This window comes from Mus musculus, chromosome 17 (assembly GCF_000001635.26).
Source record: "Mus musculus strain C57BL/6J chromosome 17, GRCm38.p6 C57BL/6J".
Classification (NCBI taxonomy): domain Eukaryota; kingdom Metazoa; phylum Chordata; class Mammalia; order Rodentia; family Muridae; genus Mus; species Mus musculus.
The window spans coordinates 34,531,558-34,763,895 of NC_000083.6; the positions used below are offsets into that span (position 1 = coordinate 34,531,558).

The following is a 232,338-nucleotide window of genomic DNA, read 5'->3' on the forward strand; positions in this document are numbered from 1 at the left end:
AGAAGTCATACAGACTATACAAATAAGAGAATGCCACTATGTTCCTATAAAACTTTATTAATAGATACAGAAAATTGAGACTCTCACAATTGTAACACACCACAAAGTACTATTTGATATTTTACATGAAATATAAACATTTAAGATAAAACTACATTAAATATAAATATCCATAGGACACACAAAAACAGTTTAATCCAATTTGAATCATAGTTGGTTTTTTAATTCTCACTGGGAGAAAAAATTATTGATACATTCTGAATATATTAATAGAAAATTATTTAACTTGATAGAGCTGTCTATTTTGGCTGTTCTTGTTTTGTTTTACAGACTGAGGATTGCACCCAGGACTCCAGAATGAAAGAGCTGAAGCACAGGGCATGGAGCAGCAGGAAGCAGAGGGCAGACTGAGAGTGATGCCCTGGTTTGAAGCTTCAAAGCCCACCCCAGTGACACACTTCATTAAGGACACGTGTCCCAAACCTACCCCAACACTACAGCCAACTGGAGACCAACAATCCAAACACTTCTATGTATGAGGGATGTTTTCATTCAAGCCATGACACTTATCTACAAAGAGAATTCAAAGCCAGACTGGGTTATGTCAGATCTTCTTTTTAAAAGATAGATAGATAGATAGATAGATAGATAGATAGATAGATAGATAGATGGATGATCGGTAAATAATAGACAACTAAACAATATGAGGCCAACCTTTATAAAATATGATTTAATTTTTGTAGTTATATGTATAATTCTGTAAGAGAGAGAGATTCAAATACAAAAATGAAAGAATTTATGAAAGAATCAAAGACAGATCTGATATGATGATAAAGCAGGTTCATGGAGATGGGTGGAGGGAGAGGCCATTGTCCACTGAGAAGGTCCACTTCGAGGAACTATCTAGAATCCTGCAATCTCATCACCAGGAACAAATGTAGAAGACAGGAAATCATGTGTCAGATATCTCTTCCCCCATACTCACTACAACACTGATTACAACAGCCAAGACATAGGATAGACCCTAGGTGCCCATGGCCAGATGAACAAATTAAACAATGTCCACTCAGCCTTTGGTCTGTTTCATGCCAAATGGCACCAAAAAAACCTAATAAAATGCTATTTAACACCAAGAGGAAAATGGCAAAGCAGCCTGTTTTACACCACCTGACACAAAGCATGACCTCGCTGCCACTACAGCCTTAGCCTTAGCCTCAGCCTCAGAGTCAGACTGAAGAGCAATGGGTCAAGGCTCCAGGCCCTTCCAGGACCCATGCGGGCTTTGGACTGTGACTTCTACATTCCCACAAGGAGCCACACTAGCGACTTAGGCAGTGGTCCACACTATGGGAACAGAGAGTTCCTGGCATGTGGAGGAATGGAGAGTCTTCCCCTGGGAGAGAGTCCACAACACAAGAGCCTGGAACCAGGCCCTCCCCTGCAGGACTCAGAGACTCCTTCTTCTCCTTCTTCTCCTTCCTCCCCTTCCTACTTCTTTTCTTTCCTCTCCTTCCCTCTTCTCCCTCCTTCCCCTCAAATGCACATGCCATGGAGTTGAAAATCATTGAAACGTCTCCAGTCCTAAGCCTGAAGTATGGAAAAAGAGTCCCAGAGAAGGAAGCCTCATGGAAGGAGAACATGTGGGACATGTCACTCATGTTATAGAAGGAGATGTCACCTTCAGTGTAGTCCACAAACACCCCCACACTCTTCGGAGCTTGCCTGACCCATAATGAAGCCCTCCCAGAGTCAATATAGGCCCAATATCCCCTACTAGACTGCCCCACAGTCCAAAACCCCTTATCTGGAGTCTCAAAATAGAAGTCTTTCTTGTCCACACCTTCCCTACAGATCCCCAAAATCCATTTGCTGCATTCTATGTCTGTTAGCTTCACCTCCCAGTAATGTCTTCCAGAAGAGATGCCTCTGATGCCTAACACACTGGAGCGGTCCTCAAACCATATAGTGGAATCCTTCAGGGTCACACTCAGCCAATCCTGGGAGATGTCAAGGTTGGGGTGGGCAGAGGCTGGATCCAGAGTGAAAGTCCCTGTAGAGAGAGTTACCAATCACAAGACATCCTGTCAAGTACCCAGAAAAGGCTACAGCTGCCTCCACATCCATCTCAAAACCTCTTAGATTCTTCTAGGGGTTTAAGTTCCTCACATAAGAGCCTTGTGACTCAAACCCAGATCTTGCAAGTAGAGGGAGGGAAGAAAACCCAACCTAGAGGTGACAAGATAACAAGGTACTTGAGAAGGAGACCAGCTTAGTAACTGTCACCTCTGCCATCCACACCACTAAAGCCATTAACATCTGAGTCACCACAGAGAAGAGGAGAGACCAGAGCCATGGCAAGCACAGGAGGAGTGTCCCTAAGGAACACAGAGTCACTCACAGGCCTGGAAGTGTTCCTTGCGCCAATCTACAAGAGAAATACAGATCATGTGAGGGATTTCAGAGACTATACCGATCTGGTAGTCAGAAAATGTCTTCAGAAACACGGACTTTCTGGGGTTCTGAAGTGGGAGTAGTGGGGTGTTGTGGGGACAATATGCTTGTCACACACACAGAAGGGGAGAGATATACACATAAACACACACACATACACAGAGAAAGAGAGATGTGATACACATAACAACACACCTACACACACAACTAAATACACACATAAACAGAGGCAGACATACAAAAAGGCATAAAACACACACATAGACACACACAGAAGAAATGAGAGATATAAATAAAAACACACATATTCATGCATACATACACAGAAAACAGAGACCTAAAATGCACATACACACACATGGAGAGAGATACACATAAAAACACACATATTCACATACATGCATACATACATAAATACATAATCAAAGAAAGAGACCTAAAATGCACACACACAGGGAGACAGATACACATAAACACACACACACACACACACACCCATACACATCTGCTATAGACCTCCAATAGGACTTGAAGAGTGAGGCCTAACACCCATCCCTAGTAAAGGCAGAGAAGCATCCTCTCCCTGCGCCTTGTCAGGTCCCAGACACAAGCATCCTGGAAGCTTGAATCAGAACTTTTCCAAGAATGGGAGGGAGGGATGGAGATGAAGCAGGAGGCCGGTGAGTTTGAGAGCAGCCTAAGCTAAGTGAGTAATTAGAATGCAGCCTGAGCCACATGGGAAGACCCTGTCTGAGAAAGCAGCAGTGTGCATGGTGCTCTACACAGGTACAGGGACGGCAAGGCCCAGTGTTTGATCTTACAGAAGAACAAGCAAACTAAAGTCCAAGGTCAGTTTGTGCTCTTGCAGAAGACATGGCTTCAGGTCCCAGCACTCTCATGGATGCTCACGACCATCTGTTAACTGCAGTTCCAGGAGTTCCACACTCACCTGGACTCCAAGGGCACTAGGCATACAGATGGCACACAGACACACATTCATGAAAAACACTCATTCACAGTATAAATAAACAGATGGATGGAAAGAAAGAAAGAAAGAAAGAAAGAAAGAAAGAAAGAAAGAAAGATGATAGATAGGCAGGTAGGTAGATCTTTTTTAAAAGGGAGATAATGCCTATGAACAACTCTAACTTGCATGTGGGTTCCCCTAATACAACCATCACAGGAAGTTGAATGTGATTTTAAGTTGATCACTCGTGCCTCAGCAAGACCCTAAACATCCTGGAGGCACTGGTCCCCAGAATCAGAACATATGGTCTAAATGCCCAATCCCTGAGTACCTGTGGTCTCAGAAGAAAGAATAAACAGGGACCAAATGCCAAGCACAGACAAGGAGACAGAGGGTGTGGGTATGTGTTTGTGCATGTGTGTGTGTGTGTGTGTGTGTGTGTGTGACAGAGACACAGACAGAGACACCGACAGTGAGACAAGACAGAGAAAAAGGTGAGAGTGTTGGAGATAAAGGAGAGGGAAAAGGAGGAGTAGGTGGAGAAAGAGAGAAATAGCGTGTGTGAGAGAGAGAAAGACAGACAGACAGACAGACAGACAGAGACAGAGAACACCAATAGACCAGAGGACAATACAGAAAAGGAACTCATAACTGAGACAAAAAGCACAGGAACCCCAACTTTAAGGAGCACACAGAGACAAAGACAGTCTTAGGGAGACCTGACTCCCAAACCTCCTAGGCTGACTTCTGGAATCTTCTGAAAGCAGCACTTCTGATTCATAAGGACGTCATGGGCCTCCGCCACAATCTCTGCTAGCAGCTGAACTCCCCACTAACCCTGCACTTAAAAGCTGTCCACTGATCTAGACTGCAGACTGGGCCGTGCTGACTCTGGCAATAGACAAACCCAGAATGTATTCTGTGAGTCTGAAGAGGAATCACTGCAGTCTTCTATGGAGGCTCCTGCAGTGACAAGGACAACAGAATTTTTAGCGCATCCTGGGGCATAGCAGGAATAGAAACTGAGAGAGAAGAGGATGACAGAAGCTGAAGAAAGAGAAGTCAGAGGAAACACAACAACCACGGTTGTGCACATTCCTGCTGGGGAGAGGAACAAATGTCTAGTCACACAGATAGCATGCCAAGGGCAGACCAAAGGGAAGACTCCACCCCAGTACAGTTTGTGGAAACAAACGATCAGCTCAATTAGAGTTCCTCACAAAAATGCCAGCTATGTGTGAGCAACCACAACAATTAAGGGAAAAAATCTCTGTCACCAATAGCCATTAAATGTCTGCAGAATTCCTTGGGGAAGGACATGATCAGAAGACCTTCCTCAAGCCGCCATTAACAGTGTATAAATCACAGAGAGGGTGACTGAGAGGACATGACAAGTAATGGTGCTTGTGCTGAGCAAGACTAAGCATGACTTCTACAGGCTGCCCTCTGATGTCTACACTCATGCCAACATACACACAAAGATACAAGGAGACAGACAGACAGACAGAGACAGAGAGGCAAAGAAAGAATCTTGGGAAGAGGGAAGGAATCCTTTGTGGCTCTTATCTCCTTATGGGCCCTGTCCTGTGCAGGTCTCCATTGGGTAGTCACAGTTTCTGACAGCTCAAAAGGGTGACAACTACTTCCTGCTGGCTTTTATGTCATCTTGACACAAGACAGGGTCATCTGGGAACAAGGAACCTGAATAGGGAAAATGTTTCCATAGCACCGGCCTGTAGGCAAGTCTGTGGGACATTTTCTTGACTGGTGATTGATGTGGGAGGACCCAGGCCATGTGGGGACTGTCATCCCTTGGCAAGTGGTTGTAGGATGTAGGAGAAAAGAAACTGAGCAAGCCACAGGAAGCAATCCGGAAGCCACTGGAAGAAATCTGCCAAGCAGCATCCTCCACGGCCTTTGCTGCAACTCCTGCCTCCAGGTTCCTGCCTGCTTGAGTTCCTGCCCTGACTTGCTGTGAACAGGGACTGGGAGTGTGAGCCAAGTAAACACTTTCCTTTTTGAGGAAATGCTTGGAGCTTGGGTTTCATCCCAGCAGGCAAAACTCCAGCTGAGACAATGCTCTACCCAGAAGGGGGCAGTCTATAGGAGTCACATACCTGCATACAGCTGGGCCTTCCTCCAAGCTGAAAATGAAAACACTCTGGTGAGAACCCAGTCAGAATAGCCCCACTCAAAGCTGACCTTCCTCCATCCATTCTAAAAGTGAGGCTTTGCCTAGGAGGAAAGAGGATCGAAAGGAATGGGCCCCTGAAAGATTCAGAAGCACCCGAGTATTATGGGAAATTCCCAGAACTGCAGATGAAATAGATGGCATTGTAGGGTAAGTTCCCCCACTACCCCCTGATCTGTATGGCTTTTTTGAAATCGTTTTTTAAAATCTGTTTATTTTACATGTATGAGTGCTTTATTTGTATGTACACCTGCAAACCAGAAGAGGGCATCAGATCCCATTACAGATGGCTGTGAGCCACCATGTGGTTGCTGGGACTTCAACCCAGGCCCTCTGGATATGCACACAGTGCTCTTAACCACTTAGTCAACTCTCCAGCCCTTCTGTGTGGCTTTGGCTGAATAATAGCTGCATCTACTTCAAAAAGGAAAATAATAATAGGAGTAGTAATCACACTACAATTCTATAATTATTCAGCTTCACTGATAATAAACAAAGCATCAGCTCTTTTCTTAGAAAGTGTATTTGGAGGTGTGCTGTAGAATGTGTATAATAAGTGTGGATATGAAGTGAATTCGTGAGAAAAGCACCCAGTGTACCTCAACTGAAACAACTCCAAAGCCAGGTACACCTATACCAGGAGCACGAACATTCCCATCTCCTTCCCTTTGAGGGAAGCAACCCAAGTCTCTACCCATCACCTTGATCAACACCTTCAGGCGCTAAGGGAACAGACCCCTGGAAGATGACTGAGGAATGGGTGCAAGTCATACTCCTGCATCTGTGACCTCTTTTGCTGGTTAGGTGTTGTCAATTTTCAAAAGCTAAAGTCAACTGACAGGAGGGAGCTTCAACTGAGAAAATGGCTCCAATAGACTGGCTGTAGGCAAGGCAGCAGGGTTTTCTTGATGATTAATGTAGAAGGGGCCTGCCCACTGTGGGCGGTGCCACCCCTACACAGGTGGTCCTGGAGTCAGGCAGCAGGAAAGTTGAGAAAGCCATTGGGAGCAAACAAGGAAGCAGCCCTGGTTTTCCCCATTAACAAATTGTAATTTGAAAATATGTACAACAGGGCGTCCATTCACTGATGCTGAGAACTGGTCCATCCTAGAGCCCAGAACCCCGTGCCACACAGGCGAGCAGGTGTCTACTGAACTGAGGCTTTACAAGCGAGAGAGCAGATGACATATTTCTTGTTTTCCTTTTGGAAACTTATGTATTATTCTTTCTGCCTGTCTACTTTTCTGCAAAAAATGAGATGTACAGATTTCTGTTCCCTGCTATGAAAAGTAATGTGGCAATTTTATAAATGTTGCTTTCTGATTTTTATCAGAATGAGAAAATAATTAAAATTATTGATCTCCAAGTAGTAAACACTTCATATTATGATTTCTCCCATTTTAGCTTAATATAATTTGCAATAAATGTACATATTGTTTCATAAGGCATATCAGTTTAGAATGGTTTTTACTCCTGTGATTATGATGGAATAATTGGGTTTTCAGGGAGTAAAGACTGTCCAGGATTTGGTTTTATATTTGTCACCAGATTTTTATTATTAATGTAAAAAAAGGTTGGTTTTGTTTTTAGGGTTTGTTTTGTTTTGGTTTTTTTTTTTTGGAACTATCAGTAGATGGACACTGGCAGCTTTGTGAGGGACAGAGATAGGCTCTCGACGTCTGGCACCGTGCTGTTGGGAAATAGGCCTTTTATTTTTGTCTGATAATTGGGGCTCAGTTTTTATTTTTATTTTACAGACAACTGTTACAATATTGTATTCCTTGGCATTCATTGTTCAGCATAGATAATGTGTACAGTATTTCTGTGCACATAATCTTATTTAATTTTTTGCATAAAATAAATGCTTTTAGATGTCTTATGTAAGTCTTATCTTTTTATCATGCTTTGCTTTCTTAGGAATTTTTATGTGAAAGGGCTAAAGTCACAGAAGGACATGACTACAGCCAACTCTCCCTTATCTATGTAAAATAGTGACTGTGCCTCAGGTGCTCAGTTTGTAGGACTATGGACATGTGCAAGAATGAGGAGACGTTTGAAATTAATTTTCTCTTATCCTCCTCAGGTGTTTTGCCTGTCTCCACTGTTTCTGCTTGGCTTGTACCCAAAATCCTAGTGGGACGAGCTGCTCTGTTTGCATTATGACTTGGTCTTGCTGGGATGTGTAAAATCACTGAAGTATCAAAACTCTCCAGAATGAAATTCTTTGATAGTATGTCAATTAGGTTCTCATAGATAAGTGAGAGTTGGCTATAAATTGATTCTGGGTGAAAGGTGGGCTTCTTTTAAGTATTTTACATGTACATGTTTAGGTGTCAGAAGATGGCTAGAGAACAGTGAATACCAATGATAGAAACAATATTTCTTGAAAGGGCGTAAAAGCCCTGCTCTTCCTGTTGCCTCCAATCTGCTGACAGAGCATCTATGCGTACCGTCAGCCAGGTCCCTCATTCAGTCAGTGCTATATTCTATTTACAAGTTTGACTTAGGGCCACCAGTTTGTCACTACCAAAACTTCTTTGCTGGAACCCAGTGAACTCTATGTTGAGCAGTTAGTCACACAGTGTAAGGAAGAAGGTTCCTAAATGTTAAGGGCACTCGTCAGAATACAGCAGAAGCGTTCACATCTGTTACAGCTCTTTGGAGTTTTGCATTGAAACAGTTACTGTCAGGGTCTGTTCCTCCTGAGTGCCTGGTCTCTGGCACCAAGAGTAAACTGGTTGGGGATTAAGCAAATTGAGAGGGACTTGTTTACTGGAAATGTGTCAGGTTTTCTTTGAAAAAGAAAATGTTAAAATCTCTTAGGAATTTGGTATTTACATCTCAGAGAAATACAACACAAAAGTGCAGACTTAAAATTGAGAATTAATGTTAACCCTTTGTGTCTAGTTTGAAGCTTCTTGTATTTGTCTAAAACTACAAGCCAGAATTTTGTATCTCCTTTGATAAAAAGTGTGTATACTGTAAAGTAGTTTTGCATATTCTTGTGCTGCACATGGGCTGGATTTTTAGAATTTTTTAAAAGACTTTAAGCCGAACCTTGTAATTTGTGTAAATGACAAGTGTAAAATCCTTCCATAAAATGCTTAAAATATGCACTGTTTCAAATAAAACCAAGAAATGCAGCATTAAAAAAAAAGAAAGAAAGAAAAAGAAAATATGTACAACAAATGACCTTTCCCTCCCCAGATTACACTAGTTTCTTACAGCAATAGAAACCTAATTAGAACACTTTCTTTACAGAAATGTTAACACTGCAGTCTGATCCCAGATGCAGACAGAAGTCTAGAGCTACTGGACCCTGAGGGAGCAATAAAAGTATCAGGAAGTGGTTAGATTATGACATAGGAAACAGGACAAACCCAAGAGTCACACATTTTCCAGCTCTGGGCAGAGATCAGAAGGAGCCTAAACACCAGGCTTCCATCTTCCAGAAAATTCCACTTCTGACCCCAGAAGAGTACCCACTCTGCCTAGAATCAAGGAGAGACTGCATGTAGAACCATGGAACACTGGGGCAGTCACTCACCTGCCCTGTAAGCTGATTTCCTTCGAGCTGAAAAGCAACACACAGGAGTCAAGAGAGCCACTGGGCTCCTGAGGGGACCAAAGGGCTCAGGAGGAAAAGCAGGACTCACCAAGCTCCACCATGAGTGCATCTGAAAAACAGGGAGGAGAGGGAGTCTGTACACTTGAGAGGAAGAAAGGAAACACAGTTTGGGTTCCTGATTCTCTGAACTACAGGCCACCTGACCCAAAGGAGTCCAGGCATCCTCTCTGGAATTTGTATTCCACCTACTCTGATCAAAACACTGGGCCCTCCTGGGGACTCTGAACCTGTCCTTCACTGCTATGGTGACTTACTAATAGTTTTCAGAGCATCCTCCTTTGTCTTCTGTAACTCATCCTTCTCACGCTGAAGATCCCCTATTATCTCCTGCATGTTCAGCCTCGTAAAACGTTCTGTTCCGAGAAGATAGCTTGTCCCTAAGACTAGTAGTCCCATCACAGTCAGGGTCACAAGAAAAGCTGGCTTCCAGGGAGAGACCTGGGGGAAGAAGGGCTCTGTGGCCCAGACAGAGAGACAGTAATGGGTGAACCTGAGAAGAGACAGACCACCACACTCCAGTAAGATCATCACAACCCAGGCTTTGAAAGAGTGAGGGACAGCTCTCACCAGGGATGAACATGGCCATGGCTTTCTCCTGACCCAGGATAGAATTGAAAGTGGAACAAATCACATTCCTCACAGAGCTGTCTCTCACCACCAGTGAGGTCTCTGTTCTGAACAGTCCTTGAGCATCTTCACCGTGGATCTCCAAGGATGCTGTGAATTTCTCTCCTCTGGAGTCTCTCCAATGCACCTGAGGTTCCGGGTACCACCCTGAGGTCATGCACACAACACACACTCCACCATCTTCTGGACCTTTGATGTGCACTTCAGGGACAGAGCCCATTGCTGCAGGAGAACAGATGTGAACACCCTAGAAGCCACTTTAGGTTGAGAGACCCCAGGACAGCTGTGACTCATGGGAACCCTTCACAGGACAGATGGGAATTGAAGGGGAAAGGCATTCCTGCATTGGGACTAGGTTGAGCCCCTATTGCCTGACAGGAAAGATAGGAGAGCACACTGTGGGAACAGACCACTCCTGTGTCAACCACAAGATCCTGAGGAAACTGAAGAAAATTGAACACTGGAGCCTTGAGATGGGAACCAGCACTCCATCTGTCCATTATCCACATACCTGTGACCCTCCTGGCAGGCCCACACCCAGCTCTCCTCTCAGCATCCTTCCTTGACCTTGAGCATCCTTCCTTCCTCCCCTCCATCACTTACCTTTAGCATTGACCACCATTTCTCACTGTCTGCTCATTAACACTCAGTGACTTTCCTGCTGACCCCTCTAAATGATACATTCCAACTGCTGGTATTTCCATAACACCCACAGGATCCCTAACCCACAGAACTAGACACAGCACATTTTAGGGTATCCACCTATAGAATTTGGGTTGAATTAATCTATGGAGGAATGTACTACCTATTGCTCATCTCAAAATGGGAAACTGGAAATACGTAGAGATAAAAATGAGAGACAAGAGCACCCAGGTGAGTCCAGCACTGCACAGCAAGCTCAAGGACAGTCTGACATACACGAGAACTTCTCTCAAAACATAAAAGAAAATAAGGGGCTGAATGACGTGAACCCTCAGATTCCTCCCACAAACAGGGCACCCAGGTTTTTAGAACAGGGATCAGTTAACCAACCTGCCACCTTCAGTTCCAAGATGGCCTCTTCATGGAATTGTCCCATTTTGAAGTGGCAGATGTATATCCCACTATCTGATGCCTGAATATTTTGGATCCTCACAGCAGCAGTGCCTTGATGGAACTGGTCCTTCACCAGCGAGGTGCGCCATGAATACTCAGTCATCTGCTCTCTTTTCTGCTCTTCTTGGTCCCGATAGACAAGTACTGCTGCTGAGAATCTGTTGCGGTACCACCTCAGCTCCTCCATGTTCTCCACATTCATGACTGGAATCACGGAGCAGGGAAGGATGGCTTCCCTACCTGGTGCAGCCACAATGGGGTCTGAGGTACCAAAGACCCGGAACTCCTCTGTGGATACAGATGTAGCAGTGAGAGGCTGGAGAGACACAGGTCAATGCAGATCTGAGGTGGGATATCCCTGTAATCACAAGTAAGGCCTAGATGGGGTTGCCCAGGCATTGTGAATAAGGCACCCACAAGTAGTGGTTTGAAGAATTATGGCCCTCCTAGATTCATGGATTTGAAAGCTTGGCTATTGGAAGTGGTGCTATAGAAGTGTGCCACTGTGAAGACAGAGTCTCCCATCTCAAGCTATAACCAGCATGACAGAAAATCTCTGCTGATGCCCTCCATCAAGAAGTAGAACTCTCAGTTCGTCCAGCACCATGTCTGCCTGCTCCCTGCCAAGCTTCCTGCCATGGTGATAACACACTAAACCTCTGAAACCCTAAGCCAGCCCCAATTCAATATTTTCAATTACAAGACTTGCCTTGGTCATGCTGTACCTTCACAGCAATTAACCCAAAATAAGGTACACAAATAGTATACAAGACATCTTCAGACCCATACCAGTATAGCCCATAAATGACTGTGGAAACTCTCTCTCTTCTACCCATGTCCTTGTCCCTAGACCATTCCATTGAAAAAAATCCCAAGTGTATTCCTTCTCCAACTTGCATGGATCTAGTCAGGGAACTTACAGGTAGGTACCTGGATCTCACCCAATGCTCACCTTCAGAAGGTTGGTGGTGGGCTCAAAATTATGCATTTCTAAAGATCCCTGCATGTAGGAAGCCATTCCAGGCTGTAAACAGGCCAGCCAGATGGAAGTCTGTTCCAGGTAGTAAACAAGCCCATGTTTGGTGGATGGCCCGCCCTTAATCCCTGATTGGCTGAGCAAGCCTGCCTGGTGAGGTGATGTGACCTGTGGTGATTGGTGGAGGCGTGGTTGTGGCTGGAGAGAAAAACACTTGTAACTAGAGAGGCTGGGGGATTTGAAGTAAGTAGCTGCCTGAGTAAACTGCTTAAAGAAGAACCAGTGGTTACGTCTTTCTTGCTGGTCGAGTGGGACGCAACAAATGGTGCCGAAGAAATCCGGGACCCGAATCCCCCACCGAAGAGGTTCAGAACTTTCTGCAGTCAGGGTCTGTCGACAGGATGAGTACGGTAAGTAACTCAGTATCCCGGGACTGGGATTAGAGACAAAAAGGTTCTCGGTAAAGAGACAGTAAGGTTCTCGGTAAAGAGACAATAAGGCTCTCTGGCTCTGGAGACAAGAAAGTGAAAGTAAGAGAGAAAGTGAAAGTAAGAGGGTAATAGGGACAGTCTATGGGTTATTTTCTTTTTCTAGCCATTGGAGTAATTTTTCTGAGCCATTTTTGTTGCTGTGGCGACTGTGTGGAGCATGAAAGACTAGGTATGGGGTCGTCACAGTCACACCCAATTTTTTTCAGCGCTCAATGAGCTGCTAAGAGCGAAGGGCGCAAAAGAATATTTTTTGGGTCATAGTCAAACTTCTGTATCTCCGTGGAATACCCAAAATTTTGTTATCAGAAAGAAATCAGGCAAATGGAGGTTATTACAGGATCTGCAAGCTATTAATGCACAGTTGCAGGTGATGGACTCCATTCAGAGGGGTTTGTCTCTCTTATATGCCCTGCCAGAAAAGTGGCCTCTAATAGTAATTGATATTAAAGATGGTTTCTTTTCCATTCCCTTGAATTTGAAAGATAGTGTTAGATTTGCTTTTACTTTGCCCTCCTGTGATCATGAAGAGCTTGATCAAAGATTTGAGTGGGTGGTGTTGCCTCAAGGAAGGGCTCAGAGTCCTACCATGTGCCAGCTTTATGTAGGAAAAGCATTGGAACCAATTAGGAAAGAATATCCCAAACTTCACTGTGTTCATTACATCCTACTTGCAGCAAAGGATGAAAAGTATTTGCAGGAAGCCTATGGAAAGATGGTGGAGAGTTTGAGGCAATGGGGTTTGCATATTGCACCAGAGAAAGTGCAACAAGAGAAAATAGACTCTTGTTTAGGAGCAAGGATTGCCCCTACGGTCCTTTGGCCTCAAAAGATACAATTGAGGGTTGATTCCTTGCATACTTTGTTTCAAATTTTAGAAGGAGACTCAGAGTTAAGTTCCGAAAGGGAATTAACACCTGAGGCTAGAAAGGCCCTTACCCTAGTGGAAGAAGAATTGATTAAAGCCCAGTTTCAGCGTTGTAGAGAAGGGTTACCCATCATTTTGATAATATTACCTACTGAGTTGCAACCCACAGGACTATTGTGGCAAGAAGGTCCATTGTTATGGATCCATTCCAAAATATCTGCTGGGAGGACATTAGATCATTACCCTACAACAGTGGCTTCTTTAGCCTTGTTGGGAATTCAGCATTGTTTACAATATTTTGGTATAAAACCCAGCTCTATTGTAATCCCCTATGATAGGTATCAGCAAAAGGTCCTAACAACAAATATTGATGAGTGGGCTATTTTAGCCTGTATTAATGAGGGCCCATTTGATAAAACACAGCCTACCATATAATCCTCAAGGCCAGGGAATCATTGAACGAGCACATAGAACCTTAAAAGAATTACTAATAAAACAAAAAGGGGGAATAGGCTATGGCCACACCACAAAGATAAGAAATTTTTTGCAATTGGATAAGGAAGGTCACTCTGCTGCTGAACGATATGCTAATACCAGCTCCAGTAAAGTGGGGTATGCTAAATGGAAGGATGTGCTTACAGGATCATGGAATGGTCCGGATCCTGTGTTAGCCTGGGGGAGAGGGTCTGTTTGCATGTTTCCACAGAATCTCGAAGAGCCAGTGTGGGTTCCAGAGAGGCTAGTGCGACGCTGTCAAAATGAAGAAGCTGATCTTGCTGGTGATGAGCACGTGTCTGCCCCTGATGGGTGCGGAACCCAGATGGGGAATACTGTTGGTGTTTAAAGAGGACTGCAAATTTGATGGCAAAATGAATGAGCTTCGCTCGGCAATGGTCACCGTGAATTCTACCTGAGTGGATCCTGGCTTGGCATCGGCAAAGAATGGACTGGGATAGGTGCCTTTGCTATGGCCCTTGTTTTGGCATGCATGTTGTGTGTATGGTGTATGTGTCGGTTGCGGAATGCCCAGGTCCACACTGCCGCCATGGTGGTGCAAGCTTTTGCCACAGTGAAAGCAGGGAGTCACCTCAGATTTGGCTTGCTACCATGAAGAGTGAACAATGAAGCCATCGCTCCATAGGGTTGTACGGCTAAGCACTGCACAGAGGTTAGTCTGGAAGCTGTTTGACTATCTCTGGGAGGTATGTCTGATTGCATGAGGGTTGAGTGTCCTAGTGTCCTTCACCCAGGAAAAACGGCACGGGAGCAGGTCAGGGTTGCTCTGGGTAAAAACCTGTGAGCCTAAGAGTCAATCCTGTACATGGCCCCTATTTCTGCACACTGGGGATCAGACCTCTATCTTCACCCACGGAGCTTGTTCAAAAAGAAAAAAATATAAAAGGGGGAATTGTAGGAAGCCATTCCAGGCTGTAAACAGGCCAGCCAGATGGAAGTCTGTTCCAGGTAGTAAACAAGCCCATGTTTGGTGGATGGCCCACCCTTAATCCCTGATTGGCTGAGCAAGCCTGCCTGGTGAGGTGATGTGACCTGTGGTGATTGGTGGAGGCGTGGTTGTGGCTGGAGAGAAAAACACTTGTAACTAGAGAGGCTGGGGGATTTGAAGTAAGTAGCTGCCTGAGTAAACTGCTTAAAGAAGAACCTGTTGCTGGTCGAGTGGGACGCGACACCTGCAGAGGCTCATGTCCTGAGACTCTCAGGTCTTCCTGTGTCACACGCTAGGGTAGAATTCCTTTATTACTGAGCCCAGAAAACTACCCAACTACAGATATTAAATTCATTACTTCAGCCCACAACTTCATCCACACAACAATCTATGAATTTTAAAACATAGAACCAGAGCCTGGAGACATAGTTGAGCAGATTCAATAGCCAGCACCTACATGGTGGCCCTGTGGACATGAGACATACAGGAGTTACACAGACATACATTAGGGAAAATGCCCATACACATGAAATAAAGTATACACAGCCAAAGGACATTTCTCTGAAAAAGCCAACTGCATTCAAAGAGCCCTGATCACTTCATGATAAACAAGGAAGATTGTCTGCCTCACTCTGGGAACCCTTGGCCCTCTAAACTGGAGGACTTTGACACAGGCACTATGGCCCCAAGAGCTCCTTGTCACTCTGTACTGCTCCATTTGTGTCTAGCACACTGCTGCCAAGGGACAGACCAGGACACCTGTCTGCTGTCACCCAACCCCACCTCTGTGACCTTAACATATAGTCAAACCTGTCCGTGCTCTGCTCAAGGCTCAGTCCTGACTCATCTTTTCCCACCAGGGATCACCAGGCCCCCAGGGCTGCTCCCAACTCAGTTCTCCCCAGTACAGCTCCTGCCTCTCTCTCCCTGAGTCATTCTGCTGCAGCCAGCACTGGCCTCTGCATCTCCTCACACCCCAGGCACACTGTTTGTCCCAGGCTATCCCAGCTATGCTCCCTAAGTAGGGTCTAGCTATGGAGCTCAGGCTGGCCAAGGACTCACGATATTCAAGTGGCAGCCTCTCAAAGGCTGATGCACACATGCCCACCTAGATTTTCATTACTAACTCACTGTAAATGGAAAGCTGGAAAAAATTCTGGATACCAGATTTATGTGGGTGTCTTGCACATCTGACCTACAGAGAACCTGGCAGCTCAAACCCACTGCAGGGAGACATGGGAAGACAGACCAGGACAGACTCACTTGAGGTCACCCAGCCTAGCAGCTGTGTAAGGACAAACAGACAGGGGACATGGAAGAGCAGAGAGGGCTTTCGGTGATTTTCCATGCCCAGCAGAGCTGAAGAAAAAAAAACAGAAGAGGCGGATCAACACCTTAAGGCAGGAGGTAAGAGGCCAGATCCACCCTGATCTTGGACCCCTCATCAGAGCCAGCATTGTTCAGGGTAGAAATCAGCCCACAGGACCAAAACACATCCATGCTCACTGGGTGAAGGCTCCACACAACCCAACACTGACAAACAGCCCGGCCTGGTCTCCTCTCAACCGTGAGCAGACTGGGCAGCTGGGGACACACAAGTCACTTAGAGGAAGCTATTCCTTTCCTTCCCACCTCAGCCCCAGCTCAGGGGCAGCCAAGCTCTACCCAGAATTATAGGCCCTTCCTTTTTTTTTAATTGGGTATTTATTTCATTTACATTTCCAATGCTATCCCAAAAGTCCCCCACATGCTCCCCTACCCACTCCCCCATGCACTCACTCCCACTTCTTGGCCCTGTCATTCCTCTGTACTGAGGCATATAAAGTTTGCACGACCAATGGGCCTTTCTTTCCACTGATGGCCGAGTAGGCCATTGTTTGATACATATGCAGCTAGAGTCAAGAGCTCTGGGGTACTGGTTAGTTCATATTGTTGTTCCACCTATAGGATTTCAGATCCCTTTAGCTCCTTGGGTACTTTCTCTAGCTCCTCCATTGGGGGCCCTGTGATCCACCCAATAGCTGACTGTGAGCATCCACTTCTGTGTTTGCTAGGCCCCGGCATAGTCTCACAAGAGAAAGCTCTATCTGGGTCCTTTCAGCAAAATCTTGCTAGTGTATGCAATGGTGTCAGCGTTTGGAAGCTGATTATGGGATGGATCCCTGGATATGGCAGTCTCTAGATGGTCCATCCTTTCACCACAGCTCCAAACTTTGTCTCTGTAACTCCTTCCATGGGTGTTTAGGCCCTTCCTTTCTCAGAGCCTTGAGGAGAACCCAGTGTAGACACCATGACTCCAACTCCCCGTTATGCACAAACTGCCTGTGACCCCATGACATGGAGCCTATGTCTAGGCACTCCCTCAGGAATAGCTTGCCTCCTGTATTACATAGCTCCACAACTGTGACCAGCCCCTTCCAGGCGTCTTCAGGGCCCTCCTAACCCCAGGCCAGCCCATGCCATGGCTGCTGACATGACTTTACTCTTGGTGGGTGCCCAACATACACAACTCACAGCACAAGTTTATCATCTTAGTCTCTGTATACTAAGCTGAGTATACACGGGGTTGGAAAGAACAGGAGAAAACTCTTTTCTTCCCAAACCACCTGCTGTTTGGCAGGAGAGACGGTGAGGAAGAAGCCTAAAGGCTTGAGAACAACGAAATTAGGGGAGCTCTGAGCTGCCTCCAGGCTCAGACACCAGGGAGGTGACCTGCTGAAACTCACTCAGCATAATCTCTCTGCTCCTTCTGCAGACCCCAGCTATCTTCAATGCCCACCTACCTGCTTCTCTTTGCCCCGGCTTTGGAAGGCTGTGACTTAATCAGGAACAGCTCAGGGCCAAGGGGACCCAGCAGACCCCAAATTCTCCTCTCACACCTCATCCCCTCTCCAAGCTCTAAGCTGGGCTCACCCCAATGCCAGCATCCATTTTCCTCACCTCCAGGATCATTTTCCAGAATAGCAGACAAGCAGTGCTACAATTTGTCACATCCTCTCCAGAGACGACAACGAAGACTACAGTGATGATGACCAGGGTGGCAGTGGCAGTGGCTGGGCTAGGGTCAGTGCCTATTCAAGCAGTGCCCTTTGAGCCAACAGAGCAATTAGAGTTTGAACCTCTGAAACTGAAAGCTACAGTAATGTGACCTGGGCGTATGTTCCTTCTGAATGTGACTTTCTGTCAGGAAGAGGTGCCCTCACCCCCCCAACCACACCCCTACTCCCACCACTAGACACCCTGTCCAATGGAGGGACTTCTCAGACCTACACATTATGAAATATTAAAAGATGACACAAGGGGCTGGAGAGATGGCTCAGTGGGTAAGAGCACCCGACTACTCTCCCGAAGGTTCTGAGTTCAAATCCCAGCAACCACATGGTGGCTCACAACCATCCGTAACGAAATCTGATGCCCTCTTCTAGGGTGTCTGAAGACAGCGACAGTGCACATACATTAAATTAGATAAATAAATAAATAAATCTTAAAAAAAAAAGATGACACAAAAAAGACAACACAACTTTATTGAATCCATTTTAAGCATCAGGAGCAGCTCATGTCTGCACACAACAGAGTTATATCAACTCCTGTCACATCTCCAAACAGAGATGGTGTCATGAGCCTAGGTCTAGCTCCAGTAACTACTAAGATGAGGGGAAGGTATGTCTTCCTGAAACATGTAGTTTCTACTACAATTCCTGCCCCATGTACAGCACAGCCCAACCCCAGCACCCGAGATCACAGACTCAGCAGGAACCTGCAAGGGACCTTGAACTCCAGGTGCCTGAATGATAACAAACCTTGTCTCCTCCTGAGTCACCAGCCTATGGCTCCCAAAGTGGATGACAGGTGAAGACAATGACCAGGAGCAGGTCAGAGAGCCTTAGAAGACGCTGAGGAAACCTGGATGGGGTGTGCATTGTGTCTTCTCATGGGGCATAAAAGTCACAGTCACAGTATTGACAATAGGTGCTACTAAGGAAGCCAGACATGATCTGACTGTGTATACTAACCCTAACCATAACCCAAACCCTAACAACTCTAATCCTAACCATAACCCGAACCCTACGAACTATACCCCAACTCAAACCCTAACAACCCTAACACTAACCATCACCATAACCCCAAAACTAACCATAACCCTCACCTTAACCCTAACGCTAACTCTAACCCTAACAGTGCTAAACCTTCCCGTACCCATAACTTCTCAGAAGGTAGAGGCAGGACGATCAGGAACTCAAGGCCATCCTACATAGTGAGTTCAAGGTCAGCCTGCGCTATGTGAACCCTGTCTCTAACACTAGGACATGACACACGTCTTTAATACCAGCAATAGTGGAGCACAGGGATCTCTGTCTGTTTTAGTCCAACCTGGTCTACACATCCAGTTCTAGGCCACTCTGTAGTGGGCTCCTCACTCAAAAAGAAAAAGGGGAAAGAAATAAGAAAAGGAAGGAAGGAAAGAAGGAAAGAAGGAAGGGAAGGAAGGAGGGAGGGAAAGATCAGCAGCAAAACAAGAGGTGACATCATGATTACGTAGATAAAAAACATTAGCCAACCAGCCTGACAACCTGAGTTTGATCGTGGACCCACATGAGGGTGAGAACAGACCTGACCACCATCCTGTAAACTCCACGTGTGAGCCAAGGCAGGGCACACTGGTTCCCACTTGACTGTACTCACACATGTGCCCACCCTATACACCCAATAACAGATGAAGGATCCTCTGCAGAGATTCACTCTTGTTCAGTGTGGAAGCATGTTTGGTCTGAATGTCCTTATGTGCATCTCATGTGTGCCTGGTGCTCACAGAGTCAGTGGGGGGTGTTAGGAGCAGGTGAAGTGGAACTACGGGTATTTGTGCACAGTTACGTGGGTGCTGAGAACTGAACCCAGGTCCTCTGCAAGAGCAGCAAGCACTCTTATCCACTAAGCCCTCTCCCCAGGCCCATTAATAATTTTTTCCATTGGTATCAGTAAAAGGCTTCTCTCAAGTGCTCTTTTCTGGCAGATTTGATCACTATCATCTGTAGCATGAAGAGCAAACAATGAACATGGTACTGGGAAGCTCTGGCAAACAGGCATCACTGGGTAGGCAGGGACACTAGGGTGGCATTCTCAGTAGTCAATTTGACAACATATGGAATTAAGTAAACCAAGACAATGGAGGGCACGCCCAAGAAGCAGTTTTGCTTAACTTGAATTTGAATTAGAAAGATCTACTTTTTTTTTTTTTATAGACAGGGTTTCTCTGAGTAGACCCAGCTGTACTGAAACTCACTGTGTAGACTAGGATGGCCTCAGACTTAAAGATCCACATGTCTTTAGGGATTTAAAGCAAAACCCACCACTGCCCAGCTGAGATCCACTTTTTTTAATTCCTGTATTTAGTTATTAGTTAGTTAGTTAGTTAGTTAGTTTACATCCTAGCCACAGTTTACCCTCCCTCCTCTCCCCATAGTCCTTCACACCTCACCTACAATCCGTCGCCAAGGAAATCCTTGTTCCTTTCTCTTCAGGGAAGTGGAGGCCTCCCATGGGTATCAACAGACCTTGGAATACCAGGTTGAGGGCTACTTAGTGTTCTAGCCTTTTCCTACTGAGGCTAGAACAGGCAGACCAGTAGGAGGTAGGGTCCCAGAAGCAGGCAACAGAGTCAGAGACATGCCCCTTTAGCTGCTGTTAGGAGTCCCACAAGAAGACCAAGCTACACAACTGTTAAATATTGCAGAGGGTCAATCCTGTGCGTGTTCAGTGGTTGGCGGTTCAGTCTCTGTGAGCCGCTATGGGCCCATGTTAGTTGATTCTGAAGGTTTTCTTGTGGTGTCCTTGTCCCTTCTGGCTCCTACAATCCTTCTTCTCAATCATCTGCAGGATTCTCAAAGCTCAGCCTAATACTGAGCTGTGGGTCTCTGCATCTGTTTCCAGCACTTGCTGGGTGAAACCGCTCTGATGAAGGTTATGCTAGGCTCCTGTCCACAAGTATAGCAGAGTATCATTAATACTGCCATCAATAATAGAAGGGTGGGCTCCTCTAATGACTTGGATCGCAAGCTGTGCCAGTCGTTGGTTGGCTCATCTCTCCAATTCTGTTCCATCTTTACCCCTGCACATCTTGTTAGGCAGGACAAATTGTGGGTCTAAGGTTTTGTGGCTGGATTGGTGTCTTAATTCCTTCTTTTGCAAGTCTTACCTGGTTATAGGAGGTGGCTGTTTCAGGTTTGATAACCCCCATTGCTAGGAGTCTTGGCTATGTCACCATAAGAAATTCTTGGTAGTTTCCAGTGCCTCTGGTATCTAGCTTATCACAGAGATGTTGGTGTCCCCCAACTTCATTCCAGTTGTCTCTCTCAGTGCTGTCTTCCTCCAATCTCTCACAACCTGATCCTTTATATTCTCATTCCCACCCACCCCACCCCTATACAGTCCCCACGTCCCCATCCCACCCACACCCACCCACCTTGTATATTCTGTTTCCCCTTCTCAGTGAGATTCCTATGGCCCTCACTTGAGCCCTCCTTGTTACTTAGCCTCTCTGGATCTGTGGACTGTAGCATAGTCATCCTTTACTTACTGGCTAACGTGAGCGCATACCATGTTTGTCTTTCTGGGTCTGGGTTACCTCACTCAGAATGCTCCCTTTTAGTCCCATCCATATATCTGCAAATTCCATCATGGCATTGTTTTTGTTTGTTTCTTTGTTTTGTTTTGTTTTGTTTTGTTGGTTTTTCGAGACAAGGTTTCTCTGTATAGCCCTGGCTGTCCTGGAACTCACTCTGTAGACCAGGCTGGCCTCGAACTCAGAAATCCGCTTGCCTCTGCCTCCCAAGTGCTGAGATTAAGGGTGTGTGCCACCACTGCCCGGCAATGTCATTGTTTTTTATTATTATTATTATTAGATATTTTCTTCGCTTACATTTCAAATGCTATCCCCAAACTCCCCTATACCCTCCCCCCGCCCTGCCCTCCAGATGGCATTGTTTTTAATAGCTGAGTGATACTCCATTGTGGAAATGTACCACATTTTCCTCATCCATTCTTTGGTGAGATACATCTATTTCCAATTTTCAGAGAAACTGCCAAAGTTTCCAAAGTGACTGTACATGTTTGCACTCCCACCAGCAATGGATGCACTGGTTCTGCATCTGTGACAACATGAGCTGTCACTTGAGTTTTGAGGTAGGAAGACACATCTCTAATCCAGACAATTTCAGATGAAAAAAACCACTTCTAATCTGGTCCACACCTTCTGCTGGAAACCTACATAAAGACATGGAAGAAGGAAGCGTTGGTCTCTGCCTGCCTGCTCTCGCCTTTCTAGTAAGTCCACTGGCATCAGAGCCTACTTCTTTGGGATTCCAACATGGACTAAAGACCATCTGAGAAACATTCAGCCTTGTGGATTGAACAACTATGGGATTTGTGGGCTTTCGAGTCACAGGCAGCCATCGTTGGATTCGCTGGACCACAGCCTGGAAGTCATTCTAATAAATCCCCTTTGTCCTCTCTCTCTCTCTCTCTCTCTCTCTCTCTCTCTCTCTCTCTCTCTGTCTGTCTCTTCCTATAAATGCTGTTCCTTTAGAGAACCCTGGTGTCTACACACAGCCACCGCAGCAGGAGTAACAAGGGGACAACTAAGGAGCCCCAGAGAGGAGCCAAGGCAGAAACCACAGGGAGCACAGATGCTGAAGGAGAGGGACAGAAGGAGTGGACAGGAAGCCGGGGCTGAAGACAGACAGACTGCCTTGAAGATCCAACAATGACAAACTGCCCACTCCAGTTTGAGCTCTGAAAACCACCAAGCCTCAAGAGCCAAGGCTCCTGGGGCTGGAGAGACCGCTCAGAGGTAAGGAGGACCATTGCTCTTTCAGAGCACCTGAAGCCCTGGAGCCAATCATAAGTACAGCCGCAGGGCACTGATGCCCACTTAGCCCCCTATTAACCTACACTCACACTTGCAAAGATCCACACCTAGGCACAACCATATATACATAATTTGAAAATAAAATCAATCTTTCTTCAAGAGTCAAGGCTCCTGGCACTGCAGGCCCGAGGCGTGTGGCAGTGTGGTACTAACTGTGATTGGAGCTGAGGACACAAACACCCAGAGACCACCTTGGGGCGCGAACGCCACTGTGCTCCCTGGTGCTGCTGCCAATCTCTCCCACTGGAAGCTGGGTGTCTCACAGCTGTCAAGTGCTGGAATGGCTACTAGCTGAAGAACAGAGCAAACACCAGGTGTGGTATAGAGCTATCATCCCCAGGACTCAGGAGGTAGAGACAGGAGGATGAGGAGCTGGGTCCAGGTCATCCTCATTTACAATGAAGCCAAGGCCTTGTGCAGCCCAGGGAGGGAGATTCTAACAGTCCTGGCATGCTGGCCTTGACCTCTCCTACCACAGAGCCTCCGTGAAGGAATGGCCACAGGCAAATACCCAGGCACATGCTCACAGTCACTGTTCTGAAACCTTCTCTTTTGTTCCTGTGGGGGGCTTTGGTGTAAGATGGAGGCTTAGCAGTGTATATATCCAGGGCTACAGGATCACAGAGACAAGCTCTGACAGGAGTTAGGTCTTCCACCTACAGCCAGGTGAGCTCAACAGAGGACCGCCAGAGCGGGTCATCAATGTGGGAAGTGCTCCAAGGATCTGAGGGGAGGAGGGGACACTGGCTCAGATTTGAACTTTAACTCAAGAGCTTTCCTTTGATGTCATGTCTGCATTTGTTTTGTATAATCTCTGTATTGTGGTACATATTTTTGAACGTGAGTTTCAAACATCATATTCCTTTTTTAATATTTTTAATATTTATTTATTATATGTAAGTACTGTAGCTGTCTTCAGACACTCCAGAAGAGAGCATCAGATTTCGTTACAGATGGTTGTGAGCCACCATGTGGTTGCTGGGATTTGAACTCAGGACCTTTGGAAGAGCAGTTGGCAATCTTAACCGCTGAGCCATCTCACCAGTCCCAAACATCATAGTCTTAAGGAGTGTTTAAAAGGAGTTGGAAGAACAGCACATCTCAGAGGGGGACCAGAGCCTGGCAGGACCCAGCAAGAGGCTACCCCAAGGGTAGTGCTAGGTGCTAGGTGAGGTGCTGGAGAGATGGCTCAGCCATCAGGCACGCTCTTTCAGAGGATCCCAGCACCCTTGTCAGGTGCTTTCAACCACCTGTAACTCCAGCTTCAGTGCCTCCAACTCCCTCCGGGGCCTCGGCTGGAAACTGTACACATGTGACACACACTCATGAAGATGCACACACATACACATAGGTAAAATTAATACATATGGGTTCGTTTTTATTATGTATCATTATGCAATATATTTATACGTATGCCCTCAGAAGTCTTGACTGGGCTTCCTCGCCCTCTGCTGCCCCCTTGTGGCCAGAATGTGACAGTTCCCAGAGGTCATGAGCTCTCTGTGGAAAGAATGGCAATGTGACCAGGTCATGGGTCCAAGGAGAAGTCTATTTGTCTGTCCTAACTGTCCATCATGATTGTGGAAAGTTGAATGGCAGAACCCTGGTGATCAGAGATCCTTTATAGCAGACAGACTCTCTTACTGCACCAAGCTAGACTCTGAGGACTTAAGAGAGCAAGCTGACCCAAGGCCATGAGAGACCATGGAGACTCACCCACCTCACCATCACCACCATTGAGAAAGACCAGAGATTGATGTCAACCAAACATGCCAAAGAGAGCAAACTGTGAGGAGACAGGACAGCTCAGTCAGGTAGTCAGCTGCAAGACCTTGCTTCCTCCAGAGGCAGGGAGAGCACTCTGGTTCCACAGCCCCCTACACTCAGCAAGTGTTTGGGGAAAACTCAACAGAGTGGTCGAAAGCCAGACAAGCTGTGCAGATACGCAAGCCCTTTGGGTCCCTGGGATGGAACTTGAAGACATTTACTGAGGGCCAAATGGTTTTGAGGTCTGTTTTGTTTTGTTGCTTATTTTATTTCTTCCTGTCAGTCATGCTGAGGAAACTCATATATGCTTACGAACATTTAGACTTACGCATGTGTGATTTTCTTTTAATTCCTTCCTCATATTAGGTGCCAGTGAAATTACTTTCCATCCATAAAGAATAAAAAACTCATCTGCAGTATCTTCAACTTTTGCCTATTTACGTGATTGCTGCTAGATTTAAAACAGGGTTTCGCAAGCGGTCCATGACCTCGTCTGCCCAACAAAGACGGTTCAAGTCTATTCTTAGGGTGTGACAAATCTTCCTGAGAACGAGATAACCCCAAAAGCCTCCCAGCCATGGGTCTCCCAGGACATAACTGATACTCAAAGGACCCAGGGACCCTTAGGGACGAGCTCATTCATCTCTCCCAATCCTTCCTTCACCCAACACAGACTCCCTGACCCAGGCTGGCCCTGCCTCCTGTGCCGAAGCCAAAAGGCATGACATTCAAAGGTACTGGCTTAGCTCACTGACCAGGGCAGGGGCACCATCTGGTTGAGGGACACTCCATCCCACCTGGTTCTCAGCCCTAAGGAACAGGGCATTTCCCTGAACCACCCTTCTCCCTCCTAGGACAGACTTTCCGGAAGACATCTATACTATTGAAGATAAGCACCGTAGGAGTTTAGCTGATGTGATGGAAGTTGATTCTCTTCTGTACCTGCTGGCCATGCAATACAAGCAGAGCTTGGTTCCTTTGTATGCAGAGGAGAGGGAGCAAGCAGGGTACGATGACCAGTCTCCACTGACAACTAGACTGGATGGTGAGTCGCCCAGGAGACACACACCTCTGTGAGAGCCCGTTAGGGTGTTTCCGAGGATACGTAACTGAGTAGAGAAGAGCCACCCTGAAAGCAGTCACCCTGTCCCATGAGCCAGGGCAGCCAGCAGAAGAAATCAGGAGGAAGTGAGCTGAGCTTGAGCATCCATTTTGCTTCCTGCCTGTGAGCAGGATGTGACCAGCAATCACGTTCCTGATGTCTTCCTTCTCCGCTGGAACAGACTTTATCCCCTCAGACCTTGGGCTGAAATAAAGCTTTCCTTCCTTCCTCAGGTTGCTTTGCTGGGGTATTTGGTTAGAACAAGAAAGTCACCCAGCTTTCAGTGGCTCGGGAAAGCAGAGAGGGCTGGCCACTGTGGCAGTGCTAGCTGACCTTAGCATCCCGTCCCCCACAGAGACTGAGACACAGAGGCTTGCCTTCAGGATGACTGCATGTCAAAAGAACGGATCTTGGGCCTTCGAGGGGTGTTTCTGAGTTGACACATGTGCGGTTACAGGGACAGCCTGTTACAGGGACAGCCTGTCTTTGCAGGTCAGGACTGTTAGGTGCCGGTTGGGGCGAGCAGTAAATTATCCTGGCAGCTTTGAGCTTCCCAAGTCTGCACTTTAAAGGGATCTGGGTCATCGGAGGGACATGGCCTTCTGCTGCTGCGATCCATTGAGGCCGGGGTGGGAAGGCAGAGTTCTGCGGTTCTCACTGTCCTGAGGGACCAGCACCGTGAGGTCAGCCCCAGAACTCTCATCCCCTAGGGGCCATGTCTCAGCCTCCATGAGGCCAGAGCAGCAGGCACCTCACATGAGGTGTGGGTGATTCCCCTGTAAGGAATTGCGCTGAGACAGCTTAAAACCCTCTCTGAGTGGGGAAAAGGTCACCTAGGAACTTAGGTAGGGAATATGGCTCACTTCTGTTAATAAAAAGGGCCGATCCCAGTCATTACACAGACTGCGTTTCTCACTCCTGGCTTAGTAGAACAAGGTCCTGCATAACAGTCCCCCACCTCCGAGTTCCTTTGCACTAATACATCATTCCCCCAGAGATGAAGCCACCGGGCGTGGCTGAGGGAGGAACTCAGTGATGCCTACGCTTTTCCACTCACAGTCCATTTTACCCCCAAGACGTTTAGACTACTGAGATTGTAGAAGCATAGAAAATAGGTATATTTCACCCAAATCATTGTCTACAGATGTTATATTCTAACCACTGAGTCCCTCACCCCGTCACCCCTTAACTAGTCTCTTCTGATGCACAAGCCGGCAGCAGTCTAGAGAGAGGCATAACTTAGAATCCATGTGTACCAGGACAGGACACCGCAAGCCACATTTGTCCCAAGGAAAGAGATGGCATTCGACTGTTCCGTATAACAGCCACGAGCCAGCTGGTTCTGCTTAAATCCATTTAAATTGAAGAAAACTGAGGAGGAGGTGCAACTCAGTGGTAGAGCACTTCACTATGGGCAATGCCCTGAATTCTGTTCCCAGCACTGAAACAAAGGCTGAGGTAGACTGTGCCTCACAAGCGCATAGTCCTAGGTTCAAACCTTAGCACTGCATAAACCAGGAATGGTGTTACTAGGTGATAGCAGGACCAGGGATGCAGAAAAAAGGATCTGAAATACAGCATCATCCTAAGCTCCTCCATGAGTTCGAGGCCAGCCTGGGCTACATGAGCTCCTGTCTCAAAAATAAATCAAAGGGGCCTGGAGAGATGGCTCAGAGTGCTGGCTTCTCTTCCAGAGCATGTAGGTTCGATTCCCAACATGGCGATTCATAACCATCTATAGCTCCAATTTCAGGAGCTGTGACACCCTCTTCTGGCCTCGTCGGGTAGTAGTAGGTGCACAAACACCCAGGCAAACACCCAGACACATAAAATTAGATTTTAAAAAGGTAATGTTGAATTGAGTATATATAGGCTGGAAATGTGGCTCGGAAGGTTTGCCTTGGGCATAGAGTCTCGGGTTTGCTCCCCAGCTCCCCAGCACCTCACAGCCCAGGTTGTGTAACCCTGGAGTCCCAGTGACTGGGAGCCAGAGGCAGAAGGATTGGTGCGAGGTCATCCTCAGGTTAAGTGTGAGATGAGCTACAAGAGATCTTGCCTCAGATAAATTAAAATCCAAAACTCAGGGCCCTCAGTCTGCAGTCTCCGACAGAAAACATTTCCATTCCCTGGACAGAAAGATTCACTGGGCAGTGCGGGGAGACTGACCGGCTCCTGGGTCCTGCAGGAAAGGGTGCGGAAATGCCAGCTCCTGGGTCCTGCAGGAAAGGGTGCGGAAATGCCAGCTTTTGTCTGGCACCACTTCCTTTTCTGTTTACAATAAAATTGAATGGCCTTTTCTGAAGAGCCTCGATAATTTTTGATGCATTGAAAATACTTCTGTAGAATTCCTGGGACACAGGAGAAGCCATGGGAGTGGTCAGGGGACCTCGCCAAACTTGCTTTGCTGAGAAGTAAACCCCTTCTCAAGAAGGCCCGAAGTGGGAGGTGAGGCTTACAGTACCATGCTGGTGCTTGAGAGACAGAATGAGAGTCAGGGGGCCATGAGTTCAAGGTCAATGATCCACACTACACGGGGAATCTGAGGGCACCCTTGCCTCCAGGAGACTCTTTAGGGCTGGGGAGACGACTCTGGTTAAGAGAGCTTGATGCTCAATAATGAGGACTGGAGTTTGAATCCCAGCTGCCTGTGACTCCAACCCTAGGAGAGCCAACACCTTCTGAACCCCTCGGGTGCCCACACTCACTTGTGCACATACTTAGGTGCATATGCACACCCATAGACACTTACAAACAGGAAACAAGTCTTTAAAAAATGCAATGATCGAAATGTAAAACTCCATAGGTTGGCTTTAGAGCAGAATGGAAATTACAAAGGAAAAGGGACCATGAACCAAAAGGTAAGGCACAAATCAACTTGATTGGAAGAACAGAAAGAGAAACGGTCTGGAAATATGGGAGCCAACACAGCGTCATAAGGGAAGTAGAGAGCAAGGTGCTCCACACCTCACCGAGAGTGCAGCGGATACTGCCCTCCTGTGGGTATTTAATGGCGCAGGATGTGCTCAGCGCTAGGGGAGGTGTGGGCGGGGCGGGGTGGGGCGGGGCGGGGCGATGGCCCTGCTTATCACTAAAGCATCCAACGGTCAAGTTCAAAAGCAACTAGGCAGAAACTCTTGTTGGTACCAAGCAACGCATCTAAAATGGACCCCTCGGGCTGGTGAGATGGCTCAGTGGGTAAGAGCACCCGACTGCTCTTCCGAAGGTCCGAAGTTCAAATCCCAGCAACCACATGGTGGCTCACAACCACCCGTAATGAGATCTGATGCCCTCTTCTGGAGTGTCTGAAGACAGCTACAGTGTACTTACATATAATAAATAAATAATAAAAAAAAAAAAAAGAAAAAAAAAAGATTTATAAAAAAAAAAAAATAAAAAAAAATAAAATGGACCCCTCCCAATAGAACAAGCTTTGTTTGTGTGTTATGAGATTTTTATTTATATTATTTGGCGTCCGGGTGGGGATGTGTTCATGCGCACTGGAGAGGGTGCACCTGTAGAGGCCAGCAGAGGGTGTCTGATCCCCTGAAGTTGGTGTTCTAGGCAATTGTGAGCCACAGGATGCAGATGCTGAGAACCAAGCCCAGGTCCTCTGGACAAACATCTAGTGCTCTTAACCTCTGAGCCATCTCTCTGGTCCCAGAGCCGGGTTTTACAGTTTTATGTTTTCAATCATTCAGACCCCAATCCTTGGAGAAGTTGCTGACTGTGGTCAACCAGATGGCGACGATGATAGTTTAGATGGTTTAAAATAAAATAATAAGGAGAAGAACCAAAAAAGAAAAAAGAAAAAAAAGGGGTAAGGGATGGGAACACCGGAGGGGTTCTAGTTTGGATCAGGGTGGCAATGAAGGGCCTAGACTAAGGCAAACTTGGGCCGAGAAAGGTACTCATGGCAGGAAACACGCACAGGAACGCTGTCCTTCCTTATGTGGAAAGTTCCTACAGCTGAGGTGTGAATGAACGATTGACACAGTTATCCTTCTCCAGGGATATACAATGAAAGGAAAGCCCAAGTCTGAGGGGTAAGGCGGAAGGGGGGGGGGAGGGTTGGGGAGGGTTGTACCTCACTACACCCGCTACCTCGCTACCTCGTTACAGAGATCATGTTCCCCAGGCAACTGATCAGTGTCCATCTCGGAAGCTGGAAAGAGAAGGAAGCGCTCTGAGAGATGCCCACTTTGAGCCCTGGGAGATTACCGGGACCAGAGCAGCACAGGCAGCCTGAGCAGGTGCCTCGCCTCCGGCAGGATAAAGTGAGCAGTGCCCTGCGCAGCCACACACACAGCCCTTCCCCCACCCACCCCTGCTTCCCCTTCTGCATCACCACTTCCCTGTCTGCGTTACCATTTCTCCTTTCTCACAAGCTCCAGCCTCCCTTCTAAGTGATGTGAAGCTGTCTCTTCCCACTGAGCTTTGGTGGTTCCTCCAGAAACCAGGTGTCTCTTCCAGGTTTCACTTTGCTGCTCGGCCAACACCAGGTGCCCCAGATCTGCAAACCAGGCACAGGAAAGCAGGGACTGCTCACACAGGATATTCCCAGATCGCAGCTGCCTCAACTAGGGCCTGCTATGGGAAAATGACACATCTTGAGGACAATGGGCTGAAAGAACAGACAGGAAATGCACAAGAGACACGAAAACTGTCACACATGTGAAACAATGTTAACCCTAATTAACAAAATGGGGTGGGGTTGTCCGCAGTTTAATTAAAAAACAAAAAAAAAAACAAACCAAACCAAAACAAAAAAAAAAAAAAAAAAAAAAACACTATTCTGAGATGAAGTCTTCCCAGGCTGGCCTTAGATTCCAGTCCTCCTGCCTTAACCAGCACAACTGCAATTTTGAAGCAACAAAGAGACATTGTGGCAAGAAGTCGAATGAAGAGCAAGAACTGGAGATCTGGCAACAGTAAGACATACGCAGACATTACTCACTGGAATAGAAAGTCCTGCACTGTCTGCTGGAGGATGCTGCCAAGGCTTAATGACCAAGTTTTCATTCCATGGTCATCTGTAGGCTCATGAGTTTACTCCCAGTTAGCCTAAGAAAGCAGGCAACCACACAGATGTGTAAGCTCTAGTTCCTGCAAAACAGTTGATCCTGTTGAAAACGGACGCCCTCTCTGACAAGTCTCAATAGGAAACTAGTTGAAGTGACCTAGGGCTTATATGGTAGAGCCCTAGGCAAGCGGTTAAGAGTGATGGGGGGGGGGGGGTGCAGTTAGCTCTGTAGTGGGGCACATGCTTATCACATATGAGGCCCTAGGTTTGATACCAAACATCCCCCCAAAACACCTCAAACATCAGACAGTCTCAAAGTTTAGAGCCATCTGTAAAACCAAATAGCTGACTAAATTCCCAATATAAGGCTAAATATGATTATATATTATAATATATATTATATGATTATATATAATATAGTATATATATATTATATAATAGTATATATGTATACACACACATATATATGAATATATATATATTCATATGTGTGTGTGTGTGTGTGTGTGTGTGTGTGTGTGTGTGTAGTGGCTCAGTGAACCAGGACTGGCCCAGGGTGCATGAAGCTCAGGGTTTGATTTCCAATGCAGTGTAAACAAAGGGGACATCGGTGCACAGCAGTAATCCTAGCAATTAGGAGATGGAAGCAGGAGCATCAGGAGTTCAAGGTCATCCTCACCAACACAGCAAGTTCAAGGCCAGCCTGGTGGGGGTGGGGGCACACTGTCAGTGTTCCTAGCAGGCAGATCCTACTGCAGGCAGCTTCCAGGACTGCTCGAGGCTGAGCAACCTGCTCCTGCAGACAGCTCCTCCACCCTGGGCCGTACCTAGAGCTTGCAGAGCTCCAAGAATGGCTGACTCCAAAGCTGTGCTGGGTCCTCAGGGAGAGTGAGCCCTGGGCATTATAGCACACACTGTAATCCCAGCACTTAGGAGACTGGGGCAGGATGCTCGTGAGTTTGAGGCTAGCCTCCACTACCTGGTGAGTTCCAGGCCAGCCTGGGCTACAGAATGAGACCTTGTCCAAAGTTGAGGTTTTTTTGTTTTTTTTGTGTTTTTGTTTTTTATTTGGTTGGTTGGTTGGGTTTGTTTGTTTGCTTGCTTGCTTTTAATAAAGATAAAAGGAGGTAGCATGAACTTTTGGGGGTAATGAATTCCCTTTATGGTTGTCTTTTTTTATAGATGACTTAAATTTTATGTCTTGACTAACATCTTGACTGTACCCCAGCATCCTTTGTGGAGGAGAGAGGTAGAGGTGGATGAAATAGAGTGTCCCTTTGTTATTGGTAATGACAATATTTTACATTCCTCTCTGAAGGAAGGCCAAGCCTCCAGACTCGTGGTAAAGTATCAGTGTAGAACACGGGAAGCCTGGGTTCCGTCTCCACTCGGAGGAGGGCCCAGCGTCCTGTCCACTCCCCAGGAAAAAGCCAGGCATGGAGTCATGTGCCTGTAACCTCAGCACCCAGGTGGCAGCTGCAGAAGGATCCCACAGGTTCCAGGCCAGCCAGGACGATTCGCACAGCCAGGATGTTGCGCACAGTGAGATCTTGTCTCAAAATACCTTTTTAAAAAACTAACACCCCGGGCTGGTGAGATGGCTCAGTGGGTAAGAGCACCCGACTGCTCTTCCGAAGGTCAAGCCACCACATGGTGGCTCACAACCATCCGTAACAAGATCTGATTCTCTCTTCTGGAGTGTCTGAGGACAGCTACAGTGTACTTACATATAATAAATAAATAAATAAATAAATAAATCTTTAAAAAAAAAAAAAAAAACTAACACCCCCAGAAAGAGCCAAGGAAAGGTCTAAAGATCCCCTGGGTTTGCCAAAGTGACCGGTTTCAGTTCAAGACACGTTGCTGCTCCTTTGAAAAGAGGGTGTGTCACACCAGAAACTGAGAATCCTCCCCTTGTCCCAACACCTCTGTCTAAGACCTGCCCTTCCTGGGTCACAGTAGCATTCCCTTGCCACTCCCAGTCCTGTGAAAAGGAAGCCGTATTGACCATTAAAATGACAGGAACTCCCCCATTTGGCTGACCCCCCACCCTGGGCCCTAAGAGCAAACCAGCTCCCCTCCCGGCCAGCCACGCCCCTCTCTTACTCTCCCTTGTCTTCCTTCACACACACACCAACCTCTCGCTCCCCCCACCCCCCATCAGTAGGGTGTCCAGGACATTGTGTGACTCAGGAAACAGCTCAGACTGAGGCGTGCAGCAGGCTCAGGAGGAAGAAGGGCGGTAGAGGCAGAGGAGGTGGCCTTGCCTGGCCACAAGGGCTCTGAGGGTCCCTGCCTGAAGAGGGAGAGGAGATCCGGGCCAGGGGCAGGCGCTCTGGAATGCAGCCCCAGTTGCTGCTGCTGCTGCTCTTGCCACTCAATTTCCCTGTCATCCTGACCAGAGGTGAGGGGGTGGGGGCATATCTCTCTTGGGGAGATGCTTGGTGAGGTCAGGGAAGAAAGCCAAGTCCCAGGCTCTGAAAGGACACTGGAGGGAGGAGATTCTGTCCCCTCTAATGGGGACAACCTGCAGGGAGGGCTGACTGACTCCGGGGCTACAGGAGACCCAGGTTTGTGCCTGGTGCTAGGGGTGGTGCCTGCTGTTGGGTGGGAAGGAGGGTGTCCATGCCCAGGGAGAAGCCAGCTGGTTCTGAAGTAAGAGGAACAGACAGACAAACAGGAGAAAAAATGGACTGCCTGATATGGGGAAGAGAGGAGTGAGAAGCAAGAGATGGAGACAGAGAAGAGCCCACCGGCTCCCTTTCTGTCCAGATGTCCCCAACCCCAGTGGCTCATTGCTGGCCTTTCCTGAAGGAAATCCCTTAGGTGTCTCAGCCATTCACATCCCAGGAGCGCTCTTGGCTCCCTCCTAAGCCCTGTTGCCCTGCTTCCGGGGGATGGAGCTGGGCTGAACTTGGGAGACTGGAGAATAAACAGGAAAGGGGTGGGAAGAATAACAAGCTATGAATGGAAGGCCTGGGACAAGGCTGGGACAAGGGGACCCTGTGGAGACTGGGACTGGGGTGTGAAGGAGAGAGAGAGAATGATAGAGCACCATGCACCTGGGTAACATGGGGTGGGGGAGTGCTGAGCTGCTGGTCAGTGGCCTGTAAGGAGGACCTGGTGGAGGAAGGGCAAGCCATCTGGAGACCCTTGGACCCTGGGCTCCATCTCATCTTCCAGTCTCTTCTCCAGAGCTTCTGTGTGGAGGATCCCCAGAGCCCTGTGCCAACGGAGGCACCTGCCTGAGGCTATCTCGGGGACAAGGGATCTGCCAGTGAGTGTGCATCATAGGAGCGGGACCTGGGGAGACAGGACGGGGAGGAGGAGGGGGAATCACTGGCCTGAAATGTCCCTCTACCCCTAGGTGTGCCCCTGGATTTCTGGGTGAGACTTGCCAGTTTCCTGACCCCTGCAGGGATACCCAACTCTGCAAGAATGGTGGCAGCTGCCAAGCCCTGCTCCCCACACCCCCAAGCTCCCGTAGTCCTACTTCTCCACTGACCCCTCACTTCTCCTGCACCTGCCCCTCTGGCTTCACCGGTGATCGATGCCAAACCCATCTGGAAGAGCTCTGTCCACCTTCTTTCTGTTCCAACGGGGGTCACTGCTATGTTCAGGCCTCAGGCCGCCCACAGTGCTCCTGCGAGCCTGGGTGGACAGGTAAGTACAATCAGGAGGAGCCTGTAAGTCATTCTTGTTGCTGTGACTCAACTCCCCACAATGGCAGTAGCTGCCTGAAGGAAGGAAGGCTTTATCCAGGCTCAAGGTCTGAGGGTTCAGCATCCTGGTAGGGAAGTCCTGGTAGAGGTGACAGCCTAATATTGAACAGAAACCCAAAGCTGCCAGATCATACAAGATTTACAGTCAAGAGCAGAGAGAACGGCAACACCCTTGCTTGCTTGGTCTCATCTAGCGTTCTCCTGCCATGCATAGTTTGAGACCCTCACCTAGGGAATGATGCCACGCATAGGGAATGGTGCTGCCCACAGTGGGCTGAGCCCTTCTGCATCAATTATCAGTCTAGAGGATCCCAAAGACAAGCCCACAGGGCAACCTGACCTAGGCAATTCCTCAACTGAGGCTTTCTTCTCCGGTGATCTGGGTTGTGGCAAATTGGTAGACACAACTAACTAGCACACAGACGTAGATAAGTGCTGGTACACGGCTTGCTTGCTTTTTATGCAAGTCCGGAACAGCAATACGGGAATAGTGCTGCCCACATTCAGAGTAGCTTTCCCCACTTCAATTTTCCCAATCTGTAAACTCCCTCAAAGACATACCTTCTGGCCACTGCAGGTGTTGGGCACACATGTGGTGCACAGACATACAGACATATGCAAAACACTCGTAAACATGTAAAAAAAATCTGTAAAATGGAAAAAAGTAAAGAACGGGACAGTCGGGCCAGCAAGACTGCTCCGTAGGTAGCACCTGCTTCCAACCCTGGCAACCTGAGTTCAATTGTGGGATCCACACAATACCATGGAAGGAGAGAAACAAAAGAGTAGAAAGCAGGGCTGGAGGTGGTAGCTGAGCTGGCAGAGTGTTAGCCCAGCATGCATGGATGCCAGCATTTGATGCAATGGTGCATTATTCAGCTGCAGAGGCTGGAACACACGCCCATACTCAAGAAGTAGATGCAGGAGGATCAGCAGCTCAAAGTCAGGCTGGGCGGTGTAGTAAATCCCAGCATTCAGGAGGCAGAGGCAGGAGCATCTCTGTGAGTTAGAGAGTAGTGTTGTCTACAGAGCAAGATCCAGAACAGCCAGGGCTATGTAGAGAGACCCTGCGTCAAAAAAGGAGAAAGAGGAGAAGTTTGAAGTCATCTTTAGATAATGCTGATATTAGATCTTGACTTAAAGAAAACCAAAATGTGAACAATAATAGCAACAACAACAAGAAATTCACTCAGAGAGGCAAAGTGACCCAGCAGGGTACCACTGCAGGGAACCCTTGTCCCAAGCAATTTGTAAAACTCCCACTGTTAGCTACATGTGCTTTCCAAAGTAGAGGGTGTGAGCAATCCACACACAAGCCTCCTACCTAATGTACAGCAGAACAAAGACAGGCCAGGGAGCACCAGGGTAAATGGGCTTGAGAAAACAGGTGGGAGACGGGGAACGCAGGCAGGGCTCCTGCACACAGACCGCTGAGCACACTTCAACGCATAAAATAGACAGGGCAGTGCCTGAAACCGCCCCCTCCCCCACTCCAACCCTGTGCCCTGCTGCAGGTGAGCAATGCCAGCTCCGAGACTTCTGCTCAGCCAACCCCTGTGCCAACGGAGGCGTGTGCCTGGCCACATACCCCCAGATCCAGTGCCGCTGTCCACCTGGGTTCGAGGGTCACACCTGTGAACGCGACATCAACGAGTGCTTCCTGGAGCCGGGACCCTGCCCTCAGGGCACCTCCTGCCATAACACCTTGGGTTCCTACCAGTGTCTCTGCCCTGTGGGGCAGGAAGGTCCCCAGTGCAAGCTCAGGAAGGGAGCCTGCCCTCCTGGAAGCTGTCTCAATGGGGGCACCTGCCAGCTGGTCCCAGAGGGACACTCCACCTTTCATCTCTGCCTCTGTCCCCCAGGTAAAGCTTCCTGAGGCTCTGCTGCAACCCTGCCCCCTCAGGCTCGGTTTGTTTCTGCTAAGGTTGAAATAAATCATATTATAGCTATAGGTTGGGCTGAAATAATAAGCCAGGTGTGTCTTTGAGTGACAATATGTATTTGTAGAGAAAATGAGCCACTTATTAACAGGACTGACAATAAAATAATAGCTATTGTTACTTCGTAGGAAGTTGTTTGGGCTTGTAGTGCACCAAACAGTGAATATTTTGAGTTGGAGGCTCATCCTGATCATAAGATGGAATATGCTGATGCCTTGATATTGCTAAGATAAATAAAATTCCTAAATTTAAATTAATTAGAGGGTGGGGGTATTGGTAGTGGAATTTATAGACTTAGAGCTAATGTAAGTGAAAGAGTTGGTGCAATAATAAATAACGATATTGAGGTTGTTAAACGGCGTACAGGCTCTATGGCTGATTCCATGATCCTGACAGGTTTCACGGGGCTGGACTGTGAGATGAACCCAGATGACTGTGTCAGGCACCAGTGTCAGAACGGGGCCACCTGTCTGGATGGGCTGGACACCTACACCTGCCTCTGCCCCAAGACATGGAAGGGTGAGTTGTTCAGAGCAAATTCGTGGCGGCAGCAGTGCCTGCTCCTGGTCTCCCTCCCCACCAGGCTCCCAATGCCAGCCCTTGTCCCCTCTCCATGCCTCTACAGGCTGGGACTGCTCTGAAGATATAGATGAATGTGAAGCCCGGGGTCCCCCTCGCTGCAGGAACGGTGGCACCTGCCAGAACACAGCTGGCAGCTTTCACTGTGTGTGCGTGAGTGGCTGGGGAGGCGCAGGCTGTGAGGAGAACCTGGATGACTGTGCAGCTGCCACCTGTGCCCCGGGATCCACCTGCATCGACCGTGTGGGCTCCTTCTCCTGCCTCTGCCCACCTGGACGCACAGGTACAGATGGAGGGCATGGTGGAGAGGCATGGAGGGCAAGAGAGAGCCCCAAGGGGCCGCTACAGCCTTGCCCTCGGTCTCCCACAGGCCTCCTGTGCCACCTGGAAGACATGTGTTTGAGTCAGCCGTGCCACGTGAATGCCCAGTGCAGCACCAACCCTCTGACAGGCTCCACCCTCTGCATATGCCAGCCTGGCTACTCAGGATCCACCTGTCACCAAGATCTGGATGAGTGCCAAATGGGTAAGGGTCCCCGCAGAGCCCCTGAGGCCAGCCAAGCCCTCCATTACCAAGAGAGGACAGGCAGGGCAGTTGGTTTATCAAATTGAAAAACTAAACCAGCTGGGCAGTAGTGGCGCATGCCTTTAATCCCAGCACTTAGAAGGCAGAGGCAGGCAGATTTCTGAGTTCGAGGCCAGCCTGGTCTACAAAGTGTGTTCCAGGACAGCCAGGGCTATACAGAGAAACCCTGTCTCGAAAAACCAAAACAAAAAACAAAAAAACCTAAACCAGGCATGGTGGCACATGTAATCCCAGAACCCAAAGCAGGAGAAAGTTTCAACTACATATTGTGTTCTGGGACTTCCAGAGGTTCACAAGTCCCTGGTGGGGCTGCACAGAGAGGTCCATGGTTAAAGCAGTAGCCATCAGGGAGGGAGGACTCAAGTTCAAACCCCTAGGTCCCACATTAGTACCAAGTGGGCATGAGGGCCCCTCTGTAATTCCAGCTTCAGAAGGCAAAGACAAGGGGTGCTCAGAACAAGCTGACTGGACAGAGTAGCTACACCCACCACCTCTGTGTCTGATGTAGAGACCCCTGCTTCTGTGAGTAGGGGCAGCGGGGAGTGGCTGAAGGGAATTCCCAACATTAGCCTTGGACTTTCACATTTACACACCTGTGTGCTTACCCACACGTGCGTGTGCCCACACACATGCATATCGCACACACACAAAGTGGTGTGTGTGTGTGTGTGTGTGTGTGTGTATAACAAAACAACAAAACAGCTTCACATTTTCTCTGCATGAGTCTGGGTTTGGCTCAGCTCTTCTTCCCAGCACTGAACTCTCCAGAGTTCATTGCCCAGTCATCCTCCACTATATGTAAGTACACTGTAGCTGTCTTCAGACCCTCCAGAAGAGGGAGTCAGATCTCATTACGGATGGTTGTGAGCCACCATGTGGTTGCTGGGATTTGAACTTCAGACCTTCGGAAGAGCAGTCGGGTGCTCTTACCCACTGAGCCATCTCACCAGCCCCATCCTCCACTATAAATACACAGTCCCCTTCCCAGTTCTCTCATCTCCACATACAAGTGTCCTCCCCACACACACCTTCCCTGTCAGTCTAGCCTCCCTGTCCTCTCCACCCCAGCCCCCATGGACTCCCAAATCTTCTCTCCTCCCAGCCCAGCAAGGACCCAGTCCCTGCGAACATGGCGGCTCCTGCATCAACACCCCTGGCTCCTTCAACTGCCTCTGCCTGCCTGGTTACACGGGCTCCCGCTGTGAAGCTGACCACAATGAGTGCCTGTCACAGCCCTGCCACCCAGGCAGCACCTGCCTGGACCTGCTTGCAACCTTCCACTGCCTCTGCCCACCAGGTAGAGCTGGGTGGGACTGTGGGTGGGTGAGACAGAGAACTAACTTTGAACCCAAGGGGAATTGCCTAGCCAGAGTGACTGGCATCAGGCTATCCAGCAAGCATCTTTCTCTCCCCACACCCAGCTAAAACTGGGGAACCCACCACCCCTAGAAGGACAAGCTGCCCTGCAGTGAGAGTGTGCACCTTGAAGTTCAGGGATACGGTGCTCCACCCACTTCATGATCATCACAGAGTGTGCGTCCTGGTCCACCGTACACAGTGGATCAGCCAAAGAGGACAGAAAGGCAGTTAGTACATGTGCCAGCCCAGAATTCACACACACACACATACACACACACACACACACACACACACACACACACACACATACACATACACACACTTAATCGCACACTCTCCCATGTAGAGATGAAGTGCAGAGCATTGAAATACCACATGGGCGGTGCACCTGGAATTGGTGCAGTAGCAGAGGGATGCTGGAAGGCTCCCAACACCATGCCCACCATGACCGTCTTATCAGAGAAGGAATCCCCATCTCATAATTAAGAAACTGGACACAAAGAGGGGGAGTGACTTACCCAAGGTCACGCCTCCAGTGAGGAGCAGAGTCCAGCCTCCACCCGGGCTTCAGCAGTGCTGACCTCCCCACCCCACTCCCTACTGGATGCCAGGCATCACCCATGCATCGTGGCTCAGGCCATGCATAGACATGCACAGAGACGTGGGAAAATTGTTCGGTCATCCAAGGGACAAGTTACATGAATCGAGGGTGTCGAGGCAGATCCCCAGGAAAGGGGGGTGGGGCAGGGAGGTGAGGAGGCTGACCATGAGGTCATGGAGACCAAGATAAACCTAAGGGTGGAAAATGGGAGCCACTCTTCTGTCCTAATGCCTTTCTTCAAATCCTCCTCCTCCACACCATCACTACTGCTATAACCATCAAAACCATTATGGCCACAACCACCATAACCAACAGCATCCCCATCTCCATAACTACCACCACTTTCACCACCACCATCACAACCATCACAACCACCATCACTACCATCACCACCAGCAGGAGCACCACCATCTTACCACCATCATCACCACCACCAGCAGCACCACCATCTCCACCACCATCGCTCCCACCCACGGTACAGAGGCCTAGATAGTACATGAGGGCTGAATCACCCTCCAGGCAGATGTCCATTTCCCATCTGTACTTCAAGAATCTCCAGGCTGGGCAGCCCATGGGCAAGCCCCACCCTCTTAGGTACACAGAAAGGACTTCAAAGGCACTTCCTCTCAGCCCCCTGCAGGTCCCCTGCTCCCGGAGCCTTAAGCCTGGGGGAGACAGATGTGTCCACCCCACACACACACACACACACTCAGTGCTCATCAAGACAGCACAAGCAGGGGGGATGGGGGGTTCTGCAAGTCCAAGGCTTCAGAGCCTAGGTGCCCCAGGCAGAAAGCCCACTGGCCCTGGCTGAGGCCATCTCTCACCCCATCTGTGTCCTCAGGCTTGGAAGGGAGGCTCTGTGAGGTGGAGGTCAATGAGTGCACCTCTAATCCCTGCCTGAACCAAGCTGCCTGCCATGACCTGCTCAACGGCTTCCAGTGCCTCTGCCTTCCTGGTGGGTGAAGATTCTGGCCAAGACAACCTCAGTCCCCTGGGAACCTAGAGACCATCCCCCTGCCCCCAAAGCAGCTTGTGTTTCTCCTCCTCCTTTTTAGCTCCCCCAACTCTTCCACCCATTCCCAAGCCTTCCCTTGCTTACACCCCAGCCTCACTTCTGTCTATGAAAAAGTGAGTACTCTATCTGCAAGTACACCTGCGCGCCAGAAGAGGGCGCCAGATCCCATCGTAGATGGCTGTGAGCCACCATGTGGTTGCTGGGAATTGAACTCAGGACCTCTAGGAGAGCAGCCAGTGCCCTTAACTGCTGAGCCATCTCTCCAGCCCAGGGACAGATTCTTTCTGTATCAATGCTGGGGACAGGAGGCAGGGTCTCACACATGCTGGGTAATCACTCTGCCTCTTAGCCATACTCCCGGCCCAGGCTCCATCCCTACTTCTTACACAGGAAGAAATGAGAGCTGGAAGGGAAACTGGGTAGCTTGCCCACAGCCCAGCAGCCTAGTCGCCAGCAGGGTCTGAGCTCCACTCTCTCCCGTGTTGCCCAAACGCCTAGAGTCTCCTCAGAAGACCCACCTTTGTTCACCCTGTGCCTCTCTGCACGTCCTTGAGCACCCTCCCTTCCCATCCCCTCCCCCACCAGGATTCACCGGCGCCCGATGTGAGAAAGACATGGACGAGTGTAGCAGCACCCCCTGTGCCAATGGGGGGCGCTGCCGAGACCAGCCTGGAGCCTTCTACTGCGAGTGTCTCCCAGGTAACTGAGGCTCGGTCGCTAGGGGAGGGGACCATCTGTGCGATTCCTAACCCACCCCTCTGCCACAGGCTTTGAAGGGCCACACTGTGAGAAAGAAGTGGACGAATGTCTGAGTGACCCCTGCCCCGTGGGAGCCAGCTGCCTTGATCTCCCCGGAGCATTCTTCTGCCTCTGCCGTCCTGGTTTCACAGGTCAGGAGACAAGAGAAAGAACTGGGAGGGTGTGTGAGCCCACTGCAGGTGGGGAGGAGGCCCCTGGCGGGTGTTAGGTGGTCAGGATGACTAAAACAGAATGAGAACGGCCTTCTGTGCACTGGCCAGGGAGAGCTAGGAGCGTGGCTTGGAAGCAAAGACCTCACTGAATATGCAGGAGTCCCTGGGGTGCCCAGCACTAGAAAAAAACCAGGACAGGATGAATAAATAAGCAAGCAGGTAAAAGCAAGCAATCGTAAACTGACAACCTGCGCTCGGAACTCAGAATCCAGGGGACATGGATGGCAAGAACGGACTCTGCAAAGTCTGACCTCTACTTGTGTGCCTATGGCCCATGCATGTCAGCATACACACACACCACACACACTACACACACACACCCTCACACCACACACATACCACACAGTCATACACACACCACACATAACACACACATACTCACACAAACACACAAACCACACACCTACTCATACACACACATCAAATGCACACACACCCATACACATCACACATACCACACATTTCACACATACACATACCACACACACTCACATACCACACATACACAGCTCACACACCACACACACATACATACACACCTCACACACACCACATACATCATATGTACACACACACCATACCACACACACATCATATGCACACACACCACACGAACACTCACATACTCATACACACACATACACACACAGACACACACACACACAAACAGGACACGATCATACACACACACACTCGGAGCACAGCGAGGTACAGCACAAAGACAAGGACATAGGAAGAGAGAGTGAAAGTGAAGAAAGGACTTGTGCACAGTGAGGAAGCCACACCTGGAGGTGGCCTTTGACCCCCTCAGGACACAAAGGGACTTTCTTTCCTCGTAGACTCATCTCCCCAAACCCTTCCACACAGGTCAACTTTGTGAGGTTCCCTTGTGCACCCCCAACATGTGCCAACCTGGACAGCAATGCCAAGGTCAGGAACACAGAGCCCCCTGCCTCTGCCCTGACGGAAGTCCTGGCTGTGTTCCTGCCGAGGACAACTGCCCCTGTCACCATGGCCATTGCCAGAGGTAACCCCTTCCAACCTTCCTTCCATCATGCCTCAGCTAGGATGAACAGCAGGGGCGGGGGGCAGGCCGGTGGGATAGGACCAATGGAGGAACAGGAAGGAGACACCAAGCTTCCTTGGGCAAGAGAGGGCACAGCTGAGGAGTGGTACCTAAGGAGGGGAGGTTTGAGCATCGCAAAGGAGGTAGAAGAGGGTCAGAGCACAGAGGAGACTGGCTTCAGCCCTCCCTACATTAATACCTATGGGCATCTTCCTGTGGACACTTCCCAACACAGGGCAAAACAGGTGTGTTGTCACCTGCCTGGAATCCAAGGAAAGGCAGATGGATCTGCGCCAAGGCCACACTCCACTAAATAGTGAGCTCTGAGGCTAGCCTGGGCTACAGGAGACCCTGGAGAGAAAGGGATAGAGATACAGAAAAGGAGACAGAGACAGGGAGACAGAAAGATAGAGAGATAGACAGAGAGACAGACAGAGAGAGAGAGAGAGAGTCTAGTTGGCAGAATGTCTCATCCACAGCTACATAGTAATTTGGAGGCCTAAGCTACCTAAGACCCCCCCCACTTTTTATCCCCTCATTTTCTCTTTCTTTCTCTCATTCTTTCCCTCCTCCTCCTCCTCTTTGTGTTTGTTTTGTTTTTCGAGACATTGTTTCTCAGTGTAACCCTAGCTGTCTAGGACCTAGCTCTGTAGACCAGGTTGGCCTCAAATTCACAGAGATTCTCCTGCCTCTGCCTCCCAGTGCTGGGATTAAAGGCGTGCGCCACCACAACCCAGCTGAGACCCTTTTTTTAAAGGGAGTGGACCTTGGAGAAACCTCCAAGAAGTTACAGTGGTTAGGAGTACTAACTGCTCTTGCTGAGGTCAGGGGTTTGAGTCCCAGCATCCACGTGGCAGCTCAGATCCATCTGTACCTCCAGTTCAGAGGACCTGACGTCCTATTTTGGCCTCCACAGGCACCAGGCACAACATGGTGCCTAGATATGCATGCTGGCAAAACACCCACAAACATAAAAATAATAAGTAAAGAAACTCTTAGTGGAAAGAGAAGGAGGCTAATGAGACTCCCAAAGCCAAAACAGAGGCAGTCCAGGGTCCAGTCAACAAAGCAGAGAGGGAAAGAGAAGGACTCTTCGCTTCTTCTTTACATACCAGATCCTTGTGTGTGTGTGATGAGGGCTGGACTGGACCAGAATGCGAGACAGAACTGGGTGGCTGCATCTCCACACCCTGTGCCCATGGGGGGACCTGCCACCCACAGCCATCTGGCTACAACTGTACCTGCCCTGCAGGCTACATGGGTGAGTCTTCCCTATACCACATACACTCCAGCCTGTAGCCCCACTAATCACACCTGTGGCTGAAATCTCTTCCAGGAGAATTGGTGTGAGCTGTGGGGGAGAAGGAAGAGGCTGGATGGGGCAGGGAGTTTATAGGCTAGGAGAGCAAGAGGATAGAGAAGAGAACCCCACGTTTTCAGAGCTTACCTGTTCCCTCAGGGTTGACCTGTAGTGAGGAGGTGACAGCTTGTCACTCAGGGCCCTGTCTCAATGGTGGCTCCTGCAGCATCCGTCCTGAGGGCTATTCCTGCACCTGCCTTCCAAGTCACACAGGTCGCCACTGCCAGACTGCCGTGGACCACTGTGTGTCTGGTAAGTGCTGCCCTCGGTCTGAAGCACAGTGGTTACAGGAGCTGGGCTGCGAGGGGCTGGGGTGTAACATTGCTCTGATATTTATTTTTCCCTAATGATTTATTTATTTTATTTACTTGAGTACACTGTAGCTGTTTTCAGGCACACCAGAAGAGGGTATCCGATCCCATTACAGATGGTTGTGAGCCACCATGTGGTTGCTGGAATTTGAACTCAGGACTCTGGAAGAGCAGTCAGTGCTCTTAACCACTGAGCCATCTCCAGCCCCTACTCTGACATTTTGACTGTAGGCTGGGGATACAGTTCAGTCGTGGAGGGAATGCCTAGTACCCATGAAGCCTTAGATTCAATGACCAGCACCACAGGGCAGGGTGGTACCCAATGCAATCCCAGTCCTCGGGGCATGGAAGCAGAGGAACAGGAGTTCAAGGTCATACTTGGCTTACGCGTCCATTTCAAAGGGACCCTGTTAAACAAATACATTAGAGGTTGAGAAATGGTTCTGAGGGTCCAGGCCTTTGCCGCCAAGACCCAGGACTCCCGTGGCAGAAGAGAACTGACCCTTCAAGCTGTCCTCTGACTTCCACATGCCTGATGTGACATGTACAGAATCCTGCCATATAATATAAAGTTGTACATGTGTATATATACATGAATAATGTATATAAGTGTACATCTTATTAAATTATTTATTAAATAAATAGATAAATGGATAAATATAAAAAACAAATGTTAGATAAAAGTAAGTTGTATTGGTGAGAGGTATGCATTCTTTGTGTTGTGTGTGACCAAGGTCACAAGCCAGATTACAGGCATGGAAGCCAAACCCTCACAGACTCCTCTCTCCAGCCTCGTGCCTCAATGGGGGTACCTGTGTGAACAAGCCTGGCACTTTCTTCTGCCTCTGTGCCACTGGCTTCCAGGGGCTGCACTGTGAGGAGAAGACTAACCCCAGCTGTGCAGACAGGTAAGGGTGCCATGCTGTGAGGCCCCCAAAGGGAGCAGAGGAACCCTCAGCCTTCCCCAGACCCTCTCTACCTATCCTTGGGCTCGGTGCTATCACAGCCCCCTGCCCTATGGCTGCCCCTCCCCCACAGCGCTGTTCCTCCCCCACTATCTCCCCACAACCACACCTGTTGCCTCTCCTTACACACCTCCAGTCTCCCAGAACAGACTTTCTTCCTACAGTGCTGTCTTTGTCTTGTCCAGCCCCTGCAGGAACAAGGCAACCTGCCAAGACACACCTCGAGGGGCCCGCTGCCTCTGCAGCCCTGGCTATACAGGAAGCAGCTGCCAGGTGAGGTGCCATAGGCCAGATGTGTCAGTGAGGGAGACTGGAGAGCTCTAGGTATTTGGATCTTGGGATCTACAGGATGGGCAACAGGGAAACTCGGACAGATGTCCACATGAAGGGATGTGTGGAGGTCCAGGAGCGTCTCACTTGGGTGTGAGGTAAAGGAAGGAAACAAAAGCAGGGTGTGGTCGTGTACGTCTGTAATCCCAACACTTGGGAAACACAGGCAGAAGGATCAGGAGTTCAAGGCCAGCCTCGGCTAAATAGCAAGTTTGAGTTTGAGGCCATCCTGGGGTAGATGAGACCCTACCCTACATGCACACACACACACACACACACACACACACACACACACACACACGCCTGCGGGTGAGGATGTTCGAGGGATAATTTCTCATCTTGGAGGCTGTTCTGAAATGTGAAGCCAGAGGTCAGAGAGGGTCACCAGCCTGGGCCATTTTCGAGCAAGTCACCTTAGAAGCGATTTTGAGGGAACTGCAATTGGAGAGGCTCATCTCTGAGTCCCAGAAGCCTTCCCATCTCCTGTTCTCACCCAACCCTCAGACTCTGATAGACTTGTGTGCCCGGAAGCCCTGTCCACACACTGCTCGATGCCTCCAGAGTGGGCCCTCGTTCCAGTGCCTGTGCCTCCAGGGATGGACAGGGGCTCTCTGTGACTTCCCACTGTCCTGCCAGAAGGCCGCGATGAGCCAAGGTACCAGACCCAGAACCAACAGAGCGGCAGGGAGGGGTGTCCTCTTATGTCGAAACCCTCAAAGCAGCCACACAACTTGTGTCACAGCCAAAACAGCCAAGAGTATTTTATTCTACAGTTCAACACCCAGGACAGTCCTACACAGCTCTACTCTGCTACTGTATTCAATATCAACGGCCCAGACAAGACTTAACCCAAACACTAGGGCCAGGCCTCACCCGGAGCCACTCGGCTCTACCAGGGTCGAAACACCCCTGGAGTGAGCCAATACCACCCAACTGCACCAACATCTCACCCGCACAGTCTCTTGTGGAACACTCTGGGTCAGGGGCATCCTCCCAACCAACTTAGATGCATCCCTCCCTGTCTGTCTTCCCAGGCATAGAGATCTCTGGCCTGTGCCAGAATGGAGGCCTCTGTATTGACACGGGCTCCTCCTATTTCTGCCGCTGCCCTCCTGGATTCCAAGGCAAGTTATGCCAGGATAATGTGAACCCCTGTGAGCCCAATCCCTGCCATCACGGGTCTACCTGTGTGCCTCAGCCCAGTGGCTATGTCTGCCAGGTAAGAGGTCTAGAGGAGTAGAGATGGGGGCAGGGGGGGGGTAGTGAAGATCTAGTTTATCCAGTTCTCTTCCTTTAAGCCAGGCACCCAACCACCCACTGGGTCAGGCCATGCCACCTCATAAGAACTTCCCTATGCTGTGTTTTCACTTCTTCTTTTCTTTCCCCCACCTTGATACCAACATCAAACTCCTGCAACCTCTGCCTCCATATTTGCCCTTCTGATGGCTCAGTCTTTACCCCATTACCAAAGGGGGTAAAGGGCCTATGTCATCCCTGCAGGACTTATTTTCCCACCTGTCTCTCCCTCGCTGGTCCAGGTCGCCATCCAGGAGAGGAAATGTTGGGATTATAGCAGAATCCGTTTAAATCCTGTGCTCAAAAACTCACTTTTTTTTTTTTAAATTTTTGTGTGTATGAATGTTTTGACCGGATGTGTACCGCATGCATGCCTGGTACCCATGGAGGTCAGAAGATAGATTCAGATTCCCTGAAACTGGAGATGCTGATAGTTGTGAAGTACCATGTCGATGCTGGGAATTGAACCCCAGGCCTCTGCAAAAGCAAAAAATACTCTCCACCAGAGGTATTTCTCCTGCCCCTAGAAACACAACTTTTGATCCCCTGGCTTACCACTGACTTAACTTTGCAGTCACTATCTCCAACTTCTTATAAAAATAATTTATTTAATTTTATTTTATGGACATTGGTGTGAGGGTGTCGGATCCTCTAGAACTGCCATGTGTGTGCTGGGACTGGAACCCAGATCCTCTGTAAGAGCAGCCAGCCCTCTTAACTACTGAGCCATTTTTACACACACACACACACACACACACACACACACACACACACACACAACTTTTTTATTTTAAATTACACGTGTGACTCTCTATGTGTGGGTATGTGTACATAAGTGCTGGTGCCCACAAAAGCCAGAGGCATCAGATCCCCTTGGAGCTGGGTTGCAGGCAGCCGTGTGCTAACCTGTGTGGGTTCTGGGACTGGAGCCTAGGCCCTCTGCAAGAGCAACGTCTGCTTTTGTGTTCCTTTGCTTCCTGTGTTGGGTTTTTGAGACAGGGTTTGTCTGTGTAGCCCTGGCTGTTCTGGAACTCACTCTGTGGACCAGGCTGGCCTTGAACTCAGAGATCTGCCTGCTTCTGTCTCCCCAGGGGCTGGGATTAAAGGCACATGCTATCACCACCCAGCTTGCTTTTATGTTCTTAACTGCTGAGCCATCTCTCCAACTCCCTACCCCTACCCACCCTTTTCTCCTTCCTTCCTTCCTTCCTTCCTTCCTTCCTTCCTTCCTTCCTTCCTTCCCTCCTTTCTTCCTTTCTTCCTTCCCTCCTTCCTTCCTTCCCTCCCTCCTTCCTTCCTTCCTTCCTTCCTTCCTTCCTTCCTTCCCTCCCTCCCTCCCTCCCTCCCTCCCTCCCTCCCTCCCTCCCTCCCTCCTTCCTTCCTTCCTTCCTTCCTTCCTTCCCTCCCTCCTTTCTTCCTTTCTGAGGCAAGGTCTCATGTAGCCCAGGCTGGCCTTGAACTCCTTTATGTTGCTTTGGATGATCTCAACTCTCCTGCTTCCGGGTAGTCGGTGCTGGGACTGTAGGTATACACCCCCCACACCTACTTTAGACAGTTCAGGGGATCAAACCCAGGATCACGTGTGTGCTGGGCTAACACTCTACCCACCACCATCCCCAACCTTTACAAGCCTTTCCAGACATAGAGAACCCGGGTAGGGATGACCCTGTTTCAAATGTGAAGAGAAGAGTGTCCTGACAGTGAACCTCTGTACTCTCATTCACCCTCCTCCAGTGGGTTCCAAAATGCCCTCCATTCAATCCTACCACTCTCTGGGCCACTCCCTGAATTCTCTTGACTCTCAAAGCCTCCCTTCTGGCTTGCTGTCCGGCAGAAGCATAGTACTTATGACTTTGGGCTAGCAAGCAAAAATCACAGTGTGGCTCTGGACCGAGCCAGTCTTTCTTTGACCCAGATGTCACTTCACCTTCTTGGCAAACCATTTCGTTATCTGTGGAATGGAGATGAAGTGAGATAGTATCTCTTCAGGGTTGCTAAGAGGATGGTTTAAGGCTATGCACACAGATTACACAATCAATGCCAACCCTCTCTCCCCTCTGGTTATAGACAGTGCTTCCTAGAAATGCAGACTAATTTTAATTTTTACCTGTACTACTTAAAATGCCACCTGGCCAGCTAGGAAGATGGCTTCGCCAAGACCCCTAGCCAGAAGATTCCCCAAAAACCCAAGTCCACAGATGGCAAGACAAAGGCAGAAACAGACAAATAGCCTGGCCTAAATGGCAAGTTCCCAGCCAATAAGAGGCCCTGTCTCAAACAAAAGGCCAGAGGACTAACAGGGAAAATGTCCTCCGATCACTACACACCAAGCATATGCGCATTCGAGTACATACACTGCATGACACAAGTACGTAATCATCAGATGGCCACACACCATGCACACGCACACAGAGGCAGGAATGATCCAAGTCGATAATCATCAGACACCTATGATTCAATGCATGAGAAAGGCTGGAGGGTAAGTTGGTACGAAAAAGAAGTGTCCCCCCAAATGAGGCAATGCTTAGTGGCCACATTGTTTGGGACTAAGGATTTTGCTCTGTCACTGAACAACTGCATGTCAGGTAGTACTCAGAGAGGCTGCAATGGATGAGTGAGAACTTCAGCTGTGGAGGTAGGAGGCGGGAGGTGGGAGGCTGGCAGACCACCTTGAGCTCCACACATCCACTGGCTCCCTCTGTGTCTCCAGTGTGCCCCAGGCTATGAGGGACAGAACTGCTCAAAAGTACTTGACGCTTGTCAGTCCCAGCCCTGCCACAACCACGGAACCTGTACCTCCAGGCCTGGAGGCTTCCACTGTGCCTGCCCTCCAGGCTTCGTGGGACTGCGCTGTGAGGGAGATGTGGATGAGTGTCTGGACCGGCCCTGTCACCCCTCGGGCACTGCAGCTTGCCACTCTTTAGCCAACGCCTTCTACTGCCAGTGTCTGCCTGGGCACACAGGTAAGGCCTGGCATCTCTGGGGCATATCTAAGACCAGGACAATCTTGACGGTCCCTTCCCAAAAGACAGCCTCTCTCCTCACCCTCTGCCTTCACACCTCTCCCCTTAGAAGTCCCCTACATCTTCTTGCCCACATATCATGTGCTGAACCGTCAGGAGGCAGCCACTGAAGCCAGGTGTGACCTCCTATCTCACCCCCACCACAGGCCAGCGGTGTGAGGTGGAGATGGACCTCTGTCAGAGCCAACCCTGCTCCAATGGAGGATCCTGTGAGATCACAACAGGGCCACCCCCTGGCTTCACCTGTCACTGCCCCAAGGTATCTGATGCAACAGTCCTTTCTCTCTTCTCCTTACACTGATAAGAACACCAGACCCAGAACCCTAGGGCCTTGAGTGGGGCTGGAGTCAGGATTACTGGAGAAGGCCCAATGGTGAGTGGCTCTCAGAAACAGTCATGGGAAAGGCAGAATCAGACACTAGCATGGTGCAATTCTGTAGTCCCTGCCTTTGGGCATCGAGGCAGGAGGATAAAGAGTTGGACGTCATCCTTGGCCACACAATGAATTTGAGCTGGTAAGATGGCTCAGTGGTCTCTTCCAAAGCTCCCAAGTTCAAGTCCCAGCAGCCACAGGGTGACTCACAATGAATCTGACACCAGACTTTCATCTCAAAAAGCAAAATGAAACAACAAAATCCACCTTTTCAAAAATGGCTTTCGACAAGATTTCTAAACACTGTGTGGGTGACAGGTGTGGGTGAGGAGCTCCAGGCAAGAAACTGGCTGAGCCTTGGTTTGTGACAACAGGTTGTACCTTCTTTTCTCACCCTAATGTTCTTGAGCCAAACTCAAGAATCACAATAATAAACACTTTCCCCACTTCCACCTTCCTCCTGTTTACCCTGGGAAAGAAGAGAGCATGTGGACTGTCTCCAGGGATTAAAATGCCACAGTAATCAGTCAACTGCACCAAGCAATGATCTGCCTTCTTGGACTTGCACCCTGAAACACAGCATAGCCACACGTCACCCAGTCCCACCAAGGGCAATAAGCCAGTGTGCGCAGTTAGCAGGGGACCCAGCGACAACATCCATTACAAGGGACGTGATGCTGTCTGAGGTCCCTGTCCTATAGGATTGTCTAGAACCCTCTGTGCCATGTTGTCCTAGCTTGCTTCAGGAAAGAATAACGCAAGGTCCTTTTGCATTCTCTTCTCTCTGCCACAGGGTTTTGAAGGCCCCACCTGCAGCCACAAAGCCCTTTCCTGCGGCATCCATCACTGCCACAATGGAGGCCTATGTCTGCCCTCCCCTAAGCCAGGGTCACCACCACTCTGTGCCTGCCTCAGTGGTTTTGGGGGCCCTGACTGTCTGACACCTCCAGCTCCACCGGGCTGCGGTCCCCCCTCACCCTGCCTGCACAATGGTACCTGCACTGAGACCCCTGGGTTGGGCAACCCGGGCTTTCAATGCACCTGCCCTCCTGACTCTCCAGGGCCCCGGTGTCAAAGGCCAGGGGCAAGTGGGTGTGAGGGCCGAGGTGGTGATGGGACCTGCGATGCTGGCTGCAGTGGCCCAGGAGGAGACTGGGATGGAGGGGACTGTTCCCTGGGGGTCCCAGACCCCTGGAAGGGCTGTCCCCCGCATTCCCAGTGCTGGCTTCTGTTCCGGGACGGACGGTGTCACCCGCAGTGTGACTCTGAGGAGTGTCTCTTTGATGGCTACGACTGTGAAATCCCTCTAACCTGCATGTGAGCCTGGGAATGAGGGGCAGGGGTGGGGGTGGGAGACATACATGCCCAAGCTGCAGAATGACCAGCATTGGACGCCAAGGAGTTTCCATGCTAAAAAAGACTCTAGGTTCCAACCCAGTGGAATGGAGTGACAGACACTGTGGGACATGGGCCTCAGCTTCTCTCCCCACTTTTACCATAGAATGCCTCCCTGGAAAACAACACCCCCCCCCCCCCCCGCCGCCCAAGGGAAAGGGTCTTGGATCCTCTTTCTGAGACAGGAGCAGGAGGAAAGGTTGGCCCCAGTCAATGGGGTCGGCAGACATCAGGGTGTTCGGCCACCATCCTGAACCCGAGTCGCAGAGGCCATGGAGTGGCCGTCATTCTCTATGAAGAAGGGTCAGATTTGGGAAGGGTGCTGACTCCATGCCTCCTTTGCCCACAGCCCAGCCTATGACCAGTACTGCCGAGATCACTTCCACAACGGGCACTGTGAGAAAGGCTGCAATAACGCTGAATGTGGCTGGGACGGGGGAGACTGCAGACCAGAAGGGGAAGACTCAGAGGGGAGGCCCTCCCTGGCCCTGCTGGTGGTGCTGAGGCCCCCAGCCCTGGATCAGCAGCTGCTTGCCCTGGCACGAGTGCTGTCCCTGACTCTGAGGGTCGGTCTCTGGGTGAGGAAGGACAGTGAAGGCAGGAACATGGTGTTCCCCTATCCTGGGACCCGGGCCAAAGAGGAGCTGAGTGGAGCTAGGGATTCCTCTTCATGGGAAAGACAAGCCCCTCCCACTCAGCCCCTGGGCAAGGAGACAGAGTCTCTTGGTGCAGGGTAAGCAAGACATGGAGGGGTGGGGGCAAATAACAGTTCTTTGGATGCAGCGGGGACGAGACAGAGGTCCCTGAAGGGCCTTTCCCTTCCCACAGGTTTGTGGTAGTGATGGGAGTGGATCTGTCCCGCTGTGGTCCGGAACATCCTGCGTCCCGCTGCCCCTGGGACTCTGGACTCCTGCTGCGCTTCCTTGCAGCAATGGCAGCAGTGGGAGCTCTGGAGCCCCTGCTGCCTGGACCCTTGCTGGCGGCTCACCCTCAAGCAGGGACCAGTAGGTGATCCCCTACCATCGCCCTTGACCTTAGCTCATATCCTCGCTGGGAGAGATAGAACCAAAAACCAAAATGTCTGTGTGGGGAACTTGGCCTAACATCTCTTCTTTGGAATGACTCTCCCCCTGTCCCATCTATTCAGTGGTCTCCCTTCCTGTTTCCCTGAGAACTTTGTACTAACCTCTGGCATAGCTCTACAACCAACCTTGGGTTACCACTATATGATAGGAAACTATCATATTATAACATATCCTATGAGCTCTCTTCGAAGCATGTTAACCATTAACATATTTAACTACAGGAGACAGGAGGAAACTGAGGCAGGCTACTCCACTAACCCGAGCTACTCCACTGGCCCATTCTTAACAAGAATGGGCCCCTTTTGTGACTGTCTCTCTCTTACCAGGGCCCTCTGCCAACCAGCTTCCCTGGCCCATTCTATGTTCACCAGTGGTTGGGGTGCTTCTCCTGGCCCTTGGGGCCCTTCTCGTCCTCCAGCTCATTCGGCGACGGCGACGAGAACATGGGGCCCTGTGGCTGCCCCCTGGTTTCATTCGAAGGCCTCAGACACAGCAGGCACCCCACCGGCGGAGGCCCCCACTGGGCGAGGACAACATTGGTCTTAAGTGAGACTTTTTTAAGGGTCTGGGATTCGGGGGAGTGTCCAAAGTGCTAAGCACTACTCCTGCAGAAGTGGAAGGGTCAGTCGGAAGGCTTCTGGAAGCGTGGGAGATGCTGGCTGGCCTTAGCCTATCTACCTACTCACCCCATCCAGGGCACTGAAGCCAGAGGCCGAAGTGGATGAGGATGGAGTGGCCATGTGCTCGGGCCCTGAAGAGGGAGAGGTAGGCCAGGTGAAACCTCGTGTGTGTGTGTGTGTGTGTGTGTGTGTGTGTGTGTGTGTGTGTGTGTAGGGGGATGGTACAGAGGAGACAGTGGCAAGGTCAACTCAATGACCTTCGCTTGTCCTTGCTCTTGCCCCAAGGCTGAAGAAACAGCCTCAGCCTCCAGGTGCCAGCTTTGGCCGCTCAACAGCGGCTGTGGAGAGCTCCCCCAGGCAGCCATGCTGACCCCTCCTCAGGAGTGTGAATCGGAGGTTCTGGATGTGGACACCTGTGGACCTGGTACACAACCAACCTAGACCAAGTGGAGGTGGGGGGGGGCGCGGCGGGGGGGATCCTACTCTTGACCCTTTTAGAAACAAAGGCCATTAGTATCCAAACTAGAGCCTTCAGAGAGAGTGGTAGCTCTCAGAGAAAGGGCCCCAGAGAGCGCAGCACCATCTAGGGACGTGCCAGGAATACAAACTCAGACTTGGCAAGCTGAGGTACAGAGCAATGGGAACAGCCCTCTAGATCAGGCCAACTCAGGCTCATGCCTCAGACGCTCTGAGAACTAAAGCCTCCCTGATGAGAAAACTGGGCCTCAGAGAGGTTGATGAAGACACTAAATCTAGTCGATCGGTGGTGGTGCACACCTTTGATTCAGACACTCAGGAGGCAGATGTAGGCAGATCTCCGAGTTCGAAGCCAGCATCGTCTAGAGATCAAGTCCCAGGACAGGCAGCACTACACAGAAAACCCCGTCTTTAAACAAAACAAAACACTAAATCAAGAACCAACACTTGACTGGCAACAGTGGCACACACCTTTAATCCTATCAGGAAGGTTTTAGTCCTAGCAGGAAAGCAGCAGAGGCAGGTGGATCTCTATGAGTTCTAGACCACCCTGGTGAGTTCCAGGACAGTCAGAGCTATATAGTGAGAATCTGTCGCAAGCACCCCTTTACTCCATCACCCTAAAAAGGCAGAGCTTGGCTAAGATGGCTGCAATTCTCCCAGGGGCATGCTATCATTCTCTTATCCCTTTGATCGGCCCTAGTACTCATTCTCATCCGCAGATGGGGTGACACCCCTGATGTCAGCCGTCTTCTGTGGGGGAGTGCAGTCCACGACTGGGGCTAGTCCACAGAGACTGGGGCTAGGAAATCTGGAACCCTGGGAACCACTGCTGGATAGAGGGGCCTGCCCCCAGGCTCACACTGTGGGCACTGGAGAGACGCCTCTGCACCTAGCTGCCAGATTCTCTCGGCCAACCGCTGCCCGCCGCCTCCTTGAGGCTGGAGCCAACCCCAACCAGCCAGACCGCGCTGGGCGCACCCCACTTCACACTGCTGTGGCTGCCGACGCTCGGGAGGTTTGCCAGGTCGGCACATATCGGGGTCTCTAAAGGAAGTAGGAGTACGCTTACATATAAAACAGAGAGGTCTTCTCTGGGGTTTGACAAAGAGGAAACAGACTGGAGACCTGAAGGTGGCAGGTAGCGACTGGCTTCGGAGCTGATGGGCCTATAACCCCAGCACTGGGGAGGTGGGGGTAGATAGATCTCTATGTGTCCCAGACTAGCCTGGGCTGCGTAAGAAGACATTGTCTCAAAACAAAGACAGGCAACAAAAGCGTGAGGGAGCCTGACCTAGAAGCCCAGGGTACCCTAGGGGTCACAGGACCTTTCTGTCTCCCTAGCTCCTATTGGCCAGCAGACAGACTACGGTGGACGCCCGCACAGAGGACGGGACTACACCTTTGATGCTGGCTGCCAGGCTGGCCGTGGAGGACCTGGTTGAAGAATTGATCGCAGCCCGAGCAGATGTAGGAGCCAGGGATAAAAGGGGTATGCATGGAGCCGCTGTGTTATTGGAATGTTGGGGAGAGCGGTAAGGAGGTGAAGTTCAAAATACAGGCGCAGTGGGGACAGACTAGAGGCTCTTATGCTGTGGCAGGATGGAGAGCGAGTTTCCCCATCACTGTTAAGTACACATCTTGTCTCAGTCCATGATACGGGAATGGAAGAAGTACCGGCGGGAACCGTAATGGGGATACCGGGGTCCCACCGATCCAGAACAATACCCATTGTCCTGCCCGCGCGCCCATGACGTCACCAGGGCAACACTTGCAGCCGACTGTCGGTTGCCAGGGCAACGCTTCCCGCCTCTGAAGAATCCAAGTAGCTCTCCCTTCCTCCCCCCACCACCAAGGCCAGAACCCGTGGGAAACTAAAAGGTAGGAGTCTGACCCCCAACTGCGGGGTAACCAGCTCCCACGTGGTACCCTAGGAAAAACTGCACTGCACTGGGCCGCTGCTGTGAACAACGCCCGAGCCGCCCGCTCTCTCCTCCAGGCTGGAGCGGATAAAGATGCCCAGGACAGTAGGGTGAGCCACGTCGCAGCCCCCACTGAACAAGCCAAAAGCAGGGGAATCCAACAGGCTCCAAGGGGGCGGGGCCCAGTGTCTGACGGGAGGGCACAGACTCCCGGGGGGCGGGGACTCCCTAACAGTCCCTGCCCCCGGGCTTTCGGGTCTCCTCCGCAGGAACAGACGCCGCTTTTCCTGGCAGCGCGCGAAGGAGCCGTGGAGGTGGCGCAGCTGTTGCTGGAGCTCGGGGCGGCCCGGGGACTGCGAGACCAGGCCGGGCTGGCCCCAGGAGATGTGGCCCGCCAGCGCAGTCACTGGGACCTGCTAACGCTGCTGGAAGGGGCTGGACCGACTACGCAGGAGGCCCGTGCGCACGCACGCACCACGCCGGGGGGCGGGGCCGCGCCGCGCTGCCGGACGCTGTCTGCGGGAGCGCGCCCGCGCGGGGGCGGAGCCTGTCTGCAGGCTCGCACTTGGTCGGTGGACTTGGGAGCGCGCGGAGGGAAGGTGTATGCTCGCTGCCGGAGCCGATCTGGAAGCTGCGGAGGCCCCACCACGCGCGGCCGCAGGTTCTCCGCGGGCTCCCGTGGACGACGCGGGGCTAGGGCATCACAGGATGACTGGCCTCGCGACTGGGTGGCCCTGGAAGCCTGCGGCTCCGCCTGCAGTGCGCCGATCCCGCCTCCCAGCCTGACCCCGTCCCCAGAACGTGGATCCCCTCAAGTTGCCTGGGGTCTTCCAGTTCACCAAGAGATTCCCTTAAACTCGGTTGTAAGAAATCTGAACTAGGCAGCTGCGTGGAAGGAAGGAAGCGACACGTACGAGTCTGGAAGACTCCGGACTTTTAAGGCCAAAATAACCGTTAAGCTCACTTGTCTCCCCCATAGAGTATGCACAGCAATGGGAAGAGGGTTTAGGATGTCCGGTTGAGATAGACCGTGATTTTCCTGGAAAATAGGGCAGCTTCAAGAGGACAAAGTTGATTTCGAGAATCCCTAAACTCTGGAACCAAGAACTGTGGGCGAATTGGGTGTAAAATGTTTCTTGTGTATGGTTTCCCAAAAGGAGCCTCTGCTATCTACTGCCCACAAGTAGCTGGCAACTATTTATTAAGCACCTACGATGTGCCGGGTGTTGTGTAGATGAACAGTAAGTAACCAGTGGCCCATCCAGCTGATGACTCCTTGCCCTCTCTCTGCCTCCCCACAAGGACACTGGTGCAGGGATGAGGCCATGTTCTCCAGTCACTGCTATCTCCGAGAACCCCAAACTCATGGATAATAAAGCTAATTTGAAGTGCTACTTTATCTTCTGAGGGACTAAAGGGTGAGATGGAAAAAGTGCATAGTGTTTGGGAAATTCAATACTCCAGAATCATTCATATAGTGAGGGGTTAAATATAAATTAAAGGCAAACCGACAATCTGGGAATTCCAGTTCATCTGGGATATCACTGAAAGTGAGAATCTCCAATAGTTTTCAAATATACAAGGTGATAACTGTGTCCCTCATCTAAGACCATTTAGCTATAACAAAGATCCCTAAGGGCTCAAAGACAGGAGGGTCTCGAACTGCTCATACTTCATTAGGCTTTACCCCAATGCTGATAAACCAGGAGGCATTCTGGAAGATTATCCACCATTTGAAGGGCATTCACCATGTGCCAAAGTGCCTCCTTACCAGTAAGCCTTAGTAATGCTGTGAGGTAAATGACACGCAGTTGAGGTGCCTATTTAACGTACCAGAGCTAGCTCACTTGGCCTCCAGGTTCTCCCAGCAACCCCCAGTCCCTACCTGCTACAGGATATGGCTATCATACCCTGCCCCCTACCCCTGCCCTGAACTTTCCAGACAGCCTGAACTGCCCTTCCCCCAGAGGCTCTCTACCCTATATAATCCAGACATCTTGGTTACCTATTCCCTCTCTCTGTGCTCTCTCTCTCTCTCTTTCTACCTCCCTCCCTCCCGCCCCCTCCCTCTCTGCCTCTTACACTTTTATATGCTTGTTTTTTATACTTTTAATTTGGCCTGAATTGGCTCATTATATCAGCAGAGAAACCTATTACAGCCCACCTTACCCTTTCACACTTTGAGGCTCTCTTCATACGATTTCATGCTCCGAGTCACTCGGCTCCAACTTCACAGGGCAGACAGCCTTTTGAAGACCCCAGATGTCTATCCGTTCTGCTCCCTTCCTGGAGCTACTAGAACTGATTGAAGGCTGAGCTAAAGTCAGTATTCCACTCTCAAATCCCTAGGCAAGTTTTCCCCTCAACCTTGTCTATGCTAGCTTGGCCGCCAGTAGACATTCCCTCATACTCTCCACCGTCGGCAATGCTTGGGGCAGTGATAACTCCAGCCCCAGTCTCTGGCTACTTTTACTGTGTTGGGCCAGTGTTAGGGCATAAGATGTATTGCGAGGAATGCATCCGGGGTCAACAAGTCTTCTGCTCCCCCCCCCCCGCCCCCACCAGAACCATGTCTTTCCCTGATCCAGTAAGTCAAGAGAGATGAGAAGGGTCAAATCCTAATCAGGATCAGTCTTAAGGAGAGAATGAACCTGGTTTGGGGGAGGGGGATCCCGAAGAGTGAAACCACTTCCTGTGTTGTAGCTAGTTCCGGTGTTGACAGAGAAGAGCTGGAGGGGAGGTGGGGATGGTGGAGCAGTGTGGCCGGCTAGGGGGTTACTGAGGCTCTGGAGATGAGCCGGCAGGAATCCGCCCTGTCAGGAGCTTGCTCCACTCCTGCAGCTGGAGTCTCTCCCAGTCTCTGTCCTCCCCTGGGGCAAGAGAGGTCAAACAAGCTGTTTGGGTGGGAAAAAGAGGATGGAGGAAGTTGACAGAGTTGGGCGGGGCCCATGGGGGGGCTGACCAGGAACCCGGCTTCCTGCTCAGTACCCTGGCATCCAGCCCCCAGCTCACCCCCACCCCGTCCAGCCCCCATTCCCCTCAGGAACCCAAGGTTCCGGGTCCTCCTCCCAAATTCCAGCTACTCTTCCCCATCAGTGTCTCTCCCCAAGTCCAGGGATGGAGGCTGAAAGACCCCAGGAAGAAGATGGTGAACAGGTGAGCTGCTGGGGTGCCGGGTTGGGGAACCAACCCAGGGAGAAGGGACATGTGGGACCTAGTGACGGGTGGACACAGGAGACTTGGGAAAGCTTGGGCACACCAAGACAGGAACAAAAACACAGGGGAAATGGGTCACTGGCCTAGCCCTCCACCCACACACACCTCTGACTGGAATGAACAACATGTCTTGGTATCAGAGTCTCCCGCAGGATGATCAGGGATGGCCCCCTGTGAATGCCACCGCTCGGCCTTGGAGATCTGCTCCTCCCTCCCCTCCTCCTCCTGGAACCCGACACACAGGTACCCCACCAACCCTGGAAGATCTTGACCCTATCACCCAGGCTACCCCAGTGTAGGTCCACTAACCATCACACCTGTTGGTCCCTAGCTCGTCCACCAGCTCACCTGTCCCCACCGCTTGCTACTCCCATTCTGCCATAGCCTCTGGGTCTGAATCCTCCTCCTTCCTCTCCCATAGCCCTAGGGCCCCGTTCTGGCTCCCTGCTCTCCCTGCAGACTGAGCTCCTTCTGGACCTAGTGGCCGAAGCCCAGTCCCGCCGCCTAGAGGAACAGAGGGCCACCTTCCACACCCCCGAGGCCCCACCAAACCTAGCCCCAGCCCCACCCCGGCTTCTTGAAGACAAAGAACAGCTCTACAGCACCATCCTTAGTCACCAGGTAAGGCACATCCCACCCCACATGCATCCATGGAGACAAGACCCAGGTCTCCTAGCTGGCCTTCTGCCTGAGCCCTAACTTCTTTGTCCCTAAGCATATGTCCTTTGGTAAGCCTCTAGTCTCCCCATCCCCATCACAGATTTCCTATCTGCCCCACACCAACCCTGGCCTCTCTTACCCAAAACCATTATGGGCTACCAATGCCCTTTTCTCCCTCCACGTTTCTAGTGCCAGCGGATTGAAGCCCAACGGTCTGACCCGCCCCTTCCCCCCGGGGGGCAGGAGCTTCTGGAGTTGCTGCTGAGAGTTCAGGGTGGAGGTCGAATGGAGGAGCAGAGATCCCGGCCTCCTACACACACCTGCTGAGACCGGAGCTCCTCACCAGTCCCTTCTCTCTGGGACTCAAAGCTGGGACACTCCCCGAAGGTCTTCAACCCTGTTTGGCAGGGGTAACCAGAGATGGAAGACCCGGCTAAAATTGCTGTATTTACCACCCACTTTCCCTGGGGACTGGACTTGGGACAAGTACTCTAACCATGAAGATAAGCAAGGTAGGGTGGACACAACTCCCGAGGACAGTTAAAGAGTCTCTATCCTGAGCTGTCAAGCTACTAAACAGGGTGTGAGGGCTGCGGCCTGCCCCTGCCTAGTGAGAAAAAAAGGGAAGAGTAAGACAATTGTCCAGCACTAGCAGTCTCAGGCCCCAAGGCAGAGGGGCCCAGAGGCGGTGAAGCGACTCTTACCCCGCCCCCACCCTGCTGCTGAGTCTGTCTGATGTTTTGGTTGTATGAATAAACATAATTCCCCTCTGGACTGAAGACTGGTATCTGGGGGTGTGTGTGGGGGGGTGCAAGGTGGGTAGGTGAGGCCTGGGGCAGCCGCTCTCAGCGATCTGGCCAGAGGCCAGCTCCCCTCCCTGGCTGGTTAATTACTGGCTCATTAAGCAGCGGCTGGAGACCTCCCTAATCATCTCCCCCAGCCCCCAGTCTCCCGGTTTTAATTAAGTCGAACAAGGAGGGGAGTCATTAGAACAAGAAATATGAACCGAGCTGTCGGAGAACATTCCAGAGGCCGGAGTCCGCACCACCCGACCATGGCCTCGGAACCCAGGTGGCCGAGACACCCACCCCAGCGCCCTTTCGGCCAGCGCCGAGGCCAACCCAGTCTCTCCCCGGCCGCCCGGCCGCTCCCCGCCTCCACCCGCCGCCGCCGCCGCCGCCTGGCCTGCGTCTCCCCGCCCCCGGCTCCTCCCCGTTCCTCCTCTCCTCCCCTCCTCTTCCTCCCGCTCCCCTCCCCCAGCCGCCTCCCTCGTTCCCCCTTCTCCCTCCTCCCTCCTCTCGCACACACACCCCCGCTTGGGCCTCCTCTCTCTCTCTCTCTCTCTCCGGCTCCATTTTCTCCGCCGCCGGGGGCCGGGGTCTCCTGTGGGGGTGCCCAGGCGGCACCCCGGGTCTCCCCTTCAGTGCCGGGGTGAACCCCCGAGGGGAGCCGGGAGGCGGGTTGCCGGGCGGGGTTGGGGCGGAGGGAGCAGCGGCCCCAGCGAGTTTGGGGGGGAAGTCACCCGGCGGGGGGAGGGGCGAGCAGGGAGGGGGCCTCAGGCCCCCCCCCAGCTATGGACGAGCGGCTGCTGGGGCCGCCTCCTCCGGGCGGGGGCCGTGGGGGTCTGGGGCTGGTAGGTGCGGAGCCCGGGGGCCCTGGCGAGCCTCCCGGTGGCGGAGACCCCGGTGGGGGAAGTGGGGGGGTCCCGGGAGGCCGAGGGAAGCAAGACATCGGGGACATTCTGCAACAGATAATGACCATCACGGACCAGAGCCTGGACGAGGCCCAGGCCAAGTGAGTGCCCCCACCCCGGGACCCCGCTCACAGCTCTGAGTCCTCTGCAAGCCCCCCTCCCCCAGGGCCCTCTCTGGATCTTGCAACTCTTTTCTTTCCTTAGTTCTAGTGTTCTCTCAAAGCTTGCTTTGCCCCTAGGCCCTAAAGCCTCCTCCACAGAGCGAACCCCAGGTGGTCTCACTCCCTCCTAACCTTTTGCTGACCCCTACAGTCAACTCTGGCCCATCTCTTGGCTCCCAGACTTAGAAACTGTTCTCAGCCAAAGCTGTCTTCCCTAACTATCCGGCTAGCCCACCCCATTCTCCGCGTACGGATCCAGGATCTCCACACATTCCCTTCCACGGAGGTCGGGGCCTCCAAGAGTCCTCAACAGCCTTCCCCCTGCTCAGCCCACACATTCTGTACTGAACTCCCAGGTAGCAGGGCACCCCCCCCCCCACCTTTCTCAGGCCCCCTACCGCCTCACACTGACAGCCTCCGGTTCTCTACTCCACAACCTACCTAGTCACCTTTATTTCTTCAGTCATCTCTAGATCCTTGCTCCATCTTTTTGCTTGAACCATCCCTCTTAGCCTCAGCCCGCCCATAGTGACTTTAGCCCCACTGCCTGCATCTTCTGCTTCCTGTGACCCTGCCGCTTCCCGAAGCTATGGCAGCTGATCTCAACTATCCCTCGGACTCCACTCTACCCCGATTCCCACTTAACCCCCTCGCAGATTATGCCCCCACCTTGCACCCTGGCACCCCTCTCGTCTTTCTCCTGCCTGAACCCTTTCTCTCCTCCCGTTCCTCCTAAGGAAACATGCCCTAAACTGTCACCGAATGAAACCTGCCCTGTTTAGTGTCCTGTGTGAAATCAAGGAGAAAACTGGTACGTAGGTGCCCCTCTGATGCTCACTTCTGGGAGCAAGACTCTGCCTTAGGGCTTAGAGTTTGACAACTTGAAGCCTTGAGGAAATTGAGAGCCACGGAGGTTGCATGAAAGGAAGTGGGGAAGGGAAGCCCTGGAGCCCTGGGACCGAGGATGGAGCTTTGACCGGGGATGGGGGTGGGGGGTGAGGGGTTCCTTAAGTCTGTTTGCCTGCCTGCTAGGCCTTAGCATTCGGAGCTCCCAAGAGGAGGAGCCCGTGGACCCACAGCTGATGCGCCTGGACAACATGCTTCTGGCAGAAGGTGTGGCTGGACCCGAGAAAGGGGGCGGCTCCGCAGCAGCTGCTGCAGCTGCCGCAGCCTCCGGTGGTGGCGTATCCCCGGACAACTCCATCGAACACTCAGACTATCGCAGCAAGCTTGCCCAGATCCGCCACATCTACCACTCAGAGCTGGAGAAGTATGAGCAGGTGAGGAGAGGCAAGCGAGCCGGTGAGGTGGACCAGAGAGTAAAAAGGACCCCCCCCCCCCGACCTCTGACTCTAGAAGCCCCAAGCCACAGGGCCTCCTCAACGGCCTCCTTGCTCCCATAGGCATGCAATGAGTTCACAACTCACGTCATGAACCTGCTGAGGGAGCAGAGCCGCACTCGCCCGGTCGCCCCCAAGGAGATGGAGCGCATGGTTAGCATCATCCATCGAAAGTTCAGCGCCATTCAGATGCAGCTGAAGCAAAGCACCTGTGAGGCCGTCATGATCCTGCGTTCTCGCTTCCTGGATGCCAGGTCGGGCTCAGGAACCCTGTCCCGTCCCGTTCCCCCTCCCCCCCCCCCCCCCCGGAACCACTCCAAGACCCCTGGGCTGCCCCATTATCCAGAAGGGTGCTATGATGATATGATGATGCTGGAGTTTCTGACATGCTCGGTGCTTCTCTGCAGACGGAAACGCCGGAACTTCAGCAAACAGGCCACTGAGGTCCTGAATGAGTATTTCTACTCCCACCTGAGCAACCCTTACCCTAGTGAGGAGGCCAAAGAGGAGCTTGCCAAGAAGTGTGGCATCACCGTCTCTCAGGTACTCCGGGGGTTCTCAGATGTTACTAAGAGAGGGGTCCCCAAGACAAGGTTCCACTTGACCCTCTCTGCCCGACACTGCAGGTTTCCAACTGGTTCGGTAACAAGCGAATTCGCTACAAGAAGAATATTGGGAAGTTCCAAGAGGAGGCGAACATCTATGCTGTGAAGACAGCCGTGTCAGTTGCCCAGGGGGGCCACAGCCGCACCAGCTCTCCAACGCCCCCTTCCTCTGCAGGTGGAGCCCACCGCCACGCTGGCTGGCTGACTTGAGTGTTTCTTGCCTTTGCTTCCACTTGTGTCTGTGCAGGATGATAGCAAGGAGGACTTTGGGGTGGGGTGGGGGAAGACCAGGCTAAGATGGGGTGGCAATGTCAAGGGGTAGCCTGTTGTGAGGGAGGGCCTGCTGTTCTGTGGATAATCTTCATATACTCCGAGTCTAGTCCCAGAGAGTGAGCTTTCTGGAAGCTCAGGGTTGGGTTTCCCTCCTGTCCCCCATCAGAGGGCCCTGTGCTTTTTCTGATTCTCTCTCTCTCTGCCCTCGAAAGGCTCTGGCGGCTCTTTCAATCTCTCAGGATCCGGAGACATGTTTCTGGGGATGCCCGGGCTCAATGGCGATTCCTACCCTGCTTCCCAGGTCAGAAGGCCCAGCTCCTCTCTTCTCTTTCATTGCTGCGTGCATGATGGGGAGGGCGGGCGGGTATATGTGCGACTGCACACGTCAGCGTCACAGGGCAGCTCTGCGGTAGTTCTCCCATCTTTAGGTGGGTTCTGGGGATCGAGCTCAGATCAGGAGGCGTTACCTGACAGACTCCTTTCTCTGCTGAGCTGTGCGTGCCCTGCCCCACCCCCAAACACACAAGAACCCTCTGAGGCATCCCGTGTGTCATGCCTTTCTTTGTAACCTGCAGGTGGAATCACTCCGACACTCGATGGGGCCGGGGAGCTACGGGGATAACATTGGGGGAGGTCAGATATACAGTCCTCGAGAAATTCGGGTGAGTGGGTCAAAGGGCCTTGCTGCCTCCAGCTTTGGGTTCTCACCGGGGTGGGAGTGTGACCCCCACACTGGGATTTCCCATTCTGACTCTCATTCTCTTTTACCAGGCCAATGGTGGCTGGCAGGAGGCTGTGACCCCGTCCTCGGTGACATCCCCGACAGAGGGACCAGGAAGTGTTCACTCTGACACCTCCAACTGACCTTGCCCCTCAAGGTCGCGGGGCTAGGGGCTTCCACCAGGCAACTCTTAAGGACTCTGGGCATCTAGAGGACAAACCCCACAGAAGCACAAAACAGAGGGCGATTGGGGTTGTGCCCTCCCCGACCAGACGCTTGGTGCTGGGGTGCTGACAACATGGCAGGGAGAGTGGGGTGTCCCCATTTCTTCTTTCTTTTTTTCGTCTCACCTCTCACCAAAACCAGATACCTATTTCTCAGATGTCTCTCTTAAATCTACAACCTAACACCAGTTGTGTTTGTCTTGGACTCCTCCTACTTCTGTTCCCCACCCCACTTATATACTCTGGAATCTGGAGATGTCAGCCCTGCCCGACCCAGAGATGCCAAAAATGGGGACTCTTGGACAGAGGCCCTGGGCCAACACCCCCTCCCCCATGCACCCCCACCTCCTGCCCCTCCAGACGGCTTTATTACCTCATACGCAGCTCATCTTAAACCAATAGAACCGCTCGGTGGACAAGAGTGTCTGACTCGGATATCTACCTCGGAGGGAGTTTCTGCTACTTTAGAAAACTGTTGACTAGGCTTTGGAGTTGGACTTTTTGTTTTGTTTGTTTGTTTTTTAAGAAAAGAAACCCTGAATCTGTATTTCTTTTTAATTGTTTCTGTTGGTAGTGGTGATCCTTAAGTTTTAATATAGTTTGAAGAAGTAGGGTTTTGGGTGTGTGTGGGGTGTGTGTGTGTGTCTTAAATAAACATGCTGATTTATTTTTGTTTACCCACTTGAGAAGTAAGAGCCAAAGGGGCCTAGTAAGAGACAAGACAGATCTGGTGGTGGCTACTTGACCCAGCCCCCCAGTGGGGAATCGGATTTTGTAGGACACCAGGTCCTCAGCCTGGACACGTGGGTTTCTTAGCCTGCGCAGGCAGATCTCTGCTGTATTTCCTATGGAGCATGAAGCCCTGTAGCCTCCTGCCTCCCCCACCTCCCCAGTAACCTTTGGGCAAGACTAGACTGAACTCAGTGATTTTGAAAAAGTCAAAAGGCTTTTGTTTTGTTTTTTAAACTATTTGCAGAGTGGAAAAGATTGATCGGGGAGGGGAGTTCTTGCCAAATACGCTAAATATGGGCTGGGTGCTTCTATATGTGTCTCCCCCAGTTTCCCAGAAGTACATGTTTCTGTTCAGTTCTTAATCTCATGCCAAAATCAAGGGGGTGGGGAGAAGAGGGCGGTCACAGAAAGCCAGGTATGAGGGAAGGCTAAAAAAGTCTCAGCCCTGAACCCTTCTATCTGACCCCCTCAGACATCCTCAGGATCTTCAAGACTGTCACCATGGGGAACCCCTCCCATCAAAGGCCCAGGCTGGACTGAGGGAGTGAAGAGGGTGGTGGGAGGCAGGGGCCAGGGGCAGTTTCTCTCCTCACTTGTAAACATAGATTCACAGAAAAAAAAAAAAAAGAAAGAAGTGGCAGTTTTAAATAAAGATATTTCTTTTTCCCCTGGGTTTAGTTGAGATTTTTTTTTTTCAAAAGAAAAGAAAACAAAAAAACCAAAAAAAAAAAAAAAAACCAACCAAAACTCCCCTAAAAGAATTAATTCTTACAAAGCTCCAACAGGTTTGGGGCCAGCCCTCAGTACAAAGATGTACCCAGAGTGACAACAGAGCAGACTGAACCATGTTGCCTAACAACTTGCCCACTAGCAAACCCCTGGCACTCATGATGGAACTCGGTGGGTTGAAGGAAGTGAGGCCTTTATTGGTGTAGAGCCCTACCCCAGGGAGAGGTAGTGCCCAGAGGCTGCCAGTGTCCTCAGGTCGGGTGAGATTGCTTCTAGTACCTGAAGGACTCTTGTCCCAGAAGCACAGATTCCTGGCATTCTCTGACAGAACGAGATGGGAGATGGGGGCAGGGTAGAGGGTGCAAGCCCCACCTAGGGCAGTGGCCACAGCGGGAAGAGGGGCAGACAGAACCTGGAGCCTGGGAAGGAAGCACCATGCCAGCGGGGACAGCAGCTAGAGCCTGGGTGCTGGTTCTTGCTCTATGGGGTGAGACACTCCCAGCCCCAACTCTCCCCCTCAGCAGCCCTGCTCCCACCCCACCCCCAGTACCTCCCTGCCCCCTAGAAATCCCCCTGAACCTGGGCACCACTTTCCAAAGACCCTCACCCACCCTGTCCTACACACGCACACCCCAGCCCCACCTCTCCCCTTCCACCCTCCCACAATGATGCTATCACCCAGGAGCTGTAGCTGGTGGTCAGAACATCACAGCCCGGATTGGAGAGCCACTTGTGCTAAGCTGTAAGGGGGCCCCTAAGAAGCCGCCCCAGCAGCTAGAATGGAAACTGGTAAGCAGCCCCACACACACGCCTGGCCACTCAACCTCAGGAGTTACCCTTGAGGGTCCCCAGCACCCCACCCTGCCTAGGCAGCTCATCCCCAGAGGGCCCAGTCTGGTTAGGTTTTTCTCTTCTTCACAGAACACAGGAAGAACTGAAGCTTGGAAGGTCCTCTCTCCCCAGGGAGGCCCCTGGGACAGCGTGGCTCGAATCCTCCCCAATGGTTCCCTCCTCCTTCCAGCCACTGGAATTGTCGATGAGGGGACTTTCCGGTGTCGGGCAACTAACAGGCGAGGGAAGGAGGTCAAGTCCAACTACCGAGTCCGAGTCTACCGTAAGGGTCCCAGGCTAAGTCACTTTGCATTTATCAAAAAGCCTTCATGTACCCCCAACCCTTAACCCTGGTGTGTCTGGTCCTCTGATCCCCACTGCCCTTCCTCCTGTGCCCGAGTGTGAGGACCTCCTGGCTTATGACTGAATTTTCCCTCCAGAGATTCCTGGGAAGCCAGAAATTGTGGATCCTGCCTCTGAACTCACAGCCAGTGTCCCTAATAAGGTAGTAGAAAGCCAAGAAATTAGAGAGGGTCCTTTGAATGCAGATGTGTGCCTATATTGCCTTCCACAGAGACAGATGATGAGGTCTCCATTCTTTCTCCAGGTGGGGACATGTGTGTCTGAGGGAAGCTACCCTGCAGGGACCCTTAGCTGGCACTTAGATGGGAAACTTCTGATTCCCGATGGCAAAGGTGAGCGCCAGGGTACCCTGCACCCAACTACCTTCTTCCTGATATCCCTCCATACCATTATGGGTGTTTGATCTCATCATACCCACCACAGAAACACTCGTGAAGGAAGAGACCAGGAGACACCCTGAGACGGGACTCTTTACACTGCGGTCAGAGCTGACAGTGATCCCCACCCAAGGAGGAACCCATCCTACCTTCTCCTGCAGTTTCAGCCTGGGCCTTCCCCGGCGCAGACCCCTGAACACAGCCCCCATCCAACTCCGAGTCAGGGGTGAGTAGGGAGGGAGGCAAGAGTCAATCCCAGGGCCATCAAGGCTGGCTACCAGGTGTCCTGATGGACTTCATGCCTGTCCCCACCCAGAGCCTGGGCCTCCAGAGGGCATTCAGCTGTTGGTTGAGCCTGAAGGTGGAATAGTCGCTCCTGGTGGGACTGTGACCTTGACCTGTGCCATCTCTGCCCAGCCCCCTCCTCAGGTCCACTGGATAAAGGATGTGAGTGACTAGGAGAGCTAGGAATGACAGGCAGAGGGCTAAAGTGGGGAAGGCAGCCTGAGAGCTGGGTGGGGCAGGCTGGGAGGCAGACTGTTGGCTCTGCAGATGTGTGCACAGGGTTTTCCTTCCTTCCTTTCTCTTTGTTTCCTTCCTTCTTTTTTTCTTTCTTTTTTAAACTTACTTATTCATTTTATGTATGTGAGTACACTGTAGCTGTACAGATGGTTGTGAGCCTTCATTGTTGGGAATTCAATTTTAGGACCTCTGCTCGTTCTAGTCGGCCCCGCCCCCTCAGTCCCAAAGATTTATTTATTATCATACATAAGTGCATGGTAGCTGACTTCAGGTGCACCAGAACAGGGCGTTAGATCTCATTACGGGTGATTGGGAGGCACCATGTGGTTGCTACATTTGAACCCAGGACCTTCAGAAGAGCTGTCAGTGCTCTTACCCGCTGAGCCATCTTGCCAGCCCATGCACAGCGTTTCTAAGTCTCCTGTCTGTCTTCTTTCCCACCAGGGTGCACCCTTGCCCCTGGCTCCCAGCCCTGTGCTGCTCCTCCCTGAGGTGGGGCACGAGGATGAGGGCACCTATAGCTGCGTGGCCACCCACCCTAGCCACGGACCTCAGGAAAGCCCTCCTGTCAGCATCAGGGTCACAGGTAACCCCTCCCCAAATCCCAGGGTCGGGGACGGGGGACTGAGGTGAGGGACACAAGATGCCATCTCCCTACCCCACTCAGACATGAACCCCAGTAGCCACGCCACCCCTTTCTCAGTGCTTCCAAAAGCCCGTCCAGCTTTTCCACTAACTGAGGGGAATTGCCATTGGGCCCGAGCTCAAGTCTTCCCTCTGACCACTCTTTGTCCTCTAGAAACCGGCGATGAGGGGCCAGCTGAAGGTGAGGGACTGGACTAAAGTCAGAGAGGAGCATATGGCTGCCGCATGTGACTGGGTTCACAAGGAAGGAGTGGTGTATGCTAGAGCTATACCCTCAATCTTCCCTATGTCCCTACAGGCTCTGTGGGTGAGTCTGGGCTGGGTACGCTAGCCCTGGCCTTGGGGATCCTGGGAGGCCTGGGAGTAGTAGCCCTGCTCGTCGGGGCTATCCTGTGGCGAAAACGACAACCCAGGCGTGAGGAGAGGTGAGTGAGAGCCTGCAGGTTCCAGGCAGCAGGTGAGGGCTGTCAGAGAGGGGCAGCCGAATGCCGCAACACTGTTCCTTCTCAGGAAGGCCCCGGAAAGCCAGGAGGATGAGGAGGAACGTGCAGAGCTGAATCAGTCAGAGGAAGCGGAGATGCCAGAGAATGGTGCCGGGGGACCGTAAGAGCACCCAGATCGAGCCTGTGTGATGGCCCTAGAGCAGCTCCCCCACATTCCATCCCAATTCCTCCTTGAGGCACTTCCTTCTCCAACCAGAGCCCACATGATCCATGCTGAGTAAACATTTGACACGGTGTGTTGCCGGCTTGTTGTCTGTGTGCTGTGCAGGAGAAAGGCAATCTCACTCCTGCATCCTTGGGGGCCTTGCAGGGGAGGAGCTCATCCTATGCCTCCCACCATACCAGGCTGGTCAGAGTGGCACTGTCCTGGAGGGAGAGACTGGGGAGACTTCCCAGCAACGTGTTTCACCTTTATTTTTATTTTTATTATTATTATTATTATTTGAATTTGTAATTAAAGGAGGTAGTGAGGGATGGAAAGAGACACTTCAAGAGTCAAAATTCATATTAGACAGTGGGTAGAGAAAAATTAAATTAAGTCAAGTAGAGGAGTTGGGGAGAGCCCACCTTTAAACACCAAATCAAGAAATCTGGGGGAAAGCAAAGGATTGGTAGAACTGGACACCTGTCTGTCTGTCCGTCCTCCAGGCTGACAGTGTCTGTGCTACTGGGCCAGCAGTACACAGCAGCAGGCACTCCCATCTTAAGCAGACTGGTCACTCCTCGCCATGCCCTCCCAAGAGAGAGGCCTCAGCAGACAGAGATGGGTCATGGAAGTAAGGGGGTGGTCCAAAAGCAAGGAAAGGCCAGCACAGGACTCCCAATACTGATTCTCCTCTAGCTGGAGGTGGGCAGGGAGGAGACAGAGCTCAAATACTGAGCAGCCAGAAAAAGAAAAAGATGGCGAGGAACAGGAATAGGGAATCTTGCCAGCTGGAGGCTGGGTGACCCTGTCCCAGATCCACACCTGTAAGGGAAAAGAAAGCTTCAGAAACATGTAGGGCCAGGAGAGGGCGCGGGGAGACTTGGGAAAATCCTTACCTGCGCCTCTTCTGAAAGGTTCATGGGCATTGAACACGGTGGTGAAAAAGCCAAAGGGGAAGGCACCGACACCAAAGGAGAAGTGGAATCCCCCGGCATCACCAAATGGCTGGAACCCCTAGGGAGGCAGGGAAGATGAGGGAAGCCCATAGGCTTGGGCAAAGGAGGGACACGGCTGGACAAGGAGACTCACCCCTCTGCTCTCTGGAGCTGGTCGCTGGCCCTGAGGGCGGGGTGGAGTTTTCAATCTGAGAGGAAGGAGAGAGGCAGGCAGCACCTTTCACACCCTGTCTCGGGATGGGACAGAAGCCTGCAGCTCCCCTCAGCATCGTGTTGGGTCTCACCTGGGATCCTGTGGCTTCTGGCTCCCTCGCCCATAAAGAGGGACGACCTTCTCCCTGCTGATGCCAGCTTTACACACCGGGCATTCTTGCCGGTCTGGCCGGGTCTCCAGCCACTGCAAAGGAAATATGAAGTGTTTTCAAGTACAAAGAGCATCTCGGAGCTCCTTGACCCTCCCTGTTTCCCAGTCCACCTCATGAACACATACCTGGTGAAGACAGGGCCAACTGGATGAAAAACAAACAAAAAGCACACGTCAAACTACAGAAGAGAGCTGCAGACCCCAGAACATGGAAGCCCACCCACCACCTGTCTCCCAGGCACTGCTGCTCTACTGCTCCATTTCTCTCCATATTCCCAACAGCTTCTAGCATACTTGCTAACTTGACTTTTCCAGCTTCTTGCCTTTGATACTTGACATTTAAAGGTACTCACATTGGGTCCTCAACATCCTCCACACATTTGATCCTTTTCTCTCTTCCGGTGTCTCCTCTCTGTCTCTCCCTGTCTGTCTCCCTCTACACACACACACACACACACACACACACCTTCAACCTCCCCCTTTCTGCCTCCGAACTTGACTTCCCAATTCAACAGGTTTCCTTTCAGCCTGAACTCCATTCTTGCTCCTAATCCTCCAGACTCCCATGGTTTTCAGACACCCACATTGTTCCTCTCCTCCTTACTTCAAGCTCAGTAAAACCCCTCTCTCCATGACCCTTCACCCTCTCCATCTTGTCCTTACACAATGCCATTGTCTTCAGGTTTGACAAATCACCCCCTCCCACATCTCATCTTAATATGACCCACATCTAGGTCCATAGTCCCTAGATCTTCCCTCCTCCTCCGACAGGCACATCCCCTAAACTGAAAAGTCTCTCATCTATTTTATCTCAACACCTGGGTAGGTCTAACGGGGTACTGTGGTTCAGGTCTCGAATGGAGGAATATGCAGCGTCCCCCATTTCCCATTCCTCCTCATAACATACCATGCACCAGCTCATAGGACCCTCCCTGGAAAGATATCTCATTTGCACAGATGTGACCCTTCCCGCACCCCCACCCCATCTACATACATCAGCAAAGACACAAGTCCTCACTTTAGGCCTCCCCTACGTGTATGTGGGGAGGTGGGGTGGGACATATGCCCTCTGGTCATCTGAAAAAAACTGCATGGTCCCCGCTCTCGGCCTCCCCAGCACAAAGACGAACCCCGCCGCCTCACCCCAAGCCCCTGACTCGGATTCTCACCAATACAGGTGGCCACACACGCTGACCACAGCTTCGCGAGCTGTCTCCAGACATATATTACATTCGAAGGTCGCGCTCGCCCCGCCCCGCTCGCGATTTGGCCCTTCGGGGCCCCCGTCTTCTTCCTCCGCTGCTGCCATGGCAAGTTCTGCTTCGCCCCCACGTAGCCCTCAGTACCCCCAGGCACACACACATATACACTAACACAGGGCACACACACAGGCACACACACACTCACGCCCCAACAAAGCAGGTCCGCCTTCGGCCCAGGATCGTTGGGCAAACTTCAAGTTTTTCTCATCATTATTGGTCGAGGTACCTGCCAATCATATAGAATTCAAAGGACACGATTGATCCAAAGAGTGGGGGCGGAAAAAGGTGTGTGTGGGGCCCCTACCCTTGCACGATGATGATTGGCTGATAGGGCTTCAGTAACTATGCACTGCCGAGGGATTGGTCATAATGAGCTAGGCCTGTGTTGTCACTCAGCTAAAGAGGCTTTGATTCGTCAGTTCAGCTGCCAGTCATAACCAAAGCTCAGAAGGGATTGGCTCAGGCCTACAGAACTCGCCCACCATAAGCCTCTTTTTTTCCTTCTCTTCCTCTTTCTTAGAAGGTCCGGGTTCCTATTGGACTTTAGAGCGAATGGTTCCAAATCAAATGATTGGCTGGCATGACACGGAAGAATGAGCATGCGCAATAAGCGGGGGGGGGGGGCGTGGAATAGGCCAACCCAGACGAAGGCGGTGTCGACTCCAGTCCCGCCCCTTCACTCGCTCTCTCTCGTCACCATGGCAACCCCTCCGCTATTGGCGGGGCCTTAGGTTCAAAGGCCTCGACTCGGCCTTATCCGGGTCTTTCCGCCCGGACTCTCTCCGCTTGATTGGGCGGTTTACTCCGCCGCTGATTGGCCGAGATCTGGAGAGACGGTGCAGAGCTAAGGGGGGAGGGGGAAGGGCAGAAGTACCAGGGTCGCAGGGTTCAAGATGGCTCCGGCCTCCTTGGGTGACGTAGAGGGAAGACCTTGGGTCCGCCCCTCCCTCTCGGAGAAGCGGGGAGCAGAGCTGGGGTTAGCCCGACGCGTGGATGGTGCGGCCGTCGGTCTGTGGCGCCGGTGTTAACCCCACTCTCTCGGTTGGACGACTTAGCCTCTCTAGGTGATTCTCACAGCAGGACCGAGCCAAAGGCCCACCGTTGTAATGTGACACAGCAGACCACAGTGGACCCCCACTCCGTCCTAAACCTTACAAGCAGAAAAGGACTGGTTCCACCCTCTTGGGAGTGGGCGCCCAAAGGACAGAGGCCGACCCCTAGGTGACCCGCCGTAGAATGGGGTAGATCCGCCCCTTCCTTGTAGTTTGCCCTGCATAGATTTGGATCTTTTTCCTGGCTGGACGGCTGGCAGCTAGGGCCTTTCCAGCACTCAGTGACCCTCACTATGGCCCAAGGCCCAGAATTAGGTAACAGTCCTCGCATTCGCAAGGGCTCTTCACCAAGCCATGTAAATCACCCAGGGCAAAGGTGTCCATGGGCGGGAGACGAGAACACGCTAGCTAAGGATTATTCAATACCTTGATAAAGGACCTGTGTGACTGAGGAATAAAGAAAGGTGAGAAGCTGGGACTCTCTATAGGAGGAGGTACGGAGAAGCGAGGATCTGGAGTATTGAAGAGGTTTAGATGCAGAATAGGCGAATAGGAGGTAGGAACGATGGACTCGTCCAGAGTGTGAAGAGGGAAGTAGGGTTTGGCCAGTTAGATACGCGGCACATCCCACCATTTTATCACCCTTAGGAAGCAGTGTTTTATTGCTCGAATTCCATCGAAAGGACTTAGCTTCTTACAGGTCTCAGCTATAGCCTCAAACTCGGATACTCTTGCCCGAGGCTCTCATGTACTGCTGTTAACAAGCATACACCACCAAAAGCCAGCGGCCAGATCGTGTGTGTGTGTGTGGGGGGGGGGGGAGTGGTTGGCTCAGATTGGGTGAATGAAGAACTAGGAAAGTACTAAGTAGGAAAACAAGGTTGAAAGGGAGAGAAGGTCAGAGGGCTCCTTTATCTTTAAAGACTAAAGGTGGGTGGAGGAGATGGAGACCCGGGACAAAGGGCAAGTGGACAGAAAGCTGGAGAGCTATTCAGGGAAAGCCCGAGGCCTGAGCAGAAAAAGGTGAGCCTACTGCTTGAATTCAGAAGGTACTTCATAAACGTTTGTGATTGAATGGGAGACAGGAAAGGCAGGAGGAAGTGTTTGGGGATCCTAGAGTTACATAGCGCTGGGGTTCAAAGAAAGGCAACGGGTTCAGAGAGCGTGCGAGCGAAGCTAGACGGGGCAGAGGAATAGAGCAGCGAGGGAGCCGGGGTCACCGGTGCTGAAACCGGTGGCCCGAGCGATGAGGCTGACCGAGGCCGCGAGCGCCACTGAGCTCCCTGGGGCGGGGCCAGCGAGAGGCCCGGCAGGCATGGGGAGGAGATGCGGGTCTCTGAAGAGGCGATTGGCGAGGCCCGCTGCCCATCATAGACCCCCACTTCCTGGCCAGCCCCGGAAGTCAGCAGGCGCTGGGAGGGGTGGGGGAGATAGCGGCGGCAGTAGCCCCGACCCTCAGAGAGCCGGCAGGGAGGGAGGGAGGGTGTCGGGGGTACTGCCCCCCACCATTCCTACCGATATGGGCCCAGCTTCCCACTCCCACCACCCCTCCATCGGCCGGGGCTAGGACATCCCCAAATCCTGTCGCCCCCTTGGCACCGACACCGAGACAGAGATACAGCCAGCCGCCACCACCGTTGCCGCAGCCTGGCTGGGGAGGGGGCCCGTCCCCCAGGCTCCCCGCCCCATTGAGGTGTGGGCGGGAAGGGGGTGGGAGGCTGTGGGAGGAGGGGGCCGAGAGGCACGGGGATGGGGAGAGATGGGGCCGGGAGGGCCGGCTGGGGACAGGGTTGCTGGGGAGAGGGGCCTGAGCGGAAGAATGGGAGCGACGAAGGCTGGGAACAGGCTCCGAGGTTGGGGGCCTTGCTCAGAGTGCAGAGGCGGGCGAGAGGAGGGATGGGAACTCGGAATTTGGGACGGGGGTGTGGACAAGGGGACGAGTCTTGAAAAGGGGATTCCCTTCGGGTTTCCCAGCCCTTCTGCTGCTTTTTGGCCCCACATGACTTCTGGGTGGCGGTGAGAAGGCCAGGACTGCTTCCTAGGAATTGCTGTCAGGCACCCGCTAACCTCTCACACGGAAGCAGCACTGATCTGGAAGCGGCCTTCCACCCAGAGCCCCTCACTAGCACACGAGTGGCCTGTGGGAGGTCCGGCGCCTTGGATAGGATGCCCGGCTTCTGTGCAGCCCTGTGCTGTGCTTTCCATGGGCTGTAGAGAATGACGTTTAAAACCCCATCAGAATGGCTATCCGCTTTCACGCCCATTGCCCCAAGTTCAGTTTGTGACACGCTCCAGGGTCAAATCTGTGTGAGGACTTGGTATGTTTCACCTGTTGGGTGTTTCCGTGCGGCCTACCTGCCCTGGGGCTTCCCGTTTGCCTTAGCTTGGTCCCTCAGCCTCACAGGTGTTCAGTTCCAGAGGGTGCAGGGTTCTTCTGCCTGTGGGGTTCAGTGGTTCAGCCCTGTGACCACAGTAACCTGTTTAGTAGGTGTGGCTCTCACCAAAGATCTGCATGGTGTGACGACACATCGATGTGGCACAACGGTGGCATGTACTGGTTGCACCTGCCATTTATTTTGTAAATTCGTTGTCGGTGTGATTGATTGATTGTATGCTCATTAACCCATTTGCCATTCCAATGTGTTTATGGATCTTCAAACATTTCTGTCTAAAGACAATGCCTTCTTCAAACCAAGTGTTACACAAGTATTGTTAATTCTGCAAAGTATTTTTTGTTTTGTCTTGAGACAGAGTCTCAACGTAGTCCTTCCTGGCTAGCCTCAAGCTTGCCTGTCTTTGCCTTCTGAGTGCTGGTATGAAAAGTGTATGCCACCATGTCCAGCTAAGGATTCTTTTTCTTTTCTTCTTTTTTATCCCCCACCCCGGGGGCCTTGGCAGTTTCACATACCTTATGCTGGCCTCAGCTTGACATTTAGCCAAGGCTAGCCTGGTATTCCTTACATGCATGTGACACAACACCCATGTTCCAAAGAACCGTTCTTCCTTGGCTGACCACCTGACCTGTCTCTTCACATCTGTTTCTCTCCGTGGGCTGTATTTATATTCTGAGTCACATCTAATGCAAGTCTGTCCTGTGGCAAGCCTACAGTGCCCGTGTATATGGATGGACCACTCTCTGTGCCCCACTCTTTGCAGGGTTGGCACGTTTGATGACAAGTGTGGTGGCATGTTGGTTCCGTGGTGCATGCTGTGTGAGATGGCATCTTCGCGATGTGGCTTCCGTCACTGTGGCTTCCCTGTGGCCCTGTATATTTACAGTGGGTTGCTCTAAGTCTTCTTGCTGTCGTCAGTATTTGGGGCGGGGGAGGTGACCTTTTCTAGTTACTATACCTAAAGAAGGTAGCCATCGATGACGCTGAGAACACTTGCCCAGCACAGAAAATCTCGGCACTGCAGAAGCAAAATGAGAGGAAGCAGAAACAAGAACCGCGCTGCCTAGTGCTAGCTGAACAACTGTGGTGGTGTCTGTGGCCAAATAATCCCGTCACCAGGGTTTGCTGAGCATCCTCTGTACCTGCTTCTGGTGGGCACTGAAAATAAGGTAGAATCCCTGGCCTGAAGTCTCCTACAGTCTGAAGGAAGCTAGGCAGAAAAAAAACCAGTGAGCATTAACCCAAAGCGTGTTATCACCATCAGTACTTGGCAAGACCATCGAGCCTCATACTTACCTGGAAGGCACATTAACATACATGTTGGCCTGGTGCCAGGGTCACGCTGTGTGGGTGAGGCACACAAGTTTATATTTTTAGGCCTTGACAACCACTGATCATACCAGTGTGGTGGCACACACCTTTGGTCCCAGCACTCGGGAAGGGCAGGCAGGAGCATAGTTAACGACCAGTCTGGGGATATGCAAGGGCAATCGAGAAAATTTGTAATGAAAACGTGGGCCTGTTCAGGTCCCAAAAGGCATTGGGAAAGTGGTGCCGGCCTAGGTGAGGCAAGAGGAGGCAGGGCCTGCCAGCCAGAGAGAACAGCGTAGTCAAAGCGCAGAAGCATGGAGGTCTTGTGGCAAATCTAGGGACGTGAAGTAAATCATTTTGGAGACAGGGTCAAAGAAGTGCAAGTCAACTTTCCAAGAAAGGTCTTTTGGAGAGACAGATGCTCAGACTGAGGTGACAGCATCTCTGGCAGCCATGTGAGGAGGGATGGAAGGCACACTGCCCACAAGCAGCGTACAGCCCAGGGATCAAAGATGCTGGGCAGAGCAGTTAGAAAGCCCACTGTTTGGAGTTCTGGGGGGTAAGGGTGGGGGCAGGCTTTCCTCTGAAAGGAAGGAAGAGCCTTTGGCCTACATGGAGAGACAGGTATAGAACTGCCTTTTTATCACCTGTGAGGCTGCCTCCAGCAGTGGAGCAGAGGGGAGTAAAGAGGAAGGGCCCAGAAGGCAGGTTCTGCACGCTCTCCTGCACCTCTTCCTGCTCGAGCCTCTTCCTGCCCTGGCAGGCATTAAAAGTTCCTTGTACTGTTTCCTTGATATGACCTCTCACACAACCTGCCCGCCCTCACTGCCTCCATGAGGCTAGAAGGGAAGACGGGAAGGTTGGGTTTCTTTGCCTGTCTGTGGAAGCACCTTGGTATGTTGGGGATAGGGGCACAAAGTTCTCCACCTGGGGAGGAGAGAGTTTTCTAGATATGAGCTTACTGTATCTGTCACCAGGTTTGATAGTGTGTGTAACTATATTAGTCTCAGCATGCAGAGACTTTTGTATCTGTGACATGAGCCTCAGGTCTTGCCACTTGAACCACAGCGTTTGTCGGGCACTGTTTCCATGTCTGATTTTGTGTGTGTGTGTGTGTGTGTGTGTGTCCATGCAGTGACAGTATAGTAAGGTTCGGGAGCACAGGATGATGTGTGTTTGTGTGTGTTTGTGTGTGTGAGTATTAGTCTCTACATTTGGAGATTTTTGTATCTGTGACATGAGCCTCAGTTCTTGCCACTTGAACTACAGCGTTTGTTGGGCACTGTTCCCATGTCTGCTGCGTGTGTGTGCTCATGTGTGTGTGTGTGTGTGTGTGTGTGTGTGCTCATGTGTGTGTGTGCTCATGTGTGTGTGTGTGTGTGCTCATGTGTGTGTGTCCGTGCAGTGACAGTGTAGTCGGGTTTGGGAGCACAGGAGGATTAGGTTTGTTCGAGGAGCTGCTGCCTAGGAGCTCAGTAGCCTGAGGTGAAGCTCTTTCCTGGAGCCATTTCTTGTGAAACCAATGGTGCAGGTTGTAAACGACTGTGTGGGCCATACATAGAGTTTAACATGCCACATAGACCAGCGCTGTCCACCAGACACCAAATGGAGCTGCCCTTGGTTAGTTTTCAACTTTTGATAACCACAGAATAAAAGGCAAAAAGAAACAGTGAAGTTCATTTTATTAGTCTCTTTAACCGAAGCCAGTAGAACCAGAAGGAATGGGTAAAAGATTAGGTCAGGTGGTAGAACTCTTACCTCGCATGCGCAGGGCCCCGCACTGGGAGGTGGGGCGAGTGTTATGGGATGGTTTACTGGCCTGTTTTTCACCCAGAGTCCTCACGAGTCTGGTGTGCATTTAACAAACTCAGTCCCTCTCCATTGGAAGTGAGCGGTACATGTATAGACTATCTGTTCAGAGCACGTTGTGGTGCCCCATACCTGTCCCCTCAGCGTGTAGGAGACAGAGGAGTGTCGGTCGCTATGAATTAGAAGCCAGCCTGGGCTACAGAGTTCCAGGTCCACTTGCCTCAAAAACCATAGTGCTTCCCAGCCACCGTGTTAGCCACCAGCATCGCTCGCTGCTGTCCCCCTTCACTTACCTGAGAATGTGTGCATTTGGGGCTCTTGTCTGTCTGCATCTAAGAGTCCTGGGGCGGCTGAGAGGAGCTGTCTGACTGGATTCCTCCCCATTCTGGATCCCTGGAACATCTTTGAGCCTTGCCCACTGTGCCTGGTTAACGTGGTTCCTCCCGTCCACAGGTGACCAGAATGGAGCTGTGGCCCGGGGCCTGGACGGCGCTGCTGCTGCTGCTGCTCCTGCTGCTGTCCACCCTGTGGTTCTGCAGCTCCAGTGCCAAGTATTTCTTTAAGATGGCCTTCTACAACGGCTGGATCCTCTTCCTGGCGATCCTCGCAATCCCCGTGTGTGCTGTGCGAGGGCGCAATGTCGAGAACATGAAGTAAGAGGGGAAGGGGTGAGAAGCGGTGGGTCTTGACAGAGCCCAAGGGGGAGAACGGACTGGAAGTGGAAGATTTGCAGGGGAAAAGAACCCAGACACAAACCCAGAGACAAGGATGGGGGAGAGGATACAGAGGCGGCCAGAATGCAAGGAATAGGTAGCGGGTATGGAGGTTGGCATGTGGACGCCAGAGAATCCCACCGGGCCTCCTTGCTGTGACCCCACAGGATCTTGCGTCTGCTGCTGCTCCACGTCAAATACCTGTATGGGATCCGAGTGGAGGTGCGCGGGGCTCACCACTTCCCTCCCACGCAGCCCTACGTGGTTGTGTCCAACCACCAGAGTTCCCTCGACCTGCTTGGTGAGGCCTCACAGGGCCCAGTCCTCTAGCAGAGCCTTCTGGCCCCTCCCATACCTGCTTTTCCCTCCTCTTGGATGTCATCTGTCCTCAGGCCTCCTTCCCCTGGGGTGGGTCTGCCCTCGGCAGGTGCACATACCTGTGCCAACCTCAGTTTCTCAGGCCTTTCCCATCCCACTCTTCAGTGTGTGGGGGTGGTGTCCTGGTGGGTGGCAGTGCCCTACGATGCTGCTTGTGCCCTGATCCACCCCCATCCCCCACCCCTGCCAAGGAATGATGGAGGTCCTGCCAGATCGTTGTGTGCCCATTGCCAAGCGTGAGCTACTATGGGCTGGCTCTGCTGGGCTGGCCTGCTGGCTGGCAGGAATCATCTTCATTGACCGGAAACGCACAGGGGACGCCATCAGTGTCATGTCCGAGGTGGCTCAGACCTTGCTCACCCAGGATGTGAGTCTTTCTCAGATGGGGACCTGGGGACCAGGGCATGAGTGGCTGCAAACCACAATAGTCAGTGCTGTGTCCTCTCAGTGCTGAGTTCTCTCAGTGCTGAGTCCTCTCAGCATGGCATGACCCCCCCTTGTGTGTTTATGGCCTCCCATCAGGTGAGAGTCTGGGTTTTTCCTGAAGGAACAAGAAACCACAATGGCTCCATGCTGCCCTTCAAACGAGGCGCCTTCCACCTTGCAGTACAGGCCCAGGTGATCACAGCATCTGCCCGCCTGCACCCACACCCTCACCCACTCCTCCCTGCCCAGGACATGTGTGATCACTGCTGTCCTTCTTCCCAGGTCCCCATCATCCCCATCGTCATGTCCTCCTATCAAGACTTCTACTCCAAAAAGGAAAGACGCTTCACCTCGCCTGGTAAGTTTGCCAGGATCGACGCCTCTGGGCAGGGAGTAGCCAGGAAGTTCATAGGAGGCTGGGGATGTCCCTGAGGTGGGGGGATCCTAAGTACCCACTGGACATGCCAGGTAGTTAGTACCAGGCTCTCCTAGAGGACTGTTACGGTCTGGGAGGGACATGATGCTGGTGTATGCAGAACTGGACTGATGACAGTTTTGAACACAGGCCGCACACTGCAGTGTAGACAGAGGCCTGGGCAGAGGCCTGGGCAGAGGCCTGGGGGTTTTTGTCAGCTGTTGACCAGAACAGGGAAGGTGGAGGAAAGGCGCAGTAGCAGGATTGCCCTATGGTTGGCGAGATCCAAGAGTGCTGGTCACACATGATGCCGGTCCTCATCCCACCAGGACGTTGTCAGGTGCGGGTGCTGCCTCCAGTGTCCACAGAAGGGCTGACACCAGATGACGTCCCAGCTCTGGCAGACAGCGTCCGGCACTCCATGCTCACCATCTTCCGGGAGATCTCCACTGACGGCCTGGGTGGTGGCGACTGTCTGAAGAAGCCTGGGGGAGCGGGCGAAGCCCGGCTCTGAGCTCCACCCCCTTCTTCCTCCCTGTACCTCCCACCCAGGGTCTGAGGCAGGGCCAGGCCCTCTTCCCGGGTCCCCACTCCTTCCTCTCCTTTTGGAATCCTCAACTTCTGAAGTGAATGTCACTCCATGTTCTTTCCCTGCCCCACCCTTGGACTCTCCTGCGTGGGTGCAGTCTCCACTCCAAGCCCCACCTGCCATCTTGTCTTGTGGGACAGTTGCCTCCCCTCATCTCAAGTGGCTCATCCGATACAAGGGTGGAAGACATTCCATCCCACCCGTCCCTCAATGGTCTTTGTGTGGCCTTCTCTCCCTCTCCGCCCTACACTGGACAATGGACTTGTCTGTTGCGTTCTGAGGAGCAATCTATCCTTCACCCCCAAGTCCACAGCCTGATGGGGCTCGTCTCCTAGTGAGGACTCCTCATCCTGTGGCTGGAAGCTGCACCTGACACTCCTCACAGGCTCACCTGGGGACTGACTGCCTCAGTACTGTCACCTCCATGGGGCTGACACCCACCATGGGGCTGGCTCGTGTAACTCAGAGATCCCTGCCCGTGCCAGGGCTGAGCATACTCCAGATGCCAATTTCTGCTTCCCCCTAGCCTCACCCCTGCCCCAGGTAGTGGTCTTCAGGGTCCTGGCCGGGCACCATCTAACCAAATTCTGGAGAGGCAGACGCCAGAAGCTGCTCTCTGCTCCCTGGGGCCTTAGGGAGAAGACCCTGACCCTGGAGAGAAGGAGAGGAGGGCGCTTAATTTATTTCTTTTTTTTTTTTTTTTTTTTTTTTGAGGTACCTCCGTCTCTGAGCCAATTTTCATTTCCTCCCAGTGGCGTTGGCCACCCCTGCCTCCCACTCTAGACCCATTCCTAAAACCCAGGAGGTAGACTGGGGGGAAGGAGGAACGGGTGGGGTACAGTTTTGTGTGGTTGGTTTTTATTATCTGGATAACAGCAAGCAACTGAAAATAAAGAGAAAGAGAGACGTGGGGTTCTCTGCGGCCTGTTGTACTTCAGTGGTTGATATCCATATCTTCTGATCCCAGGTTAGCAGGTGTAGCTTCTGTGTAAGTTGGGGACCCCAGCTGCTGCGGGCATTCCTCGTCATCCACGCAGGCTTGGGCCCAGGCTGTTATCCTCACAGGCACCTGGTTAATGGCAAAGAGGCAAGGTGGCTGAGGTCTGGAGGGGCTCCCTGGCCAGGAGGGAGGGCCCTGCTAGTTTAGTCACCCAACAATATGCAAGTAGTCTGGTGACCAGGACAGTGTGGGAGAGTTTCAGGAGTGAAATGCTAACTTGAGGCTGGGTCTTCAGTCATGGAGGAGGAGCAGCAGGGGACTCACAGGCACCCAGTCTTTCCTCCAGTAGCAGCACCTGGTCGCTGAGGGACTCAATTCTGTCACCCCGGCCCCAAAGCTCAGCCACCTGTTCAGGCCGCAGCTCTTCAGGGGGCATGGGCAGCACTGCTCGAACCCAGGCCCCAGCCTGTGTGGCCCACTACAAAGAAAAGCAGTACTTGAGGATGCTGGCAAGGCCCCAGGAACACTGGCACCCATGCCTCTCCCAGCTGCTCACCTGCTCCAGCTTCTCCAGACGCCCACGAAGCTCTGCAACCTCCCACCTCAGGGCTCGCTCCTCTTCGCTGTCTGCTTCCCGAACTAGGACAAAGGAAAAAGAGAGTGTGGCCTTCCCCCGCAGCACAGACCAGGCCCACCCCACAGGCAACCCACACTCACCTGCCACACTGAGGATGCTGGCACTTGTCGGGGACTCTGGAGGCCCCCCTGCACAGGTGCGTCCATCGAGACCCAGCACCAGGGGGTGTGGACAGCTGCACAAGAAGCTGCCCAGTGTGTTGAGGCAGCCATGAGAGCAGAGGGTAAGGCTGGCCCTGCATTCATCGACATCTAGTTACCAGAAAGAGAAGAGAGCTCAAGGGGGCAGGCAGGATGCAGGGTGAGTGGGGCAGTCCCCATCTCAGCACCCACCCCCATTGCCCATGTGTGTGTGTGTATGTGTGTGACAGGGGGAGGGGGACCATCCTGCTCACCCACGTGGCAATGCTTTCCTCCCCAGCCTGGGGCACACTCGCACCGGTCTGGTCCAGTGCAGACACCTCCATTAAGACAAGGCTTGGAGCAGATGGCTGGGGTCCATTTGAGAAGACAGTTAAGACCCAGACACAGGGCCAGCTCCCAGCAAGCCTCCCACAGCCTGAAGTCCCAGCCTCCTCACCATCACAGGTGAGAGCTCCTGGGTGTGGCTTCTTCCAGCCCTGACAGCACACCACGTGTGTCTGTGGTACCTCCCGCCTCACCTCCCGCCAGGCCACACGGTATGTGGTCCTAGAACACAGAAGCAGGCTCATATCTGTAGGTACCCATCCTGGACTTGCCTCTTGGGGTCCCTTTGAGACCTGGGAGCCTTAGGGGCTTCACCTCTCACCTGTAGGTGCTACATATGCGCCTCCCCGCACACAAGGTCAGGTAGGGTTTGTACACCGGTTGACTATAGGACTCGTTGTAACGGAGAGGAACCAGCAGCGTCTGCTTGGAGCACACTCCCAAACTGTAGGCACACCAGGGAGGAGGAGGGTGTCGGGCCCTCAGCACCTCACACAGCTGAGACCAGGCGCCCCCCTCCCACCCTGGCATCTCGCCTTCATTCTGAACTTTCAATTTTCTGTCCCATGGCAAACCCCATCCCAGCAAAGCCCTCCCCATTGGCTGTCACCTCTCTTTGAAAGATCCTCCTCTGGTCCCTTCGCCCGTCATCAGCACCAGGAAGAATGAGAGTCCTCGTAGGGAAATGCACAGCTCAGCCCAGAGCCCCATGGCTCCCTCACTCTGAGGGCTGCAGACAAGTGGTTATTGGAGCTCTTCCCTTCTCCTTGGGTCTCTAGGTGAGGCCCTCCTAAAGCAATCTGACTTGGTGGTCAGGACACTGACTTTCCCAAGCCACTCCCATGGTCTGCAGTGGCCTGCACACCTAACCAACGTGCCCTGCCAGTACCAAGTCATGGTCCCTCCGTCCTCAGCCAGGCTCACCACTCTAAATGCTCCTGGCCAGCCTTCCTGCACATCCCTTGCACACTGCCTTAGAATATGTCACCTTCACAAGTGTACACACCTTATACCCCGACCCAAGCATCCACCGCTCCCCCACACTCTCATCATACCGACACCCCTCACTCAGAAGCCCTCCCCCTCCCTCGTCCCCACTGGAAGGTGAAGTGATGTGGGTTCTTCCCACCACTGACTTCCTCTCCCTACCTACCCACTTCTCCTCTTCCTACCTGTTTCCCTGTCCAGGAGGCTGCAGCAGCAACAGCCCCAGCAGCCGCAGCTTACACTGGTGGGTGGGCCTCTCTGGCTGAGAAGATGCAGAGGGGCTGGACCACACAGCAGTCTCCCTCCCACTAGCTCCTCAGACCCAGGCTGGTTGGCTCAGTAGACAGGCCCTGCCTTCCTCACCTTCTTCTCTTCAGCCAAGTGTTGCTCCAGCAGGACCTACACAATTTCGGAGGTCCCTGAATTATGGACCCCAAATCAGAAGTTCCCGGCTCTAATAGCAACCAGTACCCCACCCCCTTTCAGCCTAAGAGACTGTGGGATAATGTGAGGGCAGGGAGAGAGGGCGGGAGACAAAGCAAGAGCAGGTCATGGCCAAGTAGGCCAGATCGGCTGAGGAAAGAAAGCGGCCGTCACAGAAGGGCAGGGGCAGCCCAAGGCACCAAGGGAAAAACTGTCTCCATCTCTTGATGGCATTTGTTGGGGGCTGAGGGGCACCACCCCCAAGCCAGAACAGACAGGGCCCTATTGTCTCAGTCTAAATTCCTCCTCCCAGGCAAAGGGAGATTCACTGTACAGCCCCTCACCCGGTCCTGGCCTCCAAAGGTCAAGGGGGATGACACATGCCCACTCTGACCCTCAGCCCCCTTGTCTAGTCTGGGGGTGGCATGTCAATTCCACCCATGAGGCCGAGGCCCAAACTGGCAGAGCCTGGGGCTTAGCCCCCTAACCCTAGGCTGGGACAGGAAGAGAATTGTCTTCAGCAGGAAAGAACCCGCAGAGTCAGGAACCCACACAGAATGGGCATTGAGAGGAAGGAAACACCAAGGGGGTCCCCACCCCAGACCAAGCATCCGGGCATCCAGGCCCCAGGCTCTCTATTCCCACCCTCCTGGGGGAGCCCAGTTCCCCTTCACCTGGGAATAAGCCAAGCCACGCTGAGGAAATGGATCTTTTATTTCTATAAATACAGGGACCACCCACTCAAGGGTAGTTAAAAGAGGGGCTGGGGCCTCAAAGAACCTAGGCTCCCAGGGGATACCCCAACACTGATCATAGGGACTGGGGGATCCCCAAACCTGAGATGGGCCTTGCAGGCCACAGATATTCCCCAACACTGACACTTCAAAAGTGGAATTGTCCCCATAGGGGAGCCTCAGAACACCCCCTCTTATGGGTGCCCCTCTTGGTGGGGAGGCTAGCCACAGGGAAGTTGAGAAAAGAGGGAAACGGGGATAACAGAAGCTAAAAATGTCCTGAGTGGCCTGGAAGAAGACCCCTGAGGTGGGCAGGGGCTGGGTTCTCCTCCGATACAGCCAGACCCGGAGAAGCAACAGCAGCGGTGAAGCCACAGTTAAAAACCTGGCACTTGCTTCCCAACCTCAGCCGTGGCAGAAAGGGAGAGCGTGGAGGCGTCCCCAAGTGAGGACATGAGGTAGGGGACCAGGACTTGTCATTCACAGAGGAGCAGGGGGGGAGGGGGGAGGGGAGCCCTGGTGGGGGTCGGGCAGTGTGGGAATGACAAGATGGTTGCAGGCATGCCAGAGCCTGGCATCTGCTTCCCAAGGCCACCGCTTGATCTCTGGGCTGGGGAATTCCTGGAGACCACTGAGGACATCTTCAGGAGAGCCACGGCTCAATGCAAGTATCGTAGAGCGTACGGTTAGAGTGCCACGTGGTGTGAGAGATGCCAGCCATGGGACACCTCACTATGGCCCCCCGGGCCAGGAGAGTCTTCAACCCAAAAGAATCTCGAAGATACACCTTCGAGGTGGGCCGAGGGCCATGGAAACATGGAAGAAAGAGAGACAGGAGTGAGACGCTGCTCATGTCCAGACCAACCTCTCCCTCCCTCATGAAGCAGGAGTCAGAGGCAGAAGGAGCCCCAGAGTGAAGTGGAGACAAAGGGAGGGGGAAGGCAAGTCTTTGGAGGGGCTTACCGGCTGCTCCTCCATCTCCAGAACTGTCTCATTGGCATCATAGAAACCAAAGAAGCTGCAAAGACATGTATGTGCATAGAGGTTATCAGGAGAACCAAGGAAAATTCATGTGCATTAGTGCCCCCACAGAGACTCATGGCCCCGGGAGACAGGCAGCCTAGAGCACACTCAAAGGCTAAGAAGTTAGGGGGCATCTGCGGTAGTACACGCCTTTAATCCCAGCACTTGGGAAGCAGAGGTCGAGGGCAGCCTGGTATAAAAAGTGAGTCCTGCGGCCAGGGTTCTGTTACACAAAGAAACCCTGCCTCGAAAAACCAAAATAAATAAATAAATAAATAAATAAATAAATAAAAAAGATAGAATTTAAGATCTAGAGAACTGGTTCAGAACAGCATAGCCAGCCTGTTACACAAAGAAACCCTGCCTCGAAAAACCAAAATAAATAAATAAATAAATAAATAAATAAATAAATAAATAATAAAGATAGAATTTAAGATCTAGAGAACTGGTTCAGAACAGCATAGCCAGCCACTCCTCCAGGGGAGTTGGGCTCAATCCCAGCACTCAACATGGCGTCTCCCAACCCTTTGTAGCCCCAGTTGCAGGACATCTATGCCATCTCATGGCCTCCCTGAATATAGGCATGCGCATGATACACACACAAGCAAACCAGTCATACACATAAAATTTTAAATAAAATAATTGCCTGGTCGTGGTGTTGCACACCTTTAATCCCAGCACTCGGGAGGCGGAGAAGCAGGTGGATCTCTGAGTTCCAGGCCAGCCTGGTCTACAGAGTGAGTTCCAGGACAGCCAGGGCTACACAGAGAGAGATCCTGTTCCAAATAAATACTTTTTTAAAAAGCAAACACCTTAAGTTTGGGAGCGGGAGAGACAGGTAAGAGCAGCAGGTAAGAGCAATGGCCGCTCTCCCTAGGATGCTTTATCTGCACGCACACAAATCCACATATGCACACACGCCTACACATGACCCAGAATAAAAATCCTTAAAAAAGAAATTCAAGAACCAAGTATGGTGGCTTCTGTCTATAACCTCAGCACTGGGGAGGCAGAAGCAGGTGGATCTCAGTAAGTTCAAGGCCAGCCTGGTCTACATAACGAGAGACCATATTTCAATAAAAGGCCCGGAGACTGTGGGAGTGAGAAGAAAGCAGGCTAGGAGTGAGTCCTGGCCAGGGAAGCAAGCCCTAGCCAAACAGGGCGACAAGGTGATACAGCAGGAACAGAAGAGCTGGGTTAGCAGGTGTGGGGAGTGGGAGTGCGGGACTCCAGCTCTGGCTATAAAACTCTGGGCTCAGCGGTTAAGAGCACTGGCTGCTCTTCCAGAGGTCCTGAGTTCCATTCCCAGCAACCACATGGCGGCTCACAATCATGTGTAATGAGATCAGATGCCCTCTCTTCTGTCGTGCAGGTGACATGCAGATAGAGCACTCATAAAATAACTAAATCTTAAAGCTAATGCCCATCATCCTGTGTAAAAGTGCTCCCCCTCGTGGAGGGGAAGGGAAACGCTATGGACAGTCTGCTCTTACCAATTGCTAATGCAAGCGTAGGCAAGCCTGAGAGTCCCTGTCCCATGGGTCCTGATAAGGCCAGTGACTACCGCCCCCAAGTGAGCTAGGTAAGGGAGGGGCTAGTGAGATGGCTCAGCACCTAGTGCTCTTTCAGAGGATGCAAATTCCATTCCCATACCCACAAAGGTGGTGGGGGATGGGAGTAGTGCTCACAGCTGCAGGTAACTCCAGCTCCAGGGGATCTGACACCTTCTTCTGGCTCAGCAGGTGAAGGTGCCTGTTGCCAAACCTGACAAACTAAGTTCAACCCTACAGACCCACATAGTGGAAGGAAACAAGCCAGCCTCTGATTCTCCACGTATGTTCATATAGACATATGTACATGAGCATACTCAAAGTATATCAATATATGTAAACTGAAAACTAATAAATCCTAAAAGGGAGAGGCTTGCAACAGACCATATGCTATTTAACCATGAGCTATTACAACCATGGCGGTTTTTTTTTTTTACACATGAAATGCCATTGTGTATGTAAAAGCCACCCTTACTCTTGCACTGTTTTTATTTGGGAAGGTTGTCACTCCTTCTTCAATCCTCCTAACATCTTCCAATCCCACCTAGAATATTTTATTTGTTGTTGAGACAGAGTCTCACTTTGCAGTCCTGGCTGTCTTAGAACTCATTATGTAGACCAGGCTGACTTTGCACTCCACGATCCACCTCCTAGTGCTGAGATTAAACAAGTGTGCCACCATGGCCAGCCCAGTCTATTTTTATTTATTTATCTTTTTTTATTTTATGTGTATGGGTATTTTGCCTTCATATATGTATGTGCACCACAAGCATTAAGTGTCTCTGTGAGGCGCCATGTGGTTGCTGGGAACCAATCCTGGGTCGTCTACAAGAGCAGCCAGTGCTCTTAACCACTGAGCACCTCTTCAGCTTCTGTATTTGTTAAAAAGCAAGCACACTGGCTGTCAGGAGTTGGAGGAGGGGAATGTTTAAGGAGTGTGAAACTTCAGTTTAGTGGACAATGTTTTCCAGAGGGATAAAGGTTAACTTACACAAGTGTTAATGAAGCTAATGCCACAAAACTAAACCTTTAAAAACCATAATTTCTAAGGTTGGGTATGCAGTTGGGCTGGCAGAGTGACTGCCAAGCATGCACTGGGTTCTGGGTCCTATGCCCAGCATTATATAAACTTGACATGGTAATAAATATCTACATCTGTAGCTGTACAACAAACTTGAAGCCATCCTGGATTACATGCTACTCTGTCTCACAAAAGCTAAAAAAAATAAAAATTATAACTTCTGCCTACCTATCTACTACAATTCTGTCTATCTGTCCTTCTCTCCTCCTAGTGCTAAAATCAAATCCAGGAGCCACGTGTGGTAGCACAGGCCTTTAATCTTTCAAGAGGCAGAAGGATTTCCGTGAGTTCAAAGCTAGCCTTGTCTACAGAGCTACTTCCAGGCTAGGCAGAGAAAACCCTTTTTCCCAAAACAAGCAAGCAACAATTACAACAAAAATTGAGCCCGGGACTTCAGCGTGCTGACCAAATACACCCTCTCAGCTCATTATTGTTTTGAGTAGAGTCTAATTGGTAGCCCAGGCTGGCCACCGTCAGAAATATCCTTCTGCCTCTGCCTCAAAGGTCCTGGGATTACAGTTGAGCAGACTATGCTCAGCTACAGTTTGTCACAATAAAAAACAGCTCGAGGGCCTGACGGCTGCTGCCTCTTACTGCCTTCCCCAATCCTCACAGGGATGGCCTCCCATGGCATGTGCCTTCCCTTACTTCCTCAGGCCTGCTCAGATGGCAGCTCCTTCAAGGACACTTCCCTCCCCACAGACTCCACCAGACCTGTTCTTTCACCGCACCTGCCACCAGTATTTCTGATCTACTGTCTTTAGGGACGTTCTTTATTGCTGTTTCCCCAGAGCCCAGAACGGCACCTGGGCACACACGGCACTCAATAAATATTTGCTTGAGTAAATGTCAGGCTCCCAGATCAACTCATGACGACACACCAGAGACAGGTGTGCAGTGCTGCGGAGCCATCAGCTTTCCTGCGGAATGAGATAAGATGGCGGACCCTCATTCTTACACTGTAGTGACATCAGAGTCCTGACTTTGGTCTTCTGGAGATTTTTGTTTGGTGTTTTTTTTGTGTGTGTTTGTTTTTTGGTTTTTTGTTTTTGTTTTTGTTTTCCGAGACAGGGTTTCTCTGTGTAGTCCTGGCTGTCCTGGTACTCACTCTGTAGACCAGGCTGGCCTTGAACTCAGAAATCTGCCTGCCTCTGCTTCCAGAGTGCTGGGATTAAAGGCATGCGCCACCACGCCCGGCTGGTTGGTTTTTTTTGTTTGTTTTTTTTTGAGACAGGGCTTCTTTGTGCTGCCCTGGAATTTACTATATAGACCATGCTGGCTTTGAACTCAGAGATCTACTTGCCTCTGCCTCCTGAGTGCTGGGATTAAAGGTGTGTGCTACCTCACCCGGCAGTCTGACTTTGATACAATGTTCTAGTTACCTACGATATGGCCTCTAGGAAAATCTCCAGAACAAGCACAGTACCATGATAAACCATCTCTCAACCCTCCTAAGAATCCGTGATCACTTCAAAATTATGTATGTATAAATATGTAGTTTGGGCTGGCGAGATGGCTCAGCAGTTAAGAGCACTGACTGCTCTTCTGAAGGTTCTGAGTTCAAAGCCCAGCAACCACATGGTGGCTCAGAACCACCAGTAATGAGATCTGATGCTCTCTTCTGGGGTGTCTAAAGACAGTTACAGTGTACTTACATATAATGAATAAATCTTAAAAAAAAAAAAAAAAAGTGGTTTTTGAGGTTGGGTCTTATGTAGCCCAGGCTGGCCTCATTGTCACTAGGTAGTCCAAAGATGACCTTGAGTTTCTGACCCTCCTCTTACCTCCTGGCATGTGGCCCCTGTGACTGAATGTGGGGCCTCAGGCATGATAAGCATGCTACCAGCTGAGACACACCTCCAGCTGCCAAAATTTTTGGCAAACTTTTTATACCAGTTTGCTTGCTTGCTTGCTTGCTTGACTGCATTGGTATTTTGTTCTGTTTTGTTTTGACAGTCTCACTATGTAGCCTGAAACAGAGATCCACCTGCCGCTGCCCCAAGTGCTAGGATTAACTATTGCTGGCATTAAATATATCTGTTTTGCGGGGGGCGGGGGGTATTGGGGGACTTTCAGGATAGTATTTGAAATGTAAACGAAGAAAATACCTAATAAAAAATTGGAAAAAAATATCCGTGTGTGTTTTAGTGAAGCGATCTCATTGTCTTGCCCACACCCATACTGAACTCCTGGGCTCAAGTGATCTTGCCTCAGACTCTAATTTCTAATTTCAAGTATGCAGAATACTTGCCTAGCATGTGAAAGTCCCTGGGTCTGATCCCCAGCCCTGCCAAGTAAGAGTGGGTGTGGTTAATAATGCCAGTCATTTGGGACACAAAGACAAGAGGTCCACCCATCAAGCCAGAGTTATGCACTGGGACCCTGTCTGTCTCTAAAAGAACATCTGCTCTAGGGGCCCCTAATAGGCCAGGTTTGGGAGATCAAGATTAGTGGGGGTTAGAGAGCCAGTCTTCAGCCTCTATGATCCCACATTACCTAGATTGCCAGGGAGTGATAACGCCATCATCAGGACCCCCAATCAGCACCAGACGGCCCACGCGAAGGAAGTTCTTCCGCCATGCTGTAGAGACAGGGGAGAGATGAGTCAGCCATAGGCGTCAGGCCAGGTTTAGGGAGGAAGAGAAGAGGGGACACAGGTGGAAGTGGCGGTCTTACCAGTGGCATTGGGATGGTCTCTTTCCCCATTGATGAGGGCCAGAAAGCTGCTGGCATTGAGGTACAAGTCATCGTGGTGAGGATCTGAGTAAAAAACAACAGTTAGCAGGAGTTGGGAAGGAACGGGTCAAGAGCCTGCCCGGTGCGCCCGAGGCCCTGAGTTTGGACCTCAAGTATCACAGGAACCAGGAGGCATGATGACGCACACCTGTAATCCTAGCACTCAGGACGTTAAGTCAGGAGAATCACAGTTCATAGTCATCCTCGGCTACATAGAGTTCAAGGGGGCTGGCTGTTCTCCCAGGACTCAGCACACAATGGTCTGATGCCATCTTCTGGTGTGCAGGTGTATATGCAGACAAAATACTCACATACACAAAATACATAAATAATCTAATAGTGAAGCTAGGCATCCAGCCACACCACAGAAGAATAAAAATAACTTCAACGTAATGGAAGGCAGTTCTGAGGTTTGTTTTGTTTTGTTTTTTTGAGACGGGGTCTATTTAGTCCTGGCGGTCCTGGAACTCCTATGTAATTCAGGACAGCCCATGTGGCTTCTAACACAGAGATCACCATGCCTCTGCCTCTCAAGTGCTGGGATTAAATGCATGGACCACTCTGAGCGGGCTGGAAGGCACTTTCTGGTACCCTGTATGGGCCAGTGGTTAAGGCTGCGTGTTACTCTCATTGATTTAATGCTTACAACCACTTCCCGAGGCGCATGCTTTATTATTCTATAGGAGGAGACTGGTTCCCAGAAAGCTAAGTAAGGTACCCAAGGTTACCCAACAAAATCAGGCTAATGTGGCCCCAGCATCTACATTATACTATAACACACTGTATTATCCTAGAGGTTGGCCAAATCCTGCCTGTAATTTGTTTCTGTAAATGAGTGGGGTGGCCACTCATACTCATTTATAGGGCCCATGGTCCACAGTGCAGCAGCTGAACTGGGACCCACAGTGGTGGAAAGAGAATAGACTCTCCATATTTTAGACATGAGCATACACACACACACACACACACACACACTCACATACACACACACTCACACATACACACACATCCTCACACACACCCTCATACACATACACACACACATACACACACACATATACACTCACACTCATGCACAAAGAGAGACTGCCAGTAAAGATAAGCTGCCACACCAACCCCAGTAGAATCTGTGTGACAAGTTCCACAGAGTGAGGCAAAAACTTCAAAAGGAGGCCTCCTTGAACCTGTTGTGGAACTCTAGGCTGGAACAAAATATCTGTTTTGTTTTCTCTTATTTCTTTTCTTATTTACATGTTCCTGGAAATCTAGGCCAAGATCTTAAGCGAGAGTAATGGGTAGGAAACCATCCCTTGAGATGGGGACACTAACATGACCTTATCCCCAGGGAAACCAATGCTTTACTTTACAAATCATTTATAAAGTTATATAACAGCATCATGACAGATAAAAACTTTCCTAACGGGCTGGTGAGATGGCTCAGTGGGTAAGAGCACCCGATTGCTCTTCCGAAGGTCCGGAGTTCAAATCCCAGCAACCACATGGTGGCTCACAACCATCTGTAACAAGATCTGATGCCCTCTTCTGGAGTGTCTGAAGACAGCTACAGTGTACTTACATATAATAAATAAATAAATCTTTAAAAAAAAAAAAAAAAACTTTCCTAACAGTAAAATTGCATATCGCTGCATGTGTGTCATCGGAGGTGGGCTTTCGTATATGGTAAAGAAAGCCGCCGGGCAGGCATGGTGCACACCTTTAATCCCAGCACTCAGGAGGCAGAGGCAGGTGGATTTCTGAGTTCGAGGCCAGCCTGGTCTATAGAGTGAGTTCCAGGACAGCCAGGACTACACAGAGAAACCCTGTCTCGAAAAACCAAAAAAAAAAAAAAAAAAGACAGGGTCACTCTGTAGACCAGGCTGGCCTTGAACTCAGAAATCTGCCTGCCTCTGCCTCCCAAGTGCTGGGATTAAAGGCGTGCACCACCATGCACGGCTTGAGAAACCCTGTCTTAAAAAACCAAAAACCAAACAAACAAACAAAAAAATCAGGCATTAGATGTTAAATAATTGACTATAAAGATTTATTAACCTGCTCTTGGAAATATGCCACTAGCCTTGGGTGGATGCCCCTCTGAATACATCCTTTCAGAGTTGTTACGCTTGGATGATTTCTATTAATCATCACATGTTCTGTTTGTGAGTCAGTGAATATATTTTTTCAGAGTTCTAATATTTGTTCTTTTAATGTATAAGATCCCCTGCTTGAGAGCTGCAAAACACTCAGATTCAAACTGCCTCTGTGTTTGTTTCTGTTTGTCACTACCAAATCCTTACCCACCTAGGCTTCGAGGACCCTCATTTCAGGGACCCCCTATACCAGACTGGGGTGGTCCATGGCAATAAGCCATTTTTTTTTAAATTTTTGCATCAGACTACACTCTTTGAGGCAACTGGCTGGTTTGCACACCACATTCTGAACAGTGTCTATTTTATAAGTGTTAAATGGAAGCGATTGCTTTGGTTATGTCAGATTGGGAGCAACAGGCCTCATCCTCCGTAGCACCCCGACCACGGAGGCCCACTCACCGTGCCAGTAGTTGCAAATGGAAAATTCCTGGCCCCAAGGACTATAGCAGACCCGATAGAGGTTAGACCGCATGGACGTGGGGAAGAGCCATTTCAAATAGTCCGTGTCTGAAAGAGAACCGCCATGCCAAGGGCCATCAAATCTCTGTGCCCCGAACACACTATACTGCCTTCTATGGCACCCACAGTGCCCACTCACCTCCATACTGGCCCATCTGTGGGGAGGAGAGGGAGATGAAAGAGTCCACATTGTGGTTATCCATGACAGACAGCAAAGCACGGCACACCAGGCCCCCTGGAAGCAGAGCACCAGTGTTGGAAATGGTCTTTTAGGTTGATTGATTTATTTCATGTATATGAGTGCACTGTCCCTGTCTTCAGACACACACACCAGAAGAGGGCATCAGATCTCATTACAGATGGTTGTGAGCCACCACATGGTTGCTGGGAATTGAACTCTGGACCTCTGGAAGAGCAGTCAGTGAGTGCTCTTAACCGCTGAGCCATCTCTCCAGCTCCGAAAGGGTCTTAAGAATAGCCACTGGAGTGATCCTTACTTCCTGTCTCTCAGAATCCCAGGCCTCCGATACACTCCATTCCAGCACGGGTCACAGGTCACATGATGGAGCCATGGTGCGAGTTTAGGCCTCTGACCAACTGAAATGCTTTTAGCTGCTCTGTAATTCCTTAAATCTAAGAACCATGGCCAATGAGCACAGAAGGAACCCTCCCTCCCACTCAGGACACAAACGCCAGAAAGTAGGCCTTAGATAAGGGTCAAGCTCAGACGGGGGTTGGGAGTTAAGAGTGTGCGTTGCTTACCCTGGGAGTAGCAGATGAGGTGCACTCCTTCAGGGGCCTTTTCCATGATGGGGACCACAGCCTCTCGGAACCCTTGTACCTGTTCCCACAGGGGCCGCAAACTCTCTCTGCCATCGAAGAGATCAAGCACTGTCACCACAGTCCCGGTGTGTGTCTGTGGGAAAGGGGCAATGCGGCACTAGGTTGGACAAAGTGTATTCACTGTGCTTGCAGGAACCCCCATCCCTCAGCTCTCCCCGTGCGGGGAGCAGTACCCTGAAAACTAGCCTAGAGGGGCTGGCTGTCTTTCATCTGCCCACGCTTCCTCCCCCAGCCACTTTATATCCATTCAGTATCCCCCACAGACCTCATTGATATAGTCCAGCAGGTGGCGGAAGCTGTATGAACTGTCAAAGAGCCCGTGCACCACGATCACGGGCTTGTAGGACCCGCGGTGGGCTGCGGGGGCTGCGGGCATCAGCAGCGGCAGGAACGGCAGGAGAAGCAAAGCCCAAGCCGAAGGAAGCCTCTGCCTCCATAGCCCCGGCATGCTCCCACCTGAGAAGGAACGAGAGGCCGTGAGGGAGACGACGCCTCTCCACTCCCAACAGACTCACAGCAAGCAACTCTCCGGCCTCCGCTCCTACTCCTGGTCCGTATGAGGGAAGGCTACTTTTAACTTACTCCATCCAGATGGCTCGGCACAAACACCTACCACCTCCATGCACCAATGCTCACCCTAAGTCCCGCCCCCAACTTGGCGCCCAAGGGACTTTGTCCCAAGGCCCAGGATCTCCCTTAAGCATCACCTCGGCCATTCACTACTCTGGGATCTGCAAAGGCCGGGGAACAGCGGCCCAGGACACACGGAGAGTGGAAACTCCCACCTGGTCTGTGTCTGGAGGCTTCGTTCCGCCAGCTGTTTACTTGTACCTAGTCTGTAATCCACCGGATACGGGGATAGGGGGACAAGGAGAGCGCGCAGTGGGATGACGGACGGGGCGCGGGGGGGGGGGGGGGGGTGCTGCTCGGGGTCGCGCAAAGCCGTCACGTCCGGGACTTTCCCTGGCAACAGGGCGAGCGTCCCCTGCAACGCGGACAGCGGACCGGAGGGGCAATGGAACATTCCATTGCACCCAAAGAACTGGGGAGGAAATAGACAGAGCGATCCATTTAGCCGGATGGGGAGAGGCAACAGCAGAAAAAGATAATACTGGGTTTCTAAAGAAGGCATTCCTAGGCTTCAGCTGCATCCAGCCACCCAGGGGTGCAACTTCCCCTCCTTAATGCGGCCCACTTTCCAATCCAGGCTGTCTGGCTTCGTAGCAGAGCCCAAGAAAACGTGCGAGGGGGGAGGTTAGGACTGACGAAAGGCGACTCCCGCTTCTATCGCTGGACGCCAGGCTTGTGTTAGGCCAGAGTGCCAGGCCGATCACAGCTGAAGAGCCCCTCTTCCCACTCCTGCCTGCCCTCCCGCTCCGGATCAGCGCCTTACAACTCTTCACTTTGAAGTGCGTGTTGTGCCCTTGTCTCCGGAGACGCCGAGAGTCCTCCAGGCCCCTCAAGTGAAGTGCAGCCTGACCCAGTTTCTCTGGCCCTACTTTTATCTCCGCATTCACGACCCACCCTCCCGGACCCACCTTATATGGGCGTGGGGCCCCGTGGGCTTCAAGGACTCACCACAGGATTTCCACCAGTCTTTCAATCCTGAGCGACCCCGACAAACTGCTCCTCAGATCCCTGCGGGCTGCTGGCGACACAAACCCTGCCAGTGCAGGCAGACTTCCTCCCCGCTGCGGGCGCTGGCACCACTCGGCCTACCCGTGACCCCTACGGCGCGCCGGAGTGCCAGGGAATAGCCTTTATCCGTCAGTGCTTTTACTTAGCAATTAAATAAGTTTGCAGGGTTTCTGAGCTTCAAGGCCTGTACTCAGGGACTTTGTTTAATCTGAACTTAATAAAACCAGAAGCGTGTATTGAAGATGGTGTGGGAGGGATGGGTCCAAGGTTCCCTCTGATCCATGCACGGTTGAAAAACCAGAACCACCGGTATGAGGCCGTGGGTAAAAATTTCTCAGACCTGGAACGGGCTCAAGCCAGGGCTTTGGAGACTGCTCTCCAGGACGCCACCAGAGGGGCTTTGTCCTAGAGCAACTGTCTCTGGAGAGAGTTGGAAAATCCTAAAGGGGTGTTTCTGATTCTCCTGCTAGGTTTCTGCAAAAAAGGCTCAACTGGTGTAACCTCTGTAGAGGGCCTATCCTTACCCCACCTCCCCACCCACGCCCTTACAAGACACAAAAAGCAAATAAAAAGAGTGGAAGTCACCGCTGTGTCTTGGGTTGACTCCGGGGGTGGATCTGCGTCTTGGGGCAGGAGGAGGGGGGAGAGAGGGAGTGCTTTAAGGAGAGGTTGTGACTGCTGACTGGACCAAGAACTCTTCAGCCCCCAACAAGCACGCTTTTCCAAACCTGCCTGTCACAAACAAGCAATTAGAGCTTGCTTCCCTCTGATGAAGCATTTCAGCTTCTTATAACCCTAGAGAAAGAAGGTACCTGTGTACCCCCACAGGCGCTTTCTTTTTCTCCTTTTCTTTAGCCACAGTCAGCATCTTACCTCTATTGTCAGGCTGTATATGGGGGAGGGGGGGTCTGAACCTCTTGGTTCCACTCTTTGTACAGTTCTGTCTCACACCTGGAGAAACCTAGAACTATCTTGCAGGATGTTCTGAGGGAAACTGAGGGAGCAACCCCATGGATGAGCAGGGACTGCTTGAACGGGGTCTGGAGATAAGTGTGGTAAATCCATTGAGCTGGCTTCTTCTCACAATATAATCACTACAGCGAGTCTTTGCGGGAGAGGCTCTAGAGATTTCTCCCTCCCTCCCTCCTTCTCTTAGTCCCACCCGCCTTGCCTGGTCTTGCCTCCCGGTTTCCATGACAACTCCAAGGGAGCTAAACTGGGGGCTTGACTGCCAGGGTGAGAGGAGGAAAGAGGTGGTCCAGAAGCAGAGAGAAACCGAGTTTTTCGGGGGGAGACTTCTGAAGCTCTCCCCCATCCCTGCCTCGGTCCCTTTAAGCTCCCCCCCAGCCACCCCCCCCCCCCAACACACACTGTCTTCATCTCTCCATTTCCGCGCTGCTGCTGCTACCGCCGCTGCGCCATCCCGGACTGAGACACTAAGACTCCTGCGCCAGCAGTCAGGGGGCCCTGACTCCAGCTTCAGAGACCCTGTCCCAACGATTGCAAACATGTCGTCAGAAAAGTCAGGTAAAAAAAAAACTATATATATATATATCCCTCCCCCAACCCCCTCTGTCATCTCCTACCTAACCTCCACTTGCCCTAATCCCCTTCTTTGACCCCCTCTGGGATGTTGTGTGGCTCAGTTCCATTCCTTCTCTCCATGCATACCCCACCCCCTCCCCTTTCTATATCCCATCCTTCTCTTCCTTCGGGTCAGTCTGCCTCTGTCCCTTGGTCCCTTGTCAACAACATGGGGGGGGGGTGCAGTTTTGAAATGGAAAGGGAGGCAGAGCCAGGTTCTGCAGGGACATCATCCCTGGGAGTGACAGATGGACAGTCACCGGTTCAGTGGCATGGAGACACCCAGTGGAAAAATAACGGAGACTTAATCAGACTGGGTTGTTGGGAAAGTAATATCTAGAAGACAATTTTTTTTCTTCTTTGAGATGAGATTCCCCTCTGTAGCCCAGGCTGGTCTTGAACTTCCCAGTTCTTCACCCTTCCCCGGCTGCTTCACAAGTACAAGGATTACAGGCATGAACCACTATGCCTAGTCCCAGAAGCTTTGTCATGGACCTTAACGGAGGCCCATGAGATTCCCAGGTAACTCCACCTGAAGCAAAGTGGAAATGTTAAACTGAGCGTGCATGACCCCTGTGACACGACCACATGTGCAGGAAGAGGGGACAGCTGGCTCAGAGACAACCCTGAATGAGGGTTGTGGTTGACAGCAGCGGAGCCTGGGAGGAGCTGTGACAGTTGTGACGGCAAAACTAGATTGGGGCCAGGTGGCCTACATACAACCCCTTCCCTGACCCCAAAATGGGAGATGTCGTCTCGGCTGTATCTCCCTCGCTCTTTCTCCATCTCTTGCTGTCTCATGTCTCTTACCCTTCTGATCTCTGCTGTCTTCTCTCTCCCCTTATCCTCTCCTCGGCTTTTCCATGGCCAGGCCTTCCAGACTCGGTTCCCCACACTTCACCGCCGCCCTACAATGCCCCCCAGCCACCGGCCGAGCCCCCCATCCCGCCCCCACAAACGGCCCCATCCTCACATCACCACCACCACCACCATTACCACCAGTCTGGCACCGCCACCCTCCCGCGCTTAGGAGCAGGTGGCCTGGCCTCTGCTGCGGCCAGTGCTCAACGCGGTCCTTCGTCTTCCGCCACGCTACCGCGGCCCCCCCACCATGCCCCGCCCGGCCCCGCCGCTGGGGCTCCCCCACCCGGCTGTGCTACCTTACCCCGCATGCCACCCGACCCTTATCTGCAGGAGACTCGCTTCGAGGGTCCACTTCCCCCACCACCGCCTGCGGCCGCCGCCCCGCCCCCACCAGCGCCTGCCCCGACGGCCCAAGCCCCGGGCTTCGTGGTTCCCACGCACGCGGGGGCGGTGGGCACGTTGCCGCTGGGGGGCTACGTGGCGCCGGGCTACCCGCTGCAGCTGCAGCCGTGCACTGCTTATGTCCCTGTGTATCCGGTGGGCACGGTGAGTGTGGGGCTGATAAGATCTAGGAGGACAGGGAGGCAGGTGCAACAGGGACACGCGGGAAGCTGGGAGAGAGTGAAACAGAACCAGATCGACCGCCAGCCGTTCTGGTAACAACCCCTAGTCAGAAGAGTAGAAAGAGAAGAGACAGTGGATAGGAAGGTGGTGGACCTGGGGCGAGGGGTGGGGAGAGTGAGGGGGCAGGTTGTCAAAGGTCAAGGTTTGGGAGGTGGTTCAGAAGGCAAGAGGAGGTCTGACTTGACTTGGAGGGAGAGGAAGAAATGGATCCTGGGAAGCCAGGGGTAGAAGGGGGCAGAAGCCTGAGCCTGGAAATGCTAACGAGGATGGAAACAAGACCGGAAGGGCAGGCAGACCCAAAAGCTGTACCTTGTAAGACAGTGTGGGAACTTCCACGAATATAGAAGTTAATGATACCATGAAGGGAGGCCTAGGCCGATTTTACTGTCAGAAAGGATAGGGGGTGGATTCTAACCCCCTTTAACCTTAGAATGGTGTTTTTAAAAAAACCTCTCTGCCAATTGGCCAAGCAGCAAGACTGTAGTGTGACAGTCCCTTTCCCCCACTGTCCTTGCCACAGCCCTACGCAGGCGGGACCCCCGGGGGTCCTGGAGTGACCTCCACTCTGCCCCCGCCGCCCCAGGGCCCAGGATTGGCTCTGTTGGAGCCCAGGCGTCCGCCACACGACTACATGCCCATCGCTGTGCTGACCACCATCTGCTGCTTCTGGCCCACAGGCATCATCGCCATCTTCAAGGCCGTGCAGGTGTGGGGTTGACCAGGGTTTTCTTAGTCTGGGGCATTCTGGACTTATTCTCAGAGGGGAGGCTGTGGCGGGTGAGCAGTGGCTCTCTGACCCCCCCCCCCCCCCGTTCCCTCGCCCCTCCCCGGTAGGTGCGCACGGCTTTGGCCCGCGGAGATTTGGTGTCTGCCGAGATCGCTTCACGCGAAGCCCGGAATTTCTCCTTCATCTCCCTGGCCGTGGGCATCGCAGCCATGGTGCTTTGTACCATCCTCACTGTAGTCATCATCATCGCCGCCCAGCACCACGAAAACTACTGGGATCCCTAAAAACGTCCCCATCTCGGCCCCACTCCGTGCCCCCCAACCTCCCAGGCGCGTCGCGCAGTTCTGCCGCCTACCCAACGCGCGCCCTGCACAGCCTCCTGAGGCGCCGCTGGACGTCCAGACATCATAAACTCCGCCCCCACGGAACCTCTGGCCCAGAGAGTACGCTCAGTTCCTCAGGAACCCCTCTAACACCCACATCCTCAGCGGCACTGGAATCCGCGCCAAACCCCAATCCTCCAGTCGCCCTAGTTTCCCACCCCATCAAAGTGCAGTGCCAGGGGAGGAGCTCTCCTCGTCTCCTCTCCCCAGTAGGAGTCAGGTCCCAGAAGCCCTGCCTCATCTATGAGCTCCACCCCAACTCCCACAAACCCCGCCTCCAGGTCGGCAGGCCCCGCCTTCTTTTTCGTCTTTTGGGGTGTTCAGTCTGATGATTGGGTCTGTGAATCCAGGCCCAGCTCACATACAGACGGACTCATTCCCCCTACCTCCCTAAAAGGACTCAGCCTTGGGAGAACTACACCCCCACTCTGGCTCGGATTTTTTGCCAGTGAGGATTTTTCTTTTCCCCCCACCCCATCTCTGCCTATTTTCTTGCTAATTACAGAACTTCCCGTTTTGCTGCTTTTGGAGTGAGATGTGGGAAGTTCCTGGTTTAGTACCCCTCACCCTGGAAAAAGAACCAAGTCCCTGCAATGTAAATACCCTTTCTACCTGTGCCAACCCCTGGTCAGTGGGGGCAGAAGAGAATCCAGGGTTAAAGGGAGGGAGTCGACGCTCCCCGGCCCTCCCCTCAGCCCTAGACTTGTTTTGATCTGTGTGTGCCGTGTGTGAACTTCCACGAGACAGTATTAAAAACATTTTAGTGGATTTATCACCCGCAGTTCCAAAGACCACAGCTCAGAGAACACCCAGCGTTCTGTTCCCGGTTCACTTTTCATCTTGTCGTCCCCCCAAACCGGTGGGGGGGTGGGGGTGGGGGGTGGCGTGGCACCAGCAGAGAAAAAAAGTCAGAGGAGATAGTTTCCCATGCCAACAGAGAAAAGAGGGACCCCCAAGCTTTACTGTAGGTCCTTAGCCCTAGCATCTGGGAGGAGAGTCAGGAGTTCAAAGCCGTACTCTACTCTGTAGAAAGTTAGAGGCCAGTCTGGGCTACAGTGAACCCTGCCACCAAAAAGAGAGAGAAGGAACTGGGCTGGAGAAGACCTAGAGTGTTACTACCAAGGGGGTTTCCAATCCCACTTCTCCCTCCCTCCTACACTGGGCTTGGGGCATTGGGGAAGAGGGTCTTGCGAAGATGTGGATGATGGCAGACCACAGTGAAGAAGCTAATCAAAGATGGGGTGCCTGGAGCAGGGGAAGAACAGCAACTGCTCAGTGCTCCTGGCCTGAGGCTGGACAACTTACATCAGAGTCCCTCGTGAAGGCAAGGAGCAGAGAGCCCTGGGAGCACCTGGGAGGACGGTCAGCAGAGCCTCTAGTCTACCTGGAGCAACCGTAGCTAACCCTAGGCCGGGAGAGAGGCCTCTGTGAGAGGGGACTGGGGAACAGGCAGGGCGGGTGTCCTGTTTCACTGCACACAGAGCACGATGTCACTCCAGGTTTGTTCATTCATAAGACATGGCCATGACACACAGGGTGGCTTGTGAGATGTGCCCAGATTAGTCTCTGACCCTGAATCCAGACAGAAAATCTTTCATTGAGGCTGGGGTAGGGTACAGATATCACAGGTTGGGACACTCCAGGTCTCATGTGTCTTTTCTAATCATAGTTCCTACAGATTTAATTTATGTGCATCTATGTATATGTTATGTGTTTGCTTGTGTATATATACATGAGGATGTGCACTGATCCCCAAAGAGACCGTCGGGGTACGCTGCAGCTGGAGTGACAGGGGTTGTAACCACCTGCTGTGGGTGCTGGGACCTGAACCCAGCCAGGCCTCTGAAAGAACAGCAAGCGATAACCACTGAGCAGCCTCCACCAGTGTGCTTAAAGGATTTCATGTGTAACATCTCCTTCCTTGTCCCCTGATCAGCTTTCCTCTTGAGCTGGAAAGTGCTACCGTGACAAGCGTCTGTGTGTGACGCCTCTCTTTCAAGTCTACTTTCTTGATTCCTTGAAATCCCCTTCAGTTATTTACACTGTTGAATCTCAAAGATTCGAAAAACCAGTGATTACAAAAACCAGTGATTTTTCAAAATAGTTTGCTTGTCCCAGCCCTTTTGTGCCTGTCTTGTCTACCCACCCCCACTCTTTATTTATTTACTTATTTAAATATTTGAGGCAATGCCTCATCTACCCAGTTAAACTCAGCAGGTAGCTAGCTGAGGACAGCCATGAACCTGTGAAATACTGCTTCCACCTCCGAAGAGAATGGATGATAGGTGCTAACAATCCTTGTCTTTCTCCACTTCCCTGTATCTGTCTCTAGGTTCTATTTTTCTTCTCTGAGGCTCTTCTTCAACCACTTGTCAGTGGTGGCTCACACCTTTAATCCCAGCACTCAGGAGGCAGAGACAATTGGATCTCTAAGTTCAAGGCCGGCCTGATCTACAGAGTGAGTTCCAGGACAGCCAGGGCTGCACAGAGAAACCCTGTCTCAAATAAACAAACAAACAAACAAATAAATAAATAAATAGCCGGGCGGGCTTGGTGGTGCACGCCTTTGATCCCAGCACTCGGGAGGCAGAGGCAGGCAGATTTCTGAGTTCAAGGCCAGCCTGGTCTACAAAAGTGAGTTCCAGGACAGCCAAGCCTACACAGAGAAACCCTGTCTCCAAGAACAGACAGACAGACAGACAGACAGGAAGGAAGGAAGGAAGAAAGTAAGAAAGAAAGAAAGAAAGAAAGAAGGAAAGAAAGAAAGAAAGAAAGAAAGAAAGAAAGAAAGAAAGAAAGAGAGAGAAAGAAAGAAAGAAAGAAAAAGGAAAAGAAATCTCACCCATACAACCACTTTATCGTCTGTCTGTCTGTCTATGGAGACAAAGGTCACAGTATGTAACAGACTGCAATCATGCTACTTCAACCTGCCACCATCACCACCCACCTCTTCCACGCACCCCCAACCCCCAACCCCTGCTGGCCACATCCTAGGATTTCAGGTCTATACTACCAAGCCAGGATACTATTTATTATTTTTCTGTTGTTTTGGTTTTTGAGATTTTGGGGGAAAAGATGTTTATGGGGGGGGGGGTTCATGCTTGGTTTAGGTTGGTGTCTGTTTTTGTTTTAAGACAGATTTCTCCCTGTAGTCCTGGTTGTTCTGGAACTCACTCAATAGACCAGGCTGGCCCCGAACTCAGAGATCTGCCTGTCTGCTTGTTCATTCTTTTTAGTGCTAGGTTAGCCGCTGAGCTGCGTCTCAACCACTGACCCTCCTCTCTGAGCCAGCTCCTGCGATATTCTCCAGAAGCTGTGTGCTTTCTCAGACTGGGACCCTGCCAGTGGGCCTTCCAAGCCAACGTGGTGAAGTGATACTATAGCACTCTCCCATCCTTGTGCCTTTAATGACAACATGTCCCAGCTATCCTTCTCTACCCATCTTGTGCCTGCTGTATCAAGATGTACTATTGAGCTGAGTCACCTCCACAGTCATAGTGTGCTTTCCTGTAGCCCTTCCCCAGCCCTGGCCAGAGCATGACTTCATCCTGGATTATTGCAACAGCTTCCCCGAAAGGTCTCCCTACCTCCTACCTCCCCCTACTCTAAGTCTCCCTCAACATAGCCTCTCTAGACCTGGCTCTTACATAACTAACTCCACAGCTCAAAAGTCTTCAAGAAGTTAGTTAGGGGGCTGTGTGTGGTGGTGCACACCTTTAGTCCCAGCACCCAGGAGGCAGGGGGGACTTTGCGAATTCCAGGTCAGCCTCATCTACATAGTGAGTTCCAGGATGGCCAGGACAACAATAAAAGCTTAAAACGGAGTCACGGAGCCACACACAGCACAGAGGGTGATTGCTTGATCCGAAGAGATCAGTCTGGGGGTCTGGCGGTCAACCCCAGACCTCAGTCATTGAGCTACATCCCCACCCAAAGAGGCAGACATAGAAATGAAAGGATTTCAGAAGCCAGGTCTGGAGGTATAGGCCTGTGGTTCTACCCACTGGGAAGGCGGCAGAAAGAGGATCATGAGTTTAAGGCAAAATGGTGGTGCATGCCTTTAGTCCCAGCACTTGGGAAGGAGACAGGTTTATCCTTTTGAGTTCAGGCCTGTCTGGAGTGTGATGAGAGAGCTTAAAAGGTAAAAGCACTGACCAAGCTTCCTGACATACATATATATATCCCCCAAGGATCAAACTTAGGTAGTGTACACACACACACACACACACACACACATACACACACACACACTCCCAGGACTCTTCTTGTGGGAGAGGAGGTGGAGACAGGAGAATCACAGGGAAGTTTCCAGGCCAACTAGCCAGAAACACGCAGCCCAGCAGACTCAAGAGAGATCCTGCTTCAAAGTTCTATTCTCCACACAACGTAGCAAACAGACACACACAAATAATAACAGCAATGAGCTTTTGAAGGAATCTCTGGATTCCAGGGAAATTTCAAAGTCAACGGAAACAACCGGTGAAACCCTGTCTCAGAATTGAAAGTGGGGAAAAGGGATGGGGCTGGGGAAATAGTCAGGTGACAGGGCATATACTCCACACTGCACTAGACCCTGGGGTGGGTTGCTTTGTTTTATTTATTTGTTTGTTTGACTTTTGGTGTTTTGAGACAGGGTTTCTCTCTGTGTAGCCCTGGCTGTCCTTGAACTCACTCTGTAGACCAGGCTGGCCAAATCTGCCAGTTCCTAACTCCCGAGGGCTGGGATTAAAGGTGTGCACCACCACACCCAGCCCTAAAAACCCACCACCTGGGCTGCAAGAGCAGGAACCTTGCCTGATACCGCTACGTCAGCAGCGCTGTATCAAGGCCCTAGGTTAAATCTCCCCTAAAGGGTTGGACAGATTTCAAGGCTGTTTATTTGCCTACTAGGATACTTCCCACGCTACAGTCTGTCTGTTCACTCCTCTCATAGTTTAAGCAGTGCACTGTTCCTGTTCAGCCCAGTTTTCAACCAGGCTGTACCCCTCGACATCCCCACCTCCGCAGCCCCTAACCCCAGGCCTGTGTCTCTAGTCTCGGCTAGGCACGAATCAAACTGCTTGGTGTTTACCCTGACTCTCTGACCACCTCTAAACTCTAGGCCACTTCTGGGCTCTGCCCTGCCCCTGGGCTCTGCCCTGCCCCTGGGCTCTAGGCTTTCTCTCCTTTCTCCACACACCTGCACTTGCTCTGCTTTTTCCTGTCCTTCGAGGCTCACATCAGCTCACCCCTCTCTCCTCCACACTAGGTCCTCTAGGTTGGATCACAGCAACAGGGCGTTCCTAAACAGTCCCAGGCATTCCATGGTGTGATGGTTCTCCCTGCTGGCACACATTAGAACTCTGAGGCTGGAGGGGGTGGGTATTTTTAAAGCCCAAGCTCCTTGGGCAACCTTTGGGTGGGGAAACTCAAGTGCCAATACTGTGACAACCCCAGGGGATGACAAAGTGCACTGAAGGCTGGGCGTCACCCAGAGACCCTGTAAGGTGCTCCAGCCAGGGCAACCCTTCCTTAGGGGAAAGTCTCGGCGCCTGAAGCCGGCACCTGCCCTTCCCCGGTTCTTCTTACCTGTGGTCTGGATGTATACACTTAACCTGAAGCAGCTCTTGGATGCGGGTGCCAAATCTTGCTTCTGTATGGTTTTCAGATCCTCATCTGGCAAAGTCTCTTCCACTAATATTTGAACTCTTTGAAAGTAATTAGGAGAAGTCAGTAAATACAAAACGAAACAACAACAAAAAAAAATGACTTCTCCTCTCTTCCCCTCCCCCAAGATTCTGCCCCTTCTAAGGGTGACAAGAAGCTCCCAGGTTCCTGTTGCTCTTCTCCTGCCTGGCCTCAGCTCCCCTATATACAGAGACCCAGTTCTTGCGCCCCTGTGGACAGCCTGAATCCTCTGGCAGGGTCTCTGCTCCCCTCTTAGTGGCTACTTGGATGCTCCCTTCCTCTGGCAAGGGTACACCTGGCTCGGTGTCTCTGCCTCTTCTTGTCTTCCATGTTTTGTTATGCTGTTGGTATTTTGTCCATGTGAATGCTAGGAACCGAAGTCAGAACTCCCCACGTGCCAGACAAATGCAGTACTGGGGAATCTACATTCTGGACCCCTCATCTTGTTATTTTTGATGCCTTTGATAGCCATGCATATCACCCAGGATTGAATGATCTAACCACCCACCCTCTCCTACCCTGCACCACCCACCCACCCATCATGCCTTCAACCAGATCACTACAGTGGCAGCAGCCCTTCAAAATATCCCATTTATAGTCCTTCCATGTCATCCCTCAATTCCACTTGAAAAATTATCAGCTCCGTTTGGACTGCCCACCCATTGACTCTATCACTTTATTATTACTATTATTTTTTAAATGTATATGCTTGAGCGTTTCGCCTACATGTCTGTCTGTCTGTCTGTCTGTCCGTCTGTCTGTCCAACACTTGGCTGGTACTGATGGAGCCAGAAGAGAATATCAGATCCCTAGAGCTAGAATCACAGGTGTTTGTATGGGTGCTGGGAATCGAACCACAGGACTATGGAAGAGCAGCCAGTGCTCTGACTGTTGATCCTTCTTTCTGACCCATGCCACTTTTATTATTGTTTGATTTTCTTGGTTTTTCATTTTCTGACCAGGCGTGATGGCTCATTCCCATAATCTAAGTACCTGGGAGGCTGAAGCAGGAGGATTTCCACGTGTTCAAGGCCAACCTGAACACCCTATTTCCAAAAAAAGAAAGAGAGAGAGAGAGAGAGAGGGAGGGAGAGGGAGAGAGAGAGAGAGAGAGAGAGAGAGAGAGAGAGAGAGAGAATAAAATCTCATTCTCCTCATTTCTCAGTTACGCTCCTGTCCTGGCTAGTTTTATGTCTACTTGACACAATCTAGAGTCATCTGAGAGGAGGGACCCTCCACTGAGGGATTGTCTCCATACAATCCAGCTGTAGTGATTTTCTTAACTAGTGATTGATGTGGGAGGGCTCAGCCCATTGTGAGTGGTGCCACCCCTGGGCTGGTAGTCTTGGGTTCTTTAAGAAAGCAGGCAGAGCAAGCCATGAGGAGCAATCCAGTAAGCAGCACCCCTGCATGGCCTCTGCACCAGCTTCTGCCTCCAGGTTTCTGCCATGTTTGACTTCCTGTCCTGGTTTCTCAGTGATGGGCTGTTACCTGGAAGTATAAGCTGAAATAAAACCTCTTCTCCCCAGGTTGCTTTGGACAGCTTCCAAAGTTGGATGCTGTGAAGACTTCCAAGGTCTTACCCTATTCTCTTGGCTCCTCTCCCTTTATACAATTTGCCTCTTGCTCAATTTCACCCTGCCTGCTAACACTTCACCCACCAACTGAGTAGGGCCAAGGGAAATGCACAGTCACCCTGGATGGTTTGTTTCCTGTGAGCCATCTGTGTAGCTGCCAGCTGCCATTTCTTTCTTCAGTGATCTTCCCCATTCCGAGACCACAATTTCACAAGATGGTAATGCTTTCTCTAAAGAGAGCAAGAAAATGGACTTTCCATCCAGAAAAGAACTTCCCTATGGCTTCACCCAGCACTGCTGGGGACCTCTGCTGCATACAATTGCTTCTGGCCTAGAGACCCCAGGCCTTCCACCTGCCAAAGCTGGGATTTCTTGAATCTTCCCCTTTGTCTGCGGAGCTGCATCATGGATGTTGGAGGAGCCCATCGGGGCCCACCCCTGCCAGAGAGACTGTTGGCAGCTGACGACTGTTTGTGGAGGAGGGCTTAGTCTCTTCAGTGTTGTAGTCAGGCTAAATAACCTCTGGCCCACACTCCCTCCATAGCACGCATGTGGAGTTAAGGTGAGAATTTATACTCTATGGCGAGTAAGTCATATTAAACCCGGTGGATCACACACTGAAAGATCTTGTGGAGAACAGTTCCAGTGGAAGAGGGAGTGGGGAGGGGGATGAGGCAAAATGACTAAAGGTCAGATTATATGGATATATGAGACTAGCATGGGAGAGCAGTCCTTTAATCCCAGCACTCAGGACTCAGAGAGAGGTGGAATCTCTCTGAATTCAAGGCTAGCCTGGTCTACATAAGAGAGTTTCCAGACTAGCTAGGGCTACAAAGTGAGACTCTGTCTCAAAAAATACATTTTAAAAAAGATTCATTTTATGCACATACGTATTTAGCCTGAATGTATGTATGTGCACCATATGGGTGCCCCGGTCTCTCAGAGGTCAGAAACAAGAACTAGATACCCTGGAACTGGAACTACAGAGAGTGTGAGGCTCCTCTGCAGGAGTAGCTGGTGTGCCTAACCACTGAGCCACCTTTCCAGTCCCAGTTAATAAAAAAAAAATATTAAACTGTCGATCAGAGCCAGGAATATGGCTTAGTAATAAAGAGCATGCCAAGGGTGTACAGAGCCTTGGAATTGATCCCCACCATTGCAAAGGGGAAAGAAAGAATGGATGGATAAACGGAGTTACTCTAGGAGAAAGTGAGGTAACACATTAATACACATGAGCTAATACACATGAGCTAAGACTATTTATTGTCCCTTAGCACAATGCCTGCTATTGCTGTTGTGACTCATGATCAGGCTTGCTCTGGGGGCACTTCCTATGCAATGTTCCACCACAGAAAGTCTTTTTCGTCACCTCAGGGTTTCCTGTTCCCTGCTGGCCAGGCAGGCATGGTCCAAAAACTCTGGGAAGGAAAGAGAACAATTTTGACACAAATCCCAGGAGAACCAAAACCCACAGAAACCACCAAGACTAAACAAAAGGGGATATTTGTTTAACCTCCAGAGGGGCTAGAATTTTGGTGCTGATGCTAAACCGTGAGAGCAGCAGAGCATAAGGGCAGCATTTGGTTCCTTGCAGTGTAGAAGGTGGGGTGCTTGACGGTGTGAAAATCTCCAGCTGGCTCCAGACCTTGTGACAGGGTAACAGGCACTTGGCTTGGAATGGCTTGGACAAGCTGACACTGAACCAAGAGTGCATAAAGCTGGGTGGACGGAGCTTTGTGCTGCCTCCTGCTGCCTCTTCCGCAACAAATGTCCCAAATCTCTGCACGGCAAAACAATGGCCAGCTTTCAAGGCTCAGCAGTCTGATTGCCTCCGTGCATGCAGCCGGTCCAGATGGCGCTGAGCTGGAAAGCACAGAGGCCCTGCCACCCAGCTCACTTTTTCTGGCATCTGGAGCATTTTGAAACAAGACACTCACCCGCCACTGGTGGGGCTTTCTGCATTTGCCTCCATCCCTCATTGATAAATCCTGAGTATTTAGTAAGGATTTAAGGGTGGTACTGGGCCTTGAACAGTGTGCACATACTCTGGCCTTGAGGGACGCCCCATCCCTCAGTAAGGATGACTGTGGGGCTGGAAGGATGGCTCTGTGGTTAGGGGCTTGCTGCTTGTGCACAGGATACACTTCCTAGATGTGGTTCAGCCTTCAAGTAACTGATTTGTGTAGTGAGAATTCTGGAGTTTTGGTTTCTTTCTTTTTTTCTTTCTTTCTTTAAAGATTTATTTATTTTTATTTATATGAGTACACTGTAGCTGTCTTCAGACACACACACCAGAAGAGGGCATCAGGTCCCATTACAGGTGGTTGTGAGCCTCCATGCGGTTGCTGAGAATTGAACTCAGGACCCCTGGAAGAACAGTCAGTGCTCTTAACTGAGGAGCCATCTCTCCAGCCCTGGTTTCTTTTAAAAAGATAGGAATACTATAAAAATGTGCTTTAATTTTAATCCCAGGTGTGGGGGACGTGGGCTGCTCGGGACTGTCTGTAGCAGCTGATTGTGGTTTGCTTCATGCACTAGCAGGGGCATGGTTTTGCCAGCTGCAGATAGTTTCTGCAATCATGTGACTCTGAAATTCTGGGAATTTTTCAGAGGGTAAATAAATGCTAGGGATGCCAAGAGGCAGTGTGGGTTGGGGAGGTTGGTTGCGTTTTGCTAGTAGCTGTGGTCCAAGAGGAAATGAAAGATGTAATGTCTACTCTCTACCTCTCTCTCTCACCTCTGTCCTTTCTCTCCTATCTAGTGATAGAGGGTGAAGCTGGGGGAATAAAGGGTAGAAAAAAGAAGAAGCCGAAAAGTAGCAAACACCCACCACAGATCTGTCCTCTGTGTCATTCATGTAGCCCAGGCTAGCCTCAAACTCATTCACTATTTTGCTCCTTCCTCCATGTCCTAAGTGCTGGGGCTATAGGAGTCATCACTCAAACTCCAGCCCATTCTTTAGATGTCAGCAAAACTGTTGCCACAAAGAATGTCTACTCCCTGTCACAGCTCGCTCTCATAGCACATTATACTTGGGATACCTCTGTGATTGCTTTCTGTGGTGAGGCTATAAATCTCATGAGGGTAAAGGCTCCCTTCCTCTCATCTCAGTATCCCGGGTCCTAGCATGCTGCCCGGATACAACAGGTGCTCAATGGATACCTGCTGAAGGAGTTACACACACACACACACACACACTGCCTCGCACTATCGAGTAACAGAGAATATGGGTTTCTTTGTCCAAGGATTAAGGTGTAAACTTCTACACTTCCTACTTTCCTTGAAATCCCTCAGAGGAAAGGGGAGGAGAGAGAAGATGGATTAATTCTCCATAAGATTCCATGGATTCCCAGAGCCACAGCATGGTGTTGGGGATGGGGAAGTGGACTAAGATAATGCTGACTCAAAACCAAAAATAAAATTTTTGAGAGGGAGAAGAGAGAGAGAAAAAAAAAAAAAGAAGGTCAGTGACCTGTGACCTGGAGTGCAACAGAAACAGAGAAAACTGGGTTTTGTTTTACCTTTTTTGTTGTTTGTTTTTCCGAAACAGGATTTCTCTGTGTAACAGTCCTGGCTATCCTGGGAGTTGATTTGTAGACCAGGCTGGCTTCAAACTCACAGAGATCTATCTGCCTCTGCCTCCTGATTTCTGGGATTAAAACCATGTGCTATCACGCCTGGCTTACAGGTGTCTTTTAAATTGCTATCCCAAATTACGTTTTTGGGTTTGTTTGTTTGTTTTTCTTGGGGGGGGGTATACAGCAAGTGTTACAAAAGCAGAAACTGGGGGTTTGGTTACCCCTGAATTACATTCTCTGGGCAGTCAAGCAGATTTACAAAGGCAGATGGCAGCCTTCCTGATCTCCTGGCTACACTTTTCTGTGTCATTAGGAAGCCCAGCAGTTTCTATTATCCTTAAACCAACTTCACTTTCTGAGCAAGTTGAAGCCCAAGGTCACTTTTCCAAGGCAGGTTAGCAAAGCCTGGTAAGAGGAGAGTTTCCGACAAACAAGTGGCTCCAAAGGGCAAAAGACACTTAGATTTCAATGAATTCAGGTGTGTAACTATTTACTTGTCTTCCTAAACTGCTACGCAAAGCTCGTTTGTAGGCTATGTATGTTTAAGTAAGAGTTGGGTCAGAGCCTCTTGGTTTAATTATTTATTTAATATCTCCGAGGACGTTTGTTAGTACACGTATTCTTTTTATATTCTAATCAGTGTAAAGCTTGTCAGTATTTCTTTTACCCTGTATCATCAATGAAGCTCTGGGTGTGATCCACAGTACCACATAAATCAGGCACAGTGGGGCATGCCCGTGGTCCCAGCATCCTCTTCTACATAGAGTTCCAGGCCAGCAAGGGATACACATGACCCTGTCAATAACACCAAGAACAACATATGCCAAAGTAAGGTGCTTAGATAATAAGGGGTTCTCGTTCCCGGAAGAACTGTGCTGGTCCAGCCGGTGCAGGCAGTTTGCCCAGCAAGGCTGAGTCACAAACGGGATCTATCTACACCTTCTGTAGGGAGGAGGAGAGCTGTTCTCTGCCGCTCCTCTCACTGGAGCATGGGATACCAGTTACACACGAAATATATAGGACAAACTAAGCTGGTGCGGAATGAGGTCACTGAGGGATCACACTGCTAGCGGGCTGGAGCACTATCCAAGAATCGCAGGCTCCATCTGAGAGTTTCGAAATCCAGGTCTGCAATTTAATATATTTTCTCATGATGGACATGCTCATTCGAGTTTGAAAAACACTACGATTCTGGATCAGGGGGCTCAGTTGAAGGGCAATGATGGATATGTGGCAAAAGTCAATCAAGGATGAGCCAAAATGGACAGGGGTTGATTTCAGCTAAGATCTCTGAATTTGGGTATAATAACAGGGGAGGGTCTGAAAGCAGCTAAAATCTCAGCCTTTACATTTGAACTGAAGCTCGAACTTAGGGTCTTTACGCATGCTTGGTAAAGCTCTCTACCACTGCTCTCTCTTCCTCAGCCCAAGTTTCCCATTTCTGGCCTTTTTACATTTTGACTAAACCAGTCAGCCAGATCTTTGTCAACCTCGGTTCGATTTGGCTAATTCTATTGCTTAGGTCTAGTCCGGTTGCTAAGGTATGGCGCTTCACGGTTGCTAGGGAAATGGCGTCACCATAGAGGCGGGACAAGGAACCTCTTCGTGCTCCTGATTGGCCGTCGTGTTAGGGACTAGCTTCTCCGTCTCTGAGGGCTCGAGAGCTGATAGAGACTCTCAGCTGCTCCCAGGCTGCCCTTCCAGGCCTCAACATCATACACAATGCAACAACTGTGACTTAGGCCGTCCTGCTATGCTCCTTGGTCTCTCAGGTACTTTTTGACCCGGTCAAGTGCCCATAGTTGGGGCGACTACCCGAACCATGGGGAATTACAGAATTTATAGTTCTAAACTAGACCTGGGTGGATTCTAGCTTGGGAAGGGGGGAAAAAAAGGAGAAACTTTTAGCACTACGAGGAGTCTTAACTAGGAATTCTGGAATTTACATGGTTTCGGTTTTTTGTTTGTTTGTTTGTTTGTTTTTTTCACCTGCTCAGGTCTGAACTACACTTGACCCATCACTTTCCAGACTAAACTGTTCTTTCCTTTATCTGTTGTGGAAGGGATCAGGAGATCCAATGGAGACCTCACCTATCAGCCCAATGAACGAGAAGAACACCGCTCAGCCGCAGCAGCGGGAAGAGAACGCCCAGCAAATCTTAAATACAGCCATTCCGTTTAGGCAGCGGTCCCCAGGTCTTCTCCCTGAAGCCCTGAAGGTGGGAGTGAGACCGGATCCAGCCAATCAAATTGTAGAGACTCAAGAGATTGAACATCCCGTGGCTGGATTTGAAGGTGACTCTGATCAATTTCAAGTCTCAACCAATGAGATGGCAGAGCACCTCCAAGCTTCTGATCTTTGGTACTGTCCTGATGGGAGTTTTGTAAAGAAGATCATAGTCCCTGGCCATGGCTTAGACAAACCCAAGCTAGGCTCCAAATGCCAAGTGTTGGCTTTGGGATTTCCTTTTGGATCTGGGATGCCAGAGGGCTGGACAGAACTAACCATAGGCATAGGACAATGGAGGGAAAAAATGTGGGGGGAACTCATGGAAAAATGCCTGGAGTCTATGCGTCAAGGTGAGGAGGCAAAGATTCACCTTCCTGGATCCTCTGCACCTCTTGCTAAACTCAGACTGGATTCCTTCACCAATGGCCGGGACTCCTGGGAGATGGAGGCTATGGAGAAGGAGGCTCTGGCCAAAGAAGAACACAGAAGGGGTACAGAACTGTTTCGAGCTGGGAACCCTCAAGGGGCTGCCCGATGCTATGGACGGGCTCTCCGACTGCTGCTGACGTTGCCCCCACCCGGCCCTCCCGAACGAACTACCCTTTATGCCAATCTGGCTGCCTGCCAGTTGCTGCTAGGACACCCCCAGTTGGCAGCCCAGAGCTGTGACCGAGTGCTGGAGCGGGAGCCGGGCCATTTAAAGGCCTTATACCGAAGGGGGGTTGCTCGGGCTGCCCTCGGGGACTTGGAAAAAGCCACTGCTGATTTCAAGAAAGTGCTAGCAGTAGATCCCAAAAACCGTGCAGCGAAAGAGGAGCTGGGGAAGGTGGTCATTCAGGGAAGGAAACAGGATGCAGGGCTGGCTCGGGGACTGCGCAAGATGTTTAGCTGATTAAAGGAGACAGGAACCCGCGAACTGTGGTCTGTGTTGTGGAATTTTCAAGGGCCCCGAAGGAAGTTGTTTGAACTCGTATCTCGTTCTGACCTACAGGGAGTTAGCGACGGTGTCAGTGAGCCACTTGGTGGAGGGAGTCCCGGGAAGCGTATCCACCTCCGAGGATAGGAGAGGTTGTCTATTTGGGACTGGCTGTGGCAAACGCCAGAACTTCCGGATGTCAGGGAGTTGCATCCCAGGGAGGTGGAGTTACAAGTGGTTGCGTGTCGCCAGGTGTGGGTGCTGAGAATGTAATCCAGACCCTTATAAGAGCAACAAGCACTTTCCTTTTGGGTGGGAGGGTTTGAGACAGGGCTTCTCTGTGTAACAACCCTGGCCGTCCTGGAGCACACTTTGTAGACCAGGCTGAGATCCGCCTGCCTCTGCCTCCTGAGTGCTGGGATTAAAGGCGTGCACCACTACCGCCTAGTCGCAATAAGCAATATTAAACTGCTGAGCCATCTCTTATCCTAAATGCTGGAACTTTGCTCATTCGTTTATTCATTAATAATTCATTCATTATGCGTGTGCCTTCATGAGTTTATGGGCACCACATGGGTGCAGATGTTTGCGGACAACTGCTCAAGCATGAACACTCTAGCCCAGATGCCGGAACCCTAAGTGCTAGGAACTACATTTCCCACAATGCTAGTTTCTGGGGCCTGTACGGCGCACGCACAGTCTCGCCTGGATCGGTAAAGCGGCTGACCCGTGCCATTGGCCCGGCATGCACAGTCATTGCTCCTTCGTGTCACGTGTTCACCAACTAAGCCTCTGACTGGTCATCAGGACTTCCGGGACGCCGGTTTTCCTCAGCGAGCTCATGGATTTGCCGCGGCCGGGAGGAGGCGGGCCGGGGAGCCGGCTCATGGTGGGGGGTGGGGGGAAGATGGCGGAGCTGATGCTCCTCAGTGAGATCGCCGACCCGACGCGCTTCTTCACCGACAACCTGCTGAGTCCGGAGGACTGGGGTGCGCGGAGTGGGGCCCCGGGGGAGGAGCGGGCTGAGGCTCGCCATGGGCCCGAGGCACGCGGGAAGGCAGCAGAGGGTGAACGAGGAAGGCTGGGCGGACGCCGAGCCCATCCTCCGAGGGAGAGCGCAGCGGGACTCGCGCTTCCCCGGGATGCGGGAGGAGGGAAGACCTTGGTCTCCCGTGGGAGCACGGGGCTGCCCGGGGTCAGGGGAGAGGGGCTGGACGCCTTAGGGTGTAAGGCTGAGCGAGTGGGCGGGCGGTGGGTCTGGCCCGGCCGAGCCAATGAGGGATGGAGCCGGGGCTGGCGTGCCACCCTCCTGACACGCGGGCCTCCATGCAGACAGCACCTTGTACAGTGGCCTGGATGAAGTGGCCGAGGAGCAGGCACAGTTGTTCCGTTGCGTGGAGCAGGATGTCCCGGTATTGCTACCTCAGAGTTTCTCTTATGACCCTTGGTGGTGGGAGGGCGACCCCAAACTTGGAGTCATTGCCAAGCCACAGAGCTCATCAGGGTGTCACCCCTGCTCATGTTAAACTCGAAAATTTCGAGGAGAAAGACCAGTTTCAAAAGTCCATTGGTCTAATTGGCTCAAGTTTTATTTTAGAGGCGCACCCGGGACTAGCCAACTAAGTCAGGATTTTAGAGAGCAGCCCCTTCTGGCCTTTTGGGATCCTTCTTATGGGGTACAGATAAAAGACTGACAGCTGTGTGTCTACAGGGGCGAGAATAGGTGGTTAGTGGTTGTTAGTAAAATACAACGAAAGCAAAAGAGAAACATTTTTTTCTGTAAACTATGGAGCCTTGACACAGTGGGCGTCTTAATTTGCAAGCTGTGTCGCTCCTGTTTTGCTGTCGTACTTTCTCACCTTCCTGCCCGCTAATATGTCCCACTGCTTAGTTTGACAGCAGCTCTCTGGATGTGGGGATGGATGTCAGCCCCCCTGAGCCCCCTTGGGACCCTCTACCCATCTTCCCAGGTAAGGCGCCCTTAGGATTCCCCTCATCTTTCCAAATGCCCTTCTCTTCCCACTGCTTCCCAGAAACTAACATCCCTGTGTGCTCCTCCCTGTGATCCCTGGGGTGTTGTCTGCCCTTACTCTCCTGCCCCACCTCAGCACCACGCTACAGGCAATGCTAGGCTCTGCTCCTCCGTTACTCATTTCTGCAGTGTTGGTTTGGCACAGGCAAGACATGGTCTCAGCCCCGAGCCTCGTCCCCAGCCTCCCTGCTTACCTCGGAACTTTTCTCCCCCCCAGATCTTCAGGTGAAGTCCGAGCCATCCTCTCCCTGCTCGTCCTCCTCCCTCAGCTCAGAGTCCTCACATCTTTCCACAGAGCCCCCCAGCCAGGTGAGAGCCATCTCCCCTCTGGTTCTCTGTGGCTCCTCTCATAGGTGCTGAGGTACTGTTTGTGTGCTGTGAGTCATGAGGCGGGTGGCAGTCTCTTTTTAGTCACCGTCCCCTCGCTTTCTGCCCTTCTGGTCTGGTTGTATAGAAGGGAAGACAGGGGCCTTTTGAACATGCAGAGAGACGGCAGGTGAAGGGCTTGGGAAAACAGTTGATGAACGGCTGAGACTTTGCAAACTGTTCTTGCCCAGGCCTCCCACTGTAATTCGATATTTGTGATCATGAGAAGATAATCGAACAAAGAGCCTGGGCAGGCTAGGCGGCGTGTCAGGACCACTTAGCGCAGGGCACATTTGTTTGGAGGGCTGGAAGCTCTGGGGTCTTCGTTCTTACTCTTCTTGGTTTCTTTCCCTCATTCCTTCCACCTCCCTGCACCACCCTGCCTCTCACAGGTCCCTGGTGTAGGCGAGGTGCTGCATGTGAAGATGGAGTCCCTGGCACCCCCACTCTGCCTGCTGGGGGATGATCCAGCATCCCCCTTTGAAACGGTCCAGATCACTGTGGGCTCTGCCTCTGATGATCTTTCAGGTAATCACAGCTTGTCACTGACCTTGTGCCTGCCAGGGTCCAGGTGGGGGTGGTGCACATCTTGAACCCCAGCACTCGGGAGGCAGAGGCCAGAGTACAGAGAGAAACAACCTCCAAATAAAAAAGGAAGTGAAACCATAGAAACAATAGTACTGAAAGCGAGGACGTGAGAAGTGTTGTGCCAGCACACGGGAGGCAGGCCGGCCTGGTCTACACACTGAGTTCCAGGACAGCCAGGGCTGCACAGAGAGACCCTGTGATGAAAAGCAAAAACACAAAAACGAAAGAAACAAACCAAAAATAAAATAAGAGCAAAACCCTCCAGAGGGGAGGGGGCTGGAGAGACGGCTCGGTGGTTAAGGGTACTCACTGGCCGCTCTCCCAGAGGACCCAGGTTCAATTGCCAGTGCCACGTGGTGGCCCACAAGTGTCTATGCCTCTAGTTCAGGGGGTCGTCTTCTGGCCTTGTGCACTTCCAAATGCGTCTGCGCATGAAATAAAGACCTCTGTGTGAGCTCTGTGACTGCTGAGCTGCCTTGGCTCGGAAGCCTGCCCCATCGGTGCACAGGGTCTGTGAGAGAGAAGTAAAGACGGAAGGGGAGAAGGCAGCATGTGTGCGTGTGTGTGTGTGTGTGTGTGTGTGTGTGTGTGTGACAAGTTAGGGAAGCTGCTGAAGTGAGAGGAGGGTCGAGGTGGGAGGAGCCTTAGAGCCTTAGTCAGCTCACAGTCTCTCCTGAGATGCCTGCACTATGGCGTCCAAGTAAAAGGAGGACTAACCCTCGTCTCCCTTCATCTTCAGTATTTATCTGCCAGCCAACTGCTGCTGCTTTTATGATTTGTTTATTTTATGTGTTGGGTAATTTGCCTGCACATGCACAATGTGTGTGCTCGATGCCTCCAGAGATCAGGAGAGGGCATTACTGACAGCTGTTAGCAACCATGAGGACTCTGGGGTCAGTCTTCTGTAAGAGCAGTGAGTTCTGTCTACCAGCGAGCATCTCCTCAGCTCCTGTAGCCAGCACTGGTGTCTTCTTCCTGCCCCCTCAGATATCCAGACCAAGCTGGAACCTGCCTCTCCGTCTTCTTCTGTCCACTCTGAGGCCTCCTTGCTGTCAGCAGACTCTCCCAGTCAGGTGACACACCTTGCTCTCCTGAGCATCCTTCTCCAGGGGTGCGGGAAGCTCTCCCTTGACCACCTGCTCCGTACCGGCACTCCTAACTAATGTCTCTGGGCTGCCCTGCACAGCCTTTTATAGGAGAGGAGGTTCTGGAAGTGAAGACAGAGTCTCCGTCCCCTCCAGGGTGCCTCCTGTGGGATGTCCCAGCCTCTTCGCTCGGAGCTGTCCAGATCAGCATGGGTCCATCCCCTGATAGTTCCTCAGGTAATGGGGTCTCCTGACCTCTGGGGTCCCTGTTGAGAGGCCTCACAGTGTTAGAATCCCTTCCTTTCCCTTCCCTTCATTCAGGGAAAGCTCCGGCCACTCGGAAGCCTCCACTGCAGCCCAAGCCTGTGGTACTAACCACAGTTCCGGTGCCACCTAGAGCTGGGCCTACCAGCGCTGCCGTCCTCCTGCAACCCCTGGTCCAGCAGCCTGCGGGTGAGGAAGCTAGAGAGGGGCCTGGGAGTGAGCTCACTGCCCCCGAGGGCCCTGGGCCTTCAGGGCTCGTGTGTGAGATTGGACACGGGGTCCTGACGTCACCCTCTCGGACATCCTCCTGCTCATCTTTTTAGTGTCCCCAGTGGTCCTCATCCAAGGTGCTATCCGAGTCCAGCCTGAAGGGCCAGCTCCCGCAGCTCCCCGGCCTGAGAGGAAGAGCATTGTTCCAGCCCCTATGCCGGGGAACTCCTGCCCGCCTGAAGTGGATGTATGTGCCAAGGAGGTGGGGCAGGCTCTGTCACAGGAGGCCAGAGAGCAGTCTGTCTGGCAGGCAGCAGCATTGGAAAAGGGAGCTAGTGTGCGGGATGGAAGGCTGAGGGTGTGGGGGGGCTCTGCTGTACGTGGTGTTAGGTATGTAGGTTGGAGGGGCGTCACGTTTGGTTGTAGGTTTAGCACATAGGGTGGCTTCCCAGTGGGAAGGCAAGTCAACTGTTCTTAGCTGTAGCCCGTTAACTTAGGGCTCGGAACAAGAGCTTGGGAAGGAAGTCCTAAGGAGAGGATTAGCCAGCACTGTGGTCCTCCAGTTTCTCCTGTCCCACACATGAGGACTAGGAGGGAGGTAGGAGAGTGGCCGTGAGCTGGCAGTGAGTCCCTGGGGCTGGGGCATGATCTCTCTAACTCATCTTCATTCTCAACCTCACTGGTGCAAGGCAAAGCTGTTGAAGCGGCAGCAGCGGATGATCAAGAATCGAGAGTCGGCCTGCCAGTCCCGCCGCAAGAAGAAAGAGTACCTGCAAGGCCTGGAGGCCCGGCTGCAGGCTGTGCTGGCCGACAACCAGCAGCTGCGCAGGGAGAACGCTGCCCTCCGGCGGCGGCTGGAGGCCCTGCTGGCAGAGGTCAGCCTGTGCTACCCTTGGAGAGAGGGCTGGGAAGGCAGGCCCGAGACCACACTCACCTCCTGTCTTCCTCTGCCTGCAGAACAGCGGGCTCAAGCTGGGGTCTGGAAACAGGAAGGTTGTCTGCATCATGGTCTTCCTTCTCTTCATTGCCTTCAACTTTGGGCCTGTGAGGTGAGCCCCTCACCACCTCCCTGCAGCCCTGGATGGAGCTGAGCCTCACAGATGAGCTGCTCAGTTGTCTGCTCAGCCCCGGGCACTGTGTTCCACTTACACAAGCATTCCCGCCCCTGCAGCCCAGATGCTGTTTCCATCAGCCATTGCTAGTGTGTACTGTTTCCCTCGGAGGAGGTGCATGGTGGGTGGGGGGTGGCGATAGTGTTAATGAGAACTGACCCCAGGAGTGGGCCAGGTGCTTGGCACCCCACCACCAGGACATACATTTGATCCCTGAACCTGAATTTTGAAAAGACTGGATGTGGTAGCATGGACAGCAATGGGAAGACAGAGCCAGGCAGGTCCCCGGGGCTCATTGGCCCTTGATGAATGGCAGGCTGCTGAGAGACAGTGTCAAATAAAGGAAGAGGGTGGGTCGTGCTGAGCAGTGACTTTTGTATGCACATGTACATATGTGTACATAAGTACACACAAACCCCTGCCCCGACACACCCGTGTAAGTGGCTCACAGGCTCCCTGGCTATGAGGCCTTAGAGTCCTCGTTCTCCTTTCCTATTTCCTGGACCTGTGAGATTGGCATCCTCTCTACTCCCCACTCACTGAAGGGAGATGCAGCCATGTGGAACAGGTTATACCTTCCTCAGTCTGCAGAGTCCTGACTCGCACTGCACCAGACAGCTGAGAAAGCCAGAATTCTTTCCCTCCCCGCTTCCCTGCCCACAGCATCAGCGAGCCGCCTCCAGCTCCCATGTCTCCTCGGATGAGCAGGGAGGAACCTCGACCCCAGAGGCACCTGCTGGGCTTCTCAGAACCAGGGCCAGCTCATGGCATGGAACCCCTTCGGGAAGCCGCCCAGAGCCCCGGGGAGCAGCAGCCCAGCTCTGCAGGCAGGCCCAGCTTCAGGTGAGAAGCAGAAAGACCCCTCCTGTAAGAAGGAAGGAGTCATCTTCCTAAAGCCTGCCCTTGCAGGGTGTAGAGCCAAAGTTGCTCTTGGCCCGGGGGTTTGATGGTGTCCTGTGCTGGGCAGTCTCTCTCTGGTCATTGCCTCCTCTGCTTCACTTCAGAAACCTGACGGCCTTCCCCGGGGGAGCCAAGGAGCTGCTGCTGAGAGACCTGGACCAGCTCTTCCTCTCCTCAGACTGTCGCCATTTCAACCGAACTGAGTCTCTGAGGTGTGCATAGTCTGTCCTTCTGTGTGGAAGTGCCAGCTCCCCTGCCTTCTCATGCCTGCTTGTGGGCATGGGGCATACATTTTGGCCTTCCTTAGAGCTGGTGGTCTGTCTCCCTAGGCTTGCTGATGAGCTGAGTGGCTGGGTCCAACGTCACCAGAGAGGTCGACGGAAGATACCTCACAGGGCCCAGGAGAGACAGGTAGGAGCCAGTGGGCGGGCCAAGGAAGGTGAGAGCAAGACAAAGCTACTGTCCTGGGGATTCCAGGTGGACATTTTAGAGAGATTTCAAGGGTTCTTGGGGGACATGGAGGAGTGGGTGTGAGATGGCACCAGCTTCCAGGGACCGCCTCTCTTTTTCCCTCCTCCCTTTACCCTCTTCAAATCTTTAGATACTTCTCCTTCCAGAAGTCTCAGCTACGGAAGAAGTCTCCTCCAGTGAAACCTGTCCCCACCCAACCTCCAGGACCCCCTGAAAGGTAAGTGCTGGGTAAGCACTCGTAAGTGAGGTCACTAGAGAGAGCTGTACCCCAGGAGGACACTGCTGTTGTTCCGGAGGAATCTGTCACCCTTTCCACCAGGCTTCCTGAGTCTGTTCTCACCTGCCTAGGGACCCCGTGGGCCAGCTGCAGCTCTACCGCCACCCCGGCCGCTCGCAGCCGGAGTTTCTAGACGCAATTGACCGGAGGGAGGATACCTTCTATGTTGTCTCCTTCCGAAGGGTGAGCTCCCCTCCCCCTGTCATGTGCCTGTCACCCTGGGTCCCCAGCTGGGGAACCTGTCAGTGTGTCTTCCCCTGCCATCCAGCATGGCCCTTCTGCTCCTAGGACCACCTGCTGCTCCCAGCCATCAGCCACAACAAGACATCCAGGCCCAAGATGTCGCTGGTGATGCCAGCCATGGCCCCCAATGGTAATTCTCCCTCTGGCTATGGAGAGGGTTCTGAAATCTAAAACTGAGGAAGGAGGGAGTTCTCATAGAGAACCAGCAGGGGGCGCTAAGGGAAAAAGTGCGAGGAGGGACTTGGAACCAAGGGGAAGAAAAAGTGGGGAGACAAGGGCCTGCAATTGAGCATTGAGGGCTCAGGAGTCTGAGATGGGAAGATGGGGAGTCTGGGTTGCACAGTGAGATCCTTTCTCAACCAGACCAAAGCTGCTCTGATAGGTGGCGGCTAGGCTTTTCTTTCTTGACCTCCTGTCCCATGTGCCCCTTACTTGTTGTCACTTACCTTCCTACGCCAGCCCTCTGCCCGCCTCACTCGGCCTGTGGGCTGCCTCTGCCCTCCTCCTCTTCCCAACTTTCTAACCATCTTCCTCATCTCACCCCACCCACCACTGTCTGCCTCCCCTTCCCCGCTTCCCTCTCTCCTTCACACAGAGACCGTGTCAGGCCGGGGCCCCCCAGGGGACTATGAGGAGATGATGCAGATCGAGTGTGAGGTCATGGACACCAGGGTGATTCACATCAAGACCTCTACGGTGCCCCCCTCGCTCCGGAAGCAGCCGTCCCCATCCCCGGGCAATACCACAGGTGGCCCCTTGCCAGGCTCCGCAGCTAGTCCTGCCCATCAGGCCTCCCAGCCCCTCTACCTCAATCACCCCTGACATCCTCACCTCACAGTGACTTAGAACCGGGTTAGGGAACCTGATCCTGGGGCTCGGGGGCAATTGTAAAGGAAGACGGGGTGTGGGGGTTAAGCACTTAGTGGGACTAGGGTGGGTGGTTCACCTCTCTTCTCACTCTTTCCAGAAATATAGGGCTCCTCTCATTCCTGCACTCCCAGTCCTCTTTCCCCGAGGGTACCTCGTGAGGGTTTCCCCCATATCCTCTTCATTCTCTCCTTTATCTGTTTGGGAGTCAAGGTGGGACTAGGTCCCCAGGTGGGACAAGGGATGGTTGTGGGTGGCAGAAGTCAGTTTATGTGTGTGCGTATCTTTTTTTTATTATTATTAAATAAACAACGTGGAGGGGTGTAAAGGAACGGCGGCCACCTTCCTAGTGTGTGACGTGTATAGGGCCAGCATCAAAGGAAGCAGCACTGAGGATGGCGTGGTGGGGTGAGAAGGAGCCAGACCTCATGTCCCCGTCCCCCCTGTCCCAGCCCAGCAACTCTAGGGCATGTCTGTCTAGCTGTCTGTGGCGTGACAGCAGATAGAACATCTCACCGGAATGTGTCTGAGTAAACAGGAAGGACAGGACAGGGGCCCCACGCCCTTGATGGGGTGCAGCAGCTCCAGCCCTTGCTCTGCTGCAGGTCCCCCCTGGCTTTCCAGGATGAGCTGTCCACACAAACAACAGGCGTGGGGGCCAGAGGGCTTGAAGCCCAGGAAGGCGGGGTCACAGCGGAGGGGGCCTGGTAGGGAGGTGAAGAAGGGGGCACATTACAGGACATCCTCTAGGCCCTGAACTGAGGAAGACAGACCTGAGGGAGGCCCAGATGGATGGAGACAGTGGCTCAGGCAGATAGGGCCGTGAGCTCCGAGTGGGAGGAAAGGGACCAGATCCAGATGAGGGCCCCAGTCTGCCTGGCTGCGAGTCCCCTGCAGTCACTCCCATTGCAGCAGTGCCTTAGGCCTGACCCTACAGGAGTGGCCCGGGTCAGCTGGAGGGTGTGAGCTGGACCTGGGCTCCGAGCCCAGATGACTGGACAGGGGCTGCCTGGCTCTAAGCCCAGCCCTGAAGGAGGGAGGAAGAACCTCACGTGTCCAGCCAGGCTTTCCCCTCCTCTCTTCACCCATCCCTACTGTGTTTGGGGTGAAAACAGACTGGGGAACTATGGCAACCTGGAACTAGGGCTCCCAGGAACTCAGCCTCTCCTCCCTCCAGAGGGCAGCTCTGGTCCACAGCCACTTCCTGTCCCAGGATCCCTGAGCACCTTATCCAGGGAGTAAGGGAAGCAGATGGCCTGGTCCTGGGCTGCTTCACGGCCCTGTACTAGCTGATGTCCTTAAACACCTTGGGCTCGTCCTCTGTAAGATGTGACCCTCCTCCTGACTTCCGAGGGTGGTACTGGGAAACTTGGTCCTTGGACAGGACTATTAGGCACTGCCTCCGTCCTGGGTCTGCTTCACCTTGTACCCATCACGTCCCCGACCCATTTGAGAAGGTGCTCCAAGAGCTGGCACCCCACACTGAGGACTCTGGGATGGTTCCCTTGCACTTCCAAGTGGTGGAAGACTGGGACCCTCAGACATGGGGGAGGGGCATCATGGGGGCCAAGGAGAGACGCGGAGATGGGGTTGCAGGGTCACAGGTGCAAACGGGCTTGTCTGTTGCCCTGCAGGCCAGTACAGGCTCCCTTCTGTCCAGTCTGCTCTGTGGTGCCCCCTCAGCATGCCAGCCCGCTGTCACTCTGGCACCTAAGCAGCCCCTTCCTGCCTCAGGCCCACTGCTTCCTGGTCAGCTCTGGGGTCATAGTTGGGGGTCTTCACCCTCTGCCCACCACTCTGTTGGCTGCTTAGTTCTCTCTCTGTGTCTCTTCACAGTTTACCCTTCCTCTGCCTTGTCCTGCTCCTTGGTCTTCACATCTCTTCCCGCTGGCTGTGTGCAGTGGTCTCCGTTCTGTCCCCTCTTCTGTTCACACCACAGTCAGACCCCCTCACTCTGTCCCACCGCCTCTTCTCTCTCCCTCCATGCTTCCCTCCCTCCCTGCGCCTCACTCCAAGCTTAGTCCTCTCCCTGGCTGTGGGGGCCAGGACTGGGGAGCCCAGTGTTTGCCTCATCATTCTGCTATGGCTTCTGGATACAGCACATCTGGATCCCGGGGCCCAGATGTGTGGTTGCCACAGCGACCTCAGTCCCTCTGGTAAATACAGGCGCCCACCCGCTCCAGAGCAGAGAACAAAACAATTGTGTGACTTTCTTTTGTCACGAGATAGAAATGTCCTCCCCTCCTCCTCCCGTCTCCCCACACCCATGTCTCTAGGCTGAGAGTTTGAAGGCCCCAGACCCTTCTTGCCAGGGTGTTGGAGCCCTCTAGCCTTGTACTTCCATCTTCTCAAGCCATTTCTTTCCCAGGTTCCCCATCCTTAGCCCACATCACTGAGCTCTCCCCCCCATGCATGTTGGCCACCTCCCTCCCCCACCGCACCCCCACCGCATCTTAGGCAGTATCTTGTCTATACAGTAGCAGGGCAAAAGGAGATATTTCAAAAGTCCAAATCCTTCACCATTCCTCCTCAAAACTTTTGAAGAGGCCACTCACTTCAGTCCTTCCCAGAGCTACTGCTGAGGGAGTGAGGACAGGCTCTGCCTACTCTGTCCTAGCCAAGTGGAACAGCACCCATGAGCCCTGTCTCCTCACTGAAGGATGAAGGGAAGCCTGTGCTGAGAGCTAGGCCACCACACACAGAAGCCAGGTCCTGTTTCCTTCCCGACACTTCCTCAGCTCACCCTCTGACCTCTCTTGACTCCCTTCTGTGCTTTTAGGCTCTGCCCTCAGTCGCCCTCACCCTTCTTAGTCATGTTCTCTCTCCCTTTCCTCTTCTCCATCTTTGAACTTGAAGGGTCATTTAAGGATACTGTGCTCAGAGCCAAAGACCCCTAGAGTAAGGATCCTGGGAACAGCAAGCACACATGTGGTTCTGGACAACGCTGTGACCTTGCTGCCCCCAGGACACCTCATTGAAGCCACTTAAGCTCCTGGCTTTCCTGTCCCCTCCCGGGTACCCATGGGATAGTTGACTACTGGGTTATTTCTGCTCCAGCAGCCTGGCCCCCTGGGGAGGCATTCTGCTCGGGCTCATACTGCTGGTCCATCTTCTCCTCTGCACTCTTTCTTTCTTCTTTCCACCTCATGGTCCCTACCTGTGATTTCCCCCCCCCCCCAGCCTCATAGTAACTCAAACTACACCTCTTTCTATTCCTCCCAGTAATTGGCTATCCACAGTTTTATTTAACCAATACTTTTAACGTGAGGGGCAAGGCGTTTACATAGCATCATTCAGTGTATGTGAGGATCTCCTCATGGGGGCAACCAGGTCTTGGAGACCACTATGTAGCATTTGGATAGCAGCATAGCAGTACCAGACCAACCCCCGAGATTTCAATTTTTGTCTACATAAAATGTCTCTTTATCTTACAATAATAAGCAATATATAGTAAGAACAATTATGAAGCAATTATGTTGCCTCCCAAGTTATCCCTGACTGGTTAATAAAGATGCCTCCAGCCTGGGCTGGACAGAAGAGAGGATGGGGGTCTGGGTCGGGGGCAGAGTGAAGATTCTGGGGCTTGGAGTCTCAGAAGGAGAGTGAGGAGGAAGAAGGAAGTTGCCATGGGTTAGGTGGATTGTGAGCTCATGGCCATGAGGGCAGGCCTGGTGGAGTAGGAGCAGCCCACACAGGATATGGCCAGTGATATCTCGGAGGACACCACAGGTTAGTAGACAAAATAGCACAGATGGTTGATACCTGCCCAGCTTTAGTGCTTTGGTGCTTATTATAAGTCTAAAGGTTTCTGTGTCTTCTTTGGGATCTATATGCTCTAAGTAGGGGGTAGAAACCTCTAATAAATATTTAAAGGGGTTTTTAACAATCTTCAGATTAATATCCACTACAGTTGGCCTTCATCCCTGACAGTGAAGCCAGGCAAGGTTTGCTGCTTTTCTGGACATTGAAAAGACAGGATTTCCCAGGAGCCTGGGATCCAGGAGGAAACGGTTCTAGACAATCATGACTTGACACTTGGAGCTGTGTCAGCCCCCAGTCCCTTCCCAGAGGTCCCGTAAGCACCTAAGCCGGAGCCCTGCATTCCTGTGTAGAGACCCCAGCATCCAGCCCCCAAGCTGTTTCTGGCTCTAGATTTGGTTGACTTTCCTGGTCACTTGCACAGTCAACTATTTAATGGTGACCCTACTTCCTGAATAATAAAGCCATGGATGGGATGAAGGGAAGACACAGGTATGTCTGGGAGCATACTCTAAAACAGGGTTATCAAGAGCCACACTGCCACCTGTTCTCCCTGCAAAGGAATGCATCTTGAAGACCCCCTCAATTCCCTGGGAACCGTCACCTACTCATGGCTCTGGGGGACTCTGGCCAAGGCAGAGGAAGGAAGCTAAGTCTAGCTCTATCCCAGATGCTGACTTCATCTTCCCCATCAAAGCCAGGAAAAAAAAATCCACACACCCAAACACACGGGTACACCCATGAGGGAGGTCATGCGTGCTCCTGGTCTCAGCCACATGGTGCTGATGGTAGTGACCACAGTCACATGCTGTGCCGGCCTGCTTCCTCTCAAGCACACCTGTGACTGGAGATGTGATCTGTGATGTAGACACCCGTGCCACAACGCACAGGTGTAGCCAGATACATGTGAGTCCCTTCCAGTGCCTTCACCATTGGCTGACTTGGCTAAGGTGTGTGTGTGCACCTTAAGGATGCGGTTCCAGTGGAGTAGAGATAGCCCTGTCCTCAGTGTGGAACCCGAGTGGGAGGTGGCTTCCCCTCAGACAGTCAGTCCTCCAGTGGCTGATGTCCTATCAGTGCCTTGCTGGGGAAGTGCTTGGCTAGACATCACCATGTCAGTTGCTGCCTCTGGCTGCTTGATTACTTCAATTACAACCTCCTGAGCTTTCTAGCTTCCCTTCCTTATCTCCACACACCCCCTCCTACTTTCCCAAGCCGTATGTCCTGGTGTTCGGCCAAGCCTCTGCCCAGCCTGTGCCCAAGTCTCACTTGCTATTTCTCTAGGAATTTGCTGAGTTGGAAGAATGGAATAGGGCAGAGAACCGAGCTGAGAATCAGAGAGGGGCTGGGCAGAACGGGCAATGTCCGGCCACTAGAGCCTGAGCAAGAGAGAACAGAGGAAGGGGAGATGGGGTGCAGCAAGGGGAGCTCCGAGCTCAGGGAGAGATCTCATGTTAGAGAGGCTTAAGCTTAGGTGTGTGGGTGTCTCTTGTTTCCACCTCTGCTCCCCGCATGGCACAACCATAGGCGAGCTTAGGGATGAAGAAAGGGGCACTGAGCAACATGTGGGTAAAACCCAAGTTGTAGCAGCAGCTAGGAGGTAGTGGAGGGGAGCTTGGTGATAGGAGGGATGGAGACCAACCTTGAGGTATGGTGCTGGAAAAGAGAAAATGGACTAAAGAGAAGGGGGCAGAAGGTAGGGGAGAGAATGGATGGAGAATGTCAGGTTGCTCAGAATCTAGGGTGGGAGGAGGTTAAAGTGAAATAGGCAAAGAATATGGGGGACGTAAAATAAGAGGCAAAGGGGTTGAGATGAGGGTATGGGGGGACACTCTGGTCATGGACAGGGAGGGGCTGGTGGGAGGGGCTGAAGGGGTGAGAAGGCCTGCCCTATCTCCGCTCCCCTCCCTGACCTCACACTGGTCCTCCCCTTCTCCTCCCCCTGCTCGCTGCAGGCTCCCTGCCTTTCTGTCGAGGCTGTGAGATCAACAGTCCTGGCAGTGGCTCCCAGAGCCTCTGCTGCAAGGACCAGTGAAGGGTTCCCCCCTCTGCACCCCCAAGAGTCCAGGGCTGCCAAGGGGTGCTTACCCGGCCTGAGACGCTTCTCGTATTGGGGTTGGGACTGTGCAGGTTCAGAGGTGTGGCAGCCAGCGCAAGCCACCAGGCTCTCCAGGTAAGTAGCAGAGCTCTGGGGGAAACCCGAGAAGGGAGAAGTGGAAGATTTCTCTTCAGAGCCGCTCCACAGCTGAACATGTGGCGGGTGTGCCTTCCAGGACTCTCTGCTCAGGACAGAGAAAATGCAAGTAGACACTGGAGGTGTGTCCAGGCAGGAGAATTCAGTGTGTGGTGTGTGTTGCATGCACCAAGGTTTGGAGGGGATGCCGGTAGCTGAGATGGCCAGGGAACTGTGGGACCCCAGGAGTCAGGTGGGCACTGCTGCTGATCAGGAGGTGTTGGGGCTGCAAGGAGGCTGGGCTGAGCTGTCCAGCTGCACATTGAGGGAAGCATGGTAGATTTTGAGTGCTGAGGCTGCAGTTGCTGAACCTGGTATTAGGATGGGGCAGAGGAAGCGGTTTCTGCATCCTAGATGGGGCTTCTTCAGCTAACTGCAGGAGTTACAGGGTCGAACAAGATCTGGGAAGGCACGGGACTTTCAGAGGTGCTGAAACGGAACCCAGTGAGGACTTGTGGGCTGGGAAGGGCTCAGAGCTTGCAGAGACGATCCCATAACTTGTTCTTGGCGACGGTTGTGCACCCATGACTCACGGTTCAGCTGGCCTACAGAGGCTGGCTGATGTCCCCACAGGGCACAGGGCTGTGTCTTCATTTGGTCCCTCTTCCAAGGCTCCCTGCTTCTGTGCGCCTGAATCTTCCCACCCACTCCTCAATACACGTGACAGGCCTCGGGTGGGGCGGGCGGGGCCTCTTATCTCGCCTGGAAAGAATTTAATGGCTTAGAAACAACTGGAAGCGGAACTGAGGGGGGCTACTGGGAAGCAGGCGAGCGACCAGGAAACAGCCTTCACTGCAGCCCCGCCCCTGCTTCCCGGATCTCAGCCCCTTCCCGCTCTCCCTGGCTGCTTCCAACCCCTGGAGACCTAGCACTTCCATTAGTCAAACTTTCTTCTTCTCAAGCCCTAGCCTCTGGTGCGGGACCAGAACCCATTTTGCTTTCAGTCATAGAGGGTCCGGAAATCATTTCTCTTAATTTTTCTATTCCCATGCTTTCTCCCCAGAATAAAAGGCACTGGGAGCTCCTTCTCACTGGGAGCTCCTTCTCTCTGGCACCCTCTTCTAAATGTCTTTCAGCCCAGTATCTGAGACACCCCATTTTCTCATGCCTCCACCTCTCATTGCCAGACTTTGCTGGGAGTGGGATGGCAGGAGGAGCCGGATATGACACTGGAATGGAACCGGACCCCATATCTGGAACACTTTTCTTTCTTTCTTTCTTTTTTCTTTCCTTCTTTCTTTCTTTCTTTCTTTCTTTCTTTCTTTCCTTTCTTCCTTCCTTCCTTCCTTCCTCTCTCTCTCTCTCTCTTTCTTTCTTTCTTTCTTTCTTTCTTTCTTTCTTTCTTTCTTTCTTTCTTCCTTCCTCTCTCTCTCTCTTTCTTTCTTTCTTTTTTCCTTTCTTTCTTTCTTTTTTCCTTTCTTTCTTTCTTCCTTCCTTCCTTTCTCTCTCTTTCTTTCTTTTTTTCCTTCCTTCCTTCCTTTCTTTCTTTCTTTCTTTCTTTCTTTCTCTCTCTCTCTCCCTTCCTTCCTTCCTTCCTTCCTTCCTTCCTTCTTTCTTTCTTTCTCTCTTCCTTCCTTCCTTTCTTTCTTTCTTTCTTTCTTTCTTCCTTTCTTTCTTTCTTTCTTTCTTTCTTTCTTTCTTTCTTTTTTCTTTCTTTTTTCTTTGTTTTTGTTTCTCTGTATAGTCCTGGCTGTCCTGGAATTCACTCTGTAGACCAGAAATCCACCTGCCTCTGCCTCCCAAGTGCTGGGATTAAAGGCATTGCCACCACTGCCCGGCTATTTTTTTTTTAACACCTTTCATAGACATGTGCTCCTTTCCCACCCCATCCATGGTCCCCAATGAATAAAGTGTCAAAGTTGGCCCCACACTGAATACCAAAGGTGCTGAGTCACAGTTTGGGAAGATGCCCCCACCCTGCTAGCCTTCAAAGATTGGGAAGATGCCAAGAGGGTGAGGCCAGCCCCCCAACATAGTTCAGAGAGGCATGGGGGAGACACAAGAAACACCCAATTCTTTGTTTGCCCAGTGCCAAGAGAAGGGTCAGATTTTTCCAAGAGTTGGGAAGGGAAACAGGAAGAGTGCTGATGTTGACAGAAGAAGGGATGGGAAGGGCCTGAGAAAGAGGCTCTGGGGTGTGGTCTATGGGGCCACACCTGTCTTCTCGATCAACCCTGATGAAGCCAATGGGGTTTCCATACTTTTTCCTGCTATAGAGAGCCTCCATGAGAGAGAAAATTCAGTTGCTCATAAGAGACTGGACATCTAGATGCCCCCGGGGTGTGGAGGGAGCAAGAAGTGTGTACCCTCTGCTCCCCACTTGTAAAGAGCAGCTCCCGTGCTGCTCACACTACAGCTCAGTTCTCAGCTGCCCTCTGTGCCATTGTAACCCACTTTCTTAGCCACCCACCAGCAACCAGGCGTGGGGCAGCCATGGGGGGAAATGGCTTGCCTAAGTGGCTCACAGGCCTGCAGAAATACCGCCTCATTCCCGTTGCTACGTGCATGGGTGCATAGGTACACTCATATCTCTGTCTGTGGACATACACGGGTGGCTGTATTCACATAAGCCACACATTAGTGTGTGTGGGCACCCGTGCCTGGCAAGAGAGTGACAGGTGGGGTAGGCCAGAGCTCCCTCTCAGAAATGGATGTTCCCTCAGAGGGAAGCACAGCCTTGAGTCTGGTCCTCTTGCCAGGGGCAGGCACTTCACATGGACACAGTCTGTCCCTTGTCTCTCCCATCTCTTTATGTTAGTCTGTGAGACAGGGTCTTATACAGCCCAGACTATTCTTAAATCTGCTGTGTAGCCAAGCCTGCCCTTGGCCTGCTAGTCCCTCTGCCTCTATCTCCCACGTGTTGACATTACAGGCATGTGCCACCACACCTAGTTATGTGATTCAGGGGATCATACTTAGAGCCTTCTGTATGCTAGGCAGGCACCCCAGCAACTGAGTAGCATCCTTCTGTCTCTTGATCACCAGTCATGGAGAGGCTATGCAAACACCTTCCTCTTTGGCCCAGAGGAACCTAGGATGTGTGTCCATTGGGAGAGGGGGAGTCACAGTCCTTCCTTCCTGGCCAGCCAACACTCCCACTGTTCACTCTGCCTCCTGCCCTCTCAGCCTCTCTGTTTCAGAGGATCTGGGCACCTGCCAACATGGCACAACTCTTACCCCAGTTCAAACCTACCCTGTCTCTTCCTGCTCCCTGTTCAAGCCCTCTCTCCTACCTCATACATTTCTTCTCAAACTGTCTCTCCAGTTTTCCCAGAGAATTCCACAAGCGCACCCACAGGAAGAAACAAGGAACCTCTGAGTCTAAACCCCATCACTTCATTTTCTGCCCCACAAAAAGTGCCTTGGCTTATGGCTCAGAGAGGGAACATTCACGTAGCACATACAAGTCCCAGAGCTTGATCCTGGCACAATAAAAACCAATTCAAGGGCTGGAGAGATGGCTCAGTGGGTAAGAGCACCGACTGCTCTTCCAGAGGTCCTGAGTTCAATTCCCAACAATCACATGGCGGCTCACACCATCTGTAATGGGGATCCGATACCCTCTTCTGTTATGTCTGAAGACAGCGACAGTGAACCCACATACACAAAATAACATGAAATAAATAAATAATCCTTTCAAAAACAATTAAAATATAAATAGGTGTACAAATAAATAAATACCTTCAAGAGCCAGCAAGATGGCTCAGCAGGTAAAGGCACTTGCTGCCGAGCCTGATGACCTGAGTTTGGTTTCTGGAACTCACACAGTAAAAGGAGAGAAGGACTCGCAAAACTTGTCCTTCAACCACCATATTTTTAGAGTGGCATGTGCGTGTCCATATACAAAATAAATAGATGTAATACAAATGAAAAAAATAAGACAGCCTCCCTCCTCATGTCTGTGTCCCTGTCTGACGTGCTGACCCCAGGCTGGCACGCTGCCATCGACCTTGATCCCCGTCCTTTTTTTGGCTTTTATTTTTAGATTGATGTAGAAGACAGTGAGTTTCACATACAAGGCCATCTGTATCACTGTACTTCTCCCCTATTTGCTCCGTCTCTATCACTCTCTCCAGACCTTGGGTTTTTGAGATGGGGTCTTACAGTGTAGCCCAGACTGATTTTGAATTCCTGCATCTCCCGCCCCAGCCTCCCAAGTCCTGAGATTACAGGTGTAATCTCTGAGCCCAGCACAAAAGGAAACGTTTTTAACACTCCAGAAAACCTGCATCAATGCCTCTTCTGGTCACCCTCTTCCAAGAACACTACATCCCCAGCTCAAAACTGCAGGTTTATTATCATCTCTCTTTGAGAGATGCAGCCCTGGCTGGCTCCCAGCTTACAGAGATCTGCCTGCACAGGTACGCACTACCATACTGGCTCAAACATTCTTTAATAGATTACCCAGCACACTTCTTCTCTGTCTAGCTGTCTTAATTGATTAAGAGACGTCCACAGCATTGCACTTAATAGTACATGCATAGTTTATGTGGTGCAAATAAGCCAAAGTTAATTCATGGAATCTGCTGACAAGAGACACTTTGGTAGTTTCCCACAGGGGCTGTTGTAGCCAATTCTGCTATCTTATCCTACAAGGAGTCTCTATAGGCTCATCAGCTCTGCATATGTCCAGCTTTACGCCATCATATATATTCTGCCTGTTTCCCAGAAATGCTTGTACCACCTGGTCCTTCCAGCATCCTCCCCTCCTGGCTGTTGATTCTTGTAGCCTGGCTACTATTCCTATTGGACTTCTAGACTGTTCTTGACTCTGGCCTTAGTGCAAGCCCCGGGCTTAGATTGGACTTTACAATCATCATTAAAGTCAGTAAATATTTACAGAGCACATGGATGTTTTAGTTAGAGCAGCAGATAAGAATAGAAATGGGTAGTGTAACAAGGAGCTCAAGAGGCAAGAAGAAATCAGCAGTCCCACACTTTGCCCACAAGACCACAAATCGTCACAGTACGAGCCAGAACTGTGTGGAGTGTGTCATGTATCCTGAGGGGGCTCCAGTCTGGTCAAGGAGGCTTCTCTGGGTGATGTCAAATTGAGGCCAGGGGGCGAAGTGAAGAGCAGACATATAGTCCACAGAGAGGGGACCATATATACAGAGGTTCAAGTTAAGTGAGGAACGTGGAGAGCGAGGTGTTTAATGAAGTAATAAATGAAGTTCTTATCCATTATGGGGGGTGGGTGGTGAGGTGGCTCAGTGGGTAAAGGCACTGAATGCCAAGGCTGATGACCCGAGTTCAATCTCCAGCACCCAAACGGTGGAAGGAGAGATGGCTGCCATATTGGATATCACGTGCTTCAAAAATGAAAAAGGCGGCCAGCTTACTAATTTTGTGGAATGTTGAGTAAGGTGAAGGCAGATATCCCCTAGATTTTTGTGGGAGACCACAGTGGGAATTGTTTGGTCATTTTGAAGGTGGTGGGGAAGCCATTTGGAGTGGATTGAGGCATTCGTGCAGAATAGGGAAACAGGAACAGAAAATGTAGAAAAGTGTGATGTTGGGCAAGGATTTGTTCTCAGTCACAGGGTTTGACTTTCAGACAGTGCTCTGTGTGTGGACTCTACACACATCCATTTCACCCCCACCCGGGTCAAGGTACAGGACATCCCAGAAATCTTCCTCCTTCTCCTTCCAGGCTGTAGCATCCCAAGTGTAATCCCACCTTATCTCCTAAGAACACAATTTAGGGGTTGGTGAGATGGCTCAGTGGGTAAGAGCACCCGACTGCTCTTCCGAAGGTCCAGAGTTCAAATCCCAGCAACCACATGGTGGCTCACAACCATCTGTAACGAGATCTGACGCCCTCTTCTGGTGTGTCTGAAGACAGCTACAGTGTACTTACATGTAATAAATAAATAAATCTTTAAAAAAAAAAAAGAGCACAATTTAGCTCTGCCTGTTCATGTGCCCACATAAGTACCATCATTTAGAACATTATCTTTCTGCGTCTGGCTTCCTTTGCTCTGCACATGCACGAAATCCATCTGTGTCCTGTGTAGAAAAGAGGAAGGGTTTTATTGTTGTTGTTGTTTATAATATTCTGCCTCTGCCATCATTGATCCAGTCTAGTTGGATTTCAGAAAATCTAAATAAACCTTGTGTGGTGGTACAAACCTGTCACCCCCAAAATGTAGGAGGCTGAGGCAGAAGGATCAGAAACTTAAGACCAGCCCAGACTACATAGTAAGATCCTTTATCAAAATGATGACAGAAAAAGGAAAGAAAAAAACCCAACCCAATTCAGTGGTTAGGAGCGACTGTTGCTCTTGCAGGGGACTCCGGTTGGTTGGTTTGTTATTGTTTAGTGAAAGATTTAGATTCAGTTTCATTTAGTTGTGTTTGTGTGTGCATGCACATAAGTGCAGTTGATCCCCTAGAGCTGGAGTTACAGGTGGTGGTGAGTTGCCCAGCCTAAAGGCTGGGTACCTAACTCAGATCCTCTGTAAGAGCAGCGCACACTCCCAACCTCTGAGCTAGCTTTCCAGCCCCAGGAGTTTTTATTTTAGATCTTATGTATGCATACGCTCATGTGACTGCACGAACACTCAGAGGCCAGAGTTCGACCCTGGGTGTCTTGTTTCTCTCCACCTTATTCTTTGAGGCGGAGTTCCTAAACCTGGAGCTCACCCACTGGGCTAGACTTGCCATCCTGCCTCCAGCTCCTGCGGAATGGGCGTATGGGCACGCACATAGCTTCTGGGGAATGGGCTTATGGGCATGCACACAGCTCCTGGCTTTTACTACCAAACACATCATTTTCTCCCAGTCTGCAGCCTGTGGAGTGTCTTCTTATTTTTTTTACAGATGTCATCTGATGACCAGATGTTTTTAATTCTTGAGCTAGACATGCAGTCCCTGGGGAAGAGTCCTTGCCCATCATATTCCATCCCCAGCACAGAGGAAGTCTGTCTGGGAGAAAGGTTATCGTTTCCCTACAGGAACCATTGCTTTCCCTTTTGTGTTTAGGGCCACGATCAATCTCACAGAAGTTTCTGTATTTGCATATAAGATAGAGTCCAACTCTTCCCCCATCAACGCAACAATGTTTACATATTTGATTTAGTTGCTGTTTTATCTTTATGAGCACATGTTGTACCTGCATGTGTGTCTGTGCACCACTTGTGTGCAGTGCCTGCCGAGGTCAGAAGAGGGCATCAGATCCTCTGGACTTATAGCAGGTTGCGAGCCACCGTGTGGATGCAGGGAACTGAACAGAGGTCCCCTAGGAGAGCATCAGGCCCTGCCCTTTCTCTTTAAATTCCCATAGTATCTTAGTTGTTAATAACTGACCACACATACACAGGTCATCTTTGAATCCTAGTCTTCTCACTCCACTGTACGTCCCCAGCATTGCAAGCCTTGGTATTGGACAGCTCTGAGGGAGGGTTGTAGTACAACTGCCTTAGGCTTCCCCCCACGAGCTCACAAATAAATGAGACGCAGACTGTGAACGTTTTATTTGGCTTTGATAATTCCTGGGGGGGGGGTCACCCCTCATCTACTCTTCTATCTGCTGGCCTGGCTGCCTCCCTAGCCGTGCATCCCAGATACTCGCTGTTTCTCCTGGCCATGTGCTCAACCTCCGTCTTCTTTCATGGCGACTTCTGCCTCTCCTCTCTGCATCTCACTTATTTGTAAGCTTGTTAGGGATAAGCTTCAAGTGCTTTACTACAGAGAGTTGTGGATTTTATTTTATTTATTTATATATTTTTAAAAAATATTTAATTATTTATTATTTTATGTATATTAGTACACTATAGCTATACAGAGCCATCATCTGGTTGCTGGGAATTGAACTCAGAACCTCTGTCCTCTGTTTGCTCTGGCCCAAAGATTTTTTAAAAGATTTATTTATTTATTTATTTATTTATTATATAGGAGTACACTGTTGCTGTCTTGAGACACACCAGAAGAAAGCATCAAGTTCCATTATAGATGGTTGTGAGCCACCATGTGGTTGCTGGGATTTGAACTCAGGACCTTCAAAAGAGCCGTCAGTGCTCTTAACCGCTGAGCCATCTCACCAGCCTGTGTTGTGGATTTTAATGGGAGACATTTGAGCTCATTAAAAACAAAACAAAACAAACAAAAGGTGCCGGGCAGTGGTGGCGCATGCCTTTAATCCCAGCACTTGGGAGGCAGAGGCAGGCAGATTTCTGAGTTCAAGGCCAGCTTGGTTTACAGAGTGAGTGGGCAGCCAGGGCTACACAGAGAACCCTGTCTCAAAAAACCAAAAAAAAAAAAAAAAAAAAGGTGATGGGCTTGGAACCCTTTCTTCCTATTGGGCTCTGGGTTGCCTGCCTCATCCATCTCTGATATGAGGATTTGTGCATAGTCTCATTGTAACTTATTGTGCTGCGTTCGATTTATATCCCTGGAATGTCTGCTCTTTTCTGAAGGGAAATGGAGGAGTGGATCTGGGGGAGAGGGGAGGCGGGAAGGACTGGGAGGGGTGGAGGGAAGGGAGGCTGTGGGTGAGATGAAATGTATGAGAGAAGAATTTTTTAAAAATTAAAAGGCAAGATGGGTGTGGTGGTGCATACCTTTGACCCCAGCACTCAGGAGGCAGAGGCAGGTAGATCTTTGAGTTTGAGGCAGGCCGGGTCTACAAAGAAAGTTCCAGGACAGTCAGCACTACACAGAGAAACAAAAAACTAACCAACCAACTAACCAACCAACCAAACAAACAAAAAAGTGATTGTTGGCTGAGCATAGTGGTGTCTGCTGGTCATCTTGGCTTTGCGGAGGTAGAGACAGGATGATCAAAAGTTCAAGGCCATCCTGGGCTGCATAGTGGATGTGAAGCTAGCCTGAGCTACAGGAGACCTGCATTAAAGAAAGAGAAGGAGAAGGAGGAAGAGAGAGAGGAAGAAGAGGAGAAGGAAGAAGAGGAGGAGGGAGAAGAGGAAGAAGAGGAGAAGGGAGAAGAGGAGGAAGAAGAGGAGGAGGAAGAAGAGGAGGAGGAAGAGGAGGAAGGAGGTGAAAAGAAGGTGGAGGGGAGGAGGAGGAAGAGGAAGAGAAGGAGGAGAAGAAGAGGAAGAGAATGAGGAGGAGGGGAGGAAGAGGAAGAGGAGAAGAGGAAGAGGAGGGGGGAGGGGGAAGGGTAGAGAAAGGAGTGGGATGGACTCACTCTCACCCCTACAGGAGTCTGTCAGGCTGTGCACTGGGCACTGGGGAGCTGGTCCAGGTGTTTGGGGAAGGCCATGGCCTCTGTACTCATCGGCCAGACTCCCTTGGCACAGACGTGTTGGCACCAACCTTATCCAGCAACTTTTCATGCTAAGCACATGCAGCAGAGTGGGGTCAGGCGAGGTACCTGTTCTCATGGGATGCTGAGTGCTATGTGGAGCGTGGGCGGGCCTCTGTGATTGGGAGGGTGGGGACAAGCGGCTCTGCCCGACATGAGGATGGCCTGAGTAAGGGCAGAACTGTTAAGATGTCAGCTTGTAGGCGTCAAAAAGAGCATTCTAGACAGAGGGGGCAAAGCACAGAGGCCTTAGGGTAGTCTTTGCAGAGCAAACAGAAGATGGGTTTGGAGCATAGTATCGGTGAGAGGAACACGGTGAAGGAGGGAAGACAGTGAGCAGACGACATCAGAAAGAGACAGACCAGATCTGCCCAGAGAGGCCCTTCTTCAGCTTTGGATTTTCATCCATGTGTGAGCTGAGTTTGTTGCCAGTAGGTGTTCTGCTGATGTGTGCTGGAGATGAGGGGAACTGACCTTTACTGAGTCAGTTCTCACACGGGTGTTTTTCCCCCCCCTCCCCCCAGCCTTCTGAACCATGGCAGCTCAGTGCACCCCGTCTATTCTGACCATCCTGGTGTTGCTTGGCTTAGCCAGAGCAGGCCCATTCTCTCCTCGGTCTAATGTGACACTTCCGGCCCCACGGCCCCCTCCCAAGCCCGGTGGTCCTTCTTCTCAGCTGTACGAGCATACTGTGGAAGGAGGAGAGAAGCAGGTGGTGTTCACCCATCGCATTAACCTGCCCCCGTCAGCCGGCTGCGGCTGTCCCCCGGGCTCTGAGCCCCCGGTGCCTGCTTCAGAGGTGCAGGCCCTGAGGGTCCGCCTGGAGATCCTGGAGGAGCTGGTAAAAGGGCTTAAGGAGCACTGCACAGGAGGATGCTGTCCCACTGCGGCCCAAGCTGGCACAGGTGAGCCGCTGGTGGGGTGGGGGAGGAGGGGGGGGGAAAGAGGGTGGGGATGGGAGAATCGCCAAGCAACTAGGAGCTAAAATGACCTTTTGAAAATAAGATGTCCATAGGACACTTACACGGGCTGGGTCTCACTTCTTATTGCTCCAGGCCAGACTGACGTGCGCAGCCTCTGCAGCCTCCACGGTGTCTTTGACCTGAGCCGCTGCGCCTGTTCCTGTGAGCCTGGCTGGGGTGGACCCACCTGCTCAGACCCTACGGACACAAAGACGCCCACCTCATCGCCGCCCTCCAAGTCCTGTCCCGAAGACTGCAACGACCAGGGACGCTGCGTCCGAGGACGCTGCGTGTGCTTCCCCGGCTACAGTGGCCCCAGCTGTAGCTGGCCCTCTTGCCCTGGAGATTGTCAGGGGCGCGGGCGCTGCGTGAAGGGCGTGTGCGTGTGTCGCGCGGGCTTCTCAGGCCCTGACTGCAGCCAGCGCTCTTGCCCTCGCAACTGCAACCAGAGAGGACGCTGCGAGGAAGGACGCTGCGTGTGTGACCCCGGCTACTCCGGTGAGGACTGTGGGGTGCGGAGCTGTCCCAGGGGATGCAGCCAAAGAGGCCGCTGCGAGAACGGCCTCTGCGTGTGCAACCCCGGCTACTCTGGCGAGGACTGTGGGGTGCGGAACTGTCCCAGGGGCTGCAGCCAGAGGGGTCGCTGCGAGGACGGCCGCTGTGTGTGCGATCCCGGCTATAGTGGCGAAGATTGCAGCATGAGGACCTGCCCATGGGACTGTGGCGACGGAGGGCGCTGCGTGGACGGTCGCTGCGTGTGCTGGCCCGGGTACTCGGGCGAAGACTGTAGCACGCGGACGTGCCCGCGTGACTGCCGTGGCCGGGGCCGCTGCGAGGACGGGGAATGTATCTGTGACGCAGGCTACAGTGGCGACGACTGCGGTGTGCGGAGCTGCCCCGGGGACTGTAACCAAAGGGGCCACTGTGAGGATGGCCGCTGCGTGTGCTGGCCCGGGTATACTGGAGCGGACTGTAGCACGCGCGCCTGCCCACGGGACTGCAGGGGCCGCGGGCGCTGCGAGGATGGCGTGTGCGTGTGCCATGCGGGCTACAGCGGCGAGGACTGCGGGGTGCGCAGCTGCCCCGGGGACTGTCGCGGCCGTGGGAACTGCGAGAGCGGCCGCTGCGTGTGCTGGCCTGGGTACACAGGCCGAGACTGTGGCACGCGTGCCTGCCCCGGTGACTGTCGTGGACGCGGGCGCTGCGTGGACGGCCGCTGCGTGTGCAATCCGGGCTTCACTGGCGAGGACTGCGGGAGCCGTCGGTGTCCTGGGGACTGTCGCGGACACGGCCACTGCGAGAACGGCGTGTGCGTGTGCGCTGTGGGCTACTCTGGCGACGACTGCAGCACTCGCAGCTGTCCCAGCGACTGCAGAGGCCGCGGCCAGTGCCTGAATGGGCTCTGCGAGTGCGACGAAGGCTACTCGGGTGAGGACTGTGGCATAAGACGGTGTCCCCGCGATTGCAGCCAGCACGGCGTGTGTCAGGATGGCTTGTGCATGTGCCACGCAGGCTATGCGGGCGAAGACTGCAGCATTCGCACCTGCCCGGCCGACTGTCGCCGGCGTGGCCGCTGTGAGGACGGGCGCTGTGTGTGCAACCCAGGCTACACCGGGCCCGCATGTGCCACTCGAACCTGTCCAGCTGATTGTCGTGGCCGTGGGCGCTGCGTGCAGGGAGTGTGCATGTGCTACGTTGGCTACAGCGGTGAGGACTGTGGACAGGAAGAGCCTCCTGCTAGTGCCTGCCCTGGGGGCTGTGGGCCGCGGGAACTGTGCCGCGCCGGACAATGCGTGTGTGTTGAGGGCTTTCGAGGCCCAGACTGTGCCATCCAGACGTGCCCAGGTGACTGTCGCAGCAGGGGAGAGTGTATCCAGGGCAGATGCGTCTGCCAAGAAGGCTACGCTGGGGACGACTGCGGGGAAGGTGAGCCAGGCACCTTCTCCAATACTCTGGGGCAAGAGCAGGGATTCTGGTAGCAGGAGCCTGAGGCATAGGGACCTGGAGGAAGAATGGAGGGAGTTGTATAGTGAGGGGTCGGTCAGAAGGACCCCGACCACCAAGGGTAGTGGAACCACAAGCACATGCCAGTGGAAAGTCTCATCTTTAGATCTTTTTAAAGCTTCTGTGTTCAGGACATGGGGAAATTTGAGGGACCTGCGTTTGGGTAGTGGGAGCAAAGATGTGCCCTTCAGTGTGGCCCTGAGTGCCTCCTCGGAGAGCCATGGGGATGCTGCTCCCGGCTAATCAGCTTGTCTTGTTCCATCCTGGGCAGAGATACCAGCCATCCAGAACATGAGGATGCATCTTCTAGAGGAGACAACAGTCCGGACAGAGTGGACACGAGCTCCCGGTCCTGTGGATGCCTATGAAATCCAGTTTATCCCCATGGTGAGGCCAGATGGACAGAGTTGTGGGTGAAAGGAGGGGAGGGCTTGCCTTGTGCAAGAGACTCCTGAGACTCCAGATGACGGGCACCCGAGTCTGCTCCAAATGCCTTCTTAGGCTGCCCCAGCCTGGCACAGAGGCCTCATCATTGGTCTGTGGAAGCTAGGTGATAATGATGATAATGATGGTGATGATGGTGATGATGGTGATGATGGTAATGCTGAACTCGATTCTCCTGGCTGCTCAGTGTATGGCAGTCATTGATAGGGGCTTTTGTTTGTTTTTGAGATTTATTTATCTTACGTATATGAGTACACACACACTATCTCTGTCTTCAGACACACCAGAAGACGGCATCGGATCCCATTACAGATGGTTGTGAGCCACCGTGTGGGTGCTGGGAATTGAACTCCTGACCTCTGGGGCAGCAGCCAGTGCTCTTAACCACTGAGCCATCTCTCCAGCCCTGCTGTTAGTTTTTGTTGCTGAACTCACATCAGCTCCCATTCTGCACCCGTCCATTTGCCTTGGCCGGGCACCAGCATCAGGGTACATGGTGCTGTCCTTGCTTCCTATGCTCGGGGTTCTCAGCCACCACCTCAGACTCCTCAGGAAAACCCCCACCCTCTCCCCCAGCCCTGTGCTCTGCTCTCAGACTCTTTACTGATCCATGCCTCTGCCCCCAAAACAGGGAGATCCAGGGGCTGACTTGGGACCCATGACGTTTTCTCAGTTTCTATGTACTGACCTGCACTCGACACAAACTCTCCGTGGTTTTGGTCATGTTTGCTTATCTTTTTATTGTAAATCTCATGGAAGCCCAAAGCAAACAGAACATTGAGAATTGATAGACAAGCAGGCCTTTAATCCTAGCACTCGAGAGGCAGAGACATGCAGATCTCTGAGTTTGAGGGTAGCCTGGTCTACATAACTAGTTCCAGGACAAGCAAGGGCTATGCAAAGAAACTCTGTCTCAAAAACAAACAAACACTCCAAAACAAATAAATAACACCCCCTCCAGAAAAAAATAAAAAAAGACAAAAATATAGATAAGCAAAAAGGAAGGAGATAATAAAGGAAAGAAAAGAAGGAAGGAGGAAGGGGGAAGAGAAAGATGGAGGGAGGGAGGAAAGAAGAGGGAAGGAAGAAGGGAGGGAGGAAGAAGGAAAAAGGGAAGAAAGGATGGAGGGAGGGAGGAAGGAAAAGAGGGAGGGAGGAAGGAAAAGAGGGACAGAGGAAGTGAGGGAGGGAGGAAGGGAAGAGAGACAAAGGGAGGGAGGAGAGGGAGGGAAGAAAGGAGGCATTCGGTGCCTGTCCCTTTAGTCTATATATAGGCTTCTCCTCGGGTTCTGTTCAATGTTATCCTTCTTGGTTTAGGCCAAGCTGTCTGGGCTGTGGCAATAACTCTAACCGTGAACTTATTTTCCCAACCCCGGCCCCTGCCCTGTGTTTCTCCCGGCATCCTTCCCTGCCTCTAACTTGCTCCTTTAGGAGTTCAGTGAGGATGAAGATGACGCTGTAGCCTCTCCTTGGGGACCAACGGGACACAGTCTGTCATTGCCTGTCCCCTCTCCCGCTTCTCAGTCACCTGGCCTTTCCCACAAACGGTGGGCAAGACCACACTTGCATCTGTCAGTCCAGATAGGACTCCAGACAAACACACTCCCTGTCCCTAGAGCCTCAGTGCTGGGGCAGAGAGGAAAGTGCCAAGGTGTTGGCTGCCATCCTTACCCCAGGGCAGGTCCCACGGGAAGGTCTCCAGCTGTATCCCAAGCCCCAGTCCCTACTTGGTGGCACAACCAAGATAGTCCCCCTTCTCCTGTTTAAACTTTTTTATATAAAAATAATTTAATCGGGAGACAAGAATCTGGCAAGTGTCGAGAGGAGAAAACTGGTAGCTGGCCCCATGACAGGGAGACAAGTGTGCTGACACTTTATGAAGTGTTCGTCCACTCTGGGGTGCGCGTGCTTTATTTACATAGCTCTGGTCAGGAGGGTGAGACTTTCAGAAGGAATTTTCCTATGAACCTTTGGGGGAAGGAGAAATTAAATAAGCAGTTGAGATAAGAGAAGCCCTCAGGCACTGTTGTCTCCTGTTCCAAACACACACATAGCCCCATCTTTGGGTGTTGTCAAGGGGTGTGGTGGTTTTTGCCTTTGCTCTGAACAGGGTGGTGTACTGCGTTGTGCGCCAGGCCAAACCCCACCCCCACGCTCACCTCTGCTCTAGGATGGGACCCTCCAGGTCCTCTGTGAGGTTGTGTGTTAATCAGACATTCAGCTCATACTCAGGCCTTAGCCCTTCTTCATTAGCTCTGTGGTGACTCTTGGTTGGGCCTGAGGCTTCCACATGGAGCCGATTCTCCAGACCCTAGTCATCCTCTGCCTTCTCCCTCTAAGCCTGTCGCTCCCTCGATCCTGCCAGCTCCCCACCCCCACCCCCCAGAAACACTCCTTTCTCAGAACCAGACTCTGCTATTCCTGGCCAAGGGCACACTTTTCAGAACTTAGGACTACCCCACCCCTCCCCTCCTGTGTGTGTGTGTGAATTGTCACGGTGACTCTGTAGCTCTCAAATGCTTTCTCCACCTCAAGATCTGAGTGAGGGCTGTGGGGGTGGGGCAGGAACCCGTTGGGGAAAAGAAAATTCATGCTCACTGCTCCCTCTCTTCTACAAGATGTGAGAGAGTCTGTGACCCGAGGGACCTGAACACTGAATTAGAGACCCTTGGGTGTTCCTTGTCAGAGTGTTCTCTGCAGCCTGGAAGTGGGCTGTACCAAGTGCTCACGGGAACACAGACCTGGGCCTTGGAGGGCTTTTTCTTGGGTCTCCTGTGAGAGGAATGATAAAAATGGAGTCCTTGCCAGGGACCGTCCAAGTTGGACTTTGCCTGTCGGACCGTGAGGCTGACAGTGAGAATCAAGTTAAAGGTTGCCAATAACAATCAGCAAGGAGCCAAACTTTACCAGGGAGCACTGCCAGCCGCCAGCATCTGCTTCACACCGGCATGATGGGGCTGGGCAGTGTGGGTGAGACTGGCAGGGGGACTTCCAAGGCTCTGCTCTTGAGCATGTTGTGGGAGGAGCCAAGATATAGAGATTGATACAAAGAAAGAAGAACTCAGAATGGGTTTGTCCAGGTGAAAGATCTAGACTTTGTGGGTGTATCATAGAAGGAGAGACAGATTGGAAGTGATGGCCAGGCAGGCTCCAGGAGGAGGAAGAGTGTCGTATGTGCTAGGTGAAGGCCACCCCAAGACCACGAAGAGAGGACAGGATTCTCCGTATCTGGGGGAACATTTCCACCTAGAAAACAGTGACCGAGTTTAGTTCATCTTCACCCAAGCATCTCTGCGTGGCTTCTCATCTGGTTTTGCACTTTGGTATTTACTATGCTTTCTTGGTTTAGGACAGCGCCTTTCACATTTTCCAGCCCCATCTGGCTGAATGGAGGTGTCCCTAACCATGGCCAACATAGCTAAGCAGGACAGAGTGTTCTCAGCAGCAGCTGCCCTTGCTGAGCCCCAGGAGGTGTAGGCTTGTTAGAAGGCTCGCAGGCATCCAACCCTCCCACCGCCACGCTGCGCCCAGCCCGCGGCAGCTGGGCCTCTTGGAACCTGCGGGGCCACCCTACACAATCTCATAACTTTAAACACACGCCCTGAGGAGAGCTTGTCTTCTCGTGGGTGTTTACCACACTTCAAGATTGGGGAGGGGGAGGTCTACATTGGCTACTAGGTTATGCCCAACCCAGGGACAGGAATGGCTGGTGTCTTATTATTTGAATCTCCTACACAAGGCATGCATGGTGTAAGGTGTAACAGCACTCAGGAAATGCACTAATGGCACTTTGAGCAGGTAAGCCTTGATTTAAGGGGGGCACCAGGCCGCTGAAGAGACAAGAAAAGTGTCTAAGGGGACACACAGTCCATGTCCCAAGCCACATACAGGCAGCCCTGCTCCCATTGGAAGAGCCAGCTAAGCAGGCATGGGAAGAGTGGGGATGCAGGACATCTCTGCTGTGCCTCCTCTGTTCTGAAAGAGCATGTTTAGGTATCTGGGGTCACCAAGGGAACCAGAGGGGCCCTGGGTCATGTGGAAATCTGGCAAATGAGCAGGGATTGCCCGTGAGAGGAAAGCCTGGTTTCTTATATTTTAAAGATTTACTTCCCTGGTGTGGTAGTAAACGCCTGTAAACCCAGAACTTGGGAAGCAGAGGCAGAGGCAGAGACAGACAGATGTCTGTGAGTTCGAGGCCAGCCTGGTCTATAGAGTAAGTTCCAGAACAGCTAGAGCTACACAGAGAAACCCTGTCTCAAACAAACAAACGAACAAACAAACAACGACAAAACAAAGCAAAACAGAAACAAAAAGGGATTTATTTTGTTTGTGTATGCACATGTGTGTCTAGGTGCCCATCGAGGCCAGAGGAGGGCATCAGACCCCCTGGTGGTAGAATTTCAGGCAGTTGTGAGATACCTCATGTGGGTGCCGGGACTCAACTCTGATGCTGCTGCTGGTGGTGGCAGTGGTGATAATAGTTGCTGCTGCTGCTGCTCCTCTTCCTCTTCTTCCTCCTCTTCTTTTTCTTCTTTCTTTTTCTTCTTCTTCTGTTTTTGTTTTGCTTCTGTTTTTCAAGACAGGGTTTCTGTGTGTAGCCCTGGCTGTTCTGGAACTCTGTAGACCAGGCTGGCCTCAAACTCAGAGACCCACCTGCCTCTGACTCCGGAGTGCTGGGATTAAAGGTGTGAGCCACCACACCCAGCTTGGCTCCAGCTTTCTGAAGAAAATTATTTTATGTATAATGGTGTGTCTGTGTGTGTTTGTGTGTGGGGTGTGCAGGTGAATACAGGTGTCCGAGGAGTCCAGTGGTGTGGAAGCTAGAGTTAACGTGGTTCCGAGCTGCCCCACGTGCGTGCTGGGAGCTAAGTTCTTCTGCAAGAGCAGTAAGCCACCTCTGCAGCCCGGCTTCTGTTCTCCTATTGTGCACATTGTCAGGCTCCTTCTCAGCCCCCATCTGTCCTTGAGTGAGCTGACAGACACAAACCACAGAGAAGAGCTGCTGGCCAGAGCGAGGCTCTAGTCATCTTGATTCCCCTGCTTGTATGGAGGTCAAGTCCCATACAGTCCGATGCTGATACCATTTGAATTGTTTAAAAAAAAAAAAAAAGAGACTGAGGAGCAAGGAACGGAGCTCTGACACATCTGCTACTCTCTTGCAGACCGAGGGGGTGAGTCCACCATTCACAGCTCGGGTGCCCAGCTCTGCCTCAGCCTATGACCAGCGAGGACTGGCGCCTGGACAGGACTACCAGGTCACTGTTCGTGCTCTACGAGGGACCAGCTGGGGTCCTCCTGCCTCTAAGACCATCACTACCAGTGAGAGCTGGGGCTGGAGGGGCAAGATTTCTGGATTTGACAGGCAGCTGGGAGTCAGCTTGGGGTGGGGACTATACCAGAGCAAAGAGGACTCACTACTGAGCCCTCTTCTGTCTGATTCCACTAGTGATCGATGGTCCTCAGGACCTCCGGGTGGTAGCTGTGACCCCGACCACACTGGATCTTAGCTGGCTGCGCCCCCAGGCTGAGGTGGACCGATTTGTGGTGTCCTATGTCAGTGCTGGAAACCAAAGGGTGCGACTGGAAGTTCCCCCTGAGGCAGACAGGACTCAGCTAACCGATCTGATGCCTGGTGTGGAGTATGTGGTGACTGTCACTGCAGAAAGAGGCCATGCAGTCAGCTACCCAGCTTCTATCAGGGCGAATACAGGTACGGTGGTCCTGGCATTCCAGATGTTAGGGAAGAGCCTGGTTTCTGAGACTGGGGGTCCTTTCCTTGGGCACCCAGGCTGGAGGGTCAGAGATATCTGTGGCGATCCCAGAACACCTGCTACAGCCTTGCTCTCTTCTAAAGTCAACAGGGAAACAGCCTTTAGGTTCTCAGAGTCCTATAGGAAGCTTGAAGGTTAGACTGTGGGAAGGACCGCCTCCTGGGAAGGAAGCAGTAGACAGAAGATGCTGTGATCCACCCAGGGGACGGCAGGTCTTATCCTAATTTAGTTACTAAGTGGACAGCTTGATGTGGGTACTAGAGTAAGTCATAGGTCATGGTCCTGCTGATTTTTGGACTGGGGTTGTCTGGGGTTGGGTCTCAGAGCGATCATTTCCTACCAACACTCAAGGTTTCTTAACAGACACTCAGATGGATCTTTCTTTGCTTTTCCTGGGACATGGCGACACCCTCGGCGTAGCTCACGTTTTCATCCCCCTTTTCTGTTCTCTCCATCAGATACACGCCCCACCTGCTGGCTTTTTTTTTTTCTTTCTAGGGTACCAACAGTGGCAGGCTTGGAAGGCAAAGGAGTGGGTGGGGCTTGGGGACGCTAATTTCTCTTTTTAGGTGGGACTGGGGCTCAGAGAAGAAGCCTCATCCCCAGTTGGGGGAGCAGAGCGGTGCGGTGGGGGAACCTGACACTGACCCACTGTCCCCTCCCCCTTTCTCGCTTGGCAGCACCAGGCCACTACAGTTACCCGGAGGTGCGCCCCCCAGCCCCGCCCCCCAACCCCCGTCCCCGGCCTCGATGGCCCTCCCGGCCCTTGCCGTCCCCAGAGACGGACGAGAAGGAGTGGCATCTCCGGCCGAGACTGCCCCAGCCCCCTCGACGGCCGTGGGGTAACCTGACGACTGAACTGAGCCGCTTCCGCGGCACAGTACAGGACCTGGAGCATCACTTGCGAACCCACGGCTATCCACTGCGCGCCAACCAGACTTACGCATCGGTGGCGCGCTACATCCATGAGTTCTTGAAGCGTCATCAAACAGCGGGTGCCCCAGCATCCCAGCCACGTCACCCTCACCCCACCACTAGTCCCACCCAGAACACCAGGAAGCGGGACTCGGAGCAGGGTGCTGTGGGCCCAGCATCCGATGGTGCACACCCGGTGACTACAGCGCGCCACCCGAAACCGGAGGTGCTGGGCAGTGCAGCCGACGGCTCACTGATTGTGTCCCTGGACGGGCTCCGTGGTCAGTTCGAGCGCGTGGTGTTGCGCTGGCGGCCACTGCTACCAGCCAAGGGCCCCAGCGGGGAGCTGACTGTGGATGGTTCTGAACGCACTGTCCGCTTGCCGAACCTCAGGCCCGGGACTACTTACCACGTGGAGGTCCATGGGGTACGGGCAGGACAGACTTCCAAGTCCTACGCCTTCATCACCACCACCACCACCACCACCACAGGTAGTGTGGGCTGGGGCCCTGGACTGCCCACCCCCTGTCTAGTGTCACCTGCCTTCAGGATTGTACTTGCTTATTCCTGCTACCTCACTGCTTAGGCCTCCGCCCCTCACCATGCCCCCCCTCCCCCACCCCCCAGTCTACCTGGCCCAGGCTGCAGGATACTTCCACAGACAGCTGCTCTCCACTGTCACAAAAACCTACCCCATCCCAGGGTCCTGGCATCCTCCTGAGGATAATCAAAGCCAAATAGACCCAGTTTGTGGAGTTCCCTGGCTCACACGTGGGTTCCCAAGCTCTTTGGCAGCGCCTGCTATTGCCAGGCAAGTTCAACATCTTGACATAGCGACACAATATTGTCTGCAAAATTCATACTCAAGTACCTTGCACTTGAGTTTGTTTTTTTTTTTTTTTCCCTAATTGGGAAAGGGGAAAGAAAAACAAAACAACCTAAAACCACAAAAAGCACCATCTCACAATGTTTAGAGCAAGTTAGAGTTTTGTGTAAGGCTGCACTCAGAGCTGACCCGCAGTTAGGAAGCTTCCCGTGCACACAACAGAAGGCCTCGCGGTGGCGTGTGCCGTTTCAGTGGATGGGGTTGAAACCAGAGATTCCCACTCTGACTCACTGCGGCGAGGGTGCCTGATGCCTGTGGTCTGTGGTTATTTCTCACAAGTTGGCTTTGACCTTGACGGGATGCAGCAGAACGGCTTGAGGGGTGGCCTTGAAAGCCATCGGGGCCGCGTGTGAATGGTGGGAGGTGAAACCACGGGGTTTCCTGAACCGCTTTCCCAGACTTGGCTCCCCCTCCAGCTGGTTTCTCCCACAGGACTGATGCCTGGCCCAGGGACAGGGTGCTTTGTGGCTGCAGGGTCGGGGTGGACCTGTTCTTCCTCCTTAGGGCCCAGATGCCACAGGAATTGGACCTCCGTCCACCCTCGCACCCTGTTTGCGCTCCACCCTTTCCTTCCTAACAACACAACCCCTCCTTTCTTGCAGGCTCTCACTACAACACTAATGGAAGGTGGAGAGACACCAGTGGGGGTGGGGGTGGGGGTGGCGGCACGGACATTTGGAGCTTGAGGTCGGGGAAGCCTCTAGTAGGGAGGGAATAGCAGGTTTTATCTGTCACTGCCTGGCTGCTCCGGAATGAGCTCCACGGGGAGGACTCCATTTGGAGGACTCGGCCAAATATGGGAGAAGAAGGCTGAGGAGCAGCTTGGGAGAGGGGAGGGAAGCCTTCTAGCTCTCAGAGGCTGGGGGGCACACTTGGGGACTCCGGGTGCCCTTCCTAATCTCATGCTCCACTCTCCTGTTTTTTGTTTTGTTTTGTTTTGTTTTTTTCCTTACCCGCTCTGCTCCTTCCCAGGGTCCTTACCCTCTGGCCTCTTGGAGGCTACTGATGAGCCTCCTCCCTCGGGCCCCTCTACAACCCAAGGGGCCCAGGCCCCTATCCTGATCCTGGAGCACCACCCGCTGGGAGAGTTGAAGGTGCTGGGCAGAGACAAGGCAGGGCGCCTCAGTGTGGCCTGGACTGCCCAGCCTGACAGCTTTGCCCACTTCCAGCTGCGTATGCAGGTGGCCGAGGGGCCCTGGGCTCACGAAGAACTGCTACCAGGAGACGTCCAGCAGGCTCTGGTGCCCCCACCCCCTCCCGGAGCCCCCTACAAGCTATTCCTCCATGGGATCACCCCTGGGGGCAAGATCTCTGTTCCTATCACCTACCAAGGCATTATGGGTACATTCTGGACTGTGCTTGGAGCTGTGCCCTGAGACTGGGGGAGGAGCTGGGGCCATCTCAGGACTCTAGAGGTAGGCTAGGACTTAAGGGGCCTCGAAGGGCAGGCCTGACTGAAAGATAAGAGAAAGCAAAGGAAAAAGAAAAAAGTGAGAGTTCAGAGGGAAGGCAGACAGAGGAGGCATTGGAGAAGACAGTGCCACGGAGAGGAGTCTGAGGTGGCATAGTGACCCATCCAGGAGAGTCTATGTGTGCCTCACTTCCTGGTTGTCCCTCTACTCTGCCCTGGGCTGTAGAGTCCTAGGTAGATAAAGCTCTGTTCCCAGCATGGGACCCTCAGATATATTTTCTCCTAGGGACCATACCTGTGGTTGCATTAGTCAGTTTTGTTGTTGTTGTTGTTGTTGTTGTTGTTTTTTGTTTTTTTGTCACCTGGGGATAAAGTCTTAGTGTGTGTGTGTGTGTGTGTGTGTGTGTGTGTGTGTGTGTGTGTGTGGTGTGTGACGAGGGTACCCACTGCCATCAAGACTTTAGAAAAGGGTAGGAAAGGACAAGGCTTGGGATATCTAGCCATCACATCCGCCTTGGCTCTCTCTCTTTCTCTCTCTGGGACTAGGATCATTGACTCTTGGCCCAATTCTAGAACAAGTTGACCACTGGGAGAGGGTAGCAAGGGAGAGAGCAACTCAGGAGGCTAGGGAACCTGAAGACCACTCTGTAGCAGCAGTGGGGAGGCTGGGAACTCTCAAGCAGTACCACAGGGGACTCAAGACTCTCCTTAAAGTCTAAGGGTACGGGGTGGGGGGAGAGGGTAGGGACACGAAGAGAGGACGGAGACTTAGAGAAATGTCTCATTCCCAGGAGGGGCACAGATAGGATGAATGAGGCAGAGCAGAGGGTAGAGACAGGGTGAAGGGGAGTGGTTGACCCAGCATGCTTTGCTTTCGTCCCCAAACCTCAGACAGGGCTCAGGAACAGCCTGGGAAGCCATCAGTCCAGCCACGCCTGGGTGAACTGACAGTGACAGGCCTGACCTCTGATTCCCTGCTCCTGCACTGGACTGTCCCAGAGGGGGAGTTTGACTCCTTCCTGATCCAGTACAAGGACAAAGACGGGCCCCAGGCGATATCCGTGGAGGGACCCCAGCGTTCTACACCCATCTCAGGCTTGGAACCAGGACGCAAGTACAAATTTATCCTGTATGGACTCATCGGCAAGAAGAGGCATGGCCCACTTATGGCTGAAGCCAAGATCTGTGAGTGACAGCAGGCACCCCTGCCCCACACTCTGTACAGTGCTGAAGCAGGGTGCCCCAGGGAGATTGTCTGTGGCCCGTGGCAGCTGTGTTAAATCCCGAAGGGAAAGCAGTGGGCGGCTCAGAGGCGAGGGTGTAGGTGAGGCAGAGCAGTGGTCCCCAGAGAATGCACAGCTCTCTTTTGGCTAGAGAGCAGAACGACGTGTGGAGCACTGAAAGGCCCAGTCTCGGGGTTCTGTGTGAGCTGGCCTCGACCTGATTTGGGAATCCCAAGGAACCTCTGAGAGCCTTTAAGTGCAATTGTGAAATTATGACCTCTAAAATAGCACACTGTCTGCTGCAGGGGCATGCTAGGGAAGAGAGCCAACAGCTGGTGAGACTGGTGGCTGATGCTGGCCTGGAGTATGGCAGTGGGAGGAGAGCCTCGAAGTCCAGGGTAGCCCAACGTCCCCAGGCCAGCCACTTCTGTCCCCTAAGCAGCAGCAGGTGGGGAACAATGGAGGCTGAGACACTCGGGGAAGTATGTTCTGTGTATTTCCGGAGCCAGTGAGCTCAGAGCTGTGCTCAGAGCATTCTTGAACTAACACAGGTTCTTACAGCAGCTGTGAGTGGCACTGCTATGTCACAGGTGAGAAGAGCTGAGGGACAGACAGAAGGTGCCTGACAGAGGTTGGCAGACCTTGGGGTTACACTGAGTCCCGGTAGCTGTGGGGAGCATCTGAGAGAAGCAGAGGTAGAGAAACAGCAGGGTAGTGTCCCAGATGTTAGGAAACAGGGTGTGGCCAGTGGTGAGTCAGAGTCCTCGGGAGTGGGTTAGGACTCTCAAGTGTTCAGAGGACTTAGTAATGGCAGGCTACCCGGAGCTGCCTGGTGGAGGTTATGGGGTACTCTGGGAACTGTGCCAAGATGGGAGACGGAGACAGATACACTGGGAAAGTGGGTGGAGCCAGGGACAGAGCAGAGGAGGTGTGTGGGTACCCCAAAGAGGAGAACCCAGTGTGGGGCTCTTTCCCACATTGACACACTCCAAGGATGTTCTGTCTTGGGAGAGAAACTGGCTAGAAGTTAAGCTGGAAGCGGGAGGCTGCCTCCGGGAGATTTCCCTGGCTGCATATGTGGAAAGGTTGGAGTGTGTGTGTCAGGGATACCCCTCCCCTTCTGGAGCCTGCTTCCCTTGGCTGGAAGTAGCCACTGCAACAGTACAGTGCTGGGCCATTTAGAAGGTATCACTGCTTCCTGTAACCAGGCACAGCCCCTGATAGAGCTCACAGCCCAGCAGAGCACACCCGCTGCACAGGACGTCCTTTCTCTCGTGACCCCCGTTCTCTGCTCCCTTTTCCTAGTGATTCAGAGTGACCCTGACCCAGGATCCCCACCCCGCCTGGGAGAGCTATGGGTGACAGACCCCACTCCACACTCATTGCACCTCTCCTGGACTGTTCTCGGAGGCCAGTTCGACTCCTTCGTGGTCCAGTACAGAGACAAGGAAGGCCAGCCCCGTGTGGTACCTGTGGAGGGGCCTGATCGCTCAGTGGTGATCTCCCCACTGGACCCCAATCGCAAGTACAGGTTCACTCTGTTTGGGATTGCCAATAAGAAGCGGTACGGGCCCCTTACTGCTGATGGCACTACTGGTGAGTGACTGCCACCTAAGCTCTCTCTCATGTGACCTGTTCTTGCTCTACACACACACACACACACACACACACACACACACACACACACCCTCAGCCAGAAGCCAGCTGAGCCTCCCAGCAAAATGGCTGATCCCAACACTTTGGCCCTGTTCCCAGGCTGAGGGGCAGCCAGCTTTTCCTGCGCAGCTAGGCCCCTTCCACCCCATTCTGCGTGCTCTCTAAAGCCCAGGAGGTGTGTCATAGTCTCTCTGTGCCCCTGCTTCCCAGGGTTTTAGCGCTCACAGTTAAGAGTGCTAACTCCCAGGGCTGAATCTGAACCCCGATCCCAGGTTGCTGGTTCTGTGCCTGGCTCACGCTTCTCCACTACTTACAGCTGCAGAGACGAAAGAGGAGTCCTCAGAGCCGCCCCGCCTCGGCGAACTGACTGTGACTGGTGTGACCCCAGACTCCCTGCGCCTGTCCTGGACAGTGGCCCGGGGTCCCTTCGACTCCTTTGTAATCCTTTACAAGGATGCACAGGGCCAGCCCCAGAGTGTACCCATCGAAGGTGATGAGAATGAGGTCACTGTCCCCGGCCTGGAGTCCAACAGGAAGTATAAGATGAACCTCTACGGGCTTCGTGGCAGGCAGCGTGTGGGGCCGGTATCAGTGGTGGCCAAAACTGGTGAGTCAGAACCCCACATGGCTCCCTTCACTGCTGGCCCCAAGCCTCCACGCTGGGCCTGCCCTAGCCCCACCTTCCCTTTCTGCGGAGGCCTCTGCCTCCTTCCTCCTGGGCAGTTCTTATGTCCTCACATCCCAGGACGCCTCACCCAGGCCCCAGATCCTCAGACGGCTTCCACGTTCATTTCCCCCTCTTCTACGCCACACCTTCCCCAGAGGCCCTCTCCTTCAGCCACAGTGTACTGCGGCTTGTACTGAACTCCCTCTGGCCCTGATTCAGTTCCTGGTGTTTCTGCTAGCCACCCCTGCATCCTCTCACCAAAGCTGCTGCTCTGTGCAAGGGCAGCAGACTCAGGGGACCAGGGAGCCATGTTGCTCCAGTCTCTTCACAGGTGGAAAGGGCTCCTTTTAGCCCCCCGTTCCTATAGCCCCAGTCAGGCTGGCCCCAGGTCTCATCTATCATGTTTCCTCACGCGCCCAGCCCCGTCGCTGTCTGCGGGTCCTGTACTGCTACTGAGCAGAGCGTGTGCTTTGGCGGCAACTGGCTGGCTCTCAGTGCTGGCTTCATAACTCACTGCTCACAGGACCTTGGACCAGTCACTTAACCCCACTGTCCCCACCTTCCCTTCTGCCAAGAGGGGGGTCCTGATAGCGACACCCCCATAGGGCTGTTTCTCAAGTTCAAGACAGGCATACTAAGACACAGCTAAGACACGGTAATCACAGCTGAAGCAGGAGGATTGTTGAGTCCTAAGCCATCCTGGGCTGCACAGTAAGACCTTGCCTACAAAAGAATCAGTAACTAGAGGTGGCTCCTGCTCAGAGCACCTGCGTGCAAACTGCTGGGGTGCAGCGCCCCTGCCTCCCCGGGACCCTCCCTTTGCTCCTCACCTCCCCACCATTGTCACATCATTGTCACAGGTTGCTTCTTTTTTTTTTTTTTTTTTCCATTTTTTATTAGGTATTTAACTCATTTACATTTCCAATGCTATACCAAAAGTCCCCCATATCCACCCACCCCCACTCCCCTGCCCACCCACTCCCCCTTTTTGGCCCTGGTATTCCCCTGTACTGGGGCATATAAAGTTTGCAAGTCCAATGGGCCTCTCTTTCCAGTGATGGCCGACTAGGCCATCTTTTGATATATATGCAGCTAGAGTCAAGAGCTCCGGGGTACTGGTTAGCTCATAATGTTGTTCCACCTATAGGGTTGCAGATCCCTTTAGCTCCTTGGCTACTTTCTCTAGCTCCTCCATTGGGAGCCCTATGATCCATCCATTAGCTGACTGTGAGCATCCACTTCTGTGTTTGCTGGGCCCCGGCATAGTCTCACAAGAGACAGCTACATCTGCGTCCTTTCAATAAAATCTTGCTAGTGTATGCACTGGTGTCAGCGTTTGGATGCTGATTATGGGGTGGATCCCTGGCTATGGCAGTCTCTACATGGTCCATCCTTTCATCTCAGCTCCAAACTCCGTCTCTGTAACTCCTTCCATGGGTGTTTTGTTCCCAAATCTAAGGAGGGGCATAGTGTCCACACTTCAGTCTTCATTCTCCTTGAGTTTCATGTGTTTAGCAAATTATATCTTATATCTTGGGTATCCTAGGTTTGGGGCTAATATCCACTTATCAGTGAATACATATTGTGTGAGTTTCTTTGTGAATGTGTTACCTCACTCAGGATGATGCCCTCCAGGTCCATCCATTTGGCTAGGAATTTCATAAATTCATTCTTTTTAATAGCTGAGTAGTACTCCATTGTGTAGATGTACCACATTTTCTGTATCCATTCCTCTGTTGAGGGGCATCTAGGTTCTTAAAAATATGGAACGCTTCACGAATTTGCGTGTCATCCTTGCGCAGGGGCCATGCTAATCTTCTCTGTATCATTCCAATTTTAGTATATGTGCTGCCGAAGCGAGCACCACAGGTTGCTTCTTGTCTGCTCCCCACCAACCACCCCAGGGTTCCTGCCCCTTGCACCTCAGTCCCTCCATGGAACCACTGCAGGCAACCAGGGGCGCTGTCTCAGTGATGCATTCCTTCCTTCAAGACTGAAGGGTCTGGTGCACGGAGGGAGCACGGTACCCAAACGGCCCCAGGAGCTTATGTTTCTTATTGTGCTATTTTTAGTTTTTATTCTCACGGTTACATCCTGACCACAGTTTCCCCTCCCTCCACCTCTCCCAGCAGCCCCTGCTTCCCCTCTCCCCTAGATCCACTCCTCCCCCGACCCCAACCCTAGCTAAGAGCAGCAGCTTTCCAGGGATCTCAACCAGACACGGCTTAACAAGTTACAATAAGGCCAGGCACAAACCCTCACATCAAGGCTGGACGAGGTAACCCGACAGGAAGAAAAGGGTCCCAAGAGCAGGCAAGAGTCATAGACACCTCTTCTCCCACAAACATCCCAAGCTAACCAATCACAACATACATGCTGAGAACCTAAGACCGTTTGATGCAGCATCCGTGATTGCTGCTGCAGTCTCTGTGAGCCCCTTTGACCCAGCTTTGTGGGTTCTGTGGACCATGTTCTCTTGGTGTCCATGACCCCTCTGGATGCAGTTGCTCAGTTTATGATGTATCAGGGACTGGATGGTGAATGACAAGGCCACGGGAACTCTAAGCCTTCAATGGAGGAATATACATAATGATATGCCTTGGTATCCCCATTGATGAACCAGTCACCATTAATGCCTGAGACTCAGATCTCTTCTCTCAGCCCCACCAGATGTTGTAGACCAGCCCCTCAGCCCCCCAGAGCCCAGCACAGAGGCCCCAGAGCCCCCCGAGAAGCCACTCCTGAGAGAGCTGATCGTGACAGACACCACACCCAACTCCCTGAGCCTCTCCTGGACAGTCTCCGAGGGACAGTTTGACCAGTTCGTGATCCAGTACAAGAACGGGGATGGGCAGCCCAAGGTGGTGCGGGTGCCAGGACACGAGGACCAGGTCACCATCTCCGGCCTGGAGCCAGACCACAAGTATAAGATGAACCTGTATGGCATCCATAGTGGCCAGCGTGTGGGCCCCGTGTCTGTTGTTGGTGTGACAGGTGAGTGGACTGTGGGACCCATCAGGAAGTGGGACCTGCTGTTCTTTGGTGACTAGTGACTAGGAAACAGTGGCCAAGGATTGGTCAGACCCACAGGTCTATTTTGGCTGAAGCCATGACCGACTATTATGTGCGCCGCCCCCTGAGCTGACCTGTCTCTCTGGGCAGGAGGGCTGTAGAGTCCGTGGCTATGTTGGTGGCTGTCTATGTCCCCTCAGCTGACCCAGGAGCTTGGGCATATTGGCCAGCTGTCAGATGACCAGGGACACTGCTCCTCATGGAGCAGCTCTAAACTGAGCCTAGGTCCCCTGGGAGCTATTGTTTCGTCCTCCTTCCCAAGGCCTGAGGACATCTGCTGGGGACCCTGCTCACCTCTCTGTCTCCTTCTCAGCTGCAGAGGAAGAACCCCCCAGCCCCACAGAGCCCAGCACAGAGGCGCCAGAACCCACTGAGGAGCCGCTCCTGGGAGAGCTGACAGTGACAGGATCGTCCCCAGACTCCCTGAGCCTCTCCTGGACCGTCCCCCAGGGAGACTTTGACTCCTTCACTGTCCAGTACAAGAGCAGTGATGGGCGGCCCCAGGTGATGCGTGTCGGGGGCCAGGAGAGGGAGGTCATCGTGAGAGACCTGGATCCTGGGCACAAATACAAGATGAACCTGTATGGACTCCATGAGGGGCATCGTGTGGGCCCTGTGTCCACTGTGGGCACAACCGGTGAGTGAGAACTGGGATCTGCTTCTGTCCCCCTTCCTGCTGAGTCCCATTGTCCCATGCCAAGGAGCTATTGAGCTGTGGACTATTGGTACCTTGCTTCCTTGGAAAGACCTAGACAGAGCGAATCACCAGGGACTAGGGCTGCTATCAGCTTTGTTGTAAATCCCTTTCCAGTAAGCCCAGGCTGACAGCTAACAAGGACTTGGTGAACCCAGATATGCATATATGTTGTGGCTCTTGTATTTGATGTGTGTGTGTGTTGGCACATGTACACAGGACAGCGCTGTGGGTCTGGTCCTCTCTTTCCATGGGTTCTGAGATGGAACTTGGGTTTTCAGTCTTGCTTGAAAGACTTTTACACCAGATGAGCCATCTTGCTGGCGCCACATTCATCAAGTTGCTGGTGAATCTTCTCAGTAGATGGGTGTTTCTTTGATGCAGTTTTGTGCACAATACTCCTAGGAACCTCTTCTAGCAGACCATTTCTGTCTCAGACAAACAACCAGAAGAAAAGCCCCCCCTTGAGCCACGCCTGGAGGAGTTGACAGTGACTGGTGTAACCCCCAATTCTGTGAGCCTCTCGTGGATAGTTCCTGAGGGACAGTTTGACTCCTTCGTGGTCCAGTACCAGGACAGGGATGGGCAGCCCCGGGAGGTACCACTGACAGCAGAACAGCGTGAGGTCACTGTCCTTGACTTGGACCCTGCAAGAATATACAAAATGAACTTCTACGGGCTACACGGTAGACGACGTGTGGGCCCCCTCTCCGTGTCAGCAATGACAGGTGAGTGACAGAGCCAGGCAGTCCCCATCCCTGGGTATCCATAGCCCTTCCTTAAAACCCTTGCCCCAGCCTTGCATGGGACTCTTATCCATCACCCCACAGTCTCTGTGTCAGTGACCCTACAGGCCTCACTCCAGACTCACAGACATCCAAGTCTCCAAACCTTTGGCTTTTCCCCAAGGCTGGAACCTTCCCACCCTCAGTGGCTTCCCTATCTGCACTCCAGTCCTGACCCTGCCTCCCATTTGGCCTCTGTCCCTCTCTCCCTCCTCTCTCCCTCCTTTCTTTGACTTGGCACAGCTGTTTCGTTTTCCCTCCCCTTCTCTTGATAACTCAACTCGACTTGAGCACAAACACCACCCCGTTCCTGTCCTTCACGGGGGTCAAGCATCAGGACCCCTCTGAGGTCCTGGGTGCCTGTCCAAGTCACAGCCCCTTCTGGTCCAATCCCACTGCTCCCCATGGGGAAGCCACCCCTCCCTGGTCTCCTGCCTACATCTCTCTCTTCCTCTCATCTCTTCTGGGCATCTGGAGGAATCCCCAACAGTGCTCAGAACACTGCTGCATTAACACCTAGAAAACAGAATTTCTATGATGGTGAAGGGCCCTGCTCAGACTGCTATAGCCAGCATTCCACACCTTTAGGGTATACATGCAGATGTAGGCAGAAGATAGACAAAAACCATAACCTTTTACATGTGTGTGTGCACACATGGTCATACGTGTAGATGTGCCCAGGTCACAGCATGGCAGGAAGTCAGAGGACAGCTTGATGGGAGACAGTTTCCACCTGCCATGTGAGTCTCAGGAATTGAGGTCAGATTGTCACGTTCAGTGACTTGTGCCTTCACCCAAACCAAGAAAAAAATATCCTTTCTCGGGACCAGGGAGATAGCTCGGTTGGTATTAGTACAACATGAGGGCCTGAGTCAGACCCTCAGAACCCATGGAAGGTGCTGGACATGGTGTAATCCCAGCACTGGGCGGGGGTGGGGGTGGGGCAGAAATAGGAGAATCCTTGGGACTCACTGGTGAGCCAGCCTTGCCTAAACAGCAAGCTGCAGAACACAGTAAGGAACTGTGTCTCAGAAGAAAATGAGGTGGACAACTGCTCAGGAATAGCACCAAAGGCCTCTACGTGCAAACACACACACACACACACACACACACACACACACACACACACACATGCATGCAGGCTCACCTGCACACACGTGAACACACACATGCATGCATGCTCACCTGCACACACATGGACATGGATACATATGTGCAGGCTTACTCGCCCACACATGACCACATGCACACATACCTGCATGCTTATGTGCACACACATGAACATGTACACACACTTTCATCTGTAGTTACCAACCAGTTTCATAGTATTTGCCTTGCATTGGGCATGGCAAGTGACTTGGAGAGGATTTAAAGTTTTCAGGATATGCAGAGACTGTCATCCCATATGATGGCATTGAACATCTTTGGCCTTGAGATCCTTGGAGGCAGGCTATGAATACCAGAGACCAGTATGCCGTTATCAAAAAATTTACTGTCTGATTTATGACTTGGCCATACCTGGACTTCTTTGTCAGCTCACATAAAGCTGACAAGTGCAAACAACGCTTTGGTGTTTCTGGATCACTCTAAGGCCATGGGAAAGCGTGCCTTTCTGTTAGTGACATCCCTAAGTGCTGCTGATACCATGCTGATCATGGAACACCAGGCTGGTACGGCTACTGAAGATTAAGAGGAAAGTCTCCTGCTTCAGTGGTAGCCCCCAAGACAGGCAGAGCCGGGTCTCTCCTCCAGCAGCTTAGACATGATCTCTCTTCTCATCCTAGACTCTCTCTCACCAGCACCAGCTCCAGCCACCGAGGCCTCCAAGCTGCTCCCAGAACCACGACTGGGGGAACTAACAGTGACAGATGTGACCCCGGACTCAGTGGGCCTCCTGTGGACTGTCCCTGAGGGTGAATTCGACTCCTTCACGGTCCAGTACAAGGACAGGGATGGCCAGCCCCACGTGGTGTCTGTGGCAGCAGACCTACGGGAGGTCACCATCCCAGGCCTGGAGCCCTCTCGCAAGTACAAGTTCCTGCTCTTTGGGGTCCAAGATGGGAAAAGACGCAGCCAGGTCTCTGTAGAGGCGAAGACAGGTGAGGACTGCATGAGATCTGGCTTGAGCCCCACCTGAGGCCCTGGCCTTCCCTGAAGTGTTTGAACTTCCTGCTAGCCATCTTTTCTGTTTACCCACTCCAGTCCATAGCAGTTAGAGACCCAGCAGGGGCGGGTTCTCAGACCTTCTCTCTTTCCTCTGTTTGTTCTACATGCTCGGCCTTCACAGGGTGATGGGCTGTGGGGATCTGAGGCCTCTTGGTGAGGAATGAAACTAACCAGGAGCCCCTCCTATCACCCCAGATGAGACTGTCCCAGACTGAGATGGTTGCTTGTCTTTCTAGCTCACACCCTGACTCCCATCCCTCTGCCCCACATCTACCTCCAGGAGAGGCTCACCTTCCTCTCTCGAGTTCTTGGAGCCTGGGAAAATGGAAACCAGAGAAAGCCTACCCAGCTGGTCCCTTTCTTGGTCTAGGCCATCCTCTGCCCCCTGGGGCTTCCCATTGCCAGAAGTCTCTTGCAATAACAATTCCGTCAGCGGCTTTGCTGTCCAGGAGGGCAGCGGGCCAGCGCTTTCCCAAGTTGGCTCCTTTGGCAGTCATGGGATTCCTTCTCTGAGTTTTCTTCTGTGTTACCCCCAACACTAGTCCGCAGAGCATGTCTAGTGCAGTCACCCCCATGCCTCCTGGGGAGTCAAGGTTCTGAGTCAGATGAGAAAGAAAACAGGAAGTTGAGCCACACTTAGCCGCCCCCCACCCCCCAGCATCCCGCATCCGCCACTTGTCTGAATCCCACCATGAGCCTCTACCCTCTAGGAATTCGCCAGGGACCAGTCAGGTCACTCAGCTGGGGCTTCTGAGAAGAAAACTAGACAGAGACAATCATCACAATGAGATGTCCCCTGTAGAAAGAAAAGTCACTAAGGGATAGAGAGCCTCTTGTCAGCGAGGATAAGATGAGGGAAGTTGGGGTGAGCGTTGACAGGGTTGAGTCAGGACAGAAGACCCATCCCACAGGGGTCAAGTGAAGGAGGCTCTGGCTAGATGAGGGAGTGGACTGGAGGCTGATGGAAATATCCGGGGGTGGGGTGGGGGGCACTGACCACTTGGGCCACTCTGGATTTTTCCAGTGCTGGGAGGTGGTCAAAGAATCGGTTTTTGGAAAAAAATAAACACAAGAACGTTTCTCTGCGTCAGCTACCCATGATGACACCAGCCCAGGGGCCCCTCCCCGCCTTGGAGAGCTGTGGGTGACGGATCCTACCACGGACTCTCTGCGCCTATCCTGGACAGTTCCCGAGGGCCACTTTGACTCTTTTGTGGTCCAGTTCAAGGACAAAAGTGGGCCCAGGGTGGTGCCAGTAAAGGGTCAAGAGCGGACAGCCACTATCACGGCCCTGGATGCTGGCCGCAAGTACAGATTCCTCCTCTATGGGCTTCTGGGAAGGAAACGCTTTGGCCCCCTCACTGCAGAGGGCATAACAGGTGAGAGCTTCCCGGCAGGACAAAGGGCAGAAAGCCATTGCTGAGGCTACAACCTCTCCTTTCTCTGCTCTGCCCTTGAAGGTCACAGCCACGACCAGCTGTGCTATGTCTTGCCTCTGTCTCCATCTCAGAGCCCACGAATGCTGCGGACCACACAAAATCTCGACTGGGAGAGGAACTGCGGGTGACTGGTGTGACTCAAAACTCCGTGGACCTCTCCTGGACAGTCTCCGAGGGCCAGTTTGACTCCTTTGTGGTCCAGTACAAGGACAGGGATGGGCAGTCCCAGGTGGTGCCTGTGGACGGAAGCCATAGAGAGGTTAGAGTCTCTGGTCTAGACCCAGGTCGCAGGTATAAGCTGCTACTCTACGGCCTCCGAGACAGCAAGCGTGTGGGTCCCCTTTCAGTCATTGCTGTGACCGGTGAGTGTGACAGGCCACCTAACTGGACCACTTCTTTTGGGGGAGGCTTTATCGAGGCAACATTTACATATAGTACCAAATGGGCTTGGCAAATGTATAAGTCACAGAACGATGGCTCAGGGAGGCACAAGAAAGTTCCCTCACCCCTGTATCCAGGATCAGTAGACCAAAGAAACAGATAAGAAGAAAAGAGTGATTTATTCACTGTGGCCATGTTGGGAAGAGGAGCAAAGAGTGAACCCCTCAAGTCCATCTTTGAAGTCTTGGCAGGCATGAGGTTTAGTTTTAAATGGATATACATGTATATATGTATATACATATATATATTATGCACTCACACATAATATACATATACATATATACACACATATATGCACACGCATAACATACACAATACACATATATGCATATATGTGTACATATACATATATATGTAAGCAACCCCTGGCAAGAGGCGGTTCCACCCATCAGCTCCGCTCTCCTGCACGGTGGGCTGATGAATTGTGAAATCTCTTTCCTGAAGACATGTTTCCCCTCTGACTGTACCAAGCTTTATCCCTCCCCCCATGAGATTCCTGCGTAACTTGGCATGGACTGGGTGGAGTTTGTTTCAATGGTCTGACAGTCCATTGGATGGGCACAAGGTTCCATTGGGATGGCTTCATTCCTGCTGGGAGCTTTCGAGGTCCTCTTTGCCCTCACCTCCCCAGGCCCTAGCAGACACTGAGGTGCCTTCTGTCCTTCAGGGTTTGCCTGCCTCTGCATCTCATTTTGGAGCATCTTCTACTTCAAACGCTTTTGCCAACCCTCCGGCCTCTGCCTCCCTCCCTTCTTCCCCACACCCTTTCTCCCTCCTATCCCCCACCACTCTTCAACATATCAATTCTGCAACAGAGCAGCCATTTCTCTCCATGTCTCTCTGAACCAGACCCCAGAGAAACAACAGAAGCTTGGACAGAGGTCCCCACAACTTCAACTCCTGCAGCTGTGCCCCGCCTCGGGGAGCTGAGAGTGGAGGAAGCCACGCCTCACAGCCTGCATCTCTCCTGGGTGGTGACTGAGGGAGAATTTAACTCCTTCGAGGTCCAGTACACTGACAGAGATGGGCAACTCAGAGTGGCCAGTACAGAGGGTGACCAGACTGACATTACCCTTACTGGCCTGGAATCGAACCACAGATACCTGATAACCCTATATGGCTTCCATGATGGGCAGCCTGTAGGCTCTGCTCAAATTGAGGCCCTGACAGGTAAGTGAGAGAAACTCTTAAGTCTGACCTTCTGAACAGCTGCAGAGATCTAGAGGGTGGCAATGTCCCCATGGCCATGTTCCTCATGTCATGTTCAGTGCCGTGGGAGGAAGAAGAGGAGGAAGAGGAGTCCACAGAGCCACCCACCATGACTCCTGAGCCCAGGCCACAACTGGGAGAGCTGACCGTGACAGATGCCACCCCTGACTCTCTGAGCCTTTCCTGGACAGTCCCCGAGGGACAGTTTGACCAGTTCGTGATCCAGTACAAGAACGGGGATGGGCAGCCCAAGGTGGTGCGGGTGCCAGGGCATGAGGACCAGGTCACCATCTCTGGCCTGGAGCCAGACCACAAGTACAAGTTGAACCTGTATGGCATCCACAGTGGTCAGCGTTTTGGCCCCGTGTCTACTGTTGGGGTGACAGGTGAGTGGACTGTGGGATCCTCACAGGGTGGGGGACTCAATGGGGAGTGACTTCAGGTTAGATGAGCTGGAACTGATAGGTCAATAGTGACTGAAGTGTTCAGTAACAGAGCTGCTGTAGCTGAGGGTGTAGCCTGTGTGTCCCTCCTGTGGTGGGCCTATCTCCCTGGGCAAGGGCTTCCACAGAAGCCGTTGCTGTGCTGGTAGCTGCTCAGGTTGCATCAGGTCACACAAACTCACACACCCAGAAAAACTTGAGCATGTTGGTCAGGTAAACAGGGCCACCAGACTCAAAGAGGGCTTCTCTGAAATGACATCGGGACCCATCTGGTAGCCTTAGCATCTTTCATCTTCTCAAGAGTCAGGGACATCTGCTGGAGACCCTGCTAACCTCTCTGTCTCCTCAGCTGCAGTGGAAGAGCCCCCCAGCCCCACAGAGCCCAGCACAGAGGCCCCAGAGCCCACCGAGGAGCCACTCCTGGGAGAGCTGACAGTGACAGGATCATCCCCAGACTCCCTGAGCCTCTCCTGGACCGTTCCCCAGGGAGACTTTGATTCCTTCACTGTCCAGTACAAGGACAGTGATGGGCGGCCCCAGGTGATGCGTGTCGGGGGCCAGGAGAGGGAGGTCATCGTGAGAGACCTGGATCCTGGGCGCAAGTACAAGATGAACCTGTATGGACTTCATGAGGGGCGTCGCGTGGGCCCCGTGTCCACCGTGGGCGTGACTGGTGAGTGTATGTTCTACTTCTCAGGCAAGTAGAACCCTCAGTATTTTCTACAACAGAGACTGAGGACCTCAAAACTCCTCAGACTCTAACTCATCCCTGACCTCCAATGCCTAAGGTCAGATGGAAGCTGGGGCCGGGATGCCTCTTAGGAAAAGGTCAGGCCTGGAGGAATCTGCTGGGTCCTGACACCTCTGAGGCATGTTTTAGACTTGTTCTCCCACAGGAACTCTAGAGAAAACAAATTCCATGAACCATCAGCAAATCCCACCCTCAAATAATTGGTTAAGATTCCAAAGGTTGGGGTTAAAGCGAGACCCCAGTGATGTAGAGTGCTCTGCAAGACTCATTGGTCTTGCAGAGGATTCAGAATCAGTTCTTAGCATCATGTAGCTGGCTCACAACCAGCTACAACTCCAGTTCCAGGGGATCTGACGCCCTCTTCTGGCCTCCACGGGTGCCAAGCACACACGTGGTGCACGGACAGACAGGCAGGAGACACATTCACATAAAATAAAAAGAGTAAATCTAATAAAAAGGCTTTCTTTTTTATTTTGAAGTTCAGAGGTGTATACAAGGGAGAGGATGTGATGAGGCCAGTGTGTCCGTGACTCCTTCAATCAGGTACTCACTGGCCTGTGTCCCGCCCTCTCCTCCCCTGAAGGAAAGTTCTTCATTAACAGCTACATTTAGACCCAACTTAGGTGCCATCAAAATAATCTGTGTGAGGTGCACCAGAAACACACTTGCACATTTTCCTAGCATGGACCCCCACAGTCTAGTTTCAGGACTTTTGTTCTGACACCCCCAAAAGAAGCTTTTGATCTGGCTAGGCATAGTGACACACACACCCATTATCCTTGCCCTTGCAGGACAGAGAGAGCAGGAGGATCAGGAGTTAAGCCTATTCTGTATCTCTTCAGCAGAAGACCACCTTGGCTTATGTGAAGCCCAGCCTTAAAAAATAAAATAAAATAAAATAAAATAAAATAAAATAAAATAAAATAAAATAGCGTAAAGGAAGGCTGAGCTACGATATGCCAAGGCCTTGAGAGCCAAGGTGACCTGACCTGTCTGATTTCCAAAGAAGACCGTGGAGAAGCCCTGGTGATTATAAACAGGAAGAGAACATGACCAGGCCTAGACACAGCCTCCTTCTGACCCATATTTAAGAGCGTTGGGACTTGGAAATTCCTTCCATAAACAGCAAAGATTCTGTTTTACGTCTTCCCCAGACCCCAAAGAGGAGCCTACTGATGCCTCTTCCCTGAAACCTCGCCTGGAGGAGCTGACTGTGACAGATGCCACCCCTGACTCCCTGAGCCTCTCCTGGACAGTCCCTGAGGGGCAGTTTGACCAATTCGTGATCCAGTACAAGAACGGGGATGGGCAGCCCAAGGTGGTTCGGGTGCCAGGGCATGAGGACCAGGTCACCATCTCAGGCCTGGAGCCAGACCACAAGTACAAGATGAACCTGTATGGCATCTACAGTGGCCAGCGTGTGGGCCCTGTGTCTGCTGTTGGGGTGACAGGTGAGTGGACAATGGAAAACTCAGGTAAAACTCAAGAGGAGGTGACCTTAGCTCCTTGGTGACAGGAGTGGGGATGAGGGCCATGGACAAGTATGTGGCCTACTTCCTTTCCCCTAGAGCTGGCCCCTTCTCCTAGGCAACAGGAAAATGGATGGTTTTATTGTGCTGGTAGAATCCAAGTCCCCTGGTAGCTATGGTTTCTGCCTCCTTCCCAAGACCTGAGGACAAAGAACCCTGCTCACTTCTTCTTCTTCTTCTTCCTTTTTTTTTTTTTTAAATTTAAGATTTGCTTTATTTATGAGTGCACTGTCACTGTCTTCAGACACACCAGAAGAGGGCATCAGATCCCATTACAGATGGTTGTGAGCCACCATGTGGTTGCTGGGAATTGAACTCAAGACCTCTGGAAGAGCAAGTCAGTGCTCTTAATGACTGAGCTGTCTCTCCAGCACCCCCTGCTCACTTCTCTGTCTCCTTCTCAGCTGCAGAGGAAGAGCCTCCTAGCCCCACAGAGCCCAGGACAGAGGCCCCAGAGCCCACAGAGGCCCCAGAGCCCACAGAGGAGCCACGCCTAGGAGAGCTGACAGTGACAGGATCGTCCCCAGACTCCCTGAGCCTCTCCTGGACCATTCCCAAGGGAGACTTTGACTCCTTCACTGTCCAGTACAAGGACAGTGATGGGAGGCCCCAGGTGATACGTGTCAGGGGCCAGGAGAGGGAGGTCATCGTGAGAGACCTGGATCCTGGGCGCAAGTACAAGATGAACCTGTATGGGCTCCATGAGGGGCGTCGTGTGGGCCCTGTGTCCACCATAGGTGTGACAGGTGAGTGTGAAGTGGGGCTATAGAGTATCTCCTTCCTCAGGGGTGTGTGGTCACCTTCTCGGTTGTTTTCCCTATCCCACAAGGCTAAGATTGAATTCCCCTTCACAGCCTTGGACTTTGTTCAACAGCTGCCTTTGCCTCACTCTGTTGTGAACACAGACACACATGCACACATAATCACACACATGTACACACATGCACATCCATGCCCATACTCACACATATGTACACACATATGCACAGTCACACATGTGCATGCAAACTCACACATGTACACACACACAGTCTCACACACACACAAACACACACTCTCACGCACACTCACACACCACTTCAGTACCTTGATGGCCCCATGCTCTGTGGCATTGTTAGGTGCTAATGGGAAGTAGGGTGGGCACTTGGTGGGGAAAGCACTCACTGGGGACATTTTCTTGGACCTGTTTCTTGGCCTGGACTCTCCTGGATTTCTTTTCTCTCCTCCTGGCCGCGGCTGTGATGTGTGCTGCTCTGTTCCACTGCACCCTCCTCCCCACCCTCCACCATACCCTCCTCCCCACTATAGTGGGCCTGCACCTCTGAAAGTGAGAGTCCAAAAGTAAAAAGCAAGAGGAGGGAGAGAAGAGGGACCACAGGCCGAGAGTCCTATAAGGGTGCTAATCACAACCAGCCGGCAAGCATCACATTGTGGAGAGCCAGAGGAAGGGAGTGCGGCCCACAGCGCCCACGGCAGTGCTTTGTGAAACAGAATGTGGTGTTGTTCTGAGCACTGCTGGGCTGCCTTTTTTTCTGGTTTCGTCTGTTCTGCACTGTGCAAATGTTCCAACATGGCAAGCATTTCTCCTTCCCCTCTACACATTCCTTTTATAATCACAGAAAAACAGAAAAATGCAGTGTCTCTTCCTTAGCACCCCATCTGTCTTCCTGTCACCCTGGCAACGCGGTTCATTTCTAATTCTCAGAAAATTAAATTTGCCAGTCCCTAAGCAGCGAGGGAACAAATCACAATGAGCACTTGGGCCCCTGGGTCATTGTCACACAGCCTGCTTTACCGGAGATGTCAAGAGCAGATCACTGTGTGGGGCAGGTCAGGCTGCTCAGCCACGGAGCAGGCAGCCTGTGGCTCTCTGTGCCTGTGACCGTCTAGGTAGAGGAGTCATATCTCACAGTCCCTGGCTTGACAGGTCTTGTTTCTGCCTTTGCTCTCAGCAGACTGCAGGCTTGTGGGGCATGGGGTAGCTAGAGTTTGCGACTGGGGGTAAACTGTTCCTTCTTACCCTTGGCTCAGGATCCTGTCTCTTTAAGTCTTGTCATTCCTCATAAGGCCATTCTCAACTCACGGCAAGAGGAGTGGTCCATAAGGGACACATATCTCCTGCTTTCCCATATCCCCTCCCCCAAGTCCTTCGCCCATTTTCCCACCTCCCTCACTGTCCGTTCCCATCTCCCTCCCACTTACTGATATGATTCAATAGTCTCTTTTCAAGCCTGTATTTTCATGGTGTGAGGGACATGACAGGATATGCAAAGCTTGAAAACCAGCGAGTGAGAGGCTCAATCTAGCGTTTGAGCAGTAACCACCATTAGCAACTGTGAGTGCTTATCTATCCCATGAGGCCTTGGGCACCATTCCTGGCACACACACTACCACCACCAAACCCACAGAAGCTGAGGTGTAAGCTGTAAGCAAGCTTCCTGCTCTGCACTCTCAGGCTGCACATTAAGTCTGCAGCCTGAATGCTCCCACACAGCCTAAGTGATCCCATACAGCCTGAGTGCTCCCATGCAGCTGGCTGTGCTCCCATGCAGCTGGCTGTGCTCCCAAGCAGTTGTCTCTTACTTTCTGGGTGCCAGTTGGATGCTAGTCATTTACCTTGTGACCACACAGTCTTCACTAATCACCATTTTAATGGTCATTTGATGCTTTTTGGTGAAAGGCCTGTAGGAAAACCAGTCATCATCCATTGTGGGTCATTTGGGTCCTGACACATTTTACTGTCGTGAAGAATCTTGTTATGAATTCTTCCATGGTGTAACTTTCCCCTACTTTTAATAATTTTCTTAGGATAAATGCCCAGAAGTGAGACTATTGGGTCAGAGGAAATGAGCAGTGCTTTGGCTCCTGACACACATGCTCCAGTTGCCTCCTGAGGATCTGGAAATGGGCAGTCTGACTATCAGATGGGGCGGCAAGAATAACTCAGTCCTCTCCAGCCTCCAGTGACCAGATGGCTGCTTTGAGGCCACCTGAGTCCCCAAGCCTTCTACTTTAGCTACTGGGTGTACTTTGGGGACCCAATTCTCTCGAGTCGTAGGACCCTGAGAAGGAGATCCCTGTGCAGAATCCCCAGAGAAGCCACTCCTGGAGGATCCAGTAATGGCAGGATCACTACTCCCCAGACTCCCCAGGACGGCCACTTTGACTCTACAAGGCTAGGGATGGGCGGCCTCAGAGGTACAACCTGGAGGCCAGGAGGACTGTGGGGAAACTGGAGCCCCAGTCACAAGTTCAGAATGTACCTGTATGGGTCCATTTGGGGCCTTGAACCCCGCTCTGTCCATCATGGGTACATCCAGCCTGGACTAAGAAGCTGTCACCTTGTCACCAGCTACCTGGAAGCATTTGTTCTTAGCAAGCACTTCCTTGTGCCTGGGTCACACCACAGAGCAGGTCAGATGTAACCAGTCCACCTAGAGTCTATCTGCATCCCTATCAAGCTACTCTGTCAGCCTCATTCTAGTGATAGTACTGAACATAATCAACTGAGAGAAGTTTTGCTTTCACCCAGGTTTTGATGGGCTGCCTTGCTCGTTCAGAACCTGTCATGGATTAGCAAACACCTCAAAGCAGACTGGAGAAAAAGAGGAATCTCAGTCTCCCCGTCCTTTTCAATGGCACATCCTAAGCAACCTGGGGAATGTCTACCAGGCCACACCTCTTAAGGGACCCTGCTTCTGCCCTGTCACCTTAGAGACCAGTCATTTAATGAGTAGCATCTGAGGGACAGATGATCCTGACTGTGAGGCCAGTGAACAGCTGAGCCTTGAATAGCCCAGCTTCAGACAACAGAGATGTTAGCACTCCCTGGGAATATGTGACCCAGGAGTCCTCACAGAGGCTCTGTCTCCATGGAAACAGTGAAGGAGGTGCTGGGATACAGTTTTACTTAACTGTACACCCATCCTGTGTATCAGCAAAGTTACAGGTGATGGATCCAGGTGCAGACTGCATCTAATGAGCCTTGAGCCTGGGAGACTGCCAAGTTCCTGAGCAATGGGTTTATTATAGTCACACCAAACATGAGCTTGTGATAGGGAAGACTAGGGACAAGAAAGGACCTAGAAGGGTCACCCAAAACCAGCTTGCTCACAGAGAACTAGTGAGACTGAAGTCTAATAGGCATGAGGTCAGGAGCAGCTTTAGAAAAAGTGAGTCCAAACTTGTGCAGAGAGCAGCAGGCTATAAAAGCATGGTCCAGAAAGAACCAGATTTTGTATGACAGCCTCTGAGATCTTACGACACAGTCGGGATATCCTGGGAAGCCCTGGGTTCTGTGCTGAATGCTGGCATCTGGCATCAAAGATGGGTATATGCAAATCTTGGGCTGCAAGGTGGAGCAAGACAAGAAGGGGCAAGGAAGGAAGGTAGTCTAAAGGCAGGAGGGCTAAGTGTGGGAGATGTGCTGTGCTCCCATCCAGCCTCAGTGCTCCCATCCAGCCTGAGTGCTCCCACGCACCAGAGGGTTCCGGGCTGGTGAATGAGGCAGCCAGGAGGGGTTTAGCAAAAGTCTGGAACATTCCAAGTCTGGTGGCAGCTAAGTTGGGGCAGGTCCACTTTCAGAATGGGGACAAAGACCAGAGCCTAGTGAGGAGGGAGATTGCAGGGAGAGCCATCTCAGGACAGCTACATTTTGTAGCCCTGACTGGCCTGAAACTCATTACACAGATCAGGTTGGCTTTGAACTCACAAATATCAGCCCGCTACTGCCTAGTGCTGTGGTTAAAGCCTGTGGTGCCACACACACAAGACTCTGTTTTTATAAATGTCCTTTATGTGGAGACTGAGGACAAGAAAGACTTAACTTGTTCCTGTATGTTTCCAGCTCCAGAGGAGGAAGCTCTGACCACACAGGCGGTGCCCACCACAACTCCTGAGCCCCCTCCTAAGAAGCCACACCTGGGAGAGCTGACTGTGACAGATGCCACCCCTGACTCCCTGAGCCTCTCCTGGACAGTCCCCGAGGAACAGTTTGACCAATTTGTGATCCAGTACAAGAACGGGGATGGGCAGCCCAAGGTGGTGCGGGTGCCAGGGCATGAGGACCAGGTCACCATCTCTGGCCTGGAGCCAGATCACAAGTACAAGATGAACTTGTATGGCATCTACAGTGGCCAGCGTGTGGGTCCCGTGTCTGTTGTTGGAGTGACAGGTGAGTGGACGGTGACTAGTAGGTAAGGAATCAGTGACCAAAAACTGTTCAATACCACAAGCCTGCTACAACTAAGGCAGTGGTGGCTCCCCTGGTCCTGGCTGGTCTCCCTGGACAACATGGCCATACAGACCTTTGCTGTGCTCGTGGCTGTCCAGGTCCCCACAGCAGGGACATAGGAGCTCGGGAATGCTAGGGATTCTACCTCACCCCCTCTGTCTCCTTCTCAGCTGCAGAGGAAGAGCCCCCGAGCCCAGAGCCCAGCACAGAGGCCCCAGAGCCCACAGAGGCCCCAGAACCCACCGAGGAGCCGCTCCTGGGAGAGCTGACAGTGACAGGATCATCCCCAGACTCCCTGATCCTCTCCTGGACCATCCCCAAGGGAGACTTTGACTCCTTCACTGTCCAGTACAAGGACAGTGATGGGCGGCCCCAGGTGATGCGTGTTGGAGGCCAGGAGAGGGAGGTCATCGTAAGAGACCTGGATCCTGGGCGCAAGTACAAGATGAACCTGTATGGGCTCCATGAGGGGCGTCGTGTGGGTCCCGTGTCGACTGTGGGTGTGACTGGTGAGTGACTGTCAGATAGCTCTGTTTGGAATGATACAATTTCTTTTATTCATATGAGTGCTTTGCCTGCACATATGTCTGTGCACCACATATGTGTGCTTGAGGAAGTGGGGAGCCTCCACATGGGTGCTGGGAATTGAACCCAGGTCCTTTGCAAGACCTACAAGTACTCTTAACTCCTGAGCCAATTCTTGGCTCCAATGATGACCCTTTTCTACCATCTTTATGGTAACACTTATTCTCACAGCAGCAAGACTGTGTGAGTGCTTCACTTTTCCTAGGGATACATATCTAGATAGGATACTGACAACTAACAAGATATGCCACACAAGTCTGACATCTGAATCAGTAGATTACTTTAAGAGTATGGGTGAAGGGTTACTTGGAGAAAATATGGGTGACCCAAATGCAGGTGTATTATATAAAAGTCAACCTCCTCATGAATAATCACTCACAAAAGAGCCATCCTTGGAGCTTTCTCCAACTCTCCTGAAAGTAATTGCTACTGTTTAGCTAGTATTGGGACAGACTCTGAGTCTTGTAAGTTTCAGGAGTTTCCTGAGACTTGTGAGTTTTCTTTACTTCTTGAGTAAGCTTTTGTTTACTTTCTGAATATTTTGCTGTGATTTGTTTTTGAGAAAAGGCCTCTCTACATAGCCATAGCTGTCCTGGAACTCACTATGTAGACAAGCTTTACTTGGAACTCAGAGATCTGACTGCCTCTGCCTCTCAAGTACTAGAATTAAAGGCACACACTACCACAGCAGACTTCCTGAATTCTAATGAGCTTTTCTCTGATAGGGAATGCTTCAGTTCTGAGGAAAAAGCTACACAATTCTGTCTTCCTTCTTCTGGCTTTCTCTCTCTCTCTCTCTCTCACACACACACACCACTTTTCTGCAGTGTTCCCTGAACCTTGGAAGGAGGGGATAGAAATGCTTCATTATTTTCTTCCATCTATTGCTGAGTATATGACAGAGCAACTGTCATTTTGTTTCAGTAATTTCACCAGTTGAGTCCCTACAGTCTACCTCTAATTGCAAGAGATGTTTCCTTCCATGATAAATTGGCATTGCTAGCCACTGTAATCCATAGATGCAGACAGATTTTAGAAGGCCATTGCATAGGCATATTATATCCATTTAATAAAACAGCAGCTGCTGCCTCCCCATCAGGGCCTATGTCTTCTCCAGCCACAGGCTTCCCCCCTGGTTTACAGTATGAGATGTAAATTCCCTCCCGAGGCACAGACCTAATTATGTTGTCCCCATAAAAGCCATGCCTCTATTGTGCTAGTTGGGCCTGCATGGGTGGCTCTGCAGAATTCAGGGGTCACAGACAAGCAAGACTGTTGGTGAGAATTTTTCCAAAAGCGCCCTTTATGGTGCCTGTCTGTAATATAAATGCAGACCAGCAAGAGGGGACCTTCCAGTCCAGTGTCCATCTGGTTTCTCCATGTTCTGCAGCAAATGTGCAGGGTCTTCGGCGATAGAGATGTACTATCTAATTTAATGTTGCAACCAACAGTCTTAGCTTTGGGGGGTTCTTAACCTCAACCTCATAGGAAGGTAGCCTGATCGATCCTCCTATTGGATTTCCACTCACCAACCTTATAGCTTCTGGACATCCCCTTTCCCGTTGATGGAGGGCATCATCCCTAGGCTCTTGAACTTATGACTTTCCTGTTCTTCAGACGGATTTCTAGATAGTCAAAATCATTCAGAGATGGGCATGATGTTATCTATGTAACCCAGTGCTTTCATAGAGGTGGACTGAATAACAACGAGGGATCCCAAGACCAAAAGCAGGACTGTAAGGACAGCCTTGGGGGAGTGCTCTGAAGATCCCCTGTTGAGCATTCCGAATGAATGCAGATTGACCTTGGGAGCCCAGCAGCAAAGGTGGTAGTGAGGAAACATTGCCAAAGCTCAACACAGTACAAAATGATCTGATCGTTTTCACTTGTCGTGACCAAGAGAGGTATGTTAAGAACATATAGATAGAATAGGTGTACCATCCTGCCTGGCCTTGCGTAGCACACAGACCTCTTCCATAAACTGTCCTCCTCATCCCAAGATACTGTTGCTTTAAGACCGGTGTGTACCTCTTTGCGCTTGATGGTCTTGGAGGACCAACTCAGGCCCATAGTTGTACTCCAACCTACCATGCCTTCAGTTGGACTGGGTCCCTAGTTCTGACAAGCTCCTGGCCAGCAGCAACATGGGCTGATGTAGTTTGTTTGTTTGTTTAATGGTTTTTTTTTTCTTTTTTTGCAGGAGGAGGTTGGTTTTTTTTGTGTGTTTTGTTTTGTTTTTAAGATTCATTCATTTATTTGATGTGAGTATACTGTAGCTGTCTCTAGACACACCAGAAGAGGGTGTCAGATTCCCATTATAGATGTTTTTGAGTCACCATGTGGTTGTTGGGAATTGAACTCAGGACCTCTGGAAGAGCAGCCAGTGCTGTTAACTACTGAGTCATCTCTCCAGCCCCTGAGTTTAACCTACACCATTCATCATCCGTCTTCTGTGGACTGCTGCTTGGGAGTAAAACCTGTCATGAGTTCACTCACTAGTGCAGCATTTGGCTTTCTGTTCACTTTCCCCATAGGAATTGTCTGTACACTAATATCAGCACATTTTCTTTTGCGTGACCAGAACAGATCTTTGGTCTTCCTTGTCTTTCTCTCATTCCCTCTCAACTGCTTCTGTGTTTTATAAAAGTCATTTACATACTGTTCAGAGTCATTCTGAGTTCCCAGAGACTCTGACTCAGGAAGACCACATCCCATCCCCGGTCCCCACAAGCCACTGAAGCACTGTGTAGCTCTGGCTGACCTAGAGTTTGCTATATAGAACAGACTAGCCCCAAACTCACAGAGATCCACCTGCCTCTGCTCCTTGAACACTGCAATTGAAGACATCTGGCTGCAGGTCTCTTTCTTAGCTCTCCTGGGAACACACTTTTATCTGACTTGATGGGCTGGGTATCAGTGTTGCTTCTCTTACTCCTGGTTTCTTCCAGCAACACCATCTCCATTCTGTTGCCTCCAAGGCCCTGGTATTTATGGGGACTAAGTGTCCCTGTTGGCTCCTGCGAGCCATTTTCCCTGTTTTGCCTTCAGTTATGAAGCTTTTGTCTTGGGGTGGGATTGGCTGCTATAATGCTGTTTCTCCATCTCCACTCAGATTAATCCCATCTGCCTCTGTTCCCAGCCACACAAAGCAGGGCTGTTGGAAGCTTTCAGTTTAAGTCTTTCCCAAGCTGTTCATGTGCTGACTGGACTCAGTCATTACTAATGAATGCCCTGCCTGCATACTGAGCCACAGATTCTCTTCCTCTCTTCATGGTGAGACCACTCACAGAGGTCAGACCTAAAGTCTGTTGTCTTCCACCCTTCCCTGGCCCTTAATCATCTAGTTCCTGCCAGGGCATCTGAGATTTTGTATCCTACGCTAGGCTCTTTATCATGGGTCCAATCTGCACTCTCTTTGTCTTGCATCCTGCCATCTGTAAGAGACAGTCAACAATGCCTCCATCTTGTCTTCTTTTCTCTACTTCCCCTGGCCCAAGCCAGAGACTCATGAGCAGAGAGCATTGCAATTCCTCCCTTGTGTGGGCAAGTTCTTTTGCAGAAGGCAGCTGAGTTTCAGTTTCACATCTTTGCCTATGAAGAGGTCACTCAGCTGACACTGTAGCTTGCTTACCATCTTTCCTATGTGTTACTTTTCAGAACTGGAATACACCCTCTAGTCCGTTGACTGTTTTGCAGACAAGCTTATATTTATGTAGTGCAAACCATTCATCAACCATATCCAACTTAGGAAAAAGGAATCCCAAGTTTCTCACTTGGATGCTCTCCAGTTATGTTGGTTGGCTGTCCTGGGGAGACCTGAATCTACTCCCACCACATGAGGCACTGAAAATAGACCCAAGAAACAATTCAACCCAAGTCTAGCGTAGTAAACCAACGTGCCCAGAGGGGTCAAATGTAGGAATATGATGATACCAGACTGAAAATAGATAATCACTGCAAACCTAACTCCAACCGAGGTTACAGCCCCCACAAGCCCTTTCCTTTTTTCCTGGAGTTCCTGTGCAGCTTGCACCTGCCAGATAGTTACAATTGTTATGCTTCCATAACCATGCTGAGGCCTTTTAAATCCTGTAAGCTTCAGGACTTTCCTGAGAGAGACTCAGAGGGGATGTTTCAGTTGGGAGGAAACAACTACACCAACTTCTGCCAATCCCACTCAGACCCAGCAGGGCATCCAGAGTCTGCTATCCAGTCAGGATCCCAAGGAGCAGGCTGCCTAGAAAGGCCCACAGCAGAGGCAGCAGCCTTGGAATTGTCCCTGAGCATGCACTGTCCCAGGACTCCTTACAGAGACTCTGTCCTTGTCCGGTGCACCCAGCCCACGAGGGAATAGCAAAGAGCCTGGCGTTTCACTGTCACCTATAAATGCACTCCATTGACTTAATTTTGTTTTTAATTTTTGATTTTCAAGACAGGGTTTCTCTGTATAGCCCTGGCTGTCCTGGAGCTCACTCTGTAGACCCAGCTGGCCTCCAACTCAGAGACCCGCTTTGCCTCTGCCTCCCAAGTGCTGGGATTAGAGGCGAGCTCCACCATATCTGGCTTACTTATTTTATTTCATTTTATTTTTGATGCAATGTTAGATTTTAATTCCAGTGCATCAATTAGTTCACTCCACAAAGAACCCTATGCCCTGATCTGGACGCTCTGGAGCCAAGTGTCAGTTGTTCCCAGCCAGAGACCTCCAACAACTAACTCATCTGGAAGGACTGTGTCTGGGAGGGGTGGGTCAGATTGCTAAGGAGCTGTTCCAGCCCAGACTGGAGCAAAGTTGTGAATCCAGTGAGGAAGGAAATGGCAAGGAGAACCAGCAGAGGGAGGCACAGAGCAGTGGCCACATGGGGTACAATCACAGGCATCAGGTGTTGGATCAAGGGAGAAATCACGTGGGCATGGGTGGACGGAGCAGGAGTGGAAAGCCCAGGTGGGAGCTAGGAATGGCAGGGTAGAAGGCACAGAAAAGAAATGTCACTGTGGCCAGTGCAGTTCTGCTCCTCGGAGCTTTGATTTTATAAACGTCCTTTGTATGGGAACTTAGGAAATAACCTGTCCCCGTAATTGTCTATAACCAGAGGAGGAAGCTACGACCACACAGGCAGAGCCCATCGTGACCACTGAGCCTCCTCCTAAGAAGCCGCACCTGGGAGTGCTGACTGTGACCGATGCCACCCCTGACTCCCTGAGCCTCTCCTGGACGGTCCCGGAGGCACACTTTGACCAATTCGTGATCCAGTACAAGAACGGGGATGGGCAGCCCAAGGTGGTGCGGGTGCCAGGGCATGAGGACCAGGTCACCATCTCTGGCCTGGAGCCAGACCACAAGTACAAAATGAACCTGTATGGCATCTACAGTGGCCAGCGTGTGGGCCCTGTGTCTGCTGTTGGGGTGACGGGTGAGTGGACTGTGGGATTCCAGGGTGGGGTCCACTAGAAAGGACCACCAGCTCTGAGTGGGGATCAATGACCTAAGACTGGATAATCCCCCAGACCAGCTGTGGCTGAGGCTATGGCCTATGTGCCTTTTCCTGGAGCTGGCCTATCTTTTTTTGTGCAGGGGATGGGGACATCAAGACCTTTGCTGTGCCAGCACTGTCCAAGTTCTCTTGGCTAACCTAGGAACTTGGGCATGTTGGCCAGCTATCAGATGACCAGGGACATCAGACCCCAAGAGGGGGACCTCCCTGGTAGCCATAGCCTCACCTTCTTCCACCTAAAAAGCCAAGGACACTGGCTGGTGACCCTGCTTACCTCTCTGTCTCCTCAGCTGCAGAGGAAGAGCCCCCCAGCCCCACAGAGCCCAGCACAGAGGCCCCAGAGTCCACGGAAGAGCCACTCCTGGGAGAGCTGACAGTGACAGGATCATCCCCAGACTCCCTGAGCCTCTCCTGGACCGTCCCCCAGGGAGAATTTGACTCCTTCACTGTCCAATACAAGGACAGTGATGGGCGGCCCCAGGTGATGCGTGTCGGGGGCCAGGAGAGGGAGGTCATCGTGAGAGACCTGGATCCTGGGCGCAAGTACAAGATGAACCTGTATGGACTCCATGAGGGGCGTCGCGTGGGCCCCGTGTCCACCGTGGGCATGACTGGTGAGTAAAGAAGTTTCTAAACGTGGTCAGGGCAAAGATCTGAGCCCAGCAAGAAAGTCCATCAAGGAGAGCCAGTTCAGGGGAGACAGGGTAGTGGCTATGTGGAGCATGTTCAAAAAAGATAAGGAATGGAGAGAGAGAAGTCACATGGGTGTTGGCAGAAATTTGGGTGTGTTCTAGGAATGGAAGTCTGGAAAGACAGAGGAGATGTGGTGGAGTCACTGCTGCTCGTATTGTTTATAAATGCTTCTTTATATTCCAAGATCAGAGAAGAGCTAATGTGGTGTGTGTGTGTGTGTCCATCTCCAGAGAAGGAAGCTCTGACCACACAGGTGGTGCCCACCACAACTCCTGAGCCCCCTCCTAAGAAGCCACACCTGGGAGAGCTGACTGTGACAGATGCCACGTCTGATTCCCTGAGCCTCTCTTGGACAGTCCCTGAGGGGCAGTTTGAGCAATTCGTGATCCAGTACAAGAACGGGGATGGGCAGCCCAAGGTGGTGCGGGTGCCAGGGCATGAGGACCAGGTCACCATCTCTGGCCTGGAGCCAGACCACAAGTACAAGATGAACCTGTATGGCATCCACAGTGGTCAGCGTTTTGGCCCCGTGTCTACTGTTGGGGTGACAAGTGAGTGGACTGTGGGATCCTCACAGGGTGGAGGACTCAATGGGGAGTGACTTCAGGTTAGATGAGCTGGAATTGATAGGTCAATAGTGACTGAAGTGTTCAGTAACAGAGCTGCTGTAGCTGAGGGTGTAGCCTGTGTGTCCCTCCTGTGGTGGGCCTATCTCCCTGGGCAAGGGCTTCCACAGAAGCCGTTGCTGTGCTGGTAGCTGCTCAGGTTGCATCAGGTCACACAAACTCACACACCCAGAAAAGCTTGAGCATGTTGATCAGGTAAACAGGGCCACTGGACTCAAAGAGGGCTTCTCTGAAATGACATCGGGACCCATCTGGTAGCCTTAGCATCTTTCATCTTCTCAAGAGTCAGGGACATCTGCTGGAGACCCTGCTAACCTCTCTGTCGCCTTTTCAGCTGCAGTGGAAGAGCCCCCCAGCCCCACAGAGCCCAGCATAGAGGCCCCAGAGCCCACTGAGGAGCCACTCCTGGGAGAGCTGACAGTGACAGGATCGTCCCCAGACTCTCTGAGCCTCTCCTGGACCGTTCCCCAGGGAGACTTTGATTCCTTCACTGTCCAGTACAAGGACAGTGATGGGCGGCCCCAGGTGATGCGTGTCGGGGGCCAGGAGAGGGAGGTCATCGTGAGAGACCTGGATCCTGGGCGCAAGTACAAGATGAACCTGTATGGGCTCCATGAGGGGCGTCGTGTGGGTCCCGTGTCGACTGTGGGTGTGACTGGTGAGTGAAAACTGAGACCTGCTTCTTCTCAAGACCCTATCTTTCCTCCTTCCTGTCTGCCCTGTCCTTCCCTCTCCCTTTCTTCCAAGCTGTCCCTCTGGTGTCAGACACTAAGCTTCTGATCCCCTCACCTAGAATATGGGTCGGTGTGGCTGCCCTCAGAGCTGTTCTTGTCCCCTGTCCTTCCCCATACAGCCTTCCTCCCTCACTCCAGAGCACCACTAAGTCCCACATTCCTTCATTCCTAGCTGTCTCTCTGGGTATCTGGTGACTCGTCAAATGCTCTGCATTTGGGTCCTGGTCTGCCTCCAACTGGACTATGTGGGGTTTTATAAAGCTTTTCGCATGTCGTGTCTGCTCCTGCAGCAGAGGGACATTCATGGTGACACCTGCTAAACCAGTGATTCTCAACCTTCCTAATGGGGTGACCCTTAAAACTTCTTTAAGAACTTATTTATTTAATGCATGCAAGTGCTCTATTTGCATGTATGCCTGCATGCCAGAAGAGGGCATCAGACCCCATTACAGATGGTTGTGGTCCACCATATGGTTGCTCAGAATTGAACTCAGGACCTCTGGAAGAGCAGCTTGTGCTCTGAACCACTGAGCCCTCTTTGTGACCCTTTAATATAGTTCTTCATGTCATGGTGACCCCAACTACTGTTTTTGTTTTGTTTTGTTTTTGCTTGCTTGTTTTGTTTGTTTGTTTGTTTTTGAGACAAGGTTTTCTGTATAACTTTAGCTGTCCTGGCACTCTTTCTCTTTGTAGACCAGGCTAGCCTCGATCTCACAGAGATCTTCTTCCTGCCTCTGCCTCCTGAGTGTTGGGATTAAAGGCATGTGCCACCACCACGTGGCTAACCTCGCTATTGTCATGAATCATAATGCAAATATTTTTGGAGGTTTGTTATTTTAAAGGCAAAGATGCTTTGGAGGTATAATATTTTAGTTTTTCAAGGGGTCTTGACCCACAGGCTGAGAACTCTGTGCTAAACACACTTGGGAGATTCTCCTAAGTGTGAGCCGCCTGCAGCAGTTGCGGGGCGTCCATGGCTGGGGTTGGGTAGAGAGTTAGAAGAGGCCCTGAGAAGCTGCTTTGCAGCCTAGGGACTGCCTGGTCCCCATTCCTCAGTCTCATATACTCTCTTGCAGCCTCTCTGACCACAGAGCCCCCCATAGAGCCCCGCCTGGGAGAGCTGGCTGCAGTAGAAGTGACTTCCAGTACAGTGCACCTGTCCTGGACTGTGGCCCAGGGCCCCTTCGACTCCTTCCTGGTCCAGTACAAGGACACACAGGGGCAGCCCCAGATGGTGCCTGTGAGTGGAGACCTGGGTGAGGTCACCGTCTCAGGTTTGGAGCCAGCCCGAAAGTACAAGTTTCTACTCTTTGGACTCAAGGATGGGAAGCGCCATGGCCCTGTCTCCACAGAAGCAAAGACTGGTGAGTGAGGGCCTGGCATCAGCCCCCGTCCACCGCTGCACCCTTGTGGCAACTGTTGGAATTTCACATTTCAGTGTCCCACATTCCAAACCTTTGCTGACCCATTTCTTTGTCAGATCTACCCAAATTCATACCTCCCTCTGGTCCTTCTCCTTACTGTCTTCAGAATGAGGAAGGCACACTTGCCTCCTTTGCTGGAGGCTCTTTTACCCCTACCCCTGCCCAATAACCCACCAAAACCAGAGGACCCAAACCAGAGCCCGTCACCCCTGCAACTGCTCTACACTCTCTAAGCAGTCTCCTCTCCTCTCCAGTCTCTGATGCAAAGCTGCTTCCTCGTCTTGGGGAGCTCACCGTGACAGACACGACCCAAAACTCCGTGGGTCTCTCCTGGACTGTTCCTGAGGGTGAATTCGACTCTTTCTTAGTCCAGTACAAGAACAGGGGAGGGCAGGTCCAGGTCGTGCCTGCAGCAGCAGACCAACGTGAGGTCACCATCTCCAGCCTGGAGCCCAATAGAAAATACAGGTTCCTGCTCTTCGGCCTCATAGGCCTCAAACGGCTGGGGCCTGTCTCCGTGGAGGGCACCACGGGTGAGCAGAGGGCCTGCCTCCCGCCTTGTGAAGCTCCCATCCCCAGGGCCTTCCAGGGACTAATCTTGTCTTCAGTCTGGGACTAAAGGTCTTTTCAGCAAAGGCAAATCTCTGTTCCTGGGCTGGGCAGGACCTCAGCATTTTGTTCACACTGTTTCCTTCCACTTCTGCTGCCAAGGGAAAGCAGCTTTTAGGCTTGGCTAACCTGGGATCAAAGACCAGGCCAGTCCTTACTAGCCACATGGTATGGGTAGGCCACCTGCTGTGCATCACTACCTACCTCCTCCCCTGTCTGACCTGCAGCCCACTGCTCACTGTGTAACCTGCAGCCCACTGCACCCTGTGTGACCTGCATTGCTCCCTGTGTGACTTACAGCCCACTGTCTTCCCTGTGTGACACTCAGCCCAGAGCTCCCTGTGTGACCCACAGCCCACTGCTCCCCATGTGACAAGTATCCCACTGTCTTCCTTCTTCCCAACCCTAAGTCAGGAGATAGAAAGGGAGGCCTTGGCTGCAGAAAGTCTATGGAAAATTCTGGTACTTTTGTGCCCATGACTCAGCACCAAGGAAGGGGTAGGGTGGGCCCATGACCCAACTCCCAGGTCCGTGATTCACCCAAGCAGACTTCAGGGCCTGGAGCCCTCAGATACCATAATTCTGCCCCACCAAACCCTCATTACACTAGCTCTTCCAAGCATTGTCTGTCATCTACGGGCTGGGTGTCTGTCCCCAAGGCTACACATGTATCCTTGCTTTCCTCTGAAGACTGTGAACTGAATCTTCCTACCCTCCTCTCAGCTCCCGTGGAGAAGACACCACAGCCCCGCCTCGGTGAACTGTCAGTGACAGAGGAGACCTCTGACTCCATGCACCTCTCTTGGTCTGTGGCCCAGGGTCCCTTTGACTCCTTCCTGGTCCAGTACAAGGACAGGGATGGGCAGCTCCAGACGGTGTCCTTGGCTGCAGACCAGCGAGAGGTCACCATAGAGGGTCTACAGCCAGGCAGGAAATACAAGTTCCTGCTCTATGGGCTCACTGGAGGGAAGCGCCTGGGACCCATCTCTGCCTTGGGAGTGACAGGTGAGGCTGTCCTGCCTGGTCTGAAGACCACGGAACTGACTGGAGTGGACAGGAGGGAGGGGGAGAGGCCTGGCCAGAGCCAGAGAAGGGAGAGTTTGTGCCCACCCCACCCCAGGTGTTAATCAGTCATTTGAAAGAACAGGAGAAGCCAGGCCAAGCAGGAAGGAAAGGCCTTGAGGATTCCCTGCTTTCTCTCTCAAGCCCAGCCATCCCCTCAAGGGCTGCTTCCCACCGCCCTGTTGGAGCAACTTTAGCTCCTCACAATGTAGGCTTGCCACATCAGCACACACCTCCCATGCTAGTGAGCCAGAGATGTTTTCTGAAAGGGAAAACCACCGAGAAAGCCAGTGGGCAGAGGCCACTGACACCCACCTCAGAAGGGCACATGGCTAGTGTGTCTTGCCAGGCACGTACACCAGTCGGTGCCACCTTCAGCTGCTTTCAAAAGGCTCTATGGGTGGGGCCACTGCTGAGGCGGGCTTGATGTGCCCAAGGCTGGGAGAGCAGAAGTGAGTCTCAGGTCCAGATACATTGAGAGGTAGAGGAAAGACCAACAGCTTCCCAGACAGGAGACAGACCCTGGGGCTCTTCTCAGAGAGGTCTCCTGGGGCACACTGCTGAAATGAGTTCAAGAACTGGAAGGTTCTAGATGATCTCCTCCCTCCCTTTCCTCTCGTGGGCTGCTCTGCCAGGACTATGAGGTGTCACCAGTCTCAAGCCAGCCTTGCCAGCTTTCCTCTGAAGGGCAAGATGGGAAGGGAGGGCCCCATGGCACCCCCGCGTAGATTCTGCTCTGGTTTCTCCCATGCAGCCTCAGAAGTTGACATATCAGCCCCAGACCACACTGAGCCCCCTCATGCTCCCGGCCTGGGGACGCTGGCAGTGACAGAGGCAACCCCAGACTCCCTGCGACTCTCCTGGGCTGTGGCTCGTGGCCCCTTTGACTCCTTTGTGGTCCAGTACCAGGACACAGAGAATGAAACCCAGGCCCTGCTTGTTGATGGAGACCAGGACAAAGTCCTCATCTCAGGCCTGGAACCCAAAACTTCCTACAAGTTCTTCCTCTATGGCCTCCGTGAAGGGACACGCCACGGACCTGTGTCTGTAGAGGGCACCACAGGTAGGGCCAGGCCTGTACCATCCTAGTCTGGGGTAGGAAGGGTGGAAGGTGGCACCCTAAATTGGCTTCCACAGGAAAGGCCTGTGGAGTTTTTCACCCAGAAAGAGTTGAGGCCATTTGCCCTCCACAGCCCCTGCCTCTGCTCCCATGTCGGGCCACTGAACACCCCTCCTGTGGCTCTGTTCCTCACTAGCCCAACTTTACTGACCAAGAGGATCAGGATAAGATGACAAAGGGACATGCTATAAACCTTAGAACTGGCATCATGCATCTGTCTCCAAACCCTTTTCTCCTACCCACTTCACACAGATCCAGTTCCTGCTGGTCAGGGCCCAGGGGACCCCGGGCCCCGCCTGTCCCAGCTCTCAGTTTCAGATGTGACCACCAGTTCTCTGCGGCTAAACTGGGAAGCCCCGCTTGGGGCCTTTGACTCTTTCCTGCTACGCTTTGGGGTCCCCCTACTGAGTACCCTGGAGCAGAATCCTCGCACTCTGCAACAGCGAGAGCTTATGGTGCCAGGCGTGCGGCGATCCGCCATGCTCCGGGACCTGCGTCCTGGGACCCTGTATAGCCTTACTCTGTATGGGCTGCGTGGGCCACACAAGGCAGACAGCATCCAGGGCACTGCCCGCACACTCAGCCCAGGTGAGGGCCCGCAGGAACACCAAAGAAAGGGCTTCCTGTTTTGCGGGGTGGGACCCAGCATATAACAACCTGTGTGGTAATGGTGGGGTGGGGGAGGGAAGGGTTGAAAACACGTAGAGAGTGACACCTGTCCTGAGGAACCTACCAGAGAAGGTAACAGGCCTCTTTGGAGCCAGTGCACCCAAGGAGAAAAGGCAGGAGCCTGCCTATCCGTGCCTTAGCCGCTCTACCCATCCCTTATGCCCCCAGTTCTGGAGAGCCCCCGGGACCTGCAATTCAGCGACATCGGGGAAACATCAGCCAAAGTCAAATGGGTGCCGCCAACGTCCAGGGTGGACAGCTTCAAAATCTCCTACCAGCTAGCAGATGGAGGTGAAGACCCCTTTCCTTACCCTCATGACCTCCTTGGCTCTCCTCTCTTGCCCACTACCACCCCTGCACACTGCCTGCTCTCTAGCTGTTCTCAGGCTCCGTCCATGTTTGCAGGAGAGCCACAAAGTGTGCAGGTGGATGGCCGGACCCAGACCCAGATCCTCCAAGGGCTGATTCCAGACACTCGCTATGAGGTGACTGTGGTCTCCGTCCGTGGCTTTGAGGAAAGCGAGCCTCTCACAGGCTTCCTCACCACAGGTAAGAGAGACAGCCCCCAGCACGAGGAGAGGTAGAGAAAGAGAAAGCAAAAAAGGGGGTAAGGGTGTAATGGGGGCAGAGGATCCCCGGGTTCCAACCTCCAATGAGGGAGGAGCCAGCAGGGTCGGGAGAGTTAGGGCTAGGGATGCCTCTGAGCTCCCTGTTCTTGCCCAGTGCCTGATGGTCCCACCCAGCTACGGGCATTGAACTTGACTGACGGATCTGCCCTTCTACACTGGAAACCCCCCCACAAACCAGTGGACAAATATGACGTCGAGGTCGAATCCCCTGGGGGTGAGTGAGAACAAACCTCCTCTAAAGAAGACTTGTTTGGGGTGGAGAAGCGGGTAACAGGGTACAGCTCAGATGGATAGGAGCTGATGCCCCTCCCACTCCTAGCCCCACCCCTTCAGGCCTCAGCACCTGGCAGCGCTGTGGACTACCCACTGACTGACCTGGCACTCGACACCAATTACACAGCCACCGTGCGTGGTCTCCGGGGTCCTAACTTCACCTCCCCAGCCAGCATAACCTTCACCACAGGTATAGCCACGGCTGCGTGTGGGTCACAGGAGATTGAGGAGAATAGACATGGGCCTCATTTTTGTCTCTTTCCATCCTTCTCCTTCCAGGGTTAAAGCCCCCCCAGGACTTGGAGGCCAAGGAAGTGACTCCTCGCACGGCCCTGCTCACTTGGACTGAGCCTGAAGTCCCACCCACAGGCTACCTGCTCAGCTTTGACACCCCTGGAGGACAGATTCAGGTACCCCACTTCACTGGCCATCAGCATTCCACGCGGCTTGATTTGGAGGTGCCTCCTCTAGCTCTCCTAGAGAGTCTCCATCTGGCCCTCCACTGACATGTCTGTCCCTCGTCTGTCTCCAGGAAATCCTGCTTCCAGCAGGAACCACCTCGCACAGGCTTCTGCGCCTCTTCCCCTCCACCTTCTACAGTGCCCAGCTGCGGGCCATCTGGGGCGAGAGCCTTACACCTCCCGTGCTCACTTCCTTTACTACTGGTACTGGCTCTGGGGTTTGAGCTTCGCGGGGGTTGGGGGGCTCTGGGATCTGAGGTTTGGGGAGGAGAACAGACAGACTCTCCACCTCCTCTCCGCAGGTGGGCTGCGGATCCCCTTCCCCCGGGACTGTGGGGAGGAGCTGAAGAATGGGCCCAGTGCCTCAAAGACCACCACCATCTTCCTCAATGGCAACCGTGAGCGGCCTTTGGATGTGTTCTGTGACATGGAGACTGATGGAGGTGGTTGGCTGGTGGGTTCCATTCAGAGCCCGGCTCCCTGCTTATCACTGTGTAGCACAGGAGACGATGCAGGGGAACCACAGGCTGACTTTGGCCTTGATTGCTTTCCAGGTGTTCCAGCGCCGCATGGATGGACAGACGGACTTCTGGAGAGACTGGGAGGAGTACGCCCATGGTTTTGGGAACATTTCCGGGGAATTCTGGCTGGGTCCGTGCTTCATAGGGCTGGGGAGCCAGGGAAGGGATGGCAGTCCAGTGAACCCCAGTACCCTGATGAAGCATGCTCCACCCCAGGCAACGAGGCCCTGCACAGCCTAACACAGGCTGGAGACTATTCTCTGCGTGTGGACCTGCGGGCCGGAAAGGAAGCCGTGTTCGCCCAGTATGACTTCTTCCGTGTAGACTCAGCAAAGGAGAACTACCGCCTACACCTTGAGGGCTACCATGGGACTGCAGGTAAGTGTGGGCACAGATGATGTGGGGGCGGGTGGGCACGAGGCGGGGTGATCCTCACTATGTCTTCGCATGCCCTGCCAGGCGACTCTATGAGCTACCACAGTGGCAGTGTCTTTTCTGCCCGTGATCGAGACCCCAACAACTTGCTCATCTCTTGCGCTGTCTCTTATCGTGGGGCTTGGTGGTACAGGAACTGTCACTACGCCAACCTCAATGGGCTCTATGGGAGCACAGTGGATCACCAGGTGGGGGCCGTGGGGACCACAGGACTCCACGTTGGGATCTGGGTGACCCGGGCTGAAGTCCTCTCACATGAAGGGCTGAACTCGTGCCTCAGAGGCTCAACTGTGAAATGAGACACTCATGCCAACCTTGCTGAGGAAACTTGAAGAGACCATTTATTACTGGGCAGAAGGCACCAGCTCAGGGATCATGGGGGAGATGGCTGGACCCTGGGAGTCACCTACAGGAGCAGGGTGGGGCTGGATTAGGTGGCATTGATATGGCACTGTCTTGACTCTCTTCCCTTGACAACCCTCTCCTCAGGGAGTGAGCTGGTACCACTGGAAGGGCTTCGAGTTCTCTGTGCCCTTCACGGAAATGAAGCTGCGACCCAGAAACTTCCAGGTCCCCACCAGGGGCACCTGAGCCTGCTGCCCACCTCACTCACACCCCGGTATGACTGCCGAGCACTGAGGGGTTGTGCCCAGAGAAGAGCCAGCATGCCACACCAAGGAGGCCTTCTCTGCCACAATCTCACAGCACCATGTTTACAGGGGGGGAGGGGAGGGGAAATGGAGCAATAAAGGAGAAACTGAGGCACTAGGCTCATCCTATCCTGTCAAGGTTTTCTCACCCAGTTCTTGGGCTGCCAGGTTTCTGGGCTGCAGCCGCACCTGGAAAGGAGGAATCAGGAGATTGATGCCAGCATAAAGCTGGGGCTGCAGGGAGGGCAGGGTTCCATCTGGTGGAGGCAGCAGAGTGAAGGCCTGCAGCAGACGAGCCAGCACCACAAAGAGCTCCAGCCGTGCCAGAGGCTCTCCCAGGCACACGCGTGCCCCACAGCCAAAGGATGGTGTTCTGGGATTCTTGCCAGGTTCCAGGAAGCGATCTGTGGGTAGTAGATGGAGAGCTAGAGAAGTTTGTCCCAGCAGAGGCCGGCCCTCTCCCGCTCCCTTTCCTGTCTGCCTCATACCTGGCCAGAACTTGCTGGGCAGTTCCCAAACCATCTCATCCAGGTTGGCGCCTTGGATGTTGGGGATGATGACCATATCCTTGGGGATGTTATAGCCAGAGATGCTGAGGGAAAGGTGGAGTCAGGAGCTGTCGAGGTCTTCCTCCCTCAACCCTTACCCCCAGGGAATCACCTGCTAGCCTTAGTTGCACGATGGGGCAAGGCCAAGGGCACCACAGGCCGCAAATGCAGCACCTCAGCAATGGTGGCCATGAGCAGAGGCAGCTGCATTCGGTTCCTGTACAGGAGCTGGGAGCCTGGGCCCAGCTTGAGGTCTAACTCTTCCTGCAGTCACTTCTGGATCTGAGAAGGAGGGGCAAGGCTGGGTTCTAGGGACCAGACTTTGCCCAGGTGGCTCACAGCTGCCTGCCCAGGTGGCTCACAGCTGCCCAGCCTGCAGCTCCTCCCTCCTGCCATCTAGCTGACCCTAGAGCCCCCTCTGTGAGCATAGCCCAGGCCAAGCAGTCAAGAGTAGGGCAACTGGATCAAGGTTCCAGAAGGAGCAGTCTTCCCACAGTGCACCTCAGGGTGGTGAAGCAGGAAAGCCACAGCCCAGGAGAGCGTGGTAGCCGTGGTCTCGGTGCCGCCGATGAACAGGTCCACCACCGACATGTGCACGTGCCCCTCGTGGAGTTGCTCTTTGTCTTTGCCATCCCTTTGCTTCTCCACTTCCTGGAGCATGTAGTCAATCATGTCTTTCCATTGGCCTGCAACCAGGCTGTCCTGCAAAGGCAGGGGAAGTTGTGTGTCCAGCAGTGGTGGCGGTCGGTGGGGGTGGGGGGTGGCAGGCACATCACTGGCTGAGGCCAGAGGAGCTGGTGCCCCTGCAACATCCACCTTGTGCTGCTTCAGCTGCTGCTTTATGATATGGTCCCGACTCTCTTGGATCTGCTTCAGCTTCTGGAGGCCTGGGTTGGGGAAGAACTGGGGCAGGAAAGAGAGTCAGCTGCAGGGTGGAGACTGGTGGTCCCCTCCCCCACAACCCAGGGGAGACTGGGCTGCAACTCCTCACCCTGAGAAGGGGAATTATCGTCAAGATTTGGATGGACCAGTGGTTCCAGGCTTGCAACAAGTCCTGGACACAGTCGTGAAGGGTCTGTACCAACGTGCTGTCCTGCCGGAACAGGAGGGCATGCTTTGAGTTCAAGACCCGCAGAGGGCCAGAGGGGGGTTAGGGGTGGGCAAGAGGGTAACATGGACCTTGTCTCCAAAAGTGAGGCAGGAGATGATACTGCAAGTGAGGAAGGAGAATTCCTTATGGATGGCCACGGGGGTGCCAGCCTGGGCTCGCATGCGCTGTGGAGGAGAGAAAGGCTGCAGAGGCTGTGGAGCCAGAGGGGTACTGGCGGGAGAGGGAGGCTGACCCCAAGAGGGTCAGGCTACAAGAGCTATCCTCACCTCACAGAACTCCTGGGTCAGCTGCTCTATCAGAGGCTCCATGGAGTCTAGCATGCCCAGCATCAGGGCTGACCGAGAGAGTTTCTTGTGGGCCTTCCACATGAGAGAGTAATCCCCCAGGGACAGGTCCAAGTCCATCTTTCCTGCAGGAGAGATGGTAGAAAGAAAGACATGACCACAAGCAACCAAGGAGATCAAAGGCCACACCAGGTGGATCTCTTTGAGTTTGGGACTAGCCTGGTCTATATAGTGATTTTCAGCCCAACAAGGGCTGTATATAAGATCTAATCTTAAAGAAGAAGAGGGAGTGGTGGAGGAGGAGGAAGATAGGAGGAAGAAGAAGAGGAGGAAGAGGAGAAGGAGAAGGAAAAGAAGGAGGGGGAAAGGACAATGTCAGGCAGGGAAGAAGGGGTCACACCAAGACAGAAGACTGGCTTACCTTGCAGCCCCAAGCGGATCCTGTAGATGGGCCCGAGTTTCTGAGTGAGGCCAAGCAGGTAAATGGGAAGGTTAGGCTGTAGGAAGTGCAGAAAACCCGGGGCCAGAGGCAGGAGGTGCAGCTTCCGGAACTTCCATTGGCCCCACAGCCAGCGGGTGCCAGCTAGCAGCAGCAACAGCAGCAGCAGCCCAGGTAGCAGCATGGCCCAGCACTTGTGCAGGGCCCTGATATGGCCTTTTATAGCCCCCAACTCCAGTCCTTTGCTCTGCTGTGGCTCTGACCTTTGCTTCAGGTCCCTTCCTGTCCCCAACACAGAACAGTATGTTTTCACAATGGCACAGTCTCCATCAGCCTTGGAGAATCTGTGGATCAAAGATGGGACCATCCATCAAGAAGAAAGGAAGGGATGCAAGACCCTGACCTCTCTGTATCGCAGTCAGTTTCCTAACTCTGTTTCAGCCAAGTAGGCGGAGAGTCCACTGGAGCCGGCCCCTCCCACCATACCTCCCCTTGGACCAGCTGAGTGGAGTACATTTGTTCTAGAGAAAAGAAATGAATAGCAGTCTCTGCCCAATACGCCTTTTGGATATTTTATTTTATTGATTTTATTACCACTACTGTTAACTTTATTTTTGTGATGCCTGGCCAGCCCTCCACTGCCAGGTGCATCCATAGTCCTAGACCCTCTTTTGTTAGTTTGAAAAAGAGCCTCACTAAGTTGCCTAGGGTACCTTGAAATCACCGTGTAGCTCAGACAGGCAGAAACTTTGCACCTTCCTTCAGCTCCCCAAATAGCTGGGAATGCAGACATGAGTCACCTGGCTCCTTGTGCAATTCTTTGTTAGATTTCCCTTTGGTGTGATGCCTGGGTGGGGGTGGGGTGTGGCAGAGGGTGTTGTGCTTGTGTGTGGTAACCACAGGTCAGCCTCAGTTGGTCTGTCCAAGGGACAAGACCCCTGAGGGCTCATTTTCCTGAACCTCCCTGATTCATCCAGGCAAGCTGGCCACTGAGCCCCCGCTATCTTCCTGCCTCCTCTTCACCATTTATGGAATGATGAACTTATAACACAGGGCTGGCGAGGTGGTTCAGTGGTTAAGAGCCCTGGTTGCTCCTGCTGAGGACCTGGGTTCAGTTGCCAGCACCTCTGTGGCAGCTCATTACCTTCTGCAACTCTATTTCTGCAGTTCCAGTGCCCTCTTCTGGCTGCAGAGGTGTACTGCATATGCACAACGTGCACATTCATGTGTACTAACAAAACACAGAGGGGTTTCTTTGGTTGTTTAGCGTTACATTTACTTATATTTTATGTTGTATGTATGTGTAAAAGTAAACAAAATCTATGTTCCCCCACAACCACAACCAGACTTTCTTCTTCTTTTTCTTCTTCTTCTTCTTCTTCTTCTTCTTCTTCTTCTTCTTCTTCTTCTTCTTCTTCTTCTTCTTCTTCTTCTTCTTCTTCTTCCATAAGAACCCTGAAGCTGGGCCTCCACTCAACTGTGATGAGCTGGCCGGCACCCAATGACCCGAGAGAAAACCACACCTGATGCAAACTGCAAGAGGTTTTATTATTAGCTAGCTGAGGATGAACTCCTTCAGCCGGGCAGGGCAGGGGAGTTCGACCCTGAGTGGTAACAGTAGGGGTCTTTTAACAGGTAGCTGAGGAATTGGTAGGAGAGTTGGGAGGAGTTGGGAGGGGTGTTCTTCTCTGTCCTTGGTAAAATTACAATTATCACATCTGGCTGTAAGGCTCAGAAACAAAAAGGCTTTTTGCTGGCTATAGAGAACAAAGAGCTTCTTTCTGGCTGTATTTTTAGAGATCAGGGAAAACTAGCTTGGGGGAATGTTTTAGGGGCTTTACCTCTCAGGGAGAAACGATCCAAGTTGGGGTCTCACATTCTCCACTCCTTCTAGTACATAGTTCTAATCTTACAACTAAGAAAATTAAACCTCTGCCCAGGCTGTCAAATAAAGCCAACATGAGGTCGCAGCTTTAGGATTTGTAACATTGAGAGCCTCAGAAACCCCTCCAATGAGACTAAAGAGTCTCTCACCAGTGGTAGGAGGGAGGGAGGAGGTTCTTGTGCCATGCTTGGTAATTGCGAGCAGGGCTGGCCCAGTGGGCTGCTTGTCAGAAGCACTAGGTAGGGCCCTTTCCATCTGGGTTCAAGGTTACCAGAACGGTGGAGCCGGATCAGGACAGGATCCCCTATTTGAAATTTATGTGGCACCTTGGTGGTTCCTGATTCGAACGTTTTTTTTTTTTTTTTCAGCAATTCCCAGGCGTCTTTTCTGACCAGTTCTAGGGCCTTCAAGTGAGCTAGCAGGGTTGGGAAAAAGGAACATCAGGGTCAAACATTTCCCCTGCTTCTGTTAAGGGGGGTGGTCCCCCATGGAGGAATTCAAAGGGTGTAAGTTTAAATTTCCCTGGGGTGTTCTGTACTCGGAACAAGGCAAAGGGAAGGAGAGCTGTCCAATCTTTTTCGCCGGTCTCTAAAGCCAATTTAGTTAAGGTTTCTTTTAATGTTCTATTCATCCACTCTACCTGTCCTGAACTCTGGGGTCTATAAGCACAATGTAACTTCCAACCGATCCCCAATTGTCTGGCTAACTCTTGACTTACCTGGGCAACAAAGGAGGGGCCATTGTCCGATGAAAATACCTTAGGGATGCCAGATCTTGGGAAATTTTCCTCTAATATCTTCTTTGCCACGATATTGGCGGTCTCCTTCTTAGTGGGAAAGGCTTCGACACACCCTGAAAAAGTGTCTATCAAAACTAATAGATATTTATTACCGTACTTGGTTGGATTAACTTCAGTAAAATTTACTTCTCAGTATGCCCCTGGCCACTCACCACTTAGCTGCCTTCTGGGGGCATTCTTGTGGTGCCGGGCATTGGGGAGGGCACAGGCTTGGCATTTATTAACAATCTCCTGGGCAAGGTCGGGCAATCTTATAACATAGTAGTTTGAGCTCTTGACAATTTCTTTGAGCGTCTTAGTTCAAAGTGTGTGAGCCAGAGTAGATTGGCTCCATATTGTTGTCCTTCTTTGGTGGGCAGGACCAAGTGACCATCTTGGGTCTTAGCCACTCCCTGGGGAGTATACCCACATATCTCAGGTAGTTTGTCTATTAGTTCCTGATCTTCTGGAGTGTAGTCAAAGCCTGCGTCTTTGAGGTCATAATTGTCTTTAAGTTTTTTTTTTTTTTTTCTCTAGCTACGAGGATCATAGCTCCTTGGGCTGCCTGTTCGGCAGCCAGGTCAGCCATCTGATTTCCCTTTGCTATGGCATCATGGCCTTTCTGGTGACCAGGGCAATGTATGATGGCCAGTTTTTGTTTTTTTGTTTTTTTTTTTTTGGCAAGTGTACGGCTTCTAATAGGCTCAAGATTTCTTCTTTATTTTTAATATCTTTCCCAGCAGATGTGAGTAGCCCCTTTGTCTATAGATTGCCCCATGTATGTGAGTGGTGGAGAAAGTATACCTGCTGTCTGTGTAGATATTAATGTTCTTCCCTTCTGCCAGCTGCAAAGCTTGGGTGAGTGCAATTAGCTCTGCTCTCTAGGCTGTCGTCCCTTCAGGCAAGCTGCTGGCCCAGATGGTTTGTTTTCCGTTGACCCCGTTGACCACTGCTGCCCCTGCTTTTCACTTACCTTCAACCAAAAAGCTGCTACCATCCGTGTACCAGTTGGGGCAGCCTGGCCATGGCTGGTCAGTGAGGTCTTTCCTAGTTCCAGTTTCTTCTGCCAGGATATCCACTCCTCCTCCTCCTCCTCCTCCTCTACCTTCCTCCTCCTCCTCCTCCTCCTCCTCCTCCTCCTCCTCCTCCTCCTCCTCCTCTTCTCTCCCCTCTCCCTTCTCTCTCTGACATAGGTCTTACTATGTAGCCCTGACTGGTCTTGATGTAGCTAAGGATGACCTCACCCTGACCCCTCCTTTTCCATCTCCAAACGCTGGGATTACAGGCATATTCCACAATGCCTGGCCTGGTAGCATTGCTTATATGGTCTCTTTCAGTTTCATAAACATGTAGAGTTAGGTGTGGTGGTGCTTGCCTATGATCTCAGCACTTAGCAGGCAATAGCAGGAAGACTGAGTCTGAGGTCAGCTTGGGCTACATAGCAAGACCCTATCTCAGAAGAAGCAAGGTTCAGTGTTAGTGTTTGCCTCATGGTGAGAGGCCCTGGGTTCTACCCCTGCACCACACAAAAGGTGCTCAGAAGACAAGGGACCACGTTTTGGAACAATGTGTACCAGCTCCTACCTGCTTTGCTCTGCCCCCACCATGGCTACCATGACGCACAGTTACACCATATACCACTGCCCCAGTTGTTTAATGAAGTCAAGGCTGAAAGAAATGATCAACTGGAGTCGACTTACCAAAAAAAAAAAAAAAAAAAAAAAAGCTGAAAAACCACAAATTACCACAGTTGTGAAGGAGTTTGAGAAAACCTTAAGAGGAAAGGAGAAAAGGAGGGGGCCTTGCTCGTAGGCCAGAGGACAGGAATGGGAAAGAGGAGAGGGCTTGCTATATGCTTGCTAAGGCAACCTTGAGGGTTAGGGCCCACAGGTTACCAGCTCAGGAAGAAGATGGCTCCCATCATGATAAAGACAGTCCTCCAACCTCGGCTGCCCCAGGAGGGACTGGGAAGACACGGCTGGGTCAGAAGTTACAACTGTTAGAGATGGAGTTTCCCCAGGACCACCCCAGGGGCACTTGATAAGGGGGCAATTGGGAACCTCATAGAGTATCTGGGGTGAGACTATTCCAATTAGGATGGTGTGGCTTAAGGAGATGGGTGACAAGTCCCCCAACTGCCTATCCCCAGACTTATAGACAGACCCCCAGATCAGGGGGTCCCCCTCTACTCCAAAATTCCTGCAAAGCACAGCAGTACAGCAGGATGCCCAAGGTGAGAATCCAACTGTGCTACCCACAGCTGGTGAGCTGACAACTGACAGATCCTTGTGGCAGAGGCTCAGGCCCAGCCTGTATCCCAGCCTTGCCCCAGGAGGTAGAAAGGAGGGATTTCTCAGGTTGGGCAGTAACAGCAGCATCCTCATTATAGGTGACCTTCCAGACCCAGGCTACAGCTGAATCCCTGCTCTGGTGACAAGTTTGGGGGATGCAAATGTAAGTCTCAGGACCTTGAAAGCAGGAGACCTGACCATCTGAAACACCCAGGAAGACCAGAGCTTCCCCAAGGTCCCCACATGAGGGGCTCATTTGATGGGGCGACCTAGAAACCTCACCATGCCTCCCACACCTCCAGATACAAATTCCAGCGATGATAAGTCCCAAATATGCTCTGCCCCAACCCCGGCCTTTGTACAGTTCTCTTTCTCTGCTTCAAACATCCTAGCTCTCTCTGCCAAAATCTGAGATCAGGAGTTCAAGGCCAGTGTTGGCTACATAAGACCTGGTCTCAAAAAGTAAAAAATAAACAAAATTAGAATTTTTTTTTCAGGGATATGGTACGGTTCGAAAAATACTTGCCTGGTGTGCACAAAACCCTTGGTTCATTTCCTACTGCAGCAAAATCCTTGGTCAAATGTCTAGGCTCCATAGTAAGTCTGAAGCCAGGCTGGGATGCATTTTAACCAAACAAAGCAGAAAAACACGTGAAATATCCACGATCCTCTGATGCTCTCCTCACTGATGTGAGCTCTGACATCTGACCTCCGCAGGGCACAGGAACTACCTGGTCCCATTGTGTTCCCCAGTGATGAGCCTCTGCGATAAGAGGCTATGGTTCTGGTTGTGGTACCACTCACTGGGCAGAATGGGGAAAGAGACAGACCATGGATCTCAGCAGAATGGTCAAATGGCAGATTCGTCTGACCTCGCTAAATTTCCTTGGTAGAACTAGGTCACCCTTGAATAACCAAAGATAGGCAGACAGGGTGGGGAGAGTTGACCCTTCAAGATATGCTTCCCCTTGAATATTCAGGAACAACACAGTCAATCTTTGTCCTGTCCTTTGCCTGGATGATCACCTGGTCAGACCTGAAGGTTGCACAACTCCAGAGAAGTTGCCTAAGGACACTGATAACAGAGTCAACAGACCATGACACAGTTGAAGCCACCAGACCCCAGGACTCCAAAGGCACTAAGACAGTAGGCTAAAGAGGAGAGATGGCCTGAGGGTGCAGAAACTGTGACACCCAGCAACAGGCTCCTGGGGCACTGGCTACTGGGCCCCAAGATGGCATGATTCCTAGGCAAACCTCAGGGAGGGTCAGGCAGAGCTTTCTGGTCCAAGGCTCAGGCCTGAAAATCCTGGGTGGGTGGCAGACTGCCGCACCTACAGACAGACACACAAGAGGATTTGGCTGTCAAAAAGCTTTTCTTTTATTTACCCTGTAGAGCAGAGCCTCTAATCCAGTGAGGCCCTAACCCTGAGCTGAGCTCAGAGAGCCAGAGTCCTAAGGCCTCACACCTGGCACCCCCGGCTGCTGAACTCCATCAGGAAGTCTTTGAGCTGGAAACAGGCTGCCCGATGGCGGGTGCTCTTGCACATTTGTTCTGAAGGCATCTCCTCAATCCAGGTATTTGAGTCCAGCAAGTACTGGGGGCTGCAGGTGACATAGTAGGGTCAGGACATGTACTCAAGGCGTTTGGCTTTGGAGAGGCAGAGCTAGGTGCCTAGGATCTGTCCCCAAAAGGAAGGTCACAGGTATGAGGAGAGCAAGGGAGGGACTGGGGGACTCACTCTCCCTTGTTGTCACTGGTTTCCCCGTCCATCCCCATGATCAAGTACTCTTTGTTAGGCTCCAAACGAAGGCGGCAAGAGGCCCGGCTCAGGAAGTTGCGGGTCTGACCTATGGAGGCCATGGTGTCCTTTCCTGAGGGAATAAAGAGATGGAGCCATCAGAGGAAAAGAAAGGGCCAGGAGAAACCTTGGGCAGGACTCTGTGTAGATCCTGCTGTTTAAGCCACGTTGCTTCCTACAGAACTTGTTGCTCACTATGAGCAAGCCCAGGTTCCTAATGAACAGGGGCTGGGGAGACAACAGGATGGTGGGGGTCATATTCAGACATTGAGATTTCCCATTTCCAAGAGGCCCCACACCCAGACCTCAGCCTCCACCACTCCCTAGCCTGCTTGTCTGCCCATTCCTCCTTCCTACTGAAATGCAGGACTTGGGTGATCTTGGACTCAAAGAGACGGAAGGCAGCTCTGCCATCTTCTCGAAGAACCTTAACCGTGAAGCCTGGGAGGGACAGGGAAGGGGGAGGCAGTCAGGGCAAAGCAGGGAGGCCACAGGTGGGGTTGGGGGAAGAGCAGGCAACCCCAAGAGCACAAGGAGCCCATGCCAAGGAGAATAGAGGCCGAGGAGGGACTGACCATACTCCACTCGGGGATAATAGCAGGCGAACCTCATCCGGTAGCCGTCCTTGTCCTCCACCCTTCGCTCCAGTGACCTTAGCAGTCGAGGGCACTTCCCTGCAGGAAGGTGTCACATGAGACCAGCTCGCCCTCCCAGCCAATCCCCTTGGCCCCCGACCTGGGTCTCCTCTCACCCTCAGCGCACTGGCATACATCTCCAGAGCACAGTGTGGCCAGGAGCTGGCTCTTGGTGGGTGCAGCATAAAACACAGAGCACTTGTGATCTAGAGAAAGGCGGCAAGACATGAGGGCCTCTTGGAGCCCAGGCCTCCCCCACTCCGTGGTGTCCCAGATGAGAGGGCAAACCCTCCGCCCCCCCCACCCCCCGCAATTTTGCTTGCCAAAGCATCCCAAGTGCTCACCAGGGCTGTAGTAGTCATACAGGACAGCACTGGATGGCTGCACCAGTCCCACAACCACCTCCTGCGAGGCTCCGAAGCCCACACACTCCCGGGTGGTAGGGACCTGGCCCCAGGATGGAAGATGGAAGCCTGCTCAGGGCCAAGCCAGGGCTGCCTTCAATGCCTTGCCTTGGACTGCTCGCCATGGCCTTGTCTCCAGGATCATTCATGCTGTCACTTCTCTGCCACTAGACTCTAAAATCTGGTCCCCAAGGCCTCTGATGACTTCACTGCCAATAGGGAGACCTTGTCCCAGGACCTCTGTGTGCTACAGGCACTTCCTGTGAAACCCTCCATGATGTGGGTCAGACTCTGAATCAGTCCTGCCTCCCCTGCTCCCTCCTTTCCCAGGAGCAGGTGCCCGAGCAGGCCCTCAGAGTCTCCCAGTGAGTGTCCACGGTGGACTCCACCTCTCCGTGACTCTCCATAAACCTTGCTAAGCTGAGGTCACAGCCCCGGCCTCATGGTGACATGTGGGAGAAGCTGTGAGTTCTCTAAGGCCACCTGCCACATGTGACCCTTATCATACAGACTCAAAAACCCAGTGTCCCCTCCTGTGAAACTTCTCTTTACTCACCGAGTCAAAGTACAACAGGACATGGGGCCCGTCAGTCTCAAAGTGACTCACGTAACGGTCAGAGAGAGAGGTCAGCTGCAGGAAAGAGGAGGTAGCCACAGGTCAGGGACCCTGGTCATTGTGTGACTGGGTTCGACACTTGGGGTTGCTACAAAAAGGGAGGTGGGCTCCAAAGGATGGAGAGGTGTCTATGGGTGACTGTACCTTCTCCAGGTCAGCCCTCAGGGCGTGGAATCCACTTAGGAGGGTGATGTCTGCGATGGCCATGCCAGACAGCCCCAGCTTGCCATTTCGCCTAGTGGGAGGAGAAGCCAGATGTATAGATTCTCAGACTGTGCCACACCCCGCCTCTTCCCACCACCATTCTCCCCAGAGCTCTCTGCACTCACCAGATACACACAGTGTACTGAACTCTGGACTCCTGCTCTTCGACCACCTTGGGGGCCTCCCTCCTGCGGCGGCTCCTACGACCCTCAAAAAGCTGCAGGGGCGTGACAGGCTGCAAGGGGACGCTGGGGTCATCTGCGGCTGGCATGTCATAGTAGTCTTCGTAGTCTTCATTGGCATCCCCTGTGTAGTACAGTGGTGAGGAGGCAGAAGCCCCTGTCAGACCCCCCTACAGGGGTCAGTCAAGGCCCCCTGACCCCAGGGCTTACATGCGTATTCCACAGCGCCTGTGACCTTCACTTCTATCTGAAGGTCCTGGCATGTGGTGTTCTTCATGTCCAGGACATTGTAGGTACGAAGGATCTGCCTCAGTCAGAGAGGGGGAGAGAACACAGGACACATATGGCACAGACTTGAAGGGGTGCCTGGGCTGAAGGATCTAAGGTCCCAGCTCCTCCCTTGCCCCATCCCCAATCCCAGTGAATAGCAGCACATGAGGCAAGGGGTGAGATGCAGCTGCAGTGAGGTGTGGGGCTGCCCTGAGAGCCCAGCCTGCCAGAAAGCTGCCTGCTCCTGGCTTCTCTCATAGCCTGGGCTCACACTGGGCACAGCAAAGATGACTTTGGGCCACTGATCCTCCTGACTCCACTTCATTTTGGAAGGGGCACATTTCCCCAGGCTGTCAGCCTCACTGCCATGCTGGCAGTGATCAGAGGGTTAGTGTGACAGGAGGCAAGAGTTGCCTGGGCCAGAGGAGGGAGCTACCAAGACATCTATGGGTGCCCTGGGTCAAGTGAGACATAAAGGAAGAAACGGGGGAGGAGGGGAGCTCATGGGGACCTAGGTCTGAGGTACTCGGGATGGAGCTGAAGGAGACGACAGACACCCAGAAATGGAGGGAAACCAGACTAGAGCAAAGATGGAGGCTCAGGGAAGGAACAGGGGACACCAAGCCAGGAGATGGCCTCCTCCTCCCCAACACACATGCTATGCCACAAAGTCCCAGTCAAGGCCCAGCTCCCCACCCCACCCACCGCCCATGCCTACCCCTGCACCCCACACCTCCACTCCACCTCTTCTCACCTAGCTGCCCTACCTCACTCAACCCTGGTACTCCATGTCCAACTCCCCAACCTCACCCTACATGCCCCACCCTTCCCCATTCCCTACACCCTACTAAAGCCCCTGTACACTTTACCCCCTTACCCCACACTGCCCCCTACATCCTGCAAGCACCCACCCCACCCCAGCTCCCCAACCCACACCACAACCCAGTACCCCTCACTCCTCTACCCCTCCACCCTCTCTCTCACAGACCAAAGTCCCTCCTCCCTTCCCCACCCATGCACCCCTCTCCTGTCACCTTCAAGGTGCCTTTGCTGTTTCCTTCCACCTTGACACTGATTGTGCTGCCCAGGGAGAACTGCCAGGAGGGAGAGGCAGCAGGTCAGATGGCACAGGGGAGCAGACCAGTAGTAGCCCCACACACAGAAACTTGTGCTTGGCTACAGTGTCAATCTCCAGAACAACTAGACCAGCGGTTCCCAACCTGTGACCCTTTGGGAGTTGTGTATCAGATATCCTGCATGTCAGATATTACAATTCATAACTAGCAGAATTAGGGTCATCAAGTAACAATGAAATATATTCATGGTTGGGGTCCCCACAACATGAGGATCTGTACTAAAGGGTCACAGCGTTCTGAGGCTGAGAACCACTGACCTAGACCCTGGTGTGGACTCTATAGACACCCTGTTTACAGATGAAGGAAGAAGAGCCCAGAGGTTTGACCACACAGCCAGAAGAAAGTCAGTCTCCCCACCACACCCTCAGGAGAGGGCTGGACTGGGCATTGGACAGAGGCTTCTGACCTGGGCCCAATACCCCAGCAACCCCATCAGGGATGGAGGAGGTCACCTTTAGCTCCTCCTCCAGGCCCTTGACTTGGTGGTTGTTCAAGTGTAGCCCGTGGGTCTTAAGCCCATTGCGGCCCATGGAGCTGAGCGTCACGTTCAGTGCTTTCTCCTCAGTGGTGTGCGAAGCGATCCAGTAGGCAGACAGGGCATCCAGGGTGACCACAGTGTCCTGAGGAGGTTAGGGTGGGAGTCGGACACTTGGTCTCAGAACCAACCACCCACCCTGAGCAAGCCCTGTGGCTGCCCCTACCTGGGTACTGCGGAATGCCCCATGGAAGCTTCCCTGGTGGGTGAGCCAGGATGCAGCCTTGTCAGCCATTTTTCCCTTTCCCTCCCGCAGAAGCAGGTGGAGCAGGGCATAGGCTGTGGTTTCGATCCACAAGGCTGGGGCCTGGGGCACAGGTTCTGTAGGGCTACGGGGGGCTGTGGGGCGCAACACAACTTTGTCCTGAGAGCCAAGGACTAAGCCCCAGTAGAGGTGTTCTAGAAGGGAGAGAAATGCATACTGAACAAGAAAACTACAGGTGATGAGCTGAGCCACCAGGATCTTGGCGCCCCCTGTCAGCAGCCCCCTGCTTCCACTCCACAGCCATGAGAGGCCCCTTCTCTTCAGCCCTTTTCAGGCAATCCGAGGGCCCCAAGTCCCAGGTGCTCTGCCAGGGTGCCCTCGCCCTCACCCCCTGTTTCCTCAGCCATGGCCATCAGGCTGTTGTGGGCAACATTCCGCAGGTCCTCCGAGGCCTTGGTCAGCGTAAGGGCATAGGCTGTGATGGCGGCGGCATGGGCACCCAGGAGCCCAGCACTTGCCTTCTGCCCCAAGAATGAGTTTGCCTTGGTGATGGAGGCTTCCTAGAAGAGAGCAGAGGCCTGAGCCTGCATGCCCGGGCTCCCGGGGCAAGGATGGCCGGGCAGGAAGGACAGAGCACGGCTTCCTTACCACTCTGTTCTTCAGCTGCTTCGCATCGTCATCCTGGAAGACGTCCAACCCATGGTGAAGGGCAATGACCACAAAGGCGGTCAGTGCCACTGTCTCGTCAGACCCCACCAAGCCCCCCTAGTGAGGAGAGAGAAAGAGAGGCTGTCAGGCCAGAGTTGTGAGGAGCCCGTCTTCCTGCTGACATCCTACACGTGCCTCCAGCGTGTTCACACCTGCATTGCTCTGTGGATGACTGGACATGGGTCGTGGAAGGAGCCATCACCCAGCTGCTGGGCCAGCAGCCAGCTAGCCGTCTCCTGCAGCTTCTCCGGGGAGTTGCCCACCTGTTCCTGGGCCAAACTCAGAATCTTCAGCACGAAGGCAGTCAGCCTAGAGCGGAGGGGGCGTGGCTGGAGAAAATGCTAGTCTCTCAGGAGACCTGGCTGGTTGCTTTTTGACCTCTGGCTGCCCTGAACAGAGTCCCCAGCCTCACCAGGTGCTGCTGTCCCGGTGTAACCAAGCCCCAAAGGAGCCATCATTCTTCCGAAACTGCTGGATCCTCATGTATCCTGGGAAAAAAGAGGTGCCAAGGTTCCTACTCTCCAGCTGTTTGGGCCAGGGCTGTACTCCCAGCGCCTTACCCTTGACCCCAGCTTCTCTCTCTAGGCTCCTGGCTGCCTTTCATGCCCTCCCTGGCTCTGACTCCTGCTTTCCCTTAACCCAGAACCTTTTTGGATCAGATCCACAGCATGGTCCTTTGTTTCAGGGGACAGTTTGCTCCACTGTTCTGTCCTGTCCAGGTAGTTGGAAGCAGTCAGGGTAGGAGCCAAATAGATCATGGTTTGCTCTGCACAGCCCTGGGGAAGCCTCAGGAGGGAGGCCACACCTCCTGGGGACAAGGCACCTTCAGAACCCATAGTCTCCAAGGGTTCCGAGGCTAAAGGACAGAGAAGTTGAAGATGAGACTAGGTCTACGCACTCAGCACCAGAAGACTATAACAGGGTCCATGGACTTCAGGTGAATGCAGGGGCTCGTGAAAAAGGTCTGGACCAGCCACCCACCTGTAACCCTGACTAAGCTGCTGAAGTCTCCGTCAGGGACGATGTTGGGATCCGAGCTGCCAGGAATCTCCAAAGTCCGACCCAGGTTATCTAGGCAGAGGAAAGGAGCTGGTGGGTGAGCCCCTGTGCCCCATAACTCCACTAGGGTACTGGTGGCTGGGGCAGGGGATACTCACTTAGGGGGTCGAGGTTGTAGACTAACTCTTCTCTGTGGATGGCTCCTTCCTTCTGTCTCAATTGGAAAATACAGTGGGGGATTAGCCAGGGCTACAGCCTCCCCTCTGGGTGAACACCCCAGGGTCTTGGCATGTGAACTTCCCAGTCAGAAACAGGGACTCAGCTCACTTCTCTACCATGTACAAGGTCCTGGACTTAACCTCCATGACCACAAAAATAACATAAAACAGAACAAACCGTTTCAGAGACAGCCGGCTAGGTGTGACAGTGGTGCCTGTAGACTAGTAATTCCAAAGGCAAAGGCAGGGGGATTACTGAATGTTCAAGGCCAGCCTGGACTACAGCCTGGGCTAGCCTCTGTCTCAATATAAGTAAACAATTTCTGGGACACAATTGAGTCACAATAGTGGATTGTAAGTTTATCCATACACTGGGTTTGAGTGCAGAGACATGGCCTGGCCAGTAGAATGTTAAATGGCTGGGAGTCCGGGGGGCGGGGTGGCTAGATTTCCAGGCAGTCACTCACCTCAATTTGGAGAATCTTAGACACAGCATCCCCTAAATCAAAAACCCCTCGAGCCACCACCTTCAGGGGCACGTTGGCAGCAGCTGTGGGTACCACAGAGAAGGCCACAGGCCGGGCAGAACCTGCTGGCACTGTCACCTGCTGGGCCATCATTCCACCACCAGCCAGGCACAGCCCCTCAACTGGGGTCACATGGACACTCACCTGGGGACAGGAAACAGGGATGGCCAGAGATTCCTAATTGGATCAGGTCCACTGCCTGACCTGACCTGTCCCTGTTTGCACCCCTCCCTATGCCCACCCTGGATGCTCAGGCTCCCCTACGGTCTCACAGCCACATCATCATTCAGATAGTTGTAAAGAACAGGCCGTAATTCAAACTGCTCAAAGCGGCGGATGGAGATGGGCAGGCGCAGGTGCAGGTGGAATTTTCTGAACACTCGAACACGAGTTGGCTTGGCTACACACAGACCTGTGGACAGGGAGATGGGGCAGTGACAGAGATGGACCTCAGGCCTCGGGGAGGAAGGGTTCTGGAATGACTGCCCTCTGCTCTTGCCTGCAGGCAAGCCAGTGAAGATTTTCCCCAGATCCATGCAGAGAGCAGAGGGAGGGTCAGAGCATGGAGGGATGAGAAGACGTCTGGACAGCACCGCCTCACCTTTGCTTTTGGACAGGCTCACACCATGAATCTCCCATGTGGTCATAGAATCAGGAAGCCACACTGTCAACCTGTGGGAGGGTCGGGGGGAATGCAGAGAAGCCCTGTTGCTCACAGCCTTGTCACTCTCCCCAGACCCAGCCCAGAGGCAAGATCAGGCATGCCAGGCCCTCACAGTTTGGAGCTGTCTACAGGTTCCACTCTCCAGAGCCAGTTCTCTGGGAAGGAGGTGCGCACAAGAATGTCGTCTTCATCTATCAAGTCTTCCTCCTGCAGCATGTTGTGGTTGTCTGGGGGCAGTGGGGAAGGCATTGAGGAGGGAATGTGTTGCCCTCTCAGGCGTCACCGCCCATCCCTCCCTCAGCTTCATCTGGCTGCTCACTTCGGGCAAGGTGTGCCTGGCTCCTGGTCTGGTTCCTGCGAAGGTCCTCAGCAAACTTGCAACAGGACAAGAAGGGCTCACGGCAGGCCTGCTGAGGCACACGGGCAGCCCGCTGCTCACAGGTACGCTTCATGGGCAGCTTCGTCATCCCGTCTTGGCAGCAGCGCTTGGCATCTGGAGAAGAATACTGGCCCACTGCTGGGCCAGGGAAGGCTAGGCAGGTGGGAGGGACTGAAGCCTCAGCATCCATCAAACCTAGAACCACCAGCACGTGCTCGGGGAGAAGTCAGCAGGCCGATGGACTGCACCAGCCAGCCTCCACCCTCAGCCCTTGGCCTCCTCACCCTCCATACCACAACTGGCCAGGGGGCTGCAGAGGGCAGAGAAGCAGATCCCACCCTGACCCCAAGACATGGCTCCCAGTGCTCCATGGGCACCCACAACATACACTTCTCACTGACAGCCTTCTGGAAGTTAACATTTCTCTTTTGCCGACTTTTCTTCTCCTTGGGACAGCTCAGGTCTGGTAGAGAGCAAGAGAGTCGTCAAGCCTCCTCTTTCTCCATCCCTCAGCCCACCCAGCCTTTAGACCCCTGAATCTCACACACAGACACACACATACACACACACACTGTACTGGCTAGTTTTGTGTCAACTTGACACAGCAGGAGTTATCACAGAAAAAGGAGCTTCAGTTGAGGAAATGCCTCCATGAGACCCAACTGTAAGGCATTTTCTCAATTAGTGATCAAGGGGGAAAGGCCCCTTGTGGGTGGGACCATCTCTGGGCTGGTAGTCTTGGATTCTATAAGAAAGCAGGCTGAGCATTCCAGGGGGAAGCAAGCCAGTAAAGAACATCCCTCCATGGCCTCTGCATCAGCTCCTGCTTCCTGACCTGCTTGAGTTCCAGTCCTGACTTCCTTTAGTGATGAACAGCAGTATGGAAGTGTAAGCTGAATAAATCCTTTCCTCCCCAACTTGCTTCTTGGTCATGATGTTTGTGCAGGAATAGAAACCCTGACTAAGACACACACACACACACACACACACACACACACACACACACACACAGACATACACACACAGACACAGATACACACAAACACACACAAATACATACACACAGGTGCACACACATGCGCACGGCCTTTTCTCCTTCTTCTGCTCCCACTCACTACGTTCTTACCCTCTCTGGTTTGAGTTAGTCGATCACCATCAGAAAAGGCCAGACCAGCATCCTGGAACACCTGAAGGGCATCATCCCCACCTCCAGGACCACAGCCAACATTGTAGCTGTTGATTACTTCAAAGACCTAGCAGGAAAAGGCAAGAGATGCTGGGAGATGTGAGCAACTGAGGAGCAGGATCTGCCACTCAGCTGAGGGTATTAGGGTATGGCTCAAAGATGAGAGAAGCGAGTGGGGAGACCAAGAACATCTAGGATTCAAGGGAAGACTGGGAAGAGCCTATAGGGACTGAGACTAAAGAACTAAGCCCCAGACCTTAAGATAGGAGGAGGAGGAGGAAGAAGAGGGAGAGGAGGGGTAGGAGGAGGAGGAGGAGAGGGAAGAGGAGAGGAGTGAGGAAGAAGAGGAGGAAGAAGAGGGAGAGGAGGAGGAGATAGAAAAGGGGGAGGAGGAGGAGAAGGAGTAGTACGAAGAGAGGGAGGAGGAGGAATAGAAGAAGGAAGAAGAATAGGAGAAGGAGGAAGAAGAGGAGGAGGATGAGAAAGAGGAAAAAAAGGAGGAGGAAGAGGAGAAAGAGGAGAAGGAAGAGAAGTTTGAAGAGGAGGAGGAGAAGGAAAAGGAGGTGGAGAATGAGGAAGAGGAGGAAAAGGAGGGGAAGGAAGAGGAGGAGGAAGAAAAGAAAAAGGAGGAGGAGGAATAGGATGAGGAGGAAGAGAAGAAGGAGGAGGAGGAAGAAAAGGAGGAAGAGGGGAAGGAGGAGGAGGAGGAAGAGGAGGAAGAGAATAAGGAAGAGGAGAAGAGAAGGGAGAAAAGGAGAAGGAAGAGGAGGAGGAAGAGGACAAGGAGGAGGAGAAGGAGGAGGATGAAGAGGACAAGGAGGAGGAGAAGGAGGAGGATGAAGAGGACAAAGTGGAGGAGGAAGAGGAGAAGTTTGAGGAGGAGGAGAAGGAGGAGAAGGAAAAGGAGGAGGAGAAGGAGGAGGAAGACAAGGCAGAGGCACAGGAGGAGGAGGAGGAGAGGAGAAGGAAGAGGAGGAGAAAGAGGAGGAGGAGGAGAAGGAGGAAAAGGAAGAAGAGGGGAAGGAGGAGGAGGAAAAGGAGAAGGAGAAGGAGGAGGAAGACAAGGCAGAGGCACAGGAGGAGGAGGAGGAGAGGAGGAAGAAGAGGAGGAGAAAGAGGATAAAGGATGCATGAAGAAGGTTGGACAAACCTTGCTCATGTCGAGGGGTTTGTGAGACCGACCACCCACAGCATACAGAGCCATGTCCACAGCTCCCAGTGCCACCAGGGCTTTGGAGTCAGTTTGAATTCGGAGCTTCATCATGTCCGCATTACGATACTCCTTGGCACCATCCACCTTCAATTGCAGCTGGCAGAAATGGGAGGAAAAAGACAATCAGCACATGGAGAGTGGGCTGGGGACATGGGTCAGTAATTAAGAGGTGTGCCATCCATGCATGAGGACTGAACCCCAGAATCCAGGTGGGGGTGAGGGCATGCCTGTCATTCCAGCCTGGAAAGGCAGAGACAGGGTGGGTGGGTGGGATCCCCAGAACAAGGTGGTTAGAAGATGAGGCTTATCAGTGAGCTATAGGCTTGAGTGAAAGAAACTGCCCCAATGACTAAGGCTGAAGAGTAAGACAGATGACCCCCAGCTCTCTACAAGCACATGCACCCATGCAGCATGCAAAATGTGCACACACACATGCCCACCTCACATGCATGAAGAGGAAAAAAGAAAAAGAGTGAACTCTCACCTCCAGCCCCATGCACACTCAGTGGCTAAACCAGTCATCCTGTCCTCCTCTGAACCCCTGCGTGCACATGCACACTTGAACATGCACACACACAAGCATACATGCACACCTGCATAGGGAAGTACACATGCATTCAAGCACACATGTACATACAGACATCTGCACATGTGTACACACATGCACATGAATATGCACGCTAACAGGCATGTGCACACACATGCACACAAGCACACACACACACACCACAGCCCACAGACCCAGTCACCTTGCCCTCACAGTCCCTGGATTGGATGTTGATGAGCAGAGAGTTGGCCACCGGGTGTCCTTGGTGATAGAAGTAAGCCACAAAGTAGAACGAGGGAGCCAGCTGATGGTCCACCAACACAGAGACGGAGGTCACAGTCTTCCGGGGCTCCCGACCCATAGCCATGATCTGGCCTCTGGAGATGATCTGAGCCATGGGGAGGCAGTGAGTGGCTTCCTGCTTGGTATACACCCTGCCCCGAGTCCTACACCCAGCACTCCTATACCCCAAGTCCCACATACCATGTAGTAGTAATGAGAGAAGGTAGGTGCAGGGATGCCCACAGGTTGAAGGTTTAGGATAAAGGTGTCCCCCACACTAGGGGACCGAGGGTCTAGTGGCTCAATAGAAAGAAAGCCAGTGCCTCTTGAAGGTGGGGCTTGCACGGTGAGCCTGGCTATGGCTGGGTAGAGGGAGCCCGCAGACACCTGGAGAGAAGGCATGAAGGGCAGGGGATATGCCAAGGACCCAAATGTGCCACCCCTTCCACCAAACTCCACCAAAAGCACCCAGGAAACAACTCATGCACCCTCCCTGCCTCCATGCCCATCCCAGTCCTCAGAGAACCACTACCAAGAGTCGAAGTTCTGTGACAGTTGGTGGGATGGGGAAGGAAATGCTGACTTGGCCAATTCCATTGGTGCTCTGTTGAATGTCAAGGACTTGGGAGTCAGAGCCTGACACCAATGTGGCAGAGACTTTAACAGGAACGTTGGAGGCTTCAGAGCCTGACATTTCTTGGACCAGAGCCTGGAGGAGACAGTTAGAAAGAGGTGTCATCAAGACTGTTTGGCCCACACCCTCTCCCCTCCAGCCCTGCCCTTCCAAGAGGAACCTGCAGCAGGAAGTGGGCCCCAGGCACAAGATGCCTCTTAGTGCGGCTGAGATCCAAGGAGAAGGCAGATGATACAAAGCGCCAGGACGTGAGTTCTGCCTCCTCCATCTCTCCTCCTGCAAGACAGAGAGCAGAGACATAGAGGGCAGAACCCAGGGAAGGGAACCAAGAACTGGTTGTGCACTGCTTCATCTGCACATGTGTGCACGGCCTATCAGATGGTGAACCAAGAGGAGAGTGACTGGAAACAGATAAAAGGAGACAGGAAAGGACAGGACTGCGATGGGGGGACCTGGGTCTGTGTTGGCATCAGGAGCTGTACTGGATGGTGAGGACCAGAGGCTGTCTGATGGTGCCATTTGCATTTTTAAACTGCCCCTGAGGGTGTTCTCAAGGGCAAGGCTTGAAGTGCCAGCAGAGGGAAGCCACCCACCTGGAGACTCGATGACAGCTGTAGCAGCATAGAGACGCAGCCCCTCCAGGTCTCTGACCCCAATATTGATTTTATCCAGGGCAGCCTGGAACTGGTCCTTTGAGATGGAAATGTGGGTCCGGCCTTCCACCAACTAAGAAGAAGAGAAAAGGCTGTGAGTTATGCTAGGTCCCCACTTCCCCTTGTCACCCCCTTGACGCTACCCTACCTTGGCCTGCGTCTCTAGGCCCCGAAGGAAAGTCCTCTTCCCTTGCTCATCCATGAGCGCAAACCGTGTGTATGCCACGCCCTGCACGGGCTTCCCATAGATGTACCTGTTGTCATGGGGAGACAGGAGGAGAGCTGAGGGCTGGAGCAATAACTCAGGTGGTAAAGTGTTGCCAAGAAAGCACAAAGACCTGAGTTTGGTGCCCCAGGATCCCTGTAGAAATGCCCAGAGATGTGACAGCCTCCTTGTGTGATCCTAGCATTAGGAGCATGGAGGTGGGGGTTCTGAGGGCTGCCAGGCCAGCCAACTTAGCCCAGTCAGTGAGTTCCACTGCAATGAGTGTGTGTCTCCAAGGAAGACACAAGAGGTTGTACCCACACACATTCCTCTGCACACATAGGCACACACATGCACATCTCTAATCCCAGCACTCAAGAGGCAGAGGCAGATGGAGCTCAGTAAGTTCAAGGCCAGACAGGACTACACGGTGAGTATACAGTGGGTGTGAGACTCTGTCTCAAAAAATCTCAAATAATAGATCAAGAAAAAGAAAAGCCAAGGGTGCAAGGAAGCTGGGCTTTGCAAAGATGGAGGAGTGAGGCAGGGCAGGAGGGTGGGTACCTGGCCTGGATGTCTAATTGGATTTCATCACTGTTGCTGGGCACCATCAGGATATATGGCTTCCAAGGAGTAATCTTCACCTCGAAGTTGGGAAGGACTGAATAAGGGTGAAGAGATGGGTGGCCAGGTACTAGAGACAGGGTCCTCCCCTCAGGCTGCCCACCTCACCCTCCTGTACCCCATACTTCAGCACTCACCATACTTCTTCACTTCAAAGTGGGTGCTCCTATTGGACTCCAGTCCATCTGAGAACCTAGCTGAGATCTTCCAGGTCCCAGGCCTGAAAATGGACAAGGGAGGGAGTTGAGCTACCCACCGACAGACAGCCATGGCCTGAGTGAGTCCAGGCTACCCACCCATAGACAACTTTAGTGTGAGTGAGTCCAGGCTACCCACAGACAGCTATGGCCTGATTCCTCCAGAAGAAAGCTGTGGTATGACCAGAGATCTGGGAGGGGCAGGGTCAGAACATCTGGAACGTGCCTCTGTCTGTCAGAGGTGGTGGACAGTGCCAAGGGAAGCAGGCCTTGGGGTGGTACAGATAAAGGGAAACCCTAAGGTGGGAGAGCTCACTCTGAGATGTCTGGAATGGTGAAGGCATCTTGGAAGATGGATGTGGAAGTAAATATCTCCTTCTTGAGTACACGGAGGCCATGGGAGTTCTGTGAGGGGAGTCGATGTGGTCAAGTGGGAGGTCACATCAGTGCACAGTGTTGGGAGGGTCAGAGGTCAGACACTCACCTCCACTGTGATGGTGAGGAAATCAGTGGATGGGCGCATCTTTTGATCCAGTGCAAAGACCCGATAACGAACTAAGAGAAGGATGAGGGAAGGTGGGGGTGAGAGGTAAGAGTCCTGAGCAAACCGAATGGAACTGCTGCAGGGAGACAACGGGGACTTAACTGCTAATCAAGCCCCTAGGGTGGCTCTATCTGTGGAGTTGCCTTACATAGAAGGCACCAAACATGCCCTGAGCAGCCTGGGAGAGACAGAGCAAAGGCCCTGGGGCTGGAGGCTCACCCCGCTGCCCCGGATTATAGATAGGCTGATCGGTCTGCACAAAGATGTGGCCTCGTCGGGAAGAGAAGAGCAAGTTGACACCCTGAGTCTCTGTGGCTTTGAAAGCTGTGTTCCTTAGCCACGGAGACTGAGCTACCAGCTGGATGTGGGGGGCTCTGCGCAGGTCAAAGAGGCCACAGCTCCTCACATCTTCCAGTGGGACCTATCAAGACAGAAGGAGACTATCAGACAGAGCAAAAGGAACCCAATACAGAGCCTAAGGTAGGGACAGCAAGGCCATTGTGCCAGAGGAGAGAGAGGCAGGAAGTCATTGAGGGGGATGGGAAGGAAAAGGCAACAGAAGTGCCAGGCACAATGGCTCCCGGCTGTAATCCCAACACTTGAGAGGCCCACAGTAGGGTCACTGAGCAATTTCAACCAATCTAGGTTACACCCTGAAATCCCATCTCAAAAGCAAAACTAAACAATAAAACAAAAGGCAACAGGCAAACCAGGTGTACTTGTAAATCTTAGCACTTTGGGGGCTGAGGCAAGAGGACAGCTGTGAGTTCAAAGCCAGCCTATGTCACATAACAAGCTCCTGTCTGCTGCTAAATAAGCAGACAATGGGGTGCAGCAGAGAGACCTGAGAAACAGCAGGGGTGCTGGTACTGGTTACCTCAAGGCTGAGCAGCACAAAGTCATCTCCCGAGCTCAGCTTAAAGTCCTTCTTTGGGGAGCAGGAACCACCCTTTGGGTTTCTGAGGAACACTGATCCTTTTACCTCCTGTCCTGGAGGGGCATCCAGGAGCTGTACCCCCACCGACAGGGGGGTCCCCAAATTAACCACAGAAGGGGAAAACAGGAGCAACCTAGGAGAACAGTGAGGTACATCTTCAGACCCAGCCGAACCCCACCACCCCGCTCTCCCTCACCCCTGGCCCACACAAACGCCAGTGTCTTCCCCGGGACCTGGGCTTCTGCAGGGATGAGGCACAGAAGCTGAACACCCAGGCCAGCCCCCAGAGGAGCCGCATGGCTGGAGGATTCAGGAAAGGTCAGACCTGTCTGGTCTGACTGTCTGCTCCCTTCTGATCAACCTAGGGTTGGGGCAGAGTTTGATCTGGACCTTGCCCCTCCCTTTGCCCCATGAGCCGGGAAACCACGTGATGGCCAAGAAACAGAACTGGCCCTAGGCCCAGAGCTGGGGAGGCAACCCAAACACCAGGGTCTCTGTAGAAATCTTGGCCCCAAAATTGATCTGGTGCTTGTTTATTCCCAGTACCAGGGACTTCCCCTTGTGTGTGTGTTTGTGTGCGTGTGCGTGTCCCTGTGCATGTGCGTGTGGGTGTGTGTGTGTGTGTACGAATACATGTGCTTGCCCATGTGTGCGTGTATTCAGCTCCAACATGACACATAGATAAGACAGGTAAAGGTCCTAACAAAACTAGAATGGGTTCCCCAGTCGATGGCCTCATATTCAAGGCAGCCTTCTGCTTGGTATGGCTCTAACAGAAAGCCTATAGCTCAGAAGATGAGGTACACTCTCACCCCAGACAGGGAAATTGGCCTGAGTAAGCCTTGTTCTCTCTCTAAACAATGATGAAATGCTCAGCCCCAAGTTGGGCTTCACACAGCCGTACATACACCACACTGAACAAAGGACACAGAAAGAAGTGCAGGCACGAGTATTTTATTTGGCAATTTCAGCCTGACGTGAAGGGCAGAGTTTTCTACTCCCTGCTCCAGTGTCTCTAGCAATCCCACCTTCTCATCCCCTTGGCACGGCTCCTGACTCCACACGCACAGAAGCAAGAGCTGCAATGCCCACAGCCCGGCTCAGGTAGAAGCCCAGCTTGCAGCAGTAGAGCCTGGCACCCACTGCGGTGACTTGCTCAGCCACCCTGGAGTGGCACTTCCAGGAACCTCACTCAGTGAGTTGCAGAATCCAAGCATTGGCTCCTCATGTATCTGGCAGGCGAAGGAGGGTTCCAGAAGTGGTGGGGACACTGTGTAACAGAAAGACAAGACTGGAGCCAGCTGCCTAGACCCAAAGTGTGCAAATCCAGAATTTAGTTCAGTCTTCTCCCGAGTCCGGGAATGAGAGAATCTTGGCTTCACTGATGACAGAAGCAACACTTAGGGGGACACCAACCCTGGGTCCCTGCACGTTTCCCAAGTCTCAGGACTAGACTCACCAGTCCACCAGCTGGGCTCCAATGAGGTCGTGCACATGGTAGGCAAGACCTAGCCGCACTGCCAAAGGGGCCCTGCGGCCCAGGAGCTCTGACAGGGCAAGCTCCCAGTACTTGGCCTTCCACACCATGCTCAGTACAGCCTGGCGCCCTGGAGGAGAAGGTCCAGGAAAAGGAAGAAGTGAGTCAAATTTGGAGACCTAAAGACCCCCCATGGGTGTTGCTCCTCAGGCACCATACCTTTAACAAAGCACTCGATGAATCTCCCAGCTCCAGGCACAGCCAGCCACCAGCTTCCAGCATCTCGGACAGTGAGGACCCCAGCGTTCACCAGGTGCCTGCAGGTGGTAGGCGGCCATGATGATGCAGCCTGGGCTGAGAACCCTCCCTTCCCCTACTGCTGATGCATGGACCTTGAGCTTCCAGAAACACAGGCAACCCAAGCAGGGACCCACTTACCCTGTTGGGTCCACTACTGCTGCCTGGGTGTGAAGTGGGGTGGGGTGGGTGTGGGTGTGGGTGTGGGTGTGGGTGTGGGTGTCATATACTGTCTGGGCAGGTACACAAGCATGTAGAGGCTACAGGTTTACATTAAGCATGTGCAATAACTGTTGACTTCTAAAAAGACACTTTTTATGTGTATTCGTGCTTTGACTACATGTTTAGCACATGCATGCAGTATCTGTGGTGGCCAGAGAGGGTACAGGATCCCCTGAAACTGGAGTTATAGACTATTCAGGGCCATTTTGTGGGTGCTAGGAATTAAGCTTGGGTCCTCTAGAAGAGCAGCCATTGCTCTTAAACATTGGGATATTTATTTCCCTTTTATTTTTTGAGGCAGTGTTTCTCTGTGTAGCCTGGCTGTCCTGGACCTTGCTCTGTAGACCAGGCTGACCTCAAACTCTGAGATCCACCTGCCTCTGCCTCCCGAGTGCTGCGATTAAAGGTGTGCAACATCACACTTAGCTGGACCTTATATTTGTGATAGCGACTCTCACTGAACCTGGAGCTCATTGGCTTGGGTGCACTTTGCTAGCCTCTCTCCTGACTTCCAGCACGGGGGTCCCAGGCACCTCACTGTGCTCAGCTTATGGGGGTGCCGGAACTGCAGCTCGCTCAGGCCCCCATGCTCACACAGCATGGACTTTTCCAAGCAAGCCAGCTCCCCAGGCCTCTTGGTGGAGACTGCTTGCTCATAAAACAGTGTCCTTGGGAAGCCCTCCCTGAGCAAAGGCTCTGAAATGTGCCTGAGGAGTAAGCGTCATCTCTGGGCTCACCATGACCTATGAACTCTCCCCACTCTGTCCCTGCTACTTCCCAGGGGAGATCAGTGAGTTCCCATACCAGCAAGTTAGAAAGCAGGAGGCCTGACACAGGTGTGGTACCCTAAAATCCTTCTGTACTGAGACCTTGCCTAGTACTTTACAGGGGACCCTGTGAACTTGAATCTTTAGGGATCCTGTAGCCTCTGCCATTTTCTATTCTCATGGCATTGTCAGGCATAGCTCCAGCAAAGCCTCATATTGGGCAAGCCTCTAGCTCTGCCGATTTCTAGTCCAAGGCTCTCTTGCAGGGTGGAGTACATTTCACTTTACAGAACAGAGGCTCACTCAGAAACGCTGCTAGAGGCCTGACTTACTGACCCCACCACATCTCACGTGATCTCTGGGTCCCTGAAGCCGTACGTCTGTGTCATCTGATCCTGCTGGAAACTGAGGTCCCCACAGGCTGGGAGCACTGAGTCCAGGAACTTCTGTACCACCCCAGCACATGGTAGGCCTTGAGGACCTAGAACCAGAGTTGATGTCGGTAGCCAGCATGAGCCCATCCCCCACCATGGCTCTCTATCTCTGACTCCCTTCTCCTGGGTCCTTCTACTTCCCTTTTTCCCTGCTTCCTTCTTCCCTCCCCCACACTTCCTTCCTTCCTCCCCATCTTACTAATTACCAGAACTCTGTGCCCTCTATGAGATGTGGGTTAGACATAATGTCAGTTATTTCTATGCCCAGCTTCCCTCCCGAGACCACCACACTGGTGTACTCCCCACCCCCACCCCTCCCTCCCTTCTCACAGACCTGGGTCCTGTAGTCTTCTTGAAGACAATTCCATGAGCATCCAAGTCAAAGCCTAGCTGGATAATTCGGATCTCTCCCAGTTCTTGAAGCTCCTTCTGTCTCCACAGAGATGAGAGGGGAAAGAGAAAGACAGGGTAAGACAAGCAGCCATGTTCTGAGCTCTGGGGCAGAGAATCTGATTTCGGGGAGGGGGTGATGGGGAGGGAGGATTAGGACATTTACCATGGAGACACTCAGGTGACCATCAAGCAGCTGCTTCCAACCAGTCACCTACCCACCTTATGAGCTGCTAATAATCAATATACATATTTTCTAACATCAGACTTATCAGTCACTACAATAAAACAGTGATGCCGGTCTTGCCTTTAATCACTGCACTTGTGAGGCAGAAGCAGCCTGGAATGGTCTACTGTCTAGCCAGGGCTACACATCTTGTCCTTGTTTCAAAAGGACAAGACAAATAGTGATAAAGACAGATCCTGCCCCCGAAGACTCATCAGTCTAGATGTTGGGTGGAGGTGTGTGAGAAGCACTGGATAAAATACTTAAACAATAATGGAGCTGGCCATGATGGCACATGCCTATACTCCGTACTGGATAGGGGAAGTCAGAACTTGTGAGTCTGTGGCCAGCCTAGGCTATGAGATCCTGCCTGAATGCCAGGCAAGCAAACACGAAGTAAACAAAAACAACAAACCCAAATAAACAAACCATCCAGGACTTCTGTGGGCAGCAACACAACAGAAGCCAGAGTGGGTAAAGACACCTCACCAATCTGTCGACCTCAGCTCAGGCCCCTGGACAAACACGCACTCTTAGTTAGGGTTTTATTGCTATGAACAGACACCATGACCAAGGCAAGTCTTATATAAAAAAAAATTTAATTGGGGCTGGCTTATAGGTTCAAAGGTTCAGTCCATTATCATCAAAGTGGGAGCATGGCAGTATCCAGGCAGGGATGGCACAGGCAGAGCTGAGAGTTCTATGTCTTCATCCAAAAGCTGCTAGTGGAAGACTAACTTCCAGGCAACTAAGGTGCGCATCTTAAGCCCACACCCCCAGTGACACAACTATTCCAACCAGGTCACACATATTCCAACAAGGCCACACCTCCAAATTGTGCCACTCCCTGGCCTAGAATATACAAACCGTCACACATGCTGTAACATGTTTACATGCAAACACGCACATAAAACATATCTGTCTAAAAAATTCTTTTGAAGGGGCTAGAGAGTTGACTTAGCAGTTAAGAGACTAGCTGCTCTTCCAAAGGATGCTGGATCGACTCCTGGCAACCATGTGACAGCTCACAACTGTCTGTAACTCCAGTTTCAGGAGATCTGACCCTGTTCTGACCTCTATCTGTTCTGAGTGCTACGTCCACTCAAGTAAAGTCTGCTTGGTAGGCCTAAAAGCCTGGATGCAGTCTTGAGGCAAAGAGTTTCATGGAAACAGCCTCCTGCAACCTTGGCATTCCAATGGCCGATATACGCAAACCCTGTCCCCGCATTAGTCTGGTGCATGGATCTGTGTGCTCTCTTTCAGTATTATCTCATTATAAGTGCCTTTAAGAATTGACATTGATATATACCTAAGAATCCACCAGTGTTCCAATGGTTCCTAGAAAATCCTTGAAGCTGACCCTGAGCTTGGAATTCAGTAAGAATATTACCTATTCAGTAACATTCAAATTCTCTTCTAGTATAGACAGTGAAAGTAATTAGGCATTATAATTTACTCGAACAAAGCTAGAAAAGCTCATGGCTAGTCTGCATAGTAATTACTTAGGACAATAGCCGAGTCACACCCAAACACAGGAATACACAATGACCTAGGAAATAGGTGGGTTGTCCCATGAAAGGGTTAGTAGAAGGGAATTCCCCTGGTGCAGATTTTTTCACTAGACCCAGAGGAATAGCAAAATCAGGTATTTAATAAAGAACCCCTGGTGGTGGGTTTAATAATAGATTAGCATTGCATCAGAGGATTCACCTGGCTCCTGTGTTTAGCTGATCTTTTTAATTAAGGGTTGTTCCTATTTTCAATGGTAAACGCGGCCTGGATCCTGCCATCTTTTTATGTATGCATTCTTTTTGTTTTGTGTCAATGTAACTTGGCAGATGTGTTCACCTGGCTTTCTTGGTTTTCTTCTGTATTAAAAGTACAGTGTTCCTTTGGACAAATTACATTCAGATTTAGCACTCCCTTGTGTCTGCAACTATTTGTCAGTTCTCACTGACTCTTTGCCCATCTGTCTGAAACCCTGATTCCACACAGATTGAGAGAGGCCGACTGGGCCAAACAGGGACTTCAGGGCAGGTAAGACTTTATCTTTTTTCTTTTCCTTTCCTTTTTCTTCTTTATTTCTCAGGCAAGGATAGGATCTCATCTTGGTGCTTCAGACCGACTGACAAAGGCTCATCAGTTTGACGGGTAAGTTTTTACCATGGGGCAGTCTGACATTAAAACATATTTAGACATCTCATTGAGCCGTAGTAAAGGTCTATGCTGTAGTGATAAAGAGACAGAAACTCAGCACCAATTTTAAGAACACCTTTGAGAATGAAAAGTGTTCTCAGGGAAATAAAGCTGCGTGTTTCAGTTGTAAAAAACCGGGACACCTGAGGAAGGGTTGTAAAAATCCCTCGGGAAACATGAAGAGCTTTTCTCCAAGTCTCTGCCCACGCTGTGGTGGAGAGAACCTTGGAGGAATGATTGTAAATCAAAGTCCCGTAAAGACGGGGCTCTGCTCACTAAAGAAGCAGGTAAGATGAAAAACCTAGCTAAGGGGCAGCCTCTTAGCTCCATTCAGGAACTGTGGACCTCCTTATAGGACACAGCCACAGTTATAAGAAAAACTTCAAGTTGTGGATTCTGATACTTTAGATAAAATTAAAAGTTATGGTTAAAGTATAAAAAGAGACTTTCATAAAGGTCAAAATATAGCTCAATTCTTACTGTTACTTTATTTGCAACTTCCCAATCCTACATTGTGCCATAAATTCATAGATAAGGCTTTATTGGACGTTAGGAAATCATTTCCTCAAACACATATAATTCATTTTGTGGATGGTGTTTTTGTTCGTTACAGAAGGTGGAGAGCGGGCAGAGCAGGTTTTTCAGATGGCTGTAAAATGTTTGACTAAGTGTGGCTGATGGTGGCTTCAAAAAAGATTCAGCATGGTAGACCTTTAGGCTATTTGAGACATTTAGTGTATAGAGATTGTGTGTTTTCTCAGAGAATTGCCCTCAGATTAAATAAATTGGAAGTTTTGGATGCTTGCAAGAAGCTGTTAGAGAATTTTGGGTTTTAATCTTGGTTTGACAAGCTGCTGCTTACAAGAAGGAAAGGAAAGGAGAGGGGAAGGGAGGGGAGTAAAAGGGAGGGGAGGGGAGTGAAGAGGAAAATGCATTTTGGAACTCTCCCAGGGACAGGGAGAAATCGGGAAATGTCCTGTTAACTCTCTCTGGCCCCTACAGGAGAAGTTCTCTACCCTCTTTGTATTGTCTATGTCTGGTGCACCAATCTGTCCACATGTCAATTCATGTATGTTTTTGTTTCATTGTCTGAATGACTGACTGTACTATGTTTCATGTTGGAAAAAAATGATTAAAACTCTATCTGCTGATTCAGTCTCAGTTTGCACAGAGGAGCCTGAGAGTGCCCTGCACTTTAGCCAAGAATCAAGCACAGCAGGAGAGTCCCTGCTGAAAAACTGTTTTTAAAGAGGAGTCTGCAACCTCTTAGTTCTAAGGCAAATAAGCTGATCATTGTTTTTTTTTCCTAAAAAATTCTCTGCAATTGTGATTATTGGGTTCAGCAAATGACAAAGTGTTCTTATCTTGAAATTATAGCTAGAAAAAGTATAATTCTTTGATTGGTATAAATATATAAGATTTGTGCAGCTGCTTCATTTGGTTTTTGACTGGTCGTAAAGGTATAAATATGCTCTGCATGTCTTGGTCATAGAGTATTGGTTTATAAGTTATTGAGTATGATTAAAAAGGTGTAACATTCGTAACAAGAAAGTTAGTTTTATATTGGTAACTCAGGGTTGTTTTAAACAACACGTGGCTTAAAGCAGTCCAGAAAACCAGACCTCTAAGGATACTTCTAATTGAGATAATATTTAATGTGATTCTTATCTTAGAAAGTAGACTTATAAGAGATAAGATTTAAAACAATGTCTCTTTAATAAAGCATTAAAATTTACACTGTCATGCATTCATGAATTGGCAGCCAAACTTCGTAACATGATAGTGATGTTTCTAATATTGATTTTAAAGATGATCAATTGTTTAAAATTAGGTTTTGCTTTCCCAAAGTTGTAGATATATATTCTAATGTTGCAAAAGAAACTTAAAAATTATGGTTAAAGTTTCCAATGTTCCATTGATTGCAGTTTGCAGTTTGATTGCAAATTTAAGATTTTTTACTCACCCATATATTGTTAATTAAGATTATTACAAGAGTAATCATCTTATGAGAGCGCTAATGCATCTCATTGATTGTGGCCATCCAGCCATACAAAGTAAAGACAGACTTATCTATATATATTCATCTTTGTGCATCTTAGACACTCACACAATCAGTTTGGCTATGGTTGCAGCCTTACAGTACCATAAAAGGTTATAAAAAATGTTTTAAGTATAAGTCATCTTAAGAAACACTGTCAAAATTAGAGGCATAGACAGACAGTTGAATTGTTCCCCTGGAATCTGTCCTCACTGCTGGGCAGTGGTGGCATATTCCTTTAATCCCAGCAATTGGGAGGCAGAGACAGGCAGATTTCTGAGTTTGAGGCCACCCTGGTCTACAGAGTGAGTTCCAGGACAGCCAGGGCTACACAGAGAAACCCTGTCTCAAAACAAACAAAACAAAACAAAACAACAAAAAAAAAAGAGGAAGGAAAAAGAAGAGAAGAGAAGAGAAGAGAAGAGAAGAGAAGAGAAGAGAATGAAAGAACTCAGTGGGGAAACCCCCACTCAGCTCCCGATTCGGCGTGCACCCAAGAATCACGAATAGAACACAACACCTTGATGTAACAACAAGAGGTTTTTTAATGGCGGAGCTCTGGGTCGAAACGTATCTCACACAACAGGAGACAGTGGATTCGACCACGAGGCTTGGAAGCTAGGGGTTTTTATAGAAAAGGAGTGGGGCTGGGGGAGGAATTGGCGCGGTTTCACATGATTGGTCCATTTAAACATCAGCAGCCTGTAACATTTAACTTAGGTCAGAGGGGTGGGAGCTAGGGAGGCGATGGGCCTGCCCAGGCATGTCCTGGTCTGTTCTGCTATGTTCTCAGCCCCAGGTTTCAAAGCTCACAAACAACTCTTTGGGCTATTTAACATACATTACATGAATTACAGTTTTATTTCCTTTCATTCCCCTCTTCTTCTGTTTAGACTAATTCTAATCATAGAATTTTAGAGATTGGTGTCCCCTAACTCTTCATCTACCTGAACTATAGGTTGATATTGCCTTTGAAGAACCATGAGTTTTACTGTATCAATTTTACTCTGGATGAAAGCCATTCCTCTATTTATTATACAAGGGCTGAAAACTAAAGCTAAGCATATCATAAGGATTGGTCCGGCTACAGCGGAAATTAAAGAAGTTATCCAAGATGGTCGTGATTCAAACCACGACTCAAACCACCCCCGTTGAGCATCCCGTTCCGGTTTCCTTCGCTCTAATTTTTCTCTCAGTTTCTGCATAGAGTCTCTAACTATTCCTGTATGATCTGCATAGAAGCAGCACTCTTCTTTAAGGGCAGCACACAGTCCTCCTTCCTTGAGGAACAACAAATCAAGACCTCTCCTGTTCTGCAAAACTACCTCAGACAGGGAGGTCAAAGATTTTTTTAAAGCGTCAATGGACTTCTCTATTGCCGCTAGGTCTTCATTGACAGCATCCCTCAAAGACTGAATTCCCTGTCTTCCTTCTATCAAAGCTGACACTCCCGTCCCCACTCCTACTGCCATACCTATTCCCATGAATGCAGCCAGGGTTAAAGTAGTTGGTTCTCTTTTTGACCTCCGGCCAGCATAGCTTTCTTCTAAACTGGATGCAGGGTGATAATATACGTGGGGTAACAGCTGTATCATGACACAAAAATCATGAGATGAATTAAAAACCTTAGTTGATACACAGGGAGTAAGTCCTGTATTGCAAGCCCACCATCCAACCGGGGAAGGTACAAGATAGTAATTAGCTTCTGTTCTGGACATGGACTGAATTTGTCCGCATAGGTGTTTGTGAGTGGAAGGTGGGGTGCCTATACAGAGACCTGGATTCCTCACGGATACTTCAGTCAGGGTCAGTTTTTGTCCTGTTCCCCAAGAGCAGGAAGTATGGCTGCTGATTCTGTTGAAATCTCCATTGAAGGCGATTCCTTCATAATAAGGCGGACCCGAGGACAGGCATAGCCAGCAGTCCTCAGTAGCGCTTGGATCAGTTCTGTTAAGGGCATAAAAGGCTCCTCTCACTAGGTTAAACATCCTCTGTCTTGAAGGAATCGTGGGGGTAATAGTTAGAGGTACCTGAGGAGTGGGAGGTTGGGTGATAGCGGCCATATTAAGGGGGTCCGCAATCACTGGAGTAGGCTGAGTAATTGTATGGGTGAGGGGTGTGAACTTGGTTGGGGGGCCTAAAGGATTGTAAGGGGTCTCTATTTTTAATCTGATAGTGAACAATAATCCCTCATCATATCTTTCCTTGTAAATCCTAAGACCCCAGGTATACCCTCTTGTCCATCCCAGAGCTCTCTTCCCTGGTTCAGTGAAAGTGACACGGAGCGGATGGCACCAGTCAGTACACTCGTCTAGGTCAAATCCTCCAGGTACATAAGATGCTAGGGAATAGTTGGCTGTTACTCTAATATAGTCCCAGCTCGAGGAGGGCTTCCAGCGGGCTGTACCTGAAGTCTCACAACCCCAGCTCTTGCAAAAGAAGTCAGCCTTACCTCCACACGTTGGATTGAGGGACTGACTTTGGTGGGGCCCGGGGCAGACATAGAAGGGATGGGTTCGAAGCATACTTCTATCCCTTTGGTTAGAGCAACCACCCCACGGGTCTCTCAAATGTTTTTCTACGTACGGAGGGGGTGTTAAAGGTGCCCTCTGAATGTCAGAGTACCCCTCCAAGTCCCATCCAGGAGGGGCTCCTATAGCCAACTTACAGATGTCAGGGAAAAGATCAGGCCACCAAGTCCACAGAGGGTGTACCTCGGCGATTGTCCATACAGCCCTACCCTCCTCATTGAGTACCTCCCACGTTTGTTGAACAGGACTGTGGGGGTTGAAGTCTTTTGGGATCGCTCCTACGAAGCAGGCGCAACTTAAAAGGATTAGTAGTCTTCTCCAAAGTCCACTCATCATGGCTGACTCCAGGGGGTGCTCTCTTGACGTGGGATGCGTGGACCCAAGTGGGGATTCCTTCCACTTTGACCGCGGTGGGCGTTGTCAGTAGCACCAAGTAGGGTCCCTTCCACCTCGGTTCTAGGTTTCCTGCTCGGTGTCTCCTCACCAGGACTGCGTCTCCTACTTCAAACTGATGTGGCACCTGTGTGTCACCAGCAACATAGGTTTCTTTTAGCTGTTCCCAGACCTCTTTTCTTACTATTTCGAGAGCTTTTAATCGAGCCAAAAGACTAGAAGGAGGAGAGAAAGACACATCCAGGCGATTCTTATCACCTACGGTCATAAAAATGGGTGGGGGCGCCCCATACATTAATTCAAATGGAGTTAGGCCAAGGGGTCCAGGTGTATTCTGAACCCTGAACAAGGCATAAGGGAGAATGGCTGTCCAATCGCTTCCACCGGATTCTAAGGCTATTTTAGTCAGAGTCTCCTTTAGCGTTCTGTTCATCCTTTCTACCTGTCCTGAACTCTGGGGTCTGTATGCACAATGTAATTTCCAATTTGTCCCCAGTTGTCTGGCCAATCCCTGACTTACCTGGGAGACGAAGGCAGGTCTGTTGTCTGACCCCATTACCTTAGGTATCCCAAAACGGGGAAGGATTTCTTCAAGTATCTTCTTGACCACTACATTAGTCGTTTCTTTCTTGGTGGGGAATGCTTTGACCCATCCTGAAAAGGTGTCTATAAAAACTAGGAGATATTTATTTCCATACCTAGCCGGTTTCACCTCAGTGAAGTCAGTTTCCCAGTAGGCTCCAGGCCTGTCTCCTCGCAGTCGTTTTCTTTCCTGGAGCCTGCTAGACCCAGCGTTGGTAAGTGCACAAGCACGGCAGTTTTTTACTATCTCTTCCACAATTCTTTTTAATCCAGGAATGTAATAGGGGGACTTACTAACCAATTTTAGTAATTTTTTAGTTCCTAAATGAGTCAGATGGTGTATGTTAGCTAAGTAATCTCGCCCCTCTTCTTCTGTGAGGGTTCTTTTATTTATTTCCTCAGCAGCGGGCTGTTGGGTTCTCACCACCAGAGTCATTGGCCCTTGGGCTGCTTTTTTAGCTTCTTGGTCTGCCATTTGATTTCCCTTTTCAACGGGCCCAGTTCCCTTCTGGTGTCCTGGGCAATGGAAAATTACCACCCTACGGGGCAGATGAACAGCTTCTAATAAGCTGAGAATTCCTTCTTTATTTTTGATATCTTTGCCGGCAGACGTCAGCAGTCCACGGTGTCGGTATATTGCTCTGTGAACATGAGCCGTGGCAAAAGCGTACCGGCTGTCAGTATAGACATTAAGAGCCCTTCCTTCTGCCAGCCTTAAGGCTTGAATTAATGCGATTAGTTCTGCTTTTTGAGCTGATGTACCCTCCAGCAGACTGCTGGCCCATATGACAGACTTTCCATCCACTACTGCTGCCCCAGCCCTCCGCTTACCTTCTACCACAAAGCTGCTTCCGTCTGTGAACCAAGTCATCGCCCCTGGCGAAGGTTGGTCTGTGAGGTCTGGCCGGATTCCAGTCTCTTCTGCCAGTATTTCTTCACACTTATGTGCAGGGGCCTCGTCAGCCTCAGGTAGTAAGGAGGCAGGGTTGAGAATGGCTGGGGGTGCAAAACTTACTCGCTCTGTCAGCAATAGGCTCTGGTAGTGCGTCATTCGGGCGTTGGTCATCCAGCGGTCCAGTGGTTGCCTGATGATGCTCTCAAGAGAGTGTGGGGCCACTATAGTAACATTCTGGCCCATAGTCAGTTTGTCAGCATCTCTTACTAGCACAGCCGTGGCTGCTATCGCTCGCAGGCAGGAGGGCCATCCACTGGCCACAGGGTCCAGTTTCTTTGATAAGTAGGCTACCGGGCGCTTCCATGGTCCCAAAACCTGGGTAAGGACTCCCCTTGCCACTCCATTTCTTTCATCAATGTATAGGGTGAAAGGTTTGTTTAAATCTGGCAGGGCCAATGCCGGAGCCTACAGCAGTGCCTTTTTGAGAGTTTCAAAGGCTAGCTGATGTTCTCTGGTCCAGGTAAATTCCCCTTTCTCTTTGGTTAGTGGATACAAGGGAGCTGCCAGTGTGGCAAATCCAGGAATCCAGAGTCTGCAAAACCCGGCGGTCCCCAGGAACTCTCTTACCTGGCGAGCAGTGGTTGGGGTCGGGATCTGCATAACAGCTTGTTTTCTGGCTTCTGTGAGCCACCGTTGTCTATCTCTCAAGACATATCCTAGGTAGGTCACTTCTATCTGGCATAACTGAGCCTTTTTAGCAGAGGCCCGATACCCCAGGTTACCTAACTCGCCCAGGAGGTTTTAGGTCCCAATTTCACAGTCCTCGTGTGTTTCTGCAGCTAGGAGCAGGTCATCTACATATTGCAGAAGAGTCACCTGTGGGTTATTGGCTCGGAAAAGAGCAAGATCTCGGTGTAGGGCTTCATCGAACAAAGTGGGCGAGTTCTTGAATCCCTGAGGCAGCCTCGTCCATGTGAGCTGTCCGGCTTGTCCACTCTCGGAGTCTCGCCATTCGAAAGCGAACAAGGGCTGGCTGTTGGGGTGTAACCTCAAACAGAAAAAAGTGTCTTTGAGATCCAGGACTGTGTACCATGTCCGACCAGGTGGCAAGGTGCTGAGGAGGTTATAAGGATTTGGCACCGTGGGGTGTATGTCCTGAACTCTCTTGTTGACTTCTCTAAGGTCCTGTACTGGACGGTAGTCACTGGTCCCTGGTTTTTTTACTGGAAGTAGAGGAGTGTTCCAAGGGGATTTGCATGGGACCAAAATCCCTTGTTGGAGCAGTTTGTTAATTTGGGGGCGTATACCCTCTTGAGCTTCTCTGCTCATGGGATATTGTCGGACCCCTATAGGGGTGGCCCCGGACTTAAGTTCAATCACCACGGGGGGGGACCAGTTTTGCCATCCCCACTCCTCCCGTCTCTGCCCATGCCTGAGGGTATCGATTCAACCAGTCCTGTAATCCCTCAGGGGGCTTTACTTTATTTTGGTAAAGTCGATATTCCTCCCCTAGTTGTAAAGACAGCTCTAGAGTCTGGGGCGCTTTTATTCCCCAGAAAACCTCCGGTCGATGAGAGGTGAAAGTTATTTGTGCTTTTAACTTGGTTAGTAAGTCTCTCCCCAATAAAGGAATAGGACACTCTGGAATGACTAGAAACGAATGAGTTACTCGATTTCGCCCTATGTCTACTACTCGGGATGTGGTCCATGGATACGATTTTTGTCCCGTGGCCCCGATCACCAAGGTTTTTTCATTTTTCTTCACTTTTCCTAGAGGTGTTTTGAGTACTGAAAATTCGGCTCCCGTGTCAACTAGAAAGTCCACAGGGGACCCCTCCACTTCTAAAGTTACCCTAGGCTCGGGGAGGTGGGTCAAGCCCCGTTCCCCCTAGTCTTCATCTTCTCCAAGAGAAAGCACCTTTACCTCTTGTTTTTTTTTCCGGACAGTTGCTCTTCCAGTGGCCCATTTCCTTGCAATATGCACATTGGTTCCTCTCCAGGCGCTGCCCGCCTTCTCTGGGTCTCCTTGGTCCCTGCTGTCTTTTGTCTCCCAGGTTCCCTGACTGTCTACCTCTTCTTCCATTATCTCTTTCTCCTACTGCAGCCAGGATCCTAGTCAAAACCTTTTCTTGCCTCCTGTCTCTCCTATCCTCATCTTCTCTTTTCTCTCTTTTCTCTCTCTCTAACTTTTCATCTTCTGTTTCTCTCCTATGATACACTTTCTCTGCCTCTCTAACTACATCCCTTATGGTGTAATCCTGCAAGCCCTCAATTCGCTGTAACTTCTTCCTAATGTCAGGAGCCGACTGGCCAATGAAGGCCATAATTACTGAGGCCCTTTGACCCTCAGACGTGGGGTCGAATGGGGTATATCTCCTATAAGCCTCCATGAGCCTTTCAAGGAAGACTGAGGGGGGCTCAGTCGCTCCCTGCATAACCTCTCTTACCTTGGCCAGATTCGTGGGCTGCCGGGCAGCACCTCTGAGACCCGCCACTAGGACCCGGCGATAATTGGACAGTCGTTCCCTACCTGATGCCGTATTATAATCCCATCGGGGCCGGGTTAGCGGAAATCCTTCATCTATCTCAGCTGGAGTTTGGACAGGGCGCCCAGCCTCGTCTTGGACATTTTTCCGAGCCTCGAGGAGAATCCTCTCTCTCTCCTCAGTTGTGAATAGAGTCTGCAGAAGCTGCTGGCAGTCATCCCAGGTCGGCTGGTGTGAATACATTAATGATTCAACCAACCCAGTGAGTCCTGCAGGGTTTTCTGAAAAAAGGGGGGTGATTAGCTTTCCAGTTATAGAGGTCAGAAGAGGAAAAAGGCCAATACTGTAGGGGCTGTAGACTATTTGGATCGGCAGGGGGAGCCCCAATAGCCCTGAGGGGGAGCGCCACGGTTGAATCCGCAGGCCCCTCAGGGGTGACTCCTCGCCGGCTCCTTGTTCCTGTGGAGGGACCCCCTCCTCCGGCCGGGGCCTGAGGCAGGGGTCCTGAGGGAGCTGAAGGTTGGGGCTGGGGAGCATACGGTGGGGGTTGAGGGGTGTTGGGCCACTCAGGGGGTTTCAATCTCTGGATAGATCTTGGGGGGTTTCATCACTGGTGTGCTGTGATCATCATCTCTCCCGAGCGGTGGTTTTGGTTTCTCTTTCTCACCATTTTCTCGGATGGCTAGAATCTTGGTGCCAGGGTGGAGAGGCGGGAGGAATGGGTGAACCCACGGGGGTGGGTAGCGTGCCAAGTCCTCCCATACCATGAAGTACGGTTGTTGGTCTGGATGCGACCCTGGCCCTTCCTGAAAAACAATGGCCTTCACAGCCCTTATGGTGGGTAAGTAAAAAGTTCCTTCTGCTGGCCAACCTACTCCAAAAACAGGCCATTCTGAGGAACAGAAAGTCATCCATGGCTTTTTCTTCACTTTTACTGACAAATTTTGTCCTCTAGCCCTAATGTCCGTCCAATGGTCCTTAGTCAAAGATAAAGGAGTAGACACGGTCTGTCCCATAGTGAAGAATAAGAGTAAACACAACACAATGACAGAGACGGAAAATACTAAGACATCCAAGCACACTCATCTGCGTCTGGACTTACACAACCAGCCAAACGCTACCTCTGATGGAGTGGGATTCCGCTCCACTCCTCTGGCAGGAAGAGCACTCACTCTTCTTCACTCTGCCAGGCAACAGCCAGGTCCTCCTGACTGTTCCGTACCCCGGGCACTCCAGGGTCTCCCTCGGAATGTCTTCCAAGGGTGCAGCCTGTGGGGAAATAGATCGTCGTCTTCCCACAGCCACTAGGGTCCTTACGGAACGCAGTGGCAGCTGCCAGAATACAGAATACCAGAACTGGTAACACAGGTGGGGCTCAAACCCACAATCTCAGAACTGAAAAACTAAGACACAAATTCAGCAGTGCCACACTTAGACACTTAGACAACAGACAACATAACAAGACTCACACAAACAAACGCACCTCCAAGGGGTCCTTCGGGGTTCCTGGGTGTCACGCAGATCTCGCTGGGGCCTCCAAATGAAAGAACTCAGTGAGGAAACCCCCACTCAGCTCCCGATTCGGCGTGCACCCAAGAATCACGAATAGAACACAACACCTTGATGTAACAACAAGAGATTTTTTAATGGCGGAGCTCCAGGTCGAAACGTATCTCACACAACAGGAGACAGTGGATTCGACCACGAGGCTTGGAAACTAGGGGTTTTTATAGAAAAGGAGTGGGGCTGGGGGAGGAATTGGCGCGGTTTCACATGATTGGTCCATTTAAACATCAGCAGCCTGTAACATTTAACTTAGGTCAGAGGGGTGGGAGCTAGGGACGCGATGGGCCTGTCCGGGCATGTCCTGGTCTGTTCTGCTATGTTCTCAGCCCCAGGTTTCAAAGCTCACAAACAACTCTTTGGGCTATTTAACATACATTACATGAATTACAGTTTTATTTCCTTTCAAGAAGAGAAGAGAAGAGAAGAGAAGAGAAGAGAAGAGAAGAGAAGAGAAGAGAAGAGAAGAGAAGAGAAGAGAAGAAATATTTACATTTGAGTTAATGCAAAACTCAGAGCAGCCTTGGCCAGGCTTGTGTGGCATTTCTTTTGTTTTGCAAACCGTGCCCAAGGAAGTTCTTGAAACCTTGCCTCTCCCTGCCTTCAGGAGAATTTCTTTTTGGTTTAAAGTTTAAACTTAAGATTTATAAAAGGTCAATCAGGATATAGAACTTATAAAGGCATTACAAGTTGGCTTGCTTACTTCATATAAAATCATTATAGATTTGAAAGTTTGTTTTTTCCTTTGCATCCTGATAATTGTTAATGGTTTGCTTCTAGTGAACTGGTGATCACTGGAAAATTTTGCCTCTAGGTATGGCTTATATAGTTTTACATTATGTAAGAAAAATTTTTATTGTCTCTGCTTCGATACAAGAAGCTAAGAGTTTGAATCTTTCAGTGTATATGGTTTCTTACATGGAAAGTAATTTATTAGCAAATGCCTCTGAAGGGAAGTTTACTTCAAATCCTTGCTCTCACTTTAAAATTCTGGGGAGTAGCTGCTGCTCCATAAAAGAGATTCAGAGGCAATATCTTTTTAATATTTAGGGTCTTAGTTATCCTAGAAAAAGTGTGGTACAGAAAATTTAAGAAAGAAATGATGATTTACTTACTTCAAATAATTTTCTGAGAGCTTCCAGGAGATGTTAATTGGCTAAGACCTCACCTTAAACTCACCACAGGAGAACTTAAGACTTTGTTAGGTGCTATCAGGTGAGATTCAAATTAACTGGTTAGAAATAAATAGGCTTTATAAAAAGTAGAGGAAACTTCTGTGATTAATTGCTATCAATTGTAATCAAATACTAACTGCTTATTCTAGTTATGGTTACTCAATTTGCACACAGCAATTCTTTGACAAAGAAAACATTAATATAGAATCATCGTTCTTCAACTAAAAGTAAAGTTTTAACATCCTATTATGACGCTGAAATTTTGGTGCCAAAAAGCTCCTTGCTGAATGAGTGCCTTATAGTATTCTACCACCAGGCATACTTATGCCTAAGTGAAGTGAAAGGATCCACTTACTGGCACATGGCATGATTCTATTTACATACTTAATATGGGGAAGTGGCCATGTTTGTATTTTTTTCCACAGAATGCTTCCAGAATGATTCATGTGACAGGCTGACCTGTGAGTTGCTGGGTGAAAGCTATATCAGGCACACAGAGAAGGAGGAAGCAGGGAGATCAGACACTTGCAAGCAAAATGAAGAGACTCTCCTTATCTCCGCCCCGGGCTGCAACAATGAGAACCGACCTGGTGCCTACTTAAAAACAACTAAAGAAGCTGAATTGTGAGGGGGAGGGACTGGGATAGAGAAAGAGCAAGAATATTACAGCTCTTCAACCACATTCGTTTAGACTCTGCTGCTGCTAATTTGATTTAAAAAAAAAAGAAAAAAGAAAAAGAAAAAGAAAAAAGAAACCCAGAGCTCAGGCCAACTCCCCTATAGTGGTGAACACATGTGTTTCTTACCCATATGCTATGTTATTGGATGATTTTGATAGAATTAAGATCACCAATCCTGACAAGTCTTTTCATATTCATTCTAATTCTTGTCAATTAACAATTTGTGTAGATCCTAATTTAGATAAGGAATCTGCTGTTGTGATTTTGTTAAAGAGACCTGCTTATGTTTTGCTGTCCTGGTTTGAGAATTCGGGAATGCAAATTTTGAAAAGGTTAAATGAGCTTATTAGACCAAATAGATTTGTTACAGCTCTGATTTTAGGAATTGCTGCTTTAATGGCAATTTTAACTTCTTTTGCAATATCTACCGACTAGTGATGGCCGACTAGGCCATCTTTTGATACATATGCAGCTAAAGACAAGAGCTCCCGGGTACTGGTTAGTTCATAATGATGTTCCACCTATAGGGTTGCAGATCCCTTTAGCTCCTTGAGTACTTTCTCTAGCTCCTCCATTGGGGGCCCTGTGATCCATCCAATAGCTGACTGTGAGCATCCACTTCTGTGTTTGCTAGGCCCCGGCATAGTCTCACAAGAGAGAGCTATATCTGGGTCCTTTCAGCAAAATCTTGTTAGTATATGCAATGGTGTCAGCATTTGGAAGCTGATTATGGGATGGATCCCTGCATATGGCAATCACTAGATGGTCCATCCTTTCGTCACAGCTCCAAATTTTGTCTCTGTAACTCCTTCCATGGGTGGTTGGTTCCCATTTCTAAGAAAGGGTAAAGTATCCACACTTTGGTCTTCGTTCTTCTTGAATTTCATGCGTTTGGCAAGTTGTATCTTATATCTTGGGTATCCTAAGTTTCTGGGCTAATATCCATTTATCAGTGAGTACATATTGTGCGAGTTCCTTTGTGATTGGGTTACTTCACTCAGGATGATACCCTCCAGGTCCATCCATTTGCCTAGGAATTTCATAAATTCATTTTTTTAATAGCTGAGTAGTATTCCATTGTGTAAATGTACCACATTTTCTGTATCCATTCCTCTGTTGAGGGGCATCTGGGTTCTTTCCAGCTTCTGGCTATTATAAACAAGGCTGCTATGAACATAGTGGAGCATGTGTTCTTCTTACCGGTTGGGACATCTTCTGGATATATGCCCAGGAGAGGTATTGCGGGATCCTCCGGTAGTACTATGTCCAATTTTCTGAGGAACCGCCAGACTGATTTCCAGAGTGGTTGTACAAGCTTGCAATCCCACCAACAATGGAGGAGTGTTCCCCTTTCTCCACATCCTCGCCAGCATCTGCTGTCACCTGAGTTTTTGATCTTAGCCATTCTGACTGGAGTGAAGTGGAATCTCATTGTTGTTTTGATTTGCATTTCCCTGATGATTAAGGATGTTGAACATTTTTTCAGGTGCTTCTCTGCCATTTGGTATTTCTCAGGTGAGAATTCTTTGTTCAGCTCTGAGCCCCATTTTTTAATGGGGTTGTTTGATTTTCTGGAGTCCACCTTCTTGAGTTCTTTATATATATTGGATATTAGTCCTCTATCCGATTTGGGATAGGTAAAGAACCTTTCCCAATCTGTTGGTGGCCTTTTTGTCTTATTGATGGTGTCTTTTGCTTTGCAGAAGCTTTGCAATTTTATGAGGTCCCATTTATCGATTCTTGATTTTACAGCACAAGTCATTGCTGTTCTATTCAGGAATTTTTCCCCTGTACCCATATCTTCGAGGCTTTTCCCTACTTTCTCCTCTATAAGTTTCAGTGTCTCTGGTTTTATGTGGAGTTCCTTAGTCCACTTATATTTGACCTTAGTACAAGGAGATAGAAATGGATCAATTCGCATTCTTCTACATGATAACTGCCAGTTGTGCCAGCACCATTTGTTGAAAATGCTGTCTTTTTTCCACTGGATGGTTTTAGCTCCCTTGTCAAAGATC

The 232,338-nt window shown here is 51.7% G+C and overlaps 13 protein-coding genes, 1 long non-coding RNA gene, 1 other non-coding gene and 3 pseudogenes across 52 annotated transcripts; 10 read left to right on the top strand and 8 right to left on the bottom strand.

Moving 5' to 3' along the window:
- Btnl7-ps (butyrophilin-like 7, pseudogene) lies at positions 716-17,741 on the bottom strand (annotated as a pseudogene).
- On the top strand, positions 12,173-25,756 carry Gm31560. Of its 3 annotated transcripts, XR_001782268.2 has the most exons (5): positions 12,173-14,459; positions 15,937-16,142; positions 22,318-22,581; positions 22,760-22,973; positions 25,281-25,756. It is a non-coding gene; the product is annotated as a predicted gene, 31560 (long non-coding RNA). The 3 variants fall into 3 exon arrangements; XR_003952414.1 differs by lacking the exon at positions 22,760-22,973; XR_876768.1 differs by lacking the exons at positions 12,173-14,459; positions 15,937-16,142; positions 25,281-25,756 and adding an exon at positions 22,019-22,055 and having other exon boundaries at positions 22,760-23,393.
- A 6,972-nt stretch (positions 25,757-32,728) lies between these two features.
- Positions 32,729-56,986, top strand: Notch4 (notch 4). 3 transcript variants are annotated; one of them, XM_006523798.4, is made up of 30 exons: positions 32,729-32,952; positions 33,732-33,825; positions 33,916-34,211; positions 35,785-36,132; positions 36,607-36,729; positions 36,836-37,072; positions 37,160-37,315; positions 38,478-38,672; positions 40,180-40,293; positions 40,939-41,052; positions 41,121-41,243; positions 42,192-42,351; positions 43,506-43,651; positions 43,850-44,002; positions 44,852-44,969; positions 45,212-45,299; positions 45,861-46,011; positions 46,391-46,575; positions 49,363-49,615; positions 49,822-49,934; positions 50,842-51,365; positions 51,793-52,176; positions 52,272-52,447; positions 52,855-53,074; positions 53,224-53,293; positions 53,434-53,572; positions 54,348-54,652; positions 54,970-55,117; positions 55,560-55,657; positions 55,817-56,946. In XM_006523798.4, the coding sequence occupies exons 1-30, from the start codon at positions 32,889-32,891 to the stop codon at positions 56,426-56,428; spliced, it is 5,907 nt and encodes a 1,968-aa protein (XP_006523861.1). In that variant the 5' UTR covers positions 32,729-32,888; the 3' UTR covers positions 56,429-56,946. The 3 variants fall into 3 exon arrangements, 2 of the variants coding, with proteins under 2 accessions (XP_006523861.1, NP_035059.2); NM_010929.2 differs by having other exon boundaries at positions 32,738-32,952; positions 33,744-33,825; positions 55,817-56,986; XR_385298.4 differs by lacking the exon at positions 55,560-55,657 and having other exon boundaries at positions 54,970-55,506.
- A 1,262-nt stretch (positions 56,987-58,248) lies between these two features.
- Gpsm3 (G-protein signalling modulator 3 (AGS3-like, C. elegans)) lies at positions 58,249-60,197 on the top strand. The gene is made up of 4 exons (NM_134116.5): positions 58,249-58,703; positions 58,904-59,006; positions 59,185-59,384; positions 59,613-60,197. The coding sequence occupies exons 1-4, from the start codon at positions 58,665-58,667 to the stop codon at positions 59,748-59,750; spliced, it is 480 nt and encodes a 159-aa protein (NP_598877.1). The 5' UTR covers positions 58,249-58,664; the 3' UTR covers positions 59,751-60,197.
- Positions 60,198-60,701: 504 nt separating this feature from the next.
- On the top strand, positions 60,702-65,843 carry Pbx2 (pre B cell leukemia homeobox 2). Its single transcript, NM_017463.3, has 9 exons — positions 60,702-61,217; positions 62,015-62,088; positions 62,310-62,557; positions 62,681-62,871; positions 63,025-63,160; positions 63,244-63,397; positions 63,708-63,796; positions 64,071-64,157; positions 64,267-65,843. The coding sequence occupies exons 1-9, from the start codon at positions 60,997-60,999 to the stop codon at positions 64,357-64,359; spliced, it is 1,293 nt and encodes a 430-aa protein (NP_059491.1). The 5' UTR covers positions 60,702-60,996; the 3' UTR covers positions 64,360-65,843.
- A 59-nt stretch (positions 65,844-65,902) lies between these two features.
- Positions 65,903-69,380, top strand: Ager (advanced glycosylation end product-specific receptor). 8 transcript variants are annotated; one of them, XM_006523501.3, is made up of 11 exons: positions 65,903-66,388; positions 66,584-66,690; positions 66,823-67,015; positions 67,173-67,237; positions 67,340-67,427; positions 67,519-67,698; positions 67,789-67,919; positions 68,439-68,470; positions 68,550-68,580; positions 68,794-68,820; positions 68,938-68,970. In XM_006523501.3, the coding sequence occupies exons 1-11, from the start codon at positions 66,337-66,339 to the stop codon at positions 68,968-68,970; spliced, it is 939 nt and encodes a 312-aa protein (XP_006523564.1). In that variant the 5' UTR covers positions 65,903-66,336. The 8 variants fall into 8 exon arrangements, 5 of the variants coding, with proteins under 5 accessions (XP_006523564.1, NP_031451.2, NP_001258351.1 ...); NM_007425.3 differs by adding an exon at positions 69,150-69,380 and having other exon boundaries at positions 66,293-66,388; positions 68,439-68,580; positions 68,938-69,064; NR_073175.1 differs by adding an exon at positions 69,150-69,380 and having other exon boundaries at positions 66,293-66,690; positions 68,439-68,580; positions 68,938-69,064.
- A 161-nt stretch (positions 69,381-69,541) lies between these two features.
- Rnf5 (ring finger protein 5) lies at positions 69,542-72,004 on the bottom strand. The gene is made up of 6 exons (NM_019403.3): positions 71,777-72,004; positions 70,734-70,752; positions 70,528-70,640; positions 70,377-70,431; positions 70,184-70,301; positions 69,542-70,109 (listed from the first exon to the last, which is right to left on the bottom strand). The coding sequence occupies exons 1-6, from the start codon at positions 71,914-71,916 to the stop codon at positions 70,012-70,014; spliced, it is 543 nt and encodes a 180-aa protein (NP_062276.1). The 5' UTR covers positions 71,917-72,004; the 3' UTR covers positions 69,542-70,011.
- A 633-nt stretch (positions 72,005-72,637) lies between these two features.
- Positions 72,638-81,892, top strand: Agpat1 (1-acylglycerol-3-phosphate O-acyltransferase 1 (lysophosphatidic acid acyltransferase, alpha)). Of its 5 annotated transcripts, none has more exons than XM_006524647.3 (7): positions 72,638-72,933; positions 78,888-79,087; positions 79,315-79,448; positions 79,717-79,892; positions 80,048-80,143; positions 80,234-80,309; positions 80,696-81,877. In XM_006524647.3, exons 2-7 carry the CDS (start codon positions 78,897-78,899, stop codon positions 80,878-80,880), a joined length of 858 nt encoding a protein of 285 aa, XP_006524710.1. In that variant the 5' UTR covers positions 72,638-72,933; positions 78,888-78,896; the 3' UTR covers positions 80,881-81,877. The 5 variants fall into 5 exon arrangements, with proteins under 5 accessions (XP_006524710.1, XP_006524711.1, XP_030105775.1 ...); XM_006524648.2 differs by having other exon boundaries at positions 72,723-73,385; XM_030249915.1 differs by lacking the exon at positions 72,638-72,933 and adding an exon at positions 73,781-73,944.
- Egfl8 (EGF-like domain 8) lies at positions 81,792-85,005 on the bottom strand. 3 transcript variants are annotated; one of them, XM_006525179.4, is made up of 9 exons: positions 84,172-85,005; positions 83,610-83,729; positions 83,322-83,444; positions 83,112-83,221; positions 82,927-83,022; positions 82,613-82,783; positions 82,452-82,534; positions 82,220-82,373; positions 81,792-82,024 (listed from the first exon to the last, which is right to left on the bottom strand). In XM_006525179.4, the coding sequence occupies exons 2-9, from the start codon at positions 83,708-83,710 to the stop codon at positions 81,981-81,983; spliced, it is 882 nt and encodes a 293-aa protein (XP_006525242.1). In that variant the 5' UTR covers positions 83,711-83,729; positions 84,172-85,005; the 3' UTR covers positions 81,792-81,980. The 3 variants fall into 3 exon arrangements, with proteins under 3 accessions (XP_006525242.1, NP_690886.3, XP_006525243.1); NM_152922.3 differs by having other exon boundaries at positions 81,793-82,024; positions 84,350-84,414; XM_006525180.4 differs by having other exon boundaries at positions 81,930-82,024; positions 82,173-82,373.
- A 99-nt stretch (positions 85,006-85,104) lies between these two features.
- Positions 85,105-106,465, bottom strand: Ppt2 (palmitoyl-protein thioesterase 2). Of its 7 annotated transcripts, none has more exons than NM_001302393.1 (9): positions 96,561-96,722; positions 95,248-95,438; positions 94,902-95,055; positions 94,279-94,374; positions 94,080-94,187; positions 91,474-91,557; positions 91,294-91,378; positions 86,107-86,161; positions 85,105-85,930 (listed from the first exon to the last, which is right to left on the bottom strand). In NM_001302393.1, the coding sequence occupies exons 2-9, from the start codon at positions 95,428-95,430 to the stop codon at positions 85,787-85,789; spliced, it is 909 nt and encodes a 302-aa protein (NP_001289322.1). In that variant the 5' UTR covers positions 95,431-95,438; positions 96,561-96,722; the 3' UTR covers positions 85,105-85,786. The 7 variants fall into 7 exon arrangements, with proteins under 7 accessions (NP_001289322.1, NP_001289323.1, NP_001289325.1 ...); NM_001302394.1 differs by lacking the exon at positions 96,561-96,722 and adding an exon at positions 96,376-96,459; NM_001302396.1 differs by lacking the exon at positions 96,561-96,722 and adding an exon at positions 95,768-95,878.
- On the top strand, positions 97,808-101,577 carry Prrt1 (proline-rich transmembrane protein 1). Of its 6 annotated transcripts, NM_001368728.1 has the most exons (5): positions 98,007-98,147; positions 98,589-98,726; positions 99,076-99,614; positions 100,213-100,398; positions 100,527-101,569. In NM_001368728.1, the coding sequence occupies exons 2-5, from the start codon at positions 98,714-98,716 to the stop codon at positions 100,701-100,703; spliced, it is 915 nt and encodes a 304-aa protein (NP_001355657.1). In that variant the 5' UTR covers positions 98,007-98,147; positions 98,589-98,713; the 3' UTR covers positions 100,704-101,569. The 6 variants fall into 6 exon arrangements, with proteins under 6 accessions (XP_011244772.1, NP_001355657.1, NP_112152.1 ...); XM_011246470.3 differs by having other exon boundaries at positions 97,808-98,147; positions 98,589-99,614; positions 100,527-101,577; NM_030890.2 differs by lacking the exon at positions 98,589-98,726.
- Positions 106,466-113,256: 6,791 nt separating the features above from the next.
- Fkbpl (FK506 binding protein-like) lies at positions 113,257-115,260 on the top strand. Its single transcript, NM_019873.3, has 2 exons — positions 113,257-113,396; positions 113,688-115,260. Exon 2 carries the CDS (start codon positions 113,703-113,705, stop codon positions 114,744-114,746), a length of 1,044 nt encoding a protein of 347 aa, NP_063926.1. The 5' UTR covers positions 113,257-113,396; positions 113,688-113,702; the 3' UTR covers positions 114,747-115,260.
- A 328-nt stretch (positions 115,261-115,588) lies between these two features.
- Positions 115,589-123,517, top strand: Atf6b (activating transcription factor 6 beta). The gene is made up of 18 exons (NM_017406.4): positions 115,589-115,759; positions 116,103-116,182; positions 116,662-116,740; positions 117,020-117,111; positions 117,561-117,696; positions 118,744-118,829; positions 118,943-119,078; positions 119,163-119,294; positions 119,429-119,562; positions 120,005-120,190; positions 120,273-120,364; positions 121,091-121,270; positions 121,432-121,539; positions 121,657-121,738; positions 121,945-122,015; positions 122,147-122,258; positions 122,364-122,448; positions 122,914-123,517. Exons 1-18 carry the CDS (start codon positions 115,657-115,659, stop codon positions 123,138-123,140), a joined length of 2,121 nt encoding a protein of 706 aa, NP_059102.2. The 5' UTR covers positions 115,589-115,656; the 3' UTR covers positions 123,141-123,517.
- Positions 123,518-128,895: 5,378 nt separating this feature from the next.
- Positions 128,896-188,258, top strand: Tnxb (tenascin XB). 7 transcript variants are annotated; one of them, XM_006525185.4, is made up of 44 exons: positions 128,896-129,117; positions 138,967-139,347; positions 139,498-141,330; positions 141,680-141,795; positions 147,015-147,171; positions 147,299-147,562; positions 148,304-149,029; positions 150,397-150,765; positions 151,727-152,020; positions 153,364-153,654; positions 154,031-154,321; positions 157,043-157,375; positions 157,767-158,090; positions 158,585-158,875; positions 160,717-161,031; positions 162,190-162,477; positions 162,609-162,899; positions 163,828-164,148; positions 164,247-164,573; positions 164,980-165,303; positions 166,536-166,832; positions 167,315-167,656; positions 171,757-172,083; positions 172,314-172,652; positions 177,822-178,142; positions 178,514-178,837; positions 179,147-179,467; positions 179,877-180,200; positions 181,353-181,640; positions 181,955-182,233; positions 183,033-183,314; positions 184,126-184,434; positions 184,744-185,079; positions 185,329-185,451; positions 185,566-185,709; positions 185,884-186,003; positions 186,109-186,252; positions 186,342-186,472; positions 186,595-186,727; positions 186,826-186,977; positions 187,078-187,174; positions 187,261-187,422; positions 187,504-187,667; positions 187,969-188,249. In XM_006525185.4, the coding sequence occupies exons 2-44, from the start codon at positions 138,978-138,980 to the stop codon at positions 188,068-188,070; spliced, it is 13,086 nt and encodes a 4,361-aa protein (XP_006525248.1). In that variant the 5' UTR covers positions 128,896-129,117; positions 138,967-138,977; the 3' UTR covers positions 188,071-188,249. The 7 variants fall into 7 exon arrangements, with proteins under 7 accessions (XP_006525248.1, XP_006525249.1, XP_006525250.1 ...); XM_006525186.4 differs by having other exon boundaries at positions 160,732-161,031; XM_006525187.4 differs by lacking the exon at positions 150,397-150,765.
- On the bottom strand, positions 156,139-156,245 carry Gm24389. Its single transcript, XR_003952460.1, has one exon. It is a non-coding gene; the product is annotated as a U6 spliceosomal RNA (small nuclear RNA).
- Cyp21a2-ps (cytochrome P450, family 21, subfamily a, polypeptide 2 pseudogene) lies at positions 187,874-190,722 on the bottom strand (annotated as a pseudogene).
- C4b (complement component 4B (Chido blood group)) lies at positions 196,582-212,345 on the bottom strand. 4 transcript variants are annotated; one of them, XM_006523531.4, is made up of 42 exons: positions 212,205-212,345; positions 211,912-212,104; positions 211,254-211,455; positions 210,975-211,045; positions 210,807-210,895; positions 210,431-210,513; positions 210,234-210,330; positions 209,613-209,718; positions 209,405-209,537; positions 208,972-209,087; positions 208,710-208,886; positions 208,379-208,564; positions 208,098-208,283; positions 207,286-207,444; positions 206,076-206,202; positions 205,338-205,412; positions 204,890-205,084; positions 204,683-204,797; positions 204,508-204,578; positions 204,179-204,318; positions 203,847-204,050; positions 203,320-203,371; positions 203,144-203,233; positions 202,809-203,018; positions 202,575-202,650; positions 202,315-202,471; positions 202,103-202,219; positions 201,843-202,014; positions 201,416-201,648; positions 201,167-201,334; positions 200,613-200,672; positions 199,519-199,612; positions 199,252-199,432; positions 199,067-199,157; positions 198,863-198,937; positions 198,247-198,349; positions 198,019-198,108; positions 197,843-197,941; positions 197,625-197,708; positions 197,208-197,340; positions 196,935-197,070; positions 196,583-196,799 (listed from the first exon to the last, which is right to left on the bottom strand). In XM_006523531.4, exons 1-42 carry the CDS (start codon positions 212,267-212,269, stop codon positions 196,734-196,736), a joined length of 5,277 nt encoding a protein of 1,758 aa, XP_006523594.1. In that variant the 5' UTR covers positions 212,270-212,345; the 3' UTR covers positions 196,583-196,733. The 4 variants fall into 4 exon arrangements, with proteins under 4 accessions (XP_006523595.1, XP_006523594.1, NP_033910.2 ...); XM_006523532.4 differs by lacking the exon at positions 200,613-200,672 and having other exon boundaries at positions 196,582-196,799; NM_009780.2 differs by lacking the exon at positions 196,583-196,799 and having other exon boundaries at positions 196,823-197,070; positions 212,205-212,340.
- On the bottom strand, positions 212,912-215,601 carry Stk19-ps1 (serine/threonine kinase 19, pseudogene 1; annotated as a pseudogene).

What these genes read in the sequence shown, in the direction of transcription:
- Notch4 (XM_006523798.4), top strand. Translation starts at nt 32,889, where the DNA reads ATGCAGCCCCAGTTGCTGCTGCTGCTGCTCTTGCCACTCAATTTCCCT. An exon ending in CCAGTGCCTCTGCCTTCCTG is followed by an intron (nt 40,294 to 40,938) that starts GTGGGTGAAGAT and finishes CTCCCCCACCAG; the next exon opens with GATTCACCGGCGCCCGATGT. An exon ending in CTACTGCGAGTGTCTCCCAG is followed by an intron (nt 41,053 to 41,120) that starts GTAACTGAGGCT and finishes CCTCTGCCACAG; the next exon opens with GCTTTGAAGGGCCACACTGT.
- Gpsm3 (NM_134116.5), top strand. Translation starts at nt 58,665, where the DNA reads ATGGAGGCTGAAAGACCCCAGGAAGAAGATGGTGAACAG. An exon ending in TCCTGGAACCCGACACACAG is followed by an intron (nt 59,007 to 59,184) that starts GTACCCCACCAA and finishes CCTCTCCCATAG; the next exon opens with CCCTAGGGCCCCGTTCTGGC. An exon ending in GCACCATCCTTAGTCACCAG is followed by an intron (nt 59,385 to 59,612) that starts GTAAGGCACATC and finishes CCACGTTTCTAG; the next exon opens with TGCCAGCGGATTGAAGCCCA.
- Pbx2 (NM_017463.3), top strand. Translation starts at nt 60,997, where the DNA reads ATGGACGAGCGGCTGCTGGGGCCGCCTCCTCCGGGCGGGGGCCGTGGG. An exon ending in CTGGACGAGGCCCAGGCCAA is followed by an intron (nt 61,218 to 62,014) that starts GTGAGTGCCCCC and finishes GTTCCTCCTAAG; the next exon opens with GAAACATGCCCTAAACTGTC. An exon ending in GTGGCATCACCGTCTCTCAG is followed by an intron (nt 63,161 to 63,243) that starts GTACTCCGGGGG and finishes CCGACACTGCAG; the next exon opens with GTTTCCAACTGGTTCGGTAA.
- Ager (NM_007425.3), top strand. Translation starts at nt 66,337, where the DNA reads ATGCCAGCGGGGACAGCAGCTAGAGCCTGGGTGCTGGTTCTTGCTCTA. An exon ending in TGTCAGCATCAGGGTCACAG is followed by an intron (nt 68,581 to 68,793) that starts GTAACCCCTCCC and finishes TTTGTCCTCTAG; the next exon opens with AAACCGGCGATGAGGGGCCA. An exon ending in CGATGAGGGGCCAGCTGAAG is followed by an intron (nt 68,821 to 68,937) that starts GTGAGGGACTGG and finishes ATGTCCCTACAG; the next exon opens with GCTCTGTGGGTGAGTCTGGG.
- Rnf5 (NM_019403.3), bottom strand. Translation starts at nt 71,916, where the DNA reads ATGGCAGCAGCGGAGGAAGAAGACGGGGGCCCCGAAGGGCCAAATCGC. An exon ending in CAGAAGCCACAGGATCCCAG is followed by an intron (nt 70,432 to 70,527) that starts GTGAGACCCAAC and finishes CCTTCCTCTCAG; the next exon opens with ATTGAAAACTCCACCCCGCC. An exon ending in CAGCTCCAGAGAGCAGAGGG is followed by an intron (nt 70,302 to 70,376) that starts GTGAGTCTCCTT and finishes CTGCCTCCCTAG; the next exon opens with GGGTTCCAGCCATTTGGTGA.
- Agpat1 (XM_006524647.3), top strand. Translation starts at nt 78,897, where the DNA reads ATGGAGCTGTGGCCCGGGGCCTGGACGGCGCTGCTGCTGCTGCTGCTC. An exon ending in AGACCTTGCTCACCCAGGAT is followed by an intron (nt 79,893 to 80,047) that starts GTGAGTCTTTCT and finishes GCCTCCCATCAG; the next exon opens with GTGAGAGTCTGGGTTTTTCC. An exon ending in ACCTTGCAGTACAGGCCCAG is followed by an intron (nt 80,144 to 80,233) that starts GTGATCACAGCA and finishes CCTTCTTCCCAG; the next exon opens with GTCCCCATCATCCCCATCGT.
- Egfl8 (XM_006525179.4), bottom strand. Translation starts at nt 83,710, where the DNA reads ATGGGGCTCTGGGCTGAGCTGTGCATTTCCCTACGAGGACTCTCATTC. An exon ending in CGCATATGTAGCACCTACAG is followed by an intron (nt 83,222 to 83,321) that starts GTGAGAGGTGAA and finishes TCTGTGTTCTAG; the next exon opens with GACCACATACCGTGTGGCCT. An exon ending in GGAGGAAAGACTGGGTGCCT is followed by an intron (nt 82,025 to 82,219) that starts GTGAGTCCCCTG and finishes GCCATTAACCAG; the next exon opens with GTGCCTGTGAGGATAACAGC.
- Ppt2 (XM_006524634.4), bottom strand. Translation starts at nt 95,604, where the DNA reads ATGGAGGTGGTAGGTGTTTGTGCCGAGCCATCTGGATGGA. An exon ending in TGCCGAGCCATCTGGATGGA is followed by an intron (nt 95,439 to 95,564) that starts GTAAGTTAAAAG and finishes GTTCCTTCTCAG; the next exon opens with GTGGGAGCATGCCGGGGCTA. An exon ending in CCTCATCTGCTACTCCCAGG is followed by an intron (nt 94,375 to 94,901) that starts GTAAGCAACGCA and finishes CTCTGCTTCCAG; the next exon opens with GGGGCCTGGTGTGCCGTGCT.
- Prrt1 (XM_011246470.3), top strand. Translation starts at nt 98,946, where the DNA reads ATGGGAGATGTCGTCTCGGCTGTATCTCCCTCGCTCTTTCTCCATCTC. An exon ending in CTGTGTATCCGGTGGGCACG is followed by an intron (nt 99,615 to 100,212) that starts GTGAGTGTGGGG and finishes TCCTTGCCACAG; the next exon opens with CCCTACGCAGGCGGGACCCC. An exon ending in CCATCTTCAAGGCCGTGCAG is followed by an intron (nt 100,399 to 100,526) that starts GTGTGGGGTTGA and finishes CCTCCCCGGTAG; the next exon opens with GTGCGCACGGCTTTGGCCCG.
- Fkbpl (NM_019873.3), top strand. Translation starts at nt 113,703, where the DNA reads ATGGAGACCTCACCTATCAGCCCAATGAACGAGAAGAACACCGCTCAG.
- Atf6b (NM_017406.4), top strand. Translation starts at nt 115,657, where the DNA reads ATGGTGGGGGGTGGGGGGAAGATGGCGGAGCTGATGCTCCTCAGTGAG. An exon ending in CCTGGTCCAGCAGCCTGCGG is followed by an intron (nt 119,295 to 119,428) that starts GTGAGGAAGCTA and finishes TCATCTTTTTAG; the next exon opens with TGTCCCCAGTGGTCCTCATC. An exon ending in GCCAGCCATGGCCCCCAATG is followed by an intron (nt 122,449 to 122,913) that starts GTAATTCTCCCT and finishes TCCTTCACACAG; the next exon opens with AGACCGTGTCAGGCCGGGGC.
- Tnxb (XM_006525185.4), top strand. Translation starts at nt 138,978, where the DNA reads ATGGCAGCTCAGTGCACCCCGTCTATTCTGACCATCCTGGTGTTGCTT. An exon ending in GTCTGTTGTTGGTGTGACAG is followed by an intron (nt 157,376 to 157,766) that starts GTGAGTGGACTG and finishes TCTCCTTCTCAG; the next exon opens with CTGCAGAGGAAGAACCCCCC. An exon ending in GTCTGCTGTTGGGGTGACGG is followed by an intron (nt 178,143 to 178,513) that starts GTGAGTGGACTG and finishes CTGTCTCCTCAG; the next exon opens with CTGCAGAGGAAGAGCCCCCC.
- C4b (XM_006523531.4), bottom strand. Translation starts at nt 212,269, where the DNA reads ATGCGGCTCCTCTGGGGGCTGGCCTGGGTGTTCAGCTTCTGTGCCTCA. An exon ending in CATGGCTGAGGAAACAGGGG is followed by an intron (nt 201,649 to 201,842) that starts GTGAGGGCGAGG and finishes TCTCCCTTCTAG; the next exon opens with AACACCTCTACTGGGGCTTA. An exon ending in TCAGCAGCCGGGGGTGCCAG is followed by an intron (nt 196,800 to 196,934) that starts GTGTGAGGCCTT and finishes GTCTGTCTGTAG; the next exon opens with GTGCGGCAGTCTGCCACCCA.